Source organism: Poecile atricapillus, chromosome 1 (genome assembly GCF_030490865.1).
Source record: "Poecile atricapillus isolate bPoeAtr1 chromosome 1, bPoeAtr1.hap1, whole genome shotgun sequence".
Taxonomy (NCBI): domain Eukaryota; kingdom Metazoa; phylum Chordata; class Aves; order Passeriformes; family Paridae; genus Poecile; species Poecile atricapillus.
Window position 1 is genome coordinate 142,860,448 of NC_081249.1, and position 285,361 is coordinate 143,145,808.

General features: G+C 44.8%; 7 protein-coding genes across 17 annotated transcripts; 3 read left to right on the top strand and 4 right to left on the bottom strand.

Annotated features, from left to right (window-relative positions):
• Positions 1–28,368: 28,368 nt before the first annotated feature.
• Positions 28,369–162,076, top strand: PHF21A (PHD finger protein 21A). Of its 7 annotated transcripts, XM_058841878.1 has the most exons (19): positions 28,370–28,809; positions 29,448–29,533; positions 59,454–59,494; positions 63,272–63,407; positions 67,629–67,661; positions 69,777–69,863; positions 127,524–127,724; positions 131,427–131,678; positions 133,469–133,555; positions 135,766–136,062; positions 137,723–137,821; positions 138,893–138,944; positions 139,755–139,834; positions 140,280–140,340; positions 142,775–142,938; positions 148,967–149,122; positions 150,738–150,813; positions 151,147–151,250; positions 153,057–162,076. In XM_058841878.1, the coding sequence occupies exons 4-19, from the start codon at positions 63,354–63,356 to the stop codon at positions 153,309–153,311; spliced, it is 2,058 nt and encodes a 685-aa protein (XP_058697861.1). In that variant the 5' UTR covers positions 28,370–28,809; positions 29,448–29,533; positions 59,454–59,494; positions 63,272–63,353; the 3' UTR covers positions 153,312–162,076. The 7 variants fall into 7 exon arrangements, with proteins under 7 accessions (XP_058697895.1, XP_058697861.1, XP_058697853.1 ...); XM_058841912.1 differs by lacking the exons at positions 29,448–29,533; positions 142,775–142,938 and adding an exon at positions 142,687–142,709 and having other exon boundaries at positions 28,369–28,809; XM_058841870.1 differs by lacking the exon at positions 29,448–29,533.
• Positions 162,077–163,242: 1,166 nt separating this feature from the next.
• Positions 163,243–186,635, bottom strand: LARGE2 (LARGE xylosyl- and glucuronyltransferase 2). 4 transcript variants are annotated; one of them, XM_058841933.1, is made up of 16 exons: positions 186,554–186,635; positions 180,949–181,108; positions 169,706–169,879; positions 169,167–169,423; positions 168,693–168,775; positions 168,294–168,421; positions 167,698–167,865; positions 167,438–167,542; positions 167,065–167,177; positions 166,835–166,960; positions 166,531–166,686; positions 166,259–166,422; positions 165,701–165,979; positions 165,230–165,376; positions 164,885–165,080; positions 163,243–164,768 (listed from the first exon to the last, which is right to left on the bottom strand). In XM_058841933.1, exons 3-16 carry the CDS (start codon positions 169,821–169,823, stop codon positions 164,571–164,573), a joined length of 2,238 nt encoding a protein of 745 aa, XP_058697916.1. In that variant the 5' UTR covers positions 169,824–169,879; positions 180,949–181,108; positions 186,554–186,635; the 3' UTR covers positions 163,243–164,570. The 4 variants fall into 4 exon arrangements, with proteins under 4 accessions (XP_058697916.1, XP_058697923.1, XP_058697929.1 ...); XM_058841940.1 differs by lacking the exon at positions 180,949–181,108 and having other exon boundaries at positions 186,554–186,631; XM_058841946.1 differs by lacking the exons at positions 180,949–181,108; positions 186,554–186,635 and adding an exon at positions 174,424–174,569.
• Positions 186,636–186,647: 12 nt separating this feature from the next.
• Positions 186,648–193,523, top strand: PEX16 (peroxisomal biogenesis factor 16). The gene is made up of 11 exons (XM_058841966.1): positions 186,648–186,852; positions 186,993–187,028; positions 187,262–187,338; positions 188,600–188,733; positions 189,039–189,145; positions 189,627–189,707; positions 190,661–190,813; positions 191,160–191,232; positions 191,500–191,619; positions 191,829–191,893; positions 192,991–193,523. Exons 1-11 carry the CDS (start codon positions 186,690–186,692, stop codon positions 193,047–193,049), a joined length of 1,068 nt encoding a protein of 355 aa, XP_058697949.1. The 5' UTR covers positions 186,648–186,689; the 3' UTR covers positions 193,050–193,523.
• Positions 193,524–193,619: 96 nt separating this feature from the next.
• FREY1 (Frey regulator of sperm-oocyte fusion 1) lies at positions 193,620–195,238 on the top strand. Its single transcript, XM_058841980.1, has 3 exons — positions 193,620–194,713; positions 194,919–194,992; positions 195,080–195,238. The coding sequence occupies exons 1-3, from the start codon at positions 194,646–194,648 to the stop codon at positions 195,214–195,216; spliced, it is 279 nt and encodes a 92-aa protein (XP_058697963.1). The 5' UTR covers positions 193,620–194,645; the 3' UTR covers positions 195,217–195,238.
• Positions 195,239–195,430: 192 nt separating this feature from the next.
• Positions 195,431–220,631, bottom strand: MAPK8IP1 (mitogen-activated protein kinase 8 interacting protein 1). The gene is made up of 12 exons (XM_058827754.1): positions 220,518–220,631; positions 213,361–213,466; positions 205,674–205,907; positions 201,800–201,881; positions 200,389–201,261; positions 199,694–199,769; positions 199,092–199,264; positions 198,697–198,806; positions 198,448–198,567; positions 197,339–197,409; positions 196,903–197,001; positions 195,431–196,464 (listed from the first exon to the last, which is right to left on the bottom strand). Exons 1-12 carry the CDS (start codon positions 220,601–220,603, stop codon positions 196,392–196,394), a joined length of 2,103 nt encoding a protein of 700 aa, XP_058683737.1. The 5' UTR covers positions 220,604–220,631; the 3' UTR covers positions 195,431–196,391.
• Positions 220,632–224,249: 3,618 nt separating this feature from the next.
• Positions 224,250–247,149, bottom strand: CRY2 (cryptochrome circadian regulator 2). Of its 2 annotated transcripts, none has more exons than XM_058839433.1 (12): positions 246,926–247,149; positions 244,027–244,135; positions 240,393–240,535; positions 233,220–233,404; positions 231,820–231,908; positions 230,634–230,774; positions 229,818–230,129; positions 228,592–228,743; positions 228,270–228,472; positions 227,707–227,796; positions 227,065–227,203; positions 224,250–226,537 (listed from the first exon to the last, which is right to left on the bottom strand). In XM_058839433.1, the coding sequence occupies exons 1-11, from the start codon at positions 247,114–247,116 to the stop codon at positions 227,067–227,069; spliced, it is 1,752 nt and encodes a 583-aa protein (XP_058695416.1). In that variant the 5' UTR covers positions 247,117–247,149; the 3' UTR covers positions 224,250–226,537; positions 227,065–227,066. The 2 variants fall into 2 exon arrangements, with proteins under 2 accessions (XP_058695416.1, XP_058695407.1); XM_058839424.1 differs by having other exon boundaries at positions 224,250–226,539; positions 227,065–227,206.
• A 488-nt stretch (positions 247,150–247,637) lies between these two features.
• SLC35C1 (solute carrier family 35 member C1) lies at positions 247,638–252,219 on the bottom strand. Its single transcript, XM_058829323.1, has 2 exons — positions 251,571–252,219; positions 247,638–249,449 (listed from the first exon to the last, which is right to left on the bottom strand). The coding sequence occupies exons 1-2, from the start codon at positions 252,112–252,114 to the stop codon at positions 248,890–248,892; spliced, it is 1,104 nt and encodes a 367-aa protein (XP_058685306.1). The 5' UTR covers positions 252,115–252,219; the 3' UTR covers positions 247,638–248,889.
• Between the last annotated feature and the right edge of the window lie 33,142 nt (positions 252,220–285,361).

The window sequence follows — 285,361 nt, forward strand, 5'->3', positions numbered from 1 at the left end:
AGAGCAAACCAGCAGAAGACCTTGGGTTCTACTCCCACTGTGCCACTTAAAATTTTACCCAAGTTTTCCAAAGATGCAAGCATTTCCCTCCTGCAAGAGTGGGTCTGTGAGTCTCAGACTAGGATACAACATGGGACATGGCTGGACTGAGGTATTTGTGAGCAGGAAAGTGATAGTTGAATTAATTCCCTCAGGGCACAGCACCATTATCATCATAAACATTTTGACTGTGGACAAATTGTTTGTCAGCTTAAAAATTAAACCCTTTTATCTTGTGGGTGTTTAAAGAATGTTTTTTCTAAAGGAACCTCTGAGAGCAGAGTTAACATCCCCGTCACCTCCACCATCCATCTGAAAGTATCATTTTGTGCGTTACTTTGTGGCAGAGAGTCTCAAAAGAAGAAGGAAGAGCAAACAATCACGGCAGGGGGAATAGGAAGACGGAAGGGAAAAGTGGAAGCCATGTGGCCTTGACAAAAGGGAAAGGAGCACATGCTGAATCCAGATAATCTCTGAGGAACTGGATAGGTAAACTGAACAATTTCTAAGTGAAAGCAGTGGATTAGGCTCGAGATCTCAGTCATCACATGTTGGTGATCAAAGGGGACTAGTCAATAGTAAATTTAAGCCCAGTGTTTGGGAACCACTCAGGTAAGTGGAAACAAATGCCTGATGATGTTTGAAGGGGAAAAAACCCCAAACCCAACAAAAAAAAAAACAAACCCTCCCAATACAAAAAAGACTTTAAGTGCAGAGATGACATGTGGTACAGCTGAAACTCTGGCAGGAAGCTCTGTGAGATACACACTCCCGCCAAGAATTTGGGTCATCTGCTGTGGGTTCTGTCTTCAGCTCCTCCCAAGGAGTTCAAGTTCTGCCACTCTTCACTCACTGCTTTTGCTGCAGACCTGGCTGTGAATCAGGCGCACCGCTCACACAGTTTACCTTGGCAGGATGTGAATGTCTACTGCGGGCTACAGGGTGTGGACAAGTGTGCCCAGGCCCTTTTCTGCACAGCTTCTCCATATTCTCTAGAGGCTGGCATGGATGAATGGCCCAGCCTTGGAAAATATTATCGTCTCCCAGAGAACACTGGTTCTGAGCTGTACCCAAAGGAAGCCAGGCAGCACTCAGGGGAAAACTTACTAGGCAGCTGGGTGAAACACCCTGGGCTCTATACATGGAGGGAAGCAGAAATCTCCGCTTTTGAGAAGTTCACCCGAGAACATTCCCTTACATCTTAGCCTTGACACTGAGCTTTCAGGCCAGTATGTGCCTATGTGCCATACACAGTGCCACCTAAAAGATTTTGGAGTGCTGGGCATGCGTGAATGTAGCATATTTATTTGTCTGCCTCTTCCACCAGGCTATCCCAAAATACTTGACCAGGTGTTAACAGCTTGACACCCCAAGGTCCCACAGCAGAACTTTCCCAAGTACTGCTTCTAGCAAGAAGGACCCACATATCCAAGCAAAGTTCTGCAAACACCTTTCCAGGTACCTTCTGAACCTCTCACACAGAAGCCAAAGGCAATCTGTCCAGTTCTATGATCACACAGAAAATTGCATATTGATCTAAATATGAATTTTTCCTCTGTATGTGACTGCCTATCTTAGCAAAACCATCATGACGGCTAAGCTGTGGTGGTTCTTCTGTGCATGTTATCCCAGAGTCCTTGCCCGTGCTCTTCACTGAACATTTCAACTTCACTTTAACCCACCACTGCTCCATCAGTACATCTTAATGCATCTGCCAGGCACAGATCATGTGATTCAATTTGGAGTTTTTCTACATGGGCCAATAGATATCAGAATATGTATATCAGCATACACAAGTTATTTTCAGCTTGTCTGTGACATGCAATTCCACCCACCAGGCTTGCAGAGATATATTAATCATGGAGGTGTCTAAAATAACAGGCCCTGAGGAAACATCTGTCACCTCCTCAAGCTTGTGAGGGAGGAGAATGAAGCATTCAACTCCACAACTTGCTGAACTTTCTTTTAGGTCTAAGAAAGCAGAGAGCAGCAAGTCTTTCTGACACAGCCCAGATGCCCTGGCAGTTGGATATTCTCATTGACTTCACACTGCATTTGACCTGTAAGCATAACACAGGCAATTCTGAGATGCTCAGCAATTTGGATGACATTTGTGCCACCTCACCCCTACCATCAAAAGAAATGGATTGCTTCAATTCTCTTTTGTTTCTGTGGGGTTTTCCGCCAAATTGACTGGTTGGTTGGCCCTTTGCACTCGATCTCTTAATCAAAGGAAAACAGAACTTGCTGTGCTGGAATCTACTGATGGCTGTTCTAGTCCTGAAACCTGCCACCGACTGCGCTGGTGAAGCATGTGGGCCAGAACGTCGCCTAGCCCACAGATACTCCCCTTTCTACTTGAAAAATCAGGAAAAGCTGTGAAGTTTGCCCTCTCTTTCGCTCCTTCTTCTGAAGCGATCTGATTTTCTCTCTTGGACCTCAACCCCACTCCCTCTTTGCTGCTCGTCTTAGCGGAGAACACCGCAATGGATCAGGGCAGGAAGCTGACAGCGATTTCCCCCCGTCCGTGGTGCCCCAGCCGCGGGGCCGCCATCAGCCCGCCCCGCCTCACGCTCGCTGACGAGGCGCCGTGAGGGCAGCGCGCGGCCTGGCCCGCGGCGCTGCTGCCCCCTGGCGGCGGGCGGGCGGCACTGCCGTGTCCGTGTCCGTGTCCGTGTCCGTGTCCGTGTCCGTGTCCGTGTCCGTGTCCGTGTCCGTGTCCGTGTCCGTGTCCGTGTCCTCGTCCTTGTCCTTATCCTTGACCGTGCCATGCCCCTGTCTGTGCCTGTGACGGTGCATGTGGCCTTGTTGGTGGTGTGGCCCTGGCCGTGCGTGCCCATGGCTGTGCCCATGGCACTTGGTCATGGCCATATCCGTGTCCTTGCCTGTGCCTCTGCTGTGGCTGTGGCCAAGTGGCTTTTTGCCCGTGGCCATGCTCATGGCATTGCCTTTTTGTCTGTGATATGTCCTTGTCCATGCCTATGCTGTGGCTGTGGCCATGACCATGGCCATGACAAGTGTCCTTGTCCATAGCCATGCCACGGCCATGACTGTACCGTGGTAGTGGCTGTGGCCACTGCTTTGTCCATGCCCGTGTCCTTGTCTGTGTGAGTGGCCATGGCCATGCTATGGCTGTGGCCTTGTCCGTGCCTGTGGCCATGCTGTGTCCGTGCTCGTCTGTCTGTCTTTAGCCATGGCCGGGCCAGTGTCCTCACCATGTGCACTATGACAGCTGAGCCAAGCCTCGAGATTGTTTTTGTAGATAAATCTACACGGACCCACTGCCCGGGCCGCAAAAGGAGAGCTGAGTATTCATTCCCTCCTCCGATATATTCCCTTCCCCCCACCCGCCAGTTATCAGTGATTTTCCGGAAACTTTGCGCAATCTTTCCTGTAAAACCCGCTGGTCTTTAACGTCGTTTTAGTCAGAAAAAAGCCCCGAGCAGCGGAGAGCCCAGCGCCAGGCCCCGGAGCAGTCGTGCGCCGCTCGATGCCGAGCCCCAGCGGGGGCGCCGGGCGGGCCCGGGCAGCCGAGGCACGCGGAGCCGCGCGCAGCCGGCACGGCCGCCAGAGGGCGCCGCCGCCGCGGCCACGGCGGGCCAGGGCGGGTCCGCGTGCGCCGCCGTGCGCGCTCCCGCGGTCAGCGGGGCCGCCGGGGGAAAGAGCCGGGAGGAGCGGCTCCCCCGGGTCACACCTTCGGATGGGCTTCGCTGCAGGGCCGGCGTCAGGCCTGACCGGGCCTTATCTCGAGCTGTCCACTCCGGCACAGAGGAGCTGCCTCCCCTCCATCCTTAAGCAAGGCCGTGGGAGGGAAGTCCTCGAATGGCTGCCCTGACTAAGCGGCCACTTCTTCAGCTCCAGCTCAAAACGTACTGATTTTACTAAGCCAGCCAAGAGGGACGTTTTCCTTGGAGGATGCAGGACAGAGGCGACACTAAAGTTGTCTCTAATAGAAGAGGTCATTTTGTAGTGGTTCCTGTACATCTTTGCATCACTGCACTGATAGATGAGCACCAGCCTTGTCCAGGATATAAACACAGAGGAAGATTTTCAACCTGTCCAAGCCGACTATTTCCTTACTGAATAAAGCTGACTCTGTAACTCAGAAGAGCGGTTCAAATGGTAGAGCTGGTTTTCACAGGCAACTTGGCCTCTAAATGGAATATTATGAGCATGACATTTCACACCAACTGCAAAGTTCCTGAGAGTCTGGGGAAGGACCCAACACTGAACCCCCAGAAGCCACGGCTATAGTGGTGGGAGTTGCTAGCTGGCAGCTGGCTCCAGTCTGTCTCCAGTGCCCTGGCAGCAAGGTGACCGTGCAGTGAGAAATGCTACTGCTCACTGTGCGTCAGTATGTTGATGGTGTCATGTCATCTGTTCCCTGCAGGAGCCTGGGTTTGCAGTGCAGAAGGATGGGATAAGCAAGGAATGAATTCTTTCCACTTTTGCAGTCTTTTGACTTATGTTCTTAATTGCATCAAACACCTACCTTTTGCAAAACCACCCAGTATTTAAAACAAATTCCAAACAAAGCTATAAAACTAAAGTTCAGAGTTAACACAGGTTAGCTCCCCACCCTTGTAAAAACTAGGATTTATAAAGCATTCATAGTGCTTGGCTAAAGGGAAAATCCCATATTCAAGAAGTGATCAAAGTTGTATCAGATAGAGGATAATTAGTAGCACATGGGAAGTTGCACAGACATTAATTTTCTTGGTGACAGCAGACTGCACTGGCAAACATAGATTTGACAGAGTGATGTAAAACAGTAGCAGATCACCTTAATCAGATGGATAGAAGGAGCTGCATAAGGGCATCCTTACAGATTCTTCACACGTGCAAGAGCTGATTGCCAGTGCCATTGCTGTGTCAGTATCTTTAATGTTTTATCTTTGATGTTGGCTCAGCACACTCTAGGACCTGCAGTTTCTGCACAGAAGTAGCTCTTTAGGCTGCCTTGGGTTGCCAAGCTGTCTCCAGGTCATGCAGAGGAAAGAACATCCATAGAAACAGAAGTGGAAATCAGTGGAAGATCTATAAAGTGATGCCAACTGATGAAAAATCTACAAGAAACATGCTAGTGAAGCTGAACGCACTGTGTATTGCATTTGGTAAGTAACTGCACAGAAAATTTTCTGTGTACAAGCTGGAAAATATAAACAATTATAAAATTCATGTAAGGGATGACCTGTCTGCTCCAGAAAGAGCATGGGCAGGTCTTTCCCAGCCACAAGGCAATGCAGAGACTGCAGTGAAGTGCAGCAAGTGGAGCATCAGACATGGAAGTCTTCACTTGGAAGTCCAAATAATGGACACCAGAGCTGACAGTAGCAGCTTATCCTGGAACAGTTCACCAAACATGCTATTCCTTTTAACATATGGGCATTTTCTCATAGTTGTACTGCATACTTATTTAAAGGGGGAAATATCTGGATAGTCAATAAGTTCTTCAGGGGATGGCAACTAAGTTAAAAAAATTATATACTGAACAAAGACATAGATTCCAGTGAGCTTCTGGTGACTGCAGATTTTGATTTGGTTAAAAAGTAGTCAGAACCAGAGTCTGGAGAAATTTATCCTTGGAAGGTTGTTTGGGGTTTTTCCCCCCCCACAACAGTACCAAATTACCATTTGTGATACGTTAATCTAGTTTAATAAGCAAATTCCCTCAAACAGCAGTCAGCCCTAATATATCCCTCTTCCCATGTCCTTGGCCACACATTGCTTGCTGTGCTAAGTGCTAAATGGCTCTTGGAAAGTGCTAAGAGGGTGTTGTGAAAGGGCTAAGTCGAGTTTCCCAAACAACTGCCTGTATAGAGAAATAGTCCTATTGATAGGTGGTACCAGGAGCACCTGGTTGAAGACCCTTGTTTTGACAAGACTGGAGAACTGAACTTCATGGTTGCCTTAAGATAATTTAAATGAGACTTTTTTATCTTGTGGATGTGAAGGTTTCTTTGACCCTAATTGAAATGAAACCACTGAATGCTTTGTCAGAAATATTTGTCAGATCAGTATGTTCCTGCTAACCAGGTCAAGTTCATCCTCTCTGCCTGCTCCACCAGCAACCACCTCAGCCATCAGTCTTGGTACTTGATAATTCTCAGAACTGAAAAGTGATTCCTGGAAGATGATGGAAATGAAGGCCCTCATGTGAACTTGTCTTCTGAAGCCCCAGACAAAGTCAGGAAGGATCCCAAAGTATCCATACTGCAAAGAGGCACTGATTTACCAATGCCTGTTCAAACATTTCCCACGAAATCACCACTGTCTGGCATTGGCAGAAAGAGAAAAAATGGATGGATGTGTTTTATTTTCTCCAACGAATGGCATCATGTTGGGGCCACCAATAAGCATTACCCAGCACATAAACTGCAATCTACAAGTAGAGGAGAAGATCTACAATACAAGAATCTCCTTACTGGCAAGAATGTTTCAAGAAAGGGGAGCAGATGGGGTCTTTCAAGTGAAGCAGTTTCCTTGGTGAACCATCTCAGTCTGAGGTTACAGCTTGTTTGTCTTCATAAGTGTTTGAAGATTTGGGTCTTGCCCTGTGTGCACATGAATTGGGATCACAAGACACCCCTTTGCACTGTTAGTCACTGTCACTTGGGGCATCTCTGTGACACTGGGCTGTCGCACATGGATTTACTCCAGGGAGTGCTGACATGGACTGGCTTCCAGCCCGAGTAAGCAAACACTCTGTGACTAATCGGTAAAGTTACTTATTTTAACTCTAACCCAAAAGATTTGCAAAAAACAACTCCTTCTTTAGTTAGTGATTATTTTGTTTATTTTATGGGATGCTTCAGATACTATGAATTTCCGTATAAAATAGATGTAGTATCATGAACATTGAGGTCTGCCTTGATAATCATTTTAATTTTGTAATTAGATTTTTGCAATTATTGCAGGTTAGATGCTTGCTAATACATTTAAATCTGTCCAATGAATTGGGTTTTTATACTAACAACACATTTTGAAAGCACATGCTTCCCTTAAGTAGCATAGCATCTGTAACTGTTTTACTGAGCTATTTGGGTTTAAAAATGTGTTTATTATGAAAAATGCCACAGAGCCCGTTATGTCCTATGTAGTGTTTGCCATGTAAGCTATTTATAAGGCAAGCTATTTATAAGGAAAGTCATTCATAAGGAAAGTTAGTTAGAGTTGTTTATAAGGAAAAGCTAGGCTCATCTCATTTTATAGTTGGAGATGTTATGGCATAGGGACAGGTGAAAAGTTTCCTCAGTGTCATGCAGCAAGTCTGATTAGTCTCAACTCCCACTACCCGCCCATCCATCCCTCTGCCTGCTCAGCCACGGTGCTCTTTGTTCCTCTCCACCCCATTCCACAGCAAACAGGATTGTTCAGTTTTCTCACATCCTTCCAGCTATGGTCAGCCTGCAGGGGACACAGCTTCCTAAGTAATGATGGATCTCCATGGAGCTTGTCAACTTCCCAACCTTTACGAGAATCCTGTGTTTCTTGATCGATTTTCAAGACCAATATATATCTGCTAATCCCATTTTGTCCAAAATAAAGGAGATGTTAGTCACTAGATTTGGCCAGTGGGGGTTGGCAAACCCATATTTGTCACTTAGCATTAGCTAGGCTTTTCTTCTTCTGGTTGAGAAACAGAGTGAAAAACTCAGTGGGTTTCAGAATTTTTCTGCGTTTTTTGTTTCATTGTTTCCTCAATGAAATTCAAAGCTCTGGTATTTGAAGAAAATACAGCCAGCTCTGGAGAAAACAGAAAACACGGAGGAAAATATTGTCAATTTCTTTCCCATTCAAATCACAACAGAGACTAGTAGCTACTGAAACAAAAACTGTCCACATGTACACAGGCAGACAAGCAGGGACTGCTTGCACTGACAAGGACTTAGACTCTTTATATTGCCTCCTGGAAGCCTCCCAGGATCTCCTCACCAGAATGTTTAGAAATGTCTCAGTGGGAAAGGCCAGGGACATAATTCATGGCCTTTTACTGTCAGCTGTCATAGGGCTTCTCCATAACTTGGTAGGTAGGAGGAGTTTGCTCTGCTTTCACTGTCAAATTAAATGTTGGCATCTGAGGGCTTTAAAGCAAAACAAGTAATTTTGTCTTCGTTTCTGGAATGGCATAATTCAGCCATGGCCACCCTGAGCAGGTGCGTTGATCTTATTTTTCAGCTGCATCCTACATTTGCTGCCCACTGTCAGGTCTGGTCTTACCTACAGCATCCCTGGATGAAGTTGGTCACAGCATGGCAAGGGACACAGTGCATGGCCACCTCTGTAGCTCTATGACTTCACACCTTATGCCTAAATGGCAGGGGTTTTCAGATCTTTCTAGGGTCTCTGTTTTGAAGCAGAAACCTCTATTTGTCCCACTCTCAGCAGTCAGTGAGAAGCCAATGATTACTGTATCATTCTCTAGTCCTTCCCATGTTAAACAAACCTCCTTAGTCTACCAAAACCTCTTCTCAGGTTTGCTGTTGGGCTGTGAAACCCTCCATTTGTGTCTGTCATTCCCCAGGAAGAGCAAACTGGTCATCTGCTGCATTGTGCACCCAGCACCCCACATTAGCTCAGCCCTTTTTTGGAACAGCATCATACTGTTGACTTCAGTTCATGGCTGACACCTTGGGCTGCCTTTCTGCAGTACTGCTGCCTGGCCACTTAGTCCCCATTTTCTCTTTGTGCTTTTGATTTCTTCCTCTTAAGTGTAGCACTTTGCACTTTTCTTTACTGAGTCGTTGATTTTCTCCAATTTAGCAACATCATTTTGAATTCTCAGTCCATCCGCCAAACTGTTTGCATCCTCTCCCAGCTAGATGATGTCTGCAGATTTTATGAGTACTCTTTATTCCCTCGTCACAGGTTGTTAATGAAAATACTGCATAAAATGGATTCCACACAGATGTTGGAAGGATCCCATTTGAAAATTCCTCTGACAGAGAACAATAGGTAAGTGGGTTTTAAAGCTAATTTTTTAATCAGTCAGGCACCTACTTGATGAAAATTTTCACCTAAACTGTGTTTTCTTTGATTTCTTAGGAGAATGTTGTGTGGAATGATGTTCAAACTTTGTAAAAATAAAGATGAATGACTGTTACTTCTTCCTTACCTGCAAAGAAAGGTGTGTGGGACCCATGCTGACCTAAGCAGAGAAAGATATTTTTCTACAAGCTTCAACTGCTTTATCAGTTTCCAATCTTCAGCTCAATTGCTGCAATTTTGTGTGTAGCCACAGCCTGAGTAATTGTCTCCAGTATCTCCTTGATTAAAGCTCATTCAAAATTCCAGCAAGCTTCAATAAAACATTTTCCTCCCTCGCTACAACAATATATAGTCAAAGATCAGGGGTTTTTTTAATAATTCCAAATTCAGCAAGGGAGAAGTTGGCACTAATACAAACATAGCAGCAAAAACCACCTTTGCAAAACCACAAAGATGTAGGTAGATTCTTGAAGGCATTTCCTACTTTGTAAAAATCCACATTCAAGAAAGCATGCTGATGTGTGCTAATAGCTGTGTTTCCCCTCAGTCTAATGATTTTAATTTATGTACTGTTCTGTACTACTATGAAGTTCCTGATGCAATCAGTATCATTGCAAGAAAGTAAAGCTGTTCTTGCAGATGAGTTACAAATACTCATTAGCCATCAGATGTTACATGAGACAAGCATTTGCTATATTCTCATTATATTATGCACTTTCTGGTGTTGTTTATTGGTCAGCTCTGTGCTTAATATCCTCCAGCACTCCAGTAGCTAAGCAACTTGATCCCACATACATGTGGGTTAAATAGTGGCCCACCTCTCAGAGATCAGAAAGCCATTTTTTTTTAGTACTTTATCTGAAGGAATGAATGGTTATGATTCTGTAATATTGGAAGTGACTAATCCAGTGTTGTAAATGGGATAAAGGGAAATGGCATGTATTTTGAGAACAAACAGTAATCATTGACACAGTAATTTGCATCCCTGGATGTTCTAATAATGACTAAGTATCACTTCCCCTTGTTTGCATAAGGAAGAGGAGGCAGAGAAATCCAGTGATTTGGCTAGTGCACCACCAGCAAGCCACTGGGAAAGAGAGGATCTGAACGCAGATCACTTTTCTTGCAATGTTTTCCTGTTTTCTGCTACATGTTTGAAATACAACCTTGCAACAGGTGTGGTCCCTTCAAGTGCTAAAATCTATGTAAGGGCTTCCCTAGTTCATGCCAGAAATAGTTAACAAGAGTTGGTCAAGACTATGCTGGATTTGAGAGAGCATGGGGCACAGTGCTTAGCCTTCAGAAAAGCTGGTGTGGATGGGTGGCTTGGGATTCCTGACAATTTACATATATTAAGTGCCAGCAGCCTCAATCTGTGCTGTCTTGCTGATGGAACTAACAGATTTGTGCTGCCAAAAGAAACTTTCTGCTCTTCAGAGACTGATTGCAAAGGACCGAAGTATATTCAGTGACCCTTCTGCTTCACAACCAGCTTACATGGATTTAAAGGGAGGGTACTCATTACAAGTGGACCCTAAGGGTGTATTTGTACAGTGAGCAGCTGTGCACAAGCATTTCTAGAAAGGCATCCCCCTGGGAGTCAGAACCACTGCATCAGAGGGAGGGAACACTGCAAGTTGAAAAACAAATATGTTTAATGTCTTAATTTTTAGAAAAAAATTAGGCACCTGAAGAACAATTTGCTTTGTACTAAATAAAGGGAGTGCAAAATACCATCAGTAGGACTGGTGACAGCATTCTAAATTGTCTTTGAATTTCACACTGGCTGCATACCACAGGACAAGGGTAAATAGCAGTTAATACAACCTTTACTTAGCTTCTCCTGACAAATATAAAGGGTGAGGCAGTCTCACACTGACATATGGTCAGATATAGGCAAGATGTACCTAGGAAAGATGATCCCTCCTTATCATAACAATTTCTTTCCATGTGGTTTGGGTCCAAAGAGACGAGCAACACCACTAGAACTAACAGACTTCACAGTCCAAGAATACGATAATCTTTAACAAGGGTCTGTCTAGAACTTTTCTCCAGTTAACATAGCAAAACATGGGTGAGCATTATTTGAAACTGTGTAGGATTCAGTTACAAGAGGCAAAGGGCAGAAGAGCAGAATATCTAGCTGCTTGATATATCTCAGGCCAAAAAGAAGGACCAGAGCTGGTGAGGGCCAGGCCCTCCTGCCAGAGTAGCCATGCTGGCTTACTTGTGGGCAAGCATCTTCACAGAATCAGGAAGGTTGGAAGGGACCGCTGAGGTGATCTAGTCCAATCTCCCTGCTCAAGCAGGGTACCCAAGAGCACTTTACTCAGAATGGTGTCCAGATGGCTTTTGAGCATCTCCAGGAAAGGAGACTCCACAACCTCTCTGGGGAACCTGTTACAATAATTGGTCATCCACATGGTGAAGTTGTTTCTTATGTTCATGGAACTTCCTGTGTTTCAGTCTCTGCCCATTGCCTCTTGTCCTATTGCTCAGCAACACCAAGCAGAGTCTGGCTCCATCCTCTTGACACACTTCCTTCAGATACTAATAGACATTGATGAGGTCCCTCTTTCAGTTGTCTCTTCTTGAAGCTGAACAGGCTCAACTTGCTCAGTCTTTCCTCATAAGAGAGATGCTCCAGTCCCTTAATCACTTTTGTTGCCCTGTGCTGGACCCGCTCTAGGAGTTCCATGCTTCACTTGTACTGAGAAGCCCAGAACTGGACCTGATGCTCCAGGTGAAGCCTCATCAGGGCTGAGTAGAGTAGGATCACCCCTCGACCTGCTGGTTATGCTCTTCCTGATGTCCCCCACCGTCCCAATACCACTGCCTTCTTGGTCACAAAGGCACTACTGGCTCATGGACAGATTGTTGTTCACCAGGACCCACAGTTCCTTTTCCACAGAGCTATGTTCCAGCAGGTCAAACCATGTCATCTTTCCAGCAGCTAATTTTCATGTGTTTCAGGCTTGGTGGGAAAAAACCCTGGGAAACCTCAACCAGTTATTAACCCCCAGCCTAATACCCACATGAGAGCTTTGCAGGTATGCTGTACCCTCCTCCTTCTTTTTGACTTTGCCTTGCAACAGAAGTGCTGCTGGGGGTTGCGAGGTCTCTTGTGTGCAAATAAACCTGCTGTGCTGTGTGATTGGCATCCTTTGGGCACCACTGCAATAAAGATGAAGGAATATTTGTTTGCGTTTGAGTAGGAGATCAGAAACTTGCTGATTCTGACTCATTGCCACAGAGCTAGATAACTAGGAGCAGCCTTATCTTTTCTGCTGCATTTTCCAGCTGTTTTATTTTGTTCTTTCTCTTCCCTACCATGTCCAGGAGTTTTTGTGACTCTTAGTTCTTCTCTCTGGTTTTGCCTCCCTGGTCTCATTTCCCTTCTTTTACTTTCTTCCTACACACTTCACTTCTTCAGCTTTCCCTGTGGCTTGTTCTTCTTGATTTCTCATTGTAAGTCCTTCTTTTCAAGCTTGTCACCCTCACAGGCTATCTCAAGCTGGTCTTCCCAGAATCAGAGTGAGAGTTGGAGACATTTGGGCTGTAGAGGGGAACTAGCAGGAAGAGAAATCTGGGAGCCAGGGAAGTTGCAAGAGAGCAAGGAAGAGGATGGAGGAAAAGGAAGGGAGGAAGGGACACTCACTGGAATACAGGCAGCAAAAAGGAGAGGAAAGAAAAATGTCAAAGAAGGAGCGGGGGAAGAGATGGGAAGCTAGGGAAGTGCATACACAAGAGCAAGGGGAAAGAGAAGGATGTGAGAGAGAATATACATTAGGAGACAGGAGAAAAGGGAGATTTCATAGAGGAGAGTAATTAAAGGTAGAATTATTCTTGCCCTTAGGTCTGAAGGGAAAGAGAGGAGAAAAAAAAGGAATGAAAGACCTTTGGTATCATGAAGTCCAACCATCAGCCTAGAACCACAACCATGTTCACCATTAAACCATGTCCTCAGGTGTTAGATCCACATGTTTTTAGAACACTTCCAGAGATGGTGACTTCATCACTTCCCTGGGCAGTTAGTTCCAATGCTTTACTACTCTTTCCATGAACTTTTTTTGTCTCATATCCAATCTAAACCTTCCCTGGTGCAACCTGAGGCTATTTTCTCTTGTCCTATCACTTGTTACCTGGGAGAAAAGGCTGACCCCCACCTCACTATAACCTCCTTTCAGGTAGTTGTAGAGAGTGATAAAGCTACTCCTGAGTCTTCTTTTCTCCAGGCTAAACACTCCCATCTCCCTCAACTGTTCCTCATCAACTTGTGCTCCAGTCCCTTCACCAGCTCTGTTGCCTAATTGCTCCAGCGCCACGTCTTTCTTGTACTGAGGGGCCCAGAATTGAACATAGTATCAGACCTCTAAAGAAAAAAGCCTGTCAGTAATGGGTGTCTCACCATGACATTTTCAGAGTCTCACTGTAGCTTGCAAGCCCTCACCTTTCTCTCCAGCACAGGAGCTAATGCAACACCAACCACTCTCTTGGCTTTGACTGCTAGCTTGCTGTACCCAAGAATGCTGCTCAGGCCTGTTTACCACCCCTTGGCCAAGCCCCACGAAGCCTGGGTGTAGTCACAGAAAGCCCATACAAATTTGGACTTGAATGTTTTCCTTTACTCCCCCACTAACTGCACAGGAGTTGCCAGTAGTACTGTTTGGACCAGGGGTTTCACAGGGAATGAAAGCATAATGGATCTTCCCAAATTAAGAAGCCAGAGGCACAGGGGAGATGGTGCTCAGCACCGTATGTGTCTTGCAGCTAAGTTGCAAGGTTCCCTCCCAGATCCAGATACCCAGAGACTTCCAAGCACTGCCCTTCTGATACCCACCATACCCAAGTACTCTGGCAGCACCAGGGAGGCTCCCTCAGACAACTTCTCCAAAAACTGAAGTTCTCTGGTCTCTTCTAAATCATACAGTCCTGTATTCCAAAATCTGATGTTCCTTAAGCTAACTCCTCATCCAGATGGTTGTATCTTTAACATCAGTACTGGCATATTGAGACTAATGGACTCAGATCTGGAGGTGCCTGAATGCTGAGTGCCCCCTATGTGCCTCTCACAGAATCAATGCTCTGCAGTGAATCTCAGTCATCCTGTCAATGCCGAACTGAGATGTCTCACATCACCCCAAGTGGAGGCTTAAGGGACACTTCTGAATTGTGACAGTCTGAGGTTTTTTCTTGAAGTATCATCCATCTCCCTGGGACTGAGTAATCCCAGTCCCCTTTTAATTGAGATGACCTGTCTCCACCTTAAAATGCAGAGGAATCTCAGCCTTGAAATTACTGTGAAGCACTCCAAATGCAGATGTACCACCCAGGCACCACCGCGCTCCAGCACACACACTGCTGAGTTAACTAGATCATAGATTAAGGTATCGCAGGGACCTTTCTCACCCCACACCACTTGGGGTGTCCCTCAAAGTGATCCAGCTAGAGATGGTCCCATCTGAAGTCAATGGAATGGAGCTTCCTGCATGCACTAAACTATGGCAATGTGGAAAGAAGCTTTGGCAATGTGGAAAGTTTGCGTTGTGGAGGACTCCTTATGACTGTATTAATTTTCTTCTCCCAGATGAAGTCAGGGCCCATTTCTGAATAATCCTGAATAATGCTGCACACTGTGTGCTGAGCACAGGCATATCCCCCTTACAGATGTTAATCCAGGTTTGCGGGTGGCAGTAGCAGAAAGACAGGTGCATGTTTTCTCTCTTCATGCAGATTGAGACTGAGCTAAGGGCTGGAGTTTGTTAATGCTGATGCTGTATATTAAGTTTCTAGGGATGGAAATAGTCTTTCCCTTAACTGTGCCAAAAAATGTGTACAGTGCCAAATCATTCTTGTCTGAATCAGGTGTCAATGCTGCTGTACTGTGGTCAATATTGTACATCTGGGTGTACAATTCTACCTTGCAGTGGAAAATCCCCCCATCTCCCACCACGAAGAATACCCGTGTCATTTCAAAGTGCACCTATGGGGCAGCGGTATCTTGAGCCAGAGGGTGCAAAATGATGCTATTGTTTATCTGATTATACCATTTTAGTCTCACCACTGAAACAAAGAAGAAGCCTCTAAATTTTTCAGCTGCATAGCAGAGAAGCAGGACAGACTGGCCTCAGGGGCAGATTCCCCACCAAGCATTTCGCTCCCTCAACCAAAAGTGAGAGACACAATTAACTAACATGCCAAAAATCAGGGGAAAAAACAATCTCTGCTGCTCCTGCAGCTGCCTGATGGTGAAAGGAAGCCATATCGATGACAGAAGGAGATAATCCACTGACAGCCGGTTATGCTAGTAAAGATAAATAAACACAAGCTATTTGATCCCCTCTAAGGACTCCATGGTAGAAGGGGACTAACTTCCTATCCCTTGGCACTTTACAAACAACAGAAAAACATTTGTTTCTGGGGAATAATTAATTTATTTCAGTTCTAGGTGAAAGTAGAATTGCTGAGGGGTTTGGTGGTTGGGAAATGGTTTTATGGATTTTTATATCTTCCTTGAATATTTCTCTAAATCTGTATAGGAGGCATTTCTTCTCCATGAGGGCATGTAGAGTTTGAGGTCTCTCATTTTATCCATCAAGGTTAATATCCAGTCTTCTCATCCTTGCCAGGAGGCATTCCTGAAAGAATTTTAAACTTTTGAATTAATTCCCCAGAAGTATCCATTGATATAATTACACTCTGGCCCTCTAAGTTCATATTTGCTCATACCGAAGCTCTAGAAAGCTGCAAGTATCCCATGCAACCAAGGCAAGACATGGTTCATGTGAAACTAGGGAGTTAAAAATATATTTTGCCAAGTCTCAGTATTATATTTAGTAGTGCTGTCGTTGCCATGGTCTAAGGATAAAGAAGGGCAAGTTGTGAAGGTAATATATGTATTATGAAATCAACCAGTATTGCTGAAAAACACCAACAAGCTTCTAGACACACAAGCCTTTCCTTAGGTCCAAACTGGAAGCTTCAAATTTCATACAGATATTTGTGAATAGACCTTCACTGTTGTGTAACACACATTGCTTTGTGTCTGAAGTGCTATGCATAGGATATTTCACCTTCAGAAGTTCCCTCAGGAATAAGGGATCCACTGCTCTTCTAAGTTTACATGGTTCAGGGAGAAGGGTTTGGAGAGAGTGGTGAGTTTTCAGCAAAGCAGCCCCTCCAGCTCCCCATGACCATCCTTTATTTCTTGTGCACCTCAAAAGAACCAGCAGTACTTCATACACATTCACCAAGCAAATTACAGATGTGCTTGTGCCTGGAAATAAACCCTCAAGACTCTGATGCTTTCTGAACTCTTCCCTCTTCTTTCTCTTCCTCCTCCTCTTCCTCCTCTATGTAGCAGTGGCCCCTAAGTGGAAGCTGCTGTGTGGCTTGGCCCTGGTCTCCACCTCTTCAGGGAAGAGGCTATCTGGGATGGAAGTGTGCTGGTGGATGGCTACAAACCCACCACAGAGGCCCAGCAGAGACACACAAGGCACCAGCACCACAGGCAGTCCTCAGGTTGGCTCCTGCCTAGCGCTGGCTGCCTGGGAGCACTGGTGGAGATCAAGGATGAAGGTGTTTTGATTTAGTAGGGACATGCAGTCCATTTCTTCCACAGCTTTCAAACAGCCCCCTTATGTGATTCCTCTCAGAACAATGTTTTTATTCAAAGATAAACTGCATCTCCTTCCAAAAAATGTGATATGAATGACAATATAAGGCCTGTTTTCATTCTCAGAAGAAAAAAACCTGACCCACAGTACAAGAAGTTTCACTTTATTCAAGTGAAGAGCAAAGCCTGTATACCATTGGCACTCATGAATACAGAAGCCTCTTGCACTGATTCTTTTCTCCTTCACTGAAATATTACTGCTTCCTTTATTCCTGAACTCATAAAAGTGACAATACTGAAGGAGACCAAAGGTGGGTCATCTAGAGCAGGTTTTCTCCGAAAATGTCCCAACACAGTTGTTTAAGGCAGGGTGTAAGAAATGGGATGTGTCCAGAAGGATCTTCCCCTGTGAGCCTCTGGCAATCATTGGTAAAAATGTTTGCTGAGTCAGATGTTGCATCCTTCAGTAGATTTGTTTCATGCCTTTCTGAACACATTTATACTATCAGGGTCCATGAAATCTTGCACCAATGAGTTCCAAATGTGATTATGCACTGAACAAAAAAGTATTGCTTTTTGTTTGTTTCAAACATTGTCTAATCATTTCACTCAGTACCACTTACTCTTGCAACTTGATGGTGAACAATCGCTCCCAATTCTCCTTCTCCATGCTGGTTTCCCTTCAGCAGGCCTCTTATGTTCCTTCTTCAGTTTCTCTTATTTCATCTGAAACACCCTAGTCCCCAAGTTGTTTTTTTTGTTCAAGGTGAAAGTTATTCCTTATCCTTTCTGTTGCCTTTCTAATTCTAGCATATCTTTTTTGAAACATCCTTCAGCTTGCTCTGAGGGGGTGGGCACATAATGGCTTCATAAATAGACAAAATACAAACTCCTATTGAAATTTATACACTTCAGATAACTTCCAAGTCTTTGTTTAACTACCTAACTGATGGGAAGAACTGAGTGAATGCTTTCAGGGACCACACTGACACTAAGATGAGCTGGAACTTTGCAATGTTTTCAAACTATCATAGGCTTTTAGTCAAATTCCATGTGGTGTTTCCATGTCCACTGCAAGACAAACTAATTAAATTATGTCATGTCATGATTGTCATGACCTGAAAATGGCATAATCATATGAAGAAGATTATTCCGGGAGTTATTGAAAAACATCTGAAGGACAGCATGGTTATCAGTCACAGTCAGAATGGGTTCATAAAGTGAAAGTTCTGCTTCTTAAACTTCCTTTTATAACAAGGAAACCCACCTGGCTGATCAAGGGAAGCCAGTTGAAGTAATCTTTTTGGATTTCAGTAAAGTTTTTGATACTGTCTTTCACAGCATCCTTCAAATGTCCAGCTGGATAAACACATCATGTAATGGGTGAGCAGCTGGCTTGCAGGTGGGGCACAAAGTGTTATAGTGAATGGAGTGACATCAGACTGGCAGCTGGTCACTAGTGGGGTTCTGCAGGGCTCCATCTTGGGGCCAGTGCTCATCAGTATCTTCATTAAAAAATTGGATGCAGGACTCAAAGGCATAGTAAGTAAATTTGCCAGTGACACTAAAAATTGGGAGGAGCTGCTGACTCCCTGAAAGGCAGGGAGGTCCTGCAGAGAGACCTTGACAAATCAGAGGTCTGGTTATTCACCAACCATATGAAGTTTAACAAGGGCAGGTGCCAGATTCTGCACCTGAGATGAGGCAAGCCTGGCTGTGTGGACAGACTGGGGAACAAAAGGCTGGAGAGCAGTGCCACAGGAAAGGGACATGAGGGTCCTGGTGGACAGAAAGTGGATTATGAGTCAGCAGTGCCCTGACAGCCAGGAGGGGCAAGCATGTCCAGAAGTGCATCAGGCACAGCATCACCAGGCAGGCAAGGGAGGGGATTGTTCCGCTCTGCTCTGCACTGGGGCGGCCTCACCTCGAGCCCTGTGTGCAGTTTTGGGTGCCACAATATAAGAAAGACATGAAACTATTACAGATTGTTCAAAGGAGGCCAGTGAAGATGGTGAAGGGCCCAGAGGGGAAACTGTACAGGGAGCGGCTGAGGTCACTTGGTCTGTTCAGCTTGGAGAAGACTGAGGGGACCCCTCATTGCAGTCTGCAGCTTCCTCATGAGGGGAAGAGGAGGGGCAGACATTGATCTCTTTTCTCTGGTGACCAGTGACAGGACCCAGGGGAATGGCCTGAAGTTGTGTCAGGGGAGGTTTAGACTGGATATTAGGAATGGGTTTTTCACACAGAGGGTGGCTGGGCACTGGAACAAGCTCCCCAGGGAAAAGGTCCCAGCACCAAGCCTGATGAGTTCAATAAGTGTTTGGACAACATCCTCAGGCACATGGTGAAATTACAGGGGCTCTTCTGTGCAGGGTCAGGGATTGGACTCATTGATCCTTGTGGACCCTTTCTAACTCAGGATATTCTATGATTCTATGATTTCTACTTGATAGCCTAGTAAGAGTTTTGAAAGAAACAGTCTTTTCATTCTGTTCCTCCTAGGGAGGAAAAAATACATTTATGCTTATGTGTGCTCTTCATATACAGATGCAATGCCAATGAGATTTGTGAATTTATTGACATTATCTAACTGTCTTTTAGCTGAAAAGCACAATGTTCGTGTATCTTACTGTTATTAATCAATTTTGAACACAAAGAACACACAAACATGTTTAATTGCCCAATTCCCTAAGTCTTGAGTGATGTATTTTGCAACTTGCCTATCACTCAAACAACAGAAGACTTGAGTAGAAGATATTAAAATCAATTATAAATAAAATATCTGTGAGGACCTCTCTCTACAAACATGTGTCTGAATTTATGATGTGGTAGCTGTATTGTAAGACATGACTAAATAAAAAGGGCATTGTCTCGCTGTGCAGATGCCTCCCCTGTCCATCAGGTTTATTGACTTTTTTTTGATCTTTACTTTGCCCCTTCTCACTCCATTCAAAACCCAGCCACATTAAACTCCAGATTATCCCAGAAAGCAGCAAGAGGAGATAACACAGTCAGAGCAGAAACACAGAAATAGCCAAGGAAGCTTGGAGAAGGAGGTGTCATGGCATTGGACTGGTGACTCCAGGGGCTGTGATGGCAGTGGTGCACCACAGCTTCTCAGAAGATGCAATGCTGTGTGGCATGGTGCTGTGTGAGCAAGCCCATGCTAATTCAGCATCAGTCATCTCAGGGGTGTCTTTATCCATGATACACTTAATCCCCGATAATCTAGAGGTGACGAACACTATTTATTGTTAGGCCATGAAAACTCACTCTGAATACCTGTACTAGCACTGACCTTTCTGTCCACTGAGTCACTGTTAACTCTTATTCTTGCATGCAAAGCCAGGCACAGCTCTGCTCCTAGATCCCCCTTCCCCATCCCTTTATAACACTTGTTTCACAGCTCATCTTCCCTCCCTAGTCCCTGTGACTATGCTGGGCTACTTTTCAGCATGGTGAAGTCAAGGCAACCTATAATAAATATATAAGACTCCAGTAGTTTAATACTTCTCAAAGCTTACTACTTTTTTGTTGCTTTCAAACACTGATGTTCTTGCTACATATAGGACATATGTAGGACAAGATGCTGCTCAGCTGATAGTCCCAAACTGGTGGCTCAAGTATATGTTTAATTAAATATTTGGAGAACTGAATTGTTTTTCAGATGTTCTGTTCACTTAAACTCCAGGCTGTTTATGTATCTAGTGATATTGAAGGTTTTAGGGGACAGATTTACGGAAGTTTTTTTGAAAACCACAATCATTATTTATATTTGAAGAACTTAACATCCTGGAATTATCATCATCCTATGGTTTACCTTAGGTCCTCTGATTCCCTGCCTTTCCCCTTAGTGACCTTTTACATTAGGTCCTTAGACTTTGGAGCAGACTTTGCCTTATGATATCTCTCCTCAAGGTGCCAAAATGACCATTGACACCTAAAAGGACTAAAAAGACATGATGTCCCCTCTACTGGTGCTTTATTGTTTACAGAAATTGACTTTCTAAATATTTTTTTGGTTGCTCTTTGTCACAATGTCTGATTTCTGTGCAAGTGGGAGGCTGTTGAGATGTTTACATGCTTGCAGTACATCCTGATAGCTGCTGTCTTGGTCTGTGGTTGACACCCTTGGTTTACCACTCTGCATTTCTATTTGCTTATCAGGTTAGTGACACACCAAAATGCTTCATTACAAAAGTTGTAGTTTCCTTTCAGCAGTCCTTGAAAACATACTCGGTGGTTTAATTTTCATCCACAGCTTTCCAATTCTACATATTTCCCTCCATGTTCCTCAAAAATAGAAGTGGAAGAATTCTTCTGAAAGTGTCTGGAAAAGGGCATTTTGATGGAGACTAGATATCCCTAATCATTAATGGTCCAACAACTGCCAGCTGAAAAATTTAGTAGGGTGACCAACATTATAACAAATCAGCTTTAATTAGGGGGCATTATATTGTTTAATAAAAAGGACAATGAGTCAAAACCAGTTTCTTTTATCTGATAATGGAACTGCAATTGCTCCTAGGATATTTCATACCACTGTTTAAAAATGAGGATCCTTTCCCTGGACCATTTGCATCTTGGCACACAATTTCTAGCTCATTGTGATTCTAAACAGTGTACAGGATCCAACACCATGCTTAGTCAGCCTGGCCGGCCACCTGAGAGCCATGAGCAATGTCCCCTTTATGACTGCTCACTTCTACTTAAGGAGAAAGGAAAAAAACATAAGGTAAGGAAACCCATTCCTCTTGACTGCCAGAGACAGTATCACTCCTCAGATCTTCCTTCAGTATGGAAGCAACAACATCACCAGCCTCTCTGAAAGCAGATGCACATTCAGAAGAAGAAAGCAATGGCTTGTGAAATGTAAAATGTTCTCTGGCCTCCCCTAATTGCAGATCTGATACAGAAGTACTTGTTGAAATAGTGTTTTGCTGGAGGTCAGACTAAATAAAGAGCTGACAACTTTCCTGACTTTACATATCGAAACCTTAACAAGACTGAAAGCCTAAGAGGGAAGCCAAGGAAGAAGAGCTCTGGGAGCTGCTGGCAGCTATGAGACAGTGGTGAGTCCTCACAGGCTCCCCATGCTCTCTGGTGCAACAGGCTACCCCCTCTGAGACGCGGTCCTTTACTTTTTGTATGAAACACACCGATTTTCAACAGAATCAGTAGGTTGGAAGAAACCTCCAAGATCAAGTCCAACCCATGCCCTAACACCACAACTAGACTATGGCCCCAAGTGCCACATCCAGTCTTTTTTACAACACATCCAGGGATGGTGACTCCACCACCCACCTCTCTGGGCAGACCATTCCAGTACTTTATTAGTCTTTCCATGAAAAGTTTTTTCCTAATATCCAACCTATATTTCCCTTGGCACAGCTTGAGTCTGTGTCCTGTTGTTCTATCAGTTGCTGCCTGGAGAAAGAGACCAACTCCCACCTGACTACAACCACCTTTCAGGGAGCTGTAGAGTGATAAGGTCACCTCTGAGTCTCCTTTTCTCCAGGCTAAACAACCTCAGCTCCCTCAGTTGTTCCTCACAGGGCTCGTGTTCCAAGCCCCTCGCCAGCCTCATTGCCCTCTCTGGATGCGCTCAAGCGTCTCAACATCCTTCCTAAACTGAGGGGCCCAGAACTGGACACAACACTCCAGGTGTGGCCTCACCAGTGCCGAGTGCAGGGGAAAGTATGAAATAACTGATATCTCTGGTAAGCAAAGGAGTAAGTGATCAGGGGAAGAGACAGCAGGACAGAGTTTCCTTTCAAGGCTACTCTCAGAAGAGCTTGCACCTCCAGTGAAATCCCATTGCAGACACAATGATGTGCTGTGCTGACAGGCCTTCCCTGGCTCAGCTGCTGAGGGCAGCCTGGAGAACATAAATTTTACAAAAGCAACAGGGCAGCCTGAATGTTGAATTACTTTTACCTGAATATAGATCCTGGGCAATGCACTCCTATGACTGTTTTTAGCTCACCCTAGCTGCCTCCCAGGCAGAGCAATCAGGAGAGTGAGATTTGCAGCTGCAGCACTCCTGGCTGGACCAACTGATAGCTGTCAAGTAAGAAAGTAGTTTTGGGATTAGACAGGGTAAGCAGGAGTCTGCTTCATTGGCTGCTGTAAGCAATAACTCCTGTGTAAGGCAGTAATCCACAGCTGAAGTTAGAGGTTGTTGTGTTAAGCAATGCAGTTTCCATTTAGGCTGATGTCCTTAATGGTGAGTGCCTCATGCACACCGTGTTTTCAGGTTTTGGCTCCAACTGGTGGTCTAAACAATCTGGTTAATTTTCCTTATCGTCTGGAAGTGAGTGATGGCCTATCCTTCCCTGACCTGGGAAGGGGAAGATATTTGCTTGTAGAAGGCACTCTTTGCGTGGATCCTGCTGGTGAGATTACCCTATGTTCAAACACTGATGAGAAAGACAGATTCCCAACTGTTTTCTTAGGCTGGGGTATGTCTTGCCTGAAATGGTCTTATGGCTTTCATTTTTAAGCTGTACAGGCTATCTCCCCTCTTATTTGAAGCCATCTAGCATTCCTGCCAAAAGCACAGTGAAAAACAGCAATAGGCAAGTAACTAACTCCTGGATTAGTTTTTAAGGTAGTTTTGTTGCTGAAAATCAGGGGAACAGAAAGCGCTATGTGGCTACTCCACTGTCAACCTAATCTGTGACCTGTCAGTGCAATTGCTGATAATTCCTTTTAACACAGTTGCTAGAAGACTATTTCTGCATGTTTACTAATATCTTCTCAGAGTTTGTTCTAAGTATTCTCAACAAACCACACTGCAAGATGGGATGGCCATAGCAAAGCTAGCATGTTATGATGTAACTTTCTATTTTGAACACTTGTTACAATAACTGTTAGCAATTACTATTATTCTTGAGATGCATCTCCATTAATACTTTACTGTATGGACTGTACTTATTTCTCTGAAATTCTCCCAAACTGGTGAAATAACTTGCAATGAGAAATAAAATCTAGCAGCTGCTTACAAGCTCTCATCAAATCCTGTTGAGTTTTGTGAGTTTTCCACTAACTTTGATAAGGCTTTGGATTTGGCTTGTACTTCTAAGTGCTCTTAAAAGAAAAACTAAAAAGGCAAAGGGGACTGGATGAGCATCCAGAATGATGTGGTCAAGCAGAAAGTGGAAAACCCACACAAACTGAACTATGACTTTTGATAAGCAGCACAAATATCACATTCAGAGGCAGATGTATGCAGGTCAACTTTGAGCACAAAGACTCACCAAGAAAAGGATTTTTTCCCCCAAGCTTCTAGCAAGATTTCCTTTCACTGAAAGAAAATCATGGTGGATATCTCCGTATAGAGCCAATGTACAAAACCAGTCAGTTTATTAAACGACTTAGCTGTGCATCTGATGATACCACCACTTTCCATTTCATACATTAAACCACTTCTCATGCTACTAGAAGGTGAATTCTTCATATACTCAAATGGGGGCCCTTTTTGCTGACGTGCAAGTGAAGCTAAGTAGCACAGAGGCAGGAACCACTTTTCTTCAGCATTGCAAGTCCAAACAAAGGAGTAGTGCACATGTGCAGTTTTTAAAGGAAAGACTTTTGACATGTCTGTGATAATCAAGGTCTGTAGCTTAAACTGCTGAGTTCAGGCTGGTTGATGAGAAGTCTAACATGACCCAGCAATTTGTGCTCGCAGCCCAGAAAGCCAAAGCATCCTGGGGTGTGTCAAAGGCAGCATGGCCAGCAAGGTGAGAGGGGGGGGGATTCAGCCCCTCTGCTCTCATGGGACCTTATGAGAAGTTGGGGTGATTTGTCCAGCTCTGTGGTCCCCAACATAAGAGCGATGTGGATCTGCTGCAACAAGACTGGAGGAATGCCTCAAAGATGATCAGAAGGCTGGAGCATTTCTCATGTGAAGACAGGCTGAGAGGGTTGGGGCTGTTCACCCTGAAGGAAACCTAATATCAGCCTTCCAGTATCTAAAGGGAGTCTAAAAAAAAAAAACTGGAGAAGTACTTCTGACAAGGGCATGTAGTGCTAGAACAAGAATAATTTATTCTGCAAGAGCGTAGATTTTGATTAGCTGTTAGATTCTTCACTGTGAGGATGATGAGGGACTAAAACAAGTTGCTCAGAGAAGCTGTGGATGGCCCATCCCTGGAAGTGTTCAAGGCCAGGTTGGATGGGGCTCTGAGCAATCTATTCTAGTGGAAGGTGTCCCTGCCTATGGCAGGAGGGGTGGAACTAGACAACATTTAAGGTCCCTTTCAACCCAAACGATTCTATGGTTCTATGAAAATGGTCTAAGCCACTGTAACTTGCCATGACCCAGAGATCACCGTGGGCAGTGTGTGAGATACTCATCATGGTCTGAGTTCTAAGACAAACCATGAAAAATTTCTGCATGCATCTATAGTAACAGCTCATGATTATTTTTCCTTTGAACTTTGTCCAAAGTTCATCTCTAAAAAACAAACTTTGAGCTGTGTGTATTGACTCCTCAGCAAAATAAACATGCCGAATCTCTAATAACACTTAAATCACTCATTCTAGATTCTTTCAACTTGCTTGTTAACGAGAAAGATAAAAACCAGTAAAATAAATATGTTATTTTACTCAGTTATTTATTTTTCTGGTGCCTCTATCAAAAAAAATCTGAAGGACAAAACCAAGTCTGATCTGATTGTTTTCAGAGTAAAACAGTGACTCCTCTTCTTGCTTCAAACTAACTGAAGGTAAAATCAAAATCCAGGCTGTCTTGGCTGTAACACTTGGCCTCTACAGCTTAAAGTACATGGAGGAGGGAAAATCAGAGTATTGGAGCTGAGATTTTCAGGGAGGTTTAAAAACTGGTTATGGATTTGAAATGGAGGGCTAAGGAGGGAAGGGGCTGGGCAGCACCTCAGCCACAGGAGAAATCACAGCAAACTACAAGCTGATCTGACAGTAACAGAGCTTAGCCCAGGCTCACATGATCTATTCAAAGGCTGTAGAGATAAAGTAAAAAGAAGCACAAAAAGAAAAGATGTATTTATTAGAAATGGTGTAAGATCTAATATCTCAGTTATACTAACCATAACACTTCTTGTCACAGGAGGACACACTGAAAAATCTACTGTGACGGCTGCTAGATTTTTGGTAGTCTTGTGCACATGACCTTACCTGATATCCCATGAACTGTGCACCTATCAGTAACTATTTGATGAGGACTGAGATATAATTTCTGTGGTTTTTTTTCCTCAGTATTACGTCAACCCTACTGTTTAGTATCATATGTGGCTTGCAAGAAAATAAATGAAAAAAGAAAAAAAAAAAGAAAGAAAAAAAGAAAAGGAAAAGAAGACAGGGTAGGAGAGATTGCCTCAAAAAGAAAAACCCAAACAATGTGACATTAAAAAAATAAAGGCATTTTGGATGACTCTATTTTCTTCATACCTTTTCCTTTTTGTACATTTAAGATTTGTGCCTTTAAGGTCACATCCACTAACCTGCAGGCTAGAAACTTAATTTAAAAAAAAAATAAACCTGAGTTTCTTGCATAATTGTATGAGTCCAGGAGCTACAGCTTTAAGGGCACTAAATGTTGTAAAGTTCACAATTAAATCACGCAGAACTTGGCAACCAATTGATGGAAAAGAAGTGGAAAATTAACAGTAATTAAATAAACAATGGCTTCTAGATCTCTTTTTTATAGTTGAGAGGAAACCTTGCTGTAAGTTCACTCACACGGAGCCCTCTAAAATCCTCCAGATGATAAAACTGTTTCTGCCCAATTACGACTCGTCCCCGAGTTACTCATCATGACTGCTTTATGGATTTAGTTTCACAATATAATAGTTCATCGTGGCTTCCTGAAGCATTTGCAGAGATAACGCAAACACTTTTCTTCACAACTTGTGAGCATTTTGAAGGAATAAAGCAACGAACGAGGTTATTTTAAAAATCAAATCAAATCAAATCAGTTTTGCATTGCATCAAACCCCGGCTTTTCGTTGAGAGCTCATGCAAATCCCGCGGCGTCCAGGACACGTCCCACTGCTTTAGCAATGGTAGCTCCGACAGAAACGCGAGGTTTTAAATATTTCTGAGACTCTGGAGACTTTCAGAAGCCGGAGACGCACAGAGGCATGCCTGCAACTTAAGCTAGTGTACTGCAGATAAGGACTGACCCTGCATGGCTCGGCTCTCGGCGTTCGGGCAGCCCCCAGCAGCTCATTGTGCGGCGGCAGGGAACCGGGGGAGCCGAGCTGCCGGCACAGGCGGGTCCCGAACCCGAGGCTACGAGGGAGGCACCGAGGAGCCCGCGAAGCACAAGTCACGTATATTTTATTTTCACACCAACGAGTACCGCAGAAACGCTCTAAACCATGGCGTGTTAACTTCCCTGCTTTGAACCTGCCCATGAAAGTTTCTGACTCGCCACGATTGTTTTTGTTTTTTTTTTGTTTTTTTTTTGTTTTGCTTTGATTTTTATCCACCACCCACCCCCTTTCGGGAGGGGAATTAGAAGAGGAATGGGGAGGGGAAAAAAAAAAAATCAGAGAAGGCTGATGTGCCGCCGCTCGCACGAAAGCAAATGGCAGCATCGCCCGGCACTGGAGTAGTAAGTTAATAAATAAATAAGCCAAGCCCGCTGCGTGAACGGCGAGGTGGAGGAGGGAACACCCTCCCTCCCTGCCCGGCCGCGCGGCGAGCGGGTGCGCTATTCCTTCGAATAAAATGGCAGGGCCGGCGATGCGGGGAGGGGAGGGAGGGAGGCTCCTGGCCCGGCCGAACGGGCCGTGGCGCATCCGCGCTTCATCCACGGGGATGAGGCCGCCGCGCTCCCGCGCTCCCTCCCGCCACTGCCGCCGCCGCCGCCGCTTCCTGCGCGCGCCCCCCGCCCCCCCTCCCGCGGCCCTGTTGCATCAACTTCCTGTGCGGAGCCCCTCGCGGCAGGGCCCCGCGCGCCGGCTCCTCCCGCCCGCGCGCGCCCCCCCTCGCTCTCCGCTTCCTGCGCGCGGCCCCGCGCGCGCACCCGCGCACCGCCCCCGCCGAGCCCCGCGCAGCCGGGCCGGGCTGGGAGGGAGGGAGAGAGGGGAGGGGAGGGGTGCGCGCGCGCGTGTGTGTATGTGTGTGTGTTGGTGTGTGTATGTGTGTGTGTGTGTGTGTGTGTGCGCGCGCGCGCGTGTGTATATGCGTGTGTGTATGTGTGTGTATGGGGGGGCGGGGGTCTCGGCTGGCGCGCTGCTGCCCCCGCACTGCTCTCCCCGGCCCCCGCGCCCTCACGCCCGCCCGGTACCGGCGGTGTGGGGCGGTGCGGCCGCCCAGTGCCCCCCGCGGCCGCGGCCGGCGGCGCCGCTGCTCCGGCAGAGTTTGGTGCCCTACTTCACTCTACTTTAGTTTCACTCACTTTACATCCGGGCTTTTTCCCTAGGCAATGGGGGCCGCAGCACAGCCCGTTCCTTAGGCAAAGGGAAATAAATTCGCCGCACCAACACGTCAAGTAGTCCCCCCTCAGGAGAAGCGGCCGAGCCCGCCCTCCTGGCTTCCCCCCTGCCCTGGCCCCGGCCCGGACGGCGTCGTCCCGCCGTCGCAACGGGGAGGGGGGAGAGTGGCCGTGGGCCCGCCGGTCCCCGCTTCCCCGGCGAGTCTCCAGCGGCGGGCCGGGCCCGGCCGGGGCGGGCGGGGGCGCGCGCGGCGGCGTGTCGGGAGCGCGCCGCAGGCAGGCAGGCAGGGAGGCCGGCGGCGGAGGGATCCCGGCGAGCGGTGTGCTGCGGCCGGGCCGGGTGAATGGGATTGAAGAAGAGTTCAGCTTCTCGGCTTGTTTTTGTGTTACAGTTTCTCTCCTCCTGCGCCTCTCCGGCTTCGTGCCGCCCTCCCCGCCCGCTCCCTCCTCCCAGCTGCAGGAGGAGCCCCCCGCGGAGAGGGGGAAGGAAAAGGACCCCACAGAGGCGAGAGCGAGCGAAGAGGAGGAGGAGAAGGGAGCAACCTACCATCTTCCACTCCCCGCTTAGCTTAAAGAAAGTGAGAGGAGGAGAGAGAGAGAGGCGCCCAGAAGAGGGGGACAGGGAGGCCCAGAGGAGCGGCGGCGCCGGCACCCTCCCCCTATGAAGAAGAGTCCTCCCCCTCACAGAGAGGTCCTGCCAGGGGGACCCCGGCCGGCCCGCAGCAGCACCGCCGCCGCCAGCAGGGTGTAGTATCCCACCTTTCGGATTCGCCTCCTCCTCCTCTTCCTCCCTGCCCCCCCCCACCCCCCCCGACCCCCGGGCGCCGTCCCCCTTCTCCCCCCCGCGCCCCCCGGGATGGCGCCGGCGCGCCCCGCACTCTCCGGCCAACTTGGCGATGAGGAGCAGCAACTTCGCCGCGGCCCCCGGCCCCTCCCTCGGGGGGGTGGCGGGGAATAGCGGAGCGTCCCGGGGCGGCCCCCCGGCCTCCCCGACAGAAGTTTGCGAGCGGGAACGGGAGAGGTGGAGGAGGGTGACACTTGGGGTAAAAGGAGGAGGTGACACATTGGGGTTGGGGGGAGGAGCAGGGGAAGGAGATGACACATTGCACTGGGGATGGGGTGGGGGAGGGAGGCTTATCCCCTCCCCTCCGGTTTCCTTCAGGATGATTATTTCCAGGCCCTTTTCTCTCGGTTGGGTCCTTCGCCGCGATGCTGTCGGGGAAGTTTTATTATTATCTGGGAAATGATGCCGCTCTCGGTGATGGATAATTCGTAGTAAATCCGCTGCTGCGGTTTTTTTTTTTTCCTTTTTTTTTTTTTTTTTTTTTTTTTTTTCCTTCTTCCTTCCCTCCTTCCTTTCATTCGTCTTTGTGGCCCGAGCAGCGCCGGGAAAATTCCGTTTCTTCAGCAACTTGTTATTCCGGAGCCGGGCCTGCCCCTCTCGCCCGGGGGCTGCCCTTCCCGCACAGGTACGGGGCTGGGGGTGCCCACGCCTGCCCCAGCACTGGGCACGGACACTTCTTTATTTTGGTTTGTTTCCCTGCCTCCTGCGCCCGCGTAGGTGGAGTGGGGCTCTGTGTGGGACTCTGCCATTTGGTGTAGTCCTCTTATGCGTGTTCCTTTCCTTTCTTTACTTGCCTTCCTGCAGGGTTTTTTTTGTTTTTGTTTTTGTTTTTTGGTTTTTTTTGGGGTTTTTTTTGTGGTGTGTGTTTTGTTTTTTCCTGTTCTTTATTATTCCGTGCTCCACTGTCGGTAGAGCTTTCTCCTCAACCACCTCTGCAGTTTCGTGGGTGCTGGTGGGTTAGTACGCTGAGGTTTTTTGGGTAAATTCATATTTTATTAATGCATGGAGCTCTTCATTCAACTTCTTCTCAAGTGTCAAAAAATAAGGCTATGAACAGATGTGTTTCAATATGGAGAAATTTCTAAGTTCCTAATTCTTGGGGGTGGAGGAAAGAGTGCCATTGGAGAGTGGCTTTTGTTTTCGATTGGTGAACAAATGTCATCACATTTCAGTCACGTGCTGTAATATTCTTTGTTCAGCTATCAAAGTATGATATCTGCTACACCTGTTCCCACTTTTTAATTGTAAGTAACGGTGATTGCCTGCAAATCTTATAATTGCAGATAGGAGCACTTTCTCCCTTTCTCCCCCTTCTACCCTCTTGGATATTTGTTTGGGCCCAAGCACTGAGCTTGACAATGAACTTTTGTTCACTGTGGAGACTGCATGTAAAAAGGTCCCACTGGGGGTAATACTGTGCGTGTCACGAGAAAGTTGTGTACTGTGATGTACGGTGTGTCTGAACATGGAGAAATCAGGTGGGGATGTGCACTCCGTAATGGCAGGGCTCGAGAAGGAGCTAGGCTTCTTTGGGCCAGGCGAATTTTCTTGTGCTGTTACTTGTTACCAGGTTAAAGGATAGACACTCCTGTACACCTGTATGTGTAGATAGATGCATCTTATTTTGCTTAGCTGTAGATTTTCAGGTATCAGAAATAAAATGGATTTTGGCTGTTTACTCTCCCCACCCCCTCCAACACCCCCCCCCCCCCCCCCCTTCCCATTGTGCTTACTTCTAACAATGAAGACACCTGCTTAGTTTCAGTTTTTTAAGTCAGCTTCCTCTGGCTTTCCTGTGATTTCCCGGAGTTAGCTGGTGAGGCTAGACCTGCTACATAGCAGGGGAATGTCTAACTTTGATGAAGGGAGGCTTATTTTGAGGCTTCGTTTGTGAAAAAAAATAACGTGTTTCAAAACCTTCTTTAAAAAAAAAAAAACTTAAAATTCTAAATTTCATTATTTCTACCAGGTTAAAATGTAATGACAGAACTTTAATATTAAACTGTTACTGATTGTGCTTAATACAACTTTATAGTTTTTATTAAATAGTGACATTAAATTACTACTGAGAACAGGATCTTAAAGAAATAAAAAAATAGCATAGCTACCCATATTAGTTAACGAAGTTAATTATCACACCTTAGGAGAAAGATCAGAGTCTTTGGAAATTTTGTTTATATCTGTGCATGCTTTATGATAGCTAAATGAAACTTTCTTTGGGGACATTTTTTATTATTCTTTTCTAGAAAGGAATTCTGTAGCTCAGTAAAAGAAACTTTAAAACTGTATTTAAAAAAATAGATTACGAGATTCTCAAATGTTTTTTAAACTTTCAGCTTCACTATGGCAAAGAGATTATTTTATGATAGGTATATCAGCTAAGGGTTTGAGCTGATACAGAGGGATTATGGAGCAGCCTCTCTATCTGTTCATTTCATGTTGTATCATAGTATGTATAGAGTATCACTTCAAGGTCTTAAGAGGCCCATTGTCCAGCAGAAGGTAGGTGCTTGCTCGCTGGGAGTATTTGCCACCAGATGGATGTCAGCTATGTCATAGCCCAAGATTTTAGCCTTAGTAGATTTTAGCCTTAGACCTGATCAACAAGAAGTTTGGAATGGATCCCATTATGGGTTTTGGTGATTTTTCATTTAACTAGCAATGTTAACATGTTGTGCAATTCAAGATATTATGTGGAGGAGTCTTTTGTTATGAATAATTATTTTGTCGTTAGTGTTTTTAAGATTTTTACCTGAAAGTTTTTAATCCTTGCTCTCCTCTATGTGCATCCTGAACTAGTTTTGTTGATGGAAACAGGCATTTGAAAGTAGTTTTTTCCTTTAGGGAATATAAAAATACTTCCTTTCAAAGAACTTTAAAAAAGCAAAAGTAGGAAATTAAAACTTAGGCCACTTAGAAAAAAAGTGCCATTGTGTTTTCCAGCTTCAGCAGTGAGATCTCTGCTTTAAGTTTAGGTTTTATAAAGATATCTCTTCACTGTAGGCCATTCAGCTTCAGCTCTGTTTCAAATATTGGTCATAACTATTTCTTACTCCAATTTTATTTTTTTTTGAGATGAGGATTTGTGTGTGCCTATTAAACTTCACTGTAAAAATTATGGTTTTAAAAAAAATTAAAAATATCTTGGTGTGGAACCTTACAAAGGACACAATTTTCATGGCCTTTTTTTTTTAGAAAATAAGACGTGTTTTATTGACTTCTTAAAAAGGTGTATAATTCTGTGTGCAGTTGGAAGTCTTTGATGGTGAGCCTGGCTATCACTTGAGTTGTTCATACAGTTTGTTCATAATGAACACATTGTAGCTGTTCAGCTCCTTTATCCTTATTCTCAGAGCCATGAAGAATTTTATTTGATCAAATGAATTGATACTACCGGAAATTGTTTGCAATGGAGATTTCTCTTTTATTTTAGTCCAGTTTGAAGGAACCTTGATGGATTATGTTATTTCATGTGTAATTGGCATTTTGCATGGGTACCAGAAACTCAGGATGAATGTCATGTGAGAAACATGTGTTGGTGATCCTAACCTTTTTACTGTTGTTTTGGGTTTGTTGGTTTTACTTGTTTAAAATATTAAATATTAGAAAGAACTTCATAGGGTCATAGAGTTTTGCTTTTTGGAGTGCCATCTTATGGGGATGTGAGCTGTAAAGCCTCTCCTTCAGGAGAGGCGTCTTGTGTAGAAGGGGCAGTGCTAAAAACCTATTGTTAAGCTTCTAATAATATTTCTTCACTGTCCCCTTCACCCTTTATGCTCACAACTGTGCAGTCACATGTGTAGATGTATACTAGAAGTGTAAGACTCTACAAAAGGCCTGGCTCCTGTACGTTCGTGAATTGCCCTTGTTCAATTACTCTGTGCCAGAAAGCAGCTTGCATCCTGTTTCTGATGTATTTTAGCAGCACAAAGGTTATTTAGGAACAAACCATATAGTGGAAAGGTGGGGCAGAGCGCAGAAGGTTTTGAGATGTCTGCTGAATGCAAAGGGCTGGTACTTAGTTCTGTACCCTGTAATTAAGTGGTATAGAAGGATAGTTTTTATAGGTATCTTGCAGTAATATTTCATGTTCAGTATAGCATGAAGCCAGTGTCTGCTTGTGCTGGTGGTAGAGATATGCATTATGCAGGCAAAAAAGAATGTTATTTACATTTGGTGGGGGGGGTGCAACTTTGTAGTTTCTCATTTGCCTTTCATTTTTTTCCCTTATGGCACATGGAGTCACATTAAAAAAAAAAAAAAAAAAAAAAAAAAAAGCAGATACTGTGTTTCTTTCATAATTTTTTATTTATGGCTCCTGCACTTTACAAAGATCCTCTCTGGACTGAAATTGTTAAAGTATGATTTAAAGTTTGTTTGATTCTGCTTTGCAAAAGTGAAGTGTAGATCATAGAATGGCTGTAAAATGTACAGAAATCTAAAGAGTTTTTAAAAAGTACTTAGTGCTGAGGAAAGGTGCACTTGCATCATAATCAGACTTTGCAGTTAGAATCACCTGTCCCTAAAATAATTTTTGTAGCTGTAGAAAGTTCTAACAGGTCCCTTCCTTTAGTCTGAGAGGACTGCCCTGCTTACTGTCCTAACAAAACCCCAACTTTGCCACAGAATCTTTTGTTTTAATGATTTGATCATTCCAGGTTTTCGAGGAAAAAATGTGCTGCTTAATACAGGCTTATCTGCAGCATTTATTTTCTGGTATAACATTCACACCAGTTTAATATCTCTGATGGAATTATCAAGTTCCCCATGCCTTAAAAGCTCTTTGCTTAGATGGTTTGACCTATTATTTATTCCCTCTTGCCCGAGATTTCTTGTTTGCTGTCATTGCAAATGCTCACTCTTTTGATTAGAGACTGCATGCTCAAAGCATGCTTTGAAAAACTGCATGCCACAAAACAAACATGCTGCCTCCACCCCCCAGACCCCCAGCCCAAGCCTAATGTTTGTTGTTACTGGTGGGAATGCATGTATAAGTGGTACAAGAGCAGTGAGGCTCTGTTTCATGTGAGCTTTGTTCTAGGCCAGGTTCATACAGCTTCTATGCATTTTTAATGTCCGATCTCTTAAAATGTGTGTTTTCTGATTCTGCCCTTCCACGTGACAGTACTGAGCTTGTAGGACAGAAGAGAAAGTTCACTTGGTACAGAAGTTGTGTCACCTGCCTCTGAAGTGAGGGACTCTACCTTTGCACGTGTAATTAAAAGTACACTTTGAAAATGTGCCGGTGTGTTTCTTGAATTGCAGTATGGATATGTGAGCAGTTAAATGAGGGCAGATTTGAGCCTGTGACTCTAAGCTGGCCTGTGAGAGAACTCTAGTAGAGCAGCCAGGCTTATGGGTGGTTCAGCTTCCTTGTTTCTGTGTATGAAATACAAGCTGTCAGTATGAAAGGGAGAAGGAGCATTGATTCCTTCCCCTCTTCCACTTCGACCCTTCAGATGCAAGTTAACTGTATGGATCCCAAAGGCAGCATAGTTGCAAACAGTTAATTGAAGAGATCAAGTGGTATCCTATTGAAGCTTTAAATTGTTTTAACAAAACTTCTGAGTAATCGCAATAATTATTTTCTGATAAGCTGGCTGATAGTAACTATGGCAACAGCTGTCTGGCCTATGGACAGCATTGCTGTATTGACAAAACCTTTAGATGCTCCTGAGGCCTCTTGCCTCTATAGGGAAGTGCATCAGGATGACTTTCAGGTGACTGAAGCATCACCATTTCTTTCTCTTGCAGTGGGATGCTGTCTTTCTCTTGGCCCAGCCTTTTCCTTTTGCATGTTCCTTTTTCTTTTGCATGTTTCTGCAGGTGCTGCCTGCTAGCCTGGAAATGCTGCAGACTGTCTTGTACTACAAGGACTAGGGAAGCATATAAGTGCTTAGATGGCATTTTATACGCATATTATTGTTTTTAATTGTTTTAATAATAATAGTCCAGAGTTCAGGGAAGTGGGAGGGGGGGGAAAAAGGAGGACTTACTCATTTTGTTCCCTGGTTGTTTCCTTCCTCGATTAAAACCTTCTTAGAACAGACTGGTAGGGGGAGCTGCCATTCCCTTTACTGAAGTACAGTGTATTCCTCTCTGAGGCCTACGCTGAGACACAGCTATTTAATTTTCAGCTAAGAGCCACTTCTTTTCAGAAGAGAGGCAAGCCTCTGCTTCAGCACATTGTAGAAATGGAGGAGGAGAGCAATTTGTTTCCAGATAACTGAATTCTGAACAGGGAGACTATGCCCCTCACCAAACATACTTTTCCTGTTGCTATTCAAAAGAGTACTCTTTAATGTATTAAATGTAGCAGTCTTGGGAGAAAACCCCCATAAATTCTTGTTGCACCTCAGTAAAAGATGTTAAAAAGCTACAGCAACCTGTGAATGTTTGAAAGTAGCCAAACTGCTATTCTGTGAGGACTCTTGGTTAACTGATGTTTATTTCTACAGAAATCTTTGGCCTTTTAACTTCAACACACAAGAACTGGATATCGATCCAGCTTACCTGATGGTTATGAGCAGCAGTCTCCCTGTTTGGGGTGTGTGTGTTGTTTGCAGGCCTGTGGAAGTATGCAATATGGCCTACATCTGGTCTCATCTTGAGTAAGAATGTGCTCGTGGAAACTACAGGCCCCAGAGTGCAGTGCTGTGTTTTTATTGCGATGGCATGCCAGGATTGTACTAGCTTAAGGCATCCTGGGACTTGTAGTTTTCTTGAGCAGAAGTTGGGGATTTGGAGTGAAAAGATGCTATCGTGTTCTAGAAAAGCAGTCCTCAATACCTTATCCAGTTATTTTTGGTCAGCTTAAGCCTGTGCAGCAGTCAGGTATTTTTGTTTACAAATCAAAGATGCTTTATAGTTGGGTAATATGTCTAGAGGAAAGCAGTCCATGAAGGAAAGCTTCACCTTGTGATTGCAAGTATTTTATTTGATATTCTAGGGATTTTTAATCTTTCAAAGCAGTGTTATGGATGGAAATATTTGGCAGAAGGGGGTTTCTGTTACTAGCAGTATGGCAGCCATGTTGTCCTTTCCAGTTGCTGTGAGGACAGTGGGTCACAGTGGATTTATTTTCACACAGTGAAAGGGAGTTTTAACACATTTTTAACCACTGAGAACTCACTTCTCTGCTGTGTTTCTTGAGAGTGAGTGATGACATAGCTGCCTTATGCATCAGAGCAGGGGACCCAATTTGTGTTCCTGCTAGTGGCTAGTGACTCCATTGCTGCTTCCCAAGGGGACACAGAGTCACAAGCACAGGTACTGGCTTGTGCCACCAGAAGCAGAACACATCTGGCAGTTTTTGGCAGGTGTGTTTAGTCCTGACCGCTGCGCTTGAACTCACGTCAGACTCGCATCAAAGATTGTGAAGTGTTTCTGAAGTAGTTATAGAGGAATAGTAACTTTTCAGAATACTTTATTTATATCTGTAGGAATTGTATATTTTCACACAACACTCTCAGTCGGATTTGCCAGAGTTAACATGGACATTAATTTGATTTTGGTTGTTCATCCTGCAACAAGTTTAGTATTTGCTGTAATCTCTTGTGCCGTGATTTGGATAAAGAAGCTCAATTTCAAGTGAGCAAACACCTAACTTTAACTGATCCATGTCAATTTCCTTGTTCTTCAGTTTGTATGAGATATTAATATAAAAAGGCTTGCATTTAAGTGTCAGACAATATGAAATACACTTTTTTTTTAATGTTTTTGAAAAAATTAATTTGAGCTCCAGTCTTGTAAGAAGTCATGTTATTTAGCACTAAATCCTGTAGAAGTTAGAGAGAATAGCTGAATGCCTTAAGTCAGAATCTATACAAGTAGCAGCAGGAATAAGACCTCCAAGCTTCTAATGTGGGAAAGTAGCTTCTTTGTAATCACCATAATCAGCTAATATCTAGGTCTGTGTGGCAAAATTCTACTTCTTTTAGTAAGTGTCCAGAAATGTGCTCATTATAAATTCATAATTCACATGTGCTTCATAGTTGTGCAGTAAAACACCCAGAGCCTAAAAATAGTTGTTCATTCCTTCACCTGTACAGATTAGATATATATATTACAGATATTTAGGTGGTAATAGCTTCCTTGAGGCGGGATTGTATTTTGTCAGGACTGATACTTTGTACACACTATATGTTGCTGACACTGTTTAAAAGTGATACAAAAAGGTGAAGAGATTAGTCTACAACCTTACCAATTCTGTAATTGTAAAGGACTTGGTAAACAGTAATACAGTTTTCTTTATGTGTTCCCAGGCCCTTCACAGCCCAGGTGGAGCAAATTGCTGACAGGACACGCACTTAGCTGAAATAGTTACTATTAGTATCTTGGCATGATTAGAAAGGCTGACATTGTTGCTGTGCAAGGATGAAATTCCCTTTCATTGGCTGATTGGTTGGGCCTACACAACAGGCAAGAGAATAAACCAAGATAAATCTATACATAGTGAAAAAATGATGTATCTTGTCCTTTGAGAACATTTTACTTTTTGTAGAGAGCCTGCAACAGTGCCCTTTGTAACGCCGCTGTATCAGGGTATCCTAGATAAGGAAAGTGAGAAGTAGGCGTGTACAAAAGGTTTTGATGCATAGTTGTAAAGAAAAACTTCAGTAAGTACTTCTTATCTCATAAGAGCAAATCTGTCCTGATCTGTGAAGAAACTGTGGCCCTGCTCAAGCCAATGGGGAATTTCACAGCTGAACTGAGAGTACCAGGATTTCATTCTTTTTCCCCCAAAATATAGTTTTAAGTGGATTTTGCAGGCCTGAAGCACTGGACAAAATTTGAAGAATCTATCACCTATTTAAGATGCTGCTGGTGATCACTGGAGGATCTCACACTGGGTACTTTGCCTCCCAGTGTCTTTGCTATGCCTTTAAAAAGTGGCTAATATTGAGCTCTTGTAATTCTTTGTAAGAACTTGGAATCTATTTGTTCGGGGCTTTTACTTAATTTGTTAGCACTACAAAATTTTGCATGAAAGCCAGAAATTAGTCCTTGATATGTCCAAGGAATACTTTCTGTCTCTATCCCTCTTGCCAGTATGACAAAACTGTTCCCATTGAGATATTTAGTCTGAAATTTGAACAACCTGACTTGTAATGGACTTTAAAAAAAATGAAGCCCAAACAATTAAAAGCACAATAAAAAAACAACCCCCCAACCTCACTAACAAACCTTTTTCATAACTCTATAAAAGGACTACAATGGCCTATATTACTAATAATGAACCTTTTGGTAATTTGCATTTAGCTGGAGCTCCAGATATCATTTCAGTGCTGCTTAGCTTGCACTAATTGTCTCTGATAAGCTTCTTCATCACGTAAATCTATTGTGTGTAGCATGAATTTGCTGTATTAAGGATGGTTTTGTCCGTGACCCCAAATGGAAAGGATGTGGCTACCTGAGCTTTCCTTTTTACTCTTTCAGAGAGTACATTCTGGTCAGAAATAGATTGGGAAGCACTAGCAAGGTTTGTGCTGTTTCTGAATGCCAGGTACATGCCCTTGAGTCAACTGCGGTTCTTCTTCCAAGGAGGAATCCCACCACGTTATACCTCCTATTTTGCGGTCCTGGATAATAGTGCTGAAGTCAGTGGATTTGTCACTATGTAACTTGTTTCAAAATCAAACATAGTTTCCATTTTCTACCTGCAATTTGGCATATTTCACCTGCTCTGCTTTGTTTTGAATGTCAGCCTCTGAAATAAACATGGAAAAACCCTCGCATCTCATAATTCTTATCCATGTGTGGCAGTTTCTTCTTGCCATAAGACTTACAATGTCTTCTTCCACTTTACTTCTTGCAGGAATTATGTTTGGATGCCTTGCTGCTGCTGAAGAACTTGTATAGTGTTTAGTGTAATTAAATGTTTTTTTTCCTGTGATGATGAGCTGCTGTCTTTGCAGTCAGTCAAAACCTGGTGGTGTTGGCCTGTTAGACGCAGGTGCCAGGTTAGTGCCCTACTGTGGTAACAGTATCTTCCCAGCTGCAAAGATGATTTGTTGGGCACAGGTCAGTGACATTGTGAATACCTACCTCAGGTTGTATTGCACTGACATTGTCATTGCAACAAAAGTGCATGAGAAAAAATACTGATCTTACGTTTGCTCCTTCCTGAACTAAGATAAAATCATACTATTCCTCACCATTTGAGAGGGACCTTCTTTCTGGCTTCCTTTTGCTAACTTAATCTACACTTCTGTGCTCATGTTGTTTTTGTTTGGTTTCTTTTTTGTTAAAAAAATGCTGTTTTTTCTTTATATTAAATTCATTGTTAATATATTGGGTGATTTCATCATCACGTATATAGATCATCTCACTCTAACTGAAACTTTGAAAACTTTAAGGAAGGGCAGAAGTATCTGTTAAATCCCTGTTTGTGTGTAGAAAGTACTATACATTAGACATGCCAATACTTAACTGTCACTTATACCAGAAGCTCCACTCATTTCTTCAGAAACTCTTGCATAAATTGGGAAATGGAGTTAAATATTATCTTCATATTTTAAAACATATTTTTTCCATATTCCCACATACGCAGGATGCATTTTAATCCTTCACCTATGACACCTCTTTGGAATTCCAATAGGCAGTAAACTCATATGGGTTTCTTGGGGATCAGAAGTTGTATTAGAAGGAGACTTAAAATTATATAATAAATGTTCTGGTATACTTCTGGTCCTCATGGCTTCTGTCACCCTCCCCCCCCCCCACCCCCCCCCCCACTTCCCCCGCTGGATAATAGCCAGAGTTTAAATTGATAGGAACTGTGATTTTTCTCAAAGACATTATAAAAAGGAAAAAAAAAAAAACCAAAAACTGTTCTCAAAATGGCAAGAGGAGGAATATTTGTAAGGACAAAGTAATGAGAGGAGTGCATGAGAAGTTGTGTGTAGATAGATGTGTTTAAACATTTTTTTTGGTGTAACAATAGGATCATTAAAAATCTGGGCATTAATTTTTAAACCACAGAATTTGTTAAAAGAGTAACTTTGTAAAGCAGTCTTCATAATGATGGGCACTACCCTGATATCACAGTAGTGTGAGTGTTGGTCTTGATACAATTGCATATCAGCATACACAAATGCATACTGACATATGCAGTACTAGTTTAGTACTCCACACTGTTTTGTCTCATCTTAGTCTCTGCTGTTGTCGTAAGTCTTCCTGCTATGTGGTTTGCTCCATCTTCTAGGACAATGTTGGAGTAGGTCTGTTCTATACATGGAATCAGTGGATCCCAGGAGAGCAGGAAAAGATTGTGATGATATTGGTGTGAGGGGATGTGAAGGAGTGTCCCTCAGCAGCATGTTACTGCCTTCTCCTCTGGGTGAAGCATCCTGGCCCCTTGGGAATAAAAATAATTGGCTGCCACAACAGCCTTCTTAAAACTGCCAATCCTTTTGTTCAGGAAGTACGATTGCATCAAGATGCTGCATGATACCCTTTCACTCTCTGTCAGCATGGTGAAAGTTGAAAATTATATGCCTTTCAATTGTTTATAGCAGCCACTAAAATTAGATAAACCTACAGTTTATTCTTCCAGCTTTAAGTAAACAATCAGTTAAAAATCTGTGGCAATTGGTGTGAGTAAAACTGTTTTGGACGCTTAATTTTCTTGTAGCTGAAGTCTACTTCCATTGTACAGAAGTCTTGCACTTTTCTTCCATTAAATGCTAATTGTATGCTTATGTGATTCCATGTTAGATTGGCCCAGTGATTCAGTGTTACGTTTGTAATCTAGTGTGTAAATCTTTTTACTTGTATTGAATAATCATGGTTTTGTGAAGAAAGGAACTATGAAGTGTATGGTTACTTGAATTCTTCCTTTCAGATTAGTGACTACCATCAGTACTCCCACACTGAGTGTGGCTACCCCAGCTACAAATACCATTCTCCAGATGCTACTGTTCCCATTTGTGTACTTTTGAGAAGAAAGAAGAAAAAGAAGTCTTTTAGGGGGTAAGGAGAGAGAATATAATAAAAGGGGAAGGAAAGACAACATTTGAGATTGATACCTGTATACTGGGAGCAGTGAGAATGCCAGCTGACTGATATGTAGGGGAAGGAAGATCAGAGCACATCAGAGGAATAATTTTGGAATGCTTCCTGTTGACTTGTTAATACAACATGGAATTTGGCCCAGGCAATCTGCTGTTGTGAATCAGCATAGTTTATTCACTGGAGTATAGGTGTGCTTGTTATTATTTGAGAATCTGCTCTACTTAAAAGATTACAGGTCAGTCTGCTAAGTAACATTATTCCCATGTTTGGATTAGAAACTGAGGTAGAGAGAGAGAGATTGATTTATTCTGCATTGCAGTAATTTTATTGAAGACCTTAAACTAGGAATGGAGGCCTTCCCTTGTGTGTTTAATCCAGAAAACTGTCTGCTTCATTCATATCCTTAATGTTGCTATATTGTAAACAAAAGTGAGCCTAAAACTGTTACAGTGATTAAGAATGGGTGGTGTACAAATAGGTAGTGTTGTCCCAATGGAAGTGAGATTCTTGTAAAACTGGTTGTACAAAATAAATAGGGTACTTTTTTTTCTTTTAAAAGTGTTGGATATATTTTTTTGGTTATCTTGGGTTGAAGGAAAAGTAAAGGCTTGAATGGGGATAGGAGACCTTCTGATACATGGGGAGGTAATGATAAATGTGAATTTGAAATCCAGTAAAATCTTAGTTGCATGGGTAAGCATTGGTGCAAAGAAACAGTCCTAGGTTCTGCAGAATGTGAAAAAAGGAGAAGAAAGATGGTGGTGCTTTTTGCTGTTGACTTTATTTTGTCTACCTTTCTAATTCTGTTGCAATATACTACAATTAATACAAGAAATTGCATGTTATCATGTAGGTATGATTATTTCTAAAACATCTCCTGAATGTACTTTGTCTATATCCTGCATGTGAATGAGGTTCCAGTCACTTTACTGCATACCCATCACTGTTTCTGTGCCACACTTTGAGTCTGGTACAAAGGATTTTACAGATCTAGTTGGGTGGAATGGTTCAGCGCACAGCAAAAGTAACACTGAGTAATGAGTGTCGTCAGTGCTGAAGTCTTAACCGCTTGTTAAAACTATTTTGTGTACAGCTTATGTGAGCAGAATTATTCAGTCCTCCCAAGTGAGTACTGTTCAGGGACAGATATCTTGTTCTATTAATTTGGAGAAATGACTTTTCCAAGTGAAAAATCAGCAGAGTTGGCAATACTCAAGTTTCTGCATCTGTCACAGCTGGCTGGGTCCAGTGTTGCTTCCACCAAATCTTAGTGCTACAGAATGATTGCACTATATGCCAGTGCAAAGATGAAAAATATGGCTCCTTTTTTGTTTTATGCCTCACTGTTTACTGCAAATGGCTCACTTAAAACTGTGAGTTTCATGCTTAGAACTCTGTGTCTGTGACTACCCATGTTGTTAAGCTCTTGGGATCTGGTGGGATGTTGAATCGTGATCTTTTAAATGCATGTCTCTTGTTCTGGGCTATCTCCAGTTACAGCCTTTAGTGTCACTGCTGGTGGTCTCTGCTGGTGTCTTAGAGTATTTGTGGAACACAGAAACTTTGGCATATGCCCCTCTAATGTTTCGTTGAGAGTTGTTCATGTTTTGAGACTGCTTCTGCATAAGCCTGAAGCTGTCTTTCATCAGTAAGCTGGGTTAGTACAGTGTCTTTACTGAACTATTTGTATGTTGTGACATCTCTGCTCTGTAACTGTGGAGACAGCTTCAAGGCCAAACACAAGGCAGCTTAAGTAACCAGTACATCTCATACTCTGCAGTGTGACTTTTGTGAAGTAGAATTCTTGTTTTGGTCATGTCTTGATTTATAAATGGATATAATGAAATTTCAGAGAGTATCTTCTTGTGTTAACAATTCAGTGATTGGCACGCTTCTCTTGTTCATGTGCAATTAGTCCCGCATACATCACCACTGCTTAATGAAATGTTTGTAAAATAAATCTCAGGGCAGGGTATATTGCCTTGGCATTAAAGGCCTGAGATCCAAAGAGACATTGTTGTCTGGCACTGCATTCTTCAGAGAGAGGACTTTCAATTCTTGTTCTTTGTATTGCAAAAGAAAGCAATTTTGCTTTGTGTGGAAGTGTCATGGAAATGTGAAATATGTAATTTTATGAGAACTGTATTACACTGAAAAGATCTGCCTTCATCATCACTAGGACCAATGGCTTGGAATTGCAGGCAAATGTGCATAATCTGGAGGTATCTGTACAGTTTTCAGTTGTTCCTCCATCTCCATGCAACCTAATGTGAGAACGGAGGAAGAAAAATCAAAATGCCTGTATTTTGAAATACATGGGAATCAACAGAGTTTTCCTGTGTAATAGTTGAAGAAGTATTGCTAGATATGAGGGAAGAGCAGAAACTCACCTTGAACTTGAGAGGATAAGCAATCATTTTTTATTGGGAGCAAAAAATGTGAATGAGATTTGAGAAGAACTGTTTGGAGCTCTTCTATACTTTATCTACACTAGAAGTTACTCTCAATGAGACATGGAGCACTTGAGAAGAAAACTTTGCAAGTTATGCATCAGGGAGACAAATTATGCATGTCTGATGGATTTATTGGTGAGATGGAGAAAAGAGAAATGTCACCCCATGGATGATCAACAGAAGCACTGAAGCATAAATAAACTCAGTACACATACATGATTATATCTTCTTGTGCTTCTCTCAGGGATACCAACAAACTCAACCTGAAACACTGAGCCTATGTCACCATAGAGTTAGAAAACATAGTAAATCAAAAGTTCCCAACTACAAACAAGAGAGCAAATTTCTTTGAATTGTTAGTTTGCAGTGCTCTTTGTTGCTGGTGTAGTTTGCACAAATGATCTCTAGGATGATAAGAGCATTGTGTTGCTGTTTTCTTTTAGCAAGACCAATTTCAATGCTATTACTGGTCTAGATGATACCTCCCCCTGCAAAACAAAATGAAAGAACCCCAAACCAACCTATCTGATTCTGTAAAAGAGAAGGTTATTTAAATAACAAAATTATAATAGCCCCTATGTGAAGGGCAAAAAAAAAATAACACAGCCTGAAACTATTTTTTTCTTGTCTTTTTATATGACTTAAGGGATTTCTCATGTAAACTGGATCTTTGTCATATAAACTGGATTGTGGTTGGCTTTCTCAACAGTGTAGATGAGCAATAATCTCATTGAGGCAATATCTGTGAATTCATGAAACCACTCATAAAGCTGCTTCTGGTTTTTTTGCATGTTTTTATCCTAGACACATGCTTGTTCCTGGTAAAGATGATAAGCTTATTGGGTATGTTCATCTTACTGCCTACAGCAATACTGGAAGGTTTTTGTACTGGACACTTGCTTTGTTTTCCACACCTGTTGTAGTTTTTTGCTATAGAAAACGAAACTTCTCTGCTTCCCACAGATTGAGACCTGCTTGTTTATCCTACATGGCTTTCAGTTTGGCTATCTTCAAAAGCTCATCTGTCAGAAGAGAAGGAAGCTGACAGTGATGAGAAGGCAGACATTCACCAAATTGTTTAGGCAGTGTTTTCTAGCAGGATTAGCAATACTTCTAGAAGAATTCTGTTCAATGTTTGTCCTTAGAAGCTTGAGCTTCTGCGTTTTCTGTGACAGTAGTGCTTTTTCACCTAGACTTCCTTATTAAAACAGAGAGCATCCTGCACTCTTCCAGAGTCAGGCAGGACCTGAAACAAGTTCAGTTTTCTTGGAGAGGAGTCAGACATTCATCTACGTGTTCCCTTTGAATCCATTGGTTCAGGAGATCTTCCCTCTAGTCAGCTGGGAAGATGCCAAATTGTTGCCAGTCTTAAATGGGTCTTGGCAGTTTTTGTAGCAAACATCCATGGCTTATGTTTAGTCCTGCTTTCCGACTTTCTGAGTCTTTCTCAGTTAGGAGAGACTGCCTGAGTCTCCTTACACTGACACCCTAATTAGTGAGAAGCTTGGAGGAGAATTTTTCATCACTCTGGTAGGTTATATAAAAACAAAAAAGCTCTGTAGCCTTCAATACTTGCTCATGGCATTATTTCAGTTGCATTATATTACACAGACCAGTTTGATTTCTGCTTCAGAAGTTGCAATTTCTACTTTTAACATTATGTGCTTGAATTATAGTCTGGTTTAGTTACCAGAAAACCAATCTCCAAAACAAACCAAGACATATACCAGCATGGCTGCTCAATGTGATTAAACCTAGGAACTAACATACTCTGCTGGACCAAATGTCCATCTAATCCAGCATCTTGCCTTTATCAGTGTCTAGCAGCAGCAGCTGACTGAAAAGTGTAGGAAATGGGTGCATTATGTCAGCTGCTGAAATATTAACTGTAGGTTTCTGACAGTTGTTTAGCTGCTGTCTGAGATGGAAGCTACATTTGGGCTATTGCACTGTGAATAGCAACATCAAACTATTTATAGGTGAATTTGCTGCCTTTGGAACTAATTTATAAATATCTGTGGCTTACACAGTGTTTCACAGCAGCAAGTTCTGTGCAGTTTACCTGCATTTTCTGTGTGTGTGATAGGCTGGTGCAAGGAAAAAATAGTTTAAGTTGTTTTAAACATACTCTCTTGTTGTCATTCCTCTCTGTACCATTTCTATTTCTCCCTTTTTTGAGGTGGAGCAGCTGGAATTTTGTGCAGTGTGCATCACAGCTGTGCATCACAGAATATTCCATGTTTTTTCTCTGTTCTGCTTCCAATACCATCCGAGACTTTTCTCGGACTTCTTGCTGCTGAGAGTTGAACTGTTTGCCTGCAGTAATCTTGAAATCTTTTTTGTAAGTAGTCATGCCTAGTTTCAATTCCTTGTTGTTTATTTATAGCTAGATTACTTTTTCCTCTGATTATATTATTTTGCACTTCTCAACCTGGGACAACAGGTCATTTAAAAACCAGTCATTTGGTGTTATCAGATCCCCTGTAATTCTCTGAAGTTTACTTTAATTACAACTATCTGAGATGATGGAAAGCATCACAATGTGTGCAGCCTTCCTTTTTGTCAGATAAGTTAAAAGAATGTTCACAGACTTAATCCTGATCCTTGTTGTGGTAACTTCCCTGTTCTTTGACGCTTCAGTGTTTTATTTATTTTGGTTGGTTTTCTTTATGAATTTTGTGTAGGTCCTCTCATGGCTTTTACTTTAAGGTGGTGTGAGGCATGTAAATGGGTTTGCTTCCTTTTCTTTTTGTTGCAATATGGTGTATGAACCTTTTGGTATTTGAGATGTAGGTCTTCCAGCATCTCTTTTCATTTGCTTTGAAGTTGGATGTCCAAAAGCTTCATTTCATTAAGATTGCAATCTTTTATATGAATACTTGGCAGAGAGTGTTCCTTAGAAATGTGGGGTTTTGTTGTTGGGTTTTTTTTTCTTTGTGTGTGGTTTTGTTTTCTATGTTTTGAATTTTTGTTTAAATGGCCAGTGTTTTGTAATCTTTGTATCATGAATTATATCACCTTCAAAGGATCATGTAATTAATTCCTGCCTCTACAATTTGTTCCTACATCCTGCCTCATCCCAGCCTCTTTTCTTCAGTTCTTTTCTCTTCCAGTTTGTGGACATCCTTGTCTTGCATTTTTAACCAAGTCTGTGAAGCTTTTACTATGATCAGCTGTGAGTTTATTTTTTTAATAGATACCAAGAATCCACTGCACATCTCATTTTATTGTTGTGGTAGAATTTTAATTGTTTTTATTTGATACTCTGGTTTGAAACTCAAAGCTTCTCACTCACCTAGCATTGATATCAATGAGTTTTAAAGTGGTTTGACTGTCAGGCAAATGGCAGGTATTAACTTCCATATGTTTACTCCTTGTCTAACTATTTTGATTTTATTATGGGTGAAGCTTATATTAACTAGTTGAACTGTTAGGACAGTGGGAACAGACACTTCTCAGAGAATAAATACTGCTTGAAAGTAATGTTTCTTTTGAATTTTGTGCTTCTGTATATATGAATTTACCTGTCCTTTGCTGCTGTAAGTATTGATTAGGTGTTAAATAATTAAACTCACCTGGCAGTGTGTGAGTGTTCGTTCCTGTATCTGGGGGGGTAGGAAGAAGGGCTACAACAGACACTTCTGTCCAGAAGACTCCTAGCCTGGAGGACAAGGAGATTAATGTGTCACGTAGGAACATGCAGATGTGACATCCAGACTGTAACTTGACTGAGGATATTCAAATGAACTAGTTCAGAACTTGGCAACACTTGGCACATGGTAGTGCTGATTTACCCGCTATAGGAATTGCATCCTTTACTTCAGCTTTGCTCAGTGTGCATGGATTATACAAGTTTTCAGATATCTAGGTGGTTTAGGTTATTGTTGGGGGAATCAATCCTCCTTCAACTTCTTGCTTTAGTAATTTGAATTACAATTTTACATTATTGTATTCAGAAGCTCTTAGCACTTTGTACTCTTGTGTGGGTGCATGCTTGTGATGTTTTGCAAGTTGTGGAAAAAATATTTTTTTAGTAGGTTAGTATTAAGCTGTTGTGGAATTTGAACAGTCTCTAGTGTACTGTGTGACTGCAGCAGGAACTTAATAACCACAGAAAGTTTAATTCATAAAAATTGCTGTTACCTTGAATGCTTGAATAAGAACTTTAATGCAGATTTTTGAAAAGTAAGACTGACAGTTTTTGATGTTCATGAACAAGAAGACTGAATAATGTGTTTTGGTTTTGTAGCTCATGAAGTTAAGCATCCGAAGCTTGCTTTGGTTGTCGGTCTCTAATTGGACAAAGCATTGTTTTGTGTGTTAGTGAGCAGGCACTTCTAAAAACATACATAGCCAAGAAATGAATGCTTGCATTGTTATAAATCAGGTATCATTATTTTGTATTTGGAAGATGAAAAGTGACTTGACAGAGACAAGTCAAATTAACTAGTTCAGAGATAGGCAACACATGCTACTGCTGATCCCAGGGTCCTTTGTTGTGACCAGTAAACAACCATTCCTGCCCTCTTCAGAAAAAAAGTATTTCTTAACATTCTGCCCTCTTCCAGGACTGGAGCCTGTAGTGTGTCCGAAAGGATGATGTACAAGCCTCTTCCCCCACAGAACTTGTGCCAGATGTTATGTACTTGGTAATGCAACTTGAGAAAATAGAAAGGGCTGAAATAATTGAAATTCTTACAGTTACTCCAATCGATGATTTGAAAATATGTCATTTAGCACAGGTTATAATGACAAGAGGGACTAGGAGTGGCTTCTGAGACATTAAATACCTCTGGTTTTGGAATTCTTTAAAATGCTCATCTTTGATTTCTGGAACTTAAATACCTTCTGTCTGGAACGAACATGTTTGTTTTTTTTTGCAGCAGAAGGGACTGAAAAGAGTGTGGAGAGTGGTGTCATCCTTCTTTTCCTTCCTTCTAGGGCAGGTATTTTTTGAAAGACAAGGGACTGAAATAAAACTTTTAATTTAGTTGAGGTGCATTGTGGAGAAAGAGAGAAGGAAACAGCTGCTAAGATCAGAAAACAAATCTGTAATGGAGAATAGAAAACAGGTCTTTCCAAGGTGTGTATATAAACTTGTTCTCACTTGTCCATCTTTTTTTGTGTAGGTTGTTGTCTAATAGTTCATTAGGACTCTGTCATAAATGTTTTATGAAGTGTTGTCAGGGTTTCCATTGCAATGAGGTAGTTAAAACATTGTTTACATAATTGTGTATTTTTTAAAAAAAAGTTGTATATACTGTGGAAAACTCTACATTTGCCTAGAAAAAATATTTTCTTCTTGAATTGAGTCAAACTGTTCCCTGGAAGGAAAAAACCTGATTTTTTGGGGGGTTTTGTCTCAATATTTTTTTGAGTGTGGATTTATATTTTTTTTTTTTTTTTAAAGAAACAGAGTCAGACAATTTTTGCCTCCAGTATTCAGGTAAAGTTTGCATCTCTATACTTACCTTTAAGTCTTAGTGATTTTTAAAGGATTTTTTTGTGTGTGTTTGTTTGTTTATTTGTTTATTTAATGCAGTATTCTGATACATGTTTGACCTCCAGAAGGTTACCCTGTTTTGTTTGACTTGGTGAAGAGGAATTTTAGGAGTTCATCCATACCTTAGTTGATGTCATTGTGTTTCCCCAGTAGTTTTGTGTCAGTTCCATGAGGCTGTGTTGCATTGAGTTTACCTGAGTGTCATCCAGTGTAAAGCTATGAGAAAATGTGGGTTTTATCTCACCATTATTCCATCTTGCCTGTATGAGAAAGTTCATGACTTCTCGAGACAAAATGCTTTATCCTGAACATGAGTGTTGGAAAGCTATAGGATAGATTAGAAATCCTAAGAGCAGGAAAATGATGCATTAGGTAAAGTAAATGTCTCCTAATAGTTATCAGAATAGGACTATCCTGGCAGCAGAATCAAGTTCTCTATAAAAGAACTTCTGAGGTACTGGGCCACAGCTTAATTACACCTTCCTTTAATAGTTTTGTATGGAAAAAAACAGAGAAAGAAGAAATTGGTGTTGAAAGGGAGGAATGTGTGAATATTCAACAGTGTTAGACTTGTGTATCTGTTGGGAGAAAGGAAAAATCCAAATATTCACAGTGCTCAGCAGGAAGCAGGGAAGAGGAGATTTTCTTCCTCTTAGAGGTGTGCTGTGAAAACAGTGATGCAGCCTGGCAGGCCAAGTCCTGTTGCATTCAAGGAACAAAAAACAACAGCTGACAATGGCTCAGAAGCTGCAGGGGAGCTAGTGTAGTAAAGAAGAAAAAAAAATAGGGCCGAATCTTGCACAGTAAATTGTGATGCTGTTGTCTTTTTAAATACAGTCATTACTGCTGAAGGAAGCAGAGAGAAAACGCTGATGCTGGAACAATCTGGTAGTTAAATGTAAGGGAAATGGGGAGAAGGGGTGGACTCTTGCTCATCTGCAGCAGCACTGCACACAGAGCTACCTGATTTAGGCCTAGCGACAGTGCGTTGGAGGCCTTGGGAAGGCAGATAGCTCCACCAGCGTGTTTTGTCAGTGTGACGTACTTGGGAGTGTGTACAGCCTGCATGCTAAACGCCACTGGCTGCCTTTGACTTCGCTTCTCACAGTTCTAAGAATGTAATGAAATCCCTTCTCACTCACGCTTTTATTTTGGGATGGAGGGGGAGAGAAAGGAGCTTTCAGTATTCTGGTATGTTCAGAGTTTGAAACAAGCATGTTTTACCTAATTCTGTTTGCTGCCTTTTTATTTAGGCTACGTGTGAAACACATTGATACCTTTACATGCTCTATCATAATTTGTCAGTACACAAAACTAGAAACTCATGGAAACCTTATTGATCCTTATCTAATTAATCTCTACACAGGAAATATAATACTTATTGTTTGAGGGTCTTAAGCAAGCTGGTCTCTTTTTTTTTTTTTTTTCCCCCCTTTCTTTGCTGATCTCTGTGCTCAGGACATCAGGAATGCCAAAATGACAACATGGTTTAATGAAATAATAGCTGGTGAAATTGAATTAAGTTTGATTTGCTAAAAAGTGAATCAAATACAAATATAGAATGAGAATGGTTTTTAGTAAATGTGAGCAAGCTGTACTTAGAACAGATGTTGTAGTCAAAATGAGAGAAAAATGTGATACCTGTCTGGTAGCAGCAGAGGGTCCCAGACACCTTTTCAGAGTTCAGAGCACCCGACAGAATCAACAGAAGTCTGAGACTGTTTTACATAGAACTTTGTGAAACTAAATTGCCAGTATTCATTCTAGGGGAAAAAAAAAAAAAAAAAAAAAAAAATCACATTTAGCGGGTGAGAAGCATTACCTTTTTCATCTTGTTCGTAAAATCTGAAGACAGATTAAGAAACAAACGATTGTTCTTTTGATACTTTTTTCATGTGAACATCTGTTCACCAACAAATCATTTTCATATTGTCCTTTGGCAATAATTTAGAAGCCTAACATATTAGAGCAAGTGATCTGTAGTTTTGTAAAGGCAAAAATTTATGTATAGTTTCTCATTTTGAGCCATGTTGCTTCCTATTAAAATGGAAGCTCTACATAAGATGAAATGACCTCCTATATTCTTAGAAGTATTCTTATAACTATTTTTCAGTATCATAAAGTACAGAATCCAAGAATGTATATTATCAGCTAATTTTCAAGTTTATGCTGCTGTACCTTATATACATTAAATGGTTTGTTTTTAATGCATGTGGTGAAATAATTAAATTGAAGAGTCCAGTTTATTATAAGAACTGTGACAGACTAAGTGTGGCCCAGTACCTGTTGCAGTATATTGACATGAAAGTTGACCATAGCAAAGCCAGCATAGGTTGGCTTAATCTTAATATTTAAAGAATGCCTGTGCCATAATGAGGTTGCACAGATAATAGTGATTTCTATTTTGCCTGAGTAACAAGCAGAACAAAAAAAATTCAGGACTGCCAAACTCAAACTGCATCTTTATCCCTAGTTGTTTAGTAGGCTTCCAGTTTCAAAATGAAAAGGATGTTCAAATGTGACTCCGTCATTGAAAATGTGACTCACAAGCCAAATTTCTGACCACGTGGGGAAAGTGAAAGGTCACTTCTTAATGATTGTTTTAATTAAAAAGAATCAGCGAAGTACTCAGTCCTGTACCCAGTATAGCACACTGGAACTTGATAACTGCTGAAAGAAGGAAGGAAGGTCTCCCTTTCTGCTGCCAACACAGTGCTTCTACTGCTTAAACTTGTGCATGATGTTCCCCTGACCAGTCTGTGAATCACTTCAACTTTTTGTGGCGTGTGACACCCCTTCACCCACCATTCCCTCCAGAAAAAGTGGGGGCTGCTAGAGGTGTAGGACCTTACAGCTGGAAGAGGACATGAAGGAGAGTGCCTTGGCCAGATAGATTAGCTGGCTGTGAAGTGTTATTTAGCCTGCAGGATAAATAATAAGAAAGAAACTGAAGGTAGAACTATAAACTTGAAGCAGAACTAGGCTTCACCTAGGTCTCATATACTGGTAGTCTAAGCTCCTTGTGCATGCTTGGCAAACTGTCATTTAGTTTGTCATTTATATCATTTAGGTTTTGTGGACACATTGAGACAAATTTTACTGAAAGTACAGCGTCTGATTTTGAAAGAACTTTATAAGTACAGAACTATAAAAGATTACCTGTTATTTTAAGGTCCCCTGCCATATAATCACTAATCACAGTACACCTGCATTTTTAAATGTTTGCATGTTATTACATGGGTACATGGCTTCTGTCTGATATTTGTGGAACGGTAACATCAGTAGAAGCTTGTGTAGCTAATCTCCCTAAATCTGTCACTGAAAATCTCACTGCTGCTCCTTGTGATTCTCAGCCAGTGATATTTTAAACAGAAAACCCTTGTGATTGCAGGGCTTGTCTTTTTTCCTTCATTGCAAATGCCTGTTAAATTTCTTTGTTCATCAAATTATCACATTTTGTTTTTTACTTCTTAATTTTAAAACACATTGTGGAATTGCTTGTTTCCTGTCTGTTACATGCAAGTTGCCCTTCATCAAAATGCATTTAACACGGATTTATTCACTTAACCAACCCTGCTTTTAAGTAGTTTCACTATACTTCATAAGCATGGGAGTGCTGTATAGGTAATATTTAAAGGCAGAAGGAAATTCAGGGTCTCTAATTGGAGTCCTGCTGTTCTGAAATCTCTTTGGGGGAAAAAAAATATCTTGATATTCTGTATAAATGTAATGTGAAGTCTGGTGTAATATGGAATGATCTTCTTGAATACGTGTGTTCACTTTAAACAAATTAGTTCATACATTCATGTTGTATAGACCTTTAAAAATACATAATCTTTCAGATCAGTTCTCTCAGTTGTTTAGTCACAATATTTTGCTTTTCGTTAAAACGCTAGATTTAAGAAGACTTTAATTGATTTGCAGTCACTGTACTAACATGAAACTGAAAGCTTGCCTTTACTTATGTTTCGGACTTGCACTTTCACTGTTTCCTTTCTAAATTCTGGAAGAATGCTTTGGGTCATATATACTTCATTTCTCCTGCTTTCTCTCTCCGAGAGCAGAATCTCTTCCTTCCATCTCCACTGAGGAGATGTGTGTGGTTTGTCGGATTTTATTCCTTACGTTTAGTGTTTTCTCTTTTAACTTTTTTTTTCCCCTTCACTTGTTTGGCATTTCCCCCTGCTGGCCGACTGCGGTAACAGCATTCCTTTTCCTGTGGAAATGGAAGGCCGAGGCTGTCCTTGAATGTCACTGCTGTGTCGGTGAGGCGTTGGCTGCTCTTCTGACATTTGTTTGGTGTCGTCTGAACGTCTCTGTCAGATAGATAAAATTCAGATAATAGTCTGGACAGGCAGGACATGCACATACCTGAGGTTCTCTCCATCAGAAATGGATTTGTATTTCCAGTGATAGTCAGAGGTACTTCTAGTTTTGCATTTCATGCCTGCACTCTTGCAACACTACCGAGATCATCTTTTGTACTCTGGACCTCTTCCCAAAACTCTTACGGGAGTTCTGCCTCACTAATGTATCATTCCCACAAGTCATTTCTTTCCAAGATAAAGTGGGTTGCTAGGAGGGGAAAAAGGGTTTGGCACTCAATAAGAAATTTCTTCTCACATTTAGAAGGATAAAACTAGAAATCAGAGATCCCTCCCTTCTTAATGGAATTTCAGGGTGAAAAGAAGTTTAATAGGTGCTGGGGTAGAGTTTTCTTAATTTTTTCTTGTTTCTTGCATCTTTGGTTGTTAAATCAATTATTAGGATTTGTCAGTGTGCTCTTTCTAGAAAGAGTCTTCTCCTCTCAACTCCCTCTCCTCCTCTTTTTCCCAAGTAGTCCTCAGTCTCTGAAGTATGAAGGGAAGGCAGGAATTTATCAGGGACTGGAATGAGAAATTTGCAACACAGATTAAGAACAATATAGGTTAATAAACTGATTTTGCTAGACATAATATTAAAAAACAAAACCAAACTGTAAAGCATAAGCATTCAAATAACTTCCTGTTGCATTTCTTACAAATTTTGAGACTGAGCAGTGGGCTATTACAGCTAGGAGGGGACAGCGCCTTCTGTTTTCTGTTGACCTTCCAACTTATTTTCCCTCCTGGTGGTAAATATACTGTGTAAATACTTGAAAATAATTCAAAAAGAAAAATTACAGTTTTAAGATTTAACAGATTAAATGACATAGTTTTGAAATTAAACTGTTAAACAATGTTTATAAAAGATAATCCCAAACAACCCATGTTTCCAGCAACTTTATGGAATGTCAAATAATGCGGCAAAAAATTTTTAGAAACAAATGCCTAACTCTGCCTTCTGCTGATTTATATCTTCACACCATGTAAATATTTTAATTTTGCAAAAAATTCCTCTGCTCCCTTCTTCAAATATGAAACTTTGCCGTTGCACTATTAGTATAACATAAACTTATAGACCTTATTAGTACTGGGAGTTCTCTTGGTGTGTGTTTAGCTAAACAGTCCTTCTGAAAAGTAATTCACTGAAATAAAAATCCAGGTCATACCACTTTTTTTACATGAGCAAGAATTTAGCCACACTGCATATAAGATGATTTTGTGTGTACCTAGAACCTGGTGAATAGTAACTCACTGAGCAAAGTGAGGCTTAGTGGCTCTGCAATACTAGAACTTCTGAATGAAACAGTGCTGTAAAATGTCCCGTACACTGGTGTCTGGGTAAAAAAAGGAGAATTTTTATGATGGTAATTTTATGAATGTTAGGTTAAATGGGGAGCCCTTGATACCTTGTCAGAAAGAACTTCTGCTAGGCTTACTAATGCTCATAGGTTAGAGAGGCTTCTCTGATTCAAGTAATAGGCTAAGACTGTGCAAAGAAGAGGGGTTTATGCACAGGTTATACAAAGTAGAGAGTAACATATCTTGAATCTGCTCAAGTGACAGAAATGATTCTGAAACTTTAAAACATGTTTGTGCTAATTTTCTACTTAGGCCAAATTAATCGTAGTTTTATCGTTTTTCCAGAGTGTGATTTCATACTTCATCCCACCCCCAAGATGCTAGGAAAGACTGTTCAGGAAGAGTTACTGGTGCCCAATGGAGCTGTAGTCATAGGACAAGAGCTAAGAGGGTACTCTCAACTGTTTGCATGTGTTTGGTGCCATGGCAAGTTTTGGTGGATATTTTAAGCTTGTGAAGTGGTTTTATCTTTACATTAGAGATGGTCTAGCTCATTTTCTATGTGTTAAATATAGTAGTGCTTCTGCAAAGACAAATGATGTTGCACACTTCTATTTAAACTTAGTTTGATGGTTTTATGAAGTGTTTCAGGGAAGGTGAAGCAATCTGTCCCCAAGTGAAGTCAGCTGCTTCTTGAGTTCCAAACTGCTTTTGTTTCATGGTGAATCATAGCAGCAGAGGAACTTTTAGATAGAACTGAAGTTTGTAGTTTGAATCCTGTAAGTTGTCTGTATGCATAAGCAGAAAATCCAGGCTCCTTGACCAGTTTAGGAGGAGTTTAATCCATCAGTATTGTGTGGGGATAAGGAAGGAGGAGGAGAGAGCAGTTGTACAGATGGACAAACTGGAAGACATGGCTTGTACAGTTCAGTTCATTCCTCAGTTATCTTGAGGAATCCTGTTGGTCCCTTTACCACCTGCCTGGCATGTGTTACTGGGGCTGACTGGGAATTCTCCCAGCTGCAGCACAACACCAAGATCAGATTCCATGCATTGGCACAAAGGAGGCTTGTTTTTATCACGGAAGTAACAGCACCAGCACTGCTAGTGATGGTCATTGAAATGTGAGCCTTATAATAACGTAATTTGAAATTGGTTATATACCCTGTCTAGCCTGTGTTTGGCCTTCTTAAGACGGCAGAAATCCCACTCTGTTAAGGAATATGAATTGCTAACTTGAAAATCACAGTAAAGTGTCTGCTATGACTTGTTTTCTTAGGAGATAGTGATGGAGTGCTCCCTATCTACAGGATGTCATTTAAATATAGGAGGGAGAGCTGTTGCTTTGGGGAATTCACATCTAAAAACAAAAGTCCAGAGAAAAATCTCTGAAACCCTTCTGTGTGGTTTGTATTTTGTGCACAAAAAAGAAATAAAATTAATAATGCTTTACCCTCACATTGTAGAACAGTTATCTGAAATGTAAAAGAATATCAGGTTCACAATTGCCTATGCACAGCAATTAGTCCTTTATATTTTTTTTCTGATTTCATTCTGTGCACTGAACAAGGCCAAGAGCCTTTTGGTGAAAAGTAAAATATACATAATTAAATATTGTAACATGATATGAATGTATAGAGTTCCATGGTCTGAGAGTAAACATTTGCTAGTTTCTAGAGTTAGGAAAAATGCAAAGAAAAAGTTACTGAACATGACATGTAATTCTTTCCAGTTTTCACAAGTGAGTCTCTGGTTACAGAAGCATAAACTTCATTGTATAACTTGAAGGTAGTAATAAGTATCCAATTGTTATAACCAGACATCTTAATATACAGATAATTAGCATTTAAATAGTCTTAAGCCTTCAGGTGTTGTATGCTAAAAAGTTTTCACCACCATGTGTTCTTCTGATGTCCTCAGGTACTACCAAGCCTTAAACAGGAGTTTTGAGATCTTAGTTTTTATAATGGTCCCATGAAATGAGTAACTTTTGTAATCACAGGTCTTATATATATTTTGGGAAGAAGGCAGTGCTCTTAATTTGACTCCCAGACTTGGGGTTTAAAAACCCCCAAAATATTGTCATAATCCTAGAGTTAACCTTGCAGGCTCCTACCTTAGTCAATTTACAGCATGTCTCTAGAGCCTTCAAAAGGCTACCTCAGTAAATTGGATAGCTGAGATTTTGTGATACATTTCTGCTGTTGAAGTTTCTGTCAGAAATCCCTGTATAATGCTAAACTCTTCATACTTCTCTATTGATACGAGTGATTTTGAGCTGTCTAATCTTAACTTTCTAATGTGTTTTGTAGTGAGAATGAGAAAGGTAGTGCGAGTTTCTATATGTACTTTTGCTGTGAACAAGAAATAATCTCATTTCATCTGCAGAGCAGACTTTATCCCTTTTTCATTAATACTATTCTGTGTTGGTTCCCAGTATGCAGAAATACAGGGAGTCGTCAAGAGCCAAAGTTGCAGATATAGTTGGTCATATGCTGTTCTCTACTATAAAAATGCCAAAAGCAGCTGAAAACTTAAATCTCTTTAAGATGCTTGGGGTTACCAGTCTTGAGTATTTGTTCTTAATTTCTCTGTCTCAATTCCATTTAAGAAAACTTGCCTGTATCAGGCACAAGCTTTTCTGTGGCTCTTATTAGTACACTTATGAAGAAACCAATTTTTGATTTGTCATAGGGCTTAGATGTTAAGTTTAAAAAGCCATGCAAATTAAAAGTTCAGAATGACAAGAAATTCAATTGGTACTTCATTCTTTGTGCTTGTTCTCCTTACTAAATGAGGCAGGGATGTTAGTAAAAATAGGATACCTACGTGAGGGCAGAATTTTGTGTTGCCAGAGGTTTGACATTCAAAGGTTAACCTGTTCTAAACACTTAAGAAAAAGCCTGTAGTAAATTATGTACAGAAGAGGATGCAAATGTATTTCCATTCCCTATATAGGTCCTCTCTAAGTGACTTCTCCAAGGCAACACAGTGGTTCACTTGGATAGTCACGATTAAACTCCTTGTGTTCTAAACTTTGTCCTTGGGAGCTCCTGGCTTCTGAGTCTGGGGTTGCAGCAAGATTAAATGCAAGCTAAAGGTTTATAACTGTGCAGCTTTTTTCTGCACAGTTCCATCTTGATGGAGCTAGGGTCCTGCTATGGAGGCGAGTCTCTACGTAGGGGGAAAAAAGGAAGGAAGGAACAGTTGCTGTTATTTTTAAATGACAGCTTTCTTGTCAGGTTGTGTGTACTTGTGCTACAAGTAAATTGATATTTTTCTTTTTTTAAGTAAAAATCATGCTTATTTGTTCTAAGACTGTATTTGCAGATGTGTCATACTGACTGTTTTGTTCAGCTTTCCAAAGGCAGTAATTTAAAGCAGTGAGATTTTTTTTTTAAATTTATTTTTTTATTAATAGCATGGACAGATAGTTGTAGTTGCTGGTTGAAGAGGGTACTTAGTACTTGCATGATGAAAGGGCTTCCTCTGTAGGTTTCTCGACCAATTAAGTGACTGATTGATAGTGGGAGGTAGAGGTGAGAAGTAGGATTTTAATACCAAGAAGAAACAACTGGAGTTTGAGAATAATACCTGTCTCTCCAGCACCCTAAAAAATGACAGTATTTAAAATTCTGTAGCATCCAGAGCGAATGTATTTACTTTTTGAATACAACCACAAAACAGTCCATACTTCCCAGTTCATAACCTGTCATGCTAGCAGCTGGATGTTATGTAAACTAGCCTGAAATTGGTCTAAAATTAAACATCATCTGTAATATTCTGTGGTTCAAAATGCACGCTAAAATTCAAGACTAGGAGACTGACAATACTGTCACTGCCAGCAGTAGGCTTCCTGTTTCCTGTTCTCAGTGGTCATCAGCACACAGTTCTGCTGGTTAGTAAATGGAAACCCTCCACTTGTGCTGATCTGCAATGAGCAAGAGATAACTGTGATTTTCTACTGCTATATCTTTTTATAAGGCTGGGGCTTAAACTTCAGCTCTGTGATGACTTACGTGTGGATAGAAACATCTGCGAAGATCTTGTTAGCTGTGAAGTTAAAGCTTCAAATATGCTAATATTCTAGTATTTTACTAGAAAATTGGGAGTATTTTGGAGCCTTTTTCTTAGCATCAGGCAAAGTAATTGAGCAAATAAGTTATCATTTATATTGTAACTCTTTTTAGAACTCTGACTCAGGAGATTTTTATGATTCATGTGGTGATTTCAGAGGCATTACCTTGCTGTGCTACAGAATGTTCTACCCATGACCCAGCAGCGTAACAGGCAGTGCCTCTTCTCGGCCTCCACACTTTGTGTCCCACCATATTGGCTTACACTGCTGTTTGTTTCAGTCCTCAGCAGTATTCTGGGATTTGAGCTCTTGTGACTGTGCTGACCTACCACTCGCTCTACCATCTTTGGGTGTTGGTGTAACCTCTAGCAGAGATAGTGGGCAAATGTCCAGGGTGGGTAACCTTGTCATAATTTAGCTGTGGCAACTGACAGGACTTACGATATAGATCTTAATAAATGTAATGGAGACAAGGTCTTTCCCCCACAGGAGGGGGAGACTGACCTTGCACAGAACTAGAAAAATTTATACCTCTAATTGCTTCTCCCCCTAGTGACAGTAATAGTGTGTGTTTTAATCCAGATTAAAATTGTAGATTTTCCCTGCCACTTCAAACAGATTTTCTTTCAAAGTGGTGTTATATAGTTACCTTCAGCATTTAAAAAGAAATTGCAACTCCCCTGAAGAAAAACCAACTAAAAACCCCTTTCTAAAATCCCAACCCTTCCCTCTCCATCTTTCCAATTAACTGATTTTTTTTTTTTTGCTTCAAATTCTAGTTAAAATATTTGTAATTATCTTTTTTTGTTGTTGTTGTTGTTTTTCTTTTGTAGGAGGGTGTAGAGAGCTGAAAGGGATAACTTACTCAAAACTGGTAAGTACTTCTTCCAAGGCTAAAATGTCTTACCTAAGAATAGATGGTATGAAGAGATGGCATCCGTTCCTGGAAAAGTTTGATGGTTACTGAAACTGAAATTCTATCTATTCTTATATTCAGGAATTAAGTCTTAAAAAGTAAACGTTGCTGGTGGAAGCCCCAGTCTCATAAATAAAATCTCTGTAAGGCTGAGATTTGGGCCCAAGGGTCTATAAGTACAATGGGCATTTAAATTCATCTACTCAAAACAAATAATGTTACATTGGTTTTTTTTTTCTGTGTAATGTGAAAACCAAATTTATTTGAAAGGATTTTTGGCTCAGAAAGACTTCTTTCTAAAATTCTGAGTTATTCAGGGTTTTTCTATACACACAGAAGGCATTCATGGCTTTGTGTGTGTCCTACCTTTTTTTATATAAATACCTATGCCGTGTCAGCTGTGTTTCTAGTGTAGCTTCCAAAATAGCCAAAGTTGAAATAGTATTGTGATATTTTAGAGGTTCCCATGTAGATTGTATTTAATTGAGATAACAGAAGAATGAATGCACTTATATGATTATTGTAGAGTTTAAGGTTTCATTCAGTCTTTGAATATTTAAAAAGTCTATATGCAGTGCCTTGGGGCACTTATCTGGGTATGAAATTATAGGTATAGAAGCAACCACTTCAGAAATAAGTGATTATTGGTAATAAATGAATGCCAGCAAGAAATTGAATGGAGGACTGCTGCCTCTGACAGTTGAAATCCATCCAAAAATGCCTAATTTACCTCTTCTCAGTGTTCTTCCTGGCTGAGGCTTGGAAGTATGTCTGGATGTACAAGAGATGCATGTACTCCTGAATCCTGTGCCTTCCTTTTGGAAATCAGCAATTCTCACATTGAGCAAGGCATTTGCTTGTTTTCCTTTAAAAATAATGGGATTAAGAATTATTGCAGACCAAGCCACCCATGCAGGTTCAGTCAACTACAAGCTTCTTATTTGAAATAGTTCCACTGCCATAAGTGTAAAGTGGAAAATGTACCATGTTCTGTGATTAATTCAGAGATGGTTTTACACCTCTTTGAATGTGGTATTATAGGTAATTTATAATGCTACTGAACTTAAGTTTTTAAATCTTCCCTTTAAGTTCAGTCTAAAAGAATAAAAGTTCAGAAATACTGAAAGTTTTTGCACTAGCAAAATGTATAACCACTTCTTTATTTATATAAAGAGAGGTAGTTTATTACCTCCTTTCAAAGGAAGTATGAGCAATATTTAACCAGATGCCCTGATAGATATTTTTAGACATTCTATGTAAACCAGAAAAAAGCCGTTTAGGTTTTGCTGGAAATAAGGAATGACTGGGGTTTTTTTTGTTGTTGTTTTTATTTTTGGTTCTTTTTTGGTTTTTTTAACTGTATTGGTTATTTAACATTGGATGAGTGTATAAGGTACTTCGGGGGAGTTCTAGGCAGGGATAACTGAATAGTTATTACTGCTTGGGAAGGGAAGCTGGAAGTGTGTGTTCTAGAAAGAAACAATTGTATATATTTTATATTCAGAATTTGGCAACTTGACCAAACTTTTAAATTAAATCTATTTTTTCATGTTTATACCCTATAAACATATCTAGGCTGAGAAACTACTTTTGTCTACAGGGCAGTGTCACCTTTTTTGAACCTCTTAAAAATTAATTTTGAAAAACCTTGCTAGCTGTTCAAAGTATTGATGCAATTATCATGTATTAGTTTTTATGAACCGTCAGTACTACAATTTCTATCTGTCAAATTAAGTTGTGCATTAATAGAAGTTGCTCAATCTCTATATGTTCTTTTATGGAAATACTGTGTCATATTTGCCATGAACATATATTGGACTTTACAGTAACATATATTTAAGTGATGAATATTTTTTATATTCTCAGTTGAGATAACTGTTTTGCTGTTCTGCACTCAACTTTGAAGTTAGCATGTAGCTACAGAGCGATAGGAGTGATTCATCATGTGTGCCTTCTGATTTTTTGAAGACACACTGAGAAAGAAACTGACCGTATCTGCCTGTCTTTACCCTGAAACTGACTTTCCAAGGGACAAAAAGACTTTTTCCCTCTAGAGCGGGTTCCAATTTTCATTAACCAGTCTCCAACGTGGTTTTCTGAAGCATGGCTTCTTTTGAAACTGCTATGGTAGGGACTTGAAGCATGCTATAATTGTTCTTGTCGGTGAGTGGAAGTAATAATCTGTGATTCTGTTTTCTCATTACTGTTTGTCGTAATAGAGCAGGGAACTGTATGTAATTTACATGTATCCCTTGATACAGATTACAATTTTATAGAGACTAGTGCTGCAAAGGCAGCTGTTTTCACTCATCTGTGTCACATGTGGGAGAGGCCCTTGCAGAAGGTCATTTCATGTGTTGGCTAGAAAGTTTAATCAGGCCTTTGTTATTTAAATAAATAACTTTAAGCTAACAGCAGACAACACTGACAAAGAGTTTAAAAAGAAAACTTTTTAACTCCCCTTTAGTCTTCTCTTTTTGTAACATATTTCTGTTTGAAAAGATAAATGATAAACAAACAAACCAAAACACACACCTTCAACTTTTTTTTTATTTTCAGGAGTTCACAAATTTGTCCACTACTTCAGTTTACTGTAGTGAGACAACATTAAAATAAAATCCTTTAGTTTATGGGAATTACTCTCTTTTTACACCCTGCATGTTTGATGAAAGCTCTCAGGATCCTTTTGAAAACATTGTAGTCCCATTAGGAAGGCCTCTGAGTTGGCAACAACACCTGTGCAATGATTGTGAGCAATTTTCAAAAAATAAAAAAAATAGGAACTATTTTAACACTTCAGCAATTCCTTAATTGTGGTGTCTGAATGAAAAAGTGACTGGAAAATTTGCTATATAATGTTTTCCAGTGACTTTCCTATGTATGTATTTATAGGTGTTTTTACACAGGTTCCACTATGATTTGAGCATATGGAAATCTTAATCCTGTTTCAGAAGCCGATACTTTTAACATATTTCTGAAAAAAAATTCTCTTGTCCAGCATTCAGGGATTTTAGAAGTATGTTTGACAATGCTTTTTTATGTCAGAGATTGGGGGGATTAATTTGTTTGTAGTACAAGTGAAGATACTAAACTTTATACTCATGATCTACAAGTAGATTTCCAAGATTAAAAAGATTATAAAATTAATCTTTTTGAAATGTCTTGTGCTGCTTAATATCACTCTTCTGTTCCTTCAGAACAGATTTCAACTGAAATTACTAACTTGGCACAAACTTTAGGCAGTGAGTTATTAATATATTACTGTTGTTCTGTTAAATAACATGCACACTGTCCCATCTAAGAACAGCACTATCGTATCATGGAAGTGTGTTAATGCAGTACATTCAATTTAACTATTCATTGTGGTTGTAGAATTTTATTCTCCAGAATAAGTTTTCATCTACACAGATTTTTAAAATGTTCTTGGTAGTTAAATTTGCTAATTTAATATGCAACTGCAATAGGATATTGGTAGGAAATAGCTGCATGCAAACTAAGATAAGGGATAAATATGTCAACTTTGGGATATGTGGGAAGTAGCAAATTTGGCTAAATGACTCCAAGGAAGGCATTTTGTAGAGCCTGCAGATTTCTTGTGTTCAAAAGACTGACTGTATTTAGGCTAGAAAGCTGCATTTGAATATAGTTCACTGTTGAATTACTGTTGTGTTATAACTCCTTTTTTCAAATTGACTCTTCTTCACTAACCAAAATAAAACCTTTCTTTTTCTATAGGACTGGTGTTAAAGAGGAAACTAGAAACTAAAGGCACTGGAATCAGCAAAGACACTTTTAGAGAAAGTGGAGAAGGTAGAGAATGGAGCTGCAGACTCTACAGGAGGCTCTGAAAGTGGAAATTCAGGTTCACCAGGTAATTTATATTTCTTGCTTTAAAGCAATAGCAGCATTAGTACTGCTGACAGTATTACTAGTAATGGGAGCATTAAGCAATAGCACTACAACTATAGTAATAATTGTTTTATAAGCTTGAAGCTCCTTCAGAATTTTATACTTTGCATTTTGACCTGACCACCTGTTGTTTTTTAGCAAATGTGAAAAATCTACATATCAAGCTGTGGGTGGGGATTTTTTTTTTTTTTTTTTAGTATTTTGTAGCAGTAATAAAAACATTCTGGAAACAGTGTTCAGCTGCTTCTGTCTGGAAGGTTTTTCTGATGTTCTGAAGCCAGCTTCAGTATTCAGTTGGAAATAGAGGAATATGATGGAGGAACTTTGAAATGAATGTAAATAGTGCTGCATAGTTTAATCTGGCATTTCTCTTCTGGAATATCTTCTACTTTAGTAGCTTCTAAACTGTATTTTTGATAACCAAAATGTTGTAGTGTTTGGGCTTTGTAAATTTTTACATGTTGGGTCTTTTTACTAGTAACCTGTTCAATACTATATGGCAGTAAGGTTGCAGTTTGCCATTGTTTTACAATGCCAGTGAGGAATTATTACAGCTAATGGTACTAAAACCTAATTTAGTGGATATAGGAGGACATATGCATATTAATTCTTGGAAGACAATTGTTATAGACATAGACTAGTTGCCAACTTGAAATGTTAAATTGAACGATGAGACCTTTTCTAAACACTGTTCTCCAAGTATTTCTGATGCTCTTCAGATATCTGAAGATCAAACTGTTACATGGTGGGTATAAGAAATATATGAGAAATAATACTGATCAGTGTAGTCCATCATATGAAATTTGGAAAGTGTTTCAAAATTACTTGGTGACATGTCTAAAATGTGATCTGGATGGCTTATTCAGTACTTGCTGCAATGATGCACATATTGCAAGGACTTGAATGCATGAATTAGTAAAATCAAGCTATGTCTGGTTTAACAAAATACAACTTTCAGCCAGGGAGGAAAAACTGAAAAAGCTAAGGATGGATTTCCAGAACTACAGATAGTATTTTGCTCTCCTCAGTAACTCCAAGGCCTTTGTATTCAAAACTTCAGTGAAGTTTTGTTGTGGAAGTAAGGAAGTTCAGAAACTACCCATGGCATTTTGCTGCAGACATATAAATTTTTAAGGCCTGTAAGTAATTTTCTCAAGTATTGACTACTGTAAAGCAATCAAAATGTTAATCATGCTCATGTTTGCATGACTGCATTTACTTCTTGTGTGCATCTTCATTCTTCTTTATGCCCAAGTGAACCAAAAATTTTAAGACTGTGAATTTTGAATAATCTTTAGCAGCTGTTCATAATGACATATAAAAGTATCATGACTGATGAACAGGGATGAAAGATTGAGAAATGCCCCAAAAGATGTTTTTTTAACAGCTTAAAATTGGTTGTGCTTTTGACTTTCTTTGTTTTAACTTTGCCCAGTTTTCATTAAAAGGGAGCTCTGCACAAAAATCAACTTTAATTAGATTTGGTTTTAGTTGGTGAAACTAGAAAAACCATTATATCAGAAGGTTGTCTTTTTAAATTCAAGATGCTGTATATTTCTATAATTAAGGCTAAGAAAAAGTCTGTATGTTTACAGTGGAAAATAACATTGCAGCAAAATGTTGGGTGCTTCAGTAAAGGTTTTGTGAACTGTGCTTGTGTGGTTATTGCTTGTCAGCACACACACTGATAGAAATTAAGCAGGTTTTGGCACTAAAAAAATTCTTCAAATTAAATGCTTGAACTTTCTTGTATAGCTCTGAATTTTGTAACAAGAACATATATATTCCTTCTTTTCACTCAGGATTTATGAAGAATTGTCTCTTGCCATATTTTACTTCTCTAGTATTTCTTTTTCTGAGGACTCTCTAACAATGCCAACATGACTTACCAAGTCATGGTTTGTTGTCCTTTTGGAATTGGTGGACAGGTATTTGTGATGAGCATAAAGAATTCAGCTCAGCTCTGTAGCCAAACCCTCCCAGCTTCCTGATACAGTGTGTTGCTTGTGACTGCTTACATGGCTGTACAAGTGATGCTCAGTATGGTGTAGTTTTGTTTGTAGAACAACTCCTTGGCTTTTGCCTCTTCTATTTCACTTCCAGAATGCTGTCTGAAGCTTTCATACTGCTGCTTTAGCAAAGTGTATCTGGAACTACCAATAAGAACCCAGAAAAGGCGTTTAGTTGTTCAGAAAAAGCTACTTCTTTTGTCTTCTTTCTATGATTAGAGAATCCACCGTGAATGACTCCTGACCAGATCACTTCTGTATGAGTGTACAACTTGAATATTCAAATGTCTTCCATGTCAAAGCTGTATTGCTTGTCCTGAGAAGAGATGCATCAAGTCTAAGTAGCTCATTCTGCTACTGTATTGATTTAAATAAACTTGAAGCACTCTACTCTTCATTGTTTTGATCACAAGAGGTGTTAAAGGACTAATAGTTAGCTATTCTTAAAGAAGGGTTGAGTTTCATGGATGATTCCTTGAGCCGATGTGTGGTAGGAACCTAAAACATCCTTGTCCTTCTCCTATTTCATGACAAAAAGATCAGTAGCTTTTAAAGTGCTTAAGTTTAGCTAATGTGTAAGAAGAATATTTTTTTCCTTAGGACTGCATGACGTTGTAATGTGTGATCCAAAAATTTAGCAATATTTTATGAAGAGTTTACGGTACTGACTGTATTGTCTTATGACTGTGTCTGCAGGATCACTTTATGTAAAAACTAACAGATTTGTTGCTTGTCAAGCTTCAATGTGGCAGGAAGCGCTGAGGAAAAATAAGCTAAGTGTGTTCCTGTGATGCTGAATGGCAGCACGATGAAACAATAATATTCAGTGTAGATAAATGCCAAGAGATGCACTTCAGAAAAACAGGGCCAGTTTTACATCTGCAATAGCAGGCTGTGAACTGGCTCTTGGCACAGTGGAAGGAGTTTTTGCAGTACAGAGTACTTGAGCATTGCATGTAGTTTTAAACTTTGTGTCCAGATGATAGAGACAAACTAGAGAATTGTGGAAGAGTGCCAAGAGTGAACAAAGCAATGGAATGATTCGTGCATGAGGAGACTTTCAGTCTGAAGAAGTGAGGACTGATGGAGGAATATGTGGTGTGAAAAAAATGTAAGAAGGAGCTGAATAGAGAAGCAGCCATAGAATCACACAATGTCTTAAGTTGGAAGGGATCTGTAAGGATCATCAAGTCCAGGTTCCAGCTCCTCTTGACTCAAGTCAGCTCTGGTTTTCTGTAATCGTATTAATCCCTCATGCTTGCATTGTAAGGAAACAGATTCAAAAGAAAAAGGAGGTCATGCTTTTACATAAGAGTCCTGTAATTTAACTTGGGTACTTATGGCCACAGAATCTCGAATGTTTTCCTGGTTCAAAAAGTAATTAAAGCAGATCAATGAAAGAAATATGTGTAAATGTAGCTAGTAAACCTTAGACATAGTCTTTGAAAACATTAGAGATGTAAATTTCTACAAATTTACCAAAAATGATAGTGTAAGTTTTTGGTTTACATTGTGTCTTCATTCTGGGCTCTGGTTTTCTTTGGTAACTTTTCTTGCTTAGCAATAGACAGTGTTCTCCTGCAGCTGCCTGAAGGGAGTGAGGGAGGAAGAATAGTGAATGGTAACATCTGTCTGTTTTTCTTTGGATGTGGAGGGCATCTCTTCTACAATGATCTCAATCTCTCTCTGAGGGAGGAAAGTGGCAAAGATACTTCCGAACATGGGTCTTCCATCTGGTACCAACCAAGCCAACACACAGGCAGAGCTTTAGTACTTGAAACATTCTGCCCTTGAATATACAAACAGCTTTTGTGCCTGCAGCGGTTATCTGTGGTTTGTGTTTCTTGTGACTGCAAGCAAAGAGGGCAGCAGTTCTAGAGAGATACAGCTATTAGATTATCTTACCCAGCTGGCTTAAATTGTCCTTAAAAAGCAGCACTTGAACAAGAGCTGTTTAGGAGGAGCAAGTGATGGCTTAATTCAGTACTTTTGCTGTATTAATAAGAATGGGTTTGGAAATTTTATAATACTGGACTCCAGGCTTTGCTATTGAAATGCTGTAAAGTAAATATTTTGCTTTTACAAAGGTTCTTAAAAAATACTGAATTTTAAATTGTTCAACAAGATTCATAATGAAAATCTTCATTGTATTGTTGCATTTTTTTTCTTTCTAGAAACTGGTTGCCCAAATGAAGCAAGATCCACAGGTAACTATTTATTTTTATATTGGATCATTTCCCTTAAAAATGCAGGAAACAGTGCATGGAACTTGAGGGTTTTAGATATTTCTGGATCACCTTCTTCCTTGCTAACACAGTGTTAGAAGAAAACTTTTTCATAAGTTTTTGAACAATGACTGTTGGGTTGTTTAAAAGAAAACCAAAATTCTTGCTATTATGGAGCTTTTTACCTCATACATATTCTCAATGGTTTAAATCAAGGGGCTTTTCTGGGCTACAGTGCAGTTCAGGTGAGCAGTAAGTTTCTGATTCTATTGGAAACTGCTCTCTTTTAAACTAGCCATTATTTGCAATTTTAGTTGCAATTACAACTTTTTTCCTTTTTGGAGTATCAGAAGGTTCATAGTACAAGAAGAGAGAGGATATGCTGTCCAAGAAATTTTGCCCAATCAATATAGCTTAAGGTTGTGTTCAGATTGCCAGTCTTGGTGTCTTACCAGCCCTGTATTGTCCATAGAATGGACACTTGGCCTTGGGAAGTTTAAGCGTTACTGAAGTTGGATAACTGGACTCCCCCTGCATAGACAGCAGAAGTCATCCCTTTTCCAGTGCCTGTGTAAGGTCCCTGGGTTTTCTTGTACAGCAGTTAAACACTCCTGGATGCTGGATGGGGAGCTCTGTGGAGCTCTCAAACCAGTCTGAAATGTTGAGTAGAGGGATAAAGGCCGCTCACTTGAGGCTTGCTGTTAAGAGTTTCCATCCCCGCACAATAGTAAATATCCTGTAATTTTCTGAATGTACATTTTTTTCTGAGCTCAGTGAAGTGAGAAGACAGCTTTTAATAACACTCAGGTAGTTAAACCTCTGATAGGGAGGGTTAAGTAGGGTGTATTGGAAAATTTGGTTTTTTTGAACGTTCTTATTCTGATGGGATTTGGGTAAGATCTGCTGCTCTTATTTGCTGGTCAGGTCTGCTAACAATTAGTCTGCAGAGCAGTTCACTTGCAGTTCATATTTGCTGAAAGTGAGGTCATGCTGCAAGCAGCCATGCAAAGTTCCTAGAATCAGGAAAAGTAAAATCTGGTCCCTGTTTCCTATGTTCTTAATGCATTTTTATCCCAGATTATTAAGTAGAATCTAGAAGAAGGGAGGAGGACTGGTCAATATCTGGTTTTGCTGGAATCAGAGACTATCTGCAAGCTGAGATAAAAATGCATTTCAAAATTGGAGGAATGTAAAAATAGGGAGTGTGCATGAAGTACCTGTGATGATATTAGTTTTATGTTTTTATATTTCTCCTTAGCTGACTAAACCCGCATGATCTAGTATAAAAACTTTGCAACATAAATGAGAACAAAAAAAGTGAGAAAGGAGAAAAATTAAGGAAAACTTGATTCCCTGTCACATTTCTGCAGAGCTTCACAGGTTTTAAACTAAGGACAGATTTTTTTTATCTTTTTTTAAATTCCAGTAGAAAAGAAAAAGTCCTAGTAAAAATTGTTTTCTGTCTGCATCTTTCTAGTGTTGCTTATGGCTTTAAAATCTGAAACTTAGAAAAGCGCTACTGTAAGCAAAGTGCTTATATGAATGATGTGTCAAGGCAAATGTAATTCTCTTTAACACAATCTAAGGCATAAGCATACATGGGAATAAGGACTTATGTATGTTTGCCTTCAATTGATATATGTGTCAATTAAGATTTAATAGATATGCTTGATACTCTACACAGTTAAGTGTAAATATCTTTGCATAAGTAGCATAGGTGAGAATGTTTTAGATAACATACCATAGCGTACTGTTATATGCAGCATGATACTGTTCTATTGCATATTAACAAACTTTTATTGTTTATTTTGTAAACTTGATGAAATGTACAAATGTGCTTTATAATGTGACAAGCACTAATGGATGTTTCTGTGAAATCTTCTTTCCAAACTGGTCTATCTCTCTGAGTGCTAGAAAGGTCCTCTGATTATTGTTGTACTCAGTGACTTAAATAAGGCTTTGTTGAGCCATTTCAATTTTATTGGCTGTACATCCAGAGGTGCTGTATTTGTAGTACACAATGCAAGAACAAAACAAACAAAAAACCCACCTTCCTGCTACTACTCTTTGTTAACAAATGGAATATCTTTCTCACAGATATTTTTTCTTTCTAATCAGAACGCTGATTTGAAGAAACAACTTCATGAACTTCAAGCCAAAATCACAGCTCTGAGTGAGAAACAGGTAGGGAAACAGAGATGTATTTTTAGCACTGCATTCTAAAGATGTCTCTTTTCCCAGCTTCCAAGAGATCTGCTAAATCTTTAAGTGCAAAAATAAGCGTGGGCAACCAGACGTTTTTGATTTTTATTGTATTTCTCAACAAAGGATAGAATGAGTTATTGTAAGTCTATCAAACAAGAAACTAGTTTAATCAGTGGAAGCTATAGCATTTTTTCTTGCGCTGAAACTAACATTTTATATTAAGGGTGATGAAAAAATGAATTAATTTTGCCACTTTTTCATTATTATCTTGAAACTTCTAAACTCAACCGTTCTGGTTTAGGCAAATGTTTAGATTTTGACTTAGTAGGTCCACACTGTGTATATGGGTGAGTATGCTGGAATTTTTCTTAATGTCAAGACCAACTAAATGTATGTCAGTTATGGGTACTTAATAGACAATTCAAAAATTAGTTGGATGCTTTTACCATGAGAAATTACACCACAATTGTCTTATGTTTGCCATTTGGTAGGAATTCTGTTTGACAGCTCTAAAGTATGAGTAATAATTACAACTGAATGCTTAATAGAAAGATTGTTGAACTTGAGCATGGGCCTTGTGAATAACAAGAAGAAAAATATGTAATATTGAGATATCTGCAAAACTTGTTCTCACTTTTGTTTTTAAAAACATAAAAGAGAAACACATGCACAAGCCCCTTATACACCACACCATCCCCTCCCTAGTTAACCGACTTAAGCAGTCCCTTAATTTTATTGCTTAATATGTCAATAATGAATCCAAATTATGTCAATAGATTAGACCTTTGAAGGGGGAAAAATTTTAGAGCATTGGTAAAATGCATGAGTGTCACAACTAGATACCTCAACTAGATACTTCAATTCATCTGTTACTAGCTGCATGTGGTCTGCTTTGAGTATTACGATCCCTACAAAAATGGCCAGACAGTGATTAACGTTTATCTAGAAATTTTGTTTACTGAAAAAATTATAGTATGCTTTACTAGGGGAACAATGAATCTAGGATGAAACATGTAAGGATAATAAGGAAAATGATTTTTTAATGAGAACAGTAGTTCAACAAAAACTGAGGTTTCGCTGATGTGATACCATGCCTCTCTTGAAGATGATTTATTCTCTAAAACCAGCATGAGCCTCTGCATGTGGCTGTGTCTCACAGCAAGCTGTTTCAGGATTCTCTGGTAAGCTCTGGATGCCCATGGTAATTTCAAAATGAGCTTGTCTTGATGCCATGAAGCAAGCTGTATTGACTACCAGTTCACATGACGAGCACGGACAGGCAGTGAGACACTGAGTGGAAAGTGAGAAAGCAAATACATCCTACCATAGCTTTTAAACTTGTATTTATAATTCTCTGAAGTTATGCTGCAGAATAGTCTATACTAACATGTATTTTAAATTATACATGACTAGTAATGGAGCTATATTTTTTCTATTGAATTCAAAGTGCTAAAGCCCACTTGTTCATGGGATGAACATGGGTTAAGTTTCCAAAAGATGTTGAAAAAGGTTTGATTTTACTTCTACCACACAGTGAATACAGTCCATATGAAGTCATATCGTTTGCTTCTTTGTATTTTTGTGGGTTTGATTATTGGAACAACCGTGAACTTCTCTATGATTGTTGAAGTTTAAATGTTTTGTTATCTCTACCACTGGACTGCAAAGCTGCCAGTGTTCCAGATGATAACGTTGTTAAAGTAGTATGACTGCTAAAATTCAATGATCATGGTAAATGAATGTTCTGGGAAAAGAACTACAACTTCCCTGTGCAGAGAAGTGCTTACTCCCTCTTTATTTGCAGGAATCTGTTGTAGAGAAATCTGTGGTTTAGCAATGCAGTTGAGCATCACCTCAACTGAGGTGACTACAACAAAGCCCTTTTTTCTGTTTTCACTCTCACTTCTCTTCAGGAAAAATCATTATTATCAATTGCTTTATGGGTAGAATATAAATCAGTAATTTGATTTTCACACAGCATGGAGAAATATGCAGTTTTGCACAGTAAATATAATGGTTGACATCATGCAGTCCTTGTGTTAAAAAGGGGTGCAACATGTGTAACCTTGTTTAGAGCCAAGTAGTTCTGATGATACCCAATGAATAAACTCTGAGGGCCCAGCTCCACTGTGGACAGTTATAAGATTCATAATGATCACTCTGATAAAATTTTTATGAAGTTTGAGAAACTTAAGTTCCAGCCTGTGTGGTGTCCGTACTTGGAGACATGGAGCTGAGATGCTGGTGTTAGAGAGGCAGAGTAATGAAATATTTCTGGCTTGTGAAATGTTATGTCATCCTAATGAATGCTTTTTCTTTGCTCTCTTATTTAATGAAGTTGGATGAAGACTTGTGCAAGAACCCAGTCAGTGGTAGGTTTAGCTGAAAGCTTTTAGTTGCTTTAGGACTTCCCTCTGTTTCTGAAGCATTGTGAGAGTAGTGCCAACACTTGCTGCCAGTCGCTGCAGTGATTCATAGTGGCTTAGGTGTCTTGCTGAGAATTAATAATGACAGTTTCTGTTCAGAAGTTTGTGAAATTGAGGAGATCTGGCAAAGTACAAAAAGAAAGCAAGTAGGCTGTACAGTGTGTAGGCTTAAACCTAAAAAAAATTGTTAGCTGTTGCAGGGTTGAACTCTTACAGCATAAGGTATGTCATATATTCCTAAGTTTTTTGAAAATGTCAGAGGTGAAAATAAAGGCTTTGATTTGTTACACCTGAGAGACAATGAAGCAATGTATACTAAGTGTGCTAACACTTGGAAGGAAAACTGCAAAAAGAAAAAAACTTGCTCAAAGATAACTTGCATTTGAAGGTCAGTAAGCTCGAATTCTTCAGACTAGCAGATTTCCCTTCTGCTAGTCCCTTTGTACTACTTTCACAGAGTTCTAAACTATGCTTACTTATTTTCTAATCTATGGGCTATAAGGGGAATTCAGTTTAATAGTCTTGCTCCTCAGCTATAAATGTGACAGCTGCAGTCTGGAAACTCTGAACGCATTGGTTTTAAAAATGGTTTCCACTTTCTTTCCCCACACCCCTCTTCAACAAAAAGAAGTCAAGAGTAACTTTTTTCAGAGCAGTTGTAATTGCCAAATCTATGTCTAGGTTGTAAATGTGAATTAATTCTGTTACTTTGGAGCACTGTTTTTTTCTGTGTTTTCACATCTTTGGAAGAAAGTCACAGTCTTAGCACTTTTTATCTTTGCTTTTATTCTACAACGTTTCCTCTTGGCATTCTCATTTGTAGAAATTTTACCCACAATTACTTTGCACTACTCAGCTTTTGTCTGGGTTAAATACACTCTTTACAATACAAAAACTTAAATAATGTATTTTTTTAATTTTTCCATTAAGAAGTTTATTAGTGTATACTTTTTAATTGATTTGGGGAGGTGGGGTGGAAATTGTTACCAGTGACACTGGTGAAAGCTGAGGTAGAGAAGGGCTAGCATAAAGGAGGGAGGGATGTAATCTTGAAGTTGTATCTTTACTTCTGCCTCTTATCCCCCATAGTTAATTAAAAAAAACCCAAAAAACTTACAGATTGTCTTACAGATATATCGTGATTGAGTATGTATCGTAATAGTACTTTATTTCGAAGACAAGGAAGAGGTCATCTGGGCAGCAAAAGAATGTGAGTTTTTTTTAGAAATATTGTGTCAGAGAAAGAGGATGTGTCCTCCTCACAAACTCCTGGAAAAGTTGGAGCAATATTCTGTCTTAAATGTGAAAGAAAGCTTACACAAATAGTCTTTTGACTCTGTGATGAAAAGATGATGATGATGATAAGCACATACAAAAGAAATCACATAGTTCTTTCCCTTATATTTGTAAATAAAATGGAAATGTCTCTTCCTGTAGTTTCAGTGAAATTCATTGAATCTTTAAGAGTAGTGTTGTAAAAACTAGACTTGTATTCTAATGTATTTCCTCTTGAGATGGAAATAATAAAGTGAATCCCTTTGTTATTTTGATTTCTGAAGAACTGTATATATGCAGGAAAAAGTAATCAAAAGTAGTTGCCAGCATATATATGCTATCTGAAGATACTTGTGGTTTGGTTTTTTCACAGGGGGAAAAACTTCTAACATTCTTTATTGTGAAGAGCAGTTGAAACTGTGGAACATAATTAGAAAAAATGCACACCATAAAAACAAGTTTATTATTATGAATAGGCAAATCTAGTGAATTTTGCTTAGATTTAGAGTTTAGAGCACATTGAGATATATGAGGTTATTGTAAGTTCTGTATGTTCAGGGTGAGAGTCCTTTTAACCTTGCCACTAAATAGCAAGTAATTAGAAAGGGGATTTGGGATAGATATAAGAAATGGCAGAGTAATTTAACCGTAGTTTTGTATAGTTGAATAAAAGTAAACATGAGAATTAGATTGACAAAGGAAACTTGTTATTTAAGTTTCCAGAAACTGTCAGGAATAGCTTTTAAGCATTACTGTTGCTATATTTATTACAGGTACCATAACTTAGTAATGAAAAGATTGGTAATGTGCATAAATTCATCCTATGAGACTGTTCTTCTTGAACAGATGTCAATCATAGTAAAGGTGAATTTTTATGCAGGCTTTTTGAGCACATTATCAGCAAATTGTACCTGAAACATGTTCCATCATATTCTGTAAAGAGAAGCAGCAGTGTTTTGGTGAGAGGAATGTAAGCTCAAGAAAGCTAGAGAGCAGGAGGGAAACTGGGTACAGTTAACTGCTAGGAAAGAGCACTTCATGCTTGTGCATAAGAAGGTAGGCAAGGTATGCCTGTGTCTTGTAGATTTACCTGATGAACACCATCAGAACTTCGGACTGAAAATCTGGAAATAAATAATAAAGTCACTGCTTACTCCTGCCAGTTTTGTCTGGAGTTTCTGATACCTCCTTTCTCCACAATTTATCGAGGGCATATTAAAATGCCAGTTATTCTATCAGTAATTGATCAAGCCTGCAAATATGCCATATGAACATTTCGTTTCTAATAGCTTGAGGCAGGTGATGCTTAATTTCAGTTCCAGTTGTTTTTCTGGAACTGTACATATTACTAAACACTGATCTTTTTTAAGTAAATGGCTTGAATGATAAAGCTATGCTAATTTGCATGTAACTGCAAGCATCCATTTATGCCAACTGTTTATAAAGCAGTTGTAAAATACATGAGAAAAACCTGTTTGTAGAATCCTTCTTAGACGGTTTGAAGTAGTCAGTAATTTTTTTCTGTCAAAAAGATACTGGTCTATCTGGACACAAGGAAAAGTAAGTTAACTGCCTCAGTGAATTGTCAGATCCTTTTGAACCCTCTCATCGGTGTGAACAGCACCTGTTTAGAGGTGAATATTTGAAAAATCTGCATAAGCTTACTATTTTAATCTTTGCTATTTATTTAATTTGCATCCAAATATTGTGTGAAAATGTGAATATAATGACTTCTCATTAAGTTATCGTTTTCCATATTCTCAAGATATACTGTCTGAAGCAAATTTTGGATGTTGCACAGATGATTGTAGATAGGCAGAGTGGATGCATCTCTCCCTGCTGCCTCTTTTGCCTCAAATTCTCTTGCAAAACTGACGTTATGATCATTTGTATATGACTGAAATATTGCTAAGCTGTCTCAGACCTTTTATAAAGCTTAAATCATGATTCAACCCATACTGGCATGTAAACTTGGATTTCCCATTCTTCTCTTAATGGAACTCCACCTAGACTTCTCATTGTTGGTTTGTGAACTTAATGCAAAAATTAACATTGGAGTAACTCACTTTAGGAAATGTAAGTGACCATTTCGTGATGTCATTAAACAGAAGAAAAACTCACCACACCTCCCCACTGCTACTCTTCCCTCAGCACTGATTTTCCAGATCAACTTTTAATTTTTGAGTTCATGTTGTATTTAAGCCAGATTTGGAGGCAGCTGGAGAACTTTTTTAATTGAACCTATTTGGATACATCTTTCATCTTCATATAAGCCAGGGCATAACTCCAAAATAGCCTGCTTTGCTTGAAAATCAACATTGTAGATAGAAAATGGGCAATTAAATGACAGTATTTCCTTGAAAATCCCCTACTGATGGAGAGAGTTGGTTATTAGATGCTCCTGCATGTTTTGACTTGCTGGATAACCTCACACATCAGTGGTTATTTCAAGGCCTACTATTCCCTTTTCCCTTTTATACTTGAAGGGAAGACAAGCAAAGCATTAGATGATGATGACTGGGATTTAGGCTGTTTTGTATAGCACCCTTAAATGCCTCTTAGTTGGATGCTGGGAAAAGGGATTAAATCTACTAATGAATTTTTATAAGTTAAAACAGATTAAAGTAGTTCATTCTGCTCTGTTCTGCATGCCTCAGTGGAACAACCTCACAGCCACAGAACCAGTATTTTGATTTATTACAAGTTAGAAAAGGAATCAAATCCAGAGATCTGCTTTTCAGAGCCTTACGGATCTTTAGTTGCTATTAGAATTATTTGGTCCCCAGCTTTTCTGACGTGTGTTGAGTTTTGGAAAGGAGAAGAGAGAAAGACAGTGTGTCCAATGTTTAGAATACATGCAAAAGCTTGTCTCTGCTGTTTGCTCTCTGCTGCCTGGCACTTGATTTGAAAATAAGCCACTTCCTGAAATGTGATGTTTTTTGTGCTATGAGTTACTGACTGTAGTACAGCCATGGGCTAAAATACTTTTATTACTAAATATTATCTAATTAGTTGGTACTACACCAAGAACAAGACTGAGTTGGGTAGACAGTATTAGGTGCTGTATTTCTGCATATGGGTCATGTGTTACACCCTCATAAGGCATTGAGGAACCACTCAGTCCAACTTTTGGTGAATAGGTTTGAAAAAGACTGAGATGGATGTGATAATGTTGCATTGCTTCTATAATGCTAGTTTGGAATTGTTTTCTGTTAACTGTAGTGGCTTTTACAGGTGGACTAAATGTCCTTTGTGATGGACAAATAAAGAGGAAATACGCCTTTCTGGAAGTGATTTAGAGAGATGGCATATTAGGGAAGTGTGAGTGGGCCAAATGAGCATACACTTTCTATAAAGATTTCTTGGGGTTTCACTTTTCTAACTGAATGTTGTCGGTCCTTGTTATTCTCACTATGGATTTTTATTCCTCATTTTATTGTGGAGACTGTGATACTCTTGAAGGGCTTAAAGGGTGAACAAACCTGAAGTATTAAAAGGCTAAAATGCTCTTCATAGAGTTTGATGAAGTCTCTGTGCTTTCTTTTCTATATCGGCACTGTTGGAGGCAGAGAATGCAGTCTTCATCCTTAGAAAACCTTGATGTTCACTGAAGTGATAATCTGGTACACATTTTCTGTTCATGGAATTCAGAGTGTTTTATTTTCCTCAAATATGGGCCAAGTCAATGTGAATTCACCTATTTCTGGTCATTATATAGAGTCACTTTCAGTATTCTGTTCACTTCTGTGCTAACTTTTCAAGTACTTGTTCTGTCCTTCAGAAACTCCAGAAAGTGTATAGTCTCTTTAGAGTGACTTTTCCCCTGCCGTTAGATTGCAAGATAGCAGAGACATTTGACATAGTGTCAGGGAAGATAGGTGGTGGCCACACAAAATGTAAGTTTTCTTGATGTGATTTTGTTTTTGTTTTAAGTAGGTCCATTATTCTTTGAGCTTCTCTTTATCTCCTCCTTTGTCCTAAGTTTGTCAAAACTGGTAGTGAAGTGCAAGGGGTCTTCTTCAATTTTCCCCACTAATAGTAATGTGACAGGTTGATTTAAACTATGATGACTGCAGAATTTGATGGAAATTTTGCTGAAATGAAGTCCAAATGTGGGGGATCAGTAGAGTGACGGAGACACCACCAGGAGACAGTTCAAGGGAACCTAAGTTTTACCATTCTGTGTTGGTTTTGTGAAGGCAACTCTCACTGTACTGACTATAAAAAACTACGAGGAAGATTAGGCTTCAGTTCACTACTCCATTTCCCTACAGAGTTTATCTGATGTGTTCTATGAAAAAGAACTCTTGCTCTATTCTGTCTCTTTTTAATTTAAGTGTCTTCTTAGAGTAGACTTTTAAAAGCTAGTAGGGAGAAAGCCCTTGAGTTCCGATGAGCATATCTTCTTTGTCCCTCCCTCCAAAGTTAGGTAAGGTAAGTTAGAAACAGTTAAGAAGTTATAATTACTGTTTTTCCCCCCCCTGTATTTTCTTTCTCAAAGTTTCCTCAGTAAAATGTTGGCAATGTGTCAGTGGTAAATGGCCATTAGTGTGTTAAAGAATTGAACCAGACTGCCCTGTGTAGCAAAGAGAAATGAGCCGGTTTTCTCCTTACTCAATGAGAAAAACCTCAGTGATTGTACTGTTTGTAGAAGGCAGAACTTGTTTATCTTATTTTTCCTTTGAAAACAAAAAAATTACATCGGAACTATAATACGTGATAAGAATTTTTGAGATAGATGCTTTAGAGCTGCCTGATGTTCTGCAGAACAGCAAGTGACTATCCTTTTATTTTAGACTTCTGAAAATTTGAATACTTGGCAGCATTTAAGCCTGTGGAGTCTTGCTCCATATCCATTCACTCTCTTTATAAATTGCTTCATTTTCAGTCTAGTATGGCAGTTTTTCAGAGCAGCGGTTGGTTCTTTAGAGTTGTGGCCAGCCTAGAGTGCTGTGGAAGTGCATGATTGTCAGCAGCTTTCTAGCATCAAAAGCTCCACACACACCTTTGGTCTAGTAATAAATGCTTCAGCAATCAACTTAGACAAAATTAGGTTCTTGGGTTCTCCAACGCATTCTAAATTTTGTCATATATCTCAAGAAACAGATGTATCCCATTCTCCAAGTAAATAATTTGGAGAAAGCAGTTTATAGCATCCTAGTACACAAAGCTCTGAATATTTGTCTGCTGGGCAATTAAAGTTTTGTAGCCAATAGGTACTGTTCTGTTTGAAACTTGGAAACTTAGTTTATTAGTATGTTAGTATATTAATTACCTTCAAATATTCACTGAGACTTACTATCACAAAATAGATTTGGAATTTATAGCAGTTACAGAGAATTGATGAGAGACTCAGTAATTTCTCTCAAATTAAATGCATTCAAGTAATTGCATAGCTTTGTTTCTGACAATTTCAAAAATCAAGAATGAAATTTCTGCAAAGGTCTTAATTTTTGAGCAAAATACAGTTTAGTTAAATGAGAAATGCAGATACTATAAATTCAGTTTAGATCTGGTAGTGGAAAGATCTTTTGGAGAGGGCTTTTAGTTATAAAATGTGGGAGTTATGGATTTGCAGATCAATTTGTGTTCTTGAGTATTCTCTACAACCTTTTTTTTAGAGCTATGTGTGTCTCCTGCTAACAGGAGCATCGGGTCAGGTCCTCAGTGAGTGTCACTTCAGATTTTAAAATCTAATAAATCCTATGGCTAGAGTTCAGTAAGCACTGGTATGATGCCATTTTTATTCTTCAGCTTTTCATCTAGTCTTCTTTGACTAGCAATCAGAAGACCTTTAAATCCCACTTACATGGAGAACTATAGAGAGAAAACTTCAAGAACCCACAGAAATTGACACTTAGAATGCAAATGTCTCTGGGTGCTGAAAGAAGTCAAGTGGTCTCACCAACAGCAGACAAGCAAAATGGTCTGTTGGGCAAACTAGTTTGCCAGCTGGATGGATCTGCAAACAGGTTTTTTGTTTTTATTGTGGTCCCCAAAGTTGCTAGGTGTAATATTAGTCATAAAATCAGAGTACTTAGAAGAGAGGAAATAAGTAGCCAAACATTTTTAGAAACAGCTGTACTACCTGGGTGTAACTTACTGATGTTCTACAATACATTTTCCTGGGTAAACCAGGTAACAACGCAGCTGATGGTTTTGTTGTGTCTTTGGAGTAAATGCCAAATGCATTATTTTTACCATTTGCTGTAGAAAAGTGCATTATGGTAGTATAAAAATTTATCAAGTTTTGTATTCCTAAACCTTCCTTTTTCTTTTAAGACTGCAGGCAATAATCAAAGTTTTATGTAGGAAGACCCTGCAGCAGTGGTGTAACACTATATGAGACATTAATATAGTGTAGCTGTTTATGGTAAAATCACCTTGGACTGCAATGTGGCAGTGGTAGATTTAAGTCTATATATGATATGCTTGGGTTTATATTTGAATAGCAAGAGACAGTTCCAATCCTCGTGCTCAAGACCAAAGTTTCCAATTTGAAATTCTGCATTTCTTTTATTCTGCTTTTTAGTTTTGGATGGAAGTGCCACTTTTAAATGAAATTCCTTTAGAACAAGAATTTGTATTTAATAAACTTGTACATCCCCTACAATAGTGAGGTCTGCTCTGAAAGCACTGGCACTGCTGTGTGGTGCATATGAAGTAATCTAGGTAGCACTTTTTAGAAAATAAAGGGTAGATAAACAGGTTTTGCCCTTTCCTCTTTCTTTATCCTGCTTATCTCCTTTTACTGTATTAAGTGATGTAAACACTTTATTCCATCTTTTCATAATGGGTTTACATCATTTGGTTTTAGCTACGTGGAACTTAAGTTGATGTACTTCTGAGAATAATCTTTGTGGGTTCCAAGTTATTCACGGGTTTCTTGAATGAAAATTGCTGATCATGTGAAGCTTTGCAGGTGATGGAATCTCCTTCACCTTCATAATTCCCTTAGTTATCTTGAATGTGTCTGTTTGCTAGCTTTTAAATTTCTCTATTTAGAATAGTGTGTTTTAAGCACCATGTGTATGATGGCATTTAGCAGATAGTTAGCTTCCCTTCTGACCTCTCCTGAGTTAGCAGGAGACCCACTTAACTGACACACATAGTCATTTTGAGCCTTAGCTTTCAAAAATATTTTAGTGGGTCAGATGTCTCCAAAATTTCATTACATCCTTTATTTGTCTTTAAAATATTAATGATCTGCTCTTGCAAAATGCTGATTAGGACTAGAAAATGCTGAGACAAAAAGTTCATCTTAGCGCTTACGGTCGTAGAGGTTTTTCTGTGTTTAGTTACATGTATGAACCCATATTAAATAGTCTAAGATCTTTTTAGTTTAAGTCCCTTCCTTGAAAAGGCAGGGTTTGACACAGTGTCTCATAAACTTCTGTATGAAAGGAGGAATCAGTTGTTGATTAAAGATCTACCCCACTTCAATGCATGTGGTGGTGGTATTTTCTTGTTTGTTTGGGCATTTTCATTACGTTTTACCCACAACCCACAGGATAGAATGTCCATGCTCTCTTGAACAGGTTGGGATAGCCAATAAATCTCTGCTAACAGATCCCTTGCCTCCTCCCTCCCCACCTAATATTTTGAAAATTAATTGTACAAATTTCTATAAAGTTAAATTTTCTAACAAAGTTAAATTTCATTCTAGGCCATGCAGAAATGCTGGGTGCTATAATAATCCTGGGCTCACTTAGTAAACTGTAAACTAAGACTTGGTAGCTTCTGCTGTGTCAAGCTGAAAGATGAATCCAATTAGCTTGGATCAGAACAGAGGCAGGAGTGTGTCTGAACCAAAAGTGAGGAAAGCAGGACCATTAGCAGCTAGCTTTGAGGAGAAAGTTTTCACTGAGCTTAGTGTTGCCACTGGGTCTTTTTTCTTATCAATGGGTTTGGGTGTTGGGGTATATGTACTTCGATTTGAAGGTTTTGTAGGAGCTTGGCCTGTTCTTACATGGTCTTTGTCTGCCTTACTGGTGTTTGGTGGGCAGCATTTGTATCCTGGCTGTAGCTTCCTCTCCATTATTGAAAAAGTCATGACATAAGGTGCTGATGGATACCAAAAGAGAAAGTTTTGCCTCTGGTGCTTGGGTTCGGATTGTAAGAGCAGTTACACCCAAGTGCACTCTCAGCTCTTCAGAGCAGTTGCCATTCTGTTTGCCCATCTAGTTTCTATTTGCTTGGTCTTTCCCAGTGTCCATTTCTGCTTTCATACCTGCTTTTAAGGGAAGCTGCCCAGCTGTGCCACGTGTTTACATTGTCCCTGCCTGTACTATTCCTTTTCACTAGAGATTAAGCCCTTTTTGCAGCCCTTTTACTATTTTTGGAAGTCAGCAAAGAGGAGAGACTTTGGAGAGCGGGAGGGATGCATCACCTGAAAGGATGATGCAGCTTGTGCCATATCCTGTTTGCACTGTTGTATGCTGTGGTGGTTTTACAACTGGGAAATGACCCCAAAGAAGGCCTGTGCTTTCAGTGTGCTGGGAAAGATGTGAAGATGATGGGTAGCAAAGGAGTATGATAAGAAATAAAAAAGGCTTACTATAAGGCTTCAGGTAATTTAACTTTTGTATGTAAACTGTTTTGGTAAAGAGTCCTATTAAGGTCTTTAGAAAACGAAGTACTAAGAAAGTATCCTTAAATGTATCTTTTTTTCCACAGTGCATTCTGTTACCTTGCCTGCCCTAAAAAATACAGACTGTTTTGAAATATTTTATTTTGTAGGGCTGAGTGCATTTCCATAACTCATTTAATTGATATGTGGTATACAAGGTATAGAAAGAGTTATTCTCTGTCTATGTTGCCCATTATGGAACATAAACGTTTCTTTAAGAAGCTTTTGCACTTTCTATTTTTGTATCAGGCCTTGGGTATCTCAGACTAGAGAAGTACCTACTTTTTTAAAATTAATGCTTGACTTACACAGAAAATACCCCCCAAGCTTGCTTTTTAAAAATTGCTATTTTTTTTGTCTTTTCCTAATGGTCCTTGAAAGACTGTAAGCAGGTTGCTGAGAAATATCTAAGAACATCCTGTGGTTGGGCTGATGATAACACTTTGTAGTGTCATTATGTGGAGTTACTCAAGCACAGTGCAGAAATGTGGAAAGTCAGATTGCACTTCTTTAATATTGTCTTCCTCTGGAGTCAGTGGTTCCAGCACTGTGCATCCAAGGCATCGAATTCACTGTATTTCAGAGACAAAACTGAGTTAGTATCCCATACCTTATAATTTTGTAGGTTGTGATTATATGGTCACTTTGATTGTGCTTCAAATTGGACAGCTGCCATGAAAGATGTGACCTGTCCTCCTGCCTGGTCTAGCTGCTGACTTCAGCCCCTCCCTTGTGCTGGAACTAGTGCTCATGTTGCTGTGCAGTGACTGGAGTGAAAAAATTACGCCGAAGACTGTCTCTGACATGTGCCAGTTTTTCAGCATGATCCCTTTTGCTCACTTGGCCTGTGTGCAGCTTAATGAACACAGCCTTTGGCATAAGAGAAGTGGCAGAAAGGAAGGACTGAAACAAAGGGTAGAATAGTTTTCATTTAACAGCTGTATTTATCCTGGATCAAACAGCTGTGTAACCACAGCTTTAAACCCAGTCTGTGGCTTGGTAGTCTCCCTTTTTCAGGGATGCAGATCCAGTAAATATACCTGCAGCTCTTAAATGTCAGAAGGGAAGGTAGGCTGTGTCTCTCTTGCTTCTCCCACTGGAGTAGCTGATCCACACAGCAGCCCTATGCATAAACCAGGCACAACAATAGCAGTGCACCCAAATGATTGGAACTGAAGTATAGAGGATGGAGATTGTTACAGATGCATATGGAAAATTTCTGTTGAAGTTTTGTATTTTGTTTGTCACAATTGATACTATTTTCAGTATTACCTAACACTTTAAGTATGAAGATGAAGCACAAAAAGAAATCTAAAGTAGTTCTTGAGTCTTCTTTGAAGAACTGAATTCCTGTAACTTGAGTTGTATATACAAAGAACAACTGAGAAGACTTTTTGGAAGCTGACAGCAGAGAGCAACCTGATTTCTTACAGCATTATGATTTTTGTTAAGCAAATTTCAAACTGAATTAGTTGGAGACAGAACTTTTAAGTTCTGCTTGAGAGCTTATGTTGCAAATCCTGAGGGTTTATATAGATCATGTGTAGTAAGTTCAAGTAGGAAGCAATGAGGTGTCTGAAGTCTTACACAGTCAAAGTCCTTGTTTATTGCTTAACTTCTGGCTTTGAATAAAACAATTAATGGACAACAGAAAATCAGACCTAAATGGTGGTCCACTGTGCCTATCCTCACTTCTGCTGCCCAGTTATAAAAAAGGAGGAAGCTGGTAAATTCTGCCTAGGAGGATGTGAGTTTTTAGCAGTTCTTTTCTTTTCAGTGGTCTTACACAGCCATAGCTACAGTGAGAATTTGTCCTGTACTCTGAGCTTGAATAAAAATTGTTGCGTTGTTTTTTGTGCATGAATTGGAATAGAAACAAGGGTTTTTTTTTTCCTTTTAAGTTCTTCAGCATTCATTCAGCTTAAATAACAGTAAAGCTATTTGTTTGGGACATCTGGGTTGTATTGGTTTTGCATGGCAAGGTTTTGGTATCAGGGAGGCTGCAGGGGTGGCTTCTCTGAGCATTTACTGGAGGTTTCCCCTTCATCCAATAAAACAATTCCAGCCATCTCCAAGATGGACTGCCATTGGCTGAGGCTGAATCCATCAGCAGTGGTAGTAGAGCTTCTGGGTTAACACATTTAAGGAGGGAAAAAATAAAGTTGTTGTGCAGAAGATTGCAGCCAGAGAAGGGAGGAGTGAGAATGTGTGAGAGAAATAGCTCTGCTGACTCCAAAAGTCAGTGAAGAAGGAGGGGCAGAAGATGCCCCAGGTGCTGGAGCAAACATTCCATTGAAGTTCTTGGTGCAGACCATGGTGAGTCAGGCTGTGCCTCTGCAGCCCATGGAGGCGACCAGTGGAGCAGGGATCTACCTATGGAGAAGCCCACATCAGAGCAAGCAGAGGCCTGTGAAAGAAGGCTGTGACCCTGTGGGAAGCCCTTGCTGGACCGAGAAGCCCTGTACACAGGCAGGACCTGTGTACCTGCAGAGAAGGGAGCCTGTGCTGGAGCAGATTTGCTGTCAGGACCTGTAACTTCACAGGGAATCTATGCTGGAGCAGTGCATTCCTGAAGGATTGCACCCCATGGAAGGAACCTACTCTGAGCAGTTTGTGATGCACTGTAGGAAGGAGAAATTTGTGAAACAGTCTCCTGTGGAAAGGACCCCACACTGGAGCAGGGGAAGGAGTCCTCCCTTTGAGGAAGCAGCAGCAAAAACTACATGTGATGGACTGACCATAACCTCCATTCCCATCTCCCTGCTCCTCAAGGCAGAAGGAGACAGAGAATCAGGAACAGAATTAAGTCTGAGAAGGAGGAAGGGGTAGGAGGACAGTGTTTTTAAGATTTGATTTTGCTTTTCATTATCCTTCTCTGATTTCATTGGTAGTAAATTAAATTTAATTTCTTTAAGTTGAGTCAATTTTACCCATGACAGTAATTGGTGAGTGATCTCTCCCTGTCCTTTGCTTGACCCATGACACTTTCTTTATATTTTCTCTCTCCCCTGTTCAGCTGACAAGGGGATTGATAGAGCAGCTTTGGTGGGTACCTGGTGTCCAGCCATGGTCAAACTACCACAGCGGAGATGGCTTTGATTTTTCTTTTAGACTTTAAATTTAAGTAGTGATTGAGCTACTGAGAAAGACAATTTCTCTGCATTCATGTTTCAAAGTGTAGCTGTGTCTAACAGAAAGCTAGAATTATGGCCTACCAAAATAACTTCTAGAATCAAGAGCTCTAGATGGTAACTTCAGTCCAATGTTGTGTAGAGCATAATTTTAGATTAATATGTTACAGTTATTATTAGGATATTTCTCACTTGATTGTTAAAAAAATGCTCAAGATACTCAAATAATGCTAAAGCATGAGAATATAGGCATTCTGATTTAATTAAAATTTACCTTTCTGGGCAGGCACTTAGAAGAGGCCTTCTGCTTTTTCCAAGCAGGGCAGCTTCTGAATTTTCTGCTCCTCTGCTCCCTGCAAGTTTCACATCATAATTGCTTTAAATGATAGCAGGGTGTGGGTATGGGAGAAAGACATCTGTGAAACTTTAAACATGCTTCATGCTGATGCAGTCAGGATGTTCCTGGACAAGCCAGCAGTCATTTGTAAATGACAAAGACTAACATAATGGCGCTTAAAAACACTCCAAAAATTCCTTTCTACCCTACCAAGCTACCACAACCACTACAATGAAAAAAGAAATTTGAAGAAAATTCTCTTCCCATTGTCAGACCATCTAGATATCACAAATTAGATAATCTCAGAGATGCCTACTATGTGGGGGTATGCTTTGTTACATCTTTTGACCCGAGCTTATATTTGTTCTGTTTCACCCTCCTCAAAGTGCACTGTTAATAGAGCACATAGTTTGACTCTGGAGACACAAACTCCTGTAGGATGCTTCTTGGAAGTGAGTTATGCCTCTAAGAAATAAGATTGTTATGAGACAGAAAAGTGAAAAAGATGGAGAAGTTCAGGCTTGGGGTATACTCAAGAGCATATAATGCAAGTTTTATATTTCTAATGTTAATTCTGGGCTGATACCAAAATTGGTGTTTTGATGCGGTACGTTGAAATCTGTAGGTACAAAGGGAGCTGCAGAGGTCATCTAGTACAACCCCCAGCTCAAAGCACATACGTACTTCATGAATACAGAGTGATGCCACTCTCCCAAAAGGATTGATTGACTGGGCTTGCTTTATTTGAATGGAAGTATAAGTTGTTTCCCCATTTGTATTACTTAGTATCCCTGTCTGATCTCAGTGCATGTGCCATCAGTCTTAATATGTTCACTTGTATATTTGACAATTTATTTTCCTGGGATGGACAGCCCCATCCATGGCAGTGCTTTAGGAAGATGTTTTGAAAACACTGTTGTTTTTTTTTCTAAAACTTTTTCAGGGCATTAACATTGCTGTAGCTCTGCTGGCACTAACACCAAAAGGAAAGGTGCTGTTTGCAAATATTTTTTGTTACTGTATTGTCTGCTAGCTTAGTGTGAAAGTAAGCAACCAATGCCTCTCTCCTGTGCATCCAACCTTTATTAAATGCAGTAGATCTAAACAGGTGCTATGACAAGGAGATAAATGTTTTCATTTGTCCATCTCCAAGGTCTTATACCAGTCTGAAAAGAGTCTTAAACTGAATGTTCCATTGTCAGTGTTTCAGATGGGATTCTTCTTACTCAGGTATGATCTAGAGCTGCTGTTAAACTTGTATTTATTTTTTTAAATTAGTGTCGTTTTATGAGAATGTGAGGAGTGCAAAGCTTACTGCATTTCCCCCTGAGTGTCAGCTCAGTTTATTCTCTGTATACATGTAAAAGATAACTCTAGAGCCAGCTCTGTCCCTTACACAGTTAATTAACCCCCCTGCTGTGGGCCTAGATATGTGCTCTCACTGTTCAGTGAGATGTGTGAATTGACTGCAGAACACAGAGTCTTGTGCAGGCTATACAGAAGGAGAGAGAGCCTCCAAGTAACACAGTGAAAGATGATGGGGTAGCATGTGGCTTCATAATCCTTCACACTGAATGCTAGTAAAGCTTGCAGAAATTGGGGATTTCGGGTAAAACAGGTAACTACAGAAAGGCACAGCTTACCACTGTATGTAATAACTAGTCAGTTTTTAAGCTGTTACTTTAGGAACAAACAATAATAGATGAAAACTTCAATAACCTAGAAATGTTTTTAGTATTTCAAGCATTTGAAAACTCTCTAGTAACTACATGATCTCATACAAGTACCTGTTAAAGGACTGACTTGTGCCCTTAAAATACAGATGCATGCCATCCTAGAAGAAAAGATGCAAACTCTGGGAAATCAGTAAAAACAGTAGCAATGCTGCTTGTGTTTAATGAAGTTTAATGAATGAAATAAAATAATTCTTTTGGTGTGTACTTTTATTGCAAAATTAACCCAGATCTCAGAAGTTTTCAGTCCTATTTCTATACAAACTTCTATACATATGCACACACCAAACTTCCACTGAATTTGTCATGCTTTGAAACTCACCTTAGCTGTTGCAGCAGAGTCTCCATTAAATACTGGACAGTATTTTTTTTGACTCATCTTTTTAATCGACTACTTATGAATAACATTGTAGTTGTATTGTGATAGATTTTTAATGGCTTTTTGTAATTTCTTTCCATTTTGTATCTGGAAGGGTAGGCAAGTTCTAAAACTGGGAAGGACGTACCATTTACTGTATAAAACACAAAAGCAATCTGTGCTAGGGCCTGAAATCCTATCAGCAAATAGTAGCGAAGTAAACTTTGTTACCTGCGAGAAGACAGTAACTGAGATATAGAAAGAGTATCCCTGCTCACCTCAGCTTGAATCTGCATGCCTGTCATACTAGCAAACTGCAGCATTAGTATGCAAAGTGCTTAGCTCACCTTCAGGGATGTGGTGGTGTGGATATCAAAGCCCTTCTGTCCAGCTTGAAGTGTGAGTTTTAGCCTTGTTTCAGATTTCCAGCAAACCTTTCCTTTTGGTCTCTGCTGTGTTGATAGTGCACTACCTGTACATTCATGCTGGGCCAGCAGTGGCTGCTGATTGTTTTGGTCCCTGTGTGTGACATTGGCTGTTGGGACTGTCTTGCTCTAGCAGGGTTGGCCCTTGCATGTAAACATTTATTCTGAGTCCTATTCCCTTCTATACATATACATGTTATGTGACATAATTTAATTCTTGACTCGGTTGCTCACTGGAAATGTGGATTCAAATGTGAATTTTGCTTAACTGTGACCTGGCAGCTGTCAGTCTGTATTTAAGGATGCACAATAAATAACATAAGATCTGCAGTGTTTTCCTGTAACTTACATGCGTGTTCATCCCATCTGCGAATGCTTCCACATTTTGCACAGTTGACTGAGAAGGAGTCAAGAGAGTTTTAGTAAAAAAGAGGCAGGATGTATTCCCCTACATACTGTGAAAAAGGGCATGTTGGCATGCTGTGGCTGTGCAGAAAGGGCACATGGGTGCTCTGTAATGTGGAAAACCTTCAGACCAGGGATAAGCAAATTTGAAAGTTTGATTTCTGGTGCTGTTGAAGTGATAAAAATACAAAGGGCTTTCTGTTTAACTAATGCCCCCTAAAAGCCTGGTTTAAAATTTAATTACACTTATGATATGCTGATCTGTGTTGTTCACCCTAAAGCATCCCAGCTGCTCAGAGGACGATTTTCAGTTGCTTGGAAGGAGGAAGGAAATGAGGGTACTCATGAAAGGAAGGGAGGGGGGAAGGGGGAGCTACAGTTTTGGTCATTCTCATTATGAAGTTTAAAACAAAAAAGAGGAGGAGAAAAAGATGTCTACCATCTGTATTTTCCCCTTACTATTTCACCATATTCTCTCTTCACAGAACACATTTGCACGTTCTGTTCAGTGAGTAGGTAAAAAAAAAATCATAGTCTGGAAGTTAGGAACTGCTCTGAATTCTAATTCCTACTTCCCTGTCGTACACTGGATGTACTTACAAAAGCCTTTTGCTTCTCTGTGCCAGATCCCTGATCAATTAAACATGGCTCAGAGTATTTCAAGTGACTAAGTAGCTGAAGCTACGTTAATTTCTGTTTACAAACTACCTAGAGTATGCAAAGAGCTACATTACTATTGAATATAAGCGATCTGATACTACACACATGGGCATGGACATGGAAACACATTACTGTCCATATAGCTATACATATAGCTATGTATAAATGCTATGTTTTCTAATTTATAAAATCACATATTTTTAAAGATTATATATTTTTTAAAATCCTTTCTAGGTGGAAAACCATATGTGGAAAAACTTTCAAAAATATTCTGGTCTTCCAAGGGAAAATAGTGTGCAAGGCAATAAGAATTTTTTCCCTAGGCAGCAATGTTTGTGCAAGTGAATTACTTAAATAGTGAATTTAAGGAAGGGAAGCAAGAGAGAGCTTCTGCAGGACCCCTGCTCCTCTCCCAACAAAAGCAGTTAAAAATAATTCTAAGCTAATTGTAAATTTAAACATTATAAGATGCAACATTTTAACAGCACATACTTTGCAAACAAACGTGCATTAGTATGAAACTGGGGGAATTGCAACCTGGTTGAAGCTTCTTGCAACAGGGTGATAGTTCAAAGAAGGCTGATCAAAGATTAGCAAACTAGTTTTACTTTCTGCTGAATTTAAAGAAGGCATAACCTAGGTAGAAATAATGTCTTGATGTAAATTTTTTTGGTGGAGATTTGGGTAGGATGTAATGTTGTCTTGTCTTCAATTATAATGCATTAAAAGTTGTCAGAATCAATCCTTGAGCAATTGATCTCAGGTTTGAAATGGGTTTCAGTCAGTGCCATAGTGGTAAGTTTATGCTGGCCTGAACCTCAGTGCCTATCAAGAAAGCTTTGTTAATGTACGGCAAAGGTAGAAACATGTTTAAAGCTGTTAGCAACAAACCCAAACTTGCCCAGTTCCCTTGATTTACTGCAAATTCAATTATTAAATGGCCTGATATAAGTCATTAAATGCACATTGTCTGGTTCTAAGAGAGATTAATTTTTCATTGTTTTTCTCACACATAGCCATCTAATCTGCAATTTATAGTTCTGAGGGCTAGGAAAATTATTAGAGGAATGTCCTTCAGGATGCTGAAGTGAAATGCTCACATCAGTAATCCTGTTTGGAATGTTTGCTTCTGGCATCATCGCTTTTAGATATAAATATTCATATTCCACCTGGAACAAAAAACTGCTGATTTTTGAAAGTGGCTAGTTTTCTTTCAAAATTAATCTTTTGGCACTTTTTATTTTGTGTATTTAATACTATATCAAACCTGGGGAATTCCAAGTGTAGCAGTGTTTGTAGATGTAATCTCCTGAAACTTAGACACTTGACAAATCCACACATGGAAAGAGCTCATTCACAGCCATATGAAGAAGGCTGCAAATAGGAAAAAGCAATATATTGTGGTATAGGCTTATTTTGTCTTGTTCAGCTGTTTTCTTACTCACTTCAACTAATTCATTTAGAAGTAATTATGCTGGAAGTCACATAAAATGAAGATTTTATTCCCTAGTGCATGAAATGAAAGCTCAAAAATTGTTCCAACATGTAGACTTGTAGAATGTAAAATTTCTACTTTGTAGAATTTACTTCTGTAGACTAACTTAAAAAAGACTTTCCAGATCAATTTGTTAATGTTTGTGTGGTCCTTTGAAGTATTAAATTGTCTCATATGCAATAGGGACAAAATACTATTATAAGCTACTTTGGTTGCTCATACATAAGGAAGGGCAAATTCTGTTATAATCCCATTGGTTTGGTATAATGCTGTAGTGTCTGGACACCGTCTAGATGTGTGTAGGTGGAGAACCATCTGTGTAGATGAGCCTACAAATATAAACACCTATTTAGGACAAGGTCTTAGTGTTCAGTAGTTTCACATGTGAATCTGGAACATACTTTCATGCTTCATTTTGCTATAAAATGAAGTGTAGAAGGGAAGAAAATATATTCTGATCGACTGCTGGTGATCTTCACTCTAATATATTTACTTAATCTTATTTAGAAAGTTTTGAGCTTCTTCAGGAAAAGTAAATGAGATTTACATGCCTTCCACTGGTTCCTTGTTTTTGGTTTATCAGTTTCTCTTTAATAATGGCTTTCCTTTGCTCTGGAGAAGCTCTAGAAGGCAGTGAATTTTATTTATTTGCTTTGTGTTGGAAGGACAGAAAAAGAATGAGTGGGTGGCTGCTCTGCAGGTAGGACTCTGCCTTAAAGTAGTCAAGGTATTTCTGCAGGTTGCTGGCCTGTCACTGGAGGGAAGGGACAGGTTGAATGTTGAGTGCCAGTTCAGTCCTGTATCATATCTCAAAATCAATGTAGTAAGTTGGTGTTTACAATGACATCAGATTGTGAACAGGTGTGGTTCTGGAACAGAATTATCCTCTGTTCTATTGACTGATTTTATTTTTTGTGAACTAAATTTAGAAAAGTAGTGGGTTAGTAGGTGCACTGCTTGGAATGGCTAACTTGCACATCAATTTACACTGCTTGTTCAGGAAATTTCAGTGTACTTGAGAACACTCATCAACATCAGAATAAAAAGGATACTCAATTTTTTTTTCATGAAAGCCTGACCGGTTTCTCTGTTGATACATATGGTAAGAGTGCTAAATACACTATACCTGTGTCACAATATTCACAGGGTTAGATGCCACAAGCACTGTTGTTTCATGCTCTCTTTCTTGCCCTTGTGTCATTGGTCGCTATTGAATATTCACTTCTGATCGATTCTAAGGATATCTTACTATACTACTTAGCTAATTTTACATAAGGATAGGCTATTTTATTGTTAAAAACAGTAGTCTTAATTTCAATTTATGAAGAGAAATTCTGGATCAAAAAAAAAAAATTCAACAAATATTTTCCTGCTTTTTAAAGGCTGAATAAAGCAACAAGATTGAAAACATAGATCAAAGTTATTGAACAATAACTTTAAAAGTTTGTTTGAATTTTTCTTGAAATGAAGCAGAAATTCATACATTTTATGGAATAAATTCTGTGTGGATGGATTCGGCAGCATTTAACAATAAAAGTTTGCAAAATTTTTATTTAACTTGTATAGCTTACAAAAAGTTGGATCTATCAAATGGACCAGAATATTTATATTATACAATTAATGTATCAAAGAGTTTATCTCTGGGTATTGCTAGGTATTTGGTACAATGTGTAGCATATTCCAGCATCTCCCCAGATTTTATTCTCATCACTGAATACATTTTCTGTTCACTTGAATTGGTACAGAATCAAGCATCTCATGAAAAGCTTGTATTTTCTGAATATCACTAAGAAAGAAAATAATTGAACTCTAAGCTGCCTTTCATCATTGAAATAAAAAATTTATCTCTTGTCAGAGAAAATGAAACTATAGATCTTGAAATGGACACAGTCCAGAGAAGAACCCAGAAACACGCTCCAACCATGGACAGCCTCTGCAAAGCACCCTTCAGGGCAGCATTCCCGGCAGTCATTCTGAACAGTATTGATAGTTAACTCTTAAAGATACCAAACAGAATAAAGGTGACAGTGTTCATAATGCTTTTAATCACTACACCAATGACAGAACTTTTTCAGTATTTAAAAATTATTATTGTTAATGATAATGTAATGGTATGTGTAATGTAAGGTATGAATTGTAGCGTATGTCTTTGATAAATGTAAAAATGCAGTTCAATAGTGGAAGTGGGTGTATTCTTAAGCTCTTTTGCTGGTCCTGCTGTTAATTTTCCCCTATCCAAAAATGAGTCTCAGACATTTTTGGCAAGGTGTCAGTTAGAAAATAGAGTCAGTTCTTGAAGTGCTCTTTGGGCTGAATATTCATTGAATTTGTGAAAAATTGTCTTAGAATATTGGGAATGGAAAACGAGTGTGTAGCTTAGGTATTTAGTCCATATGTAAAAGTGAAAGTAAAAGCAAAATCCTGGAAACACTCCATTAGTAACATCTCTTAGAGTAGCTAAACCAGGCAATTAATGTAATAACATTTTTTGCTAAGTTTTTTGCCAGCTTTTCTGTTGCACGCTAGTTGTGTAAAAAAAAAACTTATTTTCTGATCAGCTGTATTGATTCTGATACGTGTGTTACAAACACAGGAACTGCTGTCTAAGCAAAACTGCTTTTAATAGTGTTTGGTTTTTCTTAAATTTTGGAACAAATTGTTAATCTTGCTTTTTGTAAGCCTTAGTTCTTTCTCAAATATACTTTATTTGCAGTCAGCCTGGGTTTGTCCATTTCATATTTGAGAGGAATAATGGAATAAATCTCCAAAGTTAAGACTTGCTGACTTTCATGAAGGTGCAGGCTTTCAAGTATCTACTCAGCTTGTGCAAAACAGACTTCGTAGTCATTTGGACCATTGTGGAAAATTTGTCTTTATTTAGCATTGAAATTATTTTCTAAAGATTGCAGCAGGTGTAATGGAGTATAAAACTATAGCCAGGCTCTCCAGTTCTTTGGAAAAGAATGTGGAGCAAACATTTTGCAAAATTTTTCAGTGTTCAGTCTTTTGTTGCACTGGTACAAATACAGGTCTGTTTGTTTTGAAACATTGGTAAAATGAGTTAATTAAACTGAGCAGTCCTTTTAAAATTAGAATGTAAATAGAGAAAAATATCTGAGGTTTGGTATTCAGAAGATAGAAGGCAAAAAAAAAAATAGCTCCTTTTATAATTTTTTGACTCTTCCCTAGTTATTTCATGAGATCATTCTAATATTAATATGTTAAGAAACTATCTTTTATTCTGCTTCCCATTATATCTCTAGGTCCACTTTCCAGTATTGGGCAGTTATTCACACAGTGTTTGTCCCATATCATGTAATCAACTGAAAAATGGCCAGAATGATCTCATTTTTTAAAATCCAGATAGCAGTGAAGCTGATGTACATTTTCATACTTGTTTCAGTTGGGCCAAAGTTTCATCTCTTGTCCTCTTTCTGTCTCTTATTCTTAGTTTTCTTTTTCAGCTACACACAATACAGTTTTCAGTTTCTATGTTATTCAGGTGTGCAATTTTTAGAAATTTTTTTTTTTTTAGCATGTTCATTCCATTGGTTGTAGTCATCTAGGTCAGGTATAAATATGGTACTTGATTTCTTAGCATCTTAAGACATGCTTCTTTTTTCTAAAATCCCTATGAGCAAGCCTCATTTCATGCCTTGTCTTAAACAGTGCACTATCTTCAGCTCTGTTCTAGACATGTCTATTATGACAGAAGGAATAGAGACTTTTTTCTCTTCCTAACATGTAGCTGTTAAAATAATGCTTCCTGCTTGCTGATTTAATTGTCACTCTTATTTTTGTATTCCCCCTACTGTTCATCACCCATATTTGCATCAGATTTGAGCTCTTTTGAGTACTTTCAAAGTTCTATATAATTCTGCCCTTCCTTACTTATGTTCCTCGATGAGTTTCCTGTCTCTCCCCCACTCGCTCCACTTCTTTAATGTTCCCACACATCCATCTGTCACTTCTTAGGCAGTTGCTTCCATGTCATCTTCCATGTTACCATCTATGCATCCTGTGACCTCCCAGGACTCACCTGTAGAGGTGTTTAGATTGGCCACCTTCAAGTCCCATTTAACAGCACACTTCTCAGATGCTTTTATGGAGCTGAGCTAGATTTTATTTTAAAAAAATAAAAAAATTCCTGCTTATTATTCCTCCTTCTGTAACTTCTGTTGCTGTATCTATAAACTGTATGCTGCTCATATTACCAGCACCCTGTAAGTGCCTAGACAGATACTCTTCTGGAAAAATGTCTAGAATCATTCAAGACATTACCAGCAGCAGTTACATCTTGCAGCATCTCAGTTAATCAAGTGCTTCAAATGTCTTAAAAGCTGATAGTGACAAAACTTGGGACTAAATGGCCTCACGTTTTCATCTGCAGAAGAGTAGAACATTGAAGTAAGAATAAGAATTACGAGATGGTTTCTGCTGGAGCCCAAGCTGATGGAAAGTAACCAGCCAGAATGTTGTTTGTGTTCCAGTGCTATACAATGGGTTTAGACAGGTATAACCTCAGAATTTGTATTATGCTTGCAAAGATAAGTAATGAGTTTCTGTGTAGTATCAGTAAGGACCTGAGCAGGAATAGGAATCTATACTTTTAAATACTGACAAAACTTGAAGAACAAATGAAAAGTTCTGCTCATTATTTCTTTACATGCCTGTGATACCTATATTGATACCACAGTCATGGTAAAACTTTGGCAGCTACTGAAAATTCAGTATGAAAATAGTTCAGCATGATCTCGTTAAGATTGAGATAAGAGTGCAGGTAGTTGGGTCTTGGGGTTTTTGTGTTTTTTTTATTGGTGCAACACTGTTTTGTCTCTAGTTGTAGGATCCAGTCTGCAAAAATCTGAAGCAAACAACTTTGTCTCGTGTTGCTCTAAAAGAAGGAAGACATAAGATTAACCCCGATGAATGTCTTTGTTCTTATGTCTTTTGCTGAGAGCATCTGCTTCCAGCTTTCTTGAACTTTAAACACCAGAAGGTACATTGTAAGTGTTTATCTCAGTATTTTAGAGGAACTGTGCCGTAGGAAATGTAGTCTTTAAATTGATCACACTGAAAATTCTGAAATAAAGACTGTGTAATAACGCATATGTGTATTAAAAAGAAATAATATGCCTTTACTGAAATAGCCACTAAACCAACTGGACTTTGAACTTTTTGGCCAAGGGGTGTGTAGAAGAATTATGACTGCATCCCCAATTACTTGGAGCATTATAATCATTAACAGCCCTTCAAGAAAGTTTTCACTTGTGAACTCTATCTTAAAAATACAACTTACAAGAATATCGTCTGATAAAGTGGTATCTGAACATACAGTTTTGTCAACAGGATGAGATAAAACTAATACTTGTCTGACAAAATAATTTTTCTTTAGTCAAGAGAAAATACTTCTAAGGACAGAAACTAAGTGTTCAAGTGGAAACACTGTAAAGACTTCTTGAAAGAAAATGTAAAAGCAGAGATCACTTCTTATATTTTTTGCATTAAGAATTGTTCTTTGAGAGCCACCCTTTATATAATCACTCCAAAATGGTAATTATTATAAACTATTTTAAATTATTATTATAAAGTAGTGTAAAAATGATCTGGGAGACTTCCAAGTATGCTCTTCAGTATGTTGGTATTTGAAGAAGTACCTCACTGAGTTGGATAGTTTGTGTTGCTAGCATGATGTAGGCACAGACTGGACCATCTTGAGACTTTTGCTACAGGCTTCAATGTTCAGGCATGCATATATTATTTACTTGTGACTAGTAGCACAGGCAGTCTTTGTTTCTCTAAAGGCAGCTGAATTTTAATGCTAAACAATTTATATCAAACAATGCAAATGTGCAGGCCCAGTTAGTGTGTACACATATACAAATCAGGTAAACAGTAACAGGTTAGTGGAGAATTGTGTTCATTGTGAATAATCTTAAAAGCAAATGTATTTGTGCTTGTCACACCTAATGCAGAGTATGGAGAAAATATGCAGAAGTCACTACATTATGTTAGAAATCTAATAGAAACGGAGGGAGAAAGCAGAATGATGAGAGACAGCTGCTGCTGCTGCTGCTGGGATTGGCAGCCTATTTATAATCGGGCAGGCTGGTACCTGGAGTGCTGGGCTGGGCTGTAACACATCATGGACCAGTAGTGATTGGTTGTATATACACGTTAAGCATTTTGTTTTCTAAAGCAATGCATATTTTTCACATTCTAAAGAAATTAAATAAACGGACCAGACTAAATTTTCAGTGTTTTAAATCATTTGGGATGGTGTAGTATTTTCATATAAAGAAGCTTTCTTTACCAGTTTGTTACTGAATTTTTGTATGAATCAAATCTGTTGGGGTAGTAAGGGCTTGTTTATATATCCTGAATGCCATCTGATATGATAACGTTAGGTAAGATTTAACATCACACAAATCTTGGCTGCCTATAAAAATAGGTCTGTAACAGTTCCCAGCCTGTTTCATATTTTGCTTTTTTCCTTATTTTTAACTGACATTTTAAACACATGCAGTGGTAATGCCTTTAAAAGTACCTTTTTAAGCACTAGGGCAATTGCATTTATAAGTCACATGGGGAAAACTGTAATGGCAGGCATTCATTCCACTTGGAGGTGATTTCTGCCTAGGTGTCTGCATGACATACAAAGGCACAGAGCCCAGGTGACTTGTTTCACCACTTATATGCAAAAGTTTTACCAATCGATTTGATTTCATGTAAAGGTCATTCCTCTTCAGCCTCTTACCTAGCCAGTAATCCCAGCTTCTTTACTCTGAAACTCTGGCAAGCTTCAGAAATTTTTTACAAAACTCCATTTTTTACATTTGGAATTGTTTCATGGTAAGATTATTCTAACCAGGCTGACATACAGCTAAGCAGTTTGGAGTGTTGCATTGCATCTTGACCTGATCTGCTGTTTGGAGTGCTTCTGACAAGGAGACAGGTAAAATATTTTTATATATTGAGATAGTGCAATTAGCTTTCCTGTTTTCAAAATGCACTATGAAATTATAATTGATTTGGTAGCTTAAGTCTTGAGAAAAATTAGACTTTCTGTCTTTTGGGGACAAATGGGAAATAAAAGGGTAGGAGCCTTTTCTTTACATAATGATGCCCTTACCTAAATAAATGGATACAAGATCTTCACCACACTACCTTGTGGCTATGAGTTCTAAAAATTATTAAACAAAATGAATTTATTTCTTATTTTCCAAAAATTATTTACCAGCCAACGTTCCTTTGCTGTTCAGTTTTTAAAAGGGCTGAGAGGACTTTTTCCTTTAGCATTTATTCACTTAATTTCATCTGAATCAATTATGTAAGTCTAATCCATATGAAAATCTTTCTAAATCTTATTTATTTCTGTTGTCTGTTACTGAATTAATTACACTTTGGTTGTTTCTGAGATCAGAATACATACTTACGGATATAGGAGAATCATACTCAGGATCCTAGGCCTACTTCTAAATCATATAGTGCTATAGCATTTGTGTATTACATCTTTGCTTTTTTTAAAAATAATTTTTCACATTGTGTAAAATTCCCAAACATTCCAGTTTTTCAATGTCAGATATATTTATTGATGGATTTTGCTACGTCATTGCTGACTGGTTTGTCTGACCTAAGCGAAATGACTTACACTGAAGAAAATCTGGTTAAGTTGTAATTTCTAGGATTTCTTTTTGCATCTGTTAATATAGTTATAGTATTTACATTTTAATTTGGTAGTGTATATAAAATGCCTGTTTCTGTCACTTTCCCAAGTCCTTTATATTAAATTCCTTCATACTTTCATGGTATTTTACATATAGTCTCAGTGTCTATTTCTCCTGTAATTTCATCATTTTGATTCCAACATAATCTCTTTGGCATCTCCCTTATCGTATCAAGATATATGAGAAATAAAGTTATAGGCATATATTAATCTTCTGTGAAGAAGACATGTTACAAAGACATAATTCTGATTTCTCTGCAAATTTTTGACCTCAGGTGTCCATTGATTCCTCAGCAGCCCATCAGGTTGGTGGCTTTCTGCTTTGATGAGTTTTGGGAGTGCCTTGGTATTGCTGGTGTAGCTATGCTATTTTCTGTTCACATTTCCTCTTGTGTCTCCTTATTTCCATCTTTCATTTCACCTGTCATAACTGATGTTTCCTCCGACGGCTTGTGAGGGGTGAATTTTCCCTTTGAAGGTTACATGTTTGTCTCTAGTAACCTCTTCAATCATACCAGTAATGAAATGGATTATTTTTTATATTTTCCCTTCTTATTCTATATGGGTTCTTTGCTTATTTTCTGGTTTCTGTAAATATTTTTTTTTCTTGGTAAAAAGCTTTGTGTTAAATCTTGGTGTTTTCATTTCCCCGCTTTTATTTTAAAGTGTTTTGACCCATAGAATTTTTCAGAAGTTTTAAGCTGGCAGTTAGTGTTTGGAATTCCAGGTGTACAATACATGTCCTTTTCTGAAGGGATACTCTCTGGGGAGTATTCACACACATTTGTGTGTTTGTGTCTGCCTAGCTAGCTTGTGTGTTTGTAGGAGTTTGCAGGCACAACCAGAGAAAACTGGTGGAGCTTGTGAGCTGAGCCAGGGGGTAGTTCTGGATTTTTTTCCTCCCTTTTGAAATCAAAAGTAACACAATGCAGGCAGCTGTGCCGATGCTTTTAAGTTTTTGGCTTAGATTCAAAGGAAGTGCTTTCCATTAGAGCATCCCCTACCCGATAGACAGATAGCACGGTTGGAGCCAACATCCCCATTTTATGGAGTTCCCCAGCCAGGCTTTCTGCTTCCTTTCCTCCGTGCTTCAGTGATCACCACCTTGTGTCGTCTTTCTGCTACTGCACCTTCTTTCCTTGTTGGATTTTAATGTCCCTGGCAGGAATCTGTTCCAGCCCAGAAACAAAGACCAGGCCAGCTCTGGGCCGAGTACATGTATTTTTCATTTCCGTGTGCTCACAGAAGTCAGCTGCGTGTTGGAATATATTTCCTTTCACCGCTCCTCCCTCAGCTCACACAAAGAGGTGTTCCTTCTGTAATTATTTTAACAAACTTTTTGTTTGTTGGGGAGGGAATAAACCAAAGTCACAGTGAAAGTGCTGACCCAAAGCAAGGTCAGGTTTTGTTCCAAAAAATCAAAATAGGTCAGTAAGATTGCTTCTGAGAAAAAGTTTATTCACTGGTTGTTAGAAATAAATGCTGTGCCCTAAAGGGAAATGAAGACAAATTAAGAGCACGAATGCCCTGCTAGGAAGTTATTTACCTCGAGCTAATATGGCATAGCATATACCATTTTCCTGTGGTGAATAATCAGTTTAGCCAAAGGAGGCAATGGTAGTCTTTCTACTTCTGTACAGTAGAAATCCATGCAAGAAGGTGTTCTCCTTGTGTAAGTCTGGAGCCAGCTTTGTCTTGCTTCATGTTAAAACCAAAACAAAAATGGTCTCAGGCTGGTGCTTTGGTTGCTGTAATTCTGACAAAGGTGGCATTGACACACTGTACAATTCTTTATTCTTCATAGTATTAAATAAAGGCATCTCTGTATTTCTATATCTGAAGAAATAACATGCATTCCTAGTTGTAATTAATTATTAGAAAAATGTAGGTAAGATAACAGCCTAGATACTGTAACAGGACCTGGCCAACCATGCTACAGAACTGGACACCCATTTCATTAATTACAGAAAACAATGTAATAAAATTCAAAAATATAGTATTAATAATAATATAGTATTATAATATAATAAAAATGTTAGGCCACAGTGCCAAATGTCTAAAGTCATACTCCTGGGAAAACTTGTTTTCACTGGCTCAGAGCCCCATCTGCTTTTATTGATTTTAGTGCCTTTAAAATTAGTCTTTTTTTTGCTTAGGCCTTGACACTGCATTTGGGGGACCTATACTTGGTTTTTGTTTCTAAATTAGTCTCTCTGTTTCAGTTTTCCCACATGTGAAGTTAAAGAATAATGAATACTTTACTCCCTACCAACATTACAAGGTTATTGTGAAGATTAACTATGCTTGTAAACATTATATAAAGGCCTGAATATTGCCAGCAGTATTACTGTATTTTATTAGGTATTTGCCTGGTTCATCCTATAAATAAATGTGTAGTGTTCGATGATGAGTAGTTAGCAGTTGATAATTAAAAATAAGAAAGCCAAGAAAAAAAGATTGTTCATTTAAATATCTCCTTTTATTTTAAAATGCACCTACTTAAAATTATTGCAAATCAATGTCATGCCCTGCTTCAATTTGAATAAATCTAATTTTAATAAAGATAATATTAAACAGTACAAGGTTGTTTCTGACATCCTAAAGAACTCAAATGAACTGCCTCATGAAAATGTGTTAAATTGAATTATGACAGTAGTAGTCCCTTCTGCAGGTAAAGAGCATATTTCCTCATTTATGTGTATTCAGTTGATTTTGGTTTATAATTGCTTCATAAAGAGCTGAAAAACAATAATAAAGAAAATGTTTTCTATCTTAATCTGTAAGTAAAAAGCAGTTGAAGAAAATCTTGAAGGACATGTTTACTAAAAACAGTTCAGTTTTGTCTTATCAGATGGTCCTTCTCTGTTTAATACATCTGTTTTAAATGCAAATCATTCCTTGATAAACTTCCATTCCCCTCAAATACACAACACATTCAATATATTTGTACTGAGCTTCTTTTAAAATGGGTAGTGTTTTTTCACAATATTAATATTCTTCTTGCCACAAATTATAGTCAAAGATTAAAACAATAAGGTCTAGTAACATGAAATAATAATTTTTGAACATAGTAGTCTATATGTGCATTATTTGAATAAATGTATGTTTAGTTTTATTTTTACTTTAAAATTGTATTGATCTGAGAAAAAAAGAAGATAAACATTTTAGGGACTGTTTGTTGCATTGTCTTACAGATTCACTGCCAGTGTGAACCAGCATTTTTTTTCTACAAAGTTAAAAAGAAATACGAACTCAGAAATGATTAAAACTCAACTGTTTAAATTAAGATATTTCTGTTCAAAGGTAAAAATGGAAATCAAAGTTCACAAACTTTCCTGGGCACCTTAATGAATAAAATGTACCCTTAGATTTTAATTTAACTCATCTGGTACTGTAGTAATACATACAGATCTTTATGTCTAGGAGTCACAGAGGGCAACAGCATTGCCCAAGTCTCTGTCTATCCACATGACCTGTTTTGTTCAACATGTCTCTCCTTTATCCATCCAGTGTCACTGGATGGTCACTTCTTTATCTGCATACCTGGAGAGAGGGGTCTATTAAAAGCAAAGGTCAACAGTATTGTGCTTTTGCTGCAACACTGTAGATTGCTGTACCTTGTTGCTATTTTGATGGTTGGTAGATTACCTCCTTGCCTTCCCTGTGTCTGTCAAGTGTGTGTTTTATTTTAGCCACAGCAGAAATGGCAGAGCTGAAGAAATGAGTAGCAACGAGGCTGAACTTTTCAGTAATGTAGCAGTGTATAATAGCAGCATGTAACCACAGCCTTGCTATCAGCACCCAGAAGTGAATTCTCCATACTGGAATTATGCTAACCTCATAGTTTACATCTTGCTGTTTGATTTTTCAAGAGGATGATTCTACAGGGCATGACTTTTTAAGTGAAAACTTCTGTCATTTCAATATGTTCGATAGGTTCTTCTGGTTTTTTTTTAATTGGATAGACTTAAATGGATAGTCTTTGGGCGAGTTGATATGAATTAGAATTTCACATTTCAGTCACAGCATGGTTTTGTCACACCTGTTTGTGCATCTACCCTGATTAATATTCAGCTGATGTCATTCTGATGTAACTTGATTTGAAACCGAAGTCCTGAGCTCATCAGAAAGAGCTTCTAGTGGCAAATGAGAATGCTGACACTCCAGAAATGCTTTAGAAGGCTTTAAAAAACATGTGGAGTGGCTTTTCTCTGTATATTCAAAAAGTTAAAGCAAAAGCCAACCATTTAAAATGAAGAATTGTTAGCCCTCAGACAATACAAGGTGTCTGTCATAATGTACTCACACAGAAACCATATGAATTTTTAATCATAGCTGATACCATGTGGAGAACTTCAAAACTGGCTATTTAAGAAAATGAGATTGTGTTGATGTATCAACAACAATACTTCAAACTTTAGAAAATGTTGATATTCACTGATAGGCCTAAGCTTTCAAAACATCATTATTTCCCTTTAGGAGCTGACTTTCAAATAGGTGTAATACTGGCCTCTGTATATTTCTGGAAGTTTAATTTTGAGTTATTGCTTACTCTCCCTGTTATTTCATAGCTTTAACTGGGATCCTGTCACAGTGAAGATGTGCTTTTGATACAGATACATTGTTCTGACAAGTCTTGTAACTTTTGCCAGTGCCTTGCAGTGAGCTATATTATTACAATTTGTTATCTCCATGAGATGCAGGCTGGACGCCTGCAGTTTATTAGAGATGAGGAAAAGGAAGGTGTCTTGCTGTCATGCATTCAGTTGGTTTCAAGTTTACTGCCTTCACATTGTCTACCTGAAGTTACATAGAGCATCTGCATAAGTACACATACATGTTCATTATCCTTGTTTGGGGAACTGCAGTCATTTCTGCTGCAACTGTGTTAGTGCAGTGTGTTTCAGAATCCAAAACATGCAATAAATGTACTACAGATTATCAAAAGGCAACATTTGGATTTTTCCTAGTCCGCATATGGGTATGGGAATTCTGTAGCTGATTTAAGTGGATTCTGTTTGTGCTGTATGGAGTTCACTTCAATGTGAAAATGAACTTGATAAGGTACTTTTAGAAGATGTTTGAAAAAATATTGGTGGTTGTGATAGACAGTTCAGAAGTTTAGTGCAGATTGAGAAGGGGCAGTAGCTCCTGCTCCTCAGCTTGAATGGCAGTGGGAATTGTCATGGCCTGCTGGTCAGCCACCCTGTGACAGGCCTCATAGTTTTCTAGTAACTTCACTTTAAAGCTACTGCTTAGGCTTTGGCTTTCTGCTTTGGAAAGGTTTTTGGAGAGGGGAAACAGCAGTTAGTGACGTGTGTTACGTGACACTTCTCAGTAACTCTGTTACAGGCAAAATGCAAATACGAAAGCCCATTGGACTCATCTGACAATGCTTATTTTCTGGAAGCTGTCATCTTTTGTAACATTTTTCCTCTCTGTAAGAAACAAGGAAAAATATTTGTAGTCTTAAGGTGTAGTTATCCACAAATAACAACCTAATTTTAATTTTTTTCTGAGGTAACTGAGAGTAGAAAATGCTTTTAAGAAAAAAGAGTCTGAGACTTATTTGAACACCTTTAAACAATTTAATGCTTTGCATATTGCAACACAGTTGTTTTCTGCTTATAGTTGGTAGAGTTTTGCAGACCAGAATTCCTGAGCTGTGATGTTAGAGAATTTCTTAGAGTTGTCTTCAATGTATTCTGTATGCAATTTTTCATTGCTTTGTTTACAGTATTTCAAGAAGAAAGTAAAATAAAAATGCCGGAACTATTTGATACAGAAGCTCATAAATTAATCCGAAGACTGAAGAATAATATTGACTTAATTGATTCTTCAAGAGAAGCAGATAGAACCTGTAGGTAACACTTAGCTTTTTCAGGTAGAGCTTGAGAATCCTCCCACTAAATTGAAACCTGACAGAAGCTCTTGCATGTGATTCTCGGTAGAATCTGGATAGGAATATGCCTCCAGGATGTCTTGCAGAGCTTTGTTCACTCCAAGGGAGGAGACATGGCAGCGACTGAATGAATGTAGAAGATGGATTTTTATAGTTTGTGTGCAGTGGAGTAGAAGGAGGGGGGTGGGGAGGTGTGTCCTGATAAGCCAGACTATATGGGAGTACTTCATATGTATGGTATCTGGTGATATTAAACACAAAATTAAAGCAAACAGATGCTGGTGCTCATGCAGCATTCTCTCTCAGGAGAAATCCCTCTGCTTTATACTTCCTCTTCCCTTCTCATTCTGCCCCTGTAAATTTTGGGTTCTTTTTCTCCATTGAGGCAGAGAAGGGGAGATGTCCTTGCCTTAGAAAGCTCTTGGGGAAAAGAGATGTACTTTTGTATTATCTTAAGCTGGAAGGGGAAATTAATGTCATCTGTCACTTTTTGGGCAAGTTCTCCAACCACAAGGACATGTGCCGCCAAGCATTGCTGGAGTAATGTGGGTAGATGCCTAAGTGTGCAGAAAAGATGTGATTTCAGTCATTCTTTCTCTTCAGGATTTCCTTCAGGCAGATTAGGACTGATGGGACTCCAGGTGTTGTAAATACTTCTTTTGTGTTAGCTCTCCCTAAGTGTAGTATACAGAGGTTGCCCCAGCATGGCTGTCTGAGTCTGTGTGTATTAGCCAGGATGAATCATCTGGTACCACAGTGTGGAGCTCTGCTGCACTAGGCAATAGGAAAAAAGTTTAGAAGAGTGAGGATGAAGTAAGTTGAAACTCAGTAACTCCAGGAGCTAGACTGAGTTTTCTTGTACAATGCATTTGGATCCACTTCAGTAATGGCTATTCCTCACATTTCACATGCAAGTGGTGACAAATGACTTTGCTATCTTTTTAGGTTTGAGGCTTATATACAGTGGTTCAAACTGCAGTTTTTGCTTTCTTAGTCTCTCTATTAGTTTAGAGGAAGCAAAAGTAAAGGAGATTGAGTTGATAAATTGCCATTACTTTTCCATTTCTCCTCGGTGTAAAAAGTGAAGGCTAAAAACATCTTTTATACAGCTTTATTGCTGTATAGCTGAGGATGAATTGTGGAAAGTGAATTTACAGGAAGTAGATTCTTTCTCAAATTAAAAGCATTCTTTTATTTAACTGTTGTGGTTAGTGTATTTTTACTGTTTTATTTTCCTTAAAAGTATTAGGTTCCAGGAAGACTTTAGACAAAGTTAATATTAATGAGTAATTTTAAAAGAAAAGTTTAATTATTAATAACACCTCAGAAAGTCAGTAATGTACTGGAACAAAAATGGTAGCTTCCTGAAACAAGATTGTTGGAGTAAGGCTCTTCAATCAATGATTTCCAACAGTATCCCAGAAAACAATTTAGTAGAGTGCTCTGTTCAACATCTGGCTTTCTCATTTTTAATACCTCTGTTCTTTCTGTTTCAACACTTTTTTTAAAAGGTGCTTCTGTTTTAAGTAGAGACATGTCTTGTCGAGATGAAACAGAAAAATGGTTACATTTCTATTTGATTCTATGTGTTCTGATAAGTTTTCTTAATTACTACATTGTTATTTTTAGCTGAGTTCATCCTTGCACTTTCCTTATTTAAACTTCCTTTTCACAGGATTCTAATTTTATCTTGAATTTTTTTGTAGCATATTCCTCTTTATATGTTCAAACCTAAACTGAAGGATAAAAAGGTTGATGTTTTCAATCTTTTTTGCTTTCACCAATATCAGTTTAACTCAGCTCCTCCCGCTTTTAAAGTCTTATTTTTGCTTAATAATGTAAACAGACAGAAGACCTAGTTAGGATTAAAGTCTCTAGTATATGAAACAATTGTACTGACAGTTGAGTTTTTTCCCTTGGAAACAGTGCAAAAACGTCAGGAGAGAGGAAAGGAGGAGTTTTTTCTAAGTGCCTGAATACATTTAACTGTTTTATTTATAAAGTTTGGGAGCGGCAGATTAATCTCTGAACTGTGGAGTTAAGAAAAATCAATTCTTGTTCTTTGCAATGCCGGAGTTTCTGCTGACCCGTCAGCCCCTTGGGCTCCTGCTCCCACAGAGCTGCTGGGACAGAGGAGGGCGGTGCCTCAGCCTCCACACACAGTGACATATGGTGTGTGGGACATCATCAAAATACATGAGAAGCGAGTGAAATTTCCAACACCTGTCTTCTGTTGTGTGTCCATGTAATTTCAGTTACGCTATTTTTGTCAATGACGACTTTTTTTTTAGAAAATATTCATGTGTATTAAATCTGACAGTTATTTATGAAAGAAAACTAAGCAAAAACCCACCAACTAACCAACCAACAACAGATTTTGCTACTGGCTACCATAATAAATATGATACTTTCCTTGAGCAAGTGGATTACAGGAAGGTTTGAAACAAGGGCCTTTCATTAGCTCTCAGCATGGCTCTGTCTTGACGGAGTTAATGGAACAGTGGGAGAAGTAACAAAAGCAATTTGTTGGTGTGTTTGCCAAAAGTACAGCTATTTTTAAAGTAATGTTTGAATGTGCATTGGATTTCCTAGAACCTCCTCCTATTTTGAGTAGAAGCACCAGATTAGAGCTGTGGTTTTATGCAGGACAGTCAAATATATGGATTTGACCTGCCAACTTAAATCCTGACTGGGTGAGTCTTCTTTCTTTTGTAGTTGGACTGTATTTCATGTCTGATATTGAAGAAATATCCTTGTGCAATCTATGGTAATTCATTAATAAGGTAAAAAAAAATAATGTGTCACCCTCACAGATTGAATTATTTGTGTCCATGTTCAATAATAAAATGTTAGAATGAACAGAAACACAAATAGCAGTGAGTGAGCATTCCTTGCCTTAGAGTTCACCACACTTTCCTTAAGGCCGTGTATTTTGTAGAACAACCTTCTTCTCAACTTCTGCTTTGTGGCTTTGCATGTTGAGGAGACTTACTAACTCAAGGTGTAATTAAAATGTGTGATGCTGGAGAGGCCTTGAGTACCTTTTGGACAGCTAGCACTGGCACACATCTCTGAGCGGTGCTTGTTAAGAGTCCTGGCTGCCAGGTCAGTAGAGGAGTCTTTGCTTTTGAGTGTGAAAGCTTTTGTGTGCATGGATGTGGCTGGGCAGATTGCTGTTAGGAGCATGTGGAAATTAGTATTTGTTGTCAGGCATCTTGGCATTAATCAGACATCCATCTTCATATGTAATGCAGGTTGGATCAGGGTGCCAATAATGCTAGGGTTGCAGGCTTGATCCCTGTACAGGCCATTCACTTAAGAGTTGGACTCAATGATCCTTGTGGGTCCCTTCCAACTCAGAATAGCCAGTGATTTTGTAAATCATGCTTTGCCAGAACTCACAGAAATGCAGAGCCAGATTTCTTGTAATATTAATTTATTCCCATTTCTTATATATGTGTGTGTTTGTTCTGGTTATGTTCTTCTCATCTGAGTACAGATGAAACTGGACCAGCCTTTGCTTTAAGTTGGAGGAGCCTGAAAGCCTTTTGCTGGACACCTGCTGGGCTGTACCTCCATGGCCACGAGAGTGGATAAGTCTGAGAGTGGATGTAAAGCTCAGCCATGGTTGTGCCTGGCAGTGAGCAGTGCCCAAGCTCATGTGCTAGCTGTGTCACATCTAGGAAGGACACCCATGTCTTGGTGGGGTGCCTGGGCCGCCCTTCCCACTGGCTTTTTCCAGCTGCCATGAACCACTGGAGCAGTGCACAGCAGCTGGAATGGGATTGGTAATGCAAGTCTCTAAAGTCTTGTTCGCTCTTCTGTTAGAGCCTATGCAAACGCCATAATGTGCATTAGGAGTAAATAATGTCACACAAGAGAGGTTTAGTGCCGACTGTGGAGTTAAATCTAGAACAGTTTTGCCAGGAGATGAGCGTGAATGAAAACTTTACAGCGTAACAGTAGTGCTTCAGTTTCACTGCCGACAGCTTTAGGTGTGGTTTGAGATGGGAAAAAACCTCGTGGGAATTTAAGTTCAACAGTGGCGGTGTGCTTTTTATATCGCTGCACATTTCCATCTCCGCTGGTGCCTGCTGGGGATGCAGGAGGAAGGCGGAGCGGGCGCTGTCCCCGCTAGATGGCGGCCGTGCCCTCCCGGCTGCGGCGCCCGCGGAGCCGCCCGCCTGGGCGGGACGGAACTTGCGCGTCCTCGGCGCCGGGGCACACCGAGCGCACCTTTGTAATGACGGGCCGAGCTGCTTGGAAGCTGCTGCTTTCTCTGGTTTGTTACCATTGTAGAAAGTGAAGGTCGAAACTTGGTTGCAGCGGGAATTTTCGCAGTATCTTCCAAGAAGAAGAAAGTTTTATAAAGCAGAATTAACAACTAGAAGATTTGTTAGCCATTGTAGTCGTTTGGCCACGAGAAGACGTGCCTTTTTTTTTTTATTTTTGGGTTGTTTTAGTTTGGTTTGGTTTTTCGTAGTATCCATAATTTTAAATTCTCTCTAAGGTAAAGTTGTGAGGTTTTGGAGATTTTTGTTCTGCAGCAGTTTCAACTCTTTAAAAAAAATATGCAAAACTTAGCACTTTTTGTTGTTGTTTTTTTGAGGGAGGGATGGTGCTGATGTGAAGGACCTACTCATGTGCACTAAATAGGTAATTTCTTTGAAGACCAGGTCTTGAGGGTGTCAGAGTTTCTGCTACTATCTTCTATGTTTTGTTAAAGTACATTTTTAGTCTTACAGTGCAAACATCCTGGAGTGCAAATTTTTCAAGATGCATGGAGCAGGCACTAGTTTGAACAGCATGAGTTTATTTTCAGTGCTTATTTTTTAGTGCCAGAATTGCACTATTCAGATTTCTTATTCTGAATATCATTCTGACCCTAATTAATTGAAAATTAATACAGAAACATTTGTAGATGAAAGTTTTGGAGACTTTTTTTTTTTTTTTAGAGTGTGCGTCTATTGTATAATTGAGTAGATCTGGGAAAAAGTACAAAAGCAGAAAACAATAGGCAGAAGTGTTTAATTGATTTTTGAAGAAAATAACAGCGGTGAAAGTATTTAGGTGTGTAAAATGGTGTAAACTGTCTGGAGTTTGTGAAGACAGGGTACATGCCAAGCATTACTTGCTCAGTATGTTTGTGTTGTTGATGGTGCAAGAGATTATTTTTTAATTACAGGATTGGAAGAGTTGAATACCATCCTAGGTACAAATTCCTTATAAGGGTTACTAATCAGTTATGCTGTTGTGCTTGTGTGAAATTTATAGCTGAACAACCCAGTACAATAGCAGATGCTGTGTGACTTGCAAACACAACTTTAATCGGTGCAGTATCACTGCAGAGTAGAAGGTCATGCTTTGAAATGTGTGCAGTATGTGATTGACAGTAGACATTGTGAGAGAAACCCACTTGCCTGGTTATTTGTCCCAGTCTCTTGATACTTACACTAAATTGTGATTAAAGTAACTTCAACTGTATGACATCAAGTAGCTTTTTTACTGCAACACTACCATCCCTTGCAACTTACAGTTCCTTCCTACTTCCAGTCCATTTTGCTCTTCCTGTTAAACTGTTAAAATTTTAGTAAGCATTAGCACTTTACAAATTCTCTTTTTCATTATGTTTCATTATGCTGCTCCTTGTCTTTTGCTTTCTTTGTGAAACACAGGTAGCAGTTGTATGTGATGTGGGAGCACAGCCCCAGCTGTATGTCTGAAGTTTAGCAGTGTAGTCCAAGTTTAAGGCTAACCAAGCCTCTCCATGTCCTTAGTCACATTTCTGTATCCTGATGTGTCTCTTGCAGCTAATTCCCACTGACTGTGCAGAGTTTTCATGTATTTTAATTTTTATAATAGATGTGTCATTTCAGCCCTCAGCTCTTGCCCCTGCAATACTGAGGCACTCTGGTCATTCTGCAGGAGCTCCTTGCAAATCCCTGAATCGCTCTTTCCTGAAATGCTGTTAGCATGACCGCAGTGTGTCTCCCTGGCTCTGCTTGCCATTGCACGAGTCAGGGAACACAGCAGAGCAGGCAGCTTTTCTTCAGCCTCAGCCTGCCATGCCACGTGCCGGCCGTGCTCCTGTCAGCAACAGTGAGAGCCCTTGGAGCGTCAGGCTGTCGTGCTTCCAGGGGGCATGGCTTTGAACGGTGGGGTTGAGGTGGAAGAGGATTGCTGATGGGCAGGGGCTAAACCGGGAATCTCAGAGCCCACCCTGGGCACGTTCTCTAGCTCCACGGTCCCAGGGTCCCAGCTCAAGTGTTGAACAGGAGGAGAGGCTCAGGCACCAACAGGCGGCTCAGCCGACCCGTGTGAGGGGTGGTTGTTCTCAGCTGGTAGCGCCAGGCGCTCCTGAGTGATGAGGTGGCACTTGCAAGCCAGACTGGAGTCCTTCTGTAAATAGTACTGGGTATCAGTGCTGCAGAGGGGAACGATTTATGAAGAGAGAGTGTCTGCAGTTTTAAATAAAGTGTTACAACAGCTGCACAGACCCAGATTTTAAGGTTCTGTGTTCCAATTTTAAATGTTACAGTCCCTCTAATTTTGGATTATTTTGACTAGGCGCAGCTGTTAAGCCTTTCTCGCTTCCCTCTCCCCAAAGAACAGAAGTCTTTAAAAGTCTATGGTTATCTGTTGTAATATGAGCCTTGCTGGCTATCACATGTTGAATGAATGTTATTAACTACCTAGTGATTAAGCTGGAAGAGAGAATGGAGAGTAACTTGAAATCGGACAGTGGCTAAATTGAAAGACAATGCCTCAATTTGTAGCAGAAGATTTTTCAAAATAATGTGCCTAAAAGTACACATTTATTAAGAAATTCTTAAATTTGCTTTGTTTTGGGAACCATTTCTATAAATGTCACATCTGAAAATCTTACAAAAAGCTTTTACAGCGGTTTCTTCATAAAGCATTTACTCTTCTTGTCTAAACTGGCTAGCCTATTACAGTTACCTTCCAGGACACAGAGTTAATTGATGCCTTTGAGAAGTAAGATCACCTCACCTGTGTAACAACAGGCCAGTTAAATTACTAAGTTTAAAATTTAAATTTAATTAATTTGTTTAAATTACTGTGTTTTTGTAGCTTTGTTCATGTTTACTAAAATAACTCACTGTTGCTAATTTAAATTCCCGAAGTAATATATGGGGTATTTTCTACATCTGAATGTCTTCTGCAAAATGTTACAAAAGACCAGATCAGGGTAAACAATAAAAACTTGAACCATATCACAAAATATCATTAAAAAGTTGTGGCATTAAACAAATCCTAAAAAACATGGATTACAAATTTGCCAGTTCATAATGAGTTAAGTAAATTGATAAAGTCAATTTTTGGGATCTGTTTTTTGCTTTTAATATCTGATGGTAATTTTCCAGCAGTCTAGTTTTAATGAAAACATTTACTCATGTAAATGAGGGTTTCAATTTGCTTGTGTTGACAATATTATTTATTTTCATAGGGAAAAATCCTTCCTTTCTTTACCACCTACTTTCAGAAATCTTTTGGAATGTACCAAGGAAGTGTCATCCTTCCTTTGACATTCATGTTTTGTTTGGGTTTTTTCTTTTATTTTAGTTTCTATGCAGTAATGTAAACTCTAGCTTAATTTGATCTGGCATCCCTGCAGTTGAACATTTGTAAGTATCTTGTATTGTGGCCCATCTGGGTTGTCATAGAAACCGGAGACCTCCATCCTCCTCATTGTTGTTGAAAATGGAATGCAAACAGGGCATCAAAGTGACATTTTTTGTACTACAAGTGAGAGCCCTGTGAAGATCCAAACAGAAGGGATTCTTACTGGACTTGTGCTTCTGTGGCCTGTTGTAGCAGCTGTTACAGAACACCCTGTTTTCTCGTGGATATCTAGCAGCTGGGCAATAGAAAAAATGTGAGCATCATGAAAAAGCCAAGCTTGTGTGGTTAATCTTGTCCACAGCTTTTTCCTCTCTATCTATTCTTGATGTATTTGTCTTGGACTGGACTGTTAACTAGTAAGGAGATCAGAGCATGTTACTGCAAATCATTTGCACTGCAAGGGGCTGAAAGAACCAATTACGTAGCACGGCCATGTGCTTTAATGTTTCTCTGCAGTGATCTTCTATCTTCTTACAAGAAAAAACAGCCAAATACTTCTGGCAAATGCATTGAAAGTTTTCACTTGCAAAATAGTAGAAATGCCAAGTGATCATTCTTCAAATCTGTATGCATTTAGCAGATATAATTGCAGAATCACACGCGGCTTCCCTTCCCCCACATACGCTCCAGCTGTGTACTCAGCAGTTCTGCCGGCATGCTGGTGAATGGTCCTGTCTCCTCCCCAGGACAAAGAACCTTTGAAATCGCCGCTGAATACTCACCAGTGCTGCCAATTGTGCATGATTGTGGATTTCCAAAATAGGTTGAGAAATAATTTTCTAAATAGTAACTTCCTCATCGACCGAGAGACAGGCTCTGTCAGCACAAAGGGGGCACAGGAACAGTTTGGTTTTGTGTGTGGGAGAAAAATCTTAGTACAGTCTGTTCATGCTGAGCATGCTGTTGCTGGCCTGAAAGCAGCTGCCTCTCAAGCCTCTGCTGCTGGTGCAGTTTCTTGAGCAATGTGGGTCACCGGGCAGGCTTCTGATCTTCTCTAAATTGATTAAGAAAATTAGTTTCTGCTCCTATGCAAAAGATGAATCCTCAACTTCAGAGAGCTATGCAGTATGAGAATCTGTGCTGCAAGAGTTAAAGGCTTGGAGCAAAACCCCCTCTTTCGTCATTGCTCTAGTAAATTGGAAAAGGAAGATGAGAAATGTGGAGGCAGAATGCTACAATCCTGCGTTATTTGTCTAGCTCATAATAAATACATTCAAAATGCAGAGTAGGAAAAGGCCTCTGAATTATTATTACTGTTTACATAGTACTAGTATATCTTAAATATTTCAAAAGATCTTTGCAAACTTGGTTTTCGGCCTACAGAGCATTGTGTGCTAATCATACAACCTAACAGCAAGGAAGCAAAATAGGAAAACCCATTAAGAATGTGGGTCTGTGGGGTTAAATCAAGCACATTTTACTGCTCAGTTCTTGCTTATGTATATATGAAATATACATGAAATATGGACTTTTTTCTTCAATGAAAATACGTTGGAAAAAATCTGAGTATTCCCTGCACTATTACTTGTGTCACCTCAGATATCCCTCTGGGCATAGGCCTGACATATCAGTGAGATGGGACTTTAAAAGGGACTTGTATGACTGAAGTGTGCCTTTTTTTTTCAAGTAATTCTGATAAAATGTAATCCTTTCTTCTACAAGCCCTCCCTGGCAGTAAGAAAGGACTAATTTTTGCTTGTTTGACTTCACTACTTTTCAATTCAGCTTTACACTGTGAGTGCTTTTTGCTTGTGCGAAGCTGTTTTTTCTTACTCTTTTCTGTGTTTCCTGATATAATTTTTTGATCTTGTTCTTTTGTTTTCTTCTGAGCTTCCTCACAGTCAGTGACAGCTTGACTGTCTTCCTATGCAAACACACAGACGTGTTTTGGATTTACTGTGATTTTGATATAGAATCATGGATAGCCTGGGTTGGAAGGGACCCAGAAAGATTATCAAGTCCAGCTCCTAAGTGAATGGTCCATATGGAAATCAAACCCATGACCTTGGCATTATTAGCACCATGTTCTAACCAACTGAGCATGATCATATTTATATGATCCTCCAAACAAGTGCCATCAAAATCCTACTGGGCCCATAATTAATACTGGATATACAGCGCAAAGTCAAGTATTTCTGTTTGCATGTTAATAGGTTGGAGGTTTTTTGTTTGGTTGGTTTTGTTGGTTTTTTTTTTAATTTCTGCAACAACTATTAAAAATTGTAATTTTTGTTACAACTGGTTGATATTTTCTCAGCTTTTGGTCATGGTGTTTCTTTTTTCAAAGTAAATTTAGGTCACTATTTACTTACATGCACTTGCATGTATTTAGTGATATAAAAGTGTGCATGTGTAGGATGGATCTTTTGAAAGCCTCTTTGCTTACATCCTGTCTCGACTCCAGATTAATTATAATAGAGGATAATTTTACCAAAACAAACAAATAATTATGCTCTATTTTCTTGAATATGTGCCCTGCTGTATTTGTTAGAAAACAAAAAGAAACCCCAAAGCTTGTTTCACCAAACCAGCCCTGCATTTCAGCATCAGCTTGGTTTATTCAGAGGTAGTGTGAGGGAAAATATTTTCTCGGTTGCTTCTTTCATCTAATAGCCCCTCAGCCTCAGATCCCACAGAACCTGCTCCCTAGTATTGAAGCTCCTTTTGGCTTCTCATTTTGTGGAAGTTATCTGAGAAAGAGGGTTATGTGGGGGCTTATTTTTATGAACATGAGTTTAAAAGGGTAAACATCACATGTATAAAACTTAAATTAAACTGTTGTTCAAAGACAGCGCAGCTTTAAGGTAGTTTTCTGGGTTAATAATAGAGCTTGAGATGGCAGCATGAGTAAAGCTACCAGACCTGAGGACACAAAGCAAGATGGCTTGCTGTAACAACCTGTGCTTCAGTTGCTAGGTTTCTGTAATCTCACAGTTCTTCTCAACAGTGCAACATGTGATTCCTTTTAAAAAAAAATCCATCTGTGTGAAACCGTGTGGAGGAAAACTACTGTTTAGTGATTTACAGCTATTAGAGACAGATGTTATATGTGTCTTTAGAGAAATATGAGATAGACCCAATGATGCTGTTTCTTAGAAGTCTGTGAGTTTTGAGCTAGCACTTCCAAACAGATTCCCAACTGAATTATCATGTAAGAAATGCTGAGTGAATGTCAATGAAATAATACTTCTGAGTTTCATTAAGGCTGTCTGGTACCTCCTAGTGCAGGTTTAGCTCGTCTGACCAGTTTGTAGCAGAAATGTGTGTATCCAGTTATACATTGCATGTTCTCTGCAGTAAGTAGCAAGTCAAACATATGGTGTGAAAAAGAACTTGCACTTCATTATGTGATGAAAATATGTTTAATGTTTTTGTTTATTTTTTTTCTAAAGCTAATTTGCCTTTTAAATCTAATATGGGCCTGAAGTAGCACAGAAGAAGTGTTGGTCTACCCAAAAACCACATATATTGTTGAGAACTGCATAAAGAAGAATTACAGGAGAGCTTACTTTCTCTTTCTTACCACTTCATGCTGGGTTAAAAGGATCTATTCACCCACCTCATGGGCCTCCCAAATGCTCAAGAAATCTTCTCCACTGATGTAATATAAAAGGAAGGTACTTGGATTATTTTTGAGAGGTCTTCTGTACAAAGAGAATAATAAGACAGTGTAGAGCAAAATAGTTCCTTTTGAAATATTTTCTGAGAAGTGTTGGGAAAATAACAAACATTACCAGAAAGTTCTAAAGAGGTACATTTCTCAGGTGATTAGTTAAAAAGGTCTCCATCAGCTGAAACGTTGCATTCTTCAGAGCTGAGCATAGACCACTTGTCAGAGAACAGTATTCCAGACAGGGTTAGCAGTGATGGCTGACTGCTCCAGGAAGTGGAAGTGTGTCTTAGAGGTAAGAACTAACTGTCCTCTGTCTGTTCAGCTTTCCTGAGGCAACCTCAGTAGCCTGACAGTTTTAGATTCACTGTAGTTGATCACATCCAAGAATTCTGAATTTCTGTCCTGTATGACAGGCTTAGATGGTACAAGTTAAATTGCATTAAAGACTGAATTGGCATCTTTAGACTAAATTTAAGAAAAATGGAGAAAGGAGGTCCAAAACCTATTATAGATGTAGAAGGTGGGCATAACAGTTTTTAATGTGACTCTTGTAAACCAAGTTTTTTCAGTTTACTTTTAGGTGGGGGCAGTAGCAGTATTTACCTTCCTGTTTTAAGAGAAGAACCACCTCTGTTCTCTTTGTATTAGAGGGCATATTTGACAACCTGCACAAGAACTCTGAAATAAAATTTCTGAACCATTCTGAACAAGGACAGGGCTGGATTCATTGCTTGGCTTGTAGCACAAACAGATTTTGTTTCAGACACTTCGAACTTACCAATTCTTAGAAAACAGCAGTTGTTTCAAAATATTTGCTGAAGGTTGGGAACCTACAGTAGAAGTAAGTTATATATATTTATGAAGATACATGCATATGTGAGTATCAAAATACATTAAAAACCAGGAGAGGTGTGCGAAAGGATAATGGAGCTAATAACAAAAAGAGTATTGCCATCACTCATTTATGTAGACCAGTTCCATATACCACTTTATGTTGTGAAGTCATTTGAAGCAGTTAAAAAACGCAAGGGATTATGTAAAATGTCATTCAAAAGTGCAGATTTTGTAGTGTTTCATTTATTTTTAAAATAATTTGGATTCTGTTCCAGATTGTTTACAATCCTTCCTTCCAAATTTGTTTCCCTTTTATCTGTGTAAGCATGTGCTGACACTGTTACTCAGTATACACAAATGCTAATCTACCTTCATACACATGGAAAATAGCTTTCCTGGCAGTGAGTTTAAAACTCTCATAGAATACATTATTAATCGAAGAAGTCTCTCTTTTTAGAAAAGCTGTTCATTTATGTGGTCACTGTTGAGAAGGTTATAGAGAAATATAATGCTGTTTGTAAGCTGTGTGCTCTTCAGAACATACAACAAACAACCCCAGATACTGAAAGTGAATTTAAAAAAAGATTTAAATTTCGAAAGTAATACTCTGGTTGCATACACTAGCGTGATCTAATTATAATGTAATGACAACTTCTTTTCTATTGCACTGCGTGCTTTAGTGCTCTAAATACATTTCTCTTGGCAGGTCTTTGCAGTGAGGTGAAAGTGTGATAACTGTTGGGTTCCCCATTGTGAATAATTCCCTAGTTCTGCATTTGGCTTTCTGATAGATCATGTATCTCTGAAGTTCAAGGGGTAGAGTTATGAGGGAAGTGGGTAGGGTGAGGCTGGTGTCCATCTGTGTATAATTCAGCTGAATCTGACTGCAGCTCAGTAACAGCGCCAGCGCAGCTTCTGCGAGGGCTGCTGAGCTGAACTGTTCCTTTGGTTACACGTGCTGGACTTGCAAACGCTGCCGAGCCTTATCAAACACAGCCAGTTGGTGCTGCTGGTATGAAAGCACAGGGGAGCTCTCATGTGGAAGGTTAATGGAGTGTAATTAGAAAGACGAATGAACTGCTCAACCACTCTATCTCACTTTACCTGCACTGAGAGTGACAAGTGCTCTGATCTTTTATAAACCCTGGAGCAGAGGTTTAACAGTCGAAAATTATGACAGTATAACTGTCGAACAAGCAGGCACACTGTGAAGAAGTAGTATGAACTTATGGGTAGGAATGTTTATATTCCCTTAGTGGACTCTATTAATATGTTTTTCATGCAGGGTATTGTCCATACTTGTATAGAAGGACTCAAATCCATTCTCCTCTTAAGTCTCCATTGATGTCAGAAAGATCTTCGTGTGCCATTTGTGCCTTCTTCATGTCTGCATATCACATAACCATTACCTTGCAGGATGAAGTGATAGCACCATTCTAGGGCTTTGATACCAAGGCATTAAACTTTCATAAAGAATTCTGGTAGAAGCAAGAACAGTTACTGGGATTTATATTCCAGGAACTAAACAAAAATTGAGATTACATTCATAAATTGAGATTGGATACTAGTGGCTGATCCTGTGAATTAATTTAGGTACTATGTATGATTCTTGAAAACTATCATGTTCTTGAAATGTTTATCTTTTATCTACAGCATGCAGTTGTGGGTTTGTTGTTTTTTTTTTTTCTTTTAATAGATCAACTTTAATTATGAAACTGCAACTAGGAAGTAGAGGGAAGACACCTCACATCAGTTCCAAAAGACAATGAAATTACTGATTTAATTTCCTGCATGTTAGAGGGCATTATATTCTACCTCAGTAATCTTGTCTGCTGTCTTTTGATTCAGGGAGAATTGGACAGTTTGGATATCAAGTGTACTAAATTTTGGTCTTCCATGTCTTTGTTTTTCAGACAACAGGTGGTGGATTGTACTGCCAGATATTCTGAAGGCCCTTGAAATGTCAGCAGGTTGATCAGGGAAAATTTGCCCAGCTAATCCTAGCAGGCAGTCCACATCCTGCATTGCAGTGGAAGGGAAAAAATATCCCAGCAAGTCTGACCTGGAGAATTTTTTTTCCCATTCCAAGTCTAAAATCAGTGGAAATCTAAATATGTAAGAAAGGCGTACAATAAAAGGCAATCAAAGGAAGAAGGAAAACTTGCTTTGCTTAGCCTCTTTTTCTGTACCTGTGGCCAGTATCTTGTGTTTCAGAAGAAGGTGAAAAAAGAACCTTGAGTATATTTGGTTATTTGTGCCTCTGGACATGTTCATGTTCTGAAGAGTAAGGCTGTCTTTATGTGGAGTTTCAGTGCTGGAAAAACATGCTGGGAACAGTGATGGCACTTGCACTGTCCCTCATAAGAGACAAGAATGAGCAGAGGCTTCCCAAGCCCCAGATCCCTTTCCCCCTCACATCTGCTAAACAGTCTGCTCCGAAGCTCAGATTAAGCATTTCCTTTGGAAAGTTGTATACCCTTTTTCTAGAGACTTTAAACCATGGCAGGCCATTACCTCTCATATTAGGCTAGTCCAGCATTTAACCATATCTGCATCTTATTTCAAGGTTGATACAGAATCATCATCTTACATTTCTCAGAGAACCTAAAAATTCTCACATCATTGGATTTCTTTTCTGTATATAAATATCTCTAGTCAGTGAGTAGTCACCTCTCAACAAACTGGATATGCAGAGCCTCAGTAAGCTTCACATTACACAGCATAGTTTGTTGGATCCTTCGTTGTGGTTGTGGTCTTCCTTTAGACTGTCTCCTGTACCTCTGCATCCCTCAAGAATAAGGTAGCTTTCCATTCTTTTGGGAAAATGCCTGTTCTTGGGTGTTTTAATTTAGGAGCAGTGGTAGTTCAGCAAATCTTCAGTTGTTGAGTAGTCCTAGCCATACTTAGTGATGCACCTTTTGTGCCAAGATAAACACAGTCCTCTCCCCATACCATTTCAATTGGGAGGGAAAGGAAGAACAATGGCTTTGTTTTTGAGTGAGTCACTGTTGTCTGATCTGCAAACCTTGATACAATTGAAGGCCAGCAGTTTGGAACTTCTGCAGTGATTTAATTTGCTGTCTTCTCTATAAAGCAGGCATTTTTCTTTGTTTTGATTGTCCTTGGTTAACTAAAGAGAAGAGGACAGCAGGTATGTGTAGCTGAACAGAACACTTGTACTTGATATATTGCTCAAATTACTGGGAAGAAGAGAAAAATCTCTCATTTGAGTGGGGTGAAACTGACTTTTTGGTCTAATAACTCTTTCAGCTTATGAAGTGGAGATCACCAGTGAACTGGGATGTGATGTTATTAGTCATAGGTTTTAATTGAATTAGCACTAAACAGTGTTTACTTGACAACAGGGAGAATGCTGGTGTTACTTTGTGACATTTGTAAAGCAACCGTGAAAAGGAAATATTAGATGCTGTTACCAGAATCAGAGTTATCAATAGGGGGTTGTATGATAGAGTTTGAGCATCCAGATCTTTCTGTTCACAAAAGAATGCATTTCCATTCTGTGGTTTAGTGAAACTAGTCATCTTTCTTGATATTTATGATCATGCATTAGGCACATGAGCATGAACTGTGTGTGTTTCCTTTCGTGAGGAAGAGAGGAGGTGTGATTCAGTCATGAGAATTGCTGTAGGATGCACAAGAACTGAAGCTGAAGCTGACTAAATTTTAGTCAAGGACTGTGATACTGTGAACATTAAAATGTGCAGTAGTATGTTGTAAAATTACTTTATGACTCTCCTTTCCCTTTGAATTACTCAAAAAATGAGGAGTTACCAGATTGAAAAGTGTACTTCTCTTTAGGTTGTTTGTTTCTAAAACATGAAATAAGTTTACTTATTTAAATTGCTCTACTTTGCTTGCTTAATGCAGAAAAATTCAGTTTAAAAGATGTCATGTTATGAGGTAAATCACAGGTAGGAGAAGAGAAACAGTGGGACTGGCCTGGCAGTGGTGTTTAGTTTTAGTAAACAGCGACTGTGTATAGATGCAAATGGCTTTCCCATGGGGGTAGCTGTTCCTGTGTGCTCTCCTGTGTAAGAATAACAATCCACAGTATTTTTTGTTCTGAGATTTTATATTGCAGGCTTCAGCCTATGACAGATTTTACAAGACCACGTTACATGCTTCTAGTAAACTAGGTTCAGTTGAAGATCATACAGACTTCTTTTTTCATTGAAGTACTAAACTCTTGTTTCATTTCTGAAACAATATCTAGATGGCTTTTTTATTTTGGCCTTAAGAATTTTCTTTTTCCTTAATGAAACAGACAAATGGAGGTAGAACAATAAGATGGGCAAGATAAAATTTAAATGAACAGCTTTTCCAGTGTAGTCAGCAGTTTAATTCTTTAATTTCTTCAGTGTTTTCACATTGAGCTTGTCCCCATATCCTTTTACCGGGCTTTTTTTGTACTTGAAAGAATTTCTGTAGAGGAGAAAGACCTAAAGCAAGACTTTGTCAAACCATGTCAAATTAAAAAAAAAAAAAAAAAAAAAAAAAATTCCTTTAATTTCATTATTTCTTAATTACATTCAAAGTACTGCACTTAACTCTTTTTCCTGCTCTGTTTCTGACTTAATTCCCCATTCATTAATTGCTTCATTGTTTAATTATTGTTGCTGTTCTTGCAAATTTATTTCTGTTAACATGTGCTGGGGTAAGAAGCTAGATATTACACCTAGTTAATATGTAAGCTGCAGGAAAACATTATATGTGTGCTGCCTCTACTATTTCATTCTCTGTACTCTGCTTTGTGCAAGAGTAAATATTCTAAAACAAGAAGACAGTGATGCATAAGGCATTTCACAGTACAGCATTCCTTTCCAAAAATTAATTGGTCTTGTGGTGCTGCAAATGGTAAAAAGACACAGTACTGAAAAGAAAGCAATCAAGAAGTCACATAAAGCAGAATAGCACAACAGCTATTTTTGACAATTTTAATTTATAATTCTAGCTATGCTTTTAAATTTAAAAAAAAAATTAAGCATTCTCCCCTGTTAAGAATGAAGGAATGAACATTATTTTCAGAACTATCATAATCCACTTCTGAATGATTTCTAGCAGCTTTAAGTGGTATTTCTCTGTCATAAAGGAAATATTCAGCATCTCTTTCAAAATATGTACATTCATGTCTGAACAGTGTTTGTTTTAGAATCACACCTGGAGGAATTAGTTTAAAATATAACTGTGATAAGTCTACCAGCATTTTTAATGACAAAAATACTTTTCACATCATGCCTATCTAATAAGATTTATCTGACATAACATTAAAGTAGATTTTTATTGAATTAAGTTTTATGTAAATTCCATTTTACACAAGTTACCAGATGCCATAAGTCAGAAATTGTATTTAAGATATTAAGACTGCAAAGCAAACTCGTGAATTTGGGGTGTACCAAAACTAAGTGGTTCATCTCTAGTGCTCATCAGTATTGTAAGTGTAAGTTCATCCCACAGGACCATCATGGCAGAGGGAGAAGCATTCAGTTGCCCTCACATGCTCTGCAACCTCTTTTAGACATGCAGAAGTCCTTGTGTCTTTGTGCTGTGTTTTCTGTGAGCTGAAAGCAGCACATGCTCTTTGGGACACTTACTGGAGTGTTGGCAATGCAGCCATTGACTGAGTAAGATTAGATACCCACATACTTTAACTAAAGCTTTAAAAAAATAAAGGTTTGTCAGCTATGAAACGAAATAGTGCACATTTCGGTGATGATGCCCAGTAAGGCATTCAAGTACGAGGTGGAAGTGGCCTCCCAGTCCCACTGCTACATTTCCATTCAACATTCAAGAACCTCTGCCTCAGGGGGAGCCTTTTCTGACTGAAAGATATAGATGCCATTTTGATCACCTTTAAGAAGCAGGAAATTGTATCACTCTTTTTTCTGGAAATAAAATTATTTCTAATTTAGTTGGTTTAGATTTAGTTGATAAAAAGATCTGGCTGTAAGTGAAGCACAGCACAAATGCAGAATTCCATAAAAAACCAGGATAACCTCAGAAACAGCTGAAAATATTTCTATAGTCCTTAGATCATTCTTTCAATGGAATTTAATTCAAGCTGGTTTTCTACAAAAGGGTTTTTTTCATTACTGGTTTAGATTCTGCGTCATCAATTTCTATAATTGGATTTCACTATTTTAAATTTTAGATACCATCTTAAAGCAGTAGATGAGTGTACAATTACTCTCCTTGCTTGTAATCTTTCCATTCTCAAATTCCATTCCCAAAATGCACCCTCTTTGCAGGTTAAAGACTAATTGTATCAGATCTCCAGAATCTTTTAGCTTCTTTCTGCCAAGGAAATTCTGGCATCTTTCTCTTTGGGTAGTGGCGGGGGATAGGACTGACAAAGAGAGAGAAGGGAGGCTGGAAAGGAGGATTGCAGAGTAGTGAAATTCCCTCCATCCTCCCCACTTCCCAGTTGGAGCATACTTGAAATCTACTACCTCTTAACCATTTCATTTGCAGCAGTAGGCAGCTTTTATATCCCAGAGAACATCTTGGTCATTGGAGGGCACAGGTAACAGAGGATCCATAATAGCTGACTTCCTGAGATTGGGAAAGCAGGAAAGAGTGTCACTGGCAGGCAGCTGGGCAGTTCAAACCACATCAGCTTTGGTTTTGTAGTGTGAAATGTATGCATTGCAAGGTTATTTAGTACACTAGTTTGCTCTCTCGTTTTTAAAGTAACTTTATGTTATAATTTTTACTGATTTTTAAAGTTTAAAAGCAGACCTTTCTTTAGATATGGATGTTTTTCTGAACATGTTTCCTGAAAGAAGAGGAAAATGTGTCACCAAATACAACCAGGGATCTAGTATTTAAAAGAGAGGTGTACTCAGAGAACTATTTTTTGCTTGATTGACTGATTAAAATGGAAATAATGCATAGCTAATAAGGATAAAAACCTTAAACCATATTTGGTTTTAAGTTTGCTCCAAGTACTTTGCTTGTCCTATAACAACATATTCATGGTAGCTTTTATATGAGCACAGAGATGTCTTTTGGCACAGATACACGATCAAGAAGATCTATTTTCTGCTTAATCAAACCAAAATAATCTTCCAATGCTATGTTAGGATCTGGCCTGTGGCATGAATGAGAAAGTGGTATAGCAAAATGTCACAATATTGATTGCAATTATTAACTTTAAGGAAGGGTCATATAAGATGTCTCAGGCTCTGAACTCAGTGGTGTGAACGGTTCCTGATGAGATTAGCGATAAAGATGTCAAGACAGCAAGAGCTCTGAGATGATGTAGTGTGCTTACGGGGCACTGTTCGACAAATGGATTTGGAAGGAATCTGATAGTAACTGTTGCATAGGGCTGGCAGTTCCTTTTTTGGGTGGAATACAATTTGGAAGAAAGGATGAGATTATTAAATTCTTTCACATTGTCGATGTAAAGAGAGATTGGCATTCAGTTTTGTGGAAGGTTCAGTAAATTTGAGAGACAAACACTTTTTATACATTCATATTATGTCAGGAAAAGAAACTATTCTAGGAATATGAGGAGAACTAGAGCTTTAAGACATGCAGAAAACTTATGTTGTGTACATGTGTTTATGATTGAGTTAATCTCAATTTAAAATGTTGAAGTTGTCAGTAAGAATTAAATATTCTTAAAGAGAAGTGGGAAGGAAAAATGGCAATGATTACATTTAAAGAATTAGGAATATTTCTTAAAAATTCTGTGGTACAATGCATAGAGCATTCAGTCTCTAAGACATGCAGCTAGGACTTGATATCAGCCTTGGCAAATCTCAGTCATTACAGACCATACTTTTTGCAGCACAAACTGTCTTTAAAATTGATTAAGAACAGTCAAATAACTGAGGAACAATTTTAAAATGCAGTGCTAATGAAGTCTGTCAGTAAACAAGAGTTTCTTTCATAGCATCCTCCCGTTTAATCCCCTGCCGAAGGAGGCTCTGCTAAGGTAGCTGCAGACAGACGCGTGCTGGGTGCTTGTGTGGCTGCAGAGCGGCACTTCCAGTAGGATGCCGGAGGAGCCGTGCGCTGCGTGCGGATTCAGACCAACGGCGTGGGCTGAGCCATGGAGAGGGTAGCACTGAGGATGGGAGATCTGCTGAGTTCTTGTGTAGGTGCAAGCCTGAGAGACTCGTCTGGTTTTGCTAATTCAGTATGGACTTTGAAATATGTGGTTCAGAGTGTCTCACTTGATAATTACCAACAAACAGATAATCCTAACAGTCTTGCAGAGAGTAAAATGATTTCTGTAGTTACAATGTGGTATTTTTACTGACAGTTGGTAGATGCAGCTTATTAAACTGCATAAGCAATTGGCATGCAGTACAAACTTCAGTTTTACTCTCTGAATCTTAAAAGCATTAGATGTTTCTTCCAATTTAATATCTGCATAATGGATATGGATGGCAAGATATGCTGCTGCCAGGCAGCTCTCAGCAGCCTCCAACAGGCTAGCGTAGACTTCCAGAGCAATGGCGTTTTTCCACTCACATTATCCATCTTGTGCCAAATATGCTGAGCCTCAGTTTTTGCACAAGACACTGATACAAATAGTGCTTCTGTCCTGTTTTACCCCATCTGCAGGCCATAGTTCAGGCTTGGGGGTGGAACAGGCAGTGTGTGAATGCCATGTGACTCACCTTGCTCCTGCTCCCCTGCTCTCCTCGCTGGCTCCTGTCCTGCTGTAGCAGTATGGCAGAGGAGTCCTCAGACTGCCTCTCCCCCCACCACTTTTTTTTTTTTTAAATCCTTTCACTCATGTTCCTCCAATTGTAAAGAACAAGATGGAAATTCATGCTTGGGCCATTGCTGCTGATTTCCTCCAGCCAGGGAATCAGTAGAAGAGTATCATTATCCCTGAATTTCATACTGGCAGCTGTGGAAAACAAAAACTCCCTTCCTGTTCATGCCGGGTATGGTAATTCTTTAGCCTCCTGTGCAGCATATGTGCAGTCCATTTTTTGGCAGGTATTCTATAAGTACATTGCATTATTTCCTCTCCTACTTTGCTGCCTTCTCCTCTCCTCCCCCTTGGGTTACTCTTTGGAAATGTGTTTTCAGCTCTTGTATATGGTTGCTGACGCTGCACTTTGTCTTGCATGTTAACATGGTTGATCTTTTCAGAAAGCAATTTTAAATCATTGTTCAGTTATTACGTGTATGAGCAAGCTGATAGACACAGGACATTTAAAACTATGTGAAATATCAGAATTAGGGAAATGCCTTCTTCACTTCTATTATTTTATCCTTGTTTCAGAAGGGAACAAACAATTTATAGCTTTTCAGCTTTAACACCTTTTAGCACTTCACTGGATGCAAGGTAAAATAGTTCCTTCAGGCTGCTGTCCTTTACTAACTCCCTGAATTTTCAGCCAGACTGGGCCTGGATTTCTCCTGTCAGAGCTGAGCAGGCATCCTCAGCCAGTGCTGTGGGTTTTGTAGAAGCCAGGCAGCCCTTCTTCTGTACCTTCAAGTCACTGAATTCAGTCTTTCGCTAAAAGGTCAATCATGTGAGCTCACACATTTTGACATTATGAAACAGGGATGGGGGGTTTGTTGCTTGTGGATTTTATTTCGCTTTTTAAAGTTCCAGTTTTCAAATCTGCCAATCTGGGAGTCTGCCCTCTTGTTATCTTCTTCTGGGCTAGAGGTACACACTTACTGTGTGAAGCATCATGCTGTTATAGCTCATCATAAGCAAGATACTTAAAATCATAAGTCTACTGTATATCCACAAATGAAAAAACATATTTTTTTAGCTTAGAATTTCATAACCATGTGTGAATGAAATTTGAGAAAAATATTCTTCCAGTTGTAGTAAATAGCTGGATTTTTTGGGGTTTTTTTTATCCATATCTATGTTTAGTACTGTGTCTGGATACTAATGCTTCAAAACAAAACAAAAAAATCAAAGCATTTGGTATTGTCAAAATGGTTGTGTTATTTTTAACTTCTTGGGGCAACCCACTGTCAGCACCTGGCTCTGGTAGAGGTTCCCTGACTGTTGTTGTTTCCGCCAGAGCTTTCTTGGTTCAGCCTGTCCCATGCCTGTTGACTTCATTGTCCTCTTCCAAAGACAGCCTTGTTGTGTAATCGCTTGGGAGTGTTTGATCTTGATCAAGGGGGCTTCGGTATATAGCTAAATCTTTTTAAAGCTGTTCAGATTCGAGGGTGGTTAGAGTGTAGGTAAAAAGGTTCATTTTTGGTCATGCCTGCAGAAGGCAAAAAAGTCAGTGTTTTCACTGTTGTTCACACTTAAGTATAATATGAACAGAACTTGTGAGCCCTTATTATCCATGCAGATGACATGTATCTTATACTGCAAGTCACCTGGTCTGCTCTTAAATCCTGTTACCGTCTAAAGATGCACGATGGCTACCAGGAGAAGAAACCTCTTTTAAAAAGAATTTCAAACTTCAATGGAAGCTAAAATGTAATAGAAAGCCCCTAAGCTGAAAGAAATAATCCGTGCCATTTTCTTCCCGTGTGGGTAGCCCTCTCTACCTCTTTGTTTTTCAGCTGACAGTAATATTGAACAGAAGGACCATGCATCCATGCCCTTCCTGGTGCCCACTTTGTACTCAAATTGTCTGTCTCTCACTCATTTTCAATGCCTGGTACAAAATGACATGCCTATTGCCTTGAAGTCAGCTGGGAGGCTTTAACCCAAAGCTCTTTTTTGTCGCTGTTTAATAGCGGTGCGTGTTTGAAGGAGTCAAAGCATGTGGAATCATGTAAATACAGGTTACTGAGGTCTTGCAGTGGTTTGTGAATAGGCCGAATTTTGGTCAGTGGGTTTCTGCAAGAACAGTGAGGTCACCCTGCTGGGCTGTAGTACTCCTCTGTGGCCAATTTTACACTGTGCTTATTAGATAACACCATTACTTAAAATTTCAAAGAGAGAAATCCCACTAAGCTTCTGTGCAGTTCCATATTTACACTAAATAAATGTATCTTTAGGTATTATTATTTTCTCTAGTATGTGCAGCTAAATAACTGTCATCATTTCTGTTTATGATTTTGTTTATCTGGTAGAAAAGAGTGGTGGAACAGCTTCGAAAGAATTTGATAGTGAAGCAGGAACAACCAGACAGTAAATTTCAAATACAGCCATTGGCACAGTCAGAAAACAAACTACAGACACCACAGCCACAACCACTACAACAGCTACAGCAACATCACCATCAACAGCAGCAACAGTCCACGGCACCCTCTCCAAACGTGATAGGATCACAGGTAAAAAGCTACAACTATTCTTTCTTACTAAAGGTGAAGGTCACTGAAAATTAAAAAAAGGAAAAGCACAGAGAGAAGACTGCAAACTTTCACTAATGCCTGCTAGTGTACCAATATGAATTTCTTCTTCTATGCATATGCAGATAAGGGTCTTCTGGATTTATTTTTTTTTTGCAAAAAATCTCCAATCTGGGTTTAAAAAGCTGTTTAAAAGTTGAATCATAACCCCACAGAAAAGAAGGGTGGCAGTATCACCTTTCTTAAAAATAACTGAAAGTTTAGCAAATTACTGTCTTTTCCCTAGGTGCATGAATGAGTCTGATCATACCTAGTAGGTCTCAAGAAACAGTAAATACTTTACACACACTGTATGAGGTATATGATTAAAACCTTTGTTTTTTAAATTACTAACAATATGCCCTCTACAAATGTGAATAAAATGCAAGAAAACAGTTCCTTCTTCTTTCTGCTTTGTTCTTCTTAAACAGATGTAAGTAATACTAAATAATACCTGTATTTTCAAGGATTTGTCTAAATCTATACACTATACAGTGTTAATTGCAGAGTTCAAGTTTTAGAAAATAGGGTCTTTATTGGGAAGGTGAACTGAATTTCAGTTTGGTATAGGATTAGAGACATAATCCCAGAATTCAACAGAGAAAGTGGTTTGCTTAAGAGAGGAATTTCAAGTTTCTCCTGTTCAGTTATTTGAATTCACAAAAGTATGCTAATAAAACAACTAGAAAATGCAGGGAGGTGTTCTGTAAAAAGAAGTGTATATGAAGTCTTTTTTTCCTGTTGATGCATGGGGAGCTCATGTTTACCTGATAATCAGATGGCAGAATTCACCCATGAAGTTTGCTTTATGCACATTGCAGTGAATCACACCCACAGCTTTGACCAGTTGTGATTTTCATCTTCCCTTTTTCTGAAAGCAGAGAAGAGGGAAATGGTTGGGCTGTTAGTTCTCTTGTTAACTCAGCAAGTTGGTTTGGATGCACTCTAAACGTGTTTGTGAAGCTTAGCTAATTGTATTTTTGAGAAAAGTATATTGAGGAAATGAAACAAACCTAACTAAGGAAAATGCGTTTTGAGCAGCAACATCAATATCAAAGCTAAAATGGAACAAAGAATAAAATATTACTATGTCCTAAAGTATTTATAGGCAAACATTGGATCACTGTTGTATCAGTGATCTCTGTTTCTCAGTCAGGAAACATGAGAGCAAACACAGTTTCATGTGTTTCTCAGTATTCCACACTTTGCATTCATTCATTAACTTCCAGGTCATCTCCTGGGTTGTAAAAATTGAGGTTTTGTTCAAAGTTAAAGAGCCCTCTAGCGAAACAGTCAAAAAACTGCTACACTCTTCTTCCTACCACTGGTACACTAGTGCTTGGAAAGTAATTACAAATTGGAAGGCAGGTTGTCCTGTCCCTTGGATAAATAAGCCAGCTTTTATCCTTAACATTTTCCTATTTTTATTTATGTGGGCAAAATAGTGAAGTATCCTCACTTGTTTCTGTACATTTTGCATCTAAGTTGTGCATCTGTCTTACTGTGTCTCAATCTCTTTTAGCAAAGTAAAATATTTTGTCTCTCTATGAAGTTTGTTCATGCCTGTATTTGTAAATAATACATTTTTCAAGGCTGTGTCAGTACAGAGAATGCTTTCAGTAATTGTTTTCAGAGTAATCAAATTGAGGAATTAAGGTATATATGCCATAATTAACAGTGGCATTTTAATATATAAAATCTGTCCAGTAAGAAGGTCTTTTAAAATTTTTATAAGCAACAAGCCTGCTAAAAGGTCATATTATTGCAATATCATGTGCAATAATGCAGAATTACTGTGAATGCCACTTCAGTATGAATTAATGCATTGACTACTTTTTAGAATAAGCTATCTAATTAATGCTCAGCAAAGTAACAGGGATATTCAAGCTCTGTGATCTTCTGACTGAAACTGTACTCTGAGTACTTGCAGAGTTAATAGAACCCCTTGGAAGAGTCACAGTCTTGTATTACATGATTGATTATATCTTTCTTTAAAACGTTTATGGTTGAATGTAATGGTTGTGAAAATACCACGTTACATCTCATTGGAAAAGCTTGAATAATGTTACTCATTATGGGAATGGAGCCTTTTGCTTTGGGGAAGGTGCGGCAGAGGTGCAGCAGAGGTCGATAAGCTTGTTAGATCTCAGATAAAAAGTTAAGAAAGTTGTGTTGCAACAAGGAAAATTTAATTATGTCTGGATTTTTCATTAATGTATAAAACTGAAGTATAAATTATTCTTTAATTTGGCATTATACAGTGAATTTTTTCACACTTGTGCATAATTAAAAAATTAGGGGACATAGTTTAATTATTACAAAATTAGATGTGGGAAGGTAAACTGTGTTTTTGTTTATGGCAACAGTATTGGTGAAAAGACTGAAGAATTCGACTGGAAATATTTTATTAGAAAAAAGATAAAGGTCTTGTATGATTAAAGTCAAGTAGTTTAAATCAGGTATGTTCAGAACACAAAGACTGCCTGATCCCTGGTTTTCTATTTTTTCCTCTGTAGAACATAGAGCTGACATCAGGAGGGAATGGTGGTTATTTAGTACTAAGAGCATTTGATCATGCCACTTAAGTTTTGAAGGTGCAGTGCCATTGGTGCAATGGATTTTTTACACCAAAAAAATGGATTTTTTTACAAGTGAAAAGAAAAAAGATCATTTGCCATTCTGTTGAATGTCACTTGTCATGAGTTTTCTGTTTGCATAGTGTTCTGGTTTTATATGGAGACTCTCACCTTGTTGCTTTTTGAATGAGATTTGTAATATCCATTTGCCTTAGCATCTTGGAAGACAGTACATTTTAAAACAAAACTGTGAAATAATGGTTGCTTCAACTTTGGAATTTTGGGCATGATGTAATCAGGCATTTCAGATAAATGCTGGTGTTAAATGATTCAAACCTACTCTTTTTAAAACAGGCCAAGAGTAATCATGGTGTCAAATACATATTCCAAAACTAGCCCATTCCACAGAAGTTAAACTTAATTTGCCTTAATTGCAGCTGGGCAGACTAAGAGCCAGCTCTTATAACTTCAGGACAACCCTACTGATACTCTTAGGAAAGAAAGTTCAGTGCAAGGTAATTGTATGTATTGCTAAAGCTGAGACTGGGATGCCCAAAATAAAAATAAATATTTTTGTTTTTAAAGAAACCAACTTATGAATGTTTTTCCCCCCTCTTCCTCTGATTGTGAGGATCACTGTAACTACAGTTTCCATTTGAAAATAGGAGTTTTACTCAGTGAGAAGCTAGTTTGCTGCTATGTTTCATAAGCCTCCACCTTTTATGCTTGATATTGACAGTGCATGTTTGGAAGTAATATGAAACTAAAAGATCCAAAATGCATATGCCACTGCTAACACTTAATTTTAATATTCTCAGGAATTTGTTTTGATTCAATCTGCAGTGCTGCAGGTTATTAAAGCAGACTGAACAGGTGCCTCAAATGAGAATGCTTTCTAGCTATCCAGTTTTCAGAGGCATAAGATTATGTGCTTGTCTGAACAGCAGGTTGATAGGCTCAGAGCTGCCTTTTCTTTCTCATGCTGTCTATTGTTTCTGACTAACCAACCCACGTCCTGTCTGATACGGAGTGTCTCTGTCTCTTACAGTGTATTTTCTATTTCCCTTAGAAAACTGTAACTACAGCTTCTATGATCACCACTAAGACACTACCTCTCGTCTTGAAAGCAGCAACTGCGACCATGCCTGCCTCTGTTGTGGGTCAGAGACCTACCATTGCCATGGTTACTGCTATCAACAACAATCAGAAAGTCCTCAGCACTGATGCGCAGAACGCACCAGTCAACCTCCAGACAACAAATAAGGTCACTGGGCCAGGAGCTGAGGCAGTCCAAATAGTGACAAAAAACACAGTAACTTTGGTAAGCGTTTCATGTGTTTGCCCTGCAGATATGTGTGGGTTTGGTTAACAAGAGGGCTATTGGAAAAAAATAAACAGTCAGGGTTTCTCACAGAAAGGAGGATAGTAGGGACATGGTGTGAGTCTTCACTAGCTGACATTGCTAAAGTGATAGTCTTTAAGAAAAAGATCTTCTCTCCATGTGGGTTGTTATTACTGTTTTGCTTTATAGAATTAAATCAGTGCTGTCATCACCTCTGGGTAGTTTCCCCTATTAGTAACTGTAGTCATGGGGCAGTAGTGATTGTTTTGCCCTTATTAAATCTGTATGGCTGTGCTCTGCAGGATTCCTACTCTTTTCTTAGGCAAAGGAGATGTCAGACTTTCTTCATTTGATCAATTTGGGTCTTCATCTTAGGGTTTTTTGAATCAATCTCTTGTTCCCTTTGCATGATAAAGTCTCTGGTATTAGACACATCCCTTAAGTTTGCCCACTACCATGTCTTCACTCAGCACGTTTTCAAATGTATAAACAGCATCTGTTTTTAAAAGCATGTATTTTGGAAATACAAATTTTGTGCTTTGGCTACATCACACACTCTTTTCCAGAGTAGTTAGCCACCTAGAAATAAAAGAACCAGTATTTCAGAACTGGATTATGTAGGCTTCTTGGTCTGGAAACCAGGTATTATGTAACAACATGATAGGGAAATTTTACTTCTGAAGTAAAAGCTATGGCTTTATTAAACATAAATCTGATTTATCTATATTTATTAAAATACTGTTTAATGCAGATGGAAGTAATTTTGCTTCCTAATGAGGCATATGTTTGTGATCAGAATAGAGAAAACTATTTGAGTAGAGATTTTTCTACTGTTCTCTTTTCCTGTGTCATCCCTTATACCACTGTCATCTGTTCTTTGTGTCTGTGCTTCATTTCCTTGCTAAATAACTAAGATTTGAGGAGGTAATTCTGTTTTAATACTAGTCCGTGATTTATGTTTCTGTAGCAAATTTCATCAAAAATATCAGAATATTTTCCTGAGTACTAATTAATAAGTACAAGACCTTTTTGAAGAAAATTGCAGTCTTATGTGGGTGGACAGAATTATAGGAGGGTATAAAATAATAATTGACATCAATTTCAGAGAATCTCTCCAGGTACTCATGGTAACTGGTAGTGCTATTCAGGGGTTAATTATGTGGCAGCTACATGCAGCTGATTTCAGTTACAGTTTCAGGGAAGTACTTAGGTTTCCTTAAAATCAGATTCTAATTGTTTCAAATGAATGGCCTATTTTTGAAAAATTCAAATTGTGTATTTAGAGCCCCTCATAGTGTCATTAATATTGCTAAAAGAGTTATAACCTCCAGATCTTTACTGTTTGCATGAGATGTTCTCTCATTCTTCTGTGTGTCACTCACTATGAAAAGACCATAGTTCATATAGCTGGACATCAAAGTGTTACTATTTTCTGTCCGTTGGAATGTCATTTTTTAATGATCAAAACAAATATGAGTTTTTATTATTATCAAATGAAATGGTTTTAGATTGCAGAATACACTAGTTAGTACAGCTGAACTAAAAGGAAATATGCCTGCAATTTATGAAGCAAGGTGTGTAGGATCTAGAAAGTAAAGTTTGGTTCCATCCTTAATACATTTCTAGTGAGGAACCTCTTGCTATGAAAAATTATTTACAGAGTGAAAACTGAGGACATCAGGTCTGAAAGTACATTCAGGATTTTGGTGAAAAACTTCAAAGCTAAATTTTCCTCTTACCTCTTACTCTGCTTTCTCATGTTCTTACAGCAGGTTCAGGCTACGCCTCAGCCCATAAAAGTGCCGCAGTTCATCCCTCCTCCCAGACTTACTCCTCGTCCAAATTTTCTTCCACAGGTAAGTATACAGAGAACAAACAATAGAAGGAGGAACTTAATTATAGAATAGATAGAAGAGACTTTTGATGAACATTGTGTGGTGTTTAATGCTGATCTGCTGGAGAAGACAATTCATCCTCAACAAGTTTGCAGATGATAACAAATTTGAGGGTGCAGTCAGTATTCTTTGGGGCAGTGCTGACATGCAGGCAGCCCTAGACAGATAAAGGAAGGGGCCAGCAGGAATTTCTCAGCCTCAGCATGAAGAAAGGCCAAGTCTTGTACCTGGAATGGACTAATCTTCTGCACAGGTACAGGCTGGGGACTGACTGTCTGAGGAGCTGCACAGCTTAAAAGGTCTTGGCTGACAGTAGCTGAATGAATGGTGTGCCCTAACAGCAAAGAAACCTTCCAGCATATTGACCTGTACCAACAGGATTGCAGCCAGTAGATCCAAAGAGGAGATTATCCACCTTTCCTCAGCAATCATAAAACTGAGTCCAATAAACACCCTGCAATTTTGGAATCCCTGGTTAATAAATTTGAATGGAGCATGGGAAGGAGGGCCACTAAGATAGCTTGGGGAGACAGGAATATATGACCTGTAAGGAGAGGCTGAGGAATCTGGGGTTTTCAAATTTGGAGAAGGGCTTTGGAGGCACCCTGAAAGCAGTGTTAATTCCAGTCTCAGCAAGGAAATAAGCAACAGCTGGAGACAAAGATGCTTGGTAGGACAATTAGAGGCCATGCTCATAAATTGGAACACTTCTCACCTTGAGGACAATTAGGAGCAGAAGAGGCTTGCCAGGCATGTTGTGAAAGCTTCATCCTTGAAGTTTTGCAAGACTGATCTGGACAAAGCCTTAGCCACCCACTCTGCATTTAGTGATGGCCCTGCTCTGAGCAGGAAGTCAAATTAGAGACCTCCTCAGCAACCCTCCAACCTGTATGAGTTTGTAGTTACGAAATTTGCATATTATGATTATATATGATCTTGTTTGCAATAAATGAAATTAACCCATGGAATGGGTGTTATCAAAATCAAAGCATCACCCAAGACCTTAAATTGTTCTAATTGTTGCTTGCTGCTTTTGAGCGAAAAAAAGAAAAAAATAAGATGTCTATATTATTCCCAAGTATTTCTGTATTACAAGGGAGAATGACCTCTGTTTTCAGCTGAGTAGTAAAACTTGCAGTTTACTTTTCTTTTCGTGGTTTGGGAAGGACAAAGATTGCTTATTTATGTAAAACAAAAAAAATGTCTTGGATGAACTACTTAATTTGTATGATATATGTGGTGCTGTGAATAAAAGTCTAAATCTTTTGCAAAGTGAGAAAGGAAAGTAAGGAAAGACTGGTATCTGATTAAGATTTGGGTATGGTGACATCTATTGGAATGTGACTTTTTCATGGTAAAATGCTTTATGGAGTATTACAGGTGGATAGGGGAATAGGAATCAAGAAAAAAAAAGCTTCATTTTTAAAGTAATGTGCTCTACTGCTGTACTGTAATTGTAGTTTAAGTCCATTGTTAAGTACAAACTTAACAGTAACAAGAAATAAAGTATTGGTGATGAGGTTTTGGAAGATTCTTGTGGCTCTTGTCTCTCATGTGAAAGAAGAGAAATTCTTGCATTTACCTGTACCTTCAGCAGTTTCAGTAAGAGATTAATATATTATCTTGTCACTTTTTTTGCTTATAGAGATTGGTTGTGCAGGTATCTAAATAATTATATAGAGCTGACAGATAACAGATATTTGCTTAAAAAATAATTACTTGTTTCAGGGCACAGTCAACTGTTCATAACTTCTTAGAGGTTCATTACAAAGCTCTGAAACACTTTTTACATGAGCGCCTCAGCTGTGCCTGTAAATATCACATGGATTTTTTTGGCTTATAAAACCAAGATGTTAATTTAGATACAGATAAGGCATTTGGCAATAAACATTCTGTATAAGTGTCTGTGCATCCAAATACCATTTCAGGGATGGTGACTGTATATGCAAATGTTATGGATGGGTTTTATGTAAGTAGGCTTGAAAATGTGGTGCTTTTTTCTCTTAACATACTTAGGACAGTATGCTAAAAATTACATTATCTAAAAAAAATCAAGCAGCCTCCTTCAGATTAAACAGGATGAATTGAAAGACTTAGTTAAAAGTTGATCTGAAATACTGATATACAAATCTCTCTTTTTTTTCTCTCTTTTTCTTATTTTAATTTTGTAGGTTCGACCTAAACCAGTTGCCCAAAATAACATTCCTATTGCCCCTGCACCTCCTCCAATGCTTGCAGCTCCTCAGCTTATTCAGAGGCCTGTGATGTTGACAACAAAGTTCACACCCACCTCTTTACCCAACTCTCAGAACTCCATACATCCAGTTCGTGTAGTTAACGGGCAGACAGCAACCATAGCCAAAACTTTCCCTATGGCACAGCTCACCAGCATCGTGATAGCAGCACCGGGTACCAGGCTCGCTGGACCTCAGACTGTACAGATCAGCAAACCAAACATTGAAAAACAGGTACAAATAAAGTGTCTACTAATGTACTGGCTTTATTGCTTTACTGTGCAGGTTTGGAGAGGACGGCAACCAGGGAGGTTTTCAGTGGATACTGGAGATATTCATGTTCCAATGGCAGTACAAATTATGGAATAACTTGCAGCTCTTGGGATAGAAGTTACCGTTTCCTTTACTATGGGCCATTGGCACCTTTTTCTCCTGCTTCAGTGTTTTTATGCTCCCTCTACTGTTTAAACATCAGTAGTTCATAAGCAGGCTACGTGGCAGATGTACTTGAAGAGCAAGTACAAGCTGAAATCCATCTTCACATCAAGCCCTTTTGTTTTTCAAAGGGTGGTTTTGTGAGAGGCAAAAATTGCACAAAATTGTAGGGATATTTAATAGGATAAATGTGGCCATTTCTTCCACGATCCCTTGATCTTGCAATCTTGTGATTGGAGGCAAAATAGTCTCACTCAGCTTCTGAAGTCTGATAGTTCCCTATGTCTAAATAGGATTGAATGAATGGAAAGGAGACCTTAAGAAGCAGAGAATTCTGTATGTTTAGTTTTAAAGTCTCTCTCCAGAAAAGACTCCTGTGAAATAAAAATTACTTAAGTCAATGTGGATTGCAACTGAGACTCCTTGCCAGTCTGTTCAAGTAAAGCAATATTCTGATTCACTTTTAACTCTTTTGTATATTGTACGTTAGTAATAGTGTGACATTGCATGCTATAACATATAGTATTATTATTATGTAATTTATATGGATAATAGTAGTACATATGTCACTTAACTCTTTCCTAGGCTAATGTGCCTTGAAGTTACCTTCTTTCTGCTTTTGAAATACTTACGGAGACTCTGAAAATCATGTGCATGAAAGGTGTGCTTATGCTCAGTTCTGCTTGTGAGGTCTCAAGAGTAGGCTCTTGCATACCTCAGGACCATTCCACAGATTACTCAGCAATATTTGCCCTTTCCATGTGATTTGAAGTTATACTTCTACAATATTTGACTTTTGATGCCTGTTCCTTTTCATGTCAGCAATATTCATTTGCTCTTTGAATAATTCCTGGCAACTACAGAAAAACATAGAAGAATGGTATCATAGTATCATAAAGGGGAAAAGTTTGTCTCTCTGTAGCTTACCTTACTCAGTTTATAACTTCAACATTCGTGCTATAGGGTGAGGAATGTCATGCAGAAGATTTACGACTTGAGAAAAGAAAAAAGCTTCAGAAACATCGGAGATTGAGGGGTTCAGAGTTTTTGAGACATTCATAATTCTATAAAATACGAAGACTGAGGAGTACAAAATGTATGTGCCATGCAGAATGGTTTCTAAGTGGAAGTCTTGATGGGATGAGCTTTCTTGAAGAGTCATTTATTCCTCTACATTATGGTGACTTCTGTAACAAAGTTGACTCTTAAAATCACTGTTATATCTTGTGTGGCTGTGTGGGGTAATGGATTGGTGACATGCTGTTTCTTCTTTGTTAAATGAAAATACCTTATTTAACATTCCTCTCACATCAGATTCCTCAATTAAGTCTTTGTTAGAACACTGCCAGCTTTAAACGTTTTTTCTCCTGCGTCTGCGAAAGTATTTGTTTTGCTTTACTAGTCAAAGTAAAAAAAGTCATTCTTATCACTGAATGAGAGAAACACTGTTTTCTTTCAGACTATTAAACCACATGTGGAAACAGAAGAGAAGCAAACAGAAAGTCGTACAGTTACTCCACCTGCTGCACCGAAGCCAAAACGAGAAGAAAATCCACAGGTATCAGAACATACCCAGAGCTTTCTTTTAAGGGGGAAAAAAAAGGACACTGTCCTTCAGAAAATATTTTTTCCCTCTGTTCCCTCAAGACTTCTTAACTTTAACATTCCATACGTTCCTGTTGGACAGCAGTAGTTGATAAGGCTACAGAATAAAAAATCTAAATAGATATAGTGCATTGCATTTTTCTATTCTGGAATGCATTTGCCTTCTAAATCTTTTGTAAGTTAGAAGATCATTTTTCCATGGTACTTCCTTCAAATGAAGGTTTAGATTACAGAATTGATTTCCATTCCTTTGAGGTTTTGGACTCTGAATATTCTCGAAGCTGAAGAAATGTCTTTGTTTTCCTTTATAAAATATTTCTACTCTGGTGAGCAGGAAGGAAAGAGGCACATATATTCACATTCTACTTGTGTTTTAGTCCAGTTTAGTTTGGGGTGAAAGAGGACAGAATGACTTCTTATAAAACCTTTCTGCTGTGAAGAGCTTTGGAACTGATTATAGCTAAATGCTCTGCTACATTTATTTCCGTAGATGGATTCAAATTTACTATTGTGTGAGCTCTAACTTTTGTCAGTTAGACAACAAAATTCTGATTTTTACATGTGTGCATTTCCTGCATTAAAATTAGAATCCTCTAGGAAACTCATAGCCCTTAGCAAATAGCAAATCTAAGTTAGAATTGGCTCCTTGCAGTTCATAATAGATAGGGAATGATCTTAAACTAGCAATATTTTTCTGGCAGTTGAACTGCATTGGTATTTTCTAATAGTCAGTTCAGTACTGTAATGGAAGTAAAGAAACTGCTCTCTTGTTCCCAGCTCTGCCAACTCTGTGATCACGAGCAATGGGCATTTCCCAGTGTCTCAGTCTAGGTTCCCATCTAGGAAATGGGACTCTTGTCTATCCTTTTTCAAGAAGCTTGACATACATGAAAGAAATGTGACTTATAGAAGCAAAGTATCACAATTTTTTTTTTTTTGGTGCTTTGGTCAGCTGCTTTTAAAGGGGCTAAATGACTCATCCTAACAGTTGTACTTTTCTTGATTTTTTTCTCCGCCCTCACAGAAACTTGCCTTCATGGTGTCTCTGGGACTAGTTACTCATGACCACCTGGAAGGTAGGAAAAATGTGTTAGGTTGGTTGTTCAGCTTCTGGTTTCATGGTCATTCTGAATTGAAAGTAGGATTCCAAAATATTTCTTGTATTAAATGCAGTATTTTCTTGTATGATAGTACCTTTGGGATGTCTGTACTCTTCATCTAACTTAGTTTGTTGTGCATATGTTTTTGTTCTTATGGCATTGAAAAAAATTAGTTATTTATGCAGCAGAGAGCAGAGGTTGGGAAGAAAGTGTATATTCTGATGGTAGAAAAGAAATCTGTGGCAATACTAATGCCTTCTGGACAACCCCTCTATCTGCAAAGATACACCATGGATAATTTTACCATAACCTATGTCTAGAATTTTTCATTCATTTCATGATTTTATGGGACTGTTACTTGTAATGAATGAGTTAATGGATTATAATTTGATTTATAATTTCAATTTCTAATCCTATACATTGAAAGATAGCCTATCATTTCAACTGCCTGCATATTTCTGTACGGTATTTTTAAGTACCAGCAAGGTTACCAGAGACTTTTTTTTAGATCCCAGTGACCATGAGTTTAAAGTCTTAGTTGTGGATTACTTGGTGAGAAGAAGGCAATGATTTCATTAGTTACTTGAGCACTGTTTTTGTATTCCTTGTCAGCTGTTAGTTTTCAAATCTTCAGAATTTAAAAGTATAACACAGTTGCCTATACTGGGCGTGACTGATGTTCTGTAGAAAACTTTACAGCTCTTCTCACATGCAAACTGAATTCTGAGGATTTTATATAATTTCTGAGATCCGTTGTTTTCTAACCTGAATGCTTTGTTTTACAAGAAATCCAAAGTAAGCGACAAGAGAGGAAAAGAAGAACAACAGCAAATCCAGTGTACAGTGGAGCTGTTTTTGAGCCTGAGGTATTAATTTTTTGCTGGTACTTTGCTGGGGGAAGCTGGTGTTTTCATTCTGATCTTGAGTGTCTTTCTAACATCATGCTACCTTCTAAGCTTTCTCAGTTTGAACTAGAAAGGCAAGCCATCATTTATAGTTCAATAGGCCATTGCACAACTCTCAGCTTTTTAAATAGTAAATACATTGGGGTGTTCTTGTAGTATTTACATCTTTTTCTGCCTTCTCCTTTGTAAGGCCAAATGGCAGTGTGTGTTGGTCTGCTTGCATATCAGCCTAAAGCAGTTCAGATGTCAGAAGCAGTGTAAAAAAGCTAACCTTTCTAAAGGTGTGCTTCAGAAAACACAAAAGCCAGTAATCTCGCTTAGTTTTTATTCTGCTGTTCCTCAGCTATTGCATATAGGTTTTGCCAGAAATGTTCCCCAACAGAAATTGTTCCATTCTTCCCTGCAGCGCAAGAAGAGTACAGTGACGTACCTGAACAGCACAATGCATCCCGGGACACGTAAAAGAGGTGAGGTATACCCAGACCTGTCTCCCTGCCCAGTGCCTCTTCCTCTACATTGCATTTGTAGTCCTCGTGTCAGTTTGAAGAGCAAGACAAGAAGGACTCTACAGTACTTAATTTTTGCAGTAAATTTCCATGGTAGGCAAAGACCGTGACTTCTAGGGATTAGCATAGCAAGATCTATTAGGCAGCTCAATGTTTCATTTCAGTTTCACTCTCAAGTAAAACCCAAACAAAAACCACCCAATTTGCTAAGATATTCACTAGAAATGTGAGATGTTTGAACATCATTTAGTGATATGAAGCTGCTGTTAAGATCCCCTTGTTAATGACTAGATTGTATTGTTACTGTGAAAAAGAAAGTGGTTATGGAAAAAGCATGTGTTCCCTGAATAGGAGAGGAAGCTTAGTGTGACAAAAGCCTTGTTCCCCACTGGGAATAGGGATGGGTCTTCAAAAGAACTTACCTTGAGTGAGAAAAGCTATCCTGCTCATACTAAGCACTTTAACTGCAACCAGAATGCCACTTGTCCTAAAATGAGAGATGATCTTTCATATAGACATGCAGTATTATTCAGAAGAAATCCTACTGTAGAATAGGTAAAATTTTAAGACTTAGATTATGGTGAAACAGGTGGAACAGAATAGCATGGGAGAGAAGTGATGCCATTATTTGTACATGACATCGATCATACCTACCTGACAATCTTTACCTGATTTTTGATTATTTTCTGCAGTCATTAAAGACTCATAATACCTTCTCTATTTCTAAATTTTCTGTCTAAAAAAAAGTAACCACTCAGACTGAAAAAAAAAATCAAACCAGTCTCTCACCTAGCACTGTCCAGTTCCATTATCTTTTGGGGGTTTTGGCTGCAAGATGAAACATTAATTTGATATATTCTCTTCTTGTTTTCAGTCCAGCAGACAGTGCAGCAAAGCTGACACTTCTGCAGCTATGCTGTTTTTAAATAAAAGATGTGTCTCTACTGCTATCTCCTAATAAGTTAAATGTATTTTTAAAATAATATGATGTAGATTTTAAATAGAGAGTTTTTGCATTTACTCTGTGAATAAGTAAATGTTCCTTCTTGTAGTAATGATTTCTTAATTTTATTTTAGACCTTATAGTGAACAATTACTGTATCAATGAAAATAATTGCATGCATTTGTGCTTGATACTCTTTTAGCCTGCTTTTGCAGCTATTATACTTTCTGGTTTTTTCCTCACACCCTGTTGTGAGCCTTTACATTCCATCAGCACCAAATTAGTAGCACGTTTTCAATTGACAAAAGATTTGGAAGTATACATTTGTTTTGTAATTTAATACAGCAATATATTGTGTGAAAAGCTTTTGTAAGCATTTGCCCTTGAGAGCTTTAGTTTAATTATAGATGGTGCTGAGCATGTCAGAAATTTCACCCATGGACATCACTAGCAGAAATCCATTTCCAAGGACATACTTAGTTCTGGAACATATCCAGACCTTAAATGCAAGGTTTGGCATGTTAATAGGTATAGACTGACAATCTGTAAACATAAGATCTGGGGAATTATTCCTAGATCCTGACTCCTTTATGTTTACATATCCATAAATTACCTTGGAGAAGGAAGGGAGAAATGATGGTTGCATACTGGGTTTTTTTCTGTCTTGCTTTGCATTCATAATTTTATAAGAATTGTTATGAAGACATTTTGCACATCCGCTAATGTAATGGAGTATCTAAGAATTGTGCATAATCAAACATGCTTGGCTGAGAAAGTCTAAGAATGGACACAGAATTTGGAGTGGGTTACAGTAGAAGACTAGTGATAGGTTAAAACTGATAGTAGTTATGGGTCGGAAAACAAGACCTGTTCTTAGGTAGCCTCATTTTAAAAATGTACCAGTAGGGTAGAAAGTGCTGATATGTGAATTAACAGGTTTAAAAAATGGGGAAGAAAAGTAGAGGGGTGGTGAGTGTTGGCCTCTGATAAAGGACTTAACCTTTGTGTAGATTTATGCTGGCACTTAAAAAGATAAGGAGGTGTGGGATAACAGCAGAAAGGATTTAATAGTAGTTATTGTAGCTTCTGTGGAGCTTTGATGCCAACATTTTTCCCCTAAAAACTGAATAGCCTTATTTTTAGGAGTAGCAACTGTCCCCATGCTGCTTTTGTGGGAATGATTCTTTGACCCTCTGCAGAGCTTATTTCTATTTCCTTCTGAAATACATCCTTTAAATGTTCTTTCCTTGCAAATTCTACTTAAAGATTTCTAAAAAATGTTTAAATCTTTGCTTCTATCCTTCCACTTGTAACTTTTTTATTAACTTCCTCTCTGTGCTACATCATTTCCTTTTTCACGCTAGCCAATGAGGACCACTGGCCAAAGGTATGTAAGATCATTTTTCCTTTCTTTTTTTTTTTTCGTTTGTGTTCCCTGTTGTTAATATGTAGGTCGTCCACCTAAATACAACACGGTGTTGGGGTTTGGGGCTTTGACCCCCACGTCCCCTCTGTCCAGTTATCCTGACTCCCCTGAAAATGAAAAGACAGAGACCACATTTACTTTTCCCGCAGCTGTTCAGCCCGTGTCCCTGCCTAGCCCCAGCTCCACAGACGTAAGTAACTCTTGGGGAGGGGGTTACTTTTAGAAAGTTATGCAAAACAGACACAAGGAAAATCATTGCAGGTTTTGTTTCTTTAATCTCACTCATCATTTGTCATAATTCAGTGTAGTGAAACAGTCCAGCATTTTTTTAACACCCTTCCTTTTTTCCTTCTGCACCTATGTTGTTATCCTGTGGAGATTTTATTTATAACTCCTTCAGTGGATTGAAACATTGGGAGGCACCAGGCATGCTAGATGAGCTCATTTCCTTTGTGTAGTGTCTGAGATCTTGTCTGAATGAATTGAATCTGTCATCCATGAAAAAGGGCCAGGGGGAGTGGGGGGTGGGTGGGGAGGAGGAGAATGAAAAGTAGTAGTTACAGACCATAATAACAAAAAGTTGTGTTTCTGTAATGAGAGAAGGATGGAAACTGCTTTGTCATGTAGAACAGCCAGGAGCAGTGTTTGTGGCACTGATTTGGCAGAAGGTGTGTTGTGACTTTTCAGTGGGGGTAAAACAGTCCTCAGGAGCTGGAGTGTACTTTCATTTATGAGCTTGCGTTTAAAAGACTGGTATTTACAGGGCACAGCTTAAGAATCAAGAGGTGTTTGCTTATTTCTTCTTACTGGTGCTACAATCTCCTGCACTTCTTCTTTTAGAAAAGAGTCACATATACTTGAGGCCCAGCCATCTGAAATGGCCTTTAAGGAAAAGCTGGGTTGTTTTATTTTCATCTGTATACTTGCTCCATTGTGAGAACATAGACTGAGAGACCACCTCTACTGACAACGTAGAACAGGGAATAGAAGCCAGTTCCTTGCCTCTGATCTGTATTTGTTCTGCAGAGGTAACAGGAATAGGAGTAGTACAAGTGTGTCTGAAGCACTGAAATAAATAGATGCAATTCTGATACCCAGGGAATATGCATGCAGAATTATAAGGTTCTCTTTTATATAGTCATTTTTGAGAGCAGGATAGCACATGACTGCAAAAACCCATTCCTGACAGCCATATAAATGGGACTGTGGAACCAGCCCCTCATGGATATGATGGGACAGCTCCATCTCTGGGGACTTTTAAAATAAGCAGTACAGATGACTTGCAAATGTGCTGAAGAGCACATATTTTACACTGGCCCCACGAGAAGGAGTGGATAGTGTGGTGGGGGTCTTTTCCATCTCTGATGTGTGTGTATACTGCTGAGTCTTTTCCTACAATGGAAGAGCTCTCAAAAGAGTATGATGAGTAGTTACCCTGTTTTCTGCAGTGCCTGATGGAAGCAAGCTAAATCAAGAATAAAGTTCTGTAGCATTCAAATCTAATTCTGAATGCCCTTAATTTTCTGAATTAGGATTGTATTTAGGCCTGGGTTCTGGATTGCTTTAATATACATTAATTAAGGAAAATTGAAGTGATTTAAAGGAGATAATGGAAGATTAACTAGCAGGTAACAGACATTCTCTTACCTGAACATATCATAAAACATAGCAATAGCACTCTTTCCCCTTTAAAATCATATGTAAATCCCCTTTAACATTTCCAGACAAGCCATTTAGTTTATATGTATGCAACAGAACTAACATTTTTAAAGAGCTTGATTTTTCTAAAGAATTTTTTACCAAAGTCACATTCAGTACATATTCACTATCAATTGGGCTAATTTGGTGGAATTTTCAGAAATATTTGATATTGAATTCCATTTAAAATGAAATACATGTGAAAGTAGAAAATATATTTAAAAGTTCTCATAAAAATTTTTTTTCATTAAAAATAAACTATGAAACAAAATGTGAATCTTCAAAGACAGCAAAATACCAGAAAGGAGATAAATATCTGTTCTTTGCTACATCTTATAATTTGTACTTGCTAATTGTAAAGAAAGGAATGGCTTCCAATTGCTGTCATAAGATGGAAGGGGTTCTTCTGTTTATATATTCTCATAAGATTGCTGTATAAGCTTGTGCAGTCACATCCCTTTATTGTGATTTGGTTTCCTGTATTTTTTTATTTGTCATGCTGCGTGCTTTTCCTATCTGAGTTTTGACAACTTAGCAATCCTTGTAAAAATCTGTAGCATCCTTGGCTGGAAAAGTGCAATATATTGCTGCAAAAATACTCTGTATTTAAACAGCAATAGTACAAGTCATGCTGGTGATGAAGATAAAGAGGAAGATTTGTTCTTTGACACGTAAGGACCTTGCAACTCAAATCGATGGAGAATACAGGATCCCCTGAAATGCTCATGCCACGGTCGATGCTGGGGCAACCATTGAGGACACCTAGCCTTCCAGTCACCAGCAGTCTTTTCTCATCCCTTGAATGCCTCCTATGTTGTTTCAGCCAGATATATCTGAGGTCACATTGTGATCTGTGTAAGGGAACTGACATAGCTAAAAATTGTTAGTCATAGCCAGGATCATGCCCTAATCCAGTTAATTTTATAGACATAAATATTCTTGTGCCAGCTTCACACAGGGTGAAATGAGAAGGCATATAGAGAAATCAGGATCACTTCTTTTGGCAGTGAGGCCAGACTGTTGAAGAGGGTCTATACTGTTAGCAGATGATGTGAATATAGAAAGGTTTCTAGATAGGACAGAAAATGTTTTCTGTAGTTACAGGCTCTGATTTGGAACTTTGAACACTTAAAACTGAAAACACAATTGTATGCCTTAGGAAAAGGCTATTTCAGAAGTCCCAGTTAAAATAATTGAGCAGTTCATGAGACAGATAAAGAAGAAAACTGCAGCTTTGCCTATCTTTAAAATATTTTTACATTAAAAGTCTAATTCCTATAGGCTTTAGAACACAAATTTGATTTTGCACTTGATTAATCTATATGTTTAGCCAGCCTATGAAAATTGCAAATCAGGCCAAGCACTTGGTGTCAGGCGCAGTGGACCAGAACAGCCTTCTTGAATTTCTCCCAAAATGTTATTCTCTGAATGACAGGAAGAAATCCTTAGGCAAAAATGAAGCAGAAGCTTAAGATGGGAAAAGGAAGAAAATAATGCAGTAGGCAGGATTGAGCAAAACTTTTTTCTTCCCTCCCCCTTATTTTGGACTCTTTTTCCTGTTCGGCAGTTGCCTTGCCAAATGGTTATGTGAGCCACTTATGAGCCACTTGGTTATGTGTGGTTCTCCCTTATGCAGTTGTGGCATATTCACCTGGAAGATAGTGATTGCCTTTGATTACTCAGCAGTAAGAATTGTGCAAAAACCTGTTTTAGTGATGATTCAAGTCTTTGGTCACAAAACGCCTTTTTATCAGTAAATACTTATATTAAGACAGTGTTTCAGTTGAGGGGAACATTGTAGAACACTCAGATTGCAAAGTCAAGCCCATCAAAGTTAGAATATGCCAGAATTAGTATTGCTTCTGATAATTTAATTCACTTACATCATACGCTATGATCATCTTTATTTATATGATCATGAGCAATTCCTGTTGCAGAATATTTAGTTTTCCCATGTTATTCCAATGAAATGTGCATATAAGTATAGATATTACAAACTCAAGCACACAAACTGCTTTTGTTACTGTATTACTCAGTTCTGTTGCCTAAAGCCAGGCCATGCTGCTCTAGACACTTTATCAAAATAAAGAAAACTGTTAGCTGTCCAGAAAGCTTAAATTTCTTTTCCTGGTCCCTTGTGAAGAGGAAGTAGAGCAGAAAGTGACGTTAAATCACCTTTTATGGTACCTGTTCTGACATTATTCTTCAGTCACTTCAGGCTGTAGCATGTCTGAGCAGCCTCAATGAGCTCTGCTCTACCCTAAGTTGGCTGGCTGTAGTCTACACAAAGCTGATTCAGAAGCTGAGGTTAGTGGTGCATGTCACAACACCAATTCGAGCCCCCCTGTTTATGCCTGTAAGACCTGGGGCATTTCTTTGGAATCAAATACTGGCTGGGATTTTGGTAAAGACAGTTGTTGACTCTGAGGAATTGCCCTGAATTTTGCATTACCAAAAATAGGACTGTGAATTCTGTCCATGTGTGTTGGCATCTCCATGCATTCAGCTCCCCTGTGCACTGGCCACCTGTATCACTACAGGTTTTCCAGCACTCAGTTGAATTTGGGGCATTCTGGGTCTAAAATTCTAAATGTCTCCCCGTCAAGAGGAAACTGCTTATGTGTCTCTTTTGTAGGGCTCTTTCTGTAGGCTATGAGACATAACAGGTTTAGTTTTCAGCACAGCAGTAATTTTGCACTTTGTTACCAAGAGCCATTGTGTAGTCTGTAGCAACTATAGCATCTTAAGATACGTGATCCTCTAGAACAGAATTTTTTTTTTTCCTAAAATGAGAGGATTCCACTCTTAATCGTCTCCTTATCTTGAAGAGGATTTTATTTTAGCTTATATGATATCTCTTGCCTGCTGCCTTTTCCTTTTACTCAGAGAATGCACGATAGAGGGAAAGAAGCTCTTCCCAGCCCAGTTACAACACATCGCTTCATAAGAAGCATGAAATGTTGCTCATTTAGATCTTCATTTAACACTTAGGAACTCTTTGGTGTTACAGGTGAAGTAATACCATAACTCAGCTCTCAGTGGTCCCTGGGAGTTATGGATCCAAAACATGGCATGGAAAATTCACTGAAGATTGATCCTTTACAAAACATTAAATCAGTGTTAACCTTGGGAATTAAGAATAGGCTTCCCTTTGAAGAGGGGCCTCATCAGCAATAGAGCTGGGAAATAGAAACCTGAACAGATTGCTCGTGTGTAATTATTTTTGCACGTGTATTATGTCATCCATAGTGGAGATTACTGTAATTTCTCTTGCCTGACACCTTAATGTGTGAGTGCACAGCCAAATCTGCTATCCCTCCAAACTGATAGAAAACTGCACGTGTGAAGAGCTAATCTGCACCAAAAGGAAACCTTGCATCTGCTGGTATTTCATACAGGAGAGTGTGTAGCCACAGTTCTGCTCCACACACAATCTTACAATTGCAGTCTTGCAGGTCTGGGGTGTGTATAAAACTTCATTGTAAGTCAGTGACAAGTGTGTACTTCAGATGCCACATGGGGCTTTGAACATATGGAGTTGCCAGGAGAGCCTGGTGGTCAGAGGAGAGGGTGGGGTGTCCCTTGCTTCTTCTGTGAACGCCACCTTTCTATCAAGCCTCTTCATTCCAATATCCAAAAATCAAATCAAAATGGGGAGAGAGAGAGAAGAAAAAGAAACAAAAATCAGACCTACCTTTTTAGAATGTTAATGGCTGTAGAAAAGAACTCTCTGATGGAAATGCAACAGTAACTAAACCTAGTTGTTCTAAAAGCCATGGCCAGTCATTTTTTTCAATTCTTTCTTTTAAAAAAATATTAGAAAATCTCTCTTGGTACTCTTTCATCCTGGCTTTCAGTCTGTGTTAGTGATGAAACAATCCACCCTCTAAAGAGAATGAGAAAGTTTTGAGTCACAGCTGTTTTGGTGCAACTTGAGGTAGCCCAAGTGAAGTAAAAAGAATTGTCTCAGAACATAATTCATTCTATTATTTTTCATTTAGAAGCGCAACACCTTTTCCTTACAGTTTCATTTTTAAAGGTGACCTAAATATTTAACAGTGTTCTTTTAAGTCACTCAGTTGGGGTTTCTTACATACTATTACTGGCAAGAGACAGCCTAATCAGCATTCCTGGAGTGGAGTTGGGCTTACATCCAAAAATCAGGAGGGTTAAGAAAGTGAGTAGCTCATCACTTCAGGCAGATAAAAAGATCAGGGTAAAGAGGGAATCTTAAAGAAAGGCTGTGGGGTAGCAGTTGTTAAGAGAAGCTATAGTAATAAGTGTTTGCTGTACCATTTTGCCTTGGGAGGACAGAGAAAGTGTTTGGGAGGACAGATGTCAGTGTTTCTGATGTCTGGCATGGTTTTCCTGTTTCACAGTCTAAAAAGAATCCCTTTAGAAACAGTTTGTGCTGTAATCCTTGAATTCAACTAAGATGTAGATATCAAAGGTCAAAGTTCACTTTTTGCCTTCTCTCTCTCACTTTCTCTCACCCAAACCCTTTCCCCTCAATTTTGTAGGGTGATATCCACGAGGATTTTTGCAGTGTTTGCAGAAAAAGTGGGCAGTTGCTGATGTGTGACACATGTTCACGTGTTTATCACCTGGATTGTCTGGACCCACCTCTGAAAACCATTCCTAAGGGCATGTGGATCTGTCCCAAATGTCAAGACCAGGTATTGTTTGACAGACTGGGAGTTATGTACAATGCATGTGAAGATTTTTTGGTGTTAAAGAAAATAACCAGATTGCTTGGGTTAGTTAGCTCAAGACAGCCTGACGCTGAACAAATCTATTTCATGTGCAATAAGGCTTGTGTGAATTTCATTGAATTTTTACCTCTGTGGGAATGTGTGCTAATACAAAACTGCCCAGTTTTGCTTCTGAATTTGAGGTCTTTATTTGTTACCCTTATGTTTTTACTCTTTTTCTGGATCAAAGCATGAGGACTTTTGTGAAAGATTATCTACAACCCATAGAAATTCTGCTGTTCATCTTAAGCTTATTGCCTCTTCAAAGGTTATTAGTATATTCTTCTGGACAAATAAATAAAACATTTGCACAAGCCTACCTCAATAGATAGAGCAAATATAAGCCCCTGTTTGCTTATATAAATCAAACATCAGAAAGGTTGTCTTCAGTGATCTCTTTAATAATATCATCCAGCATGAGTATAATGAGTATAGATGAACAGTTTCTTTCCAGATCACTCTATGAAAATGTACAGTTGGAGTGAGCAGGTTATATTTTAATATTTTGTTTATAATTACATTGAGATTACAAAATGAAGAAGTAAACTGTTGTATTCCTAACCCTTCCATGGAACTCTAGAAGTTGCAAAAGATTGCTGATAATAGGCAGTCTGAAGCTGTGTCCTGCCTAACACAGCGCATTGCTTGGTCACCCACACAGCCTTTGGTGTGCCAGGTGGTAGCATAAGAAAACAGCCTGATCTGTGATGTGCTGCTCAGAAGAATGAAAAGTTGAGTTTTCTCAAGTGACTTGGTCAGTAGTTGCCACAGAAGAGGGAGTATTATGACTTGGGTACTCCTGTTTTTGCCTGCTCTCACTCTATCTCTTCTCTTCATGTTTCTGTGATAGCTTCCAAAAAATTAAAGAGGAAATTTGAGTAAATTCACTGTAAACTGGCAAGTCCTCTGTCTTCTGAGACACCACTCTGATCATGTACTAAAAATGTGTCTTTCTTCTTAAAGTTTGTTAGGAAGAAAAATGTAGGAATGATCTGAAAGACATAAATGAGAGTTTTAAAGAGAGTTTGACAAGTATATTAAGATGATTCTGATATGAAAGGATGATAGGACAGTTTCATGTTTTACTAGCCAGAAGTGTGATGTTTGAATGTACGGTGTGGAGACTAGGCTGCAGCATGAAAACTTTTTCCCCAGAACAACTAAGATCAGCAGTTTGTCTGAACCATGAAGTAATGTTTATGTCTCCTGGCAAGTTTTGAGTTCTGATATATCATCCTTTCATTCCTCTTTTAAGTTGTTCAGTATCATTAGTAGACTTTATTTGTGGCTATGGAGGGAATTTCGGAAAATGCTGACATTTGTAAGAAATAGGATTGCTTTGTGGGAGCCACAATACAGTTGTGAATAATTCCCTCTGTTAAATCTCAGATCAGGTCTGTGAAGCTTTGTGTTAACAGGGCTGAGACTAATGATAGCCATGAAAAAAAATCCTCAGTCTTTCCCTCTTTTTCTCTCTCCTTTTTGCTTTCTTTAAGGTAGGTTTTTTACCAGCTAAATCTCTATGAAAATTTTCTTTCAGATGCTAAAGAAGGAAGAAGCAATCCCATGGCCAGGAACTTTAGCAATTGTTCATTCATATATTGCATATAAAGCAGGTAAGAAAATAATGAATACTTTTCTTTCACTTTTAATAATGGAAGATGTTATTTTGGGAGTGGGAGTGGGATAGAATGGTATTTCCTTTACAAAAGGAAATTTTATCATACAAAAGGAAATAACGTTAATCACTAGTGAAAATAGCAGTCTAAATATTTCTGAAGCCTGTCATGCTTGTGTACGTAGGTTAAATTTTGGGACTGATTCAGTGCACAAGTTGCTAAGCATTGGTTTAAACACAATTCACCTCTTTACCTGAAGCAGTTTAGACCGTCTATCCACTGTTGTAAGAGAAATATTTAAAATATTCTGTTTAATACTCTGTTTTGCAGCAAAAGAAGAGGAAAAACAGAAACTACTTAAATGGAGTTCAGATTTAAAACAGGAAAGAGAACAACTAGAGCAGAAGGTCAAACAGCTCAGCAATTCTATAACAGTGAGTATTGTCCTCCTGAATAACTCTTCACCTGTATTCTGATGCCACAATGCAGGGAGAAAACTATTATAGAGGAACTCCATTTACTAGACCTGTCATCCACTGGATTTATTTAGAATTGAGTGAGTGCTTTCCTTTGCTTTTTAGGACTTTGGGAAGCAGGAATGAAATAAATGCGACATATACTTACATTGAGTCTCTTATACATGATCCATCCTGAGCATGTAGGTAGACATATGGTGACATATACTATCAGCAGGTGACAAAAGTGACTGAGAGCATTTTTGTCTGTGGGCAGAGTTACAGCCTTGGTGCACTCTACAGGCCCTTCTGATGCAAAAGCGACCATTTACTCACAGCGGACTCTCAGGAGCCTTGGCAGTCAGCAGCTGGACATTGCACATGCCTCTACATGGTATTAATGAGACAATGTCATACTTCAAACCAGAAACTTTAGTTTCCACCTTAATTTATTGCAGTAATTGGAACATACATATTGATTTGGTAACTCTTCTCATTTAATGTGCAGATTAGTCTCTTGAGTTGCCATGTGAGCCCCTCCTTGGTGCAGCCCTTGTCAGTATCACATAATGAAAAAAAGCAAAATCTCCTGTGTGGCAACATCTGTAAGGCTGGATTCATAATTACAGACATTTTAGATACAGATGTACTTTTCAGGTTGTCTGCCTTTGCCTTTTAGAGTAAAAGTGTCCTATGTTTACAGACCTCTCAGTGCTGTCAGTACAAATAAAATGATTGTGAGGGGCTGGTTAGCAGTCCCAGGTACTGTCACCTTCTGGTTAGCAGTAGCTGAGAGCAACCTGAGCAGCACTAGACAACTAACACTGATTCTCAGTGATGTACCCAGGCAGATGCAAGGCCTTACCATGAGAGATTGGCAGTGAGGAGAATGTTCATACTTAGATTGGACCTGTCCAAAACAGGCATTTTTGATGCAGGTTTTGATGCTTTAGAGTTATTATGATGCCATGAGCTGCATTTGAAAACAGTAAAGCTAAAACCAACAATGTCTGGAGATCAGCATGAATAAAAGATTTATGCAATGTAGGAAGGTTGCCATCTTCATGTAAAAACCTGACTGTAACAGACATAGCTACTGTTTCCTCATTTTTGAGAGTTTCAAATATACATATAAGCAGTTTTCCACTCTTGAAACATCATTTGTGGGCTTTTTTTAAAGTTGCCCTGACACTTAGCTGATGAGCTAGCTATGTTACTACCACTTCTAAGAGAATGAAGTGGCCACAAAATAAGATTTTCAAGTGAAGAGGAGTTTGGTTTCCTTTTCAAGTGCCCTTTTACTTATTGAGAGAAGGAAGTGATGTTCCTGCTAAAATGTATGTGAAAGCAAAGGCTGCATCCCATTAATGGTTTGCACACAGCAGTCAGCTGCATTGGGATGCCTGAGCTTGCAGATCAGAGTTAAAGAAATTTCAGTAATGCAATAGTAATAGAAAAAATAGTAAGAACATACACTTGGAAGTTTTCCTTCAAAAGAAACACAAAAGGATGGAGCTGTCTGTGTTCATTTGCACAACACCTTGGAATGAAAGGAGGCCATACCAGGTGGCAGCTATGTCTTGACAATTTATTTCCTCAGCCTGCAAATATGAATTCTCCTCTGAGCACAGCCTAGAGACTCTTTTCTTCTAGGTTGGAAAAGTGAAGTTGCAGCTGCAGTCTTTTCTGGGTACTTACTTTTAGATCTGTGAACATCATATTCCTTCTCTTGCCTTCTTTCAGTCATAAGCTCGAACTTATTACTGATTTTCTGCTTTGCTGCAGAAATGCATGGAAATGAAGAATACCATCCTTGCAAAACAGAAGGAGATGCACAGCTCCTTGGAGAAGGTAAAACAGCTGATCCGCCTCATCCAAGGCATCGACCTTTCAAAACCCATAAACTCTGAGGTCAATTCAGTAGCCATCTCCAACGGCATGGACTCCACTAACAATACTAATGCTGCCACCTCCACCTTAGCCCCCTCCCCTTCCCAGAGCTGCATGGTGAACTGTAACAAGGGCGATGAGACTAAATAACACAGTGAAGTTAAGAAGGAGCCAAGGGAGGTGGCGGCGAGGAGAAAGAGCAAAATAAAGAAACTCTAGAAAAGCAAAACTGGATTTCTTCTGGAAAGTGCAGAATTCTTTAGTTCTTTGGTTCCAGAGAGAGCGTGAAGATGCTTGTGCCAGGCGGCACCGGAGTTTGCCAATTGATCCTTCTTATTCTGTGTGTACATGCGAAGTTTGGATCATGTTACATGAATAGTGCCAGCTGGGGGTTCTTTGCCAGCACCATGCCAAGTGAAATAATATATTTACTCTCTCTATATTTTACACCAGTGTGTGCCTGCAGCAGCCTCCACAGCCACTATAGGTTTGTTTTATTTTTGTTTGGGGTGAGGAGCAGGGATAAGGGAGGAGAGCAGGTTTCAAGTTCCTATTTGCAGAACAGTTTGTTTAGCTAGGGGAAAACAAAAACAAGTCCAAAGAGCCTATGGGCTTTTCCTGTTTCTAAACTCTCAGTACTATTAAACCAAAAAACCAGAAATATAAATTATCAAATCCCAGTGCCCAGAAGGGACAAGTCTATCAAATAAGCAGTATTTACTATTGTTTAGACAGGAGATGTACAGAAGGAAAGGAGATGGACTTTTCACTGAGTAACCAGCACACAGAATCATAGAATATGCTGAGTTTGAAGGGACCCATCAGGATCATCGAGTCCAACTCCTGGCCCTACGCAGGACACCCCAAGAATCACACCATGTGCCTGAGAGCCTATGGGTCCTCACACTCATCCAGAAAGTCTGTTTTGGGAATGGGAAAATAGAGGGCCAGAATCCATGGTCAGCTTGGAGCATTGGATAGAGGTGTCTCAAGAGAAAATGTGCATCAATTACTTGAAAATGAGATTCCATCCCTTTTCTGTATTTATAAACAAAAAAGGTATCCTGAACAAAGTAGCACATAACCCAGATGTGTGAACTCAACAGAGAAATGTCCTTTTCTTTCACTTCCTTTCTCTTCTTTTGGTAACAAGAACTAAATAAGGAATAGAAAAGCTGTTTTTCAGGCTGACAGTCTAATTAAAGAGGTAGATGGGACCTTGCATGGTATAGATTAGAAGTAATAGTGTCAGTGAGATACAGTGAGTCTTTGTGAGTCCTTGTGTCATCGTTTTGGGCACTGTTTTTTTATGCAAGGGCAAAATCTTTGTATCTGGGGGAAAAAAACAACTTTTTTAAATTAAAAAGGAAAATAAAAGATATTGAGGTCTTCCTAGTGTTACTTAAAATAAGATCAAGGTAAGAAACATTGTAAAAAAAATTACAAAAGTGCTATTTGTTTCCTAAACAAGTGATTTCTATTAAAAAGGTGTCAGAACTGGAGAAAATGCTGTGTACTTAGAATTTTTTAACACAGACTTTGCTTATTTATGATGACATTCTGCTGTGTTTGTGTTCTAAAATCTAATGGGACAGTTTCCATAGGTTCTACCATACATCTACTGGCTAAAGTCTAAAAAATAATCAAATCCTACAGTGCTGGATCTCACCCCACCTGGAGGATCTCCCAGGCTTGTCTCTGCTGTTACCATCTCTCTCCCATTCTTCCATGTGTTTGTAACCCAGAGAAAAGCAGTTGGCAGTGTGCTTGTTTAAGGCTTTAATAGTTCTGTGATACAGACTGATTCAAGCTTGAGGATGAAAGACAGTGAGTTGGACTGAAATTACCCTCCGTTATTTCCTCTTGTTCAAGAAGTTCATCTCTAATGTATCATCTTTTCACTCTGGACAGCAGAGCTTGCCTTGTGCTTCCTGATTGTGGGGTCTGGCTCAGTTTAGGGTGCTGATTCTGGTCACATTGGGTTGTGTCCCAGAGCTGTCTAGTTTCACTACTGCATATACATGTTTGGGCAGAGCCCATTTCCACTGGAAGTATCAGGAAAACTCCCTTTACTTCCCGTGGGAGCAGAGTTGAGCCACTGCACACACAAGGTGAGGCAGTGTCCCCAGTGTGGTGGCCTTGAGAGCATGTGTTGGGTGGTAAGGCAGACCTGCTCAGCTGTTCATAGTGGAAGATAGAAAAGCTTTGCATTTCTGAGCAAGTGAATACTCCAGACATGACATAGCCTGAGAGAGTTTCTTTGCTGCCCCAGCCAAGTGGGCTTCTGTGGGGTTCTTGGAGCTATTTTATTCCCTCTCCTTTAGGTTGCCCTTCTGCCCTTTAAGGACTTCTATTCCTTCTGTAGGAGTGTGCACTATTTTCAGCTCTGAGCTCAGAACTGATATCCTGAGTTCTCACATTTGTCTCAGGAGGGAAAGTGACTCTTACATGTACTTCTTAGCTGAACCAGTGATAACCCTGACTCTGTCTTTTGATGTTTGAGTTCTGTTCTGGAACTAGCAGAGCTGGAAGGATAAGTTAGCAGAAGTGGCAGGGAGACAGCTGGGCAGGCACTGTCAAAGTGGATCATACTAAAAATGTCCTTCCATCAATCCAGTTACCAATGGGGTCATTACCATTGGGCAGCACTAGGCCAGCAACCCACAGTATTTAAACAAAGAACTGTCTATTTCAAGGATTGAAGAGAAAAAACAAACTGAACATGAGCCTTCTATAGAATATGAGCCATCAGCTAACAGCCAGATATTCAGGAGAAGCTGCCTTTTGGAACATGTTTGTCTTCAGCTGAACACTTGGGTGATTCTTAACAGCATCTTCTGAAGCATTGAGCATTCCTGGTAAGGGACCGTCTCCAGGGATAGGTGTGCTGAGTCTTTGTGGTTCTCATGCTCTTATTTCTGTGTTAACTTGAGCTCTCTTGGAAGCATTGCACTATTTGGAGGTAAGAGGCTATGCCTGGAGACTAGATAGTCCTTCTGTTTTCTTTGCTGATTCAGGAGAGGATGGAAGTGAAATTCACTAGTAGCCATATTTAAATTTGCACACAGTTAACCAGCCAGGAGATGTTAAAACAGTTATTACTGCTTTCCTGAGGCATCTGCTTGTCTCCAGAATCCAAGTAGATAAGTACAGATTTTATATCCTTTTTGTTACAGCATTTGTGTTCCAGACTGTAAAAGGATGCCTTTAGTTAATCATTACTTGGCAGAAAAAATATCTTAGACTTTTTGATGCTGCTTAGGTAGTCTTCTTTCTCTCTCACTGATCCTGTTGGGATGCTTTTTCTCCTGGCTCTGCAACAGTATCAGCCAATAGGCAAGGAACGTTCCCAGGACTGTACTGACACTGGCAGTGATGCTGCTGTTTAGACACAGTAAATTTGGGTTATCTCTACCCAATTACCAACAATAGGGTGGAAGGGGAATTGGTGTTTGCTAAAAACAGAGGAAAATTATTTTTTTCCTAGCTGCTGTAAGAGGTTCCAGTCAAGGGAGAAATTAAACTCTGCGACAGCTTAAAGCTGAAGCTTTTCTTTTGGGTTTGTATTGGTTTGGGGTTTTTTTCTCATGTAATATTTGAGATAGAATGAGTTTGTACTAAAACTTCTGCTCTTTGGGAAGCCATCATAATGGCTATGGTTTTCTATTTCCAAACCACCATCAAGATATTAACTAATTCTTATGTCATTGCTTGTCATTGGTGGGAAACAAGAGGCTTTTAAATCTCTGCTATAAAGGAAGAAATGAGACCACAAAGGAATCTCATATCAAAGATGGTCCTGGCTCTCAGCCCAATGCTAAGGGCTTTAAGAAGTCACCCTGCTCCTTTGCTCAGGAATAGAGCAAGCGTTGAAGAAGTTTCTTTTTCCCTTCTCTGTACAGTCTCTTCTTTTAACAGCTGGAAAGGTGTGTTGTGGTCAGAGTGGGAAAGTGAGCCTGTCACCTGGATGGAAGAATTAATATCATCACTGGTGTTTTCATTGTCTTTGTTTTGAGCCAGCAGTGGGTTTAGTACTGTACAAAACAAAGAGCAAGCAATACTTCTAGGGATGATTGGAAGGTAGGGTGAGTAGCATGGCTGATTCTTCCAAGACATCATTAGCCAGGAGTTACCATGTTGGTAGGATGAACTGATGTTTTGCATGAGCAAAACAGGGCTTTGTTCTATGTTTCAAGCAGTTTTTTGTCAGTGAGGATATGAATTAAAAGCCTGAAAATTAATGAGGTGATAATTTTATGGGCAGATCTATTAGTTTTATTGTTGGCATAAAAAAAAAAAAATACTGCATTTTATCTTTACTAGGCTTAAGAAAGCAAATCTATATTCCAAATGTGTAGAAATGTGAAATGTAATTCTGACCTCCTTGGCTTCAAATCCCTGTATTGTTGCAGAGACAGTCCTGAAAACCAGCATGGTCAGCATTCAGGAGAACCTGGAGTGAAACCTTCCTCTTAGCCCCACCAAGCTGTGGCAGCCCACAATACAGGGAATAACTCTGAAATTTCTTTCTCATGTGGATACAGCAGAAAACATTTGTGAATTTGCAGTGCACATGTTTCTCTCTTTTCCTTAGCTGGGTTGCATCCCACCCTCTTTGCTTCTGAAGCACTAATGATGAATACATGGTTTTCATGAAATGTACTTTTAAAATATCACATTAAGATGTAAAGCCAAAATTCACTCTTTTACTGAGGGCCTCTCTCAGTGAGCTGCTCAGAAAACCACCAAAACACCGGTATTACACTTCCTTGTGAACACGCCCCTTGGGCAGAGTTTGTTGTGTCGTTTTAGAATCGTTCTGACCCTTCTTCACTTCCTGTTGTTCTCCCTTGGAATTCTGGAGATCCAAGGCAAGTTCAACTTTGCTGGATTACTGCAAAGAGTTTTCTGACAAGTATGTGGGAGTCAGGAAACTGGAGAAAGAGGAAGATGTTTTGTTGTGCAGCTAATTCATTTGGCGTTTAGGCTTGCCTGGCCAACAAACTACCTCAGCAAAGGCCATTCCCAAGCACTATGGATTCTGTAGTTTCTGGAATTCAGAAGGCAAAAGGTCCAAAGAGCCCTCCAGCAGCCAGTTAGGTACTGGTCTCTGAGGGTGTGTGAGCAAACCTTGCAGTGACATGCTGCTGGATCCTTGTTTCCAGTGGTCAGACCTGGACCAGGGAATGACCCGAAAATCAGATGGGATCAGGAAAAGTGAGAGCTGCAGATGTCTTGTCTCCAGGTTATTGCTGTCTTACTCAGATCCTTCTTTAAGCCTCAGTCCTGTTTGTAACTCCTACAGAATGGAATGTAATACTTGAAAAATATGACTCTCTCTATCCTTTACCCTTAGCTCCCATTTCCCTCCTGTTTCTCTCTTATCTGGGACAAGAACTTTCTGCATCATTGTGTCTTGTATAGGCTGAGCACATAGTTGATCAACTTGCCAATAAAGAAAATTATTCATACCATGCACTGGTAAGCTTGGTAATTAAAGACCCATGAAAAGACAAACTCCTCTCCTGGAGGTTAATTTAATTGTGGGCTTGTATCAGAAAACCAGGAGCTTACCTGTGTGAGAGTCTGTCTGTATCCCTGTCAATATTACTAAAATATCTGAGTAGTGAACAGAAAAGAGGCTTGCCAAGAGCATGGGTGCTGTGGAAATCACTGTGCTGTGCAAGAAGTGTCTCTAATGAGAATGGCCAGGCCAGGGCTTCCCATCTCCCTGGGCCAGAGGCGGATGCTGCAAGGGACAAATTAAAGGAGAGAAGGCTCTTTTGAGAAGTGGTACAGGGCTGGAGATGGAAATGAAGAGAGAAAAAGGAGGAGCAGCAAAGGAAACAAAGATTACATGGGGTAAAGCAGAACAGAGAGAAAAAATATGGAAAGACATGAGGAGGGAAAGTGAGGGTAGGAAAAATCCAGGAGTGAGATAGGTCTCTCCTCTGACTAGATGGGGTATTCCTGCAGTTACAGGGTTTGAAAGTTCAGTGGAAAGAATAGAACAAAACCGCTCTTTTATCCTACCTCGATTTCCGACATGGGTTGGTCTGTGTTCCAAAAGGACAGGTGTGGTGAGAGAAAAGAGCTGCTTAGGTGCAGATGGAAAAGGAAGTAGGCACTAAGTCATCCCTAGCTCTGCTTCTGCTGCCGAGTGCTCCCAGCCTAATGAGAACCTTATCTGACTTCTAAGCTACAACATGGGGATAAGGCAGCTCAAGCAGACATCAAGGCAGCTAGAGCCTACTCTAATCTGGACTGTATTAATTAAACATTTTCTTGGCTATAAACATTCCCAAAACTAGCTAAAGGTTCAGCTCTGCTGGTGTGGTTGCATCTTCCTGGTTCAAGTGTTACAATGAGCCTAGCTGAAGCCAGCATCAGAGACAGAGGTCATGGGTTCTGTGTGAGTGAAGGAGACAAGGTGGAGTGGGACGTGTGATTCACGTACTTCTCAGCCACCTCCTGGAGTATCTGTGGAAGTTTCCTGCTCTCTGGGCTGTCCTATCTGGCAGTTCTGTGCCAAAATCCCTCTGTGTGAACAATGCCTCCCTGTTTTCTCAGGATCTGGTTTCTTTGGAAAAGAAACATGGAAAGGGGCATTTCAGCAGTGCAGCTAAGCAGGGGCATGTGTTAAGTTTAATGTAACCTGTGAGGAGCTCAGGGCCTGCCTCTAGGCTACATTAAGCTGCCAAACCATGGGGCACCCTCCTGGGAAAACAGCTGTCCCAGCTCTCCTGTGTAAGCAGGGATAACTCTGTGCCTGTTCTTCACTCTCTAGTATCCAAGTAGGTGTCAAAGGCTTCAGATGGAGAAACTCAGCCCAGTCCTTAGTTCTAGAAAGGGGCAAGTACTTAAGGATTTGCTCACTATCAGGAGTGCCTGGGGAACTCAAAACCCTTTCGAGCTTGGCTCTGTCTGTCATGGTTGGAGAGCTGGCACAGAAAGGCAGCAGCAGCAGCAGTGAGCAGTATCGATCAGCTCAGCACCACCTTTTGCATCTTTTTTCTTTTTCCTAAATTTACACTGGCAAAAGTAAACCTAAACCAATTCCTGCCCTTTTGTCACCAGCCTTCTTACATCTGTTTTGTTGGAAAACAAATGAAGTATTGTTGCCTTTATGCTTTGAGAAAACACTTAGTTAACAACCAGAGCTTAGCGAGCCTTGGGGGTATAGCTCAGGCGGGGGAAGGGAGGCAGTGTCACAGGGCAGCTCCTGGGGCTGTGTTCTGTGGCCACCCTTGATTTTGGATCCCCAGCACTGAGGTTTGATACTGCAGCAGCACTGGGTACATGTTGTGCACGTATAAGGGCAGGGGTTCCCCTGGCTTGTTATCCAGGTGTTGGCATCTCAGGTGGGGCCAGAATTGCTGGGGCAGGGAAGGAGATTGCTCTGTGCCTCAAGTTCCCCTCTGTAATGCAGGTACTGGCAGTTCTGACTCTGGAAGAGCAGATTTCCATGGCTGCAGGCACTGGGGTAGGCACTGTTGAAAGAAGGCCTGTGCTGGGTGCAGTAAGAGGCTGCATGTTTCTGCTTGTTCTGGGCTAATGTGTAATTTCTAATCATAGTCTCTTATGTTTCTTTACTTAATTATCACTGACATCAAAACAGTGACTGACTTTAGAGCCAGGCAGTGTCTTACCTGTCAGCTCTCCTTTCCAGAAGGTGCATTGTCTCTGAGTTGCTCCTGATGTCATATGTGACAGGCAGCCAAGACCCTCCTTAAGGAAGGTTTTTGCTTCTGCATAAGCCTCTGAGACTCGGGCAGCATCCTGGCAGCCCCACACAAGCAGAGCCAGCAGCGGTCATGTCCCACAAGCTGCTTCACTCCAATTACGGCTGCAGGGTCCCTCCCAAGTGCCATCTTACGTGGTCAGAGGTGTCTTGGCTTCCTCTCACAGCCCCACAGAAGCAAAGCATGTGTTCCAAACTCCATTAAGCAAGGTAACAACAGGAAGCAGGGAAGCCTGATAGTGCCGACCTGTCCTGGCTCCTGTGGAGGAAGGAAACAACTTTGCTGTGTCAACAGCAGTGGACACAGGTGGTGGTGAGCTGCTGCCACTTGCAAGGTCTGGTGTGGCACTAGGGTGGCTGCCTATGCCAAGTTTTCTTTAGGGAACTGACTGGCTCTACTCTGCAAACCTCCTTGTCTGCAGCTGAGGGCAGGAGGGTTGTGAAGGCAGCTCTGCTTGTTTAGGAGAAAACACTCAGGCTTCAATCATGGCTTCATGTTCCTGCGGTCACAGCGGCAGCATCTCCGTGGATCTGTTGATGCCGTTGCCCCACCTGTGTGCCATGCTTGGTCCCATTCCCCCACGCCCAGCTGGTGTTTCACCAAGACTGAGCTGTAAAGTGGGAGTCCTGGCATGGGCCCAGGGCAGGAGCTCACACCGAAGGGCTCTGTGTCTGAGCCTGGTCCTTCCCCCAGTCTGTCTGATTTCTCCAAGGGATTTTGGTGACCAGCCCCCAGTACTGGCAGTGCTGTCCCTGCAGCCATGGGCCTGGTGCTGCATGGGATGATGGCAGCTTCTCTCCCAGCTGGGTTTCTAATGGCAAAGCCATGGGCTCTGTCCTCCGTGGGCCAGTGGCACCTGTGCTGCCCCATTCCCCACCGATCTCCCTTCCTTGCTGGCCCTGGTGTAAAATGCCCTTTCTGACTGGTACTGCTCTGTTGTCACAGAATCACACCATGAGAACACCCACTTGTGAACTGGTTTGGGTTTTTTAAATATCTCTATTTTTTTTAGCCTGATGCTCATAGTGATCTGCAGTATCTGCTGCCTTCAAGTTCCTTGTGGTTTCAGTTTTGGTACAAATGTGTTTAGATTTTAGCAAATTAAAGTTGGGGGGAGGGGGTACAGAGCATCTGATCAATTTGTATTTATTTATTTTAACATTTTACTAAATAAAACACAGTAAAATCTCTTGTCTCCTTAGCTGTATGTACCAGGTGGGGACAGTGGGTCCCACAGGCACAGGGGTTGTAGCAGTGCCCATAGCAAGCCTCCAGCGCCCAGGAGGGGCTTCTGAGCATGGCTCTGTGCGAGGGCTGTGTAACATCCTGGCTCGTTTTCTTGGCAGGGAGAAGGGCACTACATGAGGAGAAATCAATTTTGGCTCCAAAAGGGGCTGTGCTCAGTTCTCCCTGGCTTTGACTCTGTGGGTGCCTCCCAGCTGATGCTGCCCAGCAGAGGGCACATGGAGACCAACCCAAGCTGGGCTTACTTCCAGATACCTCCACCCTGGCAGGAACATTTTGGGCCAGGAACTGTCCAGGCTGGGAAGGATTATCTGAAAATGATAGTGTACAGCCCTCCTGCTACAGGCATAGCAGCACACCTTCCAAAACAACCAGTTCTATTGCCTCCTATCTACCAAAGAATCATCTGGAAGAGGCCTGCTCCATCTCAGCACTGTTCCACCATGGCTCTAGCAATATCTAGATCTGATCTAACCCTCTGATCTTGCTTAGTGCAGCAGCAGCACAGTATCAGTGAGCTTGGGCTGTATTAAATGAAAGCTGCTTGCTAGGGACTGGTGAGGTGGAGCTGTTCTTGGCTTCACAGTGATGAGCAATATCTTCACAACCCTTTCCCAAATAAAGCCTCAACACTTGCTCCTGGCAAACCATCCTCGTCCTCCCCCCTGCAGATGTGAAGCTGGCATCTCATGCGGCCTCCGAGCTGCCTTTTATGCCCAAGTCTTATAAAGCCAAGGCTCTTGGGGACGAGCTGCAGCACTGCCACATGAAACCACATTTTCTTCTACTTGGGTGTGATTAAACTGACTCTGTGCCTAAGCCATGATGGCCCAGGCTCCAGTGCAGAGGTGCTGGCTGTGTGGGCAGGCTGCCTGGGTCCCATTGCAGCACAGGAACTATCAGCCTTAAGCCAACCTTAGTCAGCAGCACCAGCCCTTTCAGAGCTGGCAGGGCACCTGTGGGCCTTGGGCTACTCCTCCATTGCTCTCCTCCTGCTCCCTTCCCTCCAGAGGACACATGAAGGCTCACAGCAGAAAAAAAATAAATAACCAGGCAGTTTTAACAAGAATATGAAAAAGAATAAAAAAGCTTTAATTTAAAAATTAAATTAAAAAGAGAGAATAAGCAAGAGGCGCTTGTGCCCTTTCCATATCCCGCGCTTTCTATGGTTCCTCTTAGCTGCTCCCACCATGGACGGAAACCCTCACCCTGTACAGAGCTGGCCCTTGCAGGCCAGAGCAAAGCTAAGGAGAGAACAGTGGAAACTGCAGCAGCAACTGGCCTGGAGAGCCTCCAGGGCCACCAGCAAAATCATCTGGGAAGAAGAAAAGATTTAAAAAAAAACCCAGACACCCTAATTATGGAATTCTTATGAGGAAAGTATTAAATAATTTAAATAGTGTGAGGAAAGCAATGTATCCTCTGTGCTCCAGTGTGTGATAGCAGTAGAACAGTGTCCAGTCAGGCTGCTCCCAGCATAGGGTTCTTGCCAGTGTTCAGCTATGGTCTTGTCCAGTGTCAGCCACGTCCCTGACTGTTGATGGCAACAACTGTGCTGCCAAGAGCTGGGGAGGACGAGGGTGGTCCCCACCTGTACTGGCCCATGAAGCTGCTGTTTCACCCATGGGGATGGCTAGCATCCCTGCCCCATGGGGCAATACCAGCACAGGACAGGGTCTGTCACCAGCATGGCTGCTCCCAGCTGGGAGGTGCAGGTCCATCCTGGGAGCCCACTGCTGGGGACAACAGACAGCCCAGCCTGCTCTGGGTGACCCCCCACACCACCGGTATGGGGCCAGCTCCACTGGAGACTGCATCCATACACTTGGGGAATAATAACATTTCCCCCCATTAACCAGCCAGCCTTGATCTGGGTTTGCACCAAGGCTCCAACTGCTCGCAGTACACCCTGGCTGCTCCTCCCAGGGTTCTGGGAGGCCTCCTCTGAGCCTGCTCCACAAAGAATGTAAAAGGTTGCTCCAAAACCTCATCTCCAACTCACCAAAGCCCTGGAGCGGTGTGTGGAGGAGTGAGACCTGGGACCATTGAGCAGAGGCAGAACAGGGTAAGGTACAGCTCCCAGATCTCTGGAGGAGCCAGGCCTCAAGGTGAGGTGAGCTAATGAAGAATCCACATCCGCTAGAAAAGGGAAGGGAGGAGACCCCACCCCTGGCTCCTGGCATGGGGACGTTCCCCTGTATCACAGGAAGGCTGCAGCAGCTTGACCTGCAGGCACTGCCTGTTCTTGCAGCTGATGTCTTCCATCTTATCTACAGGCATCCCTTTGGTGGGCTGGAGAGGCTGTGCTGCCAACTCCCTTCCCTCAGGCTGGGCTGCAGTGGTGGGCAGGGGCAGGAGGGAGGCCCTGTGCCCTCCCTTCTCCAGTGTGCTGCTTGTACCCCACACCCACTGTCCCCAGGCATCACAGGCTTCTCTCAGCAGTGAGGTATTTGAGTGCAGCAGCCCCGTATCGCCGTGACAGGTCCTGGTGGAACTCCTCCCGCAGTGTCTGGAGGCAGCCCCGGTACCCCGCACTCAGGCGAAACTTGGAGATGTCGAAGCTGGGGGCGTGGGGCATGTGGATCATGAAGGCATTGGGCAGGACCAGCAGCTCATACTCCTGGGGACAGAGCAGCAGCCCTTACCATCACCGGCTTGGCGGTACCAACACGTCACTGCTCAGCCACAAGCCCCCAGCTGCTGGCGCCTCTGCGGTGCCAGGAGCCCTTCACCCACCTGCGCATCCAGTTCCATGATGTGGGAGACTTTGTTCCAGCCGAAGCCCACGAACCTCTGGTCATACCTGGGGCAGTCTCGCCTCACTACAACGTAAGGCTCGAAGTCTGGCTGCCACGCCACGCGGTAGGGCACGGTGGCCGTCCGCCACTTGGCGTAGTCCGTTGGGGCGTGGCCTTTTGGCCACACGTGGTACCTACGGAGAGAGATGGAAATGAGAGACTGAGACAGTAGAGGATGCAGGGGGTCTGCTACCCCCCCTCTCAGACAGGGGGTGCACAGCCCCAAGGCACAAGGGTACACAGCTGGATTCTGCTTGGATGGCGGGACAGTGCTAGTCCCTACCTGAAGGTGTAGAGGGAGCCCATGTCCAGCATGGAGAGCAGCTCTGCTTTGGATTTGGGAAAGGTCAGACGGTAGTGCAGGGTCTCAAATGCCGGCACAATGAGAGCTGCCTTCCTCTGGGGCAGCTCCAGCTGTTGGATGGAGTTCCTGTGGTAGCAGGAAGGGTGTGAGGTCTCCCTGACTGTGAGGCATGGCCACAGCCTCCTTCCTCAGCCACACCACACAGGTATTAATGGGTTTTGAAAATTTGCAGTGGTACCACACAGGGATAGGAGGAACAGGGCAACCCTCACAGCCACAGCTCCTTCCTCATCCACTGGTGTCTGACAAAAGTAAGGGCAGGACCCCAAGGCTGAACACAAAGGAAACAGTTTCTGCATATTGAGAGCCGCTGCCCAAGGCATTTCCTGAAAACTCTGGTGCTTGGGGAACCCAGCAGGTTGAGCAAGAGCCAGCTGGAAAAATCCTTACCTGAGGTAATCGTAGAGGCCATACATAGGCAGGAAGTCGATGTCCGTCAGGAAGACGTACGGCGTCTGCGTGTTGGCCAAGGCCACGTTGCGCAGGAGGTTGATGGGGTAGAACTGCCCCTCCTTGTAGACAATGTGGTAGGCGACATTGCGGCGGGCACTCAGCACCTCTGAGGCCTGGGCGTAGCGCAGGAACTGCTGCGCCTCGGCGTCCGACATGTACAGCGCCAGGCTGATGGGGCCTGCCCAGTGCTTGCAGATGGCCTCCAGCATCTGTAACCTGGGGAGCACAGGGCACAGCTTGAGAGCCAGACCTGCCCTGCGGCAGCTGCTGAGCCAAACCCAGGACTGGGCGCCTCCAGAGAGCCGCGTGCCAGTCACGCCCGGCTCAGGAGGGAGCAGGAAGAACTGATGCTCCCATCTTGGGGTTTTGTTCCTCACTGCCAAATGCTGGCATGAGAAGGATGAAATGAGATTCCCTGGTAGCTCCAAAGCTGTGGAGCCTGCCTAGAGGAGTGGAGGTGAGTTCCAACTTCCCACCTGTCCTAGTAGCAAGTACCTGTCCATGGAGAGCTGGGCCACGAGGGTGACATCGGTGGGGCTGGGAAAGGCCAGGAACTCATACTGCAGGAAGAACAGGTGGATGCGGTGCTGCATGAGGTGCTGCTGGCGGAAGTCATAGCAGGGATCGTCCTCATCCAACTCCTCCAGCGCCCGCTGCAACTGCAACACCGTGAAGGTGAGGGAGAGTAGGAACCCCAGGGGAGGTTGCATGAAGTCTCTGCCCACACAAAGCTGTGGGGTTGGAGGCAGAGTCACAGCCAGCCTCACCTGGTCCCTGGGTGGGCTGGGAAGACTGGCACAGCCAAAAAGCTCCCTGCGCAGCAGGTTCCCATCATACTCCAAGAAGGTCAGGTAGAGGTTACGGAAGAACTCCACATGCTTGTTCTTCACCCGCAGCTTCTTGGGTGAGTTCCAGTGGATCACCTGAGCAGTAGTGTGTCATCCCATGTAAGGGAAGTCAGCAGTGCCAGGCTCCCCAAGCCCTCAGGCCCCATGCTGACTCCCCTGGACCTCCAGTGCCTGCACCGTCCTTCAGGACCTCCCCAGTCTCAAAAGCTGCAACCCCACCCACCTTGAGATCTGAGAGCTCAGTGTAGCACTGCTCTGAGCGGGTGTGATCAGATAGCTGCACATTCCAAAAACAGGGAAGCCGGTACACCAGGGATGGGTCCTGCTTGATCACCGCATTGAAGATATCCTATGACATAAGGTGAGTGCATGAGTGGATGAGGGAGATCCCCTGTGCCAGCAGGGCTACAGGAATGCAGAAGGACCAACCTGCTCCAGAGGAGGGACAGTTACCTGATCAGCCAGCGAGGTGGAGAGCATGCTCATGAGCTCCCGCTCTGCTGTCAGCCGCCACATCTGCTCCCAGCCCAGGCGCCGCAGGCGGTCCAGCAGAAGCAGGATCACCCCTGAGTGCCAGAAGAGAGGGCACTGGGTCATGGAGAGAGCACCCAGCCACTACAGAGCTGAGGCACAGCTGCCTTGCATGCCTTCAGCCCCTGGGACAGGCCACTTCTCTGTGCCCACCCACACAATGCTGCTGCAGCAGACCTCTTTTGCCCATCACTTCACTACTTTCCTGAGCCTCTCCCAGTCTCCCTGTGCCAAGTGGAACCTCAGCTGCATGTGCCATGAGGCTGCACCTCCCACCCTGGCAGCCCACACTCACCCGTGTTGAAGCCACGTCCCAGGGCTGGCCATGGTTTGTGGTTTTTCCACAGGTTGCCTAAGTACCAGTCACTTTGGTTCTCCACCAGTCCAATCACCTGCTTTTCTGAGGAAACACAGGGACATGGACACAGCTCATATTGCTGTTGGTTCAGAGGGCCCAAGCAAACCCACTGTGCTGGTGCCATGGCAGGCAGGCACTGCCACCCTGAGCCCAGCATCCAAGGCCCTGCCAGCGCCCCAGGGGCACCCTGTCCTCACCAGAAAACTTTCCAAAGACAGCCCAGAGCTCAGCAATGTCGGTGGCAAATGTGATGTCTGTGTCCAAGACAATGACCTTGGAGAGGCTGGAGGGTAATGCCTTGGTAAGTGTCAGCTTCATCAGCCCATAGATGCCGGAGTAGTGCTTGTTGGGGATCCACGACACCTCTGGCTGCAAGGCAACACGCCTCAGTGCTAGGCACAGCCATGCCCTTCCCCTGCCCGGGCAGGACAGCTGTGTGTCCCAGCACTCCACGCAGAGGAGGCCAGCAACAGAAAGGCATGCAGAGCTGTGGAGCCAGCAGAGCCTGGAGCATTTCCTCCAGCCACCAGAACTCCCACCTGGAACCCAGTGTCTCACTGGGGCACTCGGCTCTGCCACAAGAGCCTTTGCTACAGCAAGGCACCTCCCCACCCCACCAGTACCAGCCTTGTGCTCCCCTGTCAGCAGCACCAGCAGCAAGCCCAGAGGAGGAGGGGATGAGCCAGGGATCAGCAAGAAAAAATTAATCACTCTCCATCCACTCATCCCTCTCTGCTGCTCCCCTTGACCCTCTAAGCATTGGCTTGGGACATGGCAAAGGGAGGGCAAGCACCTGCCTTCAAGTCATCGGCATTGTAGAAGCTGACATGGACGGAAGGCACCATCCAGGACTGGAAGAGTGTCTGGAGGATCTGGTGGGCCACTGAATCCGTGATGAAGTGAAAGTGAAGGGGGTTTTTCCTGCCAAGGGCAAGCACAGCAACTTTCAGCATCATAGCACAATGAAGAGGACACAGTCCCCCATCCCTAACATGGGACAGACATCAGCTGAGAGGGCAAATGGAAAAAAAACCCTCTGTGTGAAACAAATTCCCCTCTATCCCTCTAAGCAGTGGCACAAGGGGTAGAGAGAGGTCCTAGAGCCCCTCTTCTGCAGCACTGCCCTGCTGCAGCCTGCAGCAGCTCATCTGAGAACCCCAACCAGCAGGCCTCTGGCACATCTCCCCATTACCTGTGGAAGAGGATGGATTTCACCAGGGTGACCACGTCCCGGCTCGCATTGTGCCCAGCACACACAATCGCCACGTGAAGGAGCTGCCCAAAGACAAATGGTGCCTTTTTGAGACTGGACACCCCCTCCTTGCAGGGGCTGTCAGCTCCTCCCTGGGACCACACTACAGGGAGAGGCTTCAAAACCCAACCTTTCCCATGCGAAGGAGCCTCAAAGAGAGGTGGGAGTTCCCTAACTCAGAACGAGGGAGCAGGAGTCTTGCTACCATTCCCTCTGTCTGGTCTCCTTCTCTGGAGAAAGAAGACACCCTCACCCACTGAACACTGTGGAGAGCCAGGATGGGGCTCCAGCACAGCCAGAGCACAGGGAGAGCAGTGCCAGGTGAGTTGCACATACATCCATGCTCCACAGGGTCCCAGCCTCCCCTCTCACATTCCCTGTCCACAACGCCACTTTGCCAGTGTCATCACCCACCTCACACTTGTGCACTGTCCGCTGCTTGGGGCAGGCTGTGTGGTTGCTCCTCTCGCCCCCAGGAGAGTCTCTGTCCTCGGCAGAAGCCCCCCACTGTGGGCTGCCATCGCTGCCCTCCGCCTGAGCCTGGCCGAGCTGCAGCCGGAGCTGCTGGTTCTCCTCCTCCACCCTGCGCACCCGTGAGGCCAGTGCCTCCCGCTCCACATCCCGGCTCGGCTGCTCGCCCAGACAGGGCGGCAGCAGGAGGAAGCGGCCATCTGTGGAAGAGACAGGGGCATGCAAAGGGCATGGCAAGGCCAGGTGTGAATGGTGGGGCAGAGCTACAACTGAGAGGTCCCAGCATGCCTCGCAGGTGCCCAGCCAACATCTCAGCTCTGCTCCCCTGATCTCCAGAGATGTCCCTGGAGATGTTCTCAAGTCAGATACACCTGCAGTGACTTGCACAGCTAGAGCAACCACCCCAAGGCCTAATCCACCACTGCCCACCCTCTGCTGCAGCCTACCCCTTGATCTGAGGAGGACGAGAAGGACTCACTCACATTCGAGGCTGCCCACAAAAAGGTAGAGCCAGGAGAGGAGAATGGCCAAGGTCACTGTGGCGAGTAGCAACTTCAGCTTCATGCGCCAGGAGCGCAACATGATGTGCTGGCAGGACATAGGCAACAAGGATCAGGTGGGCAACCCGAGTCCGGCTGGCCCAGGCATCCTAGAGCCTGCAAGGGACAGGGGAAAAGACAGAGGTGTCACCAGTAGCCCGCACCCAGGTGTGCCAACATCTCCCCAGCAGGACATCCTCCATCACCTGCTCCCTCCAGAACAGTACATGGGCAACCGAAGCAGCGAAACTGACACCCATTACCTCTCAAGGAAGCACACTCCTGCCCATGATGGAACATTTGCACCCCCAAGACTTGTCCTGCTCTCCAGACAGGAGTGCAGAGCCTGTGGGAGGGGACCTCAAACACGGAGGGGAATGGGGATAGGAAGGAAGTTTCCCAAGAGATTTTACCCCAGCTCTGTGCCTTGCTCCCTGCCATCCCACAGGCCGAGGGCTCACAGAGGAGGGGAGAGGTAATAATGCGAACAGGCCCTCCCAAGCAGGGCGGCGGGTCCCGGAGCCTGCCCGTGGGAGGGGCGCGGTGCCTCCCCCGCAGCCTCGGCTGGAGCGCGGCCCACGCAGGGCGGGGGGCTCGGGAAACTCCCGCAGCCGAGCGCCGCCGACCGCCCACTTCGATGGGAAAACCCCAAACACTTGGGTGGAAGTCGCTCCCCGGCAGCACTGGGGCACCGGGCGGCCGCGGCAGCCCCCTCGCCCCGCCGCGGCTCTGCCACGCGTGTACCGCCGCTTTCATCCCATACGCTCCCCCGCCGGGCAGAGCCCTGCTCCCAGTGCCCGGGATCCCGCGGAGCCAGGTGCCCGGGCAGGCAGAGACCCCACGGGGAAGGGGACCCAGCCCCCCGCCGCAGCCTGCCCTCGCTGCGCACCCCTGCCCAAGGCTCCGCGCCCTCGGCGCAGCAACATCTGGACAACAAAAGCTGCCGTCGGGCTGAATGGGCCGGATTAGGGTCTGCTCCCCCCTGCACACACCCCGCTGGAGCCCATTGATGTGCAGATGCCCATGGGGCCGCGGGGGCTGGAGTTTAGGAGAACACACACCGCCTCCCCCGACCCTCCCCGCGGCCCCTGGGGCCGGGTGCAAGCTCCAGCCCGCTGGAGAAACTGCAGATGGATGGCCCCATCCACCCTCGGTGAGAGATACCCACGCTCTGCCAGGGCTGGAGCATGGCCACACCAGCCCACTGGAGATACAGCTGAGCCCCCGTGGCAGTAGGCACGGCCCCTGAGAGCTGCACCCCTTTTCTTGGCAGAGAAGGTATCTACTGGCATCACAGCTCCCTGCCAGCCAGGCCCGGGCTTGACCTGCTTTTGTGCTCAATAGAGCAGGCCAAGCACAGGCATGGCAGGGGAAGGGGGAGCTGACACATGGAGCACACCAGGCCCAGGCACCCCTTCTCTCTACCACAGACAGCCACATGGGCATGGCAAGGTCTCCACATGCTGCTGCCAGCCTGTCTCCCATCCCACATACCGAGGTCCACACACAGTTGCAGGGCTGTTCAGGCCAGGCTGGAGGGGGATGGCAGGGGGGCATGGTGAGGAAAGGCCAGGGAGGTCAGCCAGAACCCAGCATTCATGGTAGCTGAGGGGCAGGGAAGCAACTTTAGCACAAACAAAGCAGAGAGAAGGTGATGGCACACAGCAGCACCCGTCCTGCTCCTACTTGCCCCCATGGCCCTCCACTGCAGCGGGAATGGTACTCTGTCCCCAGCCTGCATGTGAACACACTACTAGGATGGCAATTCTGTGGGACCAGCAGCAAGTCAGTTTGCAAAACCTCTCCCAGAGAGGATCCATTCATCCCCCACCTCGCAGCACCCTCACCCCTCCTGCCACCCCTAGTCCTGCTCCTCACCTGGCTGCTTGCCTTCCCCCCAGGCGCTGATTTCCTTACCTGTCTCTCTCCTCGCCTCCTCCTTCCCCGGCGCCTCCCAAGCCGGCTGGCAGCCCACTGCTGCTGTTCCCTCCCGGGGCTGCCGTTCCCCGTCCTCCCTTTACTCCTCCCTTCTAGATCTGACACTTTCCCCCTCCTCCCCGCTCTCAAACCCAAGCTCCCCCCGCACACCCCGCCGGCCCCCCTTTCAGAGGAAGAAAGAACAAACAAAACAAGAGATTAAATTCGCTTTCTACTCAAGAGCCCCCAGCGCCAGGGGCGCAGAGTCGCCCAAAGTAAATTGGGAGGAATCCATCCATCCATCCTCCTTCCAGCTCCCTTCCCACTCCCAAGCCCCAATATCCCTCCTTCACGGAGAAAAAAAGGAAGCACCAGGATTATCCATCCCCTTCCTAGCACCTGCAGTCTCCTTTACTGGGGCAGGTGCAGACTTTGTCCTCGCTGAGAGATCTTTGGGGGCCCCGGGACAGCGGCACAGCCCACCTGTTCTCCCCACGACTGGCAAAGAGCAGCTCCACGGCCTACCTGGGATACAAACATGGCGAGGGTGGGATGCAGACCCTGCTGCTACCCCGAGAGAAGAGATACTGGCCACAGAGCACTGAGCAGAATGCAAGCCCCACTGTGGACTTGAAAGGGAAAGAACTGTTCCCCTGCTGTCTCATCCTTGCTCTGGCCCACAAGAGCAGGGCTCACTCAAAGGGTGCCGCGTTCAACCAGACCTGCCCAGCACACCAGGAGTGAGCAGGATGGTGGAAGGAGGAGCAGGAGGCCGGGGCTGGGAATGCTAACTATGCAGAGAGGCTCTACCTGCAGCTCCCCCCCTGGGGTGTCCGGTGCCGGCTGCGGTGGGAGGAGGCCAGGAGCGGCAGCAGGACGAGGGCTGCCAAGCGGAGCACTGCGAGCTGCCCCCACCGCAGAGCCCCGGGCGAGGCGCGCCGCGGCCTGCCCGCGCAGCCACAGCAGCGCCCACATGGCTGCCCCGGGAGGCTCGCTTCCCTCCCGCCCGGGCAGCTCCTGCTTGCCCTTGCAGAGCCCCGCTACAACAGGCGGCGGCTCCTCGGCAGCGCCCTTCAGCCCAGCCCGAGCAGGGAGAGGGAACGCCCGGGCAGTCCTGCTGCTCCTCAGAGCCAGCGGCGCCCCAGGGCAGGGCCCTTCCCTTTGCTCCCCTCAGCCGCCCCGGGGCACCGCGTTCAGCTCCCGGAACTGTCCTGCCCCCACCCCACGGTGTCCATCATGTGCTCCAGCTGAGGCAGCGGCCACGCAGGGCTTACCCATGCTCTGGGAGCAGTCCAGACCTCCTGCAGCCCACTGCCAACAGCACCGCTTCAGCAGAGGAGCCTCCTGCTCCACAGCCTCTCCACATGCTTGTCCTGGCCACCATATCTTGTTTGCTCCCAGCACCAAGGGCTTTGAGTGCTTTGAGACCCAGCCAGGCCCTCTCCAGCCAGGCCAGGAACAGGTAGGCTGCTGGGGAGCACAGGCATGGGTATTTTTAGGGTGTTCATGGGGGTGAAGATGGCAAGCCAGAAGGCAGCTACACAGCCTGTCCTCCTCTGTGAAACATTAAAGCACAGCAAGCAGAGGGCAAGGCTGGAAGCAGCTCCTTGGCAAGGGGCACAGTGGGTACCAGCAGCCATGGCACAGTATGTAAGGCTCCTAGCTCCACGTGTCCCTGCAGTCATGGCCTGGGGCCTCTCCACCCTCCCTCCTCAGTCTCCTTGCTCACCAGACAAGCACAGCCAGCAGTAAGACGAGAGGTTTCCCAATACTGCCAGCTTCCAGCCTCAGCGCGGGTGCGGGGCAGAACTGCTGCTCACAGCAGGTTATCCTCCCTCCCCCACATTCTTCTCAGGAGCAAGCTGCTCCTGCTTCAGCAGGGATCAGAGGACACAGCCACTGGGACAGAAAAAGGAACCCCTGTCCCCTCTCAAGCTGGAAGAAGCTGACAGTGGATACTGGGGAAGGGGCAGGCAGGACCCAGGTCTTATGCCTGTTGACACCCTGCGACAACAGGACAATGGCCAGGGGACAGGGAATGTCATGCCAGCAGAGCTGGGCAGCTGCACAAACACCAGCGCATGTTCACGCCAACCTCTGAGGTGTGGGCAGGAGCCCAAAGCTGGCTGTATGCCAGCCACCCCTCCATGCATAAGCAACCTTCATTCCTGGGAAAGTGCAGCCACTTTGCTTGCCCCAGGCACCCCCTGAGAGCTGCCGATGTGCTGGCACTCCACTCCTCCAAGATCCACTTTTTTTGCAGGAAATCCCCTTTTCTTTGTAGGCTCCATCACTCAGCCTGAATGGCCTTCGCTCTCTACGGCTCAGTAATAATCAGGTGAGCAGTTAATGTTTAGGGAAAGCTGGCAGTGGAAATTTTGCCATCACATTACCGTGTTTCCTCCAGCCCTGCAAACACAGAGGGAAGCAGCTCTGTTTTCCCACAACATCACATTTGGCAGTAAGGCCCATGTAGGGTGGGTGTCTTAGCCTGTTGTCCCTTCTAGAGCTAATGTGGACCTGCAGAGGGATGCAGAGGGACGCTGAGGCACAACTACACAGTCTGTGGGTACCAAGCCAGAGGCCTGGAGGGGCACAGGGACAGCCCCAGGCTTGCTGCCCCCTCTATTGCCTCCCCCCACAGGCATTACAAGTGAAGAAGTAGCCTGGCTGTTCCCAGTAAAGAGCTGCAGGGCACCCAGGAGAGGAGTGATTTCATGGAGCTATGGTGCCTGTTCTCTTACCTAGTTGTAGGTGACAGAAACTGCAAATTCTTCTCCCAGGTCTCATTTTTGGAGCAGTGACAGTTTAGCTGATCTGCTTAGACTGCCTCAGTAGAAGCCCAACACAACAGCTTCCCAGGTTTGCAGAAGGTGAGAAAGGGCCCGAAAGCTGTGACAAGAGCTGCACAGCCAGACTGGCAACTCAGAAAAGGCACCATACTTTGAGGAGAGGCAACTGGGGACGATCACTTTTATTCTTACAAAGAGATGGGAGGGGCCAGGCTGGTTCCTCATTCAGTAGATCACCTTTAAAGGGTGTACTCCAGCACCCATCTGACAAAGTGCTTTATGACTCAGGGTCAGCTCCCTGTCCTGCTCTCCACGCCTGAAATGCTGCTGCTTGAGGGGAGCTGTGCCAGCGACAGATACCACACAGGCAGTGCAGAGCAGAATAGCTGCAGGAATTTACAGAGGCGGAATGGAATTTGGCCAGGAGAGCAGGATTAAAACCCCATGCTCCGGATTACCATGCCGTCCCTCCCTCCCCAGTCTTATGATAAGCAAACCTTAAGTAAGAGTTTCACCTTTGTATTTCCCTGGAAAGCGCAACCTCTGGCAAGGTGGGATCCAGCAGCACCCACAGACTTGGACACCAGCACATGCTGCAAAAGGAGGAAGCATTCTTGTTTCCCCACTGTCCCCAGACACCAGGGAACTGCTGAGAAAATCCCAAAAAGCATCCTCCTGGGACAACAGGCAGCTGTGCCTCAGTTACAGCTCATTCTCAAACATCAAGCTCTTCTCAGGCCCATAAGATTATCACACACGCAATTCTGCCACTCTGAGTTCAGTTTTTCATTCTGCGGCGATCACACCGAGAAGCCATCTTCTCCTTCTCTGGCAGAAGCACAGCACTTGGGGAAGAATAGCTAAAAGTCTCTGAAGGGTGTTGAAGCTCCAAGCTTGGCTGAAGCACAGAGTCTTGTCACCAGACTGTTTCCTTGTTTCCAGAAGAAACCAGCAAGCTCAGGCTGGGTCTGACACAGGAATGCCTTGGTGCTTACCTCTTCATGTCTGAAACCCAGGAATGTATCAGGGCAGCAGCTCCTGTTGGCAGGGACTCCAATCACAAGGCCCTGCTAGACACAGTCTGCTTTTGCAGAGCCAGTTTCCCTGCCCGAAACCAGGCCCTGGGTTCAGCTGCCTGGCACAGCCTCAGCCACAGAGGGCACGCAGGGCACGTGTGGGGAGAGCAGTGCCACAGCAGAATGTGGAAGTGTGGCGTAGGAGGCTCAAGCCTAGCAGACATCCTGCAGTGCTTACAAGCTGGGCAGCTGCATTTTGCCACAGCTCTCAGGCAAAGAAAAAGGGGCCCACCTGGACAGCAACACAGTCCCCAAGTGCTCTCACACCTCTTAAACCCAAGAAGAAGCTGTAAAGACCCCCAAGAAACTCCCAGAGGAGGTGTTCAACACACTGCTCCCAGCTTTACCTCCCTGGACTCCAAGTTCTTTGATGCTACGAGGATACTCAGCAGGTGAAGTATCAACACTGACTGGCCTTTTTCTGGGCCTTAGTGAAGCTCAAACCTAACTGAGGACAGACACAGAGGCCGCAGAGTCCTAAATCAAATCTCCTCCACACGCCTCCCTGGCCAGCACGGCTTGGCACAGGAGGGACCAGGTCTGGGCACTGTGCAGGAGGACCCCAACTGCCTCTTGAAACAGGAGCAGCAACAGGGGCTGATCTCCAGCTCCTTTCTTCTCTGATGGGATTAGGTTTCTACAATCTGCATTTTTGCTGATGTCTGTGCTGCAGCTAATGGCCAGCTCTGAATCCATTAAGTTCACCGTGTCCTGGTCTCCGGATGTGCTATGGGCATCAATACCTGCTCATTCTGCCATTTCCTGACACTTTCACTGCTGCGGGCTTGCAACAGTTCCTGGGGTCAGAGCTGAGCAGGGTCGGCAGCCAGGAGCTCCAGCTTTTATCCAAGTCAGCCTGCAGCAAGCCCTCCAGCAGTTCCAGCTCTGCCATCAGCACAGCTGGAACACCCAGCAGGCAGCATGCCGATACAGCAAGGGGTGGGAATTTCGTCCTGTGTGGTACTCTCACCCCAAATTTCCAGCTAGCAGTGCCCATGGGTTGGGAAAAGCCCCACATCCCCCTGGCTTCCTTGAAATGCTTTTGAACAGCCTGCACCAGGTGGTGCTCCCTGGTGGGACAAGGGAGACCATATCCCAGCACAACAGACCAAACCTACCCCCTACACACGCTTGTCGAGTCAGCATCACCTCAGGCAAAATTAATTAGGTTAATTACAGCAAAAAAGGAGACAAAGGGACTCAAACAACCCCCCATATTGGCACTATACCTGGAAAAGCTCACAAGAAGTAGGGACACCATCCACCTCTGGGGAGGTGCCAGGGTCATGGCTGTGAGCCAAGCTGTCAGGTGCCTGCTCTGCCTTGTTACCAGCAGGAATGGGTAAGTGTTTTTGGCTGAATAGTTATTGATTGAAAACTGCAGTTTCCAGACAGCTCAGAGCTATTTGCTCCTTCACTACAAGTTTTGGACAAGAAAAAAATGCTTTGTTTTCCAAGCAAAAAAGTCTCGTTTTGCATTGTTTTGTTTGCAATTGAGCTGCATTACATTTAAAAGAAAAGATAAAGGGTCTCTCAAATTTGTCTGTGTTAAGTTTTTCTCCCTCCAGCTTTTCATTTTGGGCACTAAATCAAGCAATTAATTATTTGTCCAGCTCTGGTCTCCAGACAAGCTGAAAGCATGAAGAGCCAAAAGACTGGAGCAGCTCTGCCCAAGCAGCAGTGCTGAGGAGTGTGTTGATTTTTTTTGTGCTGCAGGCTCCTTTCAGGCCTTAGCTGGAGCTCCCTTGGGGTTAGCAAACACTCCCTTGGGGGAAGAGAGCAGGGTCCTGTGCAAGGAATGGCAGGTACCCCGTCACAAGGGATCCACTCACCCAGTGGGCAGCAGGTCAGGACACACAAGGTCACTGCTTGGAGCACATGCTAGGAACAGGGCTTCCCATGTCAACTGCCCAGCACAGAACCATCGAATATCCTGAGCTGGAAGGGACCCACAAAGATCATCAAGTCCAACTCCCAGCTCAGCACAGGACCACCTCAGAAATCACACTATGTGCCTAAGAGCACTGTCCATAAGCTTCTTGAACTCTGTCAGGCTTGGTGCTGTGACCACTTCCCCGGGGAGCCTGTTCCAGTGCCAGTCACCCTCTGGGTTTTTCCCTAACAACCAACATAATCCGCTGCTGATACAGCTTCATGCCATCAGCTCACGACACCACAGTCCCTCACTAGTCCTGCTAGTATTGGTCACTGGAGCAACTCTTCCAAATTCCATCTCTCACAATGCCAAGCTCTAGTCCAGCAGCCAGGCACACACAAGGCACTGAGTGACAAAGAAAGGCAATCCCCCTCCTCTGTGTGAAAAGCAGCTGAGCTCATGGATGCAGCCTGGTACCTCTTCCACAAGGGACTAACCCACACTGGGAGCTGTGCTCCAGCAGCCACTCCTGTATCTTCCCTGTCCAGAGCTATTCCTGGCACCAATGCCCTCAGTGCCCAAGCGAGGCTGAAAGCAGAGCTCGTCCACACAGGAATGGAACAACTGCACTATAAATAGCAAACCAGAACGGCTCAGGGCAGGCTCTAAAAATCCAAGCAGCAGTAGTGCCATCCACTCAGGGTGCCCTGGGCATTTTGTAAGACCAGAAGTGATTCTGAACTACAGAGAAGCTTGCACATTTGCCAAGAGGCTCTGATAACACTGTGGAGAAAAAAATGCTGTCCAGGCTAAGACATAAAACTTACTGGCAAAAAACCCCATATATGGCATCTTTCAAACTAGAAATCAGGTAGTTTCTGATGGGGGCAAAAAAAGGAGGTGTCCCAAAAAAAAGTGAATCCGGAGGGGGGGCAGTTCCCAAAGCCAGGCAGTGGAAAGGAGAATACTCCCAACATCCAAACCCATTACTAGCCCTCCTCCCTTCCGGCTGCTCATTGTCCCTGGGGCTTCTCACACTGCTGAGCTAAACCTTGAACTTGCACACCAAAGGACAAAGGCAGGGAAGAAACAGCATAGCTCAACTCAACTGAGGAGCAGAAGAGTGGCTGAGGACAAAAGCTCATGTCTTCTGCAATTCACAGCAACCTCTGTGCAGTGCCCAGCCTCCACCAGGAGATGCATAAGAGCTCAGACCATCCTGTGATCAGGTCTTCCAGGATGCTTCCAAGAGGACTCTTACCCTTCCCACCACACTCATCCTCACTACTCTGTCTTCCCTCCTGGTGCCTCCATCTGGATCCACAAATACTCCACACCTTCCCCTTCTCACTGACATCAGTAAAGGCATCTCAGCCTCCCCAGATGAAAATACAACCGGCCTCATGCAGCACTGCCAAGCACCAACCTTCCACTCTTGTGAGGGAGCCCTGCTCTTTCAGCAGTGCTGCTCCACTTGGGCATACTCTGGGAATAAGAGCAGAGAAGAGACTCCTGGGAAACCAAGGGAGGGGCATATGCACTGGGAAGGCACACACCTGAACCCAATCACCCAGCAAATAAACACACAAGCACATGCACAAAGGGAAGCAGTTGCCTCCTCTGACACAAAGGCTATTTTGTCAGAAGGAAGACTGCACTCAAAAAAAAAATCCAAAAGCAAAACACCAAACCCCTGCTTTATTGCTCCTGGAGCACCAAAACCAGACAGGACACAAAAAGCAAAGATAGCCAGTGCTGACTACAAACCCACCTTGAGAATTCTGTAAGCCCACAGCTTGCTTTGCTTCTCCCCCCATGGCTCTCCTGTCACCCCTTGCCCTTCCTCCTCAGCACAGCAAGCAGGAAGAGAGGTAGAGGTCTCAAGCTTGGCCAAGTTTCCACTCAGGGAACAGAAGCTTGATAACAGGCTGTACAGGATGTGAGCACCCATTGAGGAAGAGGATTAGTAACCCCTTAATCTGCACATTTTGGAATCAAAGTACTTTGCTCTGCTCTTAATTAAACAGTAGAGTGCAAAGATTGCCAGAAGGTAGAGAACAAGGAGGAAGAAGGAAAGGAAAGAAGAGGTCGTGGCTTAAATGCAAGGAGGAGGGTGTTACTAGCAGGGATGTATTTCACCACAAGTGCTTTATACTGGGGCTGTTGAGCATCCTATTGCCTTCCTTGATCAAATCTATGGCAGGGGCAGGATGAAGGGCAAACTTTGTGATGGCCTGGGGATGACAAAGGAGGAAGCAGGGAGATCTATCAGACTGGAAAAAGCTTTACCTGTGGCAGCTTTGTCTGGCTGGCCATGACTCCCCTCCCTAGTCTCCTGCCTCCTGGGAAACAATATGAGTGCCAGAGCACGTTTTCCTCCACTTCACACACCTGTCTGCACAAAAGAGCCTTGTTCCAGCACTTATCTGGCTCCAAGATGGGGAGGGGCCAGAGCCTCGCTGCCCTGGCACCCAGGCAGAAGTTCAGCCCCATTCTTTGGATCTGCCTGGCAGGGGAAGATTTCCTGACACAGGTAAAGAGGGAAACCTTTTACCACAGTCCAAGACAAACAAAGCAGTTCAAATAATGCCCTGCTTCCCTCAAGCTGTGCACAGGCACATGTGCCTGTGCAGAGTAGGCAGCAAGCCTGAGGCTCTGGAAGCTACCTGAGCAGCAAGGATAGGAGCCCCACAGCACAGCACCGGGAGAAAGGCAGCTGGAGCCAGAGCTGGGAATAGGAGTGCCAAGGAATGGCCTCACCTCCCGAAATGCTCTGCCACCAGCTCTGCCCCACCAGACCAAGGCAGGGGGTGTGTGTGTGCAGGGGCAGCCTGTCACTCCAGCGTTCCTCTCTTCCCTCACTCCTATTCTTTGGAATTCGTCTCCTCTGTTTGCTTTGTTTCAGACCTCAATGAACAGGAAGAAAAGGGAAGGAGCCTTGACAAATCCGATCAAGGCGTAGACATGCTGAGGCTCCCTCCTGCTGGCATGCCAAGCCCTACACTAATGAGGGGCCGGGAGAGAGAGGTGGCCACTGAGAACAGTGGCCCCAAAGAAACACTTGATGTAGCAGACAGAGGGAAAAGAAGCTGCTGGGACAGAACAATGCCAGCACAAGTTCCATGCCTTCAGAAGGGGGTCTTCCCATTTTCCCTGGTCCAGAGAGCTTGTTCCAGCTCCTCAATCGAGGTCCCAGTGACTCGTTGCCCTAGACCGTAATAAATAAGCACTAGACCGTAGTAGTGTTTGGGGAGAAGGATCCAGACACGCACACTCAGGTGAACAGCCACAGAGATGGGATCACACTTTATTCAAAGGATTGCTGTGGAGAATCTGGTCCTTCCCTCCAGGGAACTGGGGTTACAAGTGCCAGTGTTGTCTCCAGAGCCTCCCATAGGTCCCAAATACCCACAGAGCCATGTCCTTCTGCCACGCAATTATCTCCTCTTTACCGATTTAGAAGCACTAAAACAGCAAGGGAGCAAGCACATGTAAACCATCTACTTAACATGCACGATAACTAACCTTTGAAGGCTTCCAATGTTGCAGGAGTGGCTAGAACAGCTGGAGAAGTCGGCACAGCCTGGTGGTGCCTGTGAGGACCCCCCTCTAAGCAAGGATTCTCAGCTTGAAGGGCAGATAAGACATCTCAGCTGTACTTGAGAGTTTTGGAGCTTGTTGTCACCTGAAACCCAAAAGATAGTCACGTGAAGAGCTCCTGCATAAGAGAGCTCTGAGGACAGGCCCCTGCACGTTTGAGAGTTGCACCCAACACCTTGGTCCTGTCTCTGTCCTCCACCTGTCACAAAGCATGGCTCAGTGTCACCCAAGGCTACCCAGACAGCACAGGGGAGAACGACTACCTGCATGCTGCATATTCCCAGTCCCAGTTCGCTGCACTGTCCTTGGCACATTCCCCACACATTCAAGGAGGGCTGTACACGTGTCTGCAGAATTGCTGGCAAAGCCACAGCCACCGCGTCCCATCGCAACACGTGTGAGTCCTCACACCAATCTTCAGCAGAATCAGGAACTGGGGGAGGGATGCAAGTTCTCTGGCCCCCTCCCAAACATGATAGCAGCAGCAAGTGTCTAACTTGTGAGGCAATAAAGGGATTAACTATCTGCCCAGTAACCTGAGCCCCCATGACATGCCCTGGGCAGCCCCATAATGGCAGTTAAGAGAGTTTATCCAAAGAGATGCATACAGGGAGAGAGAAGGAGTAAAGGCAGAGGAGAGAGAAAGCAGGCAAAAAACATCATGCACGCTACTTGTGGTGAAGAGAGCAGAGCAATCTGCACGTTACTCCTCCTCAGAGGAAATCCTCTTCCTCTGCTGGGATTTTGCCAGGGCACCCCTTTCCTCCAACTGCCACAGAGCTGGGCACACATATTCCACAACTCCAGGATGAAATGGATAAGCCCTTCTCCCAGGAGACTAGAAGGATCCTTAGCTCCTTATCAGGAGAAAGCCCAAAAGAGAAGCACAGACATAGTAATATGCTGGGGCAAAGGAATTGCAGTAGAGTTGGGAATTTTGATTTAAAGACTCTCTATCCACACATCATTACTCTAAGATGCAGCAAGAGCAAGACCTTAAAAGCAGGTAAAAAACTACTAAAAGCACGTATCTGGTCTGTCCCACGTGTTTTAAAAGCCCAAACTGAGAAACCAGTGTGCAGTGTGCTGTATTCCTGCACCCCTCTAGCCACAGCAAACCCCAGGCCAGCCTGGCACAGCACAATACAGAAGGGAGGTGGCATCAATCCCAACAAGGGCTGGAAATAAAAAATAGTAACAACAGCTGCTACCTGAACAGTGAAATCCAGCAATTCCAATAGCGAAGTACAGAACTGCACTGCTCAGCAGAACCCTTCTTCAGCAACAAGGCCCATCAAAACTTCTGCTTTGTGAGTCTCCCTCAGTTTCTGGCTACAAGGTGGCAGCCAGTGAGAGAGGACGTGTATGAACCCTACAGCACAGATCAGTAAACAGACATCTGTCTCCTCCATCATCCCCACTGCTCATCCTGATCAGTCAACTCCTGTGCCCAACCAAAGGGGTCTATGAGGAGAAACTCAAGAGATGGATACTTCTGGACCAGTAGGAACAGGATACGAACCAGAGTGCCAAACCCTCCTAGCATACACCCCACAGCCCTCGCCCAGGTGCTACCAGAGCTTTACAGTTCCAGGAACAGTTCAGCAGGTAAGAGCCAAGTCCCTCCACCTGGGCTAAGAAGCAGAAGCTATTGGCAACAGCATTGAGTACTTTTAACAGCAAAGAGCTTGAAAAGCAAAGGGCCCTTCAGCAGAGATCAGATCTCTGAGTGGGAAGACCCAGATATGTGCCTGTCACACAGCAGCACTGTCCACTGGGATCCACCACAGCATCACTGTGACAGCAGAGTTCCCATCTGCATAGGGCGGGAGCCTCATCTCCAGGATGAAACCCACACCATACAGCCTCAACCCAGCCACCAGCAGTTTTTTACACAGCATCACACACAGGACCTGCAAGATCTGCGGCATGGTGGGACCAATCTCCAGGTCTGCTGCCTTCTCCAGGTGGGATCAGGGGAGCTTAGGGTGATGCTGGGTGAAAGGAAGGTCAGAAAGCTCAAGCAGTTACCCCTCACACATCCAAAAGCAGTTGCAGTGCCCTCTCCCTCAGGGCCCAGCTGTATCTCTCCCTTGGAGTGTTTCCATCAACTCAGGCCACCAGAGAACTATGTGTCCAAAAGTTTTTTCCAACTGCATCACATGGTTATTAAAAGACATGGCCTCTCCCTTTCAGCCCTTGGCACAGGCAGATTTGAGTATTACAGGAGAGACTGCACATTGCTAATGAATCAGGGAAGGGAGTTATCCAAGTAACAATCTGTGGCTCTAAATGGCTTTCTGGAAAAGGCATCTGGAGGCAGGAGGCAGTCAGTATCTCTCAGCAGGGCTCTGCACATATTGCCAGACATGTTGTTCCTCCTGGGAAGCCAAAAAGAGTCTTTCTCCAGAGATGCCAAGCCTGAGCTAAGCTGGGAAGGGCAGGGGCACCACAACAGAGAACAGCAACAAAATGCCTCTAAGTCAAAACACACATAAAAAGGCCCCTTAAGCTTGTTTGACCTGGGTTTCCCTTCCTGTCAGACTACTGCTTCAAGTAACAGATCTGACAGAAACACTTCAGGAACTTAGGTACTACACCACCAGCTTCCCCTGCCAGCTGTTGCCTTTCCAGACCCCAGGAGGGTTTTCCAAGATCAGAACTACAAGCTGCTACCACCAGCATTGCCATGCTCAGAGCCTGGTGTGCTTCACTGCCCTTGTCTCCTCATTTGGACAGAGATTTGGAGCTCTCCTGAAAGGTGTTGGCCTCCAGTGGGATATCATGAGTGAATGAGGCCTTCCATTCTAGGCAGGGTTCATGTAACAGGGACTAAAATACTCCCTGGACACGCTTCCATCTACAGGTTATTTGGAGCAATTCATAATTTATCCCTAGCTATCCCAAAGTATTGGCTGAGCTCATCCAGAAGCAAAGAAAATACATAACCAGACCATGGTGTGAGAGCTGAGACAGGCGGGAAGGGATGCCCTAAAGAGACAGGGCCAGAAAGGCCATCTCATTCTTCATCAGAACTGCTCGCTTTCAATCACAGCCAGAAAAATCCACATCCCTGACCTCATACTGCCAGGCTACTTCCCTTCTGGCAGGGGGTCAGCAGGAAAACAAGGTTGGGGAGAATATCCACTTCCCACCCCAATTACCCATTTCCCAAGACACAGCATCAATATATTGAGTGTATTCTCCCACAGCCTGCTCCCCAGCTCCAACCCTGGCAGGTACCGTACTAAAACATCCTCACCCCAGCACTCTGAAAGATGTGCTTTGAAGCTTACTTAGGATGAAGTGCCTTATATCCATGGCAGTGCTGCACCTGAAGTCAGGCTTCCCAGAAATGGCATGGTCTCGTGGATCTGAGCAAAGAGCAAGACACTGACAGCCAAGCAAGCTGGACTTCAGCATTGTACCCACAGATGGGCTGGCAGAACATTTGCTTTTTTTTTTTCATTTGCTTCTTTTCTAACCGTTAGTGCTGAGCCTGCACCCCTCATCATCAGAGCACTGGAACTATTTGGCCTCGGTTACAGCCAGTGGATTTCCAGTAAGCACAAGCCCTCAGCACCCAGACTGACAGTAAGCACTAAGGCAAGAATTGCTCCTAGATCATTCTGGGCACAGTCAAGAGAAAAACTAGTCCCTCGACCCATCCTTTCACCTCCTGCCACCACACACACCATGGGCACCGTAAGCCAAGGCAATTTAAGGTTTGCCCAGTCTCATGCACTTGCTGCTGCTCCGAGAAGCTGCCCATCCTACAGTGCTCCCTTGCAACATATTTACCATAAAAAGGCAGCATGATGCTATTCAGACTGTCCTCCAAACTTGCTGCAAGCAGGAGTTGAACAAAAGGGGACATGATAGTTGGTGGGACAGAGTTTGGGGGCAAGGGGGGAAGAGGAAGAATCCGCCAAAATACTCCTTACTCAGGGACCGACTCTAGCTGTGCTGTTCAGAGTAGCCCAAGGACTTTGTGCATCAAGCTTCACCTCTGGCTGAAGACAAGGTGTCTTTGGCAGTCTCCTAGGCAGCTGGCTCTCAGATTGCTGTCTGGCAGAGCATCTCCTTGAAGGAGAGCAGCTCTGGCAGTCTGCACTGGATATGCCCCCAGAGTCACCAGTAGCACACAGCTACCCCGGCGAGTTGTGCTGGAGACCTCCGTCACGGGCTTCGGGTGCTATCTCAGCCGCCTTCGCACTTACAGCAGCAGCACAGCCACCGTGAAATTGAGAGAAACTCGCAGGTAGCACTGCATGTGAATGGAAAGTTGGGTCTAACCCATGTGATTCTGACTAAAAAGGTTTGTTTAGCGCCAGACTGCTTGCCAGCGGTATCTCGTGCCCTTTTTGAACTCAGCCTGCTGGAAAACAAACCCTGGGGGAAAGAGGAGAGATCAGGAAGGATAAAGTGCCTGCCCATGCAACTGTAATTCCCGCCGAGGAAGCCGCGGGCACACACTGTGCCCATTGTGCGGAGGTAACCGGACAGGAGGAAGGAGGGGCGGCTCGGCTCAGCTCCGTGCGCACCCGAGAGGCCACGAAGCGCCTCCTGGCCCACGGGCACCGCCGATCTTTGCCCCGGGCAGCGTGCGGAGCCAGGCCCTGCTGCGGGCAGGGGCGCTGGCCGGCAGCCTCGGCTGAGCGGGAGGCAGAGCCGGGGCACCGCACGGCACGGAGGGAGCGAGGTCGCGGGACCGGGCACAGGCTGGAGCCACTTCTGCAACAGGCTGCAGGCAGGCGGGCCCCGCGCCTCCTCCCGTCCGCGGACGGGGACACGCGTGCTGGTGCGGCAAACACTGAGCGCGGCGAGGGCTGTGCGAGTCCTGCGTGGGCTCCGGGAGAGCCCCCACTGCACGGCCCGACCACCGCCCTTCTGCTCCCTGCTCCGGTGTCCCCGGCCTCGGGCGGGGACAGACAGTCACGCACGGACGCGAGGATGAAAGCCCCCGTCCCCGAGGCCCCCCAACCTTTCCGTGCTCCCAGGGCAGCACCTCCTCTGCTCCGCACCCAGCCAGTGGGCACGGGCCGCTCAGCCCCGAGCGGAGCGGGGCTGTCCCTACCCCCTCGGTCACACCTCACCCTTCCCCACGCAGAGCCCTCGCCAGGTGCAGAGCGATGCTCCTCACTGCCGGCCAAGCAGAGACCCGGGTGCCCGTGGGAGCCCCCGGCTGGGACGGGGGGGTGCCGCACGCCGCTCCCCGGCGGGTGACGAAGGGGCAAGCACCGCTCTCGGCGCCCGCTCTCATTCCCTGGCGTCACCGGGAACTTTTTACCGGTGCCGCAGCCAGCCCCGGCAGCTCCCCCGAGCAGCCCCCGGCGGGCGGCCGGAACCCCGCACACCGCCCCCAGCCGCCCCGCGGAGCGCCAGACCCACGCGGGGGCAGACAGACCCCCGCCCGCCGCAGCGCTCGAGGAACAATTCCTTCCCGGGGCCCCCCAAAACTGACCGCACCCCTGCTCCTCACACCGGGGCAATCGCGTCCCCGCTCGGGACAGCCCCAGCCCGCCCTTACCTGCCCGGCTGCCGCCGCCGCTCCTTCAAACCCCCACCCCGCCGCCCATCGCCCGCTCGGCGCTCGGCCCGGCTCGGCTGGCCGGGGCGGGGCGCGGCGGGGGCGGCCCCGGAAGCAGCGCGGCGGCGGCGGCGCCATGGCGGCGGCAGCAGCCTCAGCCTCGGCCCGTGCCCGCGGAGCCGGCCCGGTGTGGCGGCTGCGTCTGCTGTGCCAGCGCTACCAGGAGTACGTGAGGCGGCACCCGGCCGCCACGGCCCAGCTGGAGGGCACCGTGCGGGGGCTCTCCTACCTGCTGCCAGGTGCGGGCGCGGGAAGCCGGGCGAGCCTTCGTCCCTCCGGCCGGGCTCTGGGCCGGGGGGTGCGGGCACCGGGAGCAGCGGGGAGCGGGGGCTCCCCCCGGCTCCGGGCGCTCGCTGTAGCCGCTCTTTTCCCTTCGCAGGTCGCTTCTCGGACTCGCACGCGCTGTCGGAGCTGGGTAGGTGGGCAGCGGATCGGGGACGGTGCTGTGCCCTTGCCCGGATGCATGCGGGTCTTGCTCCCCGGGCCCTGCTTTTGTCCGTGACTGGCTGCATTCTCGGGCAGCTCCCGGGAGGAATCTGCACATCTTGCTGCCCTCCTTCCCTCGTCCCCTGTCGGGGACAGAGGTAGCTGGGCCGGTTTAGCTTGCTTTCTGCGCATTTATTCTGCGTTGTTCTCTTCCTTTTCCAGTGTACTCTGCATCCAACCTCCTGGTGCTGTTAAACGACTGGATTCTCCGAAAGGACCTGCAGCAAAGCCTGCCAGTGGTAAGGCTGGAGCGTGTGGGAGGAGGATTTAGGACACATGTTTTCCTCCCTGCAGGAGCTTTCAGGGAGTGTCTGTAGAAACTTAACAGGTCTTTGCTGTGGCCTCTCTTTGCGGTCAGGTATGGAGAAACCAGAGGCAATCTCTGGATGCAAGTATAACAGCAGCCGTGTCCCGTAGCTCCTGGCTTGGAGGCGTGGCCGGAGCACTCCCTGGACCACAGAAATCAGGCCCTGACTTGCACCAGAAGCTCCCCAGGCTTTTTTGAGGAGCTCAGAACTTGAGCTAGGTAGAGGTGTTGATGAATAAACCATTGCTGTTTACACAGCAGTGGCTCTGGAACACTGAAGCTCTGATTTTGCATGTCAGAGTCTTCCTTTGCATATTGTGTTGAGTAAAACAAATGTAAGCGCCTTGCTACTATGTCTCTCTTGCATGAGCCACAGGCCTGCTCCTAGCATTGTTAAACCCTTTGGGGAATGGGGAAGAGGTTGTTCTTTTCCAGACAAGGCTCTTCTGTTACAAACCTGCCCAGTGTGTGGGTTGGGTGTAGGCAGCTCCCTGAGTGGAGCATAAGGTGTGTAACAAATAGAAATGCAGAAGACTTGCTTCCCTGGTTAAAGTTGAATAGAATTGCAGCTGTATTGTCTTTAATGATGTTTTTCAGTGGATCAAACCCTTTGGTTGGCAGCAGTAGTAAGTTCCCATGTGGAGAGCAGAGACCTAGACTGGAAGAGCACCCACTGTCTTGGAGTTCATGCCTGAAAATCTAGATTGATGCTGTGTTCAGCTGGCATTCATTCTGGTGTGGCTGTGGGCTCTAGGTCCCCTTCCCTCTGCTCCAAGCACACTCCCTCATTATCCAGAGAGGAGGCTGTCTTGTGTGTCAGCTCTGGGATGAGGAGGAGGGGAGAGTTTTGCTGTGGCAAAAGCTCAGGTACAGTGCCACAACCCAGGAGGTTATCCTGCTGTGTCAGTTTTGCGGTAGAGGCAAAATAAACACAGATGTGATGTTCTCCCTGGTTTTGGAGTAGTAACTCCATGTGATGTCTCAGTCTGCCCCTGCTTGGAGGCACATAAGTGGGCTTGTGTGTAGGCTCCAGCCACAGTGAAAACATTGCTTTTTGTTTCTGGAGCTGTGACTTCCAAGGCTATCTGGTGCTTATTTCTGAGGGTCCCACCAGACTGGGCTGTGTTTCTGCCCTCTTTAACTCCCGAGCAGAACCTGCATCCTGTCCCCCTCCTCCCCTCTGTGTTTTGCAGTCGCTGCCCCAGCAGAAGCTGCTGACCTGGCTGAGTGTGCTAGAATGCGTGGAGGTCTTTGCAGAGATGGGGACAGCCAGGGTGTGGGGGGAGATGGGCCGGTGGACCATCATTGTCCTCATCCAGCTGGCTAAGTAAGTGCTGCGGGCAGAGGGGAAGGGGCAGTGTGCGCTCGGAAAGGGGACCTGGAGGGCACTCCATAGTACCCTGGAAAAAATCCCCCACAGGACTGAGCTGCCAGTCCCTGAGGCTGGGGGAATTTAGAGCCCCACGTTGTACTGGATTCTGTGCCACAGAAGGGAGCACTTACACCTCTCACCTTGCCAGTTGCTCTGAGGAGACCTGAGTGTTTCCATCTTTTGTGGAAGCCATCTCTCCAGTGCAACAGGAACCCAATGCCATAGTCTGGTATTGAAGACTTCCACGTGTCTGTTCACAGAGCCATCCTTCGTCTCCTGCTCCTGCTGTGGTACAAAGCTGGCATCCAGATGTCTCCTCCCATCGTGCCACTGAACAGGGAGAAGCAACAGCCTCTCCACCCTCAAGGTGAGCCCATGGTGTTGTCATCACTGGCTTGGTGCCTGTTTGAGCCACATGTCTTGTCCTGTTAGAATTACTCATCAGAGCAGTGGCTTGTGCAGCACATGGAACCATAAGGTGTCTGTACTCAAGGCTGAGCTGTGTTAAACTTTCCACCCTTTGCAGAGGATGAGTTAGCTTAGTGGCAGGGTTGTCCTTCAAGAAGGAGGGGATAGAGAAGTCTAAGCTGGGAATTTCTGGCTGAACCATGAATCAGGCTGCATGTGCCCTGGTCTAATGATGAGGAAAGAGGCCCTAGACCTGGGCAATGTCAGGCAGATTTACCTTTTCACCCTCTGCCTACTGTTAGGCCCTGCAGAATGCTCCAGTTTGCACTAAATCAGCCTTTCAGTGTGCTCTTGGTGGCAGCGTAGGGGCAGGTGCTGCCAGCTCGGGTGTGAAGCATATTGCTTTGAAGCCTGACCCCTGTGGCTGTTTTCTTTTGCAGGCATGGAAGACAACTCCTCAGGGAAGGATCAGACCTATGTTGGCAGGCGTTCCAGCCGTATTGTGCGCTCTCTACAGAGCAGTAAGTAACTGAGCCTGTTTTTCAGCTTGAGCTGTTCATGCTCTGTACCTTCATGGATGACATGGGTGGTAAGCAGTAAAGGGTAGAACCTTGTATTGGGACATACCTTGCCGCTCACTGGGCCCACTGTGGTTGGGTAGGGGTATCAAAGCAACCAGAGCTAGCACAACCAATAGCTCTGCAAGGCTAGCGCTTAAATTTTGTTTTCCCTAGCGAGCCATGCAACAGAGACAGCTCTTCATCATGGTTATGCTTTGAGGAGCACAGATCTTACAAGTACCTCTTCAAGCTTTCCTGCTTCACACCTTCACAGTGCAGAAAGCAGGGAAACATGATAGGAAGGTGTCCTGGTTTGGGTGGGGATAGTTAGTTTTCTTCCTGGTGACTGGTACAGTGCTGAGTTTTAGGTTTAGTAGAAGAATAATGTTGATAACATTATTATAACTAATATTGTAGGTTGTTGAGAAGTAGCAGTTACTCTAAGTCAAAGACTTCACTTTCCTGGGTTCTTCTAGTGAGGAGATGCACAAGAAGCTGGGAGGGAGCATAGTCAGGATGGGTTACCTGAGCTGACCAAAGGGATCTTCCATACCATAGAACATCATGCCCACTGTATAAATGGGGGGAGTTGGCTGGATTGCTGATTGGGAATGGGATGGCCATCAGTCTGGGCATGGTAAGCAGTTGCACATCACTTGTGTTTCTTGGGTTTCGTTATCTTCCTCTTCATTACTGTTATTATTTTTGTTGTTTTACTTGATTTCAGTTATTAAACTGTTCAATGCCAATGCAGGAGTTTTACCTTTTTCTGATCCTTTTCCCCATCCAACCGGCCAGGGAGCGGGGTGGAGGGCTCCAGGGCCAGGTGGAGTGAACTAGCAGTCGTGTGATGCGTAGCTCCCAGCTGGGACAAAGCTTTTATTTGTGTTAGTAACCAGATTTGCTTGTTTCAGCCCCGTCCCTGCAGTCTCGGCACTGGGGGTCCCCCCAGCAGCGGGAGGAGTCGCAGAGCCGAAGAGCGGAGGAGATGAACCAGCCTCCCACTCCTCTGGGTCTCCAGGAAACCATCGCGGAATCCATCTACATTACCCGCCCGCTGCTCCACCGTATCCTGCCCTTCTCGGTGCGGGCTCCCACGGCTCGCGGGTGCCAGCAGAGGGTGCTGCGGGCTCGGCCCGGCTGCAGGGCAGTGCCTGCACAACTCTGCTCCCTGCGCGGCTCTGCTTGGCCACGGGGCTCGGGACTTCCCTTTCTTACACTCTGGGGGCTGGCCTCAGCCCCTGGAGCTGCGGGTGTAAGTCCCCCAGCCCATTTCCCCGGGGCTCCCAGCCCTGCCTTAGAGTGTATTCACCTGCTCTTGGCAGAACTTTGTGGGTACACAGGGGATCACTTCTCTGCGTGCTTCTTGTTAGGAATCTCTCATCTTTTCATTCCTTGACTGTGTGTTCCTAGTATTGAGTTTAGGAGTATGGGGCCAGAGATCATGGAAGCCCTGGCTCCTCTCAGCAGTCCTGGACATCTCAAGGTCAGTCTGAGGAGTCTTCCTTGGTGCTTGGTTTGGCTGGGCATCACACTTTCCCCAGTCCTGGGCAGGTCCTACTGAGAGAAAAGGGTACAGGGGCTGGTCTTTAGCTTGGAGATTGACACATCTACAACACTTACAGTGCTCTCTGTTCTGAGCTGGTGTGGGCTGCTCTGCGTGGAGCTGAGAGTGGAGGGCTTTAGAAACCTGCTTTCTTTTCCCTGCTGGCTGCTTTTTCTCTGACTTAGCTCTCTGCCCTTCTCCTTCCAGTCTGAGTTTGCTGAGTGATCTGAAAGACCTGAACAGGCGAGAGCGGGCAGAGCTGAGGCGACGAACCATCCTACTGCTGTACTACCTGCTGAGATCTCCTTTCTATGACCGATACTCAGAGTAAGGGGCCCTTGCTGGGCTTTTGCTGAGTATTTCCCTTTTCACTGAAATAGCATCAGGGGACTGGGTGAATAGATGTAAAGATGTGTGGGTGCCTCTGACCAGGTTAATCTGAGCCCTTGTGTAACAGCTGCCATTGCTGTTTGTGTGTTCAACAGCTGGGGCAGGAGAAGTCCAGCTGGACTTGTTCATACTCTCTCCCTTTCTAGGGGCAGGATTCTCCTCCTTCTGCGCTTGTTGGCTGATTATGTGCCTGGAGTTGGCTTCATCACACGTAAGTGGGTCCCACTGTTATATCCCCATTTCTGTCTGGTGAAGAAAAATGAGGGCTCTTGGGAACATTTGTCAGTTGGTTTCCAGTCCAGGGAAGGAATTGGGAAGTCCCTAGAGCAGTTAGCACTAGAGCACCCGGTGTTGATGCTTGAGTAATTTTTAAATGCTGAAGGAAAACATTAATTGCTTCCTGGCTTGATGACAGTAGTAAACCTGTGTGCCCTGAGGCTGCAGAGCTCAGCGTCTGCCACCTAGTCCTGTTCTCCTGGGCTTCCTTTCTGCACCTCAGGTGGTTCACCGTGGGCCCAACTTTGCAGCCCTGTTCTGAAGTCTTTTCCTTGATCCCTAGTCTGCAGTGTGGACACGAGGGGTAAATGGGTGCCTGGAAGTATTGAACCAGGCAGAAACTGACTGTAAATCAAAGAGCCAAACCAGGTCTGTGTTCTAGTTCTTCACCAGAGGATCCCTTTATGATAGGCCAGCATTTCATTTCCCCCAACTCTTCTCCTGATGATGTTAATCCTTTTGTGGAGTGATTCATGGCAGTGATGTGACATCAGCCTGGCATCATGGGAATGCCCTTTCTTTGGGGAGGTCACAAAGCTGGCTAGTTCAGGAGCCACTTCCTCCAGTTAGTGATTTCAGAGAGGCTTTGGAGCCTGCATTAAGCCCTGTGCAATGTAAGCATTTTTGCTCTACAGCAGATGCTTCTATGTTTGCACCTGCTCACTCTTGCTGAGTTATCTTCCCTCTCACAGCAGTGTTCTCCTGACTCTCTGCATGTGGGTTTTTGCCTTGCTCATTGTAGACTCCCTTTCCCACTGCAGTTTGAGCATGTGGTTGGTGTCCCACACCATGGCCGTGCTGACCATGTTTCACACCCCGCTTGGTCCTGCTCTGATCTCTGGCACCACATTGCAATGTTGCCTTACATGTTGGCAAAAGTAACTGTTCTAATCTTGGGTTCATCTGAGTGGTGTAAATGGAGATTTGGGGTTGTTTGGATCATAATGAGAAGTGGGGGATATACCCCACAGACACACAGCTTTAAATTGTTGCCTTTCTTACATGCAAGATCCCTCTGTTCTCTTGTTTCAGGGCCACTGATGGATTACTTGCCTGCTTGGCAGAAAATCTATTTCTATAACTGGGGCTGATAAGAAGATAATTACTCTCTACTAAAATCATGGCTGGACATTCCTAAGGAGGGAAAGCAGACTGGGGGAGGGATGTTGATAATGTCTAATTTTCAGCTAAATCATAAATGAGAAGCTCCTGTTCTGCAGAGCGGGGAGGGGATTGTATGTGGTTTTATTTTTAACAGATCTAGGCGTGAATGATGGACATTAAATGTGGGGAGACCCTGGCCACCTATTTCTCTGGACCGTTCTGTGGCTGCAGTGATGGTGATGGGGCAACCTCTTTCTTGAAGCACTTGATTTTTCTCCTTTTGTACAGATGTGCTGTAATAAAGCCGGGCAGCACAGTGGTTTTTTGGAGAGCACTTTCTCACATGTCAAAGCACTGAGGTTGACCCACAACCTGCTTGTGTTGGCCATGCCTGGCCCATCTGCTTGGAGCAGATTTGTCTGTCAAATAAACTGACTGAATGGAGAGAACTGAGCTGAAGAGCCTTTGCCTCTTTGCATGGGATCCCTTGTATCTGGTTGCCAGCAGGTCTTTGTCAGAAAGAGCAAGTTTTGCAGTTGTGTACCCTGTGATATTCTGTCCCCTTTGCCCTGGCCTGTGTCAGTCAGGGCCCCACATGTTGCTCAGCTGCTGACTATAGCCTGTGTAATTCCCAGTGCCTGCCTCAGTCCCCAGAGTCCTGGGGTTCCCCTGGGGTACACAGGCTGCTTTCCTAGCACCTAATGTGTGTTAAAAGGGTTTGCAGAATGACTGCTAGCCAGTGCCTGGGGGCTTGGCCAAAGGCAGAGGAGAAGCGATTAATGCAGCAAATCTGCTGTGCCATGTTTAATAAAGGGCCTAGGAGAGGCCTGTGTCTCTTGTAACAGGGGGACAGTTGAGGCATCAGTCTGCACAGTGAGCTTCTGTGGAGGCTCCCTTGGCCAGGACAAAGGATTAGTCACCTGGTAGCACTGGACTTCCCCACAGGCAGCTGTCTGGGAAGTGTGCCCCAAGCGGGTATCAGGAACATTCCTACCTGAACCATCCCTGAAGGATTCTCAGGCTGCAGGGGTCACAGCCTTCTTGCCTCAGCACCCAGCACTGGATGTGTAGTCCCACGCACATATCCCTCATTGGCTACAACAGTTGGGGACCACAGGACTTTGCCAAGATGAGGGGTCTGTGTTGCCAACTCAGCTGTCAAGGCCCTGCAACATGGCCACAGCACCGCAGAAAAGCCATGACCGAGGAGCTCTCTCCCTTTGCTAAGTCTTTTAGCAGAGGAAGATGCTGAAGTGTGGGCTCCTGGGCCAGGGTGGTACTGAGATGAGATGCAAGGGTCTGCTTTTGGAGGGTTTGAGAGGAAGGCACAAGCTGGGGGATAGGGGCAGCCCTGGAGCTCTGACTGTACAGAGGGACATGTGCCAGCACAATGAAGGCTCAGCAGCTGGCAGGGCCCAGGCAGAGGCAGCCCACGACCTGAAGGGGACAAGGTAGGAAGGGACAGCAGCAGCACTGCGGAGAGGCTATGTCCCTGCCCCTGCCCCAACTAGCAGGTGTCCTGGGCAACCAGGGTGGTTCCTCTGTGACTGCTGTGGAACCAGTGGAACCCGTCAGTGTGCACCATGCTGTGCTGCCTGCTGTTCCTCGCCCTGCTGCTGCAGGCTGCCCTGCCACAGCCTGTGCCCCAGAGGTGATGGCATTTCCCTCCTTCTCCTCCTGCCTGCCCCGGTACCTGCAGGTGCCCCAGGGCCCCTGATGTGGGCCAGGGCTTGCAGCACCAGGCCTCAAGAGCTGGCCAGACTGGGTGGAAGATGCAGGACATGGGAGCTCTTGTGCCAGCCTGGATCAGTGTTGTAGGACCTTGTCTCACTCCTGGCTCTTGTTTTCCTCTGTAGGGACAGCTACTCAGTTCCTGAGGATTTCTCTGCTCCCCTGGAGCTTCCGCAGAAGCACTTTGGCCTGGTGGATGGTACAGTGCTCTCCTTGCCCATCTGAACCCCCTTTCCACGCATTCACCCCTCCAGGTGGCTGATTACAGCCTCTGCTGCACCCACAGATTATGGCATCAAACCCAAGCAGCCTAGCTTCAGAACCCAGGTGGCCCCGGAGCGGCCGGCGGAGCTGCGCAGGGCTGGCAAAAGCAAGCGCGACGGGCTGGACTTGCTGGAGTACTACGAGGATGGGCGCCTGTGAGGCAGCGTGCCCCTGTGCCTGCCACAGCCCAGCAGGTGAGGGCTGGAGCAACAGCTGCCAGAAGTCCCTTCAGATCATCATATGATCTCTGGCCTCCCAAGACTGCAGCCAGGGCCCTTGGACCAATAGTGAGAAACTCCAGCTCCTCTTGGGGTCCCAAAGGAGAGAGCCAGGGCCCAAACCCCTTGTAGTGGGAAACAAGCAGCACAGTAGCTCTGCTCCATGAACCATCATATTTAATAGTTGTTGCCATCACAGCAGATCCAGCTGAAGCACAGAGACCACTGGCTGCAGGGACAGGGGCTGGGAGAGCTCTTCTATCTCCCTGGTGCTTTGCACGGCTCCCTGCAGCCTTTAGCCCCTCCCTGCCCCATTTTGGGCAGATACCCAGCTTTGTGCAGGGGCTGAGCCCCACTGAGCTGGGGTGGCCCTGCCCTGCCTCTGCCACCTGCAGCTTGGAGGAGAGGGGAAAGGGGCAGAGAAAGGTTTCCCTCCTAAAGGTATAGTTACTGCAGGGAGGTATGAGGGGAATTTTTCTCTCTCCCCAGGGCCTGGATACAAGATGGAAAGGGTGGGGATGGGGACAGAGGCAGGGGAAATCTGTCTCATCTCATTCTGGCTCTGGCAGAGGAGAGACTGGGGCTTCCTCTGCCACCTCTGCCCAGCAGCAATCTCCCCAGGGCCTGGCAGGGAGGTGATCCCATCTCCCAGGCAGGAGCCAGCATGTGGGTCTTGTTTTCTGTAGCTGCTATGTCATCATACTGCAAGAGACTGACTCTGCCACCACAATTAAAAGTCACCCCAGATGGATGTGACGGGAAGCTGTGCCACGGTCACAAGGAGGAGATGCTGTCACCCCAGCCTGCAGCTGGAAAGGGCACGAGCACGCTACTGCCCCCCACAACTGCTCACAAGCAGGGCACCCAGCGGGTGCTTCTCCAATAGAATAAACTAAGAGTATTTTGTACAATAAACACAATTTGTCCAGCCCTCCCCCCTCCCGTCCCCCCAGCCCGAGGAAGGGGAGTCACGAAAAGAGGCGGCACTCCGTGCCCCGGGGAGCCCTGCCCCGGGCCCGCTCCTCCTCCAGGCTCAAAGCAGCTCTTGTCCATGCACGACACGGGGAAGGGGCGGCACTGCAGCCCTGGCTGTGCAGGAGGTGCCTGTGCCAGCCCCTACTCCAGGTAGATGTCCTCTGTGGGGCACGTGTACTCCACATACTCCTTGTAGAATTGCTGGAAAGCCCTCCTGCAACACAGCACCAGGCAAAGCTTAGCAGCAGCCTCCCCACAAGGCAATTGTAGATCCTCGTTTCCTTCCTGACCCTTGTCCCCTACCCTGTGGCCTCTTTGACCCCCCAGCCCCTGACCTCTTCTGCATTAGCCCCAGAGTTGCCATCAGAGCCACAGGGTCTCCATCCTTGCTCTGATTCCCTGCACAGTGCATGACTTTCAGCCATCTGCCTGCAAAGCCTTGCACTGGGACTTGTTCCAGGACTGTCAGGAATATGGTGCCCATAGCCCTGTCAGCCCTGGCTCTCATGCCAAGCACCTCACGTAAGGAAGAGGTGCCAGCCTGGGGCCAGATCCAAGCCCCCCATGTAGGGGGAGATGGCAGGGTTCAGCCTGGCTGTCTTGTTCCTCCTGCCTTTTATGAGCCAGCCTTCCCTGCCCATCGAGGACTCACCCTACAGACTCTGCCAGTGGCTTCGTGGACTCCTCCGAGACGAAGACATGACAGGCAAATCTGTGATCAGCAGGGTGCTTGGTGATGAACCCAAAATATCTGAGGGCAAAGAAAGTGGATGTGACTGGACCAGCAGATCAGCAGGCACAGGTACCCCAGCATCTCTGAGGTGTACCCACCCTAAAGCACAGGGATTTGGGACCTGAAACCCCTCCGATAAATCCTGGTGGCCACCCCAGGGTCTTGCCACAGCCCATGGCCAGAGCTGCAGCACTGGGCTCCCAGGGGAAGGGGAGCCCTCCAAGCCAGGGCTCTGGGAAACCTCTTCTTTCCTTCCTAGCCCCAGTCGTGCTACCCGCAGGGAGCAGGAAGGCAGCAAAGCCTTGCTGCTGAGCTACTGGGGTCGAGAGCTGCACTATGCTTCCTTGCTACTCACTTGTTGTTCTTTGGATGGTACCCACAAAAGGAAATGTTCTTCAGCTGGAAAAAATGGCTACACTTGTTTACCTGGGGGAGAGAGAGAGGGGAACTGTCAGAGCTTTTCTCCCCACCCCCTGCAGTGCAGCTGGTCTCTAGCCACTGGAAATATGCACTTGGAGACTTGAGACTGAAATTAATTGGAGCCTAATCCTGGACTGCTATCAGCAGCAGTTTCAGGATTGCTCCAAGCACCTGAACAAAAGGAGCTTTTCCAGGCAGCCCTGCTGGCTCTCACCCCAGCTGCCTTTACCGCCAGTAGCTCCTGCAGGATTTCCCTGGAGGCCCTGAGTCAGACTGTACTCGGGCTAGAGTCAGTGCTGCTGATCACCAGCACACACAGCCCTCCTTCACAAGAAAGGCTCTCATAAACACCAGTACATAGAAGATGAATGAAGATAATGAAAGAAGATAACTTAGAACTAAACAAGTCAATTCAAGCCTGGGTGTCAAAGGGTCCAACCAGAAATGAAAACTTATACAAGTCTAAAGAGCAACTGAGTTGATGGCATCCTCCAGATACAGGCAAGATTTGTAGAAACCTCAACCCAGCTCTGTCATAGCACTCAGAGCCATGAGCTTACTCCTATCCCCCAGCTAGTGGAGGTTTCCCAACAGCTTACTGCAAAGCCCTCACTTTCCTCTCCTCAGCATCCCAATGTGCTTTACTAGGCTACTTATGCAGAATGCTAATCAGCAGCTTGCCCTTGCCAGATAAAGAGATTACAGGGCAGATCTGGAGGACACCACTCAAAATAGTAGCAGAAAGGTTTAGAAGCAGCTGACAGATTACCGGGTACGGCTCAGCTCGCAGCATCCCAGCACAGTGACATGCCTGGCAGCTGTGAGAGCATCAGCTGGCAGTACTGCCCAGAGCTGGGGCCTGGTGAGGCACGGGGGACCTCCATGATGGGCCTAAAACGCTGATGATGGTGTTTCTCACACCCTCAGACGTGGGTGGAGACCCTTAATTTTCATATGCAATCATGGCTTGCAGCACACAGGGCATGAGGCAGTTCAGAGCAGCAATCAGGGAAGGGATGAGACGAGCAGGGAGCAGGGCACTACCTTGCTGTGCTCCTTGGAGTCGTCAGCTTTCACAGCAATCTTGACCCCGCGCACACTGATCTCCAGGACGCAGCTGGAGGGTGGGTTAAAGTGCACAGTGAGGCGGCGCGTGGTGGCAATCTGCAGGAGAGAGAGAGACAAAGCCATGGGACTCATGAGCAGTGATGATGATTCCCCACCGAGGCTCTGCCCTGCTGGCAGAAGGAGCAGGCACTCCTGCTCCCTGGGATGGAGTGGGAAACTCCATACCTTCTGCATGGCCGCACAGAGCACATCATTGCCCTTGTGGTAGGGAACCTGCACGGAGCCAAGGAACTTCACCCGGAACTGGTCCACCCAGTCACTACTCTTGGCCAGAGCTGGAAGAGAGAGCACATGGCAGGGATCATCTCCAGTGAGCAGGTATGTGGGCTGAGCTTCACCTTCCCTCTCTGTCTTCCAAACCCTGTGCTTTTCCCTGCCCAGGAAAAGCTTCCCTCAACACTAGGTACCAACTCCCAGCATCACAGCAGAACCTGCTCATCAGTCCCTGCTGAATGTCCGGTTTGGTCCTCCCCCCAGCCCCCTGCTCAGCACCAGACTGCTCAGCAGGAAGGATGTGGTACAAGGGGGGGACATCAGCAGGCTGCACAGAGGCTTGGTACCTGTTACGTGGTCTGAGTCCTTGGTGACTTCAATAGCATAGTAGGCAGGAAAGATGCCCCGATCTCCTGTGCGCATGTTGTAGGCCTCATACCAATAATCTTCTGCCTGCACCTCCACCAGCAAAGGGTCATCCACCTCCAGCTCCAGCTCGTCCGCATGGCGAGGCACAAACCTGGGCAGAGAGGCACTAGCAGCTGGCTGGCTAGCAGTGCTGGTGGCCTTCTCACTGGTACACTGCTGGGGCACCCATCACCAACCCAGGCAGTGCCCTGGTAGCCACGGGGACCTGACATGCTAAACAAAGCACTGGGGGAGGTTTGGGCTCAACAGGCAGCAGCATCCTGGCACCTAATGCAAGGGTATCTCCTATTGCACCACCCAAGCTGCTCCTCAGAGGCCCTGACTGCCCTTGGAGGTCTTGCCCATGCAGCAGCCTGGGCAAATGGTGCTCCTGGGCAGGGCAGCTACAGGCACTGGTTTGTTCACCAGGGCTTCCCACACTGGAAACACTTGGGCTTGTGCGAGCCCCACCTTGGTGGGAGTGCAGCACCAGCTTTCCCCTGGTAGAGGTTGGGTACTCTGCCTGTGCCTGCAAGCTCACCTAAAGACAGCACGGTGAGTCTGCTCCTGCTCCTCCCCGTTGATCATGCAGGAGAATAACCCAAAGGACTCGGCACCTGGGGATGAAGGCAGAGGATGTCAAGTCAGCATTGAAGGATCAGCATCACAACCAGGAGAAGGACATGGGCCAGGCCATCTGCTGAGGCTCCTGCAGGATGGCTCATCCAAGGCAAAGCTGTGCGACGCCACAGGAGGGAGGGGCACGGCTGAAGCCGCTGCACTGGTGCCCATCAGTCCCCACTGGGAACAAGACCTCCCCACACAGACCACCCCAAACAGCTGTGACACCTGCATGGGACCAGCCACACCATGGGAAACCCTGCCTGCTGGAACATGCCACCAGCGCTCTTCTGTGCTTGGAGAGGGGTGTGGCATGCCAGGAATACGAAGGCCCCCTGTGAGTTTGCTTAGCCTCCCCCTCAGCATGGCTATACCTTGGGCAAGCCTCAGTGCAGCCTCAAACACCTACTGCCACCCCCACTTGACACTCACAAAGTTCTTCCAAGCCCCACCACGCCTCCTTGACCACCAAGGACAAAGCCACAGGCTGCAGCAAGCAGAACTGGGGCTGATGTCTCCTGGTGGCTTCCCATCTCCTGAGCATGTACCAGAGACAGGCAGGGCTGCCCAGGCAGGCAGCCACCAGCCGACCTCCCTGCAGTGCCCAGCACTCACTGGAGGAGCGTGCCCGACCACTCATGAAGACATTGAGGAACTTCTTGGAGAAGTGGATGTCTGCCTCAGGGGTGGAGTCCTCGGAGAGGCAGACTGAGTCACGCTTCAGCGCATCCTCCTCGTACTCCTCGCCAATGGCCGACTCGTAGGGTGAAGAGATGCAATTGTCATAGACTGTGGCCGAGTCGCTCTCATCACTGTAGCCCGAGTAGCACTGCTTGAGGCTGACCAGCTCCAGCTGCACGTTCTCATCCACCACCAGTGTGTATTTGACAGAGTCATAGGAGAGGGCACTGGTGTCTGAACTCACGGAGGCTCTCTGAAGGTTGTGCCCTGGCCGGGAGCCACCATTCCCACCACCACAGGAGGCCCTGGGCAGGTTTGTCTTGTCGGGGGAGGACATGTAGTCCAGCACCTCATCCTCCTCGCTGATGGAGGGGTTGGTTTTCCCTGCCAGGGCTGAATAGCCGGAGGTGTCAATGTCAGAGCTGATGGACATGCGATTCTCACTGGACTGAGACAGGAACGGCTTGTCAGTCTCCAGGGGGTCCGAGTTCTTCTGCACGGGCGTCAGGTAGATCTCCTCTGTGGCCTCCAGCCTCACATCTGTCTGGTAACGGATGCGGTCCCGGTGGGCCTCGGGGCCCCTCGTTACCACCACAACGCTGGCACCATGTGGTGGGGCCCGGCTGGTGGCCTGGTGCTTCTCGGGCGGCCGGGACGAGGCAACGCAGGCTGGGGCCATCTGTGTGGCTGCTGTGCGCCGGCATGGGCTCTCCGTGGATGTGCCCCGGTCTTTGGTGGAGGTTGTGCTGTTTTGGTGATTGACCTCATCACTCAGGCAAACGTGGTCATGGGGAGGGGTCTGCTCACCTGTAGGGAGAGGAGAGCAGTGTAGACAGCCACACAGAGGGGGGTGCTCCCTGACAGGGCAGGTGTCCAGGGATGCCACCCAGACTCACAGAATCATTTAAGTCGGAAGAGACCTCTAAGTTTCTCAAGTCCCACCACTAACACTGTCAAGTCTACCACTAAACCATGTCTCTAAGCACCACATCTATACAATTTTGGATTTGAACACCTCCAGGGATGGTGATTCCAGCACTTCCCTGCTCCAATGCTTGATCAACCTTCCAATGAAGAAATGTTTTCTAATATCCAATCTAGACCTTCCCTGGTGCAACTTGAGGCTATTTCCTCTCGTCCTACTGCTTGCTCCTTGGGAGAAGAGAGCAACTCCCAGCTCACTAACAATCTCCTTTCTGGTAATTGTAGAGAGCAAGATGGACATGCACCCTGCATCCACAGGGTATCTTCCCCAACCTCCTGCTCCAGCACCACCTGCCTCAGGCTCCTGAGCACCTCAAAAGGGTGCAAGGAGCTGACCCTGGCCAAAAGCCTGAGAACTCACCCGTTTTCAGAGGGGATGACGACCGGGACACCCGCTCCTGCCAACTGTGCTTTTTCCCCAGAGAGTTGTTATTCAAAGTGTCCTGAGGAGAAGAACAAAGCCGCCTTATAGCCCGAACAGTAAACAGCATGTGGCACAGCAGCACCCATTCCTCCCTGACCCCGCTCAGCTGGGCATGCTGGGGCACATGATGCTCGGGGAGACCCACCGCCAGCCCCACATTTCATCTTGCTGCTGCTGCTGCAAGAGCTGGCATGATGGCTGAAGCAGGGTGGGCAGGCAGCCAGCTGGGCTGCATTCACCCACCAGGGGAAACTCAGCTGCAGAAGCCCATAGCTGGGCAGTCCTAAGACAAAAAGCTCAAGACCTGAGCCTGCCTGCATGCTTTGCTCCCATCCTGCCAGCCCTGTCTACCTTCAAACCACTCAGCTTAATGAAATGGGGGAAGTCCCAAAGACCAGGTGCTGTGGTGCTGCTCAGCTGGAAGCCAGCTACTGGACAGACTGATGTCTGTCCCTGGAGAGATCCTTACTGGGTGCTCACAGGGGCATACACAGATAGTGTGTCTGTATACAAACCTGTACATGCACACACACACACACACACATACAGTTCACCGGCAGATTTCAATCCTCAGTAGCTGGAGAGGAGGGGCAGGATCAGGCCATCCATGCTCCCCATGCTTGGGCGAGTTTCTGTGGGTGCTGTGCTCTGCTTGCCCAGCCCTGGGGGGCTGGCCATGCATGTGCACAAGGAAACACATGCTCGGCCTTACTGCAAGAGCCAGGGGGACCAAAGTGCACCGAGTCCCCTCTAATGAGGGCCCCCCTGCAGATGGGGGACAAGTCCTCCCTGCACACCTCCTCAGGGTGTGACATCCTGCCTGGTGCAGGGCCAGCTCTCATCCACTCCTCCACCCCAAGTTCTCCCTGTCTGCACTCCCCCAGCCCCTCCTACGGGGCACTGAGTGTTTCTGCCCCAGCTGCAGCAGCAGCATTTTCCACTGCTAGTTTTTGCTAAAGTACCAAAGCCCTGCTGGGACTCCTTGGATTTTCTCACGGCCTTATCACCAACCCACAGCTGTTCCCAGCAGCACAGGAGCTGCCCTGTCCTTACTTTGCTTCCCCACCGACATGAAGGAAGCCTTTGCCCCAAAATTCCATCATGTCACACACTGCTGAACCATGCCTGCCAGATCCCTGCCTCCATGTGGGGAGGGAGAGACCCCCTTCACAGAGCTTTGGCAGTCTCCCACCATGGTCTCCATGAGTCCCTCCTGTGCCAAGGCAAATAACAGCATGTCCCTGCTAGTCTTTCCCAGGGACACGATGGGCCGGGATGTGGGCCAGGCAAGCTGTCACTTGACGGCCTCTGCGTGCAGAGTGCCACGGGGCCAGCACACACAAGCCAGCCTGGCTGCCTGCACTGGGACAGGAGGCAGCAGTGTGGCAGGCACAGCCCGCTGAGCCCACCCATCCCCACAGGGCCAGGGCACTCAGGGGTCTGTAATGCCCCACCAGGGCGGAGAGGCATTCACAAAGTCTTAGAGGATGAACCTAGCCAGTCACAACAGCTGCTTCTTGCCCTCTGGGAAGCTGGGGATGTTCCTCTCACCGTTTCCAGGCTACCTGCCTGGAATAATGACCATAGAGTGCCCAGAACCAACTGAGAAACCACCAGGCTGGATCCTGGCCTCACAAGAGCAGAGGCTGGGATGATGCCTTGCTTTGTAAATACCCTGTCTGGCAGACTGCCTGGTGCCCCAGCTGGGCATTCAAGAGAGGATGCATGGCCATGGTCCCTCTTCTGACTACTTATAGGAGAAGGGAGCTGGCCAGAAGGGGATGCAGTGTCTCACACAAGTGGAGACAGATTTCAGGCTGGTCCCCAAGGGATGCCCTGTGCCCTGTCCTCTCCTCAGGGCACCACATGTAGACAGGAAGAAGGTGCCTCTGGCTAGAGGTAGGCATCCAGAACAGGAACTCCAAGCACTTTACAGACAACTTCTCACTAAATCTTACCAACAGCACTATCCTACCTGGCCAGCCATGCTGCACTCTTGTGCCACCATCCCCGCTGGCTCCAGGCTCCCATTTCCAGCTGCAGCAAAGCCCCCTCTCCCATTCCCCATGTCCTCAGCTCAGCTGTGCCCACACCTCCCAGTGAGCTCCACAGCCTCCACCATCTCCTTGGCAAGGGGACCATCAGCTTCTCCAGCTTACCATTTCTGCAACTCCTCCCACCCCCATTCCTCTCCAGACGCTTGCTCCCACCCCCGGACACTGGCTGGGACTGAGTGCCTGGGAGAGGGCCCTGCTGTTCCCCACCTCCCCCAGCTGGATGTGGCTGCCACATAATACCACTTGCTCCTCGGGGTCCCTGCACAGGGTGGGACAAGGCTGCTGCTGTCCCCTTGTCCATTATGCTCAGTGGAGCTCCCCCCGCCTCCCCAGCCCTGCTGCCTTTGTCCCTGGTGCCAGCTGCCTGCGGGCGCCTATCCTTGGCTCTGTGCCTTCCTCCACCTCCTCCCACCCATGGCCTCAGGCAGAGAGCTGGCATCAGCTGCCGGTGCTGGGCTGGTGACACCCAGCTCCGACTACTCCCCATCTGTCACCCACGGGGACACCTGCCTCTCACTTCATGCTCCTCGGCTGAGCGTCACCGCCACGAAAATCCTCCTGCTTGGCAGAAGGCAGAGCTGAATGGAGGAGGGTGGCAAAAATAACCCTGCACGTCGCGCACTTTGCGTGGGTTTGTGAAGTTTGCAGAAGCGACAGAGCAAAGGGACTGCAGCCGCTGCCTGGGGGGTCAGCATGCACGACACCAAATCATCATCCACCCCGGAGTAACACCATGGCTGTGTGGGGCAGGCAGTCTTGGCTAAAGCCATCCACAATCTTTACAAAATCTGAGTGAGCAAGACAACAGCACCCCCTTGTCCTCCTGGCCACCATTTTGGGCGGTGCTTTTCTGTCTCTCAGATTTTATACATTAATTCTGACATTAATGCTTCTCTTGCCAGGCACCACCACTCAGGAGCTGAGGCCACCAGGTTCCCTCTGCCAGGCATGGGGTACCTGGTGTCACCAACGTGCCCTAGAGCTGGTGCTGTCCCAACCAGGGGCAGCTGGAGCCCAGCCAGCTGCTGGTGCCGGTCCTGGGCTCGCCAGCCCGTGGCGTGGTGCCCCGTCCGGCGATGGCTCATTCACGCGTTCCGTGGCCATGCCTCGTTTGCTCCTCATCCCAGGGGAGCCCTTCGCAGCTCCCACCCTGTCCCTGGGGCACGGCTCTGTGCCAGGCCACCCGGACCCTGCCGGGGCACATCTCAGTCCCGACACCATTCCTGGCGCGCTCCCTCTGCACCTCGGCAGCACAGACGAAAGAAGGACCCACCCGGCGCCGGAGCCCCCTCAAAGAACCCCCGAGCGCAGTGCTGGGATGCTCGGCGGTGCGCAGGGGCGGCCCAGCAGGGCGAGCTCAGCTCCCCGGCATCCGGGGAGCTCCGGGCCCGCAGATCGCTCCCTCCGGCTCGGCCTGAGCCGCGCCCGGCCCCGGGACGCGAGCGGCGGCGAGAAGGGACCTCGGGATGGCAGGGGCGGCTGCCCTGCCGAGCACCGCGGGCAGCGGAGCCGAGCCCCACCATCCCTCCAGCCGAGCCCCACCATCCCCTCCAGCCGAGCCCCACCATCCCTCCAGCCGAGCCCCACCATCCCTCCAGCCGAGCCCCACCATCCCCTCCAGCCGAGTCCCACCATCCCCTCCTATTCCCTCCCCCTCCCTCCATCCGCCCGAGACAAAAGCCCCCGGCGGACGGCGGGAGCATCCTTCCTCCTCCGCACCACCCGATCGCCCCGAGCCCCCCATCCCGCCTCACCTGGCTGCGAGGCACCTGCGGGAAGAGGTTGAGGGTTGTGGGTCGCTTCGGCCTGTAGACTTCGGTGGTCCCGGCCGGGGGGTCTTTCTGCAGCGGCTCGGGCGCCGTCTGCTCCTCGGCCGGCGTGTCCCCCGCCGCGTCGATGAGGTCGAGCTGGAGCATCTCGGCCTGCAGCCGGCTGGCCTCCCCGCCGCCCGCCGCCCGGGCCGCGCCGCCCGCCCGGCTCACATGGCCCTGCCGGGATTAGCGCCCGCGATCAGGCCACCGGGCGGGCGGGACGGGCCTCCCGCCGGGGCCGGGCAGGGGGCCGGGGCCGCCGCATCGGCACCCGCGGCCGCTGCCTTTTAAAGGGGCAGCGATGTTATTCCCGCAGCCGGGGAGCCCCGCGCCCCCTCCCCGCCTCCCCAGGCAGGTGTGGGCAGCATCCTTCCTCCCTTAGTGACGGGGCTTCCCCGGCAGGTGTCTGTCTGTAGGTACGTGCAGCCGTCACATTCACTATGAAGCACACAAACGTGCACACCCAGGTTTCATCTCGACATAACAAGGACATTTTTTACAGTGAGAACAACCATTCCGCACAACAACCTCCCCAGGGAAATGGTACAGCCCTCATCGCTGGAGATTTTCAAGACGCCACTAGAGAGTGTGCCAGATCGTCTCACCCAGACTCCCTTTCCCCACACAAGGTTTGGCCAGGTGATCCTTTGCTGCTCTATGATTCTTCCTTCCAAGGCAGACTGTGCCCTTTCCTGGTTCCTGTCCTGGCAGCTGGGACTCACACAAGCATCGCATCAGTTTGATCAGACTTGTTCCATGCCCTGCCTGGAGCAGGTCACTTGGGGTCTTGTCCCTCACACCTGAACACCCCCACAGGTGGAGAACCCACCACCACGCTGGGTAGTGGCACCACGTACTGCACTACTACTACTACTACTACTACTACTACTACTACTACTACTACTACTTTTTCTCTCTATTTTCAGTGCACACCTCTGAAAGGAGTCAGGCTCCTCCTTCCCTGTAATGCCCACTTGGACCAGCAGCTCCTTCCCCTTGTTTTACTCATCTAGGAGAAGCCTTCTCTGCCCACTCTGTGCACTTGCATAAACCGAGGCCATCCAGGAGGTTTGCCCTGCACTGGCTCTCCAGTCACCTGCTGATGGTGGCTGTGCTCTGGCTGGAGGCAGCTCCACTCTTTTCCCCGTACCCTTTTGGAACAGGGTGGCCACAGCCTGTGGGGGGCTGTGAGGAGCAGGTGTCCCATCTCACCACCCTGGCTGGTCCCAAATGCGGAGGCACCACACTCCTTGTGGCTGTGTTGCTGGGCAAAGAGGCACCAATCTCCCCACTGTGTGTGTTGAAAGGTCAGTGGTTTCCTTCTCAAGGCCCCCTCCTTGCACTAACTGCAGCTTGCACATACACAAGCTGCTGCAGCCAGCAATAAAGGCAGCAACTTGACATCATCGAGTTGAATTCCCTGTGTTATCAGCTCTTTGTGGTGACTGCAAGCTCGTCAGCAGGCAGAGGTGGGGAAGGTCAGGTTTTTGCAGCTGCACACTAGCCATGTCTCCAGCTGCATGGAGGATGCCCCTTGAGCCACGAGAGAAGAAACAGCCCCAGCAGCTCTGAGAGCCAGTCCAAGAGCTCTTGTTGCTACCAGCTCCTGAACTGTCAGACAAAAGCCAGCACAGACAGGGCTCTGTCTGCTGCAGGCACAGTACAAACCCTCTCATGGGAGTAATTTCCCCCTGGTGTTCCTGCTGAAGTCCTGCAGTGGGTGAGCAACTGGAAAAGCTCTGCCACCAATACTTGTCCTCTTGAGGCTTTTAACATTTAAATGCCTTGTTTTGAGCATTAGCCTTCACGCACAAGTTCTGCGTTTCTCTCTGTGACAAATCACATGGATTTTAACAAGGAAACCAAGGCACGGGAAAAGAACTGGAGGGAAATGCCAAGAATAGATTATACCTAGCCAAGGTGGGTGTATTGGGAGTCAGCTGGTGACATTCAACTTAGGCTGCTGATGATGCTGCTTCCATAATCCTGTAGCTGTAGCAGCGGAAAATCCGCAGAGGGAAAAGTCCAGGAAGGATGCAGAAAAGCAAATCAGTGTCATTCTGAAGAAAAGGGCACCCTAGCAGGGGTGCAGCATTCCAGGTTCAAAAGCTAGGAGGAAACGACAGCCACTGCAGGTATTACTTATGGCCTGTAGCTCAACAAAGTGATTTCGAAACTACAGAGAAATCAATCACCTTGCCAAGTGAGTGAGACCTACAGTGATCCGAAAAGCAAGGGCAGGGACTAGACATCAGGAAGCCTTTCTAACTGCAAGGACACTGCTCTACCAGAACAGGCTGCCTTGGGAGCCCTCTAGGAACAAGTTAATGTCACCTAAGGCCAGCTTGGGCATGCTTATGCGTCAGCACGGATGCAGTGGTGGGGTGACTTCCCAAAGTCCCTTCACCCTGTGGGAGAGATTAGGGTGTGTGGGAGAGCAGCTCCCAGGTCTTGTGGCAGGATGAGCACAAGACGCACACCTCGTCCCCAGTGCACTCACGGGGACACTCGTGCTCCCTTACAGACCTGCTCCTGGGACAGATGTGATGCTGATCCTACCTCCCACCTGCACACTGCCATCCCAATGGCAAAAAATCCCAGTGTCTCAATCTGACAGTCCCAATGTTGTGATTCATGGTGCCAGGGGGCTGGAGCAGAATGATCCCTGCTGCAATTCAGAGGTACTGGGATTACCCCTGGAGCACTGGTCTAAGCTGGGGAATCCTCTTTGTGGGGGCTGCTGTCCACCCAAGGAAGCTGCTTGCTTCCCTAGGAGTGAAAGGCTCTTGCAAGAGGAGTGGAGTGATATACAAGATGTTGCTTGAGTAATGAAAGTCTCTTCCCTGCTCCCCCACTCTTGCAGCCTTCAGTGTCAGAGGAGGAGTGGCAAAACCTTCAGCTGGGAAAAGCATTATGTGAGCACAGGGAAGCAAGGGGCACTTGCTGAGCAGAAGGCACAACTGTGCCCCCTCTCCCTGCCACCAGCTGGCTTCAAAGCACCAAGAGAAGCCTCTCTGCCCCTGGCCTGGCACAGCCACAGCTGGCCATGGATCACAGAGGCAGCATCATGGGACAGCCTGTCAAAAGCTGCATGGAGAGCTGCAAGGAGCAGCCACCTTGCTGCCCTATCCTTTGCTCCCAGCCCACACGTCCAGTTCCCCACCAGTCTCTGGATCACAGGCTGATGGCAGCTGCTTCCCTTTTGCAGTGGGTTCTGCTGGCCTTCTGGGAGCGGCTACCAGCAGCAGCACACTTGGATCAGTGGCACTGAACATCAAGAGAAAGCCCCTGGCATTTCCAGCAGTGTTATTATGTTGAAAAAAACCTGGTTTTTTCCTCCACATATCTGTATCTTCATGGCTGTTTCAGACCTTTTCATGCAGAACCATAAAGGCTCAGCACAGCCCTGCATTGGTAATTTTTCCCTTTGGGTGCTTGCTTTCATGCTCTTAGGTATTTCCAAGAGAAGTATTTCTTTTTTTTTAATTTTTTTTTTCATTCCTGTATTAACCATTTTCCACAGTTCCTGGAAAATAAATGAGGCACTAAACTTCTATTAATCTCTGCCTGGCTGTTTGCTGGGATCCATCTTGCTGAAACCAGAGTTTGCCAGCCTGGATTTTCAAGCCACTAAAACAAGGCCAAACCCCAAGTCTGGTACTTTTGTTGCAACCATCCCTCCCAACACACCTGACTGCTGCCATTGGCGAGGTGGAGGTTGTGTCCCTTGCCCTGGTGGCTCCTGCTCCTTCCCAGCTGGCCTCCTGCCCAAAGACACCTCTGCTCCTCCTCTGAGCCCTCTCCTCAGCCTATTTCACTTCTCTTTTCATCCACTGGGGACTTGTTGAAATTAAGGCTCTTTTCAGCCATACATGGTTTTATTCCTCATTCTTGATACATGGTCTCCTATGCACGAGGTGTGGTCCTTGTCAGTGGATAGTTCCCTCTTGCAAACATCATTCTACGCCTCCTTGCAGTTTCTGTGTGTCTGAACCACTGTTTCTGAAGAGCTGATAAAATAGCCCACAGTGAGGTCATCTTTGTTTTTTTGGGACCAAAAAAATCCCCAAAACCCATCTCTGTTTGGGTGTTGACCCCTGCACCAGCTGCCTGTTCCTGCCACAGGATTTGGTCATCAACCAGCTCTGCCCAGACCCCCCATCTCATCAAGGTCACTGATTGTCCCTGTCCAGCAGTCACCTTCGCAGCCCTTAGGCAGGGCTTGTCCTCTTGTTCCTTGTCAGCGCTTTCCTGCTTGCTGTCGGGTTACTGTGCCTGACCACCTCTCCAGAGACTCACTGCTGGGCAGCTGGATGACTCCAGCCCCTGCTCCCCAGATCCTGTTTCCCCCTCTCCCTCACTCTCGGCTCTGCTGTGATCCAGTGAGCCAGCAGCTTGCTTTCACCTCACACTGCTCCACTGCCAGGCATTCCCCAGCTGCCTGGCCCTACAGGGGTGACCAGGGCCAGCCCTTCAGCCTACAAACCGCAGCTGCTCTGTGGCACCGGCCCCGGGCAGGGCAGCAGCACAGCCCCCTTGTGCCTGTCCCAGCGTCCCTGACTCGCCACCCCCAGCCAGCCCCACATGATGCAATTAGCTGATGCTGACTGCTGGTCATTACTGATTTGCTGCTCCCCATGCCGCACACAGACCCGGCCACGCTGCTCCCTCTGGGCCTGACCGCTTCCATCAGGCACATCCTGCAACCTTGTCACCCCGAGCTGGCTCTGGATGGCAATCAGCTTGGAAAGCTCCCTGGCCCTTGCCTTCAACATCTGGGATTGAAAAGCCCCTCTCACAGCCATTGTTGTCACCACTTTCGGTTCTGCTCCTCGGGCAATCCTCCGTGTCCCATATAAACCATTTGGACATATTTTTAGTAGGCTTTTTTTCTGAGCATGATAAGCTTCCTCCTTTGCTGTGTTTATGAATAACTCATTGCTTCCCCTACGGCAGCCTCGCATTCCCCTCCCACTCCAGCAGACTCTCAGTGCACCCAGACATTTGTATAAAGCAGCTCTGAGCTGTCCCCAGGGAAGGCATAGGGCTCGCTCCCAGAGCCTGAGCAAACCCTTACTGAGGGTCAAGTCTCAGTATTGCAGCACAGGGATGCAGAAATCCCTGAGTAAACTGTTTCAAAGGGGTAAAAGAGACTGTTTTTCCTCCCCCTCAAGGAAGGGCTGCAGCACTTGAGCTGCAAGTTCTTCCTGCCCCTTCCCCTCCCTGCCAAACTTCAGCCAAGGGCTGTCAATCTGCAGAGGAAAAAAGTAAAAATAAAAATCTTGCTCTGAGCCCGATGGTGCTGTCAGCAGTGGAGAACTGGGATGGGTAAAGGGTAGAACCCAGCAACACACCCACAGTTTCTGTCTGCCTCACCTATTGCAGGCAGGAGGATCTTCCCAGTGCCGGGCCCTTGCTATGGCTGTGCCTGCATGGATGCTCAGTGCTGGGTTTGCCCTTGGTTTTCCCTGCAGCATTATGCCTCCTCCCTTCAGCACACACAGCCCATGAGCCCCGACTGTCCCAGGGAAATCTGGCCATAACATCCTGGAGCAGGAGGAGGCTGCAGTTGGAGCAGAGATATCGAGCAGCAGCCCCATACCTGGGAACGGACAACTTTTTGCTGGGAAGGTCACGAATTAGACCAAGGAGCACAGCAAGACACCTTCACCTCCCAAGGATGAGGTCTGCCTGTACTGTCCTGCCTGCAGTGAGGGATTCCAAACGACACAAATTCACTTTCTAATTTTAAATCTGCGACAAATTCTTGTGCCTCTCCTGTCCTCACTGGGTCTTTATCTGTTTTGCAGAGGAAGTATTTCCTCTGAGGGACAGAATGATTCTCAAAGCACTTGGCTGCTCCTCCAGCATTTACATCCTTTAGAATGAAACATGTTGACAAAATGCAGAAACTCTATGTTGAGAGGTATTAGTTCTTAGCTTAAATAAATAAGTTTTAAGTAGAATGAGTCAGAATGGGTTCACAGAGTTACAATACTATGTGATTTAGTATGTTTGTCCAGCTTTACTTGCCTAGCATCAGTAGTTGGATCTGCTGAAGCCTTGGGCCACAAGCTGTGAGTTTACACCTAGAGATGTTTTTGGCTGGAACTGACTTAATTCTCCTAGTAATTTTCCTAGTAGCTGGTGCAGCACTGTGTTTTGTCTTTCTTATGAGAGGAGCATTGACAACACACTGATGCTGCTGTGGTTGTTGCTGAATAGTGTTTATCCCAAGCCTAGGGCTTTTTTATTTCCCCATGCTCTGCCAGCGAGCAGGTGCACCAGAAGTACAAACCAGAAGACAAGGAGACTCCAGCTGTCAGCAGAAGCTGTAACTCCACAAGATAAGAACAGTGTATGGCCTGCCTGCACAGACACAGAGAAAGAACCCAGTAAGATGTTAGAAGACCCCAGATCAAAAATCACCACTGGACCAAGAGGTGCAAGGAGAGTGTCTGAGGGGTGGGTAGATGAGTTGTATGGGTATAATTTCCCCAGGGGTTTCTTTGTTCAGGGTCCCTCCCTACAGACACCCAGCTTGAGCTGACCTGGTGCTGTACCACTAAACTTTATTTTTATAAAATCTGAGCCTAGGGCTTTGCTACAGAAAACCTAGGGTAGAGTGTGAAGGAGAAGGAGTCAGCCTTAGAGTGAGCAAGTGTTTGTTTGAGTGAGGGGTCGAAAAGGGCACCTGTCAGCTCACTGGAGCTGCCCACTACAAAGAGACTCTGCTCCCAGCAATTGAAAGTCTCAGGTGGTGTGTGTGTGATTCCTTGAGTGATGTGAGAATGCACAGGCCGTGGCTTTTCCTTTAACACACTGCATATTTCCAAATCCAATGTAATTATCAATTAATCTCCACATTTCTCCCCATGGCTTTTTAGGGAAGTTCAAACAGTGGTGTGAACCCCATCAGGTTCTTGACAGCATGCTCCAAGATGGATGGGGGACCCAGTTGCAGCACTTGCACAGGCTTCCCAGCTCCCATCTTTATTCCACCTGCTGCCTGCTGGCATCAGAGCTACTTCCTTCATTCCTGTTTCAGGAGCCTCCAGGTTTCCAGCCTCCTAAAGACCAGTGAACAGCTCTAGCTAAAGCTAGCTAGCAAGCCAGAGAGAGCACCTCGGGTGAGCAGAGGACAGCTCTCACCATACCAGCCCAGCTGCACCAGGGGGTCCAGGGATGCATGTAGGGACAAGAGGCACAGCCCAGGTGGGACTTTTGGTGCCACCTTGCAAATGTCCTTGATTCCTGGGAATGCCTGTCAGGTGCAAGATGCTTGCTGGTCATCCTGCTCAAATGGGGCCATGCTCCCACTTGCACCCAAATCCTTGGGCTCATCCCCTGAGGAAAAAACTCCAACCCCTATAGCACAGTGGGAACCAAAATGCATGCTTTGAGATGCTTTTTTTGTCCCTCGAGTTTGGGTGGTTCAGAAAGGACCTGAACTGTGCTGGAGGAGAGGGCACTGCCAAGCAGAGGGAACTTGGGCCATGGCAGTAGGCTCCTTGAGAAAGCATCACTCATCTGGGGATCTGGTGGTCCTGCATGTGGGCTGATGGTCCTGCCAGCCCCACTGGCACACTCTGCCCATCCCTTTCCCTCTCCCCATCCCCATCACACTTACCCGGGTGGCCAGGCTCTCCTTGCAGTGCAGGCTGATTCCACACTCATCAGTGATCTCAGAGAGGTCTTCATCCTCAAATTCCTCAAGGCTGATGTCATGAGTGAGCCTGGAGGGAGTGCAGATGTCCTGGTCACCCACTGCCCCAGTGGTGGACAGGAGGGTGAGGGTGCCATGGTGCCTGTGGGCTGGGAGCAGCACTGACACCCTGGGAGAGGCTCTCCCAGTCTCTGCTAGGAAGAAAGACTGGGAAGGCAGCTCCTTCCCAGAGGGGATAGGTCTGTCCACTTTGAATGGCTGGGCTTGGCATGGTCCATGGCTGTTGGGAGGCAGGAGGAGTGTGTCCCAAAGCAGTCCCAGCCTAACCAAGGACAGCAGGGACATGCAGGTTGAGAGAACATGGAACAGATAGTACAGCCAGCCCTATTACAGGAGGCTTGTCCTACTCTCACCATCCCAGGGAGCCTCTGCAAGTATTCCAGCTGGGCACAGACACCCAACAGGGTTACAGGAAGTGGAAAGGCTGGGGGTCCTGACAGGGCACAGCTGGAGGATGGACCTGCTGGGACAGGTGACCACATCGAGACCCACAGAACTTAAAAGCACAGCAAACGCCTCGGCCATGGTACAATCAGCATCTGAGCTGCAGCTGGGAGGGGTGTCCCAGCCCAGCTGCCTGCAGTAAGAGGGGGCAGTGATTTCCCTCTGCACCAAAATCCCACCCTAGGGTGACTGTGGGCATCCCTGTGAACACTGATGCTGCTGAGTTGGTCTGCAAGGCCTCAGCGGTCCCTTAGGGCTGTCAGCCACACAGACTCATTACACCCCTTCAAAACAAGAGAGATCCTTTTAGCAGCTGAAAATGTACTGATGAGCCCCGGGGGAGTGATGAGGTGCTCCTGGCTTCTGAGCATTAAAACATTTCAACATGGTGGTACCTCAATGCTCTTTTCACTTATTCTGTTACCACGGGGGTAAATAAAAAAAACCAGCTCAAAAGTCCTTGGCCAACCTACTCAGACCCCTGAGTTTTGTCCGGAGTGGCCACGGACACTGCTTTGCTTGCCACCATTTCCCTTTGCTCCCAGCTCGTCTGGCTGGGAGACACTTGGGTGAAAGGGCTATGCCAAGCCCCATCACCCCTCTCTGGCTTGGCCCCCAGCAGTGCAGTGAGAAAGGAACGAGAATGGTGTTCTGTGACCTGCAGAGCTCCCACTCTCACTTTAAGCACTGCTTGCACATCTTGGGGCTCCCCCCTGCAGTGGCACCAACCCAGTGCCCTGAAGGGGTAACATCTCCCCTGTCCCAGCTCCTGGAGAGGGAAAAGAGCAGGAGAAGCCCATGGGGGAAGCAGCACTTTCTTTCTGTGTTTCTGAGGACCCCACCAGTAGTGGTCTCCTGGGGTGAAGACAACTGGGAACAACCATACCCCTGGAGGCGGCCCCTGCAAGACACAGCAGCAATGCAAGGACACAGCCCTCAGCACAGGGTGCGATGACTGGACCCCCCTTTTTCACCTCCTCCTGCTGCCCATGGGAGGGAGGCAACGAGGAGCAGGAGGCTCATGATGAACCTTCAAAGCACAAATTGATTTCTTCTCCGGTTACACGGTCGACAGGATGGGACATTATCCACTGCTAATGCTCGGGGCCTCCACCCCACCCTGCTGTGGGAGCGCAGCGAGCACTGCGGGGTCCCGGTGAGAGGCACAGCATTGCCGAGGGGCTGCCAGGGGCTCCCTGGCTCTGCAGGAGCAGCCTGGCAGGGTGGCAGTGCCCCCCGCTCCAGGATGGGGACAGGCAGCCCTGTCCATGCTCTCGGGGATGGGGGGGATGCTGAGCGGGATCCCGGCCCCGGCGCTGCCAGGGGCGCAGCAGGAGGTGTCCAGACACCTCCTGCCACTCCGGTGCCTGGCTGGCACACTGCTCCCCGCGCAGCCAGGAAAACTTCGGGCTCAGCTGCGTGCCAAGTTTGCTCCTGTCCTGTGGCCATCATTCCCAGAGAAGGGTGATGTGCCCAGGAGCAAGGGGCTGCCCTCACTCCCCTGCATGCCCGCGGGACAGTCCCCCCTCCCCTAGGCCCAGCCGGTCCCCTACCATTTCTCCCACTGATCTTCCAGCCAGCTCTCCTCCTCGGTGCTCGACTCCATTTTCAAGGGCAGCTGCATTGAGGAGGACCCCCCTTCACTGGAAGATGCACTCCCACACCAAAAAATATTCCCAGACCTACTGCAAGGAGTAGTGAGGGAGATGACAGCCAACCCTGGGTGCCCACTGCCTCTCCACCTGCCCCGTCGCAGTCTGTGGCTGCCGGTGCTGCTCTGTATCCTCACTGCGCAACCTGGGGAAGCTCATTAAAAATAGATGGAATCAGCTGTCCTGGAGGGGAGAAAAAAATAAAAAGAAAATAACCTCCCCAGCTGAGCCAGCGCCAAGTCCCTGCACTCTGCTGGGGATGCTGACTGCCTCTGCCTGCCAGCCAGCCAGCCTGGCTCCTGGTCTTGCTCCAGCACTCGGCTCCTCAGCACCCACAGTGGGCACAGGGGATCTGCTAACCCCATCGTGGAAACCTGCAGCACCTGGCCTCCTCCTGCCCTTGCAGCAGCATTGCTGTCCCCACAGCAGGGGGACACAGACAGGAGCATCTGTCTGGCTCCTCAGCGGGTGGAGCGAGGCTGCTCTCTGATGCAAAGGCCAGAGTTTCCAGCACGGCGTCATGGCCAGCTGCACTTCTGAGCTGAGCAGGGCCAGCAGCACTGTCCCTTCCCTGTCTGCCCCCACCTAACCCCCAGACCCACTCCTGCCTCAGACAGGATCATCTCTGGGCTTCCCCAACCTCTAACCCACGCTGAGGACCAGAGAAATCCTGGTGAGCTGCTCCCACCCCTCTTCTGCTGCTGAAGGAAATAGGGGTCTTTCCCAGAAGGGGCTATCAGGTGTTGCTGACAAACTGTGGCCTCAGATAATCCTCCACCATCCCCACGCCTCTCAGACCCACTCACTCCTTGCCCCATCAAGATGAAGCCAAAGTAGGTCTAGAAGAGGCACCCACCATAACTCTGAGATGGGGACAGGGCATCCCCCTCCCCATGAGCCGCACCCACTCTGATACACAGTGGGGTGGCATCCTCACTGCCACCCATCACAGGGCTGCTCTCCTGCCCCTCACTGACACCCACTCCAGGAGCTTCAAGTAATGGGTACATCTCCCACCACCTGCCTGGGACCCAGCTTTCTCCTGGACACATTAAAGTGGGTGATGTCCACAGGAGCCCAGCTCAGGGCCTGCACTGCCCTGCTGAGCTGACCTGCTACAGGCTCTCTCCCTACCAGTGCCACACCACTGGTGAATGTCACTTGTGATACTGTGGCCACTGTCACTCAGCCCCACAAGAACAGCATCCAGGACTCCATCTTCCCTACCAGCTCCGCCTGGAGGCACCTCATCTGCTTGAAACCTCAATTAATGCAACAAATAAAGAAATCTCTATCTCCGTATTACTTGCGCCCTTTGCTCCTTTCACATGGATGCTCCAGGACTTCCTAGGAAATACAAGGAAGGCTCTCCATTACCTTCCTCTGCTCCCTGTGCTGGAAACACCCCTTCCTTCCTCTCTTGCTTCTCAAAGAGGCTAAAAATACCAGCAAAATGAAAGAGCTCTGACTTCTCTCAGCTACATTATTGCAGTGAAAGTCTGAGCAGGACCTACATGTGTATTTTGGCCAACTTCCCTTGCCAGTAGCCACGGCATTACAGGTATGTAGGAGTGTCTTCATCGGTGAGGGCAGGAGAACCCTGTCCTTGCAGGTTATGAGTGCTTTCCTGAAGGGTGTGCCGAGAGGCACCTGAAGGTGGGCAGCCCTGCTGTGTGCATGAGAACTGATAAACTTGGGATTCTCAGGAACTGTGAGCAACAGTACACGCACATGGGTGCATGAACAGAGGCAGATGTTACCTGCTCATGGCAGGTGCAGCTTGATCACAGTCCTAAGAGCAGCCTCATAATCAGTCCTGGCTGCTGTGCCTGTCTTGACCCCAACCCCTGTCAGCCCACTGCCACTGCAGAGGATTGGCAGGATTTTCCGTGCAGGGGTTTGGCCAGGGCAACACGGTGCAATGAAGCTGGGTGCTCCAACAACCCCAGCTGCCTGAGCCATACTCTGCTGTTAGGTGCTGTGTGCAAGTCCTTTAAACAGCACTGGTGGAAAAAATACTACTAACCTATCTTTGGCTGGCCCCTGTCTTTTTCTTCCATTTCAATGGCCACAGAGGCTGCTTTATTTGAACTGATGAGAAGGCGCCTCTCTCTCTCCATCAGAGGAAGACAACCCTTTCGTCTCCCCTCTCAAGAAGACAGGTAGCCCCATTCCGACACCCAGCTCATTCCCTGCCTCCAAACAGGCTCTGCTGACAGCTCCAGATGAGCACAACAGACACATAAAACAAACCACAGTGCTGGAACTGATTTTTGCCCCAGCCTGAAGGTGCATCTTTGAACTTCCCGACAAGACGGAGAGAACTTCTTCCCACAGAGACCCCCTCTCTTCCCAAAGGGCTGTGATTTCTGACAGGGCTCCCTGAGTAGTGGAGTAGTTTCCCCTCTCTCTTGACCTATGGAAATAACTCCCTAAGGATTCCTTCCCCTAGGTGCCTTCCTGCCCAGCAGCTAGGTGGATGCCCTTTGCTTTTATCTGGGAAAGCTGAAGGAGGTAGAGGGGATCAGTCGGTGACCCCCTCATGGGTTCCAGTTACATTAGAGCCACAACCCTGGGGACAGTGGGACAGGCAACATTGTGAGCTCTGCAGGGCGCTGCATCCAGCTGCACCCCAGTTGTGCCAGTCCTCCCTGCCCCTCTAATGCTGGGGAGAGGAACCCCTATCCTAGAGAGGCCCCAGAGAGCCCCTCACAGGGGAGCATGCCACAGAGCACTGGCAAAGCTTCTTGTCAGGGCAAGGAGCTGCAACAGTGTCCCAGATAAAGATGTTAAAGAGCTCCACTGAACTCAGACTGCACTGCAAGGCTTTGGAAAGCTTAAAGACAACAGGGAGGCTGGATGAAAATTACTTTTTTATTGCTGTCTCCTAAAATTTTGTTATTCTTGCCATGATGAACAGACACCTCTGGATGACCTCCTGGCTAAAGGAGGGATCACCTCACCATCCTTTTTCTCCCACTTCTTCTCAGACAACACCAAACCATCACTGCCAGGCCACTATGCCAGTCTCTCCAGAGCTTCAGTCTGCTTGCTGGCCAGGACCAAGCCCCCTCTCAATTCAAGCCAACCGATCACCTAATGCTTGGGCTGGCATGTCACCACTCGGAGCTGGGAGTGCAGCTACATGTACCAAAGGGCAGAAATCTGAAACACCTCATCCTGCAGGCAGCAAGCAGGGGCAGAGGGCAGGGCTCACCTCACTGCCAGCCATGGTCTGAGCCTTCACCCTGAACTGCACTCATTGCTGCTGGGTCCAGCTCCTCTGCGGGGGACAGCCCCTTGCTGAGCCCTGCAGCAGGGATGCAGGACCTGGGATGTGCACAAACCAAGCTGTGACACGTAACCCAGCACGATACTCCCCGCCACAACATCGCCTCTGATCTGCCAGACCCTGCCCCAGGCTCAGACACATCACTCCATTTTCTTCCGCTTACACTCTGAGCTTGGTGCCTGGGGAAGATTTTGCACTCCTGCCTTGATTCCCCAGTTTTCCACCCAGCTGCACAGCCTCCTTCACGAGGTCAGTTCTTCCCTGGAGCAGGCTGGCAGCACACGGGGCTCCTTTTCCAAAGGTCTGAGGCACAGCAAGAAGCAGCAGCTCATTTCCCCCTCCCAGGGCATGGCTGTTTGCTGGGGAGCAGGAGAGTGCCCAGGGGGCAGCCCCTACATCCAGGACAGCACCAGCTGGTAGGCCCAGGGCTGCTCGGCAGCTCAGCCTCTGGCCCCCGGCTCGGTGGCCAAGCCCCTTCTCCACGGTGGATGATTCCAGAGGCAGCGTTTAATCGCTCGCTTTGCAGGGTACACCAGCCATGTTGCAACAGCTCCCAGCAGCTCTGGCAGGCAGCGCTGAAATAGCAGGCAGCTGCCAAAGACCCGGAGCCACCAGCAAAGGGGGTCCAGAAGCAGAGCCCTTCCAATATTAATTGCCTGGACACCACCTTTGCTTGACTGCACCCATCTGTTTCCTCACAGGGAGCCACGGGTTCCCCAGCCCCAGAGGCTGGGCCTTTCAGAGGAGGGCATGATTTTAGCTGTGGTCCCAAGTGCAGACCATTCCCTCCTTTCCGCCCAAAATCTCAGCACGCAAAGCAGCTGCTGCTATTCCCCCCCTTGTCAGGCAGCTCCCCCCCAGCACCCCTGGTGGCAGAGGCAAGCAGAGAGCAATGGCTGACGAGGGCATGGCTGCCAGGAGCAGCGAGCCTCCCCCGATGGCAAGTGAACACCGCACCTGCAGGCAGGGGCAGGGCTCCTCCCTTTCCCACCCAGCACATCCCTGTCCCAGAGCTACCCTCAGCAGGCACCAGAGGCTCCATCCCTGGCCTAGCCCAAGCCATCGGAAAGTCCCTGGCACAAGCCTCACTGGGTCTCAGAGAAGACACAGCCCCCTGCACCCAAATCGATGGGAGCACTTGGTATTGCTTAGAGGATCAATTCTGGCACTCTCCCACCGTCTCACTTGGGGTTCCTGTTTCACAGGGGCAGGAAGGAAGCAGGAGCACCTGGGATTTCTAGGAAAGGGCTAGAAAAAGGCTTTCCTCGGGGAGGGGAGAGAGATGGAGCTTTTTTCTTCCATGAGGAAGAGGTGTTGGAAGAGGAGATAAGAGAGGGAAGGGGGCGGCAGTGGGGGCCAAGCAGGGGGCTGGGAAGCTGCAGTGGTGTATCTGTGGGGTGAGGGCCAACATGGCTTGGGTGGGCGGGATGAGCAGCCATGGGGGGCTGGAGCCATGTCCGCGGTGGGGGCTCGGCGGTGGCTGGGGCGGGGGGCAGAAGGGATGGCTGGGGCGAGGGGCCGAGGGGATGCGCGGGGAGGGGGCAGAAGCGCTGGAGGAGGCGGGGGACCGGCGCAGCGATGCGGGCGGGGGCTGCAGCAGATAGAGAGCGCTGCCCCGGCCAGGGGGAAAGGGCAGCCCCGAGAGGGTTCCGCGGGGGGACGGCGGCCGGTACCTGAAATTGGGGGGCGAGGCGAGGTGCAACCCCAGGAAGGGTGAGGAGGCGGGCGGGGATGCAGCTCCTTTCTCTCGCTCCGCCATTCTGTGGCTCTCTCCATGCAGGCGGAGGGCGGGCGGGAGGGAGGGAGGCAGGGAAGGAGGGATGAAGGGAGGGGGATGCTGGCGGTGCCGGCGGGGAGGGACATACCTGCCGCCGGGGCGGGGGGAGCGGGGGCGCGGCCCGGAGGCTCCATCCCGCGGCTCCCGGCGGCAGCTGCAGGACAGGCACGGCACAGATGGAAGCGGCACCTCGCACCCCGGCCCCATCCGCTCCGCCCGGGGCTCGGGGAAGGCCGGCCCCGGCGGGGCAGATGTGCCCCAGCTGGACCGGCCCCCAGCTGTGCCCGCAGCTGGAGGCTGCACCCTCAAGGGCAGCTGCGGGGGACGGCCGGGGTCTCCCGAGGCCGGGAGGAGCAAGCCCAGGAGAGGGGCCGGCTGGGCGAGCGGGCAGGCAGCAGCCCAGGGCGAGGGGCTGGACACAGAGGGCCACTTGCGGGGGTCTCTTCGGCAGCGGGGAGGGACCTGCAGGCAGCAGGAGCAGCGGGAATAACCACGCTGCGCTTTGGCACCCACGGCCTGTTTGCCGCAACAGGTCTGGCAGCCCCAGTACAAACCCTGTCCCTGTCGAAGCTTACCAGGGCTGCAAGCACTGCAACGGGAATTTAAAAAGCAGCATACACACACCTTCCATAGACACAAAGGAGGGAAAAAAATGAATCTCAAAGTCTCAGATCTCTCCCCATTAAGGTCAGATCCACTTTTGCATCCAGATATATCCCAAGAAGCATTTTATCTTGGGTGGGTACTCATTGCTGCTGCTCTTCCTTACTGGTCTGAGCAGGTTTCTCTCCCCTGCCTCTCCTCCCCACGCGTTGCAGGCTGTCTCAGAAAACTGTGCAGGTTGTGCTATGCACAGAAATGCACAGCATCAGTATTTTTAGATCCCAAGGCTACTTCTGTACCTGAAGAGAACTTTCCCCATTCCCTGCATGCCCACTGTGCTCCCAGTCCCTGTCTGTGGCAGTCCTGGATGGCATGAGTGGCACTTCTTTAGCAGTTCAAACATTAAAGACACATCCGTTCCCATCAGTGTTTCTCACACCGCAGAGCTGACTGCCATTGAGGTGATGGTATTAGTTCTTGGCCAAGACCCAGGACGTCAGCTGCTCCTCCAGAGACGAGCAAGCTGAGCCCTCCAAGGCATACAGTCCTCTCTCTCAGGAGTCTCAGTCACCAGCCAGACAAACTGGAAAGAGATGTTACTCCCAGACTAGTGTGGAGACAAGCACACAGCCCTGGGGGCACCATGTGCAGGTAACCCTGGGGCAGGCTCCTGATGGTGATCTAAGTGTCCCCTGTGCTGTTGGGATGCACAGACTGAACTGTATTACATGCAGAACCAAAGAGCCTCACCAGCATTCATGCAGGGAGCTTTCGGGGACCATTGATGTAGCTCCATCTCAAAGCACAAACCCCACCTACCAAAGTGTGATTTCTCTGCAGCATGGCTGTTATTTGGCCTCTGACCTGGGACAGAAGGTAAGGATGCTGCCTTGTCCCACAGCCATATCACCACCACTGCAGCTCACCTTCTGCTTGGATGCCAAGCACCAAAAGCTCACCCCCTAGTGAGCTGACCTTTGTCAGGTCACCAGCCCTACTGGCCTGGCAGGAGACCCAATTTGACCTTCCTAGCTGCAGTAGTGTCAGTCAGGTGTATTCCTTAGAAGCACAGCAGAGCACAGGGCCCCTGGGAGAGTGCACGCACATCTGCTGCAAATTAGGACTGCACTTCCATCCTAGCCAGCATCTCTGCTCACAAGGCATCTGATGATTTTTCTCTTTCAAATTTTCCAACTGACCATCACTTCAGACCAACTGTTCTCAGCCTTAAAGGAAACCTGAGGAGAGGTTATGTGCTGAGAATTTTCCTGCTCCTCTCCCCCAGCTGAACCACCTGATCTCCACCCAGATGCAGCTGTGATCAACCAGACCAACACTCTTCTCTTTTTCCATCAGCCATCCTTTTCACTGCTCTTTCCTCCTCTGCCTCAAATGGCCACATTTCCAGCTCCATCTCTTCACATCCAGGTGTATTTTCTGTTTTCAGACCTTTCAGCCAGCCCCTCCAGCTCCTTCCTTGTGCAGACAGAGAGACGTGGAGGAAGGGAATTTTCTCAAACACCAGCACATGGAGCAGGCAGTTGAGTCTCTGCTAGAAATCCCAGGTTAGCCATTTCCAGTCCTGAGCCACATCATCATCCCTCTGACAGGTAAAACAGATATCCTGGCCAGTACAGAGGAGGAGGCTCAAACCAAATCTCTCCAGCTTTAATTTATCTTATTATACTGGCTAGAAAAAGCTGCTGCGTTTACTGTCATTCTGGCTCATCATCTTCTAAGGCACAGGCTGCTGTTTTCAAAAGGTTTTTGCCACATGTGAGCCACCCCAAGCACTGAAGTTTTACTTTTTCAAGGCCAGAAGGTCCTTGCCAGAAACAAGAGAACAATTCAGCAATACCATGAGCTGGGGCACTTCTGTCCCAGATAAGCCCCACTGCTGAACCATGACAAGGAACTGCATGGCTACATGCCCTTCCCAAGTCTTGCTAGTTAGTAGGAAAAGTGATGTACCTCATGTAATTCTGCTTAGAGGTTCCAGCAAGTAGGTCTACACAGGAGCACCAAGGAGGATGCCAGAATGCACAAGAACTTGACTCTGTGTCCTTGCTAGTTATTACATTCCTAAGTTTAGTGTATTTAATACCAGTTCATGACTTAGCTTAGAAGTCATTAGCCAAGGCGCAATCACTGACAGGAGATCCAAGCTGAGCAATTGTTCACAGATCTGTAGGATTTCTCTGCCACAGTATTCACCCTCAGTTGAAAGGAGCCCTCACACCACCCTGGGGAACATCTCAAAGCCACTGCTCTGAGAGCATCAAAAGGCAACTGCTCCTTCTGCCTGAGCAAAGAGCTCACACTATGCCCATCTTGGGGGTGCCTACATCAGGTCAGGTATTGCCAGCTTGCCCCGAGACACAGGAAACAGAAATCCCTAAACTGGCATCCATTTCATGCTACCTTCTTTACAACAGCCTCCAGCATGCCTCTGCTGCTTCTGAAACAACAATGGTATCTTTACTAATGGTTACTCATCGCTTTTTCTTTCCCCATGAACCGGCCAAGTCTTTTTGAACTCAAACTGTTAGCACCCACAACTGAGGAAGAACTTGTCACAAAGCTAAGCAAGGTGTAGACTACTTCAGTCTGCCATCTTGTACTTTAACTGAACATGCCCAATTCTAAATATTAATGAAAACAATTAACAGTCATTCCCTACTTGTCACAGTTTTACCCACCTTTATCTGTTCAGTTGGGAAAAGATGCCAGAGTGGCTGAATCCCAGCCTACTTAAAAGGTTTCTTGAAGGAAGCTTTTCCCTCATCTTTCTTTGGCTGGCTTGATGTGTCTGTGTCATTCCCAGAGCTACTATCTTAGAAGCAGCTCTTCCAAATACCACCATCCATATCCCAGGTACTGACAGAAACCTTGCAAATGTGATCTCCCGTCTCCACAAAACCTAGATCGCTTAGATGTAGCCTCCCCTCCCTTTGACTCTTTACCCCCACATATCAAGTCCCAAAAATTCCATTTACCAAATGAAATAATTTGGATGACAGCAAAATGAGGGTTAAAGACATTTATAAAAAGTTGTATTTACAGACCATTGCCTAAACATGAAACTCTCCAAATGACAGAAGTCACAATTTTTGTAACCTATGTGTACAAAGTGCATGTTTTCCCCCCTTTCTTCTCTCTGCAGCAGAAGACAGGGGTAGGGGAGTATCTCTTTTTCTTTCTACCCCCAAGACAATGGGAGTAACAGCTGGGTCAGACTGAAGGGGACAAGACTTGTTGATGACTTGGTTATCCACCAGCCAGACTATGAATAGTGTCGTTTAGAATAAAGTAAGGTTAGGAAAAGTGACTCTGTTTACTTGTTCAGTCTGCCCAGTGGATTGTCTGCAGAAAAAGAATGTAAGATCAATACCCCAGGGAATGGGAATGAAAGGTTCTTCAGCTATTCATTAAATTTATTCACAGACTCAATTCAACCACTTCAGGTTTCTCAGGTACATTTGACTCAGTTTCTATTTGCAGCCCTGTTGCTCTGGGTTCAAACACAGGCTCCAAAACTGAATCTGATTATCCCAGTGGGAGACAACTGTCCTGTACTCCCCAAGAAGTTAGTTGCATAAGCTCACATATAGCCCCACACTATCTGTGTCAGGCAGGGATGAAAGGTTTTGGACAGCAAATGAAAACAGTGCCAACAGCAGCCCATTGCACGGGACAAGCTACTCAATCTAATTTCTCTTGGAAACAGCCATGAGAGAGAATCTTCTGCAGTACTACCCTCCCTTGTACTCTTTGGTGGCATGCAGAGGAGCTCTGTCAGCTCTGTGCTGACCTGACAAGTAACAGGACCCGGCAAGGAGTGCATGGTTAAGAGCCAGGAAAGCTACACAATCACCTTGCTAGGCTACAAAGCACCAGCGTGAATGCAAGTGGCAAGGAGGAGCAGTGGGCAGGTACAGGAGTTTACGGTATGGAAATTCAAAACACAGATGCCAATACAGAAAAGAGTGAACAGAATGGTCGCTGGACTCTGAGCTCGAGGAAGACTCACTTCAAGGAGCTGATGTGTAATACATCCTCTATCAGTATGAGGCACTGCACAGGCTACACACCAGGCACAGGCTTCATTTAAGAGCTCTCATTCAGGGAAGGAAATGCTGTAGAACGCTGGGCCCAGGTGTAGCTTCCTTATTACTTGGATCAGATCTATTCTGAGATACTGTTTTGCTCATATCAATGCATGATCTTATTCTCTGAAGGGTTCCTCTTTCTCAGAGTCACAGAATCAGCTAGGTTGGAAAAGACAATTGAGATTATTGAGTCCAACCTATCACCTAACATCAGTATGTGAACTAGACCATGGTCACATCCAATCTTTTCTTAAGCACCCCTGGGATGGTGACTCCACCACCTCCCTGGGCAGCCCATTCCAATGCCCAATCGTTCTTTCTGTGAAGAATTTTTTCTTTATGTCCAGCCTTAACTTCTCCCAGTGCAGCTTAAACTGTGTCTTCTTGTCCTTTCACTGGTTGCCTGTGAGAATGGCAATCCCCACCTGGCTAGAGCCTCCTTTCAGGGAGCTGTAGAGAGTTCCTCCTCCCCAGATGTCAAAGAGCTCTGAAGCCGCCCATTCCAGGCAAAAGCACTTGGGCTCACTCCTCAGTGGCAAGGTTCTTCTGCAGGAAAAGTTTTAAGTGCCTTTCAAGTATATCTGTTCTTGTGCTACAGCTGACCTTCATTTTTTTCCATCCCACACAAGCATTACCTTGATTTACTCAGAAAGCATTTCCTTCCTTGTCACCCTAGCCTAATGAAAGAAATACCAAGTTTTCCCTGTTCCCTCATAGGACGGTTACTCTATTTTTGACATTATAGCAGCTTCCTTTGTAACTTCTGCTATAAATTGAATTCATCAGCATACATCACCACCAAGTACTATTGATGAGAAAGGATGTTCACTATTTCTGAGATGAGCAGATGCTGATTCCTACATCAATGCATCAAGTCATGTGCACTGAGCCATTGTCAGAAAAGAAAGACACACCTGGGAGTGAGCAAGTTGACAGAATGTTCTTGCCCTCTTTCATGTGGGCAGATTTTGGGCATGGCTGAGAAGAGATGTATTTGGCTCTCTGGACACCAGAGAGCCAAATATTCCCAAGCACAAGTAATGCAGTGCCCTTCTGTGGCAACTATTGGAATTACACAGTTATATGAGACCCCGGATTTTCTGTTGCAGATCTCAAGTTCCAGTCCCTCTGTGACAGCAGTTCCTACTCTTCTGGTCACCTCTTCAGCACTCTCCCTCTTCACTTGCAAGGTGCTTGTCGCTCACTCTAGGAGAAAGTAAAAGAGAGAATTTGCCTTGACCTTCCATGTCATACTGAAAAGTTGGCAGAACATGTGACCAGCTCCTTCCCTCCTGGGATCAGAGCATTGCAGGCAGATGACTGGACCTGCTTGCTCTCCTGCTCTAGCCCATACCCTCCCCAGACGGGAAAGCCTGGCTGTGAGCCCACTCTGTGGAAGGAGAAGCAGCCTCACGAGAGCAAACACACCAACAACTGTGCTCTGTAATAGCTCCAGCAGCAGGGCACTGCTATCCACTGGACAACGGAGTAACAGCGAGTTACATAAAACCCAAACAACCGGCGGGGCAGACCACTGCCTTACTTCTGGGCTGTGGAATTACACTTAGGAGCCTTACACGTGCCTCCACAAGGGAGTCCATTTTGTTCATTAAAATGGTGGGAGTAAAGACTGAGCCTTGTTAGCTTCCAGAACCACGAAGTTCTGGTTCTTCCAGAACCAGCAAGTTCTCAAACTGTAGTTTAAGCCAGATCACACTAGGAAGGACTCACAATCACAAACTCTTTCCAGGGATCTCTGAAGCAGGGAGACCTGTCACTTTGGCTCGTTTGTACAGTTCTTCAGGGCATGGCTCTTCTGCTCCTTCATGTTTGCGTTTTGGAGAAGCCTGGTCTGCTTGAGACAGCCTCACTGCTGTAGAAGGAAGAAGAGTTACTGCAATAGTTTCCCCGTGTTTAGATGGCCTTGGAAGTACACCCTGGCCAAATCTGCCACAGAGCTGGGAGAAAGAAGACTGCACATGCAGAGACATTTGGTCACAGCGTCCCTGAAAACTCTTACCACAAAATCTTTGTTAAAAGCAGAATTAAGTCACCCAGAAAAAACCACAAAAGTATCCTCCTTTGACAGAGGACAGCTTAATCATACCTGATTAACCCTACAGCGATCTGCACTTCTCCCTCAAATGGCTGCATATGATACCATACAGGCAATAAAAGATTAACAAACTCTTATTCTTTAGCCCTTTTAGAAAATAAGGTTCATGGGGACTTCTAAAGAAAGCATAAAGGAATGTGAATGTAACCTATGTTTTTCTAGCTACACACCCTCTACTTATTAGAAAAGGACCCTCTCTTGCCTATAGCCTTTGAGGCGACAGGAAAACCAAAAGCACACAAATAGCTCCAACTCACCTGTACTAGTGCTGCAGCCCTGCCCTGAAGCTGAGTCTGTGACCGGGCCACTGAGATCTTCCACACATGAAGGGACAGATGCCAGTAAACCTAGAGAATGGCAAGAGGATCTTAGTTAAGAAACAAAACGCACCTGGGCTGGGAGAAGCTTTTCACAGAAATACCTTAGTGATCACCAACCAGCAAGCACATCCACATCCCAAAGCAGGAGGAGTTCAGAGCTGCACTGACCCAGTGCTGACTACAGACACATACCATGATCCAGCAGTGAATTTATTCAGAATACACTGCTTATGCTTTCTTACAAAGTGAAGAACAGACCATTGGTGGTATATGGATGGTGCCATGCTATCAGCAGCTCTCTGGCCTTAACAAACTCCACTCTTAGCTGTCTGAGAACATAATGGAGCTCTCCCTGGAAACTAGTTGAACAGGTTTGGCAGGCACTGCTTCCTCTTGCAAGGACAGGCCAGAGAGACAATACCCATTTTAAATCATGACCTCTCCTCCCAGCATTTTATCTCCTATTAAAGACACAAACTTATGCAATTGCTGGTACTTACAGAGGCCCCTATAGCGTGACAGCTGCTGGTAGATCTGCTTCATGCGCTCGATGTTCAGTCGGCTGGTCTCTGCATGGTTCACCATGGGTTTGGGGTAGTCCACCCCAATGATGCACTTGGCTGCCTTCTGCACAGACTCTGGGGCATTCCATGGTTCATAGATATATCGTGAGGGGAAACCCTTTAGCTTGGGCAGATACCTCCTGCAACACAAGTAAAAAGCAGTGTAGCACACACAGAAAGTGCCCTGCACCTGTGAACCACTGATTGACTTTGGCTAACAGATCCAGAAACAAAGATCAGCTCCAGTAACATCACTTACTTTACATAGTCACCACTGGGGTCTGTGCGACGTCCGAAGCCCACGGGACAGTAACAGTGGAAGAACTGTTGGAAGAACGCGCTGCATGAGAGCCACATCCAGCTGCCTGCATTCACACTGAAATCTGCATCCAGCAACAGTTCGTCAAACACCTGCAGCAATTGGAGAAAAAGGCACTGAGACCTTCCCTGTGCAGGGCATTGTGGCAGTAGTACCCAAGATGTTCTTTCAGATGGCAGGCACTGAGCTATGAGAACAGAGCAGCAGCACAGAGGTGATCTGCTGGCTGAAGTCAGTGAGCTGGTCAATGTATCTCACTTCCTGTACCTCACTTTCACTTAGGGAAGCATGGTCTGCTCACACTGATAAAGTGCTGGCTTATCTCATGCAGCTACAGACTAAATCACTACCTAGTGTTGCAGCAAGCTTTGGGTATTGATCCTAGCCTGGCAGGCATAACAAGTGTAAAGTACCAACCTTGGAAAGGAGAGGACGCTACACAGAAGAATGTGCACCAAAGCAAGAAGAACCCCTCTGAAGGTCCCAGAGCACACTACCACCGAGAGGCAGAAAGGTTTCAGCAGTAACTCACTCACATCCATGCACAGCTGCTGCATTTTAGGCAGCACTTTCAATTATGCTCTTTGTCAGCTTTGTGACTAGATGCCCTGCCTCCACTTCTTTGCGTAGGGCAGTATGTACACTGGGTAGGTTCAAGCTGTCTGTACCTTCGGATGGCCCAAGAGGAGGGTCTTTTACCTCTTTCCTTGAGAGACTCTAGACTCAGATTTCACAATCATGGAGTGCTCCCTGACCGGCACGGTGATAGATTTTATAATGAGGAAAAACATCCTGTTAAGAAGTGACATTAAACTTGCAAAGAAAACAGAGGGACTGAGAAAATTTTTACAAAAAAACAAACAAACAAACAAAAAAAACCAAACCCAAAATTAAAAGGCCCCCAAAACCCTAGTCTGTATTTACCAGTGGGTCCCAAACACAGTTATGGTTACTTGAGGCTTGTGATACAGTCAGAGCCTTGCAGCAGAAGGCAGAAAGAAGTCAGGCTGTTGGCTGACCAAGAGCCTTCTAGCAAATCCGCTCTTCCATGCACCTTTACACATGAAGCAAGAGCCATACCTGTGTGTCCATCCTCACAGCAAGTGCCAGGGAGACTTTGTTTTCCTTATGGCCTCCTGCAAATATCTAAAAATGCCAGGACTCACCCTGACTCCTGACTCCCAGCTGATCCAGAGGTCACCCCTGGTCAGGAAGCAGGCCACCGCATGCCTGGCCAGATGGTGGATCCACCCTTCTTGTCTCAGCTGGGTCATGATTGCATCGATCCAAGGGAAGCCTGTCTTTCCCTCTGCCCACTTTGCCAAGGCTTCAGGGTTCCTGTCCCAGGGGATTTGTATGCAGATGGGATTCCCCTCCATGCGATCAAACTTTGGGTTGTTGGTGGCTGCTGTGTAGAAGAACTCCCGCCACAGAAGCTGTCCATACAGAGAGAGGGGGGGTGTGCTGTTCCGCTTCACCTGTGGAGAGGGAACACAGGTGTCCACAAGCACAGAAGGACTGGCTTCATGAAGCTGAGCTGTGAGGCACCCATGCATTTACACACATTTCCCAAGTCAACTACTGACCACTGCCACAAAGTGGCTCAATGCCAGATCACCCCTTATCAGAAAGCCCAGATGGTAAAGTCAGAGCACTGACACAGGTTCACTCAGTACAATGACAAGTGGCTGGAACGATGTAAAAGTAACAGTAAAAGGCTCTCCATGGCTCATAACACAGAAGTCCAGACTGAAGAACAAGGTACCACCAGATTTAAGGCCTGTATGTGAGTACATACAGGAGAATTACTTTCTTACCCAAAAGCCTCCTCTTATAATAGCAACAAGCTCAGCCCAACAATCAAACACTAGGGAGGCAACTGTATCTTTTGCACCAATTCTGACACACTGTCTGGCAACCAGCATGATGCTCATGATATGCTCAACCCCCACCTTGCCCTCCAGGTGAACTTTTTGTCTTACCTTCTTATACAGCTCCCAAAGACGATAGTAAAACAAGCGGCAGGACAAGCAGCCAAAACGCAGGTAGGGACTGAGTCCTGTAGGGCTGGCCAGCAATGAATTGGCATTCATCCTTGGTCTTTCGTAATTTGCAACCCATGCCTAGACAGATTCAGGAGAAATGAAGCAAAAGCCCCTTGTATTTGTGGGACACTGCTAAAGGCAGTGCAGGTGGTGAGGCAATTTACATCTGATAGCACAGCCTCTTCTATTTACTTCCAAGCACTGCTGGGAGAGATCTCCAGCAGGCAATCTCACCCCCCAAGCCCCATTCAAGAAAAGCAAAACCTTTGTTCCAGGATTTAAACCAGTCAGTTATTTTGCCCAAGAGGATTAATTTGCTTTGCATACAGGAGCTAACAGCCCTGAGAGTTCCTAGGGATACAAGCTAACACAACTGTTTATGTCCAGGTATGTCTATCTCATTTCACACACTGAACAAGAAAACTGGGGAAATTCAGACCCTTATGTGGAGCATTATGTTGATAATTTATTCCCTCTTCAGCACAATTATTTATGCTTTGATTTCCACAAATGACATAAAGTCACCCAACATTAAAGTACAAAATGGTTAAAAGTGAGTCATGCTTTGGCAGCTGGGTCACCTTTCATTACTTTGAAACTGTTTGCCTTCTGTATAATCAAGAACACCAGCCGCATTGAAAAAAAATCTGATAATTTCAACAAGGGCCTCAAGGAATGCCAGACATGAGACAACCTATTAAGAAGCTGATGGACTAGGGGAAGGCATCCTTTTATAAGCATGTACTCGCACTAATGCCTCAGGTAAAGAAAAAAAAAGATGGTGTGCAGTGTGCAGGGACTACACTACTTAACAGGAGAATTTCCAGGTGTGCACTCCTCTAAAGAAAACTGAGAAGTAGAAACAAGCAAAAGAGTCCAATATGCTTCAAATAGCAGCACAAATAATATACTATAAATTTTTGGACCTGAGGAGGCCCATGAGCTCCCTGCTTCACACAAAACCTAAGATCACAGGAGTACTACAAAAATAGCCTACACTCCTTTCCAGAGGTGAATGCTACGGCCACTGCTAAGAAGAGCAGGGAATGGGGTAATGGGCAACACTACATTTTTTATTTGGAGACACAGTCTGCAGGAATCGCCACTTAAAATAACAAGTTACCTTTCTTTCCAAGTGTTTATCCAGCCGTGCCAGAGCTTCTGTCTCCCCTCCCTGCCAAACTGCAGGGGCAAGACCATCTGTAGGAAAGCCTGAGAGAAAGAACTTTGTAAAACTTGAAGCCATGCCTAAACAAAAGGCACAGATATAGGATTATGCATTAACAACAGAGAGACAGTACATACTACTGTTGCCTAATGTGCCTTACTTGCTGCTCTAATCCTTGTACAGCAGGGAAATAATGTTGGATATGGGGAGAGCCTGCTCATGACACTGCATTTCAAAGGCCTCTCCCTTCAATGCTTCAGGCAGCCTTATGGTGACTTTCCCCATTGCTCACAGCCAGCACTCTCTCTGGTGTGTCAGCACTACCCACAGGGCTCTACTCCAAAGGCCAGAGCAGCTGGCAATGAAACATCTGCTCCACAGCTGTCTTACAAAACACCTTGCCATCAGCAGCTCACTAGATAGCCCAGCTGCTCCTGGTGAGGCTCCTATTCTGCTGAGGCTAGTGCTGGGGAAGGCACAGGATTAATGCAAAAGAAACACTGCTAAGGGGGAAGCAATGATACAGTCTGCCTGCACTGCTCTGGGCAAATAGAGGAACCTTCCCTGGCAGCAAGCAGAGCAGTGTAAGGTTACAGGAAGTCTCACATTTGGCCAGACAATAAAGAAAGTAGATCCATGCAGGACTGCAGCCCTTAGGATACTCCTGTTGTGAAGCCCCATGCTTTTACATGACTGTTGAAACTGTGCCTTAAGGTACCAGGAGATACTTCCTAAAAAGATGGTATGGAGCCTCCTGTCACAGACACATAGACAGTATTCTGCATTATTATCTTTCTTCCCTTTCATTTAAGTTCACTTCTCTGATGTAAGTCTTGCATTCCTCATGCCTCAGCTATTAATTTTCCTTCTTCAAGTCTTACAGGACGGCAAGGCTCAGCAGGATGAGTGAAAGTAATTTTTGTAATATCTTTTGTCTTGCTAAGTTCCCAAATTGGTGCCACTTGGCAATAACAGAATGAAATTATCTAAACCTGATACACAGTTAGCTTACCTCTTCAGGTCTGTTACACAACGTGCCTGAGACTGCAGTAGGAGGAAAGCAGCTGGTGAGGACATGAGACCCTAGTACAGTGGTTACATGCTCAGTACAACAGAGAACACAAGAACAGATGCAGAGCACTTCAGAGCAATGCTAAAGAGGATGCTGGGCATTAACAGCAGTGCAAGGGACGTCAGCGTGTTATCACAAGGTCTGGCACTTACTGAAAAAATTAGGCCATTCTATGGCTAGAGGCCGCCCATGTCAGGTGAGAACATGTGCCACCCACTGGACACAGTTCCACTAGATCCTGTTTCAGCTGGCAGTAGTCCTTTCCTTCACCCTTGACACATACCTAGCTCTTCCAGGGATGGGACCCCATAGACATCGTCATGGTTTTCCTGGATGTCCACTTTACATGTTTCCATCTGCTGACTTATTACAGTGCTCACTGGCTTCTTTGGGAGCTCCATACGGCTAATGATGGCCTGGAAACGCTTGTAGGTGAGGGGTGGCTTGTGGCCATTCAGCTCAATTATTCTGCAGGTAAAATAAACAAGGTGAAACAACACAGCCTCACTACCATAGAAGACACAAGCAAATGACATCCAAACTGGACCCTGCTATTTCTGCTCAGGATAGCCTTTCACTTTGGATACAGAAATCCTTATAGACATATATTTCACTTGATGCATTCCTCAAAGGGATATTAAAACCAACCAAACAAAACCCTAAAATACATCAGAAGACAAAATACTGCATACTTTCTCATCTCCATAGGAAAAAAAACAAAACCCAAAGCAGCTCCAGCTGAATCAAGCTGAGCATCAGACCTCTCTCCTGGAGCTCCTCATCAGACCCCTGTATGAAATCTCTGATTACTGCCTTTCTGTCTCCCCAAGGTGGAAAATCTTAGACCTGCATCTGTTCTCCTGACACCTCGTGATATCCTAATCTGATTCTGACCGTACTTCCTTCTTGTCTGACACAGAAGACAGCCTGTTAGGGATGCCTCCTCCACCTATCTTGGATGAGACAAATCCCAGTTTGCATCACTCCTCTTCCCCTGTGATTAGACAGATCACTATCCTTCTCCATGCTGTAAGGTCACATGCAGCCCTGTCTCATGGTATTAACCTGTGTCAGATCACACTATGGAAAAACAGTCAAGGTTACACATTCCTCTATTTCACCAAACATCCACAGCCTGCTGGGGCCATGCAGTCTTATTTTTTCCTGGGACAGAGAGCTCTGAGGAGCCCCCTGGGCAAGGCAAACTTCCCCGGGCTAAAAGATTCCATTTTTAACCCCTCTCCTGGCAGGAGTGGAAGGAGTTAACAGCAAAGCCGACAGCACAGGGATCGCCAGCATTACATAAAGCGGAGGCAGGCAACCCCACAGGAGCTGCAGCACAGCAGCCTTCCCCACCCATTACAATCAACAGCTTATGCAAGGGGCCGGGCTTAAAGCCGAGTGTTCGGGCGGGCGCCATGTGCCGGCCCTTCCCCCGGGGCCGCACGTGTGGCGGGGAGGAGCGACACGCCGGGCGCTCCCGCACGTGTGCTCCGCGGTGACCCGGCCTCCCCGCCGCCCCGGGAGCGGCCTCGGCCGGCAGCCAGCCCTCCCGCACGCCCGGCCGAGGGAAGCGGAGCCTCCCCCACGGGCAGCACGGCTGAACAGATTAAAAATGAAGCCTCCTGCAGTTTCCTCCCGGTTTTCTGCTTTTAAATTGTAAACACTTGGAGATAAAGACATTAACGAACAGGGAGGGCAGAGAGAGAGGGGCAGAGAGAGAGGGAGGGAGGGCCATCAGGATGTGCACAGAGTGCAAAGTACTGTACGTTTTTAGTGCCAGGCTATAAACATGGCCACGGTGTGGGCACAGCCCTCTGATACAGGCATACACAGAGACAGATGTATTTGCATTTGCCTTACAGCCAACACGTTCTGCCCTGCATCACCACACCAGAGTGCATCTCTGCTTTCTTGCATACACTTTTTTGCTGTCCGTCTCCATGTTCCACCCCAGTGATGGCAAGAAATGACAGAACTCACGAATACTACCCACCACACCCTTCTCTGTGGCTGCTTTGCGAATACCCAAACATGACCAGCCAAAGATCCCGCAAAAATCAGTGTTTCCACTGGATAAGAAGTGAGGCATTTCCAGTTACAGCACTCTAGAGAGGCTCACTTGTTTCCATAGGAATTCAGAGCTTAGAAGAGAAAACAGAAGCAAAACAAAAAAGCTGACAAAGCTGCACCCTGTTTGTCCTGAGCAAATGGGCATGGGATGGGATCAGGGAAGCTACTTCTCCCATACTACCTCTTTTTTCATTCCTGCTAAAGCTGCCGTTCAGTCCGAGATCCACACCATGGTACAAGGTGGTATTTGCTATTTGGAACAAATCACTGTGACTAGCATATGGATGCTAGTGTCTGTACTTGAAATCCTCAAGGGTGTGAGTATGAGTGAAATTACCTAGCACAGCTCCTGAATTCCTAAAGAGTTATTTGATCTGGAAGACAAATATTTTAAGATAGGACTAGGACAAGCTGCGCATTTCACAGCAGCTGACACTGGCGTGATGCACTAAATCTGGACCATTCATAATACTGCCAGGAAAAGAACTATTGAATATTAGGTATTGCACAATATGGGATATTATACTACACTTACTGGGTATTGTAGTACTGTTCAGCCTTCTGCACAAAGAATTGTACAGGAAGCTCCCCAATCAGGAGTCCTTTCATTCCTCACATTGACCTTCTAATCCAGGCCACACTTTCACAGGACTTTCAATGACAAAAAAAAGGGAAGCCCCTCTTCAGGATTTAATACCCCCATTTCATTCATCTCCCCTAGCCCAATTTGTCACATGTGGCAGTTGTTCTAGTTTTCTTGAAGTGGAACAGATAATCACTGTATTCATCACACAGAACCTAACCTTAAGTTAGTGAGCACAGCCAAAACTGGCTGTGCTACCAAACTAGCAATATGCTGCCCAGCACTATCTGACGGTAGTACCTTGGTGCCAGAAGTTATGAAGGTCTGTTTTACCATCAGTCACACAGTCACACTTCACCTCAGGAAAGAAGGCAACCCAAACCTGCCCAAACAATTCCAGCACTGCTGTGATTAAAAGGTATCCTACAATCAGTCACCTGTGACAGCAGAGTGTCTGCAGACTCGAATGCATGCTCTCACAGGTGTCATCTTCTGAATTATCTCCACAGCAGTGCCCCTGCAGGATGGCTAATGGGCTTAGGAAAGCTGCTGGCCTCAAACACCCGACACCTCAGCTCGCTTGCAAACGACGAGGCTGGGTTCTGGCAAGGGATTGAATGTGCTCCCCCGCTTCCTTGTGAGAGGAAGAGCTGGCTGCCAGCACTCGGCACACAGGATGCCCAACGCACCCCAGTACCGATTCACGCGGACTGTTTCGTTAGCCTCGCCAGCTTATGCAATTGCTCTGATCCAAATCCCCGCTCCAGAGAGCTCATGGAGGGCTCTGTGTACATAGAACAAAGGGTATTTCCACAGATTCAGAGAGGAGATGGAGAGATAACCAACTCATCTGTCCATCCAACAGATGCTGAACAAAGAACAAACAATTCAACTTCTGCAGAAACACATACTGAGAAGATGAGAGATGAAGAAGTGACTTGATGACAGGTTGAGTATCGGCAGTGGGGGAAAGCACCTGACACCAGAGCACCACACAGGACAAGATAGAATAACAAGATGTGGCAGGCAGAAGTTTGAGTAAATCTTCTTAGAAATAACACACCATTTTGGCATAGTGTATGGAACTGCAGAAGCACCAAGGCATGCATGCTTCCCCATGCTCGGTTCCTTTAAGTTAGTACGTGCTCCTATGAGAACACATTCTACTGTCATTTCAGCCTTAGGCTAGGGTATGTGAGGAAAAGCTGATCCTGACGCATGCTACAAACACACAAGATCACAGTGTTCTTTTCTGACCTAAACCACTCCTGCTGAACAACCCAGCCTGCCTGGGATTACAGAAACCACAGTGCTGACCATCAGTAAACACACTACAAAGAATTTCGATCCTAAGGAGGAGAAAACAGGCTGATCTAGGCAAGAGACAAAACAACCTGTCACCTGGAAGTTGTCAGACAGAATAATTGTCAACTAAAGGCTTATGAGCAGGCTAAAGATACCCAAGAGATTATCTTTTCTGTCTGACTTCTACAATCTGAACATGGCTAATCTTGACTGGGAATTCCCAGATTTTCTTAGGAGTATTTTTCAGCACTGATGTTCATTTTCTATACACTTCTTCTTGTTTTGGGAAAGAAGATGTGAAAGATGCTCTGATAATCACACAGCTATGCTTGCAGTGCCAACAAGGGGCACATTGTAATCTTCCTACTGTGTAAAACCAGTCTAATTCACAAGTTAACTGAACAGGCTCTTGGCAAAAATTTAAAAGGAGCTGGTGGGGGTGGTACCAGGAACACACTGCAGGGCACAAGAGAAGTGCTGGATCCATTTATGTAGGAGTGAAAGAGGAGTCTAAATTGTTTGAAACCGGGCTGACAATCTTGTCAGGAACCTGATTAAAGAAAGATGAGAAGTAGGATGCCACCACCAGGTATTATTACCACCTGCTGATTATGTAGGAAAAACATTAGGGTGAGCAGAGGAAAAGGCATACCCTGAGTTAGATGTCTGGATAACACAGCTGGAGGGAGAGATACTCTGGGATTTCCAGGAGAAATACAGTATTAAAACTATATTCCCACCTGCTGAGAAATCTCAGAGATGCCAAGAACCAAGAAATGTCAAAGTAACTGGAGACTTCAAGTGCATCCACACAGACTGGGTATCTATCGTACCCCATCACCTGACAAAACCCAATTTTCTAGTTGCCATAAATGACTCCTCCATGGAACAAGAAATCAGGAACCCACAAGGAGTGTCAATGCATGATTTAGTCTTGGTGCTAAGGTGTAGCTGAAAATGTTAGTTATCACTTGCCTGCTCTGTGACTTTAGCATGCATCAATTTAACACCCTTCCAGGAGCAACAATACCATACAGACATGAAAAAGTATTCCAGAAAGATCACAAGAGTGAAAACAATTAAAGAATAGCATCAGCTAAGACAACAGAGGCAGAATCTTCTGGAAAAATTAAGACAATGACAGAAACCCACCAAACTTTGGTAGGTTAAATAAAAAACCACAGCCTTCTTGCACCTCCTAATCTAAATGAAAGCTTGAGAAACCTTTTTTAAAAGTGTAAGTAGTAAAAAAAAAACCCAACCAAAAACATCCCCTTTACAGACACTCCAGAATATTTATAGGGCAAAGAGGTGATTGGCTTATTAAAGAAAGGAGAGACTGTAACAACACAAGGAAACCCCTGCATATATTTTTGCAGGTGTATTCACTATGGAGGTATCTAGGGAAGTTATGACTCTTGGGGTTTTTTTTTTTAAAAAATGTATCAGATGAAGTGACATATTGGGAGACCAGGAAAAAGTGCCATAAAACAATGCTATTCTTGAAAATCTTGCCAGGGCCACCAAATATTCACCCAGAAATTGTAAAGGGCGTCATGAAATACACAAAGTAATAGCTGCTGCATGAAATATAAAACTGTCAAAATACTATGGGGGAAAAAATAAAGTAAATACAACTCCAGATTGTAAAAGCATTTCAGGGGCATCAGAGGGACAAATGAATATACTGATATGAGCATTAAGCAGATGGGTAGAAAATACTAATGGAAACAGCGAATGCATGGATATATGCAATATGCTGGAGGGTTAATTTGGCCTTGATAAAAGGGAAGATGTGCCTGAAAATCTATTAGAAACATTTGAACCTGGGGGAAGGGAGATTTACTTGACATATCCTACATGCATTCTGAGATGCCATCTGACTAGATCCCTCACTGAAAAAAATTAAAGAAACCACAATAATTTGCAATAAAGAAAAAGGTCCACGCAGACAGAAAATTCTTTGATATACAGAATTAGAGAAGGAATCTATTTTTCCAACAGGAAGAAAAATCCTAGACAGAGCTGAGCTAGGGCTTGTGCTGCTTAATATTTTTTACGAAGTATTGGGATGGGACAAAAAAGAGCATGATGATTAAGTTTACTGACGCAATAACCTATCTGGGATAGCCAAAGATAAAAGGAAACTTAAAAATTTCCCTGTATGCCACATAACCAGCTGCCAAAAATATCAGATGAAATTGCAGTGTTGGTCATGTTGTTTCTCCATATGCATAGCTATGCAATCCTAAACTTATTTATACAGTAGCAGCCTCTCAAATAGCTGTGACCATTCTGGAAGGAAGCCCTGAGACATCAGTTTAATGTTTAGCAGCACTCAGGAAAAAGCAGAAATAATGCTACTGACTGTTAGGAAAAGACAAGACACATTATAGCACTCTAAAAATCCATGTTGCTTCTGTATTTTGCACACTAGTCGCCATTTTCACCACTGCTCTCTGTCTCTAGAAATACCCAGAAGTATAAAGAAAGGTGATAAAACTTACAAGAGATTTAGAACAGATTCCACCTGAAACTCTCCACTTTGGAAAAGACATAAGTGACATGAAGAAGAATGTGATGGCTATTGACATTGGAGGGGTGAGGATGTCATAAAAATTGGTAATAAACATAGTCACCTAATACAGAATTAGACAGCAGCACCCGCTCACGAGACAGGTGCAAGAATCTTTCTCACTCCAGAGACAAACATTTTCACACAGTATGTACTAATTGCAAAGCTTCTTCACATAGGAAATTATGGATGTTAAAGATTTATAGGAGAAAAATCTACAATCAGCATTACTGGTACTAGTCACACAGAAAAAAAAGGGGGAAAAAAAGGCAGGGAGGGAAGAAAAAAAGAAAGCTACCTGTAAGAATAGTACTGAAACACTGTACTGACTTTGAAGTCAAGCATACCTTAGAGTCTTAGCTGGAAGACTATCACCACTGTTTAAAATCACATAGATATAGAGAGATTATACATATAAGTAAATGTATAAAATTCAACATCAAAACAACAAACACAGCAACACACAACAAAGACAAAGCATTCAGGTTTTAGAAAAAGGAAAGTTTGTCTCAATCTACCTTGTTTTATTTCTTCCAGCTGTCCTGACACATCCATCGGTTAAAAGCCCTGCTTTCATAACCTGTTTGAGACAACAGCTCAACTACCTTTATTACAATGAAGCAGAAAAAAAGCAGTCCATACACTGAGGACATGCTCAAGGAGAGCAATCAATAGGACACAGCTGAGCAAATTAAATTAAACTCAAGTACAGAGTTTTAATAAGCTTGAGGCAACACCTTTCTGTACATTCACGTCACTGTCAGCACTTTGACGTGTACTAATCAAAAGTGGAGTGTGCAGAGTAATCCTTATAGGCTCACTCAGGATGAGTGATCAGTGTAATGGAAGATTGAAGTCTTTGCAGACAAGACAATCCCAGCTCAGCCCAGCCAGCATCTCTGCCCTTTCTCTCCCCATACCTGTCCAGGTCATAGAGGGTGTGGGAGTTCTCTATCACCACCTCCACACCAGCTTCCTTGGCCAGTTTGACAATGGCTGCATCCCTCTCCTTTCCAAACGGCTCCGAGTCATATTCAAAGGTGAGACGAGTGACTCCCCATTCCTGCAAGAAAAACAATACACTCAGCTGTCAAACAGAAGACTATTTCTAACCAGCACAATTACAAATGAAGATTTCAGAATTCCTGAGCAGTTTAAAGTTCTGGAAGCTTTGAGAGTGTTGCTGTGAGGAACAGCAATCTGGATTTGAGATAACCAAAGAAGCAACAATTTTATCAGCTCTAGCAAACATCACATCTGCTATGCAAATTTGTAGATGTCAGGCTTAAAACACATCAGAGGAGGTTCAGTTCTTGTCTATTACTGTTCATATGTTTCAGCTCAGCCCCTGAGCCTACCAATACCACGTTTTGTTGCACATGCTGTCCTGAAGTAACCTTACCATCCTCTTCCAGCATTTGCAGAAAAAGCATTTCAGAAAACTCCTTCAACAGAAGTTCTGCTCAACCCCCTGTGCTTTTATGTGGAGACACTAAGTAAAATCAATACATTCTTAATTTTTCCTGATGTCTGTTTAAAGATATCACACAACAGGAAACCAATGTCCAACCCAAACAGAAAGAAACAGGAAATTGCAGGACATAGGACAGTAATTGAGTGAACCTTTCTGGTGTGCACAGTAGAGAGTGATACTGCAATTCAGCTTTAAAGTCCTGCCTTTTTGGAGTTATTTTAGAATTGTAGAATTATACAATGGTTGGAGCTGGAAGGAACCTTAAAGATCACCTAGTTCCAACCCTTGTAGTCAAGCCATGCACTTATTCTGATCTTCATACCTTTAATAGATCCCTCACAAATTACATTGCATAGGCCTTATGAAAGAGTACTCAGCCTCTTCCAGGCTTTTCTAGAGCACGGATTGTTCTCAAAGTCTATGGCCTAGTTTTCCTCAGAAAATGAATCCTATGAGAAGAGGTTTAATGGTTTCCACAGCGACCCTCCCAAGACACACATCAAGCAGAGCAGCAGCCCACAGATTTGTTTAGCAAACACAACCAGAAATCTACAGATATTTTAAAAAAACCCTCACACAACTAAGAATCACATTCTCCAAGTGAGACAGTCTAAATCCCCCCTGTATATACAAGAGGCTTTTCTACCTGTGAAACAGAAGCAAAGCACAAAGAACAAATGTGGTTAGTTCCCTGAAGACCATTAAAATAATTCCAAAGATGGGGAAGGGGATTTAGAAGTAGAAAACAACTGTACAAGCCACCTACATTTTTAAACTTGCATTCAGCCCTGAAATTAATTTTAGGAAGGACAGAGAAATTAACCAGTTATGTACCAATGAATGCAGATCTTAAAGAGATTCTCCATCCATTTTTCAAAGTAAGAACATGACAACATCCATAACTGAGAGCAGGGGTCAGACAGACACATTCCAGGCCCTACCCTGCTCCTACATTATTTAATATCTTAAACTTTTCTTTCTTCTATAAGAGAGCCAGTATCAACTGGAAGGCTTGGAAAAGATGGATTTGGTCTCAAAGAAACACACATGACTTTCTTGAAAGAATGGAATAAAAAACCATTAAGGCTTAGAGGGATTTTAGCATCCAACATTTTAAATTAATGTATTTCCTACAGTTTTGAGAAGGCCACTGCTCTATGTGATGCAGTAATACACAGGAAGCAGAGTACAACCAAACAGAAAACCTGTATGACAGTAAATTTCTGCAGATATACAAAAGAAAAGTCATGACTGACAACTTGCCTCTTAGCATATAACCTAGAGCAAAGAAAAACTGTAGGGGGGGAAAAAACCCAAAGCAATTATGAAAACACTTGAGTGAACAAACAGTGCACTTTTTTAGAAAAGGTAAAACTACAGACATTTATTCAGAAGTCAGACAAAAAACTTCTGCAAAGGTTAACACATTACTAACAAGTACACTTGTCATGGTATCCATGCACAGTAGTGCAGTGACTGTTAGTGACATCATAGCTCAGCTACTGGCAGAGAGAGCAAAAATTACATCAGGTCTAAGTATTGCAGTCGCAAATGTGACATAACTCTCCTCTCCACAAAAGCTGACAGCAAGGCACGAGCTGTTGCTAATTCAGAGTTCAGTGCAGCAGCTCTGGAGAGGCCTCCAACCCCTACCAAAGCCATACATTTACTATATAATAGCATAAACTTCCCACTACTTTTTTCAGCTCTGTTACAGCACATCTGAGATATCCATCAACTCGCCTGCCCAGACAAAACAGACTGCAGCCAGAAGCAGTTCTGGCCAATTACACAATCAATCTCTCCAAACTTCAGTCTCTGCCAACTAGTTTTTGTTCTTTAACCAAAGTGAGCATTTTTCTCCGATAAAGTTTTAATTATCCTGTGAATACCCAGAACTAACAAGGGAACTACTATTAGCCGGAACTTATTTGCAGATCAAAAGATAAAAATAATCCAGACTCTGAAAAGGCTAAAAGCAGCACATTATTTGTGTCATGTGTTAAGATGCAGAAGCCAAAATAAATGTCAGTGCCCCTTCTAATCTGCATAGTCCAGTTCCTCTCCCCAGTACTAACTGCCTTCCTCCAGAAGATCCTCATAAGAACCATTTACAGAAGGAGGGTACCGACTCAAGGCCACCTCTCCTAGGCAGCTGGTCTATAGTAAGATTTGGGGGACACCAGTTCTGTCAACCATATACATATGGTTGACAGGCACAGCCCACATGACACCCCCAACTCAGACTACTGGAAGCCATGTTTTTTTAATTTAGTTTTGTAACACTATCAAAGACATTGCAAAAAAGCTTCAAAGACATTGGGAAATACAATCTCAGAGCAGGATGGAGAAGAATGATACTGTATGAGAAACCCTGATACTCAAGGAGACACTTTTGTTAGCCCGGACATTTGCAGTACTGATATATCACTTCAGAAATGTACCCCACTAATCTGTTATTGATCAACTGCATATTCCACATCCTAAACAGTACATCAACAGGAAGCTTGGACCCAAGCTATATCCATCCTGCTGCTGAGATGACTAAACTGCAGTTTTGAACAGAAAAAGAAAAGTCAGCTAACATAAAACTCCAGAAATTTGAAACATTAACACAAAATCCTATTTGCAATTCACATACAGATCAGTGTACATTTTTTCTGTTGTCTCTAAAGGTCTATGGACACAGAAGTTTTCCTACGTAAAAAGTGCAGTAAGCAAATAACCACTAGGGAAGAAGTTCTCAACAAAGAAGGCTCTGTGTGTCACAGAGCAGCCCAGTGAGAGGTGTCTTAGTGAAACAAAGTTCAAGACCACCATCCAAAAAGAGAAGCTTGAACACCCTGATACTAGGTTATACCCTACAACTGAATTTCTTTTCAGGTCTGAGTTCAGGTGCGGATCTGGCTCCCAAGCTGGCCCTTATAGATAGTTAGTTAAGGAAGAAACGTTGTTATAGTGAAGAACTAGTTATAGTTAAAGAGATGCTGAGGGAATCACCAGTCATTATGGAGTGAAAGCAAGTTTAGCACCAAGTCATCAATTTTTCTTCATTATGCTCCAAAACTTTATTCCCTTACTTTAAAGAGCCTTGGGAAGACATCTGTTGGCTGCCCTCGCACGACAAACAAGCGAGAGTTCAGTTTCCTTAAACTGTTGTCCAGATCTTCCAGGGACTGGAGAAGAAATCTGCAGAGAAGAAACAACAGCAGTTAGTCTCAGTCAGATGGGTTACAGCTAAAAGGCAAATCAGAATTTGCATGTAACTCCAGCAAATCTGCATCACCAAATCAAACTGCAAGTTTGGATAAGAACCAAAAAACAAGAATTCATATTTATCTCTGGTTTGTCTGAAAACTTTTGTAAGATTGCAGCACCAGCCACCTTTCATTCACTCATATGCAATTTGTGCTTGTCCAGATCCAAGAGATTTCCAGGATTTTCTTCTTACTGCAACCCACTTCCCATGTTCTCCCTCAGAGGTGGGAGAACACACTTGTCAGCTCTTCTCTCCACATTACATGGAGAAAAACATAAACCATGTAATTCCCTAGTGTACATTTTTTCACAGGTTTTGGGGCAAAAAGGGATTTTGCATATGAAGCAGAAAAATTTTGATGCATTACTCCAAGTAATGAAATGCTGCAAGAACTGTGCCGGTTTCAGTTTTAGCTACAAATACACCATGTCACAGAAGAGAAATGTACTCTCCTAGCTCATCAGCAGCACAAGACTGAGCTCCAAGATCTCCTGAGGCAAGAATCATCTGTACTTTGAATAATTGCAAAGAGAACTGCAATTCAGCTTGCACCATGAAGGCACAGAGATGAGAGCATATCAAGACATTAATTTATTCCCTCTCACCCCAAAACTCTAAAAAGCCATGTAAGTGCTTTCTGCATTTAATGGTATGTCTTACTAATTCCCCACTAAGCTATAAAACACCAAATGTATAGTATCATCCCATCTACATAGTAACATCACTTCGTTTTGTCTAATTCTGCAAAAGACACCAGCTTTAAAACCTGTGTCTCCTCAGCACCTGGCACTGCTGGCAAATATACAGTCCTAAGTGAGCCTGCTGACCCTCACCTTTCCCTCCATCCTCCATGCCCACTCTGCAGTGTGATCTGCCAGAAGTGAGTATCCGCCTCAGCTCCCTGAAGACCACCCACAGGTAAGGAAAGCTGAGCTACAACTGCACTGCAAAGTGGCAACTTCTCTCTCCTCAACTGCACCACCCATAATGTGAACTGTGAACTTCCAGACAGAACAAGTTCGCTCTGCGCTCCTGGAGGGAGAAAAGGGTGCAGGGCTCACAGAAACAAGGGCACTCTTTCACAAAGGAGGACACCCAGAACCAGGTCCAGGTAACCTAAACAAATCACTCCCTGAGCCCCAGCCCACTTTCCATTTATTAAGTACAGTTATCAGTTGTCCCAGGTGCTGTAAAAATTTTAACAAACATTAGTCCTATATGGCTCACACATACTGTGCAGTTAAATAACATAGGATTTTCAACATGATAAATTTGTGAGAACTAGGTAAAACATAAGCATCCCCCTTTGAAGAACAGAACTCTGAATACAAATATTTGGATTAAAAATTAGCAAAACAAAGCCAAAGCTCATAATAGGAATGAATGAAACTTTGGCCAACATAAGTAACTTTCTAATATGTTTTTTGCCTAACAGCCAGTAGTGCTCATTTCTGACATCTGCAGTAGTTCCACACCTCCAAGAAAACGTTATTTTAAAAAACTTTTCTTGCTCATATATTCCATGATTACAACATAAAGAAGACTCCTAACTGTTTCCCTCCCTTTGCAATGTTGGTGGAAACAAACAAGGATTAAACAGATCAGGAATTAATCTGTTGTGGCACCACTTTGGTTCTTCCAAATGAGGACAGACAGCAACAGCAGCAGCACGTGAAAGGCATTTCTGTCTGCTGCTGCCTGTGTGGTCTATGGAAAGATCAATTCAGACTCCTGTAACAGAATTCACAATTTTCTGTACTTTGAATGATTACACTGAGGTAACTTCTGCACATTTACAATTTTTAAGCCATCCTCTGCTGTGGGTTTCTAGAAAGACATAGATATGACCCATACAATCCCATTCCTTGAAACAAAGCTAAAGTGCACAGCAGAGGCAATCAATTACAAATATAGTTTCCCTAGTGCACCGCCACGTGACATTGCCAAGAGCTCTCAAAGCATTTTAGCCAGGTGGTTGTCTGTCGGCTTCCTCTGAGGGGGTAGTGGGAGATCTGCTTCACTTGTATACCGGGGAGTCTTGCTCAGGAGAATCCCTATCTGAACTGGAGTTCCAAATGTTCAGGCTGCTGAGACCTGACACAACAGCATTATGTAATGTTACTGGCTACAGGTACATCAGGTCTTGATCTTTGCACAGATATGACCCGTGCTATACATTTTTCCATTTGCCGAGATGAGGGAAAGCCCATAGAGCTTCATTTCTAGTTTCTTAGCAGCAGCCGATGTGTATTTCCCTAAAAAGTCTGAGTGATGGGAGGAACGGAGCTGGTGCGCACATGCCTACGCGCGCCCGGCAGCCCAAGGGCAGAGGGGAGGCGTGGTGCAGCCACGGAGCTGAGGATTCTTTGCCCTCGTCTCTAAACTCAGGGAAAAGAATTTCCTAAAGCTAAATGTCCATCGGTTGCTGCTCTCACACACTCGCCCCACTGATAAAGTCTAATGCCATTACATAAAGTTGAAGGCATCCTCCCACACAGCGAGGCAGCATCGCTGAGAAAACCGCGGCGAGGCCAAGCGGACAAGGCACAGCCGCTCTCCTGCGGGAGGGCCGGGGGTGCAGTAAGCGGGCCCGACACGGAAGCGTGCGCTGCTGCGGCCTGACCGACACGGCCACACCGCCACAAGAGCGCTGCGGTGCCGCGGGAGCCTCCTCGTCCCGCACGGTCCCACCCGCGGCCCGCAGGCCCGGTGCCACTCACCGCCAGCGGTTGATGCCCACGGCGGAGGAGGCTGCGAACCACGGGTCCAGGATATAGATGCAGCGGAGGGACGTGGCGTCCCGCAGCGCTTCCTGCAGCGCCGGGTTGTCGTGGAGCCGCAGCCCGCGGCGGAACCAGTGCACGGAGCGGCACAAGGCCGGCGCCGGGCCCAGCGCGGCCGCCGCCGCCATCGCCGCCGCCCGAGCCACGGCCCCCGCCCCGCGGCCGCCCCGTGACTGGCGCGCGCCGCGGCAGCCAATCAGCGCGGCGGGGCGGGGCGCGCGGAGCGTCGGGAGCGCTGTGCTGCCCCCCAGCGGCCGAGGCCAGAGCTGCCGCCGGCGGGGCGGCGTGGCCTGAAACCGCCCCGGAAATGTCGCTGTCACCCCCTGAGAGCGACCCCCGAGGTTAGTCAGCAGGGGTGGCCGCTACAGGCCAATGTTAAAAATCTCCCTTTCCATTACAGAATGGAAAAAACAACAAAAATAATGTTCAAGGACCCCAAATGGCTGCCTGCATCGAAAAGGTATCTGTGGCCATGAAACCTGGAGCAGGAGCTCCTTCCACACCCCCCCACCCTCCCCCCCGATATTCCGGCCAGCAATTGGGTGTTCTTCGGTAGGTGTGCCCAGACATCACTCACGGGGCACGGCACATCACGTAGGATCCACGGAGCAGGGTATGAAGCAATGCCACAGACTGCCCAGGATCGCTATCAAAGTAACTTTATGTTTACAAGGGCCAGGGATTTAGAAAGCTGGTGCAATCACAGTTCACCACAGGATGCTGCTGCTGACCCCCAGGAATCAGAAATAGCAGCACAGACATACTCTATTGCAGAGAACCAGATGGAGGGGTGGGATGGCTGGGCAGACATTTCTGCAAATCTGTTCAGCAGCACAAGTTCCAAGCAAAGGGATTGGTGCACTTGAGCAAAACCCATTACATTGAAGGATTCACTGAGCCGGCCATGGGGGTATTTAAAAGGAAAAATCAAAATGCAAACACTAGAGAAGCTATAAAGTAAACATGGAGCAAGTCCCCTGAAACAAGGGAATGGGTAACAACCGCATATTCAATACAAACCTACCCCCTACAAAGAGGGTAAAGAAGTGTTACAAACCCTCAGTGAACTGGGATCCCCACCCTACAGCAGCAACTGTTTCAGAGTAACTTTTCTGCTCCTGCCTGTCACCAAGTGACACAGAGGGGCCAAGCTCACTCCTCCACGAGAAAGGCCACTGGAGTGAGTGTGTGCTCCCTCACTGGACACAGTGCAGAGAGAATGAGAAGTTTAATTCCCGAGTCTTAGCATGCTTCCTCAAACTGAGAAACCAGGTGTAAAAGCAACACAGGAAAAAACCTCATTAGGATGTCATACTGACTCTTTGGAAAGGCGTTTTGGAGGCACTGCTGTTGCTTAGACTTGTACATAGCCAGAAGGGAGAGAATTTTTATCCTCTGCACTGAATGGGGCAACAGGAAGAACGGCTGTTGCAAAAACCTTATACAGCAGAAAGGTTTACTGAAGTCTAACCCAAATAGTCTGGCTACTTGCCTCTTCCTTACCTGCAGGTTCAGGATTTTATAACTTCAGATTGCATTCATTCAGTTAATTCTAGATTCCTACCTACACAAAGCTCCCTTCCAGTCTTTGATATAAGCCCACCCCCTCCCACCCCACTGTGATGCAAATTTCCCAGATTAAGTAAATAACAACATCCATTTTAAAAAACAATCACAAAAAAAGTACCCCAGTCGATCTCTACAACACATGCTCTCCCCGACTCTGACACGGGGTGAGATAAAACATGATCCAGTCAGGTCTTTGGCTCTGGTTCCTGACACAGCTCCCTATACACTTTGCAGGTGCATTTTTTCCTGCTCCTTGCTCTTCTTCTCCCCAGGAGGAAAGGAGCACCAAAGCTTATCCCCCCTAGGCTCAAAAACAGAGGTGCAGTAGCTGCCTACACACCAGTCTCATTTCTTTCACCGCTTTTGACATTAGGATCCTCTTGCACCTTCCTCATCTCCAGTCCTTTCACCCATGTGTAGGCAAAGGAGCCCCCCAGAACCATCAAGTTACTCGTCCACCACAAGAAGCTCTTTGTCTCCTCAAAGTAGATAACAGCCAGCACTGTTTGAGCACAGGCCTTGGCTGTCCCAGACACGTTGTGGGTGAGTGGGCTAGTGAACTTAATCTGAAGTCCAGTCACGTACCCAATGGCAAAGCCAAACACTCCCCCCAGGGTCATCATGCCCCAAAAACTGGGGCTCCCCAGCTTGTCAAAGTGGTAGAGGGTGCGGAACTCGCCCAGCAGCACCATGAGGGGGAAGAACAGGACACAAGCGTTGACGTTGTTGTAGAAGGTCAGGCGCCAGATGCTACCATCCACCACAGGCAGCACCTTCTTGGTGTAGATGGCATTGAGTGAGACACAAAGGCTTGCTAAGATCCCAAAGAATATACCTGTCCATGACAGAGTGCCCTCTGCTCCTTCCTGGTCAACACCCAGCCAGAAGCCACCTGCAACCAAACAAATCAGGCATCATCTGAACAACTGCTGAAAGGCTCAAAACGTACGTTCATCATTTACTTTATAGTGAAAACAGCACAAGAGACAGGCTTAAGAGCTTCCCCCTTCTATTAAATGAACCCACAAAATGTCATGACCTGGGAAGACTTATTTTGGGAGTGCAGGAAATTTATTGTGTGGGTAATTCAGCTTCAGAGAACTAATTCCCACACTGAGCAGGCAGAACTAGTTCAGAAACTACTACTCCAGCTTGTCTTTGCATATAGGTATTTTTTTATAGTTTTTTTTTTTATTAATTGAAAAGGCTGAAAATGTATGGATGCTAACTATGAAGCAGGGAACACAGTGCTTGTGGAAAAGCAGGCCGCATAACTTTCTCAGTCTTGCCTGAGAAAGTGGCCTGGGAAATCATAAGGAGGAATTAAAACAATCCACAGAGATAGAGAACAGCCTTGCAGGTGCCGTTTGTCAGTTTCTTGTTTTCTTGCAAGAGAAGGTCGAGGGGTGGTGTACCCCACTGACCAATGATGGTGATGTGTTAGTTCACTAACCAATAAGAGTTTTATTTTTCTGTACTTTCACGTATTGGTCTATAAAAAAGATCTGAGGTAATAAACCAGCGAGAAATTCTCCTGTTCGATTCCCAAGAGAGTCTGTGTTGTTTTTCTTGCCGTTCCCAATAGAGCGACAAAAACTGACACACAGGTAGAAAAAATATTCTTCAGAGTTTAAAAAAAACTCAACTTCATAGACTTTGCTGTTAACAGGAAGGAAAAGCTAGGTCAGAGAAGAAGATGGAAAGATAGTAAAAACATGGATGGAAGATTAAGCATGATCAAAAAAAAATAATCAAAAGGCAGAAACTGTGTGCAGTATCTCCATGTTAAACTTTGATGGACAAAGCACTGTCTAATCCCCTCCAAAACAAGAACTACAGGCTTTGCATCTCCAGGGCAGAGAGGGAGACCTCTTCCCATCCAGCTCATAAGCAAAACATAAAAGGGAGATGAGCTACTGAAGGAGCACTGTACCACATTTTCATTAGCTGCTTCTTGCTGGAGGTTGTCTGGGAAGTTGCATGGAAAGCATCTAACATACTTCAAACTAAGCCCAGATACAAATGGGTTTGATGCACAGACAGGAGGGGCTTTGTGTCAGGCCACAGGGGATTCTCAGCTGTGCTGCAATAGCCACACAGGCAATGCTCTCATGGCAAAAAGAGATGGACCCAGGAGGACAGAGCCTTCATCTTATATAAAGCCTGTCAGGCTGCCAGGCACCACACTCCTGGGCAATGCCTGAACAAAAGAGTAGCTGAAGGCAATTGCTTGCATCACTTGTAGAAAATACAGTAGCTCTGGTCCTGTCCACCTCTTCCAGGGAGATGAGAGTCTCTTATTTTCATCTGATTACATCCAGTTGTCTAACACTAAGTGAATACATGCACACCTGGAACCAGACTGAAAGCAAAAGTTCACCATTCTTGGCATCCAAATGGTCCTTCAGCAGAAGGTAGCTTTCGGGGTTACTTTGCCTTTGGAATGGAAAACTTACAAGCATTGCTGTTAAGCCACTCAATGCCTTGCCCTATATCCTAACCACATAACCAGATCTTCTGGTGATGTTTTACGCTTGGCTTCATCAGCTAACCCTTTATTACATGTGTTTAGCCTATTGTAAAAAACAATTGGTTGGCTCTAATGTATGGTCCCAGTGATGCTGACATAAACGCCATTGTTACCAAAGTTAATAATCAACAAGGACTCGGGAACAGCGAGAAAGCCACCTGCTATTTTATGTCCCGTACAGGGGGAAGAAACAAAAAGGTAAGGCAAATTAAACTTCATTAGAGAGTAGACAGGCTTTAGGGCTCAAAGGAAAAACGGAGCTATGTCAAATGAGAGCAATTTCTTCTCTTAACGTTAACCTACATCCTCCAGACACACAAATTTGGTTGCCAGAGATAGAGCAAGGCACGAGCCCTGAGCTACCCCACCTCACCAGGGAGCTGCCATGCAGGTGAGGATGACTTCCCAAGGGAAGGACACCCCACCACCGTCTCTCCGGGGCTGGCTGTCAGATGGATGGCAGCCCTTCCTGCTCCCCCTCACCTATGATGACTCCGCAGGCCAGAAGGGCATAGAGGGAGGTGGTCTGCTTGAGGAGGAGGTAGGAGAGCAGCACGTTGAATACGGTGGTGAGGGAGCGCCCCACGTTGTAGAAGGCCACGCCGACATGCTTGAGGCAGAGGTTGTTGGAGGTGACCATGCCGATGAAGACGGCGGAGAGGGGCAGGACGCTGCGGGACACCTTGGGGTCGAGGCGGAGGGCGGGCAGGCCGGCGCAGGGGGGCCCGCAGGCCGCCCCCAGGCTGAGGCCCAGGCAGAGGGCGGCCGTCAGGGCGCACTGGAAGAAGGTGACGAAGAGAGGGGCGTCGAGGCGCAGCGAGGGGCTGTCCAGCAGGTACTTGTTGAGGAAGACCATGGCGATGGAGGTGAACCAGTAGAGGCAGACCACCACGGCGATGCGCAGCGCCCGCAGCAGGAAGGGCGCCCGCCGGTCCCCGCCGCCCTCCGCCGGCAGCAGCGGGTCGGCGCCGCCGCCGCCCAGCGCCATCCGCAGGATCCCCGTCCGCGTCAGCTGCGCTCTGCTCATGGCGGGCCGGGCCGCCAGCGACGGGCGACGGCCCCCGCCTCCTCCTCCCGCCGCCGGCCCCGCTCAGCCGGCTGCGCCGCCCGCCCCGCGCGTCCCGGAGCGCCGCGGCCCCGCCCGCCGCCTCTATTCACGCCCCGCGGGCCCCGCTCGGCACCGCCCCGGCCGCGGCGCCATGTCGGGGGAAGGCCCGGCCCGGCCCCCGCCGCCCGCTCCGCCCCGGGGCAGCGCCGCTGGTGCGAAATACGGAATTTATAAAAAAAATTCTTCAGAAGGGATGCTCTTTGATATTTGAACTTTGTATACTTTCAGGCCGGATCAACAAGAAAGGAGAACAGAGAGCAGCGAGCAAGCAAGCAAGCTCTAAGTGATGCCCAAGTGTCAAAAATAAATTACTTGTTGGCAGAATAGCCTTGTTAAGGCTGAGGTCTCGATGCGTTCCAACGATCTCAGACCCAGGTGGAGGTTAGCAAAGCTTGGAGGGCAAGCTGACAGGGCACACAAAGAATGTAGAATTTAAAGGCCCTTAGGACATTTGGCAGGACCCCTAAGATAAGGAAGAAACTAATAAGACAGCTCAGCAACTGTACTGAGATCAGCTCCAATTGGGTAAAAGTTAATTCCAATGCGGGATTATAACCACCAACTTGCTGACCACCGACTCAGGAAACCCACTTACCCAAAAGAAGAGAAAGACTGAGCATGGGGACTAATAACCACGAGAAGTGAGAAAATCATCAGTCGACAGAAGCTAGAATATTAATCAATAAAAGATCTAGCTAACTTGTAGCCAATGAATTAACTTTGTTCAATAGCAAATAATGCCCTTGTTTGCAAAAATGTGTCAATAGTGAAAAGTTTTGGTAGCTGTCACACTGGCCTTGTGGATTTCCCACCCAGCAACCCTTTCCATGCAAAACTGTAAATGAATAAAATACCTCAGCTCTGTGCGTGGATTGGTGTCTTGTGTACCAGGTGAAAGAACCTATTTTGGGACAACAGGGGCAGACAGCAACTGCGGCAGTTTAACGGGGAAGAGTAACCCGAGGCCAGTCCTCCACAGCCAGGAGGAAGGGTCTTGCTGTGGGACTGCGTGGGAGGGGCTGCCACGCTCATGGATATTAATGGTGACCAGCACTGTATACACCTGGCATTGCCGGGCAGTGGGTGGCAGGAGGGGACTGGTAGCAGTCTTTGTGTCAGGAACAACACTGCTCTGCTGGCTCATGTCAGCATCCTCCATGTGCTGGTTGGAGCAAGCGGGATCTGGGTGTTGGACGTGCAGTGGTTTGCTAGCATGGATTTTGCCCACATCCCATCAGAAGCACAGTGTGCTTTGCTGCCTAAGCCTTCTGTACAGAAAACAGGTTTGCATTTTTGTGAAGGCAAAGAAAAGCTTCCCAATATGAGCTAAATGAAGTAGGCATGGTGACGTGCGAGCAAGGACAGCACAGGCAACAGTCGGCTGCCTGGTTCCCATTCCCACATCAATAATTTTGATATCTAACCAGGAGAACGTCTCTGCCAAGGCCATTTTCCTCTCCAATACTGAGCTACAGCCTGTGCTGGCTTGTGCACTACCCCACTACATTGCGAGCAATACAGGAGCTAAAAGCTTACAATGTAGCCTGGGTGTTGGGATAGGCTGCACACATTCTTATGCTAATGCAATTATCCCACAGTCCCACATCATCATTCCAGGTATAAAACACCCATTTGCCTATAATCACATGCCAAAACATCCCATGTTCTCTAAATGGTGCTTTATAACAAAGAAGCCTTTCAATAACAAACTCTAGCATGTTGAGAATTCAAGCTGCTGGACAGGATGAAATAAATTAAAATCAATGCCAGATTCCATGTGGTGGGGGAGGCAGCAGTGAGCTCTGTCAAACATTGGTCATTATGACCCTTGCTTATTTCAGCTGAGGCTGCTGCAAAGTGTCTGGTTTGCGGTGTCCTGGGGCCCAGCAATTTGCACAGGGCATAATTAAGAGGATTTTGGAAGCAAAGCCAGCAGCGTTAATTGGCCCTCATAGCAATCTTTGCTGCTCTTACAGTTGGGAAGGACAGAAGCATAGTAGAGCTTGTGGGGAGAAAAGTGATGTACTTAATTAGGCTAATTGGTGCTGCTGGAAAATTTTTCAGGCATAACGTGCTTTTCTCAAATCTCTGAAGTCACACTTGATGTTTTTTTCTCCCAGGTGCATTAGTTGGTTTAGTAAATGATGCTGCCCCTCCTCACAACCCTTGCCTTCTAAGCAGCATCTGGGCTCTGATGGGAATCATGTTCCCTCTGGACAAAGAAAGCAGGTGCCTGTGTGCTTGCTTTGGACTACCCAAGGGCCCTGCAAGGTGAGGGGTTGTGTTCTGAGCAGCATCTCTCAGCACTGCACCTTGTGATAGATGCCTGGTAGAGCCCTTGAAACCCTAAGTGAGTTTTGCCTGCTCACCTCACCCACCTCCCCTCTCTGCCTGCACAGCCGGGAGAGCCACCCCATGCATGGTGCTTGTCCGAGCTCACATGGGGTGTGGCATCCCGTGGATGCAGGCCTGCAGCTCCTGCCATGGAAACAGCAGATTGTGACTGCAGAGGGGCTGGCATTAAGGCAGGGAAAGCTGTTATCGAAATGACCAGCAGGTGCTGGTCACACTTTGATCTTGCTGCTAGAAGTCAGCTAGCACTTATTCATTTCTTCATATCTTGTGTTCCTTCCCTCTTCCAGTGCCTGGCCCAGCACTCCTCTCATAAGTGGTGTCAGTCAGGAAAAAAAAGAAAGGAAACAGTCTGTGTGTGTGGCACTCGGTTGGTTCCATAGGTCCTTGTGGCCTGTTATACATACCTGTGGCTTCAGCATCACATAATTTGGCTTGAATTTCAAGGAATTTGACCTCTCTGACCACTAATGTTGCAAGAATGACAGTGCCTCTGGCAGAATGAGTCAGATATACATTTTTTTCTTCTCTCTGCCACTTGCTGGTGTTGTTCAAAGTGCCTTCTCTAAACTAAACAAGGGAGTTGGAGAAAGCAAAAAAACCCCTCCTATTCAATCTTGTTCACTCATTCAGTGCACAGAAGATTGCTTTTGCCTGCAGAAGTTCGAAATATCCCAATCAATAAAATCCTCATTGCTTCTCCTGGGGGATTATCCTACAGCCCTATCACACATGTATGGCACGTCTGCATGGGAAAGTCAACCAGAATAACTCTCTCACCTCTGCCAATATAACTCCCTGGTGCTGACAGTGTATTCCAAAATAAAAGTGATTTGTTCTCTAATAATGAGGTAGTTCTGTGATAGTTGTGCTGGTCAGTCTCTCTAGGCAGAGCTTGTCTACAGCATGGCAATGGTTTTGACAAGTGCTTTGAATAAAGGCTTTCCTAGGTGAAAAAACTGACCAGAAGAATTACTTTACCCTAGCCCTGCCTGCCTACCTGCCTCATGAGGGTGCTTTGCTTTGGGAGGAAGGTGTTTCAAAGTTGTAGGTTTAGAAATTTTGGAGTAAAGATAGGAATAAGTAGGTTATAATACTAATATAAGCTGTTTAGACAGTGTCTGGCCTTCTGCACAATGTCGGTCTTAGGCTTCTCTGAATTAAATCTTAGTTGAATTAAACTTGATCTTCTATGAGAAAAAAAAAAAATGATAAAAAATACTTCCAGAGACTGAATTCAATAGGGCACTAGCAGTATTATTCTGATATCTGGTTCTTTTCCACTAAATAATGAATACTCCTTTTCATGCTTGGCATTGCCTGGTTCAAGTTTTCAGGCCTCTGGATCTTGTTACAGCTTTGCTGATTCTTTTACAAGCAAGCAACTAGAGGCAGCTGAAGTTACCTTTTAGCCCTGTTTTTGGAGAAGATAAATAATTTTAACTTCATTGCAGAACATGTTTATTATCCTACAACAACAAGAATTCACTATTTTATGCAGATGAGACCTCAATATTTTCCTGCCCTGCTGCCTGGTTGTGTATTAACATGGTAGCACATACTGTGAGGAGCCAGCACAGGATTATTCCTGGCTTAGAAGAGTGCTGGTTCATGTTGCCTGAGTGCTTACAGAATAAACAATTATCACTAGTGGAGGTCTGAGGCTGGGAAAAAAGCAGCTTTGACAGGTTCTTTATGTAGAGAAATCTGGCTGGTAGTGTCCCTGCTCCCATATTTTGTGAGGTGCCTGCACTGCTGCTGGTGTCTGGCATGCCTGACGCCCTGCCTGCTGCTGGTTTGCACACACACATACACACACACTCCTGCATCTAATTTACTTTCCTATGTGATCAGAAAACCTTTTTAACTATGAGAGGTGCTGCTCCTCCAACAAGAGAGCTCTCCCCTTCCCACTAAAATTAGGTGACCTACTTGAAAGCATGCAAATCAGCTGATAGCCAGCAGCCTGGCTGATAAAACAGCATTGGGCTTTGGGGTGTCCATCAAACCTGGTAGTGAAACAGCACAGATTGCATTTCCTGGCCACACAACAGACCTGGACATATCGACTGGTGTGTTATCATAGGAACAGGCCCTCCGTAAGTCATGTAGAAAAGCAAACAAAGCAGCAGAAAACACTGCCAGTTTTGTTTCTGGGTTTGGGGTTAGAAATAGGACTCATTCCACTACCTAGAATGGGACATGGGAAAAAATCCACTCAGCAGTGAGGTCACTCCTGTGTATTTAATAATTTATTGTTCTTCACATGCATAGGTATCTGATTTCCAGTTAATACAAACATCCTTAATGCTGACATTTATAAAGTATGGAGCTTACAAGTTAAGATATCAATCTAGGTTGAAACATGTATCAACACACAACCATAAGTATATAAATAATCTGTACATACGCATATGTGTGTGAGTATGCTCAGACTATGTACGGGCGGTCTGGTGCCACAATGGTGTCCAAGCAGGGACCAACAACCCAGGAGGGTTCATCTGTGACAGAAGCATCACTTTATTGTGACAGGGGTATTACTTTACTGGACCTACTGGTGATTCCTCTGGTTTGTTGGGTATCTCATCAAAATTAGCTTCAGCTTTCGAGGTTTCAAGTTTGAACTGCAGATATTTCCTGGTAACAGTAGGTCTCAGCTGTCAGACCATTACTTAGTCTTTGCTGATAATCAATACAGAAGAAGAAGGCAAATGCAAAATCTAAGATTGAATTAATCAGATCAGATTAGCTGAATCAGGTCTCTCTCTGCTAGGGTAGTAAACATGAATCAGAGGAGATAATTGAGTTATCTCTTACTATTGTCCTTAAACAACACCTGTTTCTAGCACCAGTGTTTTCCATTACAAAACAGCTTCTTTCCAGACTCCCCCAGTCCGTAGGAGAAATGGCCTTGGTAGAGTTTTACTGCTGTAGCAGAATAATAGATGTTGCTGCAGTTTCATTGTGGAAAAAAAATGAAACTCCAGGGGAGTCCTGTGCAGAGGAGGCCTGGTGTCACTGCGGAATTGGAACAGTTTTGGTCTAGGTGGATTTTTTAGCTGTGGTTTTGTGCCAGCTTTGTTGGCCCAGACAGCTGCTGCAAAGATGCTTTGGTGCCTCCCCCACATGCTGTCCCTCCAGCAGCCTGGTGACACTAGCTGGAAAGTGCTTGGATCCAGCTGCACCCAGCTCAGACACCTTCCTGGGCCCAAGAACATGGGCACTCACACAGAATCTGCTGGAGATCAGCCCAGAAGGGGCTAACTCCCAGCTGGATCCAAACCAGCTTTAAAGCTGGATCAAAACCAGCACTGCCTGGGCTCTTCCATCTCTGGACGTCTGGTGCCAGGTCCCTGGAGCAGTCATGCTGACTCAGCTCTGTGGAGAGGCAACAGGACCTCTACAAGGGCTCTACCACATCAAAGCAGCCCTGAGCTTTGCAAATCTGAGCTATTTCTGGAAGCAGTGCAGGTGTCCTGTCAGCTAATAAAATTGTCCACATCTCAGACTCTCTCTGCATCTGGGGCATGCTGTAACCCCACCTGGGATAGTCTCACTGTGCATAAGTGGAAGCGCATAAGAAAGACTTAATGAAGTTTTCTCCTGGTTTTCTTATCCCCTCCTGGCATCCTCAGAATTTTGCCTGGACTGTGGAAATGGTGGGTACCTGTTTTGACCATGGGCAGACACTGGAGGTAAAGGTAGTAGCAAGTTCCTTCCACCCGAATTACACCACCATCATCTGGCAAATACCTGAGCCTGGATCCTTCCCCTTTCCTGTTCCCCTGGCGTGAAAGCCAAGCTCTGTTTGAAACAGTCACACCGAAGTCCCGACTGCACATCGGTGCTGGAGGAACGATCTGGATTACAGGGAGCGGCTGTGGCAGAAGTGACGCTAGAGGGCAGGGCTGGCACACGGTTGGAGCCTTCCCGGGGGGTGGGAGCAGCCTGCGGCTGGACTGGGGCGCAGGTGGGCAGGAGGCTGGGCCAGCGCTGGGGCTGGGCTGCAGGGGGACCCTGGTCGTGCTGTCCTGCTCTGCCGCCCGCTTGCAGCCGTGGGAGGCAGGAGAGGTGCACACAATGCAGCAAGGGCTGGGAGCTCTGCGACTGCTTTCTGGGGTGCATGGGGACGGTAAGGCACGGGGCACATCTCCAGCTGCCCACACTAGCCTCTGTCACCACTCAAGAACGGTATGGAATCAAGCCTTAAAGGCCCAGGTGACAAATTAGAAATCACAGCATGACACAAAACATCACGGATTAAATGCATTGCCCAGTTCCTGAATGTTTCCCGGGCACCCCCCACTATCCACCTCATCCCGTGGGCTGCAGCAGCCTCTGCTTTCCACTCGTGCCAGGCAGGAGCTGGCTGAGACCCGACTGCCTGAGCAGCAAAAATGACTCGACAGGGCAGGGTGAAAACTGGCAGCCCACAGCAAAAAAAGCCCGAAGAAGATGCTCCTTTGTCCTTCTGTCTCTGAAGAGGAGGGAATAACCTTGAGAGAAGGTGGATAGCATCCCAGGGTGATCCCTGGTTCGAAAGGATGGCTAGGGATGGATCTGCTTGCCATGGCCTGGGAGCAGCCTGGCTGCAGCGATGCTGAGCTCTGTGCCTGGAGCTGGAAATGCCCCTGCTGCCAAGGCCAGGTCAGGGGAGGGAGCACTAGCCCAGCCCCTTAGGAACAGGGCAGGCAGGTAGTGGGCTGTGATTTATGAGGCAAGCCCTTGGAAACTCTCCAAACCCAGTGCTTAAGTGCTTCTGAATGGCAGCATTAATTACTATTAAAAACATACATTTATATCTCTCTCACCTGCTTTAAATCCTGTGAAATTAGATTTCCTACCCAACCCTTCCAGCCTTCTTGGCAGCTCAGGGTGTTTTATAGGCCTATAAAGCCCCACAGTACCTGCTGTCTACATGGGCTCTTATTTACGAGGCCTTTAACAGTCTTCCTGGCTGCACCACCTGAGCCCCCTAATCATTTAGTTTCCATGTGTCTTGGATGGTGTGGTCCCTTCAGCCACCCCAACAGCCATTCCTCCCCATGGGGACTGGCTGATTCAGAGGCCCAGGTACCTGGGGTGGGATTGAGGCTGTGCTGGGGCATCCTGTTGAACACATTTCCGGCATGTGGGCCAGCTTCCCTGGTTTTGCATAGAAAAGGGATTCAGTGAGACAAGCGCCCCATGACAATGTTGTGTCCTTGTTTGTGTGTCTTTCACAGCAAAGTCATACAAGGAATCACCAAAAGCACCCAGAACCTCCCAGGTCTGGGCTAAACCCCCAGATTTACTGAGCACAGAGACAGTAGTTTATATACACTGTCTGTGCAGTGTATAGATTTTGCAGAAAAGCAAATATCATTTCCATGGATTATCCTTTCTTTTGGATGCAAACTACATAGAAGTATCTTAAAATAGCCAACTTTTCCCTAATGGACTGCAGCCATTTTGCAACTCATCCTATTTTGGATGCCTTGACAGTGTGTTTAAAAATGTAGCGTGCCTTTGGACTGAGACATGAACCCCATATTGCTGAGGGTCCTCTTGTCCCTGTGTCACAGAGGACAGGGTGGGGTGGAGTCAGGAGCTCCCTTCTTCTCCAGGTCTCTCCTATATCATATCCCCACATGCCTCCCCAGCACTTCAGGGTTGTCAGATCTGCTAGAGACCAGATGATGCTCTGGGGAACTGGCCAAATTTGTGTGCCTGTATCAGCCTGCCGGGGAGGAAGTGATAGATATCTCTGCCTCCTGACTCCCAGGCTGAGCATGCTAATTTATAGATTGTATCTGTCACTCCTGATAAACGATGTCTTACTTCCCTAATGCCACCTTCAAATTGAGTTTTTAAGGCTAGGTCAGGTGGAGAAACCAAAGGGTGACTCTGCTTTTGCTTTGCTCGGACTTTGTTCTCTGTAGTTGGGCTGAAGTTGGCTTTTCAGGTAAGATATGGATCTGTTATGGATCTGCTTTGCTGGCCCATTGGGCAGAGTGCCTGCCCCTAATGGGGGTCTCTGTTGCTCTCTCTACCTGGCTCCCTCAGGTGTTTGGTTTGTTTTGATGTGTCTTTGGGGAGGTCCAGGGGCGGCATCTCCCTCCTCATCCTGCTCCATCCAGCTCTGTTCCCAGTCTCTTCTAGCACTGCTGAGCTGGCTGAGAAGGTGGAGTGGACCCAAGGCCTTGCTAAAGAGGGTGCCAGAGCCTGAGGTTCTTCAGGAGCACAAGGCATTAACAGAAATCTCCCAGCACCAGCTCCTGCCCACACTTGAAAGCCAACAGTGTGCCCATGCCACTCTTCATGGTAAAGTGGCATTTTCCTTTCTCTGCACATTTCAGGTGCAATCTGTCGAGTGTTAATTTCTTCAGGGGTTGTGTTAGAATGAGCACAAGCAAAGTTTTGGTGAGCATCCTTCTCCAGCAGAGAGGACCGTTTTCTGGAGCACAGCCAATAGCTTAGAGCTGTACATACGTGAGCAGCTTTGTTCCTCCTCCAGGGAGCTGACTAACAAAGTTAAGAGCTGGCCAAGCAGGCCAGGATTAAGCATATCATTGCTCTAACCCTCCTGGGGTTACAGTGGGTAAAGGCATGTGAGTAAGACCTGTTTATCTTGTCATTATTAGGACCTGAATATTTTCTTTTTCCCCAAGAACAGTTTGGTGAAGCTACCTCTTTATGCCCTTTATGCCTGAATGTCACGGCAGTAACACAAAATAAACCAGCGCAGTGAATACCTTCCACAGGTGATGAAAGAACGAACCAGTAATGCCTCACAGAGGCAGTAACCTTCTGCCCAAGGCTAACTCTGAAACCTGGTAAACCATCATCTAAACTACACCACAGCCCTTGCTTAATTTCTAGCAGCCACAGCAGTTAAAATTTCCCTGCATAACAATTACAGCCATTTGAGATAGCAATCTTGCAGCACATTGGAAACTAAAAATGATGGAGCTGGGAACAGTAAATGGAATTTGAACTTCCAGTTAAAGAAATACAGAGGAGATGGCTGTGATTTGATTCAGATTTAATTCAATCCAAGTTTCTCCCTTTCAAGGTTCGTTTTTCTCCTCCAGCTGCTGCAGACTCTTCCCACCCGCTGCAATTCAAGCTGCAGAATAAACCTTGCTGTTGAATTTAGGTCAAGCTTGGCTGGGAATATACTGGGCCGTGGCTATTATTAAATTAATATGTATAGCATGAAGACCACGCTGCAAATGCAGGAATGGATGCTTTAAAGCCAGCATCCAGTTCTGTTGCACCTGAAGGACTGTGAGAAATTGATGGTAAAGAAAGGGCAATGGGGCTGGCATGGGGCACAGGGGATCAAATTGGAACTGCATCTTCCAAAACTAGTAAGTTGAAATCCTCAACCTGCCTGTAGCTTGGGATTTTGATACTGAGGAGGCATTACCCTAAGTCAAGAAAAATTCCTGGTCAAAGGAACCCAGGGCAGAGTGGAGGCTGACAGCAAATTTTCTCCAGCTGCCTCCTCCCCTGCCACTCCAGTTGGCTGCACAGGAGAATTTTCATGGTATTATATTTGTGCGTTTTAACCTCTGGCTCCTGTTGACATGATGTTGAACATTCTCACATCCAGAATATCAATAAGAAGATTGAAGGACTCACATGAATCCAGCACTCATGTATGAATGGGAGGAAATGGGGCAGGGAATCCTGCCTCCCAGACTTCATGGAGCACCAGGAAAGCAAGTGAGGGCTGCCCACTGGCAGGAGCTGCTTCTGGACATCCAGGTATGTTTAATGCATCCTTTGTCTCCATCTTCAACACAGATGAGGGCTGAAGGGGGTCTCAGAGCCCTGAGCTGGAGGACTATGACTGTGAGAGTGATCACCTCCCAGTTGATCCTGAAACTGTGCAGGATTTGCTGCTCCAGCTGGGTCCCTACAAATTTATGGGCCTGATGGGATTCATCCAAGAAGCCCCAGTGAGCTGCTGATGCCATCACAAAACCTCTCTCAATGTTTTTTGAGTATTCTTGGGAATCCAGAGAGGTCTGAGCTGACTGGTAGCTGGCAAATGTTATCCTGATTTTCAAGAAGGGCAAGAAGAAGAACTCCAGAAACTACAGGCCTGTCAAGCTCACATCAGGCCCCAGTAAAGTTATGGAGAAGATTATTCTGTGAGGTATTGAAAGACAACTGAAAGACAATGCAGCCAATGGCCACAGCCAGGGAGCTTCATGAGAGGAAAGTCCTGCTTATCAAACCTGATTTCCTTTTGTGACAAGGAAACCCACCTGGTTGATCAAGGGAAGCCAGCTGATGTAATCTTTCTGAATTTCAGTAAAGCTGAGCCCTGTGTGCAGTTTTGGGTGCCACAATATAAGAAAGACATTAAGCTATTAGAGAGCGTCAGAAGGAGGGCCACGAGGATGATGAAGGGCCTTGAGGGGAAGCTGTACGAGCAGCAGCTGAGGTCACTTGGTCTGTTCAGCCTGGAGAAAAGGAAACTGAGGGGAGACCTCATTGCAGTCTCCAACTTCCTTGTGAGATGAAGGAGGGGCAGACACTGGTCTCTGCTCTGTGATGACCAGTGACAGGACCCAAGGGAATGGCCTGAAGCTGTGTCAGGGGAGGTTTAGATTGGATATTAGGAGAAGGTTCTTCACTCACAGGTGGCTGGGCACTGGAACAGGCTCCCCAGTGAAGTGGTCCCAGCACCAGCCTGACAGAATTCAAGAGGTTTGGACAATACACTTGGGCATATGGTGTGACTCTAGAGGATGATCCTGTGCAGGGCCAGAAGTAGGACTCAATGATCCTTGTGGGTCCCTTCCAACTCAGCATCTTCTGTGATTCTGTGTAAATAGAAAGGTAAATGTAGTTGAGGAGGAGAAGCCTGTGTGAGGCTGAGAAGCAGGCTCAGGCTGGGCATGGGGCCAGGAAGGTGGCTCAGTGCTCCTGCTGCAGTGAAACTCAAACAATCCCTTTTATCTTTCTGTGTGTATCAAGAACGCAGGATATGAGCAGCAAGAGGGCTGCTGACAGTGCTCCAATGCACAGCAAGTTGCAGCCTGAAAATTATTTTGTGGATTAAAGCATAGAAGCGCCAGTTTATGCCTCACAGAGGAGCTGTTGGCTACTGTAACATAACCCAGGAGCTGCAGGGCTCCTTGCAGCAGCTCGTGTTCTGATGACAGAAGCGCATCTTGTGGCATTGCCTCCCTGCTGCCCCATTCTGTGTGGGTCCATAGAGTAAGAACCAAAAGGCAGGCACCCCTTCCTTACTTCCACTTATTCATCAAAGCATATTAAAAGGGTATAAAGATAATTCCCAAGAGCTCACTGAACAGAAGCACTCACATAACTTCTGCCCCACTCCATGATCCGTGATCTCCATGATCAGTGATCTCCATGATCCCCTGCTAGACAGGCAGACAGGCTAGAGAAAAACAAGTACCAAAGGTTGGAGGGGAATCATCTCATGGGCACAGCCCATGTCCCACAGTCACACAACTTGTTCCACATTAACTGGTCCTGGGGGTTGACAGAGAGAGGAGCGAGGTCTGTTGGTGTCATCTTGTCCCCAGCTCATCCCTTGCTCATATTTCCCAGCACACTTGGAATGGCATCACCCAGATTTCCCCAGGATCACTAACCATGCTCTTGGTGACACATCCTGTGCTGAACTCCACATTCCCTAGCACGTGGGTTCTCATATCTCATTTTGTGCTAGTGGGGCTGCTGATGTGACTCTGATTGCCTGATAAATGTAACTGAAGCGAGTGGTTTCCCCTGGTGTTATTACCTGGAGCTGCTGGTAGGAATTAACAGTAGCTGGAGTGCAGCTGTGGTGCCTCCTGCCTCTGCAGCAGCACAGAGGACTCCTGGGCAGTCAGTGCCATGCTCTGGATCATTCCCCTCTTGCCTCCTCCAAGCTAGGAAAATGCTCTGCCATGCAGCCCTGCTGTATCCACCTAGCTCAGACAGTCCTTTAAGCTGCACTTTTTTGGTTTTGTAGAATCACCCTCACTTACACACTTCAAGGAATCCCTTTAATGCACTCCTGGTTTATTACTTGTCATTTTCAATATACCTCTAGCCTGTTACACTGTCTGAGGCCAAACTCTCCTGCACCACTTGCTAACAATATCATGCTGTGGCAGACAATTAAACAAAAAAGCCTCTCAAAGAACTCTTCAAGTAAGGTTACATCTCAAAATCTATTGGTAAGAGTGGAGACCAGAGCACCCGCAGGATGATTGCATCAGGCATAAGGGAGTGGAAGTATGTGATTGTAGAGCATGGATTTGGGAAAGTGTTTGTTCTCCAGCATCCCAAGGGGCTAGTGGCAGGATTAGGAGCATTATTCTGCATCAGGATCATTTGAGTGTAGAGTTTGTTAGTTGACAAACTAAGCAGCAGTGTTAAAATAAGTCATGGAAGTCCAGATTTCTGCAGAGAAGGGGCTGGAGAATCTTCTCCTGATGTGGAGCCAGGCACTGTGGGGTGGTTGATCTCTCAGGGAAGTCAATAACCCCTCGGGGAGTATTATGATAGAAAACCAGTGGCAGTTGCAGGGCCAGGACTCTGACAGCTAGTCCCTCCTTTTAATTGCAAACTCTCGGCAATCTCTTGAAGAATGCATTTCTTTGCATTCTTGAGGAATGCATCTTTGCCTTCTTGAAGAATGAGCACAGATTAAATGATATCAGCTAAAAGAGAGTGCATCCCGCACTGTAGAGATCCAGGAAGCAAAGGCTGTCTGGGACATGTCTTTTCACCTGTTTTATTGAACAGTTCTTAAAGATTTGGAGCCCCCATGGTTTTCCACAGTCTCAAAAAGCTCCTCCAGCCAAGACCTGTTCAGTATCAGGGCATCAGACCTACCCACCACCCCTCTGCCCCCATCCCCAAGTAAAATCAGTGCTCACCATTTCTGCAAGAAAAGGGAGGCTTTTTTTTTAGGGTGGGACAACCACAACGGTGCCTGGTAAAGGGTGTGTGCGGGCAGTGGTAAAAGCAGAGAAAGGGGCTGCAGTTCAGCATCGACTGACGAGGTTCATGACTCAAAGCCAGCCCATGGACACCATTTCTGCTCGCAGTGCTGTGTGCTTGTCCCTGCTGCAGACCAGACAGCAACCCCACAGAATGAGGAAAGCCATCTTATGGGGCAAAGGCCCACCTAGCAACAAACCAGCAAACATGGGGCGGAGGAAGGGGGAAGGACACAGCCCCTAGGCTGCAAAACTCTGCCCTCCACTACCACTTTGCCTTGTAGGGCTGCCCCTATCCCCTCCCAGGAAGTCCCAGGCTCTTCATTTAACTCTCATAGCACCTGAGGCAGCTCAGCTCACAGAATTCCCCACCTCTATGGAAACCTTTTTATTATTTTTTTTTAATTTCTGTTTTTATAGAGGACTTTGAAGATGCTTGTTGCCATGGAAACATGCTTTAAAGAGTGCCTTTTCCCTTCCCTACCTCGAGAACTTCTGTTGCCATAACAGCTGCATCCAGCTCCTCCCTTCTCCCTGCCAGCTGCCCCACCATGGGATGTAGCGAGATTCTGCCTTTGGGGTCCCGGAGCCCTCCATGGCCAGGCCCAGAGATGTTTATACTCCTACAGGTGTTTGGTGTCCATCCTCATGCCTCTGTGTGCTGGGTGTGGAAGAGACAGCCTGCTGAAAGAGCATCTCTGTGCTGTGCAGTGCCTGCAAGCCCCTTTTGTACACAGGGGAGGGGCTCTGCCCTCACCCTTGGCTCTCACATCCCACATCAGTGACACTGGCTGGTTTTTTGAACCATTTCTCCTAAAGCTCTTGGCTGAACCATTCTCCTACAGCTCAGTGGGCAGCATTGTGGCTGAGCTGAAAGGAGCACCTTTCAGTGATTAGGGTGGCTTTGATCTCTGCAGCACACAACTTTGGGCAGCTGCATCTGTTTTCTGGCCCTCATACAGAGCAGGGTCCCTTGTCTTGGTGACAGACTTCCCTGAGCAGTGGTTCATCCCTGGTGGATGGGACATGCTTCAGGAGCATCCATCTCCAGAGCAGCCCAGCCCACGACAAATGGCAGGGAGGATGGCACAAGTGGTCACTGGCTGCTGCCCATCTTCTGGGCACCCTGTTCCAGCCCTGCTCGTCTCACTGTCACTGCAGACAAACCACAGCAATTAAACTGTTTCTTTCCAATTCACTTTGCAACCATTAGCTCCCGTGGCCACAGCTCCCAGTTCCTCCACAGTGGCAGAGCAACCTTGGACTGTGCTGTGAACCCCCTGGTCTGGCAAGCCCAGACAAAACCAAAGGATCCCTGCCCTAGAAGCTTGGCACAGTGGCCCCAGGCAAGGTCTGAGGCCACAGGCAGTAGGACCTGGACCACATCTGGCTGTGCTGTGCCCCTCAATCCTGCTGTACCTTCAGCCAGCCAGGTCTGGAGCCACTCCCCAGCTCTGAGAGGCCAAATGTCTGCCTTGACAGCCCTAAGCTCCCTCCTCAGCTCTGCTTACACCCCTTGCTCTGGGCCTGCATTGCCTCCCTCTTCTCCCACTCTCACGTGTTGCCTGAGTAATATTTTCCCTCTGCGTCAATGAGTCGTTTGGGGACAAGGTGCTGCAACATCCCCCCGGGCCTGCTGTACCTCCAAGCACGATTCTGAACAGGTGGGAGGAGAGGGGGGTGAAAAGGGGGGCTGCAGATCCCCCGTCCCTCCCTGCTGGGCATGCACATGCCTGTCACAGATGGCTGCTTGCCTCCCACCCTGGGCTGCGTCAGCCACTTGCATCTCTTTGGCAGAATTGTCCACTGGGCAGGGATCCCCCATTGCAGTTCCAGTGCTGGATAAGGCACGGCCCAACGAGTGGCAGAGGTGCAGCTAACAATGCCCAGAGCACCCAGAGGGAGACAGGTTTCCCATCTGCCCCCTTGCAGTGCCGTGCCTGAAGCATCGCTGTAGCAAAGCAGACTGTCCCATTCCCCTGTCTTTCCCGCTTCCCACAGGCTGCTGCAGAGCCAAGCCTCACAGAGAGCGCGTTGCTGGTCGCCACCATCTCAATGAATGCAGCCCTGCTTGCCTCAGCAATTACCTGCCAGTGCCTCACAGCCCGCTCCCAGCTCCACATCTCCTGCTGATGAGAAGTGGGGAGCAGATATGGAGCACTTCATCCATGGATGCTCTGAGGGCTGGATGCCCTTTCTGCCAGAGACACCCGTGTGCCCAGGACAGGGTCCTGGGACTAGGGCAGGGCCACTGGCCACCAGAGAGCTCTGGGGGAGTGCATTAGCCTCTGGACAGACTATAAATTAGACTTTGCATTAGCAAAACCACCACCAGAGAAGGATGGCAAGGCTCTCAGGACATGTACAGCTTCTGTGGCTGCTTCCACACTCATGGAAAAGCTCAGCATCAGGAAAGGATGTCAGTGAGAGCAGTGCTATGGTCCCCACAGCCAGGAAGTGCTGGCTGGCAGGTGACAGAATTAGTCAGCCACTGGGACAACTGAATGTCCTCAGGAGAGGGCACAGAGGCCACACTGGCTTCTTCTGCACTGGCACCATAACTCCAAATCCCCCAGAGGCACTAGCCTTGAAAGGAAAGAGGAAAAAATGTTCTTGTGAATCAGGGCAAGAAGGGTTAGGAGATTGCTGGGCTTTTTTCTTAAATGTGATTTTTTAAGTTAGAAGAGAAAATGCTCTTTTTATTTATTTCCTGCTTTCTGAGCTTTTAGGGTGCATCGGGGTCAGATTTTCAAAGTGTTTCTCCAAGCAGTGAGGGATAGAAGCTTATTTAAAAGTGAAGTGAGGTGGGAGAGAGAGAAAAACATGCTCCTGGCATCGGGATCTGGGTTTGCAGAAGAAACAGCAAGTCCTGAGAAAGGCACAGCAATGGGGTCACCCTTTACAGCTCTCCAGCTTGCTGTGAGTCTCAAAACCTTGTCCCCAAATCCTCATATTTTTCCAAGTGTCTCCTACTACCTTCCTTCACCATTGCAGCTTGCCCTGCATGGCCCAGTGTGTGGGCTGCAGCACTTCAAACCCATCCCAAAACCCCTTCCTCTTCTGGAGCTCAGCTCTCCAGTAGCCCTGTATTGGCTGAAGCGCTCATGCAAAATAGAGTCACAGAGACAAAGATTCCTGAAGAGGGAGAAGTATCCCCAGCCTTCTCCAGAGGGCAGTAGCAGTGGACATCCAAATAGCCACAATGTAATCTCCCCATGATGTTGAAAACTCTCTCTTGGCTTCGGTTCTAAACTGAATGGAACTCTTTACACAGCATTAGCACTTGCTCTGCACCGTAGCAAGGTCTTGCCACGCTTAACTCGATCAGCGCGGTTCCCTGTGGCTGTGCACGCGTGAGGGCTGTGTGTCTGTGTGCACAGAGCCAAACAAAACTCCTCTGAGGCTAAAAATCCCCAATTTTTGCCACCCAAATCTTTTGGGTTTTGCTACTGATCACCATGACCAGGAAAGTTTAAAGAAGAGGTTTGGTGTACCTGCACATCCCAGAGTACCTCTGTGTCATGACATTCCATGGTTCCCAAGCCAGTCTGCAGGCTGGGGAGCAGCTCAGAACAGGCTGTGGATGTGCTGTCCTCCTTCCCCCACCAGACAGGGAATGGACTTTAAGAAATGGCTGTATTTTCACCACAAGCTGTCACAGGTGCTGTGGAGGAGGCGATGCTTACCACGGTCAGTGCTGTGCGAAGCAGCCCCACGTGCTGAGGGCACCAGGACTCCGAGGGGTTGGGTAGCAGGGGACCAGCTGGGAGGCGCCTCAGCTCCGGCTGGGGCTCACAGGGCAGCCAGCTGGTCTGACAGGCTGCCTGAGCCCAGAGGGCCAACCCCTCCTGAGCCAGCTGGGACTCCGAAGAGGCTCATCTCCTGCTCTGTTTACCGCATCTTTCCTGCCAAGGATTTTCTTGGCCAAGCAGTGGCTGGGTCTCGGTGCTGCTGCCCGATGCTGCTTGGCTCAAGCAGAACTACCCTGAGAGGGAGGGGGGCCCGCCAGCCACGGATGTGCTTTGCCAGCCTTGCCGGGCTGGCTGCTGAGTGTGTGGCTGCATCTGACAGGCCTGTGCTGGCACCAGATTGATGTCCTTTTTGTTCCTGATAAGGATCCGAAGTCTCCTCTGGGTTCCAGCAGCAATTCTTTTATCCCTCCTGATTGTGGCATCCGCGCTCCCGGAGTCCCCGGAGATGCATCAATCGCGGAGCTGCAGGCGCTGCGGCTGCTATCGGCAGAGATGATGGAAAAGCTACAGGAACAGCTGTCATTTCTCCCTGTTTGCGTTTTGTTCTCGGCCTATCAGTAGGATGTTTTCCACCAGACACCTATCAATCTGCCGCAGAGGAGCCCAGCCTTGTGTGCCTGCCACTGCCAGTGCCAAAGCCTGCCTGCAGCCTCCTGCCTGTGCCCAGCCCGCCACCGTGCCTTCTCCTGTGCCCGGGAGCTGCCCATCCTGCAGCACTGCGAGTGCAGGGCTCCATCCCGGGGCCAGGGCAGCAGGTGACGCATTGGGATGCAGCCAGGGATCTCTCTGCTTGCTCTGGCCCCTGGTCTGTCCCCACGTGGCGCTTGCTGCTCCCTTCCTTCGGGCTTTGTTTCAGCAGCCCCCTGCTTTGGGCTGGCTAAGGTGTGCCCTGCAGGTTCCAGGAGATGAGGGGGAGAAGGGCACTGGTGTCTGGCAGCAGGCAAACCTATCCCAGCCCCCGGACAAGAAGGAGCAGAGGGGCACTGGGGAAGGCAGCAGGACAGCCCATGTGCCAGGCAGGATGGCAGCCCCCAGACAAGCTCTGCAGAGCCCAGAATTGGGACTGGGCATTCAGGGTTACAATGGGGATTGCCCATCCATCCTCTCCCACTCTGGGCTCCTGTGGAAGTACTGTCCTGGGAGGGGGAGCTGCAGCCCTGGACAGGGTGAGTCAAGCCCATCTCTGTGACATCAGGGCTGACAACACCAAAAGAAGAGGGTCATAAGAGGTCATAAGTGGCACAGAGCACATCTTTAATCTCCGTGCAATGAGATAGAGAACTTCATATGAAAAAAAGCTTTGATTTGACTTGTTGTTCCTCAAATTCTTTTGAATTGAGGATGTACATAAGAAGTTTTAGTCAGCCAGGGTTACAGGACCTCCAAACACATTTCCTTTTAGAAGGGATCTCCCAGAGCACCATGGAGCAAAGAGGGCTGTGGGGTCTGTGATGCCCCCAGCCCCTTCTGCACTCTGATGCTGGCATTACCTGCCTCCAGGCCAGCAAAGGCGGCAGATCCCATGGCCTCAGTGCTCAGCATTTATGTCACCCACTCTGTGATGGCTAAGGACAAGATAAAGACAGGCACTGAGTCCCATTTAATGCCACTCTCTATCCATCACTGAGCTCACAGGTGTATCATGCCTCATTATTTAAAACCCTCAGCCCTCTCCTGCCCTGTACAGGAGTCAGCACCGAAAGCAACACCTGCAGTGATCCAGGTTTTCCCTCACAGGGAAAGTCCACTTGCTGCTCCCTGAAAATGGTCAGAGGAGGACACAGTTCCTACTCCACAGCTAGCAGGCACCTGCCAGCTGGGACCTGTTCTTTGCCATCCATACTGTCTCACTGGTGATTTCACATCCTTTTTTACTGGGCTTTCCCCGTCATGTAGCTCTGTCTCCCTCTCTCTCCCCAGCTTTGCTTCTTGCCTCTCATCAGCTCCTTGCCATGGTGTCCCTCAGTGCCCAAGCCCAGGCCCCAGAATGTCACTGCTCTGCCAGCAGGTCCGAGCAGGTGCCTGGCTTCTTTCTGTGAGGCTGGAAACACCTGATATGGCAAAAATTTACATGCAGACACCTGCAGGTTTTTTATGGTATCTTCATGTCTCTCCGCTGTTGATATGGCTGACATGCAGCTGCATAGCTGGGCTGTCAGTGCCACCACAGAGCAGCTGGGAGCATGTTGCAACCCCAGCTGGATGAGCCTGCCCCTTCAGATGCAGCTGAGGCAGCTCCTGGTTTTGCTCTGAAGAGTGTCCTTGTGTTTGAGTTGGCAGGTGCCAGCTGGCATCACCCCTTCCCTCCTGCTCCAGGTTTGGTTGAGGTGTCTTCAGGAAGAGACTAAATGTTCTAGGCACTGGCTGAGAAAGCAGACTATTCTAAAGACATCTTTCTTTCTCCTTGGGTTGGTTTGTTTGTTGTTTTTTTTGTTTTGTTTTTAAGCCTCACTTAACTCAGCTGAGTGACATAAGCAGCTTTTGGTGACAAACCACTGTTTCCTGCCACACTTGGGCTGGGATTGCAGATTGCTGCGATGGCCCCTAGCTTTTCTTCCTCAGGCTAAAGCATCTTCTGTCAAAGCCAAGAGCTGATTGCCCTGCTAGTGCCACATTAGACAGCCTCTTCTGGCTCCTCATGCAGGACTGATCAAGCTGTCCCAATGTAGCAGGTCCTTTGGATGCAGCCTGTTCTCCTGGGGTGCCAAGTGCCCAGCTCTGCATTAAGCTGACTCCTCAGTGAAGCTTTTCCATCCAAGCCTGTGTTTCAGTGGTGCTAATTAAACAAATACATCTCAATTCTGATTAAAATCTACATGTAAATCGTTGTGATGTTTCACAGCAGGCTGCATTTTAGCACTCGGCTTTGCAATTTCTTATGCCTCCTCAGAGAGTGCATGGTCAATGAACCTTAGTGGGGGTTGAAACCTCCCAAGCCCTCCTGCTTGGAAGACACGACTCCTGCTGTCTTCATACCCTGCCAAACCCAGCTCTCCATCCTTGCCTCCCTGCACAGGACTGTGTGCCAGGGCAGGGACTGTTTTTTTCTGGGCACCTCATTGATTAAGTCTTGCTTTCTTTTTGTGCAAGAGCAGATCGACTGCCGCTTCAGCTGGGACAAAAACTTCAGGTGAGAGGCAAAGGCTGAGCTGTGGCACTCAGGCTCCATCTGCAATGCCCAGGACAGCACAGGATTTTTCCACTACACAGCCTGACTGAGCCACACAGTGCTGCATCTTGTATTATGCTTGTTTGCTTTCCTCTCTTCTCTGGCAAATGAACAGAAAGGAAAGGAGAGAGAGAGAGAGAAGGCTTTTTAACCTGTTTATAGACTCAAAGTAATTATAAATAGAAAGGTTGCCTGCCTTTTTGGTGAAGATAAACTTCTTGAGAGACAGCCTTTGTGCATATTGAGCACTGCTCCTGCAGCTCTCTCCCACTGCATGGGAGGGAGAGAGGACGCACGCTGCACATATCAAAGGCACTAAATACAGCTGAGATACTACAGGGGGTACTATGAACTATACCAATGACATTTTCATCTTGGGGGGGAAAAAAAGAGACTGAAAAAATTCTGCCTAAAACTTCTGCCTAAGAAGATGAATTTGCAAACAGGTCTGATCATGAAAGGGAGCTTTTTGGGGCACTTCCCCCTGAGGTTACCCCCTGCTTCCTCCTACCAGCACTCCAGCTGGGCACCAGCAGTTCTGAGTCTCCTACTCCACCACCACCTGTGATCTCCTTAGCATTTAAATTCTCCCTGCAAATGCAGAGCTTGGGTGATGAATGGCTAGTGGGATGCTTCTGCTGCTGTTTGTCCCTACTAAGCCACCCCAAGCATTCCTGCTCCCTTCACCAAGGTTGTAGCAAGGTGGGGATTGGTCTCTTCCTCCAAGTAACAAGAGACAGGACAAGAGGCAATGACCACAAGCTGTGCCAGGGGATGTTTAAGTTGCATATGAGGAAAAATTTCTTCACTGAAGGGGTTATCAAGCATTGGAATAGGCTGCCCAAAGAGGTGTTGGAGTCAGCATCCATGGAAGTATTTAAAAGATATGTAGATGTGGCATTCAGGAATATGGTTTAGTGGTGGACTTGGTGGTGCTTGGTGGTGGCTAATGGTTGGACTTGGTGATCTTAAAGGTCTTTTCCAACCTGAACAATTCTATGATTTTGAGCCAGCCCTCACCCTGTGGTGGCTTGGGAAGCTGTCTGCTGCAAGCTGTTTGTCAGCCAGACATGCTGGCTTGCAACCATGCTCTGACTGACAGCAGCTTTGGAGCAGTGATGTGGCAGGGTGTTTGGGCAAAGGTTCTGCAGCCCAGTGGGGCTTGAAACCACCTGGCTGCCATTGCTGTGCCAGAGCAGGGACCCTCTGAGGACCAAGACCCCAAGCACTAGCACCAGTGAGGTTCCCCCCTGCTTTGCTGTGCTGCCATGTTGCCTGTTGTTGAGGCATGGATTTACCTTTGGCATGTTTGTCCTATCCACAGTCGTACAAGAAAAAGCAACCAGAGCAGGGAAGAGCCCAGGTTTGTGCCAGAATGGCACTTCTCTGCTCAAGTGGCTTCTGGGCTTTGACCATGTCTCCAGCTGTAGCCGGCTGGGACTCCAAGCAGTGGCGATGGTCCCTCACTGCTGCTCTGCACCTTGCTCACAGCAGTCACAGGTGGTGGTTAGACTTGGCTGTAATGAGATTAACTGTGTAGAAGCTGTCCCTCCACTTTCTTTCTCCTCCTCCCATCACCACGTACTTCTTCATCTTTGTGCTGTAAGTAAGGAACTTCATCTCTTGCCAAATCCCCCGTCTGTGTTGGGGGATTGGGGTGAGCCAGGCGTAAAATGAAAATAAATCACTAATTCCTCCTAATAATGCCTGATTTCCTGATTTGATATCCCACATTAATTCTAATTACTCACCCAGAGTCAGGGCATTAATCAACACGTTAAAACTTCTCCTCGCTTAGCAACACTGACGTGCCAGGCATCTGGCACGGCCGGGGCGCTGGGGATTCGTCTGTCACCGGCCCCATCTGCAGCAGCTCTGTGAGGGGTGGCGAGGAGGAGGCCGTCTCCTGGCTGGGCACATGGGACACACGAGGGTCTCACCACAGCTTTGGGGTGCTGGGGACTGTGGCCAGGCACCCAGCATCCTGCTTCCCTCCTTGCAAGGGTGAGGACCTCGGGAGGGTGTTGGCAACTGTGCAGTTCCATGGCATGACCCAGCAGCTGTGGCATCCTAGGTGAAATGGAAATGCCTTGCTCAATAATGTCTCTCCAGTAGAAGTATTGCTAGATGATCCACTCATCTCGTAGCCTTCTTTTGGAAAATATGAACTAGGTACAACATCTCTCTGTGGAGAGAGGTGAAAAGGTAGTGAGTGGGAATCACACCTGCCACAATCTCTGATCTGCCACCATCATCGTTTTCTTCAGCAAAATGCTTCCAGGCAGGAAGGATGAATTGATTTCAATTCAAGTTGATCTAAATCTGTAAACAGGAAGCCTTTAAATAATCCACTCTAATCTTGTTTCACATTTGAGCTACTTCCCTGTTTTCCTGAGGCAAGCTGGCTGGTGCTGGTCAGCAAAACCCAATACTTGCTTTTTGCCAGCTTCCACTGTAGTTAAACCAGCTTATTAGAGCTATTATGTAATTAACATTTATTCGGATTTTTTTTTTCACTTTGTGTTGAAAGGCTTGATATTGCATTTATTCACTAGATGATTTTTTTAAAATTCATCAGTTGAATAAGCTTTAATTTGGATGGTAATTAACCGAAGCATGTGCAAAGTCAGAATTCACACTTGGTTTTATGATCCTGCCTTACCTGTCCTAGATACAAGACAAAAGAGGTCTCTCAAAATATGTTTGCATTTAAAAGCCATACAATTTATTAAAAGCAGCATTATAGGCAGTTAATGAACTCGGCTTGGTTTCTAGCTATGGGGTCCTTGTGGATTTTCAGCAGTATAGATTTCAACCTTGCAGGTGTCACTGCTAGGACAAGGGTGGAACATGAGCCTTTCTCCTTTTTGGTATTTGCAGCAGACTCTCAAATGTGACCAAGCTAATCCTTGAGCCAAGGACAGTCTTTTGCTGCACTTAGTCTATTGCAGCTGCCTTATTCTGGTGCATTTATCAACCTACAGTTACTTTGTGCCTTGACTTAGAATTTCCAATCAAGAGAACTAATTTTTAGAAGAAATACAGACCTAAAATACTCCCAATTAGCAGTAATATTTAAATACATCCTGCTCCTAGGGCTCAGGCAATAGCAGCCATCTGAGCTTGAGGAAGAAGCAGAGTCCTCCCACGCTCAAACCTAAAACTGGGTTGTTGCTCGATGGCATCAAACCATACTCACTTCTGTTTTCTGGCCTAGGCTGAGACCCAGTGGTTGTCCTTCCTCTGGTGGCAGCCACCAGACCTCTGAAATTTTCCTTTAAAGAGAAGCCAAACATTTATGGTCAGAAGGTAAAGTGAAAACCATGCTGTAGACAATGTGCAGTGGAGCCCAGCGTGTGCCGAGCCTCGTCCTGCAGGGACCTGGCGGGGACCGGACAGCTGCCTGCTCCTGGCATCTCAGGGATCGTGCAGCCCTTGGCCTAATGGTGCCAGGTTTATGATGGCAGGCAGGGGTTTTTAAACTAATAGCTTGCCCTGATACCTTTGGAGTGCCCAGCTTCATCGGGGTGGAAATCACGGTGCTGCTCTCTCATTTCCCTCCCCTACAAGCTGCGGGTCGGTGGTTTACAGCCGGGGGTCAATGGATCTCCAGAGTGCTGTGGGCTATTTCTAAGAGTAAGAAAAGTGAGCCTCTTGTTGGCAGCCTTTCAGATCCTCTACAGGAATTTGTGACTCTGTGGGAATATTTTTAGGAGATATACAACTGGGAAAGCTCACAAAGCTCAAATCAAGACGGATGCATTCACCCAGGAGAGTTTTACAGCCTTCATATTCAAACTCCCCACTACCCCCTGGGAAGTGCACAGAATTAATTATACTTCAGGAATGCTAGGACTGCCCTATAGCATCTGAAGTGCCATCATCTAGCCCATATGGAAAAATTCATACCCCAGAGCCCCTCACCATGTGCAGAAGGATGCACCATGCTCAGTCCCACCAGCCAAAAGGGAACTGGGGACTTTAGCTGTGGCCCCGCCCAGGTGACAGCACATGAGTACTAACAGGGGCTTCATTAATGTGCACAGCCTCTCCTTGCTATCTCGAGGTCTCTGCTTGCCACTAAATCATCTGGTTTGGAACAAATTCACTGGGAAGAACTATAGCAAGTCAAGCAGAGGTCTTGGGCACGGGGAACAACGGCCCATAAAGCAAACATGCAGCAGTGTGCTCAGTTGCTGGGGATGCTGCTGGCACATGTACTCAGGAAGATTAATATGCACTGAACAACCAGGAGTAGGGAGGGAAGCTAGCAAGGTTCCTCTCATTAGCTCATCATTCCAGCTGAATTAATGACTCACAAGTTTCGCCCAGCCCTTGCTGGGTCTGTTAATAAATAGCACCCGCAGATTAGGGGAGAGCTGATTGCATGTCTGTGTGAGAGGGGCTTAAAAAGCCTCTTAGACCCTCTGTGGGGAGAATGAGGGAGAGATGCACTCTCAAGATGCTGGGATCAAGTGCAGAGAGGTGGGGGGGGGAGTGCCATACTCTGCCAGCATCCTTCATTTTTCCCTTCCCTCTCATGCAGGGATACAGCTGGAGAGTCTGTGTGCCCTGAGCAGCTAGAGGAAATCACAGATGAATTAAAAATGAACCTGCTTCGGGCAGAAGAAAGGAAGCTTGTCAGAGAATATGCATATGGAAGCAGGGAATAAGTATGGGCAGTATGGGAATTATGGGCATTAACAGCTGATGCATTCCTTGCATGTACAGAGAGACTTTTAAGGGCCTATTATCAGTGGCACCATACCTGCAGCCAGCTCCAAGGGAAAGCAAGGTCCCTGCTGAGATGACCCACCAAGACAGCAGAAGCTTGGCTGAAGATCCTATGTCCTGCTGGTGCCAAGGGACATGATAGGAAAAGGAACAGAGAGTACCTGCATGGACACAGAGTGTGCCTGGAGGGCTTCAGCAAGGCTCTGGTTTCAAAGTGGTTTTGTTGAGGCAGAAGTTACAGCATGGCAAAGCAGAACTGGGACAAAGCAGACTCCTGCAGAAGGCTCTGGGATGTCCAGTGGGGCAGAAGTTTGGAGCTAAGCCAAGCAGGAGGGGTACTGTATGCCAAAGCTATTTTTTATACTAATGGTTGCAAGCTAAACGCAAGGAAGGAGCTTGATGGGAATTAGAAATAGTAGATTTGCCTTGTAACTCAAGATCCTGCTCCAGGCTGGCTGCTTGGCAGGTGCTACCCAGGGACAATATGGGTGTTCATCCAGATAACCTGGAGCATCACTGTATCTGAGCAGTTTGGTCCCTGTGACAGTCTCCACGGGGAGCATTCCAGGGCAGGAGCAGGGACTGGCATCCAGGAAGCACTGGCAGAGGTGGCTCCTGAGACAAGGGAGCCACGAGCCCTTGAAGGGTGGGCTTGGGCAGCAGGGCAGAGCACAGGACAGGTCAGGAAGCCCTGTGGGTGGCTTTGAATAGCATTAGAGCTACAACAAGGTGCCTCACAGAACTGGGAGGAGACAAAACTAATACCTCCCCTGCACGGGTGAAAGGAGGAGGTCAGCTTGTGTCACACCAGCTCACTGGCCAAAGGGTCAAGGCATCTGGTTGGAAGCTCAGCAAAGCCAGTCCTGTCCTGCCAAGTGCTGCTGGGCTCCCTGGTGTGTCCTAGCCCCCTGCAGCCCCCCAGATGTCCACTTCCCCTTCATTACTGCTCACCTCCAGCCACCTGGGCTTTGCTTTCCAGCACCAGGCAATGCCCTTTGACTGCCTCCTCCTGTGGCTCAGAGAGGATCAGCCCTGCCATGAGCAGATGTTCTCCCTTATCATCCTCTCAGATATTCCTGTCCTGCCTCCTCTCCCCCACCTTCTCCTCCTCCTTTATTCTCTGACTCAGGAGCTGAAATAAAAAACACCTCCTTCTCCTACTGCCCCCAACAACAGCAGGAGAGAAACCAGCTCCACTCTCTTGATTTGCAAAAAAAGAAATACAGAGAAATGTCTTGATAGCATTGTATCAAAAAGCGGATGCTATGCTGTGCTCAGATGTCTCAGGAGACCGGATCTCAGCTCCTTTGGCTGTTTGAAGACTTGCTGAGTCTCCAGGGATCTCAGCAGCTCCAAAGCTGCCACGGTGAAGTGAGAAAAATCAGACAGATCCACTGCTGGCAAAGGCTTCCTCTGCAGATATCAAAGGAGGCAGCACAGAACCAGCATATATCCTTGGATGGCCAAGGAGCAAGAGGACTGGGAGGGGAAGCTCTGGGAGCTAAGTTTACACACTCAGTAACAGGGCTGGAGAAGTTATGACTTCTCTCTTGTTCCTGCAAGTATCATCCAAGGAATGGTCTAGAGAGAGGAGGGAGGAGGTGAGGTCAGCCTCAGATAATCAAAGGGCTTGGAAAACTGAGCAGGGAGCAAGAGGAAAAGCCAGGACATAAGAAACCTTGACTACTGGAGGAAGGAGAGGCCCTTTAAGTTGCATGCCTCAGGAGCACAAAAACTGGGGTGCTGAAATTCATGGTGAAAGGTAAATCAGATTATTTTCTTTCCCCTCTTTGCACCATTCACTAACAGAAGTCCTACTACGTACACTGTTTTCACCATGTATTTTCACATTGTGTTTCCCAGCCTTTGAGAAGACAGCAGTTCAGGGACATCATTCCTCTCATCTGCAGATTTGCTGCAGCCTCTGGAAAACTTTACACAAAAGTGCAAAAATCACCTGCAAAAAACCCCCAGGGCAACAGGTCCTGTCCTATGTCCCATTTCTGGTGCTCTGTGCACATTCTTTCTCATAACCGTTCATATTCAAAAGTTCTCACTGAGATTTTCCTGCCAGAGAAGCAAGCCCTTTCCAATGTTTCAGGCTCCCTTTGCTTCTGGCCTCCCCTGTGCTTAGACTACAGCACAAAGAGGTGTTTGAGCAGAGCCTTTGCCACACTCACCTTCAGCAGCCATGCGTCCTGGCGGCACACCAACAGCGCTGCCTGGTGCAAGGTTTTGTCTTGGAGAGAAGGAGCACAGGAAGAGGAGAGAATTGACCATCCTGATAAAGATTTTTCATGTTGCCATCCCTGCTGTGAGCCCAAGTGTGCCAAGTGAGCTTGGGATTGCTGCTGGAGAACTCCTGCCCCTGTCTTGCCAGTGTGCTATCCTCCTGCCCACACATATTCTCCAGCCCACTCACTTTATTCTCTCCCAAAAAGGATGAAGTCACCCCAAGGCAGACTTATCAGGAAGTCAAACAAGCTACACTCCAAAACTGCCAGTTTATTTACTAGGTGCATTCATACAGAGTCAAGAGTTGTAAGTGAACAGGACATCCAGGGTGTCTTCAGGAGGAAGCTGATTTCCCACAGGTGTCTCAGGGTTGCTCGTGGCATCAGAGACTTGCTCTCCTCATGGCCTCACTAGGATCAAGGATGGAGGAAATGTATTAACAGGCTGGAGCTGCTCTCCTGGAGTCGACAAAGTATCTCCTGTCCGCTGATGCTCAGCATGGGCTGGAGAGTGAGCATGCCTGCTGGGAGGGGGAGAAAGTCTCCCTCCTTCAGTTCTAAATAACACCAGCAGATAACTTGAGATCAGGGAGCAAACAGATGACGAGGAGGAAGAAGAGAAGGATGAAATGGAGCTGAGGGTCAGTGTGAGACATGGGACCACTCCTGCCTTGTGTGTGATCCCAGGCAGGAAACCAGTGAGGGACCATAACAGCCAGAGGCAATGCAGGATGCTCACTGTCACCCCCAGCAAGGATCCAACCAGTTGCACCGGAGGGAATGTCATGCTGAAGCTCTCCAGATGTTTCCTAGCAGGTGGGCTGGGATGGGAAAGAGGTTCATCAAAGCTCCCTGTTACCTCTCTGGAATAGTTTTCTTTTTCTGAAATTGATGTAGCAGCTGCAGAGCGGTGCAGAGGCAGCACAAGTCCTTCCCCACCCTCCTGCACTCTGCTGTCATGCTCCTCCACCTGGACCTAACCTGCAGAGTGGACTGATGGACCACATCACATCCTGCCAGGCCCAGAAGCACAGAGACCTGATGGTTCTGTCATCTTTGGGAAGGATCTAGAGGTCTTCGGGAAGTGCTAGAGGTTTTTCAAAGCTATGCTATAGTGATCTACCTTGTACACCTGCTGTTACTGCCTTCACAGGCAAGAGCAGCAGGTAATCAGCCACACTCATTAGGAGCTCATTAGCTTTCCAGAAGCTTCCACCTCACTGAGGACTCAGTTGTGCCTCCTTACAGACACATTACAGAGTTTGCTGTGCAAACAGCTCCAGCAAAATCGATAAGAGCAGTCCCATGGAAAGATGCTTTGTGGAATGTAGAAAGGTGTTACTGTCTGGCCAGATGGAAGCACAACACAGAGCTCAGTGCTGGTAGAAAAACACCCCCTTGTACTCAAAAACTCAGTCACCAACATCTTAAATTACTTGAATGACTAAGTCAGTTACTGCTTCAAGGGCAATAACATTTCACAAACAACACATGGAATTCTTTGCTCATCTTCATTGTACCAGCTGCAAGGCTTGCATTGCTGTTTTCTAAGAGATTCCATTACGTTTTCTTAAGATTCCCTCAAAAGCTGCTGTAAACCATAAATCTCTCTAGTACTTTGATCCTTCCATTGCTCAGGTTTCTCCAAAGGGCTCAGAATGTTACTCCCTTTGAAGCCATATACTTTTAACTTTCATGGGTGTGCTTGTTGCAGCAGCTTCTCATGGACCAGCATCCATCTGCTGTTGCCCTTCTGGCTTTTCAAGCCTTGGAGGAGACCTCAACAACAGAGCTGAGCTGCAAAGGATGATGCTCTCTGTGACTCTGGGAGTCCTGGCTCTCTCTGAAAACATCTTACAGTCTCTCCTGCTCCTCCTGCAAAGGCTTTTTTTGTCCAGAAAAGATCTAATGTTACACAAAAAGGGAGCAGGGAGTAACTTGAATCATTTGCTTTGCTCTGTGGGCACCAAATTTTGTACCAAGAGAGCTCTACTGATGCTGACAAAGGAGTATACATTGGCTTATGCTGGGGTAAACCAGAGGACACAACCACAGAGAAGTCTGAATCCCTCCTGGGGGAACCCTGCTGTAGGGACTTGCCCTGGCTGGCAGGAGCACAGGGAGAGAGGGAGGGAGGGAGCTGCTCTACGCCCCAGTGAACTGAAATAAAATCCTTTCCATTTTGACATTTTTGGGACAGGGTAAAAGAGGCACATTTTGTGCTTGTTGAGAAATTTCCCGCCTTTCTACTGGTGAGTGGCACAGCTGCTCTGAGCTCCAGCATCAGCGTCTCTCTCTCACGCTGCCGCAGACCTGCTCCATCTGCACCCCACAAATCACAGCCCCTCCGGGCGGCTGAACTTCCCACCATAGGTGAGCCAGGGGTGCAGAGCTGGGCTGGTGACACCGAGTGAGGACAGCCTCTGCTCAGCCATTACCAGGCAAGTCTGGGCTAGAGCAGGAAAGCCAAGCCAGTGGCTCAGGGTTTGTGGGCTGCTGCAGGTCGCAGCTGTAGTGTGGCTCAGGCAGGAACGGAGGGCTGAGCTAATCCCAGGGCAGCCCTCTGCCTCCCTCCTCTCCCCTGTGACAGCCCCACTGTGGGCATGGAGGGTGAGGTGCTGGGTTAAAGTGAGGGCACACAGGGGGCTAGAAAGGCCTGGCTGTGCCTGACATGGATGCAAAAGAACCAGCTGCCCACAGAGCACTGTGTTGACATGCCTAGCCACACGTTTGACCAGGATTAGAGAATGTGCTGCCAGACCCAAAGCACCGTAATTCTGCTAGCAAAAAAACACTCAGTATTCTCTCTTATGCAATTCGCTCATTGCCTCTTTACTGGCATGATGAACCAAGCTGGGGATGCCAGCTCGCTGCTGTTTGACGTTCTGCTTCTGTATCTAGGGATGGTGTGGGCTGCTCAGGCTGCTCCAGGCTGTCCCTCCTGTGGGGCAGTGCCACAGCGAAGGGCTTCATGGGGATGCATGTGGGAAAGTCTTCCCTGGTCCCTGTTGATGGCTCTGGCTTCTTGCATGCTGGATCAGGTCCTGTACCTCTGCCCATTCACCCTCTGGCACAGGGCTGGGGCTGCCCTCTGGGTGGCGGTCACAAGGCTGGGCTGCTCTGGGGATGCTGCTCTGGGGATGCTGCTCTGGGGATGCTGCTCTGGGGATGCTGCCTGCACCGGAGCCCTGCAGGGAAAGCCAGAGTCCTCCCGGTAGCCGTGGCTGCTGTTGTTATTTCTCAGTCTCTGGATTTTTCCAGCACCGACATCGCTTTTCCTGGTGTTGCCATAACAACTGGCGTTAAGAGCTTGTTGACATTGCCCTGTTGCACTAATTGCACAATTTCCTGTCACTGTTACATGCCAGTTATTTCTTTAGAAGGGCTGAAATTGCTTTCGGCCACCTCGCCTGCTCCCTTGCTGCCTCCTTGGGCCTAGTTAGGGAGCTTGAGCGAGAGAGAAAATGTTCCTGAAATGCTCCAGGGAAGTGTCATTTAACCTGGTCCAGAGCAGCTGGTGACTCTGTAGCTGAAATGCAGGTAGTTTATGATATTTTGCCTGCACTGATGCTTTCACTGTTTTGCTGGCTGCAAGTATGACACCTGCAGCAGCAGGAAAACTCAGGGATGTGTGACTGCTATGTGGAAGGTCTGGAACAGAGCTTGGGTAACATTTCATAACCACCCCTTTCTCCTGCCAGCGCCACTGCCCTGTGCCAGAACACCCATCTCAGGGGTGGGGGAAGCAGTGTGGAAGGGATGTGCTTTCCCAGTGCCAGGCTCTGACACTCCACATTGCCCTGTGTCCCTTCCCCTGGGAGTGCAAGCTCTGGCACACCATGAAGGAACTGGAGGTGTCCCAGAGGTCTACAACCACAAGGATGGTGGGTCCTTGGGCTCCTGGCTAGTCCCTGGAGCACTGTAGCAGGAGGCTGATGGGCTGTCTGTGAGGTCAGGAATTTTGCTCCATGTTTTGTAGGAGAGGAAATGATTAGGAGGATCAATAGCATTGATCCAGCCCAGTTTTCAAAGGATGCTCAGGTCACCTTGAAATGTTGTCCTAGTTCATGGAAACCCAGTCTTCCTCTAGAAAGAGCTCTTCATGGTTGCTCTCTGGCCTCATCTGGACCCCTGTTTTCCTTGTCCCCAGCACATGCTGCAGGCTGCCTGGAAACCCCTTCTGATCCCATTCCAGGGTCCCTCACAGCACTTCATGGCTTGAAGCAGCCTCACTCTTCAAACTGAGGGTGGAGGGGAGAAAGCAGCTCAGTTGGAGGCAGCCTGAAGTTTGGCTAGAAAAAGTGAGGATCCTCCTTCCCAGTCCTGTATCTCTATCAGTCCCACAAACCAAGATATCACCTAGGGATGCTGGATGAAGGGCATGGGCAGACTGGATGTAGGGGGAGCTCCCAGTCCCCATCCAGCACTCCAAGACAAGCAGTAAGGCTGCCCTGTTGTGTTCCTTAGTAATTTATCACCAAGACACTCACTTTATAAATATTAAATGAAGGGCTCTATAAATTTTTAACGTAGAAATAAAGCTGCATTTGGTGGAGAAAAGAAACACCCTGCTCCTTACCCCTTCCTGCTGTCTTTCCTCCCTTGTCTGGCCTTGCCAATGGTGGAACACAGTGCTGCACCATGGCTGCTGATGTGTGCATGGAGCTAATATTTCTGCAGGGTGGGTTTATCTGCACAAGAGCACAGCATCAGCACCCCTGCCTGAGCTTCTGGGTATCGAGGGGGTCATACTGCAGAGAGTCTCGATCTATTGTGTCATTAAACGTAGCGACAAAAATGCTGTGTCCTGAACTGTCACCCAAAGTGACCCAGTGAGCCCTCAGCTGGTACCATCCCAAGTCACCAATGCTCATCTAACACCCATGCTTGGCACCACCACCACTGTCCCACAGCACGTCACTGCCCAGGATCTGTTTTTGCCTGTCCATTCAAGCTGGGGCTTGCTGATGGTGTGCTCTTACCCTTCCTGCTGGGCCTCTCCACGCCTGGACCTCTGGACATGGGTGAGAAGGTGGCCACCACGGACTACACCCATGGAGGCCAGCTGGAGCCCATTTCAGACTGGCCAGGGAAGTGCTTTGAACCTGTCCCTTTGCAGGGGCTGCTAACGAGGGTCACAGCACTCCCAGCACGGTCTGCAGGCTGGGAGCTATGGAAACACATCACTCCTCACCACCAGCCTGCTGCAGTGAAGAGCACGGATGAATCATTAGGACAAGTGCTGCTACAGCCCAAGTGCAAATCAGGGAAGACTAGACCTTTGGCAAATAATAGCTCTTTGCTCAAGCATGCTATTCTTCTGTATTCAACTGCGGCTCCTTATGCTGACCTCGTCTCAGGGGATGTGTGTCACAGTGCCACCCCTCAGGGTCCCACACACACGCCTCTGCAGCCCAGCTGAAACTCAGTCCCCCCTGATGGACAGCAAAGGAGTAGCCAGTGGCCACACTGGCCCTGAAGATGGTTATGTTGCATCAGACACTGCAGTATCTCAGTATTGTTATGCTGCTTATGAGTACAAAATGGACCTTGGCTAGAAAAGCCTGATGCCAGATTACACTATGCCTCTTGTTCTCCCAGAAACCTCTGTGGGACCTGCTTTCTCTTCTTGCAGCTCTCTGTGAAGTGCAAATGCCAGCAAATCCCTCCTCCTGCAATCATTAACTGCAGGGAGGAAAATAATGTCAGCAGCTTTCTGATTAGAGTGGATAAGGCGGATTTTGCCTGGACTTCCTTCAGTCAGGCAGGAATGAATGGGAATCACACTGGGATTTCTTCTTGCTGCTGAGTGCCCTGATGGAGTCATCCTGGGCTCTATGCTGCAGAGGGATCCCCACTTTGCAGACAGCTTCAAAAATACGTGTAAGAGTTCTTCACTGCTTTGATGAACTCCAATATTTTGGCAAAATTTTGTTGTTTCTCTGCAAGTGAGAAATATCAGAGGGA

Bases quoted from the DNA above. Each gene is read 5' to 3' on its own strand.
- PHF21A (XM_058841878.1), top strand. From the start codon at position 63,354: ATGGAGCTGCAGACTCTACAGGAGGCTCTGAAAGTGGAAATTCAGGTT. The intron at 149,123-150,737 runs GTATTGTTTGAC...ATTTTCTTTCAG, and splicing joins GTCCCAAATGTCAAGACCAG to ATGCTAAAGAAGGAAGAAGC. The intron at 150,814-151,146 runs GTAAGAAAATAA...TCTGTTTTGCAG, and splicing joins ATATATTGCATATAAAGCAG to CAAAAGAAGAGGAAAAACAG.
- LARGE2 (XM_058841933.1), bottom strand. From the start codon at position 169,823: ATGTCCTGCCAGCACATCATGTTGCGCTCCTGGCGCATGAAGCTGAAG. The intron at 169,424-169,705 runs GTGAGTGAGTCC...TCTCTTCCACAG, and splicing joins TTTTGTGGGCAGCCTCGAAT to ATGGCCGCTTCCTCCTGCTG. The intron at 168,422-168,692 runs GTAATGGGGAGA...TGCCCTTGGCAG, and splicing joins AAATCCATCCTCTTCCACAG to GAAAAACCCCCTTCACTTTC.
- PEX16 (XM_058841966.1), top strand. From the start codon at position 186,690: ATGGCGGCGGCAGCAGCCTCAGCCTCGGCCCGTGCCCGCGGAGCCGGC. The intron at 187,029-187,261 runs GTAGGTGGGCAG...TTCCTTTTCCAG, and splicing joins GCACGCGCTGTCGGAGCTGG to TGTACTCTGCATCCAACCTC. The intron at 189,146-189,626 runs GTGAGCCCATGG...TTTCTTTTGCAG, and splicing joins ACAGCCTCTCCACCCTCAAG to GCATGGAAGACAACTCCTCA.
- FREY1 (XM_058841980.1), top strand. From the start codon at position 194,646: ATGCTGTGCTGCCTGCTGTTCCTCGCCCTGCTGCTGCAGGCTGCCCTG. The intron at 194,714-194,918 runs GTGATGGCATTT...TTTCCTCTGTAG, and splicing joins CCACAGCCTGTGCCCCAGAG to GGACAGCTACTCAGTTCCTG. The intron at 194,993-195,079 runs GTACAGTGCTCT...CTGCACCCACAG, and splicing joins GCACTTTGGCCTGGTGGATG to ATTATGGCATCAAACCCAAG.
- MAPK8IP1 (XM_058827754.1), bottom strand. From the start codon at position 220,603: ATGGCGGAGCGAGAGAAAGGAGCTGCATCCCCGCCCGCCTCCTCACCC. The intron at 199,265-199,693 runs GTGAGCTTGCAG...CTCTCTGCCCAG, and splicing joins ACTCACCGTGCTGTCTTTAG to GTTTGTGCCTCGCCATGCGG. The intron at 198,807-199,091 runs GTACCAAGCCTC...TCTCTCTTCCAG, and splicing joins GGACTCAGACCACGTAACAG to CTCTGGCCAAGAGTAGTGAC.
- CRY2 (XM_058839424.1), bottom strand. From the start codon at position 247,116: ATGGCGGCGGCGGCCGCGCTGGGCCCGGCGCCGGCCTTGTGCCGCTCC. The intron at 228,473-228,591 runs GTAAGTGATGTT...CTTGTGTTGCAG, and splicing joins CCCAGTGGTGACTATGTAAA to GAGGTATCTGCCCAAGCTAA. The intron at 227,797-228,269 runs GTAAGTACCAGC...GCCATTCTCTAG, and splicing joins GTCACGCTATAGGGGCCTCT to GTTTACTGGCATCTGTCCCT.
- SLC35C1 (XM_058829323.1), bottom strand. From the start codon at position 252,114: ATGAGCAGAGCGCAGCTGACGCGGACGGGGATCCTGCGGATGGCGCTG. The intron at 249,450-251,570 runs GTGAGGGGGAGC...GTTTGGTTGCAG, and splicing joins GGCCTGCGGAGTCATCATAG to GTGGCTTCTGGCTGGGTGTT.